This window comes from Phlebotomus argentipes, unplaced genomic scaffold (genome assembly GCF_947086385.1).
Source record: "Phlebotomus argentipes unplaced genomic scaffold, Phlebotomus argentipes genome assembly contig_15, whole genome shotgun sequence".
Lineage (NCBI taxonomy): Eukaryota > Metazoa > Arthropoda > Insecta > Diptera > Psychodidae > Phlebotomus > Phlebotomus argentipes.
In genome coordinates this window covers 5,051,410-5,295,422 of record NW_026776181.1, presented here as the reverse complement: position 1 = coordinate 5,295,422, position 244,013 = coordinate 5,051,410, and the positions used below count along the sequence as shown (strand labels likewise).

The following is a 244,013-nucleotide window of genomic DNA, read 5'->3' as shown; positions in this document are numbered from 1 at the left end:
ACGAGAATTGCTGGTGTGTCCTCCACCTCGTCAAAATCATGTAATTATGTGGAAGATCAGCAATCCTCTGGCTGAGAATTGGTGGTGGAATGAATGACTGGGTATAAAAGAATCTGATTCGCGTGCTGGCAGCAACACAAGTGTTCACCATACAAGTGGATTAGCTTCTGCACTCTTCCCTCAAGAATTGAATTATCTCGTGGTGTTTACATTACAATGAAGGTATGTGCATTTCGGCGCTCTGTGCTTGTGGATTAAGTGTTTCCCGGTGCCTTAATTTAATCTTCCCCAGGCCTTTATTGTTCTGTGCTTGGGAGTCGCTTTCGTGGCCGGAGCCGCCATTGAAAAGGAAGTTGAGCCCGCCGTGGAGAAGGAGGTTCCAGTTGAGGGTGAGAAGAAGCAGGGCAAGCGAGGACTCTTCGATCTGGGCTACGGCTATGGTGACTACGGCCTGGGACATTCTCTCGGCTATGGCGGATTCTACGATGGGTAAGATTGCAGCAGAAGCACTCGGAGCTGGGAGAACTCACGCGGTGTATCGCATTTCCAGCTACGGCTATGGAGGCCTCGATCTGGGTCTGACCAAGACTGTCGTGAAGCACCACCATCACACTGTTCCGGTTGTCGTGGAGCGCAAAGTCCCCGTGGCCGTGCCAGTCGTCCAGAAGGTGGTCCAGAAAGTCGCTGTGCCCACACCCTACCTCGGCTATTCCGGCTACGGCCACGGTCTGTCCGGATACAGCTCCGTTGTCAGCCACAGCTACCACGGGCTCGGACACGGTCCATACGGCTACGATTACCACCACTATTGATGGTAGTGCGCGCAGAATGTGATCCACTGTGTCATCCACCCTATACAAATATGTAATTTATAAGTTTTCCACCCCTCAAATCCGCATTTGCTTAACCCAGACCAAAAATATTCTTCCTTTTGTACCACTGAAAGACAAGATGTATAAATAAAGCCACCAAATCTGAAGAGATTCAATCTGAAAAAGAACAAGAATTTTCATTTGACTTTCCCCGGAAAGTCGACGGGAAACAACAAGCATTAAGTATAATTTGCATATTGAAATGCAAATTGTAGTTCAAAGATTGTGATTGTTTTCTCAAGATTAGGAAACTTTTCTGAATGCACATTTAAGTTGTACTTGAGAAGAAATCATACTCAGTTGGCAAGTTTTCTAAAGGGGGTGAGAAAACAGTGAATAACATAGTATTTATCCTCTGTCTGGGCTTGAGCTTCTTATTTCTGAAAAGCTTTCCGCACAAAGAGTTAAATATAATTGTAGCTTTTCTCGGAGTCACATTCAATGGGAAATTATTTTACAACTCTTAATGAACAATCAGCTATTCACCCCTCAATTTTTTTCTGCCACTTGAATTTTATCAACATTTTCACTATATAATCTTTATTAAAAAATGAAACTGTTATTGTTTTTCTCAGTTTTCATACAATGAAGAGATGTTAAGGTTTTTCGCAGAATATTTGCCCAATAAATAATATGAATTTCAAAAGAGTGATTAATTACACATTAAACAATTCAAACAATGTCACATCCAATTAGTTTGTTAACTATAAAATTAATCATGTAATTGAACGCTACAGCAAATACGTTTGGTCATAAATCAACAAATCGTTCAATTAAGCCATTACGGCGAAAAAAGTCGCTCAATTCAATTAATTTCGGTCAAAATTTCCAGTGCTCGCCATGGAAAAGTAATTTCTTCATTGAGTTTTGCCGCCGCGTTCGATGTATCTCAAGTTGAAGGCAAGAGAAAGTGGAATGAGGTGTTGTTTGTTTTGCGTTAAATGGAAAGATTTCTGCAGCTCTTTAGGCGAAAAAACAGATTTTATTGAATTAAATAACAAAGAACAACAACGAGGAACTGTTTTTGGGGTTTTGGGGGGTGTTTTTGGTGGATAACGGGCCACTGTGGGGTTGAGATCTAGTGGTATCCCTGTCCGCCGTGGCTGTAGGCGCCAGTGAGGAGAGGCGCTGGGACCTCTTGGATGCCTCCTGTGGTGTAGTAAGCGGATGCATCGTGGCCAGGAGAGGCGCCTTGGGAGAGGATGTGGTAGTTCACAGGGGAGGCTTGACTCTCTTGGTGTTCATATCCCTGGCCAAAGGACTCATCTCCTCCGAAAGATTGCTGATAATCTCCTCCATAACCGCCCAGGCCGTTTCCAAAGCCATGGCTGAACTCCTCGTGCTGGTAAGATCCACTGGCTTCACCTCCGTGACCGCCAGACTGACCGGCATCGTGACCGGAGATTCCCTCTGCTGATCCGCCGAAGGAATGTCCCCCGAGATGACCACCATCTCCGCCAGAAAGCACATGAGCTTCCAGATTCTCATGGGACTCGTGGGAGTCCTTGTCCGGGAAGGGGAAGTGCTCCTTGATCTTGATAATCTTGGGCACGTGAACTGGGAATGGGACGGGATACTTGATGAACTTCGGGATGTGAACTGGCACGGGCACCTTCACGGCCACAGTCTTGGTGATCTTGATGATTTTCGGTGGGTTGTGGTGCTTTCCCACGTACGTTCCCAGATGCTCAACCTTTCCGCCTGCCTTGTGGATCTCATCGAAGTCACCACCAAACTCACTCTCGCCACCATGACCACCGTGATGGCCGCCGTGTCCGCCATCGTGACCACTCGCCCTCACGACCGCGAGCACAATAGCAAGCACGATTCCAACTTGGACACTCTTAGTCAGCATTTTCTCAAGTGTGAAAATAACAATTGATTGATCGCGAAAGTACAGCCGATCGAGAGTGATCTTGAGCGGAAGGAAGTGTTTGCGAAACTGGTGGAGAACCCATGATCAGCGTGAGATTTTATACAAAGCGTATCACATTCACTCCAAAAATGTCTGCCTATGACTTTTGCCCACTTCTTGCACGCCACAAAAGTAGAATGTGGGGAGAAAGATATGTAATTGACTTCATTTTCGGGGGATTTTAGCTTACATGCTTATTACAACGATTTTGGCGATTCTTTCATAATTTCCGACCACTTTCGTTATAGCATTTTGAGACATCCTTTTATTGGAGTTTTCCGCTAATTTTCCCCCCAAAAAATAAATTGCCAATATTCGGTGTATTTTTATTTTCATCCACGTCATTCACAATTCATTGAATCATCGTTTCGTAATACCCTATTTACGCTCACTTCTTGGAGAGAGAGAGAAAGAGAGAAAGAGTTTTCGGCGGGAAAAAACAGCTGGCAAAGGAAGGAAAGAGGAATTCTTACCGTGTCTTCGACCTCAAATTGAGCAAAAAGGTAGCAAAATGTATTTGCAATTCCCACCATGTCGTATATCATTCAACCTGTCGAGACAATTTGACCGACAATTGAAGATATTCATTCATGCAGGGACAATAAAGGGAAATCCAAATGTCTCCTCATCCACTTTCTGCCAATAAAATGTCTCACTGTCGATTCCACATGAGATGACGCAGTCATATTCTATTTTTGTAATATTTTAGCCCCACAAACCAGAAATCCCTTTCACTTTCCTCCATACTTTGATATATTCTCGAGAATTCCGGCAATTTATAATCCACAAAACCACCAACATATCTATCAAACTCTTTTTCCTTTGCAACCACATTTTTTTTGCTTTTTTCTGTTCAGTATAGGAAGTCATCTGTGTGAAGTGATGCTATGAACAGCGGCGAGTTATTTAATCAACAGAATAATTGGTATTTTGGTATTTTGTTTCGAGTGGGCGCTTTCATGAGGGTTTTGAGCATGCAAAAAAGAACCATTAGTAAAATTGTTTCTCATGCTAATGCGTGCATTTTGCATTTGAGTGCAATAAAAAAACAGATAAAGATGCAATTAATGTCAACAAACTCAGCACCATATTTGCAATTGAATTACATTCCATTAAATTTAGCTACACAAACTCATTGAAGCGAGAAATTTGGTACACCAAATTACTCAATGTTAATTATTTAATTATCCATTTTTTTGTGGTGTATTTTAAGAGAAGGCAAATAAAAGCGCACATTTGCAAGTGAAAAAGAACCGGAAAAAGGCGTACAAGAAACTCCTTCGAAGACATTCACTCTGCCAAGAGCTTAAAAAACAAAACAAGATAATACGATGGTGCTTTTTCTTGCAAAGCATCAACACTAATGACTTTCTTATTAATGAAAATCAAAGCCAACGACAGAGTGAGAGAAGTTTCTGCTCAATGTGTCGGAATGAAGCAAGATTGCGAATCACTGACACAGCACTGAATCTCGCAACTTTGACTCTGAAAGAATAGTTTGGCGAACACAATTTCCGGGGTAAACAATGTGGGAAGAAAACTAAACAATTTCCATATATAGAAACTCCATTTAAATCCACTTAGTGTTATCTCACCAGCAGTGCTGTATCAAAGAGTAAACTCACCCCGCTCGAGATTGTGTTCTTCGCTTAGAAGAAGTCTCAAGACAATAATGAAAATTGCCGAAATTGTTTTATCGCAAGTCTCACTGTCTGTTTGCTTAAGAGATTAATTAACTTATGGCTAGGGAATTTCCCAAGTTTCGATGGAAATTTTCAAAATGTGTTTGTTTCCTATTAAGCATTCAAGCTGCAAAGTACATTCTGTTTTCTGGTTGCAGTTTGTGGTCCGCCAAAGTACTCTTGGTAAATTGAAGATGAGGTTTCATGTGGAATTTTTAAACCATCTGTAAGTTTGCAATATACAACACTGGGTTTCCAAGACTTTGATTACTGATCAGAGTTGAAACTCTGAAAATAGTGTAGAATAGAAATTTTCATCTCAGAAATGGTCGCACTTGGTTTTCAATAAACATCATGAATGTTTCTTAATTTTACTTTTGACAAATAAATAGAAGATCTTATTTGATCTTGAAAGTCATTGAGAATTTTCTTATGGTCATTGTGAGATTTTCTGAAACCCCACAAATCCACGATTTTACTGCTATTTCTAATGCCATCTTCGATCTATATATTGCACAACTCGGCGCGAGAGTCAAGGAATTCCCGATGAGTCTCGTTCACAAGGGCGGAAGAGTGGGACAACCTTATCGCAATTTCCGGAAAATTCATACTGAGATTGTCTCAAAAGTCAGGCTAGAATTAATTACAATTAATATTCGTAATCAGTATAACTTTGCGATAAAATCTGCACTTTCGCACAGTTTACCTGGCAATTTTCCGATCAATCAAAATGCTAAAGCTGGCATTAGAGTGTAATTGCCCGAGCAATTGTGATCCAACCTATTACGTGTGTGTGTCGAACTCCCTTCAGGCCTCTTATTGATGCTGTACTCGGTTTTTTTCACGCCACGCGCGCGTCTGAATCTGGTGCAGAAGAAGAATATCGTGGCTCGTGGGCAAGTCGAAGAGATCGCGAGCACGCGGAAGTGTATATTTCTGCTTTCTTCACACTGACACTGTCTGATGGGAAAGTGTTGGTTTTTGCCGATCGAGGTGTGATCTGGCGATCGAAGGTGGAGGAAGTCATGCTCTTGTCGGAGCCAAGCAAATAGCGGAAAATGAAGTCAAATTATTCACCGACGAGACATGTTTGACATATTTTGCTCCTTTTGCCATCATTGAAACACAAATAGGGACCAATTATCGAATTATTTTCATCACTTGTTGCTCTCATATAGCAAGGCACGCGCGTCTCCTGGTGACTGATGGACAAGTGGGAAATAATTTCAAAACTGTCGCATGGCATCAGCTCTATAAAAGACACGCCACAGTCCTCATCAAGATTGCAGTACGCAGAAAGTGGTGCAGTGCTTGTGACATTTTCCCGCCAAATCGATCACAATGAGGATTTTCGTGGTACGATTCGGACGATGAACTTCTGACTGTGTCTGTTGCGTGAATCTCTTCTCTCCACCCCACTCTAGGCCCTGGTTCTGTTCGTGGCTGCTGGCAGTTGCACTGAGGAGAAGGACCCCAAGAAGCGTCACATCTCGGGCGGATTTGGTCTCCACGGGGGATCCGTGGGCCTCGGCATTGGCGCGAGTCTGTACAAATCCGGAGGATTCTACGGCGGAGGCGGCTATGACGGATATTCCCACGGCTTCAGTGGTGGCATAGCCAAGATCGGCTTCTCTCCGTCGGGAGGATCGTACGGTGGACTCCACGGCGCGAATTTTGGTGGCTCTTATGGTGCAGCGTATGGCTACGACAGCGGACACCACGGACACAGTCACATAGTCCAGACTGTTCCTGTTCCCGTCGATCGACCGTACCCGGTGAAAGTGATCGTGCCCCATCCAGTTCCCGTGGTGAAGCCCGTCCCGGTTCCGGTCAAGGTGCCATTTCCAGTGAAAGTAGCTATTCCGGTCAAAGTGCCTGTTCCGCATCCTGTTCACGTGCCAGTTCCTGTTCAAACTCCAGTTTATATTCAAAAGCCATCATACGTGGGATCCGGAGGGGCTTATCTGCACACCAAGGCTCTGTACGGTGGATTTGGGGGCTACAGTGGCCTCGGGGGCTTTGGCGGTCATAATGCGTATGCATCAGGAATTGGCATTGGCGGAGTCGGCATCGGTGGCCACTTTGGAGGATTCGGTTCGATAGGAGCTTATGGCGGTGGCGGGCATTTCCACAAAGACATCTACTGCGACCACAACCAAGGATGGTAGTTCGCAAGTGCCATCATTGCCAACAAAGACTAATCCTCGACTGTAAGACTATGTAGACTTTTCTACTAAAATAAAGAAACTCTCCTCTTTGGTAACTTTATTATCCGGTTTACAAGTTAAGTTATAATACAGCATTGTCTTTCTGCGGGATGTGAGGATAAAATCTATATTGTGAATTGACTGTTACACTCGCTGATATAGGTGAAAAATTGGCAGTGTCTAGAGATATACAATTTTAAGTTTCATTAAAATCTATATACATATCTTAACAGTAAAATTCTTAAATCTTTGGTGAGTAGCCTTAATTATAAATGCTTCTCCCATCTTCCATTGCTTTCCATGTGTGTACATAATAGATGTGATTGCGAGCAATTCATTACTTGAGTGGAATTAATTGAGTGTCGCGTGGGTGGATTTGCGTCGCCATTGCGTGTGGGCAATATTGGAATATTGATGAAACAATCGCGATAGATGGAATCTAATTTTGTTACTTGAAATCAATTGATGTTCTAATAACCCATATTGAAGGTGTGTGTGTGTGTTTCCACAGGAATTTGATGGCATTTGTGACACGCAGAGAATTATAATACATATAGTGCGATGTCGTTATGTTCAATTAGTTCGCCGAGTTTCCTCCAAAGTCTATTAGATGAAAGTGAGAAAAGGTGTATGATTAGGTGCACTTGCCAGCGAGTTGATGGTAATTTGATAAAATGAAAGGTAAACAGTTGTACAGTCACTCGATATGGTGCTCTGGATGGAGAGTAGCATATATACATCAATTAGGGAAGTGTGTAATTCAATTAATAATATGGAAAGTAAATGTAATTCGCATGTATGGAGGGTGTGTGTATTGACTGAATGGGATCTAAATATAGAGCTGAGGAGGTCACACAAGGCACACAGAGAAATCATTTCAGCCAAAAGTCGAATGGCAAACAAAATATGTATAACAATTGGCAAATTTCACCCTCTCGTGTTGTCTGTGTACAAATTTGCCCACATTGCCGCGGAGTGTTAAGTGCAACAATATGACACATTATTCATGATGGGAAAAAGGACAAAAAGGGATTGTGTGACAGCTCACAATAGGTCAAAATCATTTATCTCTAAATGTGAAAATTGTGTCTAATAAAAAGACAGCACCATTTATTATAGCAACAGATCCTTTCGTGATGGCCAAATCTCGTGTTCGTGTCCGAAATGAATGTTCCCACGCCTCAATGATGAAAACACCCGATGTAATGAACATGGCGCTCCCGATAATGCTGTAAAAGATGCTGAGGCGCTTGTTAACAGGCGTTCCGATCATGTGACCTATTATTCAGAAAGAGGACGAGAGGGAATCTGCGGTGAGTTTTGTGGGAGGAAATGCAGTGAGTACAGGGTGCGCCACGTAAATAGGTATTTATCAGCGGTATTTCAGCACTCTCCCTGGGATTTATGCGACGCACCTTGTATTCGGAGCAGGGCAAAAAAGGCAACTCTCCGAAGCGGCTTATTAGGTGTACAAGTTCATGTATACATTACCAGCGAAAATGGCTACGAGGACAATAATGTAGCCGCAGAACGTGCCTGTGGCCAGAAATGCCGTCACCAATTCCCCGTCATTAAAGCTGTAGTAATGCAAAACAGTGCTGGCGATGGCGAGTGACTGGAAAATTACAAATTTATCTTCATTTTTTATCTCCCCTCTTCGCAGCAGATGAACCCCCAATTTTCACACACTCGCCCCCAAAGTGCCACCCGCAGAACTCATCGGCAAATTGTATCGGGCCTTTCGATCTCCGCGCGTCAAAGCTGCGCCGCCTGATGGGTTCATATATTTATGACCTCGAGAGTTCCCCAATTAATACACTCGCTCCGCTCTGGGTTAACTTTCCACCCAGAGAAGCCCCGCCGGCAAAGAAAAACACTCCATTGTTATTTTAATCCCCGTGACTGGCACGTTTCACTGGAGCACTGTGCGGGGGTGGGGAAAGTGTGGAAAACCGTGATTCTTCACTGCATGGAATACACTCACGAGCTCCATAAATTTTATAACCGACAATCTATTGTGAGATGTGACATCTTCAATGGGATTTGGTGACATTGTGAGCGAACCACTTCGATGGCACTTGCATAAAATACCGCCACACATATGAGGAGTTAGTTACTAGACGGAAGGCACTATGATCCTCTGCCCACCATGAATACCAAGCAACTACCATCCAAGAGCCATCGCTAGAATTAAAAATACCCGCGCCTTCGTGGAAAAACAGACCTCTTGAGACACGCGTTCAATTTTGCCAGAGTCTCCCAATTATTGGGAAATCTCTGGGTAAGTTGTGATGAATTACATTTTCCCTCCAACACTGACCATCGAGAGCGGACTCAGTGACGATTTATTAGCATTCTGCGTGGCTCTTGCCCAACACATGATTGAGGATTGCAGCACTACAAACATAATTGATGTAGGATCTCATCTTTATAAATAAATGGTGTTCTTGCCCTGGAAGCACCTCTTGAGCTGCTCACAGAAACTCATCCCAAATTACTCAATATATTCCATTCATCATTAATTTATGACGCGCCCAATTACTTAATTATCCAGAAAGCCCTCATTTTGGCAAGAAGACGAATTTTGACCCAAATTAGACGAAATTTTGTTAAGTGATGAGATATTGCGTTCTCCAAACCACGTAATAAAGAAGACACACAAGAGACCAAAGAATTTATTTCGTATTGATTTTCTGAAATTTACATCAATGTATACAAAATGGTGCAGTAAGAAAAGCACAGTTTAATCACTTGGACAAACATTACAAAATTAATATCATACATTCCAGCTGCTTTTAATCCAAAATTCTTCTGCGATATTTTCAGCATCATTAAGATTTTCTTTTGATCCGCAATTCCTAATTCATACCATTTTGTGTTATACAAATCAGTGGAAATTCGCTCAGTTTTGCTATAGATAAACTGTCCAAACAAGCAAAAGAGGGAAAATTGTGCCAAAACAGTAGAGATAATTGAATAGTAAAGGAACATTATGGGTGAAGTGACAATTAGGTAAAAGTTGAGTAACAAGAATATAAGACTGGATGCAATTTGAACCAAGAATACATAATAGAAAATCTCATAAAATTCATTTAATTTAGTAATGATTTCACACTGAAGTTTTATTACAGATTTCAAGAGATCTTTAGCAAATACAACATTGGCACTATCATTAAGTTTCAAAATTTGATCACTGAGAATATTGATTGCGCCAACAAAGTAAATCCCAATAAACAATAATACGCATTCTGATGTTACAATAAAGTGAAATGAGAATGATAGAAGGACTGAGTCAATAATGCGCTGGATATAATTGAATCTCTTTGCAATAAATGGCATATTAGTGAAGAATTTATCACTCAAGTTGAAGTAGAAGATCTCCGTGATGAAAGACATTGCGATGATAATGAAGAAGATCCTGAGAACTAAACTGGAAATTTTGACTGTTTTTTCTAATTTCTCCTCAAAGATTTGAGCAATCATTTGGTTGTTGATTTTTCTGTGTAGTCCATGAAACCATTGCAGAATCCCGTCTATTTCTGTTTTATAGAATACAATAGACACTACTTTTGCACCCACTTGGCAATGACTAAATAAGAGCATTGTTGTTATAGCAAATTTCGTTATGTCTCCGTCATTTGTGACTATTCTAGTTGCTGCAATCAAGAAACTGATCAACTCTATACTACCAGGAATGATAAAAGGGTATTTCAACTTTTCACGATCAATAATAGTACACTTTTCGATGGATTTATTGAGAATTTCTGCGATTTTCTTAAATTCCGAATAACACTTGATGAAATCCATAAAATCCATTGTGGTGCCAAACACGTCTGCTATAGTAAGAATGTTCAATTGAACTAACTTCTTTTCTCTAAAAAGTTCATTTCACATTTTTATAGGACAACCCACAACCTGTTAATTTATTTAAAGCAGAAGTATTGAAACTCTTCACGTGCCATTTATTATTAAGTTAATTCTGTTACTCTAGATTTTTATTGCGTTTAAAGTAGAATTTTATGTGTACATGGTGTACATATTAAATATGCGCCTATTCTCTTAAGATTATCACAGCAACAAAATCGAGTTTTTATAGCCGACAGCCATATAATGTAAAATCTGTATATTCTTCCTGACCTGCGAAGACTCTGGGTGTATAATTTTTCAGGGAAGCCCAAATCTCTCGGAAGTTTTGACAGTTTCTCCAGAAATGTACATACCTCCCCAAAGAGACTTTTATCCTCCTAACCTATCCCAACGCAACAAGAGTTTTCTCTCTATCTTGTTATTGTCTTCACATCTCATGCCCCGCAAGTGAAATGTTGACAGGAATATTTAACATACCGACCATCCCTTCTCCACTTTTGATCAACCCAGTCACGAGTGAATTGAATTTTGCGAGATAACTTCTTTTCGGAAGGGCCACTTTGCACCCCCCTAATTAGATTGCGACAGTGTGTTGTGGACTTGGCGAGGGATGAATGAATAAATTCCACGCACAGATCGCCTCGATTCCGCACTAATCCAACCCGGATTAGCGGGAAATGAATGGTGAGTGGCTTCAATTGGCAAATACAGCAAATTAAAATAGAAATGGGTCTTCGTCTCCTCGTTCATTGATATTCACGGCGTCAGCCGTTGGTGGGCTGGGTGGCACGCCGCGCTGGAGGGAAAACAATGTGCCGGGCCAACGCGGTGAGCGTCTTCGCACGCCACTTTATTGCATATCAATTGAACGCGTCGCGGTTAATATTAAATTAGTAGGGGATTCATAAGTAAAAGTCGCGCGGCGGCGTCGCGCTCGGCGTGGGTGTTTAAATGAAGTTTAGAAGAGTCAGGTATAGGCGCACTGCGAGGTGATATATGGCATTTAATTTCTGCGAATGTATTGTGGAAGTGGGGGGCGACGCGAGTGGCGGGCGGGCGGAGGTGGGGAGCTGGTGTACTCGGCGGAATAGCTGTGTGCGCGCGCAATGACTGCAGCTGATGTTGCTGGAGATGGAGCACCGAGACAGAGATCGATACTGGTGGCGAGGCTGGGGCTGGCAGGGCGGCTGGAGCAGGAGCACCGCTGCTCCCTTTGAGCGTCCGTGTGCCTTTTCCTCCCGCCAGGACCCACGCACACAGTCGCAGACGGTTGTTGGGGGGAAAAGTGCGGAGGAGACTTTTCAATTTTTCCCTCTTGCATCGCTCTCGAGGCACTCAGTTCAGTTCTCTACGTTATCTAGTTCGTGTATGGTCGTCACGCTGTTTAATATATAGTTTGTGTGTTTTGTCAAGGACAGAGAGAAGGAACTCACCTGCCCCGGAAGGAATTTTCACACTTGCGGAAATCTGCCGGAACACGCGAAAATCACCAAAACTCCCCCCAAAAAATCACCTTCCATCTCTTCAGCTCGCGCGAATGCGGTCTTTCGCAGCGCCGCAAGTCTTTCCGGGAAGAACTAAAGCAGAGCCAGAGAGAGAGAGAAAAAAGTCCCTCTATGAAGCCACTTTGTTGAACGTGAAGCAGCGATAGAAAAAAAAAATCAAACAATTGTGATGGTTTCTCGTCGTCATGATGAGGGCATAGTGCCATTTTCCACATTCCACTTTGCATCAAACAATACATTAGAATTGTGATATTATATCGATATAGGAGATTACAATACTGGACAGTGTGCCATTGTCACTCTCTGCGAGATAAACAAAGAAGAATTGAGGAGGGAAGGAGAAATTGTTGAATCTGCAGCCCTTACGAGAGCCCACAAGAGAATGCAATCAGAATTGGCAGACAATTAGTGAAATTGATAGGCGAGGGTAGAATTGAGGCGTTCTCGTCCTTTACAACCGCAACCGCGCATTTCCACTTTACGACAATGGATCACTTGCAAGAGTCCCGTGGATGCCACGAGTGCCATCGTTAGAAATTGACAGTTTGGCGGAAATTGTGAGAATGGACAGAGTACAGTTTGGATAACATAGCCGGTAAAATTGCGTGAGAATAGACACGATAACACGAGATGCTCTCGTATCAATAAAATCAACCCATCAAAAGTGAATGTGTCCCACTGTTTCTCCCCACTGTCCAATTTATTATCCCTCTTTCGGCCCCTAACAGCACACAGGGAGCGAATGCTAGAGTCACGGTGTGCCATTCAAAGGGAAATGTGCATAATATTTCACTATGGAACTCTTCCCGCAGTTCAGCATGCATTGTGTACACCTCACACGATCTATCGTCGCTCCCTTGTGCGCCAAGGGAGACTGAGATTTTTGGGAATGTAAGAAGAGGCGACCTTTATTGGGAACTTTTCAATCTTAAGCAAATTGCCAGGAGCTTTTTGATATCTTTCCACACACACCCACCCCTGAGTAAACAGTTTTACGCACACATACACACACCCGAAAGAGATGATTCTAATTTTGACTGCCTGAGGTTAGTTATTTCTCTTCCCGTCTATTTTCTTCTCATTCACTACCACCATACATAACACCCTCGCCCATCCGAAGGAGGCCCTATATAGACAAACTTCCATTAGGATTTACAAGTATTCCGCTCGCAACCCACAAAAAGCACACACTCTATCCGTCTCCGGCCTCTGTGGCCCCCCTTGGAAAAAGTGGAGAAAAAGTGGGTGGGTGTGGGTGGAAGAAGAATATGAAACCGGATGCGGAAATTTCATCAAATTAAATGAGTTTCGTCTCTTTTTACATGTTTATCGAATTTTGCCTTGTTTCCATTTCTCTAATTATTCCCCTCCGACACACTTCTAACTGGATACAATAAACCACTTGTTAGGATAACAATTCACGATTAAATTGTATGAAATAAATACCCATGCCTCCCTTAAGGGGCGCCCCTAAAACAGGGCAAAGGAAGGGCGAGCAGATAAATTAGCCATTTAAATACAATACCGTATTAAATTCAATTGAATTAGCCTGACTCTGTGTCCATTGAATTTTAATAGAGAGCGAGAGTATTTGGCTTAAATAAGAGATTGGCTAAAGGGACGAAGGACCCATGAGACGAGGAGACACCAAATAAGCATGATAAATGAGACACCTAATGAACTGATAATGAGAATTTTCTTAAAAAAGAAGACTAAACACCATGTTCAAATGTATGTAAATAATGTATAATTTAATATAAAAAAAGAAAAAAAATACCCATACTAACAATTAGCGCTATAAAATAACACTAAAAGGTCGTTAATCACCGCATAAAAGCATTATTTAAAAAAAAGGAAGAAATATTGTGATGAAGCCAGTGTTGTGCATTTAAAAACACGAGCGATGATGCCACAGTTAAATCAACCACCAACACTAAATAAACTCTAGGCATTATAAAATCAACTCACGAACTCAGAAAAAAACACACTGGAGGATTTCTATGTCTAAATAATTTATTTATCGTTTGTACTTTGTATATAAAACAAATTTGTGTGTTGTCTTGAGTAGATAAAGTCGCCAATACAATGTATTCATTCTTGTTCAAGTTGATGCCATCAATGATGCAGCACTATTTTTGGCAAGTGTTCTTACCCATGCCAACTGCATCCCTCGTAGCCCTGGGACTGCTCTTCTCCCTGCCGACAGGTAAGTTTTATATCAACCATAAAATCTTTTCACTCACCATTACACTCAATGAAATTGTGCAATGCTTTAATGTTGAATGGCTCCGTACTTCCGGTAGGAAGTTAGTCTCAATTCTGCCGGTTTTCTTGTCCCCTTTTCTTTGACAATTCGAGAAAGCCCGAAATTCTGCCAAGTTTCTTGTTCTAGATATCAGAACTAAGCTCTACACACTTGAGAAATCGCATAATATTCAAGGGTAAGACACCCCTTGTCACATATTGCTGACCACAGTTTGTGTGCGGAAAAAGAGTTGATTTTTCGTGGCTGAAGTGCGGCCTTAAAAAGTGTGGCGGCATTTTTGATATTGCGAAACCGATCCTCATGAATTTTATTTGGGAAAGAGAATGTAATCAGAGCCAGATGGTGATTTTCATCTCTCTTTTTGTTATCATACCGCACACATATCCTCTCCCACAAATGACAAAAAGTATAACCTTCTCGCGGAATTTCCCAAGGCATTTTTTAAAGGACAATCATATTGGTGGAAGCCTAAAGAAAATTGCTCCATTGTGAACAGCCCACGGCGGTGAAATGCGAAATCTCGGTGATGGCGACGAGGGAGACCGACATAAAACTAAAAGCTTATATTGTTCAACAATATCACGAGACACATATCGCAAACTCGGGTATTTTGTGGGGTGGAACACACACTAATATTGAAGGCGACTTTGGGGGAGGCGCACAGTCATCCCGTCGTCTTGAAATGGGATGGGATTAAAAATTAATGTCTTGCTTGCACATCTCCAGGCATTTAATAAATATTTCAACGTCCACATCTATCATCATCAAATTGCATTCATGATATTCAGACGGTGAAACGTGAGGCCACCTTTTCAAGCGCTCTCACATAGCGAAGGAGCTCTTATTGAAAGTTTAGAATCTTGAGGCGATATTTGAGAGCACAGCCACATAGTTTCTGTGCTGAGATTCTTCACAAGTATTCCTCTTGCTCCCATTATACATTATGCATAGCATTCGCCAATGAAAATGTTTATCCACCAGTCTTATCACTTTCATGATACACCCAAGCAGTTGGGCAGGAATTCGCAGAAACTTCCAAAGCTCCAAGAATATCTGCTTCAATACATTCTTCCCTATATTGAATTTTCTCCTGCCAATGTATTTGCATTTCCCGATTTATTCCTTGACCTGTTCAGAGTTAAAAAGTTGCCGTGAATCAGTATGAATAACAAGATATAGAGAGGAATTCGAAATACCATCATTATCACTGGGAGTCTGCTGGAAACTGAGAATAAATGTTCAATACCGATTGCATTATTTAGAGGATATTCTCCCCCTTTAGCGATGTTCCTTCGTATTGCAAATGCAATTACGTGAAGTTGTAAAGTTTCCCGTGTGAATGCCGAAAACTCTGGAGAAAGCACGTCTTTAGTCGAGAGAAAAATATGACCAAACGTGAACAATCGACAGGATCAGTGATACATATATCCTGATACATGTTTCCAATATTGTACTTGGAATTTGAAACTCATCAGTCTATATATTGAATGCAGAGTAAACTTTCCTTGGGGTATTTCACACACGATGAAGTGACAACACAGTGAGTTTCATAACTATAATTTTTGCTGTGTGGAGAATTTATGAGGAAAAAGTTTCTGCGATTTTTGCTGCAGTGTTCGATTGTCCAGAAGAGGCATTTGAAGTAAATCAGCAGCAGATTCTTAGCCTCCACGAGGGCCAATTGAGAATTTTTGCCGCGGAAGGAATTGTTGAAAGCCGAAGGGGGTGCGCCATGTCACACGCAGAAGCCTTGTATTTCAGGCTCTTGGGCGATAAGGAGAGGTTTTTAAATGAGATGGGGAAGTATTTTAGTTGCACTAGTTTCACTTTCCGGGGCCCGATGGCGGTTCATGCTCACCAAATCGATCGGCTTCGTTTACTTTATTGTGCAATGCCCCCACATGGTTGGGCGCTTAAGCACATAACAGGCCAAAGGGGGGTAATTTAAATCCCTTTTTCGCTCTAGCTTTTGGTGGAACTGAATTGCGAATGTGTGTGTGTGGGAGATAAAAGAAAATGGAGCGTTAGGGGGACTCTAAGAGAATAGTTTTATTCCTCAATGTCGTTAGATAAGAAAGTGGTGAGAAAAGAAGTTGAAAGACTTCTCTCCTTCAGGCTATAAGAGTCTTAATGGATACTAACACCTCCAATGACCTGGAAGAACTTCCGTGAGCCGATGAGGAGGAAAAAATCTGAAATATCACCAGAGACATTATGGCACCGTGCGAAAGGGTGTGCTTTATAATTAGGTTTAGCGTTGTCTGAAAGTCACCAATTTTGACAACATTAACGCCAGTTAAGAGTCGCCCAATGGGTTCATCTGGCCTCCTCTCCAAACACCCATCAAATCCGATAAAATGTCACGCTCTTAAAGGTGATGCTCTGCGCCCCGAAAATGTTGCACTGCCGCCCCCTTTTTTTCGGTGTGCGGCATGGCAAAAGGTCAGCCCCCTCGATTCCTCGGGAAAAATTCACCCCATAAAACCGAAGGGGCTGTAGTTGGCAATTTGTGTCACTCGGATGCCCCCAGTCTTTTCGTGAGATGAGCGCGACGAGATGGGTCAAAGGAGGGACGAGTGGCATGTAAAAAGGAAGGCATTTATCTATAAATTAAATGACAGCATTACATACAATATTATACTACTGCGACATGTCTGGAGAGCTTTTGTATTTTCTTGCAATCCAGAGCACGGAAAGTTTGGCAAAAGGATGCACATGCGCCCCAAATCAAATTGCTCTCGCAGGAGTTACTTTTGTGTAAATGCAGGCATTAGGCTCTGACATTTTCTCCGGCTCTGCCGCACTTAAATTTCATTCAAATGAGCATTCCCGCTCGTGTTCCCGCAACACCAGACCAACCATCTCTCTTTTTTTCATCTCTCTCACCAATATAAATTCCTTCAGCATTTTCCCGTCTGCTTCTCATCCCCCAATTCTCTTTTATGCAAATTCTGCAACTTTGTGTGTCATCCCTGGACATGGGAAACCAAGCAAGAACAAACCCAGTGAAGAGAGATATTGATTAAAAATTTCTCCCTTCGAAAATTGCATAAAATATTCAGTGCGAGGGAAAGTTGAAAAGAGCGAGAGAGAGAGAGAGAGAGATGGGATTCTTCACAAAGAGTGCAAGAATTTTCATAGTGATCTCTTTTTTCGGATAAACTTTTACTCTCACTGCAAATTGTGATTTTCCGGGAAAAAGTATCATTTTGCTGGAGATTTCCATTAATCAGAGAAAGAGAGGGAATGAGAAAAAGTTATTCCACCCCCAGAATCGCTGTTGCTTGCGCAAAATGATTATGTGACAAGTATTAATAATAATTCTAGGAAAATAATAAGGACAGACTATCTGGACAAATCGTGTGAATTCCTTCAGAAAAAAAACTCCACTTTAAATTCAAATGACGAGATAAGCAACTGCGTGCTCTCTTTTCATAAAACATTAATACTCCCATTTTAATTGACTATGTAATGTGGCATTACAGCATTTCCCTTCTTGACACGATAATTTTTCCTCCACCAAAGCGGATTCGTGGAATGAAAATGATAAAATATTTTCCCGTGAATTGCCACGGGGAACAAGGAGTGTAACTTAAAATCTACCCCCGGTGTGCGAAAGGAAGGGCACATGTCTTATTATAATAATGAAAATTCTAGGGGTGAAAATTCAGCAGCACTGGAGTTTCACTGTAATTTTCTAAACAAATGTCTGCAAAAGTAAATGCAGTGGAAAATTTTGGCACTCACATTGTGTACTCACGTACAACTTTCCAAAGAATTTAATTACATTCTCCCAGTGAATATATGTTACCAAGAAACTTAGTGCGGGGTTCTTTTTCATACCCACCAAGAAGTTTTTCTTCCTTCTACCCTCTATTCTAATTTACTGGTTGGGCTTTTTGCCTCACTTCCTCCTTTTCGCCCAGGATACAATTTTCTTCTTTGGGCTATATGGCGAAGATCTGGCATGAAAAGAGGTCGACAAAGTGACACTGAAGTGATCATAAAATAGTGAACACCATGAAATATTCCTTTGCGGGGGATTTTCTCTGACAAGTAAAAACTTTCTCCTACCCGTCGATTAATAAAGAGGATTAGGCAAGTAGAAAGAGGAAAAATCTGAGGCTTTTCTGGCACAGGAAGAGCGTTAAGTCATGCAATTTATCTCGTTCTTCCGTTTGTCGCCTGCGACGACGGACTCACTTTTTAATCTCCTTAAGCTTGCGCCATCAAAATTGAAAATCACATGAGAATATTACACTTTCACCACCACTGGGTGACAACCTCAAGTCAGTCTTATTAAATTACGTGATTTTTCATAAACTTATAATCTCTTACGCTGAGAATTTAATGAGTCGCAACAAAGTTGAGGTAATGAGCTGTTATCACCGAATTGCCACCTTAATGGAATGATGGAAGACACATTGGGTTGCGCCAACACTGTGGAATGGGCACTTTGAAGGTTGAAATTGTGGGTATTCTTTTCCAGATTGCCAGAATTGTCATTCAGTTGTGAGTGATGAACTTGTGCGCCGTCATAGTGTCAAATATGTGTCAGGAGAGAATTCAGCAAAACGAGTTTGAGAATCGCTGAGGAAGACTCGTTTTTTTAGTGATACTGCGAGCCAATTCCCATTCAGGCGGAATGTTCCAGAAATGGATAAAAATTCTTTTATATACACCGAATTAAAGTGGAAATTCTAATTTGATTATGAATTATATCCTTTCCTCCTGCTGAAATCTCTTGTGCATTCGTGCCACCCACCACATTCACCGCCTTATTTTTTAGGCATTGTTTCAAGGAAAACTCCGCCAATGGTTTGGCACACATTCAACATTTCAATCCGAATTTACATTTCCAGCGTTCGGGTGGAGATGTAACAATAATTTAAGAGAATGTAAGGGTGTGTATGATTAAACTTTTAATGGAAATGTCGATTGGGTGAAAAAAGACGGAAAGTCGGGCTATGACGCGAAGGATGTGCCAAATTGCTAAATTATTCGGTGTGGCATTAAAAATTTACATTATGCTGTGAGTGAATGGAGGGATGAGTGGTCGGGTGAGAAAGGTATAGCGCACATATCGGGTGAAGACATGTGAAAAGCTTCCGCAAAAAGTGCCACTAACAGCTCTTCTAAATACATTTTCAAGTACATAAAGTTCTGCTGGTGGAAAAGCCTTCACACACACACGAGTTAGATTTTCTCGCCTACCGATGACAATTTATGAGTTGGTGCAGTTCTCATAATTTATTCATCTCGAAAAATCATCCTGCGGTCTTTGATATAAATTTTCACTCAATCACTTTTCGCACTTGTCCAAAGATGAGGCAATAAAAAGTCAGACGCGAGGGGAATTTTTCAGTCTCCCCAGAGTGTATGGAGTCGAGATGTGAGACCTCTTCCTTTTGGACACTGCCAGAGATCGAACATCATACAATGTGTTATTTATTGGTGACATGGCAAATTCCTACACTGCCTCATTCATCTTTTCCCACCCCATCAACCCCCAAAATCCCCACTGTCTCCATTGCCAGGATATTTGCGCAAAATCTCTGTTTTGTCAAGAAACTCTATGGCTGTGTGAATTACATTTTCTCCCATCCCGCAAGTATATATTTTCAACAAGTCTTTTTTGTGTTGCTCTCAATTTTTTTTTCTGTTCCGCCCGCACCTCCCAAAAAAACACTGTACACGATCCCGAACTTCTTGCCTGGCTGCAAAGGCGCAATCACAATGAGCCGATATGGTGCTGAAGGCAGATTCATCAAATTGAAAAGTGTGGAGGAAAAGTAAATTCCACGCTGTGGCATTTGAAGTGAAAACTTTCCTCCTTAAGCGCCTTTCACACTTCCACTCTTGGGAATGTAAACATCTCACCTTCCCAAGAGGGAAGTCAGTGCATATAAGTTGAAGCTGCATTTATCAAGTGGCTGCGAGGTGGGAAATTTCATGAAAAATTCAGAGATCCTGAAGGATATTAGAATCCTTGAACTAAATTCAAGTGAATCGTGACTGAGATTCTGGCGGTCGCTGCTTCACATACAGTGTGAACTGCAACATATCACAAATGCGGGTTAGTCTTCGAGACTTTTGGCAACTGAATGCACTTTATTGAGGGCTTTGAATTGATATATGCCAGAAAACAGCCACCCACAGACACAGAAACAAAAAGATGAACATCAAATGTGTTGTAGCGACTGAATTTCATCCCTCTTTCAGGCTAATTTCCATTCTCAGGCCCTGCGTGCGATCTTTAGCATGTTTCCCAAATAAATAAAGCAACTCTTTTGAAATATAAAAATACTCGTTTTCCACCGTGAAGTGCCATGAAAGTTTCATGCGATTCTCATCCAAATGCCTGATACACAATCCCGGAATCCAGAGATTGGATGCTATTGAAATATTCACCCTTCATTATCATTCATCGCGTCGAAGAGCTTTTCAGGAGCTTTTTCTCCATCTGAACGTGTGAATCTGCCTTTTGACTCCTGGCGCACTTCATGAGCTAGCAAAAAGGGAGGGAAACGAAAATGTTCTCTCCTTGTCAATATTGGAATGGTTGGAGTCAAAAAAAAGTTAATAAAATTCCAATTTCCATCAATAACTCGAGGAGAAATACATTGTATTAACCTTATGTCTCACAAATGGCACAATCACGTAATTCAGGAGCATTCGGAAGAACGTGGCGAACGATGAACGTGACAGTGGAGAAAACAAATTATTCGGATATAAACTCTCCGACATATTTTACGTGGGGAAGGGGCGCGCCAGAAAAAGATGGGGTTTCGGGGTGGATGAAAAAAGGTCTGTTGAAGCGCTGTGGAACATGTGAAAATTCCATTAGCCATGAGAAGATAAGAGGTGTGCATTTGAGTAGGCGAGACATTTTCACTTGCAAGGTTCGCATTTTAAATTCTTGGCTGGGATTTAGGAATGCTATTCTGCATACACACAAATTCACGTCCACTCTCTGTGTTTTGCAGTGATTGCCGGTCCGCATGAGAAGCGTCTTCTTCACGTGCTCCTGGACAATTACAATGTGCTGGAGCGACCTGTCGTCAACGAATCCGACCCGCTGCAGCTGAGCTTTGGGTTGACGCTAATGCAAATTATCGATGTGGTGAGTCCATTACACCCTGTCACTCAATTATTGCGCGAACATAAGTGGAATTTGGCTAATGACCTGGCGCATAATAGCGCGAGGTGTGGCCACTTTTCCGCTTAAAATGATTCCTGTGTATTTTTGGGGTTTTGTCACTCACCGAAAATGTTATTATTATATCTTACATTAGCTCATTAACAGAAAACCCTCTTTTTTGTGCGCACAGCCTCCGCAGCCACCGAGTAAATTTGGTGGGTTTTTAATTACAAACACGCTCCATCTCGGGAACTCACTGTTTGTGGCATTAGTCTAATTGAATACGCCGCTTTATTGCTAATCCATATCCCCGAGCACAATGCCAAGCTTTTACACTGCAAACAGACGGCCGGAATGGGAGATCTTGTCGGTGCTGTGATCTTCCCTGCAATCCGCTCAAGCAGAACATTCACTCAGTGTGTGAACGTCAGTGCACTTGAAACATATCCGCGATGATTTGTAATCTGCTCTTTTAGCTGGCGAAAAATTCAACACTTATTCTTTACGTGAAAATGTGTAAGGATGTTTTTTTTTTGCCTTCAACGTAAATGTATCATTCCACGAGACGGTTTTTTATCGTCGTCCTCCTGGATTTCTTTCTCACCCTCGACAGTGATAAAAATGTGCTGCACACGTCCAATGAAAATACCTGAGAGTGGAATATGGCACTCAAAGTTTTCAACAGCTCACTGAAATGTAGCATGTCATAGCGAAAAGGACTTTACAACAGACTTAAACTCTAATCACTGTCGGCGTGCTTGACAATCACTGTTAGCTTACCGGGCCCAATTGAGACGGTCGAAATCAATTTGCCGCGAAGTCGGGCACAAACAACAAGATGGATTTATCGCAGGGTAAATCCACTTTGTAGGGATTTTGACTGTTATTGAGTTTGAGAATCACCCCCACCAGGAAGAGGGATTCCGCCAACTCTGCCAAAATATTCCATCGTATCGATTTCTCTCCTGCGAGTTCCAACTGTCAGTTGTCGCGTAATTGTGTTTAACCTTTAAAAGTACCGAGAGTCGAGCACACAATTAGCGGGCGATAAGCGCTTCGTACTGAGTCAGCTTTTTGGGCTAATGAACTTTTTTTTATGGGAGTCAATTGAAGGAGAAAAACAGTGGTGGCGAGTAAAGTTTCCCAGCGCCTCCACCATGTTAATGCGCTGGGCGTTACAAGATGCAAGATTGTTTTCGACTTTATGGTCCTCTTCCTCTTTGCCTTTCCACGCGTTTTTCTTATCTCTGAGGGATGTTAAAGTGGCAAATTATATCCTAAAGTTAAAAGGATTTTTTTTTCTCTCGATTTTCTGGGGTTGCTTTTAATTTCAAAGTCAAATTGAAATCTTAGCAAACAGGCGCTGTCACTACATATATTGCGTGAATTGAATTGCTAAAGTGGTTCGTTTATGATGGAGAAATACGGTAACGATGTAGATTCAATATTTGGAGGAATTATGAATTACTATTTCAGTGAGCCAACAAAGTATTTGCTCTAGAAGACTACAGGGCAAATACTGGGTAATCTTCGAGTTCCTCCATCAAAGTCCTGGGCAAATGAGAAAACCAATTGCATGAAAGCCAGTGAATATGTCAGTGTCTGCAATGTGGATCCAAAGACGCCCTGACAGAGTGGCTGTCTGTTTAATTTTCCGCTGATTTATTATTCCACTTCATGGACGAAAAGACCAACTTTTATCACAGCCATACTATAAGAAAAGGCACACATATATAGTTTTTGGGGAGCGCACACTCATGTGAATAGGGAAAGGGGCCCATAATCGAGACTCCCAGAGGAATATTAATGAAGAGGCATTGGAGTGTGTCTTTTTGCTGCGCACACTTCGTATCTGTCTTGTGGACTTAAAATACTCCCGATGGTGCGGGATGAGCGATGTGGCGTGCCATAAAAAGGATATAGGAAATTATGCACAGTATTATGTGTAATTCAATTTAACCGTTTCGGCCAACGTGACATTTTCCGCGTGTGTGTGTGAGATTGTCCAATTTTTGATTTATTTCAAATGGACTTTTCCTAGAGAATGAACTCTTCCGTGAAATAGAGGCAATTCTGGTAATTTTATAGATTTTATGCTGGCGCGTTTTTGCTCACTTTTAAAGGCAATCTTTGAGCACTTTGACGTTCCTCTTATCTCAAAGGGAACACTTTGTGTCATATCCTCAAACTGTGAACGGAATCATAGCGCAAAACAATTGTAATGGTACGTTTTATACCCAGATTGCGATATAAAATCTCCTTTTACAGCATGCAATAACTCTCAAATGCTTGTTTTAGGCCATCACAGAGCAAATTGGCCAGCATTAGAGGTCACCCAGGGGGTGAGATGGGGGCTGGATATTACAATAAATTCATGTGATAACATGCTAAATGGGAAAATCAATGACAACTTTTCCAACTATTTGAGCATCAAACTCAGGGGCAATATCCACTGATAATGGCTGTGTAATTCATCATGAAAATACCCCGTCTTGTCAAATACAGTCACACGAGAGGCATTTTAGCCATATGAGAAATATATATTGTGAATTTTGAGGTAAATGTGCGGCGGAGTGCGAGTATATGTATCGGCAAAGGTGGCGGAGTGAAATGGATGTTTTAAAAGTTGTCGTGAAAAGTTTCCTGACACAGGTGGCAGTTTTTCCTTCGTCATTTTGTGCGTAAAAATGCCCATAAAATAGCATCGCTATCGCTTTTCATACATCTCTCATGCCACCATATATGGCATGGCATATGAAGAGACCCACTTCAATGCATAAGGACAAAATCGATACTGTGCTTATTCTATGAACGACTGTAAAGTATCACCCCTAGTTTTTCATCACGAAAAAAGACTCGCCCTCGGAAGCATCCTTTCCATATGCCAGCCAATCTTGGGTGTTGTGTTTCAAGCCCAAAAAAGGGAAATACCTTCGGGAATAAATACATCCACTCCCACCACTCAAATACCTCCAATATCCTCATCGTGTCGGACCAAAAAGGTACATAGGGCCAAAGGTGCGTAGTAAAATTCATCCCATGAGCTTTTTTCGACCCCGACCACTGCCTTTAAGAACGCTCGACTTGAGACGCTTCTCACATTGGCTCCCGTGGAAAAGTTTTGTCCATATTTTCACTCAATGAATTAACCTCTGAAATTTACCATCTCATTCAATCTCTCCTTCTCCCCTCCTTTTTTTGCAGGATGAAAAGAATCAACTTCTTATCACCAATATATGGCTCAAATTGGTAAGTTAGCATATAAATTTTGTCACACACACTGGCATAAAAAAATCAATTTCTTCCTTATAAGATCTTCTCTCACTCAAACCAGAAACGACTTTTTATACATAATTCTCTTATCATCCTTCCACTTCTCTTATTGCCTGTGATTTCAACCTCCAAGTCTCCTCAAGACAACACAAAGATAATGCTTCTCTTTATCCACAAGACACAAAGTTCTTAGTCAAACTTTCCCATTGAGCATACACACACATACACAAGTTGATTAACCGTATTAACATGTGAAGTTTGTGGGACCATCTGTTGAAACCTTGGCTTAAACTTGGGACAAAAGTATCAAATTTCTCTTGGAGATTATGAATATTAGCGGAGAGATGCAAAACCGCACTCTGATTCGCCCTACAGCATCTCTCCTCATACTGGAATTTCACGCGACATTGCAAATTGGAGTGTATGAGCTTTTGAACTTGTGTGGTGAATAGCATCAATGAGCATACAAGATCGCTTCAATTTCAATTGGTCATGTATTTTACGCTGCAATCTACTGAGAAACTTTACTAATCATCATTCCAAGAGAATCGCAAATGTCCCACTTTTTTCCACTCTCAATTGCGGATTATGACAGAAAAAGCTCAAATTTCTTTAAATGAAAACTCTCTGGGAAAGTGTAATGAAATATATTCTCATAATTATTAAATTTCATTAAAACTAACACGGAGAGTAATTGAAATTGCCAAGAATGTGTTCCTATATAGGGTGGTGTGTTTTGTGGCGTGAAACTTTGTAATGTTGTCTTGTGGAAATTTGCAAGAGAAGAAGAACGTTGAATTCTTCCTCCCACCTCTGACATGAAATTATACATGCAAAAATAACCGAGTTTGCAAGAAACTTTAAAGTCCTGGTAAACACAATATTTTGACAGATGATTTACTGCATATTGCCGGAGTGATAATGAAATGGATGAAATTGTCAGATGATGCATGAAAATTGGTGTGTGCATTTTTATTTGGTGAACCAAATTTTAAATGGTCTGTGTTTATCAAATAGTATTATGTTTTTGACAAATTGTTTTAATTTTAAATCACTCACCACTGCACCGTGAAATCTCTCTGTGCCCTTCTCCCCACCCCCGCAGAATCGCCCCGCCCCTCTCTCATCCACGCCCGCAGCGCCACAATCGTGTTGATTTTTATGGCACGAGACTGCAACGGATGGAGAGGGTGAATGGTTGGGGTGAAAAAAGGAACAGCATTGGAAATGAATGTATTTTCAGGAATGGAATGATATGAATTTGCGCTGGAATTCTTCAGAATACGGTGGTGTGCGAGATTTACGGATTCCACCGCATCGTCTGTGGAAGCCAGATGTATTAATGTATAACAGGTAAATTTGTACACACAGCTACTAATTTTGCACCCATATCATTTTCGCAGTTGTCGTGTGAGCCAGTCGCTTTTCCGGCGGCTGCGAATTCTAAACGCTCGATCTTGGGTGTCCGTAGTATGAGTGAGGGCCCTATATTTGCATTGAAAAGCCATAATCATTTACATTTGCAAAATTTCCACCCTTTTTGCCAGTCACATAAATCTCGAGAGCGAAGCGAGTCTCCCGCCTTCGCTCATTGCTCGACTCAGATGTCTATTTGGAATATTAAAGACATAAATTCACCACCTTCATGGCGGAGACGCATGAGTCTGATTTAATTTGAGAACAATAAATATTTGGTTAGTGTAATAGAACAAATAAGTTGGCCCGAGACCGAGCCCGGAATTGTTGACGTCTGTTTGTGACTCCCACACAACATCGCACCTGTTTACATTGTCGCCAATTGAATTGCAGCGCCGACGAGGGCTTCGACGGAACGTACCCGACCAACGTGGTGGTCAGGAATAATGGGTCGTGCCTGTATGTTCCACCTGGAATCTTCAAGTCCACATGCAAAATTGATATCACTTGGTTTCCCTTTGACGACCAGCGGTGCGAAATGAAATTCGGCTCATGGACCTACGATGGTTTTCAGGTAATTAAAACTTAATGATTAAAATGTCCACATTCTTGGGCGACCCAGGCCAAAGTACACACTATCAGAAACTCATAATTCTCCCCACACCGCCGCCACCCCACCGAACGATATACCTTACATTGGCAAATTTTATTAAATAACACCAACTTCAGCAACACCAAGAACCCTCAGCCAAAAGATTTCCGCACAATGTGGAAGTTTATTTGTTATGCTAGTACATGAGAGCGAGAGAGAGTTTGAAATTTTGCCACACACAAAAGGCACCCCGGCGGGGGGCGGTGGCAAGATGAATATTTTGGGAGGCCTATGCCCCAGCAAAATGGTCTTGAGTAAATATCATAAAATAAAATACAATGATTTCCCCATCCCCAACACTTGCAAATCAATAGTCGTCCTGTCAGCATAACATTTCACTCACGTCGTGTTCATTTTCCATTTTACCAGAAATTCAGCCCCTCCCACCCATTTATTTAGTGCGACTTCAGTCAAGTAATTAATAATTGATAAACAATCATTAATTTCGGGCCTGTTTCGCTGCAATCATTTCCCATTCCAGGCCCATTTTTCCAACCTCACCAGCAGCTGGACATTTCATGAAATATGCTTTTTTCACAATCACAGCTTTGTCGTCTGCTCGCATCGTTTAATTGTTTGATTAGTTTTTGAAAAAAAAAAATGCACAATATGAGAGAAATTAAATTGCAATGTGGTTTCGATTTCAAACTGAAAAGTATACCACATGCGGTTTTTAATCGAGACAATTCAATTTGCTATTTTTTATTGTGATTTAGTAATTTTAAACCAATAATATATTTACAGACGAATTTTCATTTAAACCTTAAATCGCATCAATTACAATAACATCCAGTAATCGTATTCATTTTTCTAGTTATTCTTTTAGGGGTTGTTCGGCATTGCTGTGCCCAAACAAAATTAAATAATGACCAAAAACATACAGCTAATTGCGCCAAATTCTCTATGTTTGCTTCAGAACGGTTCAGCAGATATTTGAACAATTCGACCCTAACAAACATCTCGAGAATCAATTCTCGTGGGGTTCCGCTCGTCAAGAGTATGATTCCCAGTTTGGGATAAACAATAAGTTTTGGGCTGCTCGACAAAGCCACCCACGTGAGCTTTCGTGAAAAGTATGTCGAGAGCTCACAACCACTCGGCGTCCCCTGACGGAAAATTGTCTCCTGCGGGATTGATCTGGGAGGGAGGTGGCTTTATATGTATTATAAAATAAATTGCTCATGAACTATGTGTCTCGTGCAATTTAGTTGACCCACAATGGCATTCCCTTATTCCATTTTCGCTGATTCCCATTTTGCGAACATTTCCACCCCGTCCCCCCGGTCATCCCCTCCGCCGACCCACGGACAAAATGATAAATGCACCGTTCATGGTTTTGAATTTATACACACATACACAGCGCCATGTGCGGGTTCTGTGCCCTGCATGGTTGCGCCTGTGTGAAAGTGGGTGGCACAAGATTGGGTGTGAGACCCATGATAGCTCAACTATACCATCTATGCCTGCCATGCTGTACAATTGCAGTATTTCGATGGGATGTACACTGCTGCACATTGACTGCGAGACTTCTTTCCTCAGCCCTCGGCATTGTTTGCCCGTGGCTTTGCGAAATTTTCACTTATGATAATTCCTATTTTGCGGATTCTCCTCACATTTAGGAGAAATTGTCGCCCTGGAAGACGTGAAAATGGCTCTTGTGGCAAAACCAAGGGGAGTCGAGCTGAAAAAGTATCATAGACTTCTGCCGCACATGAAAACTTCTTTGTCAACACCACACAACAATGCAATGGCTGTGCTACAAACACTCTGCAATTGCAATGCTGAGATTCCCACCCCAAAAATCTCATCCCCCATTTTGCATGTACTCGTAGGCGCCACACCTCCCAAAAGTGCTATTATTGTTGTGTGATACTCTGGGTCAAATTCACATTCCCATCTCTATGTAGTACATGGTTTATCGCGACATATAAAGCATAATCTGGGTGTGAGAGTCATATTTTTGAAATTTCCACCAAAACATGCCGGGACATATCTTTAAAGTAATTACACAAATATACAGACTAATAGTACGGAAATTTGCGTCCTTAATTCCTAGGCGAGGAGACCCATTAGCCCTCGTCCTGGATAAAAATCTGCACCATTTGCATCGATCGCATGAATTATGGCCCTCACAGGGTTTAATCAAGGTGCTCACGTCTGAATGTAGAGCCATTGACCCGGTTTTATATATACACACACACCCAAACTGTAGATTGACTTTAAATCTAATTATAAGATCTCCTCTCAAAAGTGAGAACAAATTGTCGGGATCTCCAAACGACTGAGATTGTTTCGCTTGAATTTATTATTCCCCTGAAGGCAGTTGTGCTGTAAGTTCTGCAACAGCAAATTCTAAGAATGAATGGGAGTTTCCTGATTCTTGAACTGGAGCAATAAATCCCGGAATAATTGCTGTAAGTAATTTCCCTTCTGGACTTCATGTCCCCCGTATTGTCATCAGATATGGAGATTAAGATCACTTACTACGCCCCTGTTCCGAAATGACCCTCACTGGGTAGTTAATATCATCGCGAGAAAGATGTAATAAATTCCCGGAGAAATATATTCAACTTGCAACTGTCTCTGGACCAAATCTCCCCAGTTTCGTTACATTAAATATGTACAAGATATAGAGGACAATTTCTGCTGAGTATTGCAACTTGCACTCAAGCTACTCACCAAATGCAATTTCATCTCGTGCATCAGTTTCCGAATCATTGAATATTTTTCAACTGAAGAATGGTGCGGAGGATAGACAAGATTTACAATTTCAACTCATAATATATTGTTCAATTCTCTCGCTGAGATATTTTCTGTGGAAATACGCTCACAATTCAGAAATATTATACTAAGCGAATTGGGTGGTTTTGTTGCCTAGCACGAAATGATAGTTCTGAATGGAATACAATGCAAATTATTTACATTTTTTCCGCTATTCGGCCGTTGAGGTGAATTATGGCGCTGAAGGGAATAAATTTTATCGGTTCAAGTAGCAAAAAAAGGATGTTTAATGGCATTGTTTACATCGTTGCTGGTGGATGATTGGCATTTACAGCCTCAGATTTGTATTCCAAGACGGAAAAGAAGAAATATCGATCGACAGAAATTCATTGTGAGAAACTATCCATTTCGCTTTATGAAGCCAATAAATGAGACCACAATCGCAATTAAAAGAATATTCAATTTGCAGACCAATATTAGAGCAATTGTATTCAGAAACATTCCACATCCAATATCGTTTATCATAATTATTTTCTGGTATTTTAACCATTCTAACATTGTCTCTCTACTGCTAACGTTTGCCGTTTAATTATGAGATTGGAGAATTGTGAAATATCGCCTTGAGCACTATCTAAAATATTTTATGCCTATCTTAATTGATTCACAACACAAATTGCTAAATATTCAGAAGATGCATCAGACGAATGATACATAGTCATGAGTCATGAAGGATTGTGTGTGGGAATTTTCCGTCGAAATACAAGTCTATGTAGTGTAGCATAAATGAAGGGAGTGAAACTTTTGGCCCTTGAAGCTTGAGTAAAAGTTCGAACGATAAATTGCGGTGAAAATACACTTATTTTCGCAAAAGTTGCTCACAAAATGCATTTTGCAGGCCCAAATCATAAATTGCACGTCCCCAAAGGGCAACTCTATAGTGAATAGTTCTTCACAATGGCAATTTTCCCTGCGACTCTTTCGCAAGCTTTCATGCAGTTTGTCGTTGGCGAGAAGTATGTGATGCCTGAGCATAAATTCAGTGTCATTTCGTGATATGTTAATTTATATTTTGTTTATCTCATGGGAAAATCTATGCTCCGGGTGTATTCAAATAGTGAAATTGCGGAAATTACGTTGAATTATACAGGGCTCTTCATCACCCAGAATTTCATCACTTGTTTATCTTAATTCTTCAACAAATCACCATCTCCCTCATGGCCACGAGAAGGGTTTTCTCTTTCCGTCCCATTCCTTTTTCACCGCGTGAATGTGTTTCCACATTAAATTACATTTTGCAAGATGATGAAAGACCCTGAGAGACGAAAAATACACTTGTAAATAAGAATTCAATTTTATAAGTGGAGCTCTCAGCTCTCAGACAAGGTTGAGGGGATGCCATCAGGGGGTGAAGAGAGCCATAGAGAAGATTGGACGACATTTTTGCGGGGGTGTTGTTTTTATTCTTTGCTCTCATTTCGCAACGCCGGAGACAATTTTGGCTCCGATTCTTATTAAGATTTATACAGGTTTCTTGATAAATGAGGGTTGGGCATGACGTCATACTTGCAGAGCATTTTTACAACATCACAGAGCCTCAATTTGTGCCCACATCGAAAGGTTAAGGGTCATAGAGTGTCCATGCTAATTGAATTCACGATGTGATTCCAACTATTGATCTACAAAAACATTTTCTGTGCCCACACAATCTTCAGAAAATGCGTGAAGAATTGGTATTTTCATAACTCTTGTCAAAATCGTAGAAGGGTTCATAAGCGACTGTAAGCTCTTCATCAATGATTTTCATCAAGAAAGCTTGTCTCGCTGTGCCACCGTTTCCAGAAATTCACTCCTTAGGGAAGGGCAAAGCGAGCAAAGGTTGGCTAAAGGGTGAGACTTTAACTGTAGGCGTGCGTTTAATAAAATTAAATTCTCCTTATCGCCGGCATTATGGAAAGTTTGCCAAAATCAAGCACTTGCGTACTGTAGAAGTATAATTACAGCGAGGAAATAATTGTGGGCTCCGACGATGCTTTCGGGTCGTCTTTCTTAGAGTGCCGCTGTGAGTTTGAATTTGGAACAAAGACCGTGTACATCTACCCCAATTGTTACACTCTCAAGTCCAACTTTTCACAGTCGAGAGAGTGTGTGGACTTTAATTTATAAATTGCTGCGAGAGCTGAACGAATGAGTTGTGGTTGTTGTAAATACAAGAGGGCGTTATTTGCATAGAAGGAACATCTCTTACTGAGGAAATGCATGCAAGGCTTCAGGATATTGTCGACAGACTCAAATTTCATTTGTACGCCACATTGGTGGCATAATACATCTTAAAGAAGCGCTCATCGTGCACAGAGTGTCTCTTTAAGTGCCAACAAAAAAGGCTCTTGTCTGGAGAAGAGAAAGTGCAAAATGAAAGGGAGGAATAATCTGCTCAGTGAAATCCATTTTCCAATTTAAATGCATGAAAATGTTTATGAAATTTCACTTCATACAAATTCCATTCTCCCCTCCAAGTTATTATCCCACCAGCTGTGATTGTTCCATTGAAGCAACATCAACAATTAATCCTATTCACAGTGTGATGAAAAACCACAAACATCAACACAGTCTGACTCTCTGTTTCCCTTTCACAGCTCGATCTTCAGCTGCAGGACGAGGCGGGAGGAGATATCAGTAGTTTTATAACGAATGGCGAATGGGAGTTGCTGGGTGAGTGGCGATTAAGGACAAATTATCTACCCTTAACAGCTTCCTTAACACTTTCTAATTACTGATATGATAGGTGTTCCCGGGAAGCGTAATGAAATTTACTACAATTGCTGCCCCGAACCTTATATCGATATCACATTTGCCATACTAATCCGACGGAAAACCTTGTACTACTTTTTCAACTTAATCGTGCCATGTGTACTGATTGCATCTATGGCACTTTTGGGATTCACACTGCCACCAGATTCCGGTGAAAAACTCTCGCTTGGTGAGTCACAATTCTGGATAAATATTCTCATGAGTCAGGATTTTTAAAATATATCGATGACCTCTTTCAGGAGTAACAATTCTTTTGTCACTAACCGTCTTCCTAAACATGGTGGCTGAAACAATGCCAGCCACTTCGGATGCTGTGCCTCTTCTAGGTGAGTACCTTTCTCCCCATACAAGTCCACTCAATTGCGCGTTGATAATTCTCAATTTTGAGGTGGAAGGAATTGGCTTTCTGCGCAAATTTGCTCACATTCGTGGTGATCAAACGGTCGGGCTTCTTTTGCCGTACGCCTAATTGCCAATTAATCCCAGCCATATGAGATGGTCGGTTGTATGGAGAGGTTGTAGTGGCTGTAGTGCAATTGCGAGCAAGTTGAGGTCGGGTGTTTGGGGTATAAAGTAAATCGGTCGGAAAACCACAGGGTGGAAAAATTCAAACATCCTGCACGACCTTCTATCACTACATGTGATATCTTAATCTAGTCAAATATCCGGCATTATTGGTCCAGCAGGATTGGCCATTGCACAACAAAAGGGCATCTCCTCGGGGCGCTCAACTAAGCCCTGCCAGTGATCACAATGAGAATCAGATACAGAAGTTTGTGCTGGTGGTTATTTTTTTTTTTGACTCAATGACTGTAAAACTGACTTTCATGTTCGGGAGTTCTTTTTTTCCATTACATTGCCCAAAGCTCTTTCGATCGACAAAATACCCCCTCTGGCCCGCACCCATCGCATTTATCATCATTGTGAATTATTTATAGCTTATGTGTACACCGATAAGTTGTGAATAATTCAGCCTAAAGCGCTGAAACATCCTCTCTCAAGTGGAATAGTAAAGTGTATTCCCGATGAGAGCATTTCCGAGCGGTGTATATGGTGAAATTTCAGCGCCGAATGATTGCACAATGTCGCCAGTATAAATTTACGAATTAGAGAGGAGATGTTTTGTCGCCTAAGAGGCTGTAAAGTGACAAGTTAGAGGCCCCATGGGTTGACTTTCAACGCGCTTATCCATTTCCACACCCGTCAACAAGTCAGAAAGTCTTTGACTCGCAGCGTTGAGTGCCCAGAAGAAGGGAAGAAGAAAAAAAATACATGGGGCTGTATGCAGAAAAGGGTGAGCCCAGGAAAAATTATTATTCATGAAGTTTCAGAAACGATAAATTGTGTGGAAAATGTTCTTTCAATATTTATAGCAGAGGCAAATACACTTTTTCTGCACACACTCACCACGGGAGTTCTCGCTGTTTCACATTGAATACTGTATGTGTTTCCTATTCTTTCTCACCACAGGAACTTACTTCAATTGCATTATGTTCATGGTAGCGTCGTCGGTTGTGTCAACAATTTTAATTTTGAATTATCACCATAGAAATGCAGACACTCACGAGATGTCAGAATGGGTAATGATCGCAATGATGCAATTTGCTATTTCCACTTATCATCACTCACTCATGTGCTTTTTGCACTCTTCACGGCAGATTCGTGTGGTCTTCTTGTACTGGTTGCCTTGTATCCTTCGCATGAGTCGGCCAAGTCAGGATGGCGGCACCTTCGAGATTCCGTCGGTGAGTGGATCGAAAGAGAAGCAACAGATACAGAATGTGGAACTGAAAGAGCGGTGAGCCGGCCAATGTGGCAATCAAATGAAATGGTGGTCTTTACTTGTGAAAACCAAAAAAATAATTAAATCTTTCAGATCGTCAAAATCCCTGCTTGCTAATGTGCTTGATATTGATGATGATTTTCGTTGTAATCATCGTTGCACGAGTGGAACACTTCCGCACAATCCCACATACTATAGAACCGTTTTTAGGTGAATGCAATGACAAATGCTCTATATATATAACACTCTATCAGCCATACTTATTCACTATGATATATGCCTTGTGATATTTTTGCAATGCCACACATGCAAGTGATACACCACATGTTATCTATACCTTGTCTTCCACCAACAGGCAAGGAGACGATGGGAGCGTTGGACCTGTGTCCGATGGCAGAATGCACGAAACAATATCACACACATGCCTAAGCTCGTCTGCTGAATACGAATTGGCACTAATTCTCAAGGAGCTTCGGTGGATTACAGATCAAGTAAGTGCAATGCACGGAATTAACAAACTCTGGCCATAAAGTCACCAAAACTTGTGGCTCAAGAACACTCTAAAATACCAGCGCCGCAACTTGATGAATTTTGGGACTCAACCTTATCGCTCTTAAAGTCTGTCATTATTATTATTTTATGGAGATTTAAGTTGACCCAGTGCACTAATTTTGATGGACGGAAGCAAATACTGCACCATAGTGGACAATCATGCACCACAGATAACCGTGATACTCGGTAAATATAGACAAATAGCCTGCAGCGTCATTGCAAACAGCAAATGAATATTAGCAGAGACACTATTGCTGACAATCGCAATGAATCATGTTGAAAGTGTTGAGGGGAATATAAAAAACAAACCACATTTCCTTATTATGCATCTCAACTACTGAAAAACAGAGAGAAATATATCATTTTCATTAATATTTCGAGATGAAATAAAACAATTCCGTGGAAGGTGACGAAAACGGCCTATTTAGCTGAAACTCCTTTTCTCCTCCGCTATTTCCGGCTCCTTCCACAAACTAAACACCGGCCGTGAAATTCAATTAAAACAATTCTGTACATATTCTGATGCATTCCTGGAAATTTCATCATTTATCCGAGAACTAAATTGAATCTATTTTTAAGCCCAATTCCTAAAGGACATGTCGGATGCCCATACTGTTTTCCACCAGATAAATTTACTCGCCCGATCTGATTTTTTAATGTGAAATCTCATAAATCTCGTCTCTTTTTACCCGCATTATGCCAAAATCACGTGTGGCGAATGCAGAAGAGATTCCTTAAGACGTGAAATCTTGAAGATTGATGATATATTCAGTGGTAACAAAGAAAGGAGTTAATGACATTCTCTGTAATCCCTACTCTTCAATGGCACGAAAATATTCAAATTTGAAATTGATTGAGGCGCGCATTGCACTTGCTGATTGAGTGCTCCGAAATTCGGGAATATACATATTCTGGAGTGAACAAAGGCAAGAAGACAATTCCAACTTATACATCAACCCAATTTCACTATTGCATCTCTGTGAACATCTTATGGAGTGAATTGTATCTGCTCAATGGCAAGCACACGAGAGGGTAATGCTTTTCAAGGAAAGTTTCATTGTGTGTATGTTTGGGAATTGATTTAAATCATCAAGTTGAGTGTGAGTTTTGGGGGTGAACTTGAGAAGACACTTTCGGTGAACTGGCAAACATATTTCTCTGGCAATTTACAGAGTAAACAAATATGAGCTGGCATGACTTTCGTGTTCTGAATACTAAAAACATAATGGTGTGTTGGCCTAACATGAAATTTCATTTTCCAGCTTCGCAAAGAAGATGAAAACACGGACATAACTAAAGACTGGAAATTTGCTGCAATGGTAGTTGACCGATTGTGCCTTATAATTTTCACGTTATTTACCCTTATCGCTACACTAGCTGTCCTCTTTTCAGCACCTCATTTCATCTTCCCTTAACCATACAAAAACTTCCTTAGATCAATTATTCTACTGCTTTCCCTCACACCCTAAAAAGAAATTACATCCCACAATTGTACGAAAAACATTGGAAGATTTAACGCCAATAGAATTAAATTTTCGTTCGAAAAAAGAAAGAAACTGAGAGGAGAATAGTGAGAAAAACATTGAAAAAAATTCTGAGATGAATATCAAATAAATGGATATACTATAAAGATGAAAGATACAACCTTCAAAGAAAGTGTGACTGATAAAGTAATGAAAATAATTTCCTTTCCAAAAACAGATTAACTAACAGGACTTAAAAGTAATAACTAACAGTGCTATATCTAAAAAGAAATGTGTGAAGAAAAAAAAACATAAAGAAGAGCCACACAACTTCTAAGGACAATTACAGACATTTCAATTACTAAAATTATTACTAGTGAATCAATATATCCAAATAATTCCATTATAAAAAATTGCAATACTTAATAAAATTGAGGAACTTAGGAAAAGGAAACTTTCTATTATCACAATGTGCCATTGAAATTAGATTTACTAAAAAAAAGGTTGAATATACTAGATGAAACCGTGAGTGTAAGAAACCTTCCAAATAGCGATGGCTTATTTGGTTTTTAATTGAAAAAAAAAGGATATTTATCAGAGCTCATATTAAAGGTTGTTTTTCATACTCGAAAAGATACCCATAATATCCATCATCAACGACGAGATGGATTCTGTTTGCAGTCGAAAATGCGAAATACTTAAAAAAAAAAGAAACTATTAGTAAAAAAAAATTCGATGCAAGTTCGGGGTGTAGATTTAAAAGAAGAGATAAAAGAAAACAATAACGGGAAGAAACATAAAATAACTTATGAGAAAAAAAACATGTAGATCAAACACAATAATAATTAAATCTAAAAGAATCATATTTATAGCCACTCTCAGAAAATGAAGAAAAAAAATATCACTCTAAAGAAATTAGGAAAATATTTTAAAAAATTTTAAAACAATTGGATTGATACCAATTCTTAAGGAAAGAAAAGCATAATCATAGCGAGTTTTGTACCTTAAGTATAATATAGTTTGTAAAAAAAAAATGAAATTTTTCGATAATAGCGGCTTTGTTAACAAATTCAATAAGAATTTTTCCAAATATTGATAGCATAGCATTTGCGGTAAAAGGAATATTTGAGAACATGAGGAGGGGAGATTTCAGGTAATCATCTTAATAGAGCGTAGAATTTGAATAAAAAGGAAAAACGGGGTAGTCAAAATGCTTTCTAAGTATTAAAAAAAAAGTATGGGCTATGTTTCAATCTGGCTGCATTTGTAGTGTGTGGAGCTGAACAAGAAATGCAGCTACAGTGAAAATGGCGTAAAAAAATATGTTCAAACAATTGAAAAGTCTTTGTACATATTCTAAAGAAATATTTTCGAAATTAAACCCGAACATAGGTGTATTACGATTTCAACAAAAAATGACTACCCTCTCAAATTGAGGAGTTGAATCTCAAAGAATTGTTTTAAAATAAAATATATTTTAGCAGTGATCAGAAATGATTTTCATTGGAAACGAAGTAAATAAAAATAGATGAGTTTTCGTCGATGAGCAATAAGAGCAAATTAATCTTGTTCAAAAAAAAAACTGTAAAGATGAGTAACTTCAAGTGATATAGTCATCAAAAAAATTCGAAATAGGAGAAGTATTTATTTTCCAGAGTTAAACTCTTGGAGAATGCAGTCGAAGGGAGAGATGAAATTCCACAAAATTTCCAACACTGCAGAACATCAAAGTGATGTAAAACAGCAGAATGAAGCATTAACTCTCCACCCAGCAAAAGTTGTGTGGAGAGTTTGTTTATATCAAAATGTACAGAACAATAGATTCAGAGAAAAAAAAATTGAAAAATTACACTTGACGCACACAACAAGGTGAGAAAACGACGAGAATTATTCAACAGAGATGCAAAATGAAGCATAAAATGATACAATAATGAGAGAACTACCAATAATAGTGTAATATTACAAATTTAGTGACAGCGTAACGATATTTTATAGTGATGAAGGAAACAGTGAGAGATGTGAAAATAAACAAGAAATAGAGAGAAACGATTATTCATATATTATACACATGGGGAAGGAAAGAAATTTAGAAAATAAATCATATTGTTACGTCACGTAAATGCTGTGATATGACTTTTTATAAATGGTGAGAAAAAAAGAAGATGCATTAAAAATGATTGTTGAAACAATGAATAAGAGAAATCGCAAAACTTGTTGATTTTATTAGGAAATATTCCGAAAGAAAAAAAATGATTACACACAACAGGAGAAATGTACACGAATCACGATAAACATTTTTTAATTTCCGATCTGTCATTGCATGTTTCACGAAGCCTTTTCCGAATCTTCATCACCATTGAAAAAAAATATGTTGAAAAAAATCTCTTAAAAGTGAAAAAGCTCTAAGTCAAAACACATCTGAAGACAACTTCTTACAATTAAAAACAGCATCACCGTAATATCCAGCAATTAAAGTAATGAAAGAACATTTTGAATTAAGAACGAACATATTGAATGAAGTTTACAGTATCAGAGATAAAGCAAAAAATGTATAATTAAAATAAAGTAAGTAAATGCAAGTAAATAAATAAATAATATCATAAAGATATAAATTAAATATCATAAATTAATTGATAATAATAAAAAAAAAATCGTAGAAATAAATATGTATAATGCAAAAAAAGTAAAGTAATAAGTAGAATAAAGTTAATCGTAAGGGAGATTTAAAGAGAAAAACATAAATTGGTAAAGTAGAAAGGATAAATCATAGCTAAAGTGAAACGAGAAAAGATACTGTAAATTTACTTCAATATAAAGAGTAATAAAGTATATTTATAATATATATTATACACACCTCCTAATATTTACACCCTATTATTAAATTTGTCAGCAAATACCCTATTTAGGTGGCTGTACTACCATTTTCTATAAACATATTACCGAATCTTAATTATATATTTCAAAAAGTGAATGAAAAATGAATAAAAACATACTACGGTCTTCCTACGATGATATAACCATCATTTAACGAAATGAAAAATTACCCTGATCTTCATTTTCACATTGATTTCTTTCACTCTCCAACAAATTAAACTATCTGATCACTCGTCAAACCTGAGTTTTCGTTCAATGACGCAACCTAAAGGACTATCAAATATTCAATGCAATACCTATTATAATAAACTATGAAAACCATGAAAACTATGAATAAATGTAGCAGGAAATCGAGTTGAAATGACAATTTTGTTGCAACAACGAATTTGATGAATAATTTCAACAGTATTTTGTTATTTCTACAAACTTAGCCAAAAAGGTTCACTGTATTTGGAAAATTTACGAAATAACTGATCCCAAATTAAGGTTTCTTCACTTTATATTAAAAAAAAAGAAATAGACGAGATTTTGAACACGAAGAGACGAATAAAAATATTAAGCTTAAACCTCTTCACCTAAAGACCCATAACTATAACCTCTAACTCTATATTATCACTAACTATACAACTTTACACACTTTTCACACACATTTACACATTTAATCACCTTCTTCATGATATACTTCCTGCAAGAAAATGCAATAGATTACTCTATACCTTTGCTAACATACCTTGAGAGTTACAAAATGAAAAAAAAATGAATAATCCGTAAATTGAAAGTAATTCTTATATTTAAATATAAAAATATTTAAACACGAAAAAGGGGATAATTGACGAATTAACTAAATATTGGCTCTTGTACATTGCCAAAAAAAAGTGAGTAAAGCAAATATATCTAAATAAATTATAATAAAAGAAGACAAGTTAATAAAAAAAAACAAGTATAACACGTAATAAAGAAAAAGTTGAAAGTGTTCATGATTGAATTTATTGTTACATACATTTACATTACATATTAAAGACATAAAATTGCAAATAACAGCAAGAAAAAAACTCGAAAAATGCTTTCCAAATGACGTTACACGATTTTTACCCAGGAGAGTAACTTTAGGTACCACTTTAGTTCGGAATAAAAGACACATTATAATTTTGTGAGCAAACGAGCACGTATTTTTCCGTTGGTCTCGGTTTTTTTTCCTGAATTGTTCCCCACAGTGAGGAAAAAAAGAGTGTAGAGGCAAAAAGCGCAACCAACAACACCCAAATGCACTGAGTGACACCAATTTTGTTGAGAACTTACACACTTGGAATAATAACAGAATTACACACAAACTAATGCAGTGCAAAAGATTTCTTGTGAAACATTTTAACTGGCTGAACACAGCAAAAAATGAATAAAAATAAAAATGGAGAAAAATACGGTATAATTTTGTGAAATGTTACACTTTATTGTAATGCAAATTTGAAGATAAAAAGAATATTTTCTGTTTTCAAACATGTTTGTAAAATGTTATTTGAGAAAAACGATGAAGAACTTTAATAAAATTGATAATTCATTAAACAAAATCGATTGTATTTTCTTTCAATAGCTTCGCCATTGCAGATTTTTACACTGTTTCCACTGGCATTTTAGTGGAGCGTCACGTGAAAACGAGAAAAAAGTGAGTATATATGGCCAATTGATTTTCTCTGTATGTAAAAATCGCAAAAACAATCGACGGGAGGGGCGTGTTATTGAGAAAATGGATTTGCAATTCATTAAAATGAGATTATCACAGTTGAAATTGAACCTATGCTAAATTTTGAGACTCATTGATTTGCATCATTCTTTGCACTCTGAAGAGTGCTCTCGCGTTGGAATGACGAGCCCATTGAGTATGTGTAAGCTCGTGACACAACATGCTTTTCCCGGGAATTCCCGCGATTTCCCGATTGCTTGTTAACCGATCTCAACACAACACTGCTCTTGGCCTTGCTCAGCTGTAGAAACGAGATACTCGTATAGTGAATTTGAATAAAAATCTGTCGCGGATCGAATGAGCTTGATTAGCTTTTACAATTCAGTAGAGCATTGAAGAAGTTGTTCTTCGGAGGTGCGTTGCGGGCTCACGGAGACATCGAATGCTCGATATCGATGCATTGAGTGTGAATTAGATCAGCCAATCACGTTGATATCTTATCAGTTTTGCGCATTGACGAGAGCCCACTTTTTATCTACAGCCACAATGTTTTTCTGTACTGCTCGTTGTAATTTCACATGAGGTGAGTAAAATCGCATTGTAGCCTCGGGCTCAGTTGAAAGGCATCCGCCTGATAAATCAGTGGGCAATCGTCGTGTGAATACAGTGCGCAATTATATAATGAATAAATTGATATTGCTGTGCATATCACTCGTAATTTCAACTGTTCATTGTGACTTGTGCAGTGTTTGCGAGTGTGTCAAAAGTGGGGACAGTTTGAGGATCTTCTGCAGTAGCTCTGTGGAGCTGGACAACCTCGCTTGGCCATCGGCGAAGAGAATTGAGGCGCACTTCAACCGGCTTGGCCTCACATACCTACCCAAGTAGACGCTCTTATCGCAGACGCGGCCATTGACGCGATATCACAATCAACCGTTCATTTCAGATTAACCGGAGACGCGAGTGTTGTTGGACTGAATTTCGATGAAAATGCCATCAATAGCTTCACACCCGAACCTCTGCAGTTCTTCAAGAACCTCGAGACGCTCTCGTTGGCAGGCAATAAGATTGCCGAAATGCCCAGGGATTTTCTGCGCACTCCTTCCACTCTCAGGCACCTGAATCTCTCTCGCAACGCTCTTCAGGAGCTCGATTCCGCCCTTCTGAAGCACTTGAAAGGCCTTCAGAGCCTGGATCTCAGTCACAATATGTTCCGCAAAGTCTCATCAGAACTCCTCTCGGCGCTCAGTCACGTTGAGACGCTCAATCTCGAGGACAATCTCGTGTTTGATATTGAGGACCTCGATGGTGACAACAGTGACGAAGTCGCGAAGAGACACTTGAGCATCAGGCAGATGAATTTGGCCCACAACAATTTTGCAGTTATAACGGCGAAAACTTTTGCTGACTTTGACAAATTGTAAGTAAAATTATAATGTCTTGATGTCTTTCACTCAAACAGAACTGCATATCTGCAGTGTCAACAATATTATCTCTCGCAAAATGAACTATTTCTTGACTTCAGACAAAGCTTAAGAACATTTAATGAGAAATGCGAAACTTGCTGAGATTGAGTCACAATTGTAACAAATTCATCACAGCTAAAATTATGAAAGTGACGCACATTTAAGCAAAAAAAAATAAATTCAGCCTCACAATGAATGTGTAGGAATGAAAGTCCCTTTAATTAAAACTAGAAAACAGATGCGAGAATAAATGCTTTCAGTTTGAAGCGCGTTCATTTTGCATTTCGTGGCTGTGTTCTGAGAAAATTCTTCCCACGGAAAATTTGCCATTTCCACGAGATTTTGCAGTGTTCCAGTGAAATTTCACTCATCCCACTGATTCATAATTTCTCAGTTGAATTTCCACCCCAAAAAACCACCCCAAACGCTTTCGCCATGACCCCGTTTTTTCCATCCAAACTCCCAAACTTTCCCAGGAATTGAGAATGCTTTCAGTGAATTTCCCACACACAGAATAGGGGAAAGGATTATAAATTAACTAGGATTTCCCATGCAAGAGATACACCATGTGCTCCGTCTCGCTCACCCATAAATTCCGTATAGTTGTGATATTTCACAAAATAATTAATCGCATGTAGTTTAAGTCCGGTTGATTAATAATTGAACAAACGGCGTTATAACTTTCGCTGAACGGTTCGTCCTCTTTCCAGGGAATCGCTGGACATTTCTCACAACAAGATTGCCAATGTGAACCAGAAGGCGTTCAAGAACATGAAACTGCTGCGAACACTCGACTTGTCTGAGAACCAAATTGAAGACCTTCATTTGCATCTGCCCGACTCTGTGGAGATTTTCCGTGCTCGGGGAAATCGCATAAAGCTGTGGCCTCTCACACAACTCCCGGAAGCAATCAAGGCGATTCACGTGGAGAACAATCGACTCACTGAGCTCTTCACCCCCACCGATGCATCCACCAAATTGGCCTTTTTCAATGCATCCGACAATCTAATTGAATTCCTGCCCGACCATGTGGCCCTGCCAGAATTGACAGTGCTGGATTTGAGCTTCAATCAACTCACTTCTGTGCCTCAGGGCATGTCAGTGCGCACCCCCGCGCTCGCCACCCTCATCCTCGACCACAATCCCATCGAGACCATCCTCTTCGTCGACCCCATCACCGTGGGCAACCTCTCCCTCAGCAACATGCCGCTGGTCAGCGCCCTGCACGCCAAAGCCTTCTCGCCACTGCGCGGGAGACACGCCCAGGAGAACCACACTTGCGTCTCCATCAGCATCTCGCGATGCCCACTGCTGCACGACATCCACGAGCAGGCCTTCCAGGGCGTGCACCTCTGCAAGGTGAGACACACGTCATGAAATATCTCGAGACGCCCAATCACGCCGATTCCGGCTGATAAGCGCTTTGTTTCTCGGCCTCAGACTGCGATAACGAGTTGATAAGTTTGTTTTCCTTACTGGCAAAAACATGACAAATCGTTGAATCAACCGATTTTTGAAAGAGCGATCTTTCCAACACACATCTAGTTAAAAAATTAACATTAAATTCACGTCCGATTAGTTGTGATGTGAAAGGAAAGTTAAACTGCGTGAATGGCATTTAAATCTGATGAGAAATAGCGCAGTTTCAGCTCAATTATTCATTTTCATCAATTAAAATTAGAATACATGTGAAAACGTTTCGCAATTCTTTCTTCCAGCTTGATTTGAGCGGCAATAATCTGACCAAAATTCCGGAGCATCTCACAGATTGGTCAAATCTGGAGGATGGCATAGATTTCCAGGACAACCCTCTAGATTGTTCCTGCTCAGCGCAGTGGATGCTCGACACGGTCCTCAATCAGCTCTACCGAAAGCCTCAACACCAGCATTTCTTATCTGAACTCAGGTGCGCCTCTCCGGAAGCCTTCGCTGGCCAGCGAATAGTGCGATACTACAGGAGACGCGCGGCCTTTTGCAATCCCAGCGCTCGTGCAATTCTTCAGACCACTGAGGAGCCCGAAACTGCGGAGGCGGGCATTCATTTGCACCTGAACAAGGGCCCCGGAGTGGGAATCATAATCGCGACGTCGTGCCTCGTGCTGATCGCCATGATTGCAGCAGGACTCTACATGGTTCGCGTGGAGAAGCAGCGATTGCGGAGGAACAGGGAAAAGCGACTGTTCAGGGAGCTTCAGTAGACGGAGATTAGCATAATGGAGAAAAATATAAGGATTCTTAATTGTAGCGGAACTTGGGCTGTCCCAATCCATTTAATTCAATTATCACGCCTCCTCAACTCATCCTTCGCGACAAATCTAATTCTTCGCTAATTAATGCCCGACTTTTATTGATATATCCTTGCGAGAGGATGAAAAGGAAGGCTTGAAAGTACAAAATATTCACAATCTTACCAATTAGCTATCTTTGGTTCAATCCTATGGCACTCCAGATCCTTCATCAATGCAGCGTTGTGTGGGATCTCTGCAGTTCTGTGGTTCCATTGGCCGACGTTGTGGCGGAAGTGGAGGAATTTCTCGCGTGGGACATCATATTCTCCACTCTGTTGGTCGTCTCTCTCACAACTCCTGAAATATCAGCCAAATCCGGAAGTTCCAGCGTGATGTGAGCAGATAAGCGCTTGTACACAGAGCTGTTGCTGGGCTCCTTCTTTGCTCGGCGGGATTCCTCGTACTTCAGTTGCTGCTTCAGGAAAATGGCATTCTTGAGGAGTTCGTGGATGTTCTGGAAGCTCTTCTCTGACGCCTCTATTGATTTTATGGCTCTGAAAAGAGTGTCGCTTTCAGTAAAGTGACCAGGTGGAAAGGATATACGATATTCCTACCCAATTGCGTACTCCATGTCGTAACAGTGGCCCTGAAGATCTTGCTGGAGTTGCACAACTTCGCTCCTCCTGTCCACAATCAGGGGTAGCACCTTCCGGACGTGTTCCTGGATCCGGAAGAACGCCAAACTGGGCTCATTCGCTACTATGTGCATATTCTCTGAGATTTTCTCGCTGGCTGTGGAAATGAAAAGAAAACTTACAGTTCAATTGAATCACTCTGTGCGCCAAACAATCGATTTTCCATGCAAAAAAGTCCTCGTGTAATTACATTTTTCCGAAAGCTATTTTTGCTTAACCACAGAAATTTATATAAGAAAATGGTATATCAATATTTAAACTACTCACTTTTCCTAACTTTGGTTTCCAAATCACGGTCTACAGACATTTTTTAAGCAGATTATCTAAAGCGATCCCGAACAAAAACAATGGATGATTTTGACAACTCTGTATTGCAAAGATTAGTCACAGAGGAATCACTGGCGCTGTCGTCTCATTAAAGAAACTTCAGTGGGAGAATTCCGAGGAGAATTCCAAACAAAGTTTTTCTCTCTGCTTTTCCGGGATTTTTTCACAAAAACTCAGCAAATAATTGTAAAATGTCTGATGTGGATGATGATTTTATGTGTGAAGATGAGGAGGATTATGGTTTGGTAAGAGAAACTCGCATATTTGTCCTACAATTGGCTTTTCAATCCCGGCTGAAGCTCGGTTAGGTTATGTTGACAAAGTTCCCTTGCATGTATTTTTCCTTTTTCGGGGGATTTTCTCGCTGAAATTTCGTCTCTGAATCTTTGCAGGAGTACTCAGAGGATAGTAATTCAGAGCCCGATGTGGATCTGGAGAATCAGTACTACAACAGCAAGGCGCTGAAGGAGGACGAGCCGGAGGCCGCCTTGGCATCCTTCCAGAAGGTGCTGGACTTGGAGAATGGCGAGAAGGGCGAGTGGGGCTTTAAGGCGCTGAAGCAGATGATCAAAATCAACTTCAAGCTGGGCAAGTACGTGGAGATGATGACACGATACAAGCAATTGCTCACATACATCAAGAGCGCCGTGACGAGAAACCACTCGGAAAAGTCAATCAACAGCATTCTGGATTACATTTCCACGTCCAAGAATGTGAGAAAGAAGTCAAAGGGTGCTTAAGAATGTGATTTAAAAGAATTCCTGGGGTATTTCCAGATGGAATTGCTGCAGAACTTCTATGAGACAACTCTCGATGCCCTCAAAGATGCCAAAAATGATCGGCTGTGGTTCAAGACCAACACAAAATTGGGAAAATTGTATTTTGATCGCAATGATTTCACCAAACTGCAGAAGATCCTCAAGCAACTGCATCAGTCTTGTCAGGTGAAATGACTTTCCATTGGAGTCTTGGGCAATTGGAGCGTAGGATTTGTGTGATTTCAAGCGGCTAATTGACTTTTTTCTCTCTCTCCACAGACGGACGACGGTGAGGATGACCTGAAGAAGGGCACGCAATTGCTGGAGATCTACGCTCTGGAGATCCAAATGTACACCGTGCAGAAGAACAACAAGAAGCTGAAGGCGCTCTACGAGCAGAGCCTGCACATCAAGTCCGCCATTCCGCATCCGCTGATCATGGGCGTGATCCGGGAGTGCGGCGGGAAGATGCATCTGCGCGAGGGGGAGTTCGAGAAGGCGCACACGGACTTCTTCGAGGCATTCAAGAACTACGACGAATCGGGCTCACCACGGAGGACGACGTGCTTGAAATACCTCGTGCTGGCCAACATGCTAATGAAGTCGGGCATCAATCCTTTTGACTCGCAAGAGGCGAAGCCGTACAAGAATGATCCCGAAATTCTCGCCATGACGAATCTCGTGGTGTCGTATCAGAATAACGACATCAATGAGTTCGAGTCGATCCTGCGGAATAATCGCAACAATATCATGGATGATCCGTTCATCCGGGAGCATATTGAGGATTTGCTGCGCAACATCCGGACACAGGTGCTGATTAAGCTGATCCGGCCGTACACGCGCATCGCCATTCCCTTCATCTCCAACGAGCTGAACATCGAACCCGCCGAGGTGGAGAGTTTGCTGGTGTCGTGCATTCTGGACAACGCCATCCACGGGCGCATCGACCAGGTGAATCAGGTGCTGGAGCTGGACCAGGAGACGCTCTGCACCACACGCGACTACGCCATGGAGAAGTGGTCCAACCAGATTCACTCACTCCAACTCGCGGTGATCAACAAGATGTCCTAGAAAGCACACGTCTGCAAGTCCAACTCTCACACGCGCACTCTCCAAGTGATCTCGCGGCATGGTAGCTGAGAAGAGCGAATAAAAGAGAGTCAAATGAAGCGAATGTTTTGGCCTATTTTCCGTTTGCCAATGATGAAAGTGGAATTTCGTACCTCAGCCGGTTTTCTAATGCTTCTCAGCCGCGCGGAACATTTTGGAAGATGCTGCATCGCATTGGTGAGATTGTCGGCCGCTTGAAGAAGTGCTGAGAAACTTTGAAAGGTGAGAAATTATGACTATTTTCTTACAGTTTTGACATTCCCATTCTGGAGACGATGGAAAACGCGAATTATGAGCTGATTCAAAGCTGTTTTTAGGGAAAAAAAACAAACTCAGTGCATTAGTTTTTATTAGCCAGTAAAACAGGCAGATATTCAGCAAAAACGCACATGAGTTATCCAAAAAGATAGTAAACAACAGCAGTGCCGTAGGTATGCTCACAATGTTAGTGTCTCACTACAATGAAGTCGCGGCAGAATTTGCTGAGTTTATCTCTCTCATATTTGGGAAAAGAGGAAAAGGAATGATAATGAGAGATTCAAGAGAGATAGAAGAGATTCTTTTGCTATAGATTGTGAGCAGGAGTTGCAGGAAGAAGAAATGTTAATTTAGTGAAAGTTGCTGCAAGAAAAACTGCCAATTTTAGGCAACTAGTGGGATGTTTTTTGCTCTTTCAAGACATTAAAGTTATTAAAGCCTGTTCTAGTGGGCAAATTTGTGCTCATCATTATTAATTAAGTATATTTTCACTTCTCGGAATACTAGAGAAGGGATTACAATATATTCTTAACACTGTAATAATTCTAATGATGTGAAACGCATGACTGTCCGGTTCGCTAAAGATGCCTCGACACTACTGATGCATAGCGAGTATCGGAAATACAGCGTTATTTCAAATAATACACTACGATCATTCATTAATTGGTTAATTAATTATGTACATATCTGTGATAGTTGGCGTGATCAAGTATGATCAGAAACAGAATACGGATAGATTGTAAATTAAGCATAAGCATGTAAACATTTGATAAATCCATAAAGAGAATTTCTGTAATTTCACCGGCAAATCCGCCTCAACTACGCCACTGAATGTATACTTTGGGAGTAATTTGCCAAAAAGACAGTTAAGCATAATTTCTCTTGCCGAATATGATTGACTCCTGACTCTGATGGTCAAAATTAATAAATAAAAGTACTTTCGAGAGGGAAAAATGAGGCCTTATCGGCAAACAGTAACACTTTTCCCGTTTAATACGAGAAGAGATTGAACTGCCACTTTTTGTCCGTTCCTCTCTCAATTGTACTCAAGATTGTGGCCACATATCGCATGATGGCGAGGCGGAGAGTCGGCCAGAGGGAGGCCACGGTCAGTGCCGGGAGGGGAGAGGCATTAGAGATCGTGTAACGCTGGCCAGAAAGCACAGAGAATCATACTTCAGTCGATCGCATGTTCTCCCAACAAATGCACAGTCGCTCTTTTGTGTAATTACAATCTCCACGGCCCTCGTGGAGTTTTTGTGTGTGCCAAGTGACGCTCTATTTTTCCTGGCTAATTTTCCTCTCTGGAATTCCGCGTGAGTGTGTTTCTCGCAGAGCGGATTTCCTTGATCTCGCGAAGGGATTGTTGGGTAAGGCAAACAGCTGCTCTTGAACCATGCGGTCGCGCCAAAACTTCCGCACATCCGAAGCTCTATGAATATTCACGAGATGCTCGCGCTCACCTGTTTTACGCTACGATCAGTCAATTCAAATGCCCACGAGAGGCTCGTTTTTTTGCATATAGTGAGATTTATCGGTGATTAATGAGTCGTCTCGATCGATGGATCGTTCTATTGACCTTCGTGAGAGATTTGGAGGTTGCGTAATAGGGAGAAAAGTCGAATTACCGATATAATTCAAGTCATTCCTGATAACTTTCAGGAAAATCTTCTCTATCGCATAATGACCTTTATTGATTTTAAATACCACCCAAAGAGTGTTGAGGAATAAAAGAGCTTTGGTGTGCTTATCACAAAATCGTCGAGAATGATCGATGGCTCTGTGATAAAAGAGAGTCCATAAAGTGTGCATTTATCTCGTCCACGTTGATGCTTTTCCCTTGCTGGGCAAAGAGCTTGCTGAGGAATTTGTACTTCAACAGAGAATCGTGGCTAGTTTTCTGTCCTTCTTCACTATCTTCCGGATACCTTCAACTTTGTGTTTATGGCCAGCGAAACACACTTGAAAAAACGGTTGAATTTTGGCCCACTCCGAAGTGACGCGATATCGGAAAACAAATCGAAAAGTGTTTCTGTGCCGAAAGCCCCTCGAGTCATTCTCAATCTCCCCATATCGATACGTGGAAGCCTCTCGATAAGGCCTGAATAGAGCTGTGGAAGTGATAAGGTGGCAATTCGCCGGGCCCCAATAGACTTGTTTATTGTGAAGCTCGAGCCTCGGGTTTTAGTGCTGCGAGTGCATTCAGAGTGTGAACAGTGTGATCACAGTTTTCTCTCCCTTCTGTTCTGTACTCATTCCCATTTCTCCACCACCGTCACAGTCACTCCGGAACGGCAAAGAACAGGTGTTTACACTTTTACTTTCACGCTCTGCAATAGCTGAAATAGTGGATCACAGCAGTTATTGAGAGAATTGAGTGTGTCTTTCTCGAGATGCACTCAAGTTGGCCTCTTATGTAAGGCGAAGGAGACTTTTTCTCCCATGGCCTTATCAACATCAACTTGACCTTCTCTCCCGCTTCTTTGGCGATCTCTGACCGGAGGAAATTTCATCGGAATTGCTTTTTTCTCGCTCAAGCTGATTAGAAAACAGAGTCTGTCATGATTGTATTTTTCTAGATGCACACGAGTGAATTCTGTATATAAACTTGTGTATCAGAAAAATTACAGTCAAATATTCATAGTTAAGATGTGTTGGTGACTTAAGATTCATTGAATGTAATTTTTCGTTGAAAAAATTGACTCGCAATTGATATACAATGGTCTGTTTTTAGATCTCGTGGTATTTAGAGGAGAAATTTATGTGTTCTTAAGGTTTTTGCAAGCCCAATGAATCATTACAAACACCAACTGTGGGTTATTTCAGGTTTTTATTAAGTCTTCACCACGCGTGAGCTGACTTACTTTGACTTATATTCAAATAAAAACCAGAATGTTTCTTTAGGTAAATAGTATGGTTGTAATTATTATTCTGATCAATCAATTCGATAGAGAGTAAAGTTTAGGAGCATCCGGGAAACATTATGTTGCAAAAAACTCGTTATTTCCTTAAAAAATATGACTTTTTGCCAACTTTACTACGAAAAATTAGCATTTGCACGTGAAGTCATTGGGATTTCAGCACTTTCTTCCTCAGTGACGAATTGAATTTTTGCTCCTTCTGATCAAAAGTAGACGAAGAAATTAAATTATTTCCCTAAAGTTGTCTAATATTTACTATAAATCCGCCAAAACATTGGCAAAGCTTTATGTCTGATCACATTTTCGTCTGTATGAAAAGATTAGTGCAAGAGATGATTTGACTGTGAGCACACTTTATAGCCCATAAAATACCTCTCTAGTATGACGTTTTTTTTTGCATAGTTTACGCGACTTTTGTAATCCGCTGGCGTTGTATATGGTTTTATTGGCATTTTTAATCGCAATCCCTCCTCTCTCGTCCATGTAAAACAGATCGTAAAACTCAACCATTGAGAGGAGCTTTCGCGATGTGAAAAATTTCGTGATAAAAGCACCACTTTTGAGGTGGATTTTTTTTATCACTGAAGAGCTTGTTATTTCTATTTTCGTGTGAAGTACTAAAAGAAAGAAAAAATGGACAGAAGTATAGTGTTTTGAACTTTGGAACTATAATCTCAATGCGATCAATTAACAGGGCTTGATGATCAATCAAAAAATTCACAGTGTTTTCTTTATCGCCTCTCGGAAAATGTATAAATCTATCGGGATTATTAGTTTAATGAAATTCATCATTTTCCGCAGGCAGTGATTTGTCAAAGAGAGTTGAAGATTTTTGTGCACGTGTGCAAAAAAGTACATTTTTCCAGTGAGTTGTCATGGGTGGGAAAAAAAGCCGGCGCGTGAGTGTGGAAAAGGAGGAGAGAAAAGCCATGCCAATAAATCTCATTGCATGGGAACTTTCGTCATTCACACCACATCTCTTTTATGATATTGAAAAGTTAATTCCTGAATTCGCATTTGGATCAATTTCCTGTAAGTCTCTCGGTTTGTGGCGTATCGCATGCGTACGGCATTATCAATGGGGCCACCCCGTCCCATATCGCCATATAATACCTGTATTTGTTGGCTTCGCTATCAGCTAGTGATTAGGTGATTCCGAAGAGCTATAAAGATTACATATTATGGAAATTATCGATGAATAAAATCACTTTAATCACAGTCAATAAGGTGATGTTGCCTTTTCTCCCCTTCCTTCAATATTGTTCACGACAAGTCGATAAGAATTTATTTTATTATTCGCTTGTCGCTGAGACAAGAATATTACGAGCGATAAGGAGAATGTGTCTCACGGAATTTTCTCTTGAGCTGCGCATATTGCAGTGGGAAGACAAACTCTATACCTTCGGTCAGAAGATTAAATAAATTTAGAGATAAAATATGTTTTCCCCTTGCGCTATAAGAAGCTTTCACGGTGTTGAGAAAATATGACTCTCGATTTTCCCTCACAGCCATTACAATTTAATAAAATGATATGACTTCTTTTAAATTGGTAGGCTTATCAAGTGATTTGCAAATACTCTGACAGACGTTCTGTATAATTGAAAGCATAATATCGCGTGCAATGATAATTCCTCTGACTCAGTAAACATTTGCAGTTGAGGTGGATAAGAAACTCACACCAGGAGAAATTAATAATTGATCTTATCATTTACAAATGATATTTGTAATTGCGTTTCTCCACTCCTTGGCTAATATTTCACGAGAAAAAAAGATGGAAACATCTTATCAATCATCCGCGATAGTCTTTTGCGCAGACAAATTACAACTGTGGGAAATGCGACATACAAACATCTCATGTAGACTTGCTTGTCACGATCTTCAAATTGTCAATTCAACCTTGTAATGAGAATTTTTCCACTGTTTTCCAGCCATTCTCTCTCGTCATTTTCCTTGCGATCGTATTTTTGTGTGAATTTTGTGAAGAATGCCAGCCGAAAAAGTGGGTCCGAACAGGGTGATGCCCTCCGAATCGCACGCCATCATCGAGAAGGACGCGTACGTGAAGCTGAGAATAGGCAACGACGGAATTTCGGCGCACGAACCCATCTCTGTGCCCACACTCCTCAACAGGGCGGCGCGCGACTACCCAAATCACCCGGCGCTCGTCCACAAGAACGCCAACAACGTGTCGCAGAAGGTCACGTTCTCGTAAGTTTTGGACTCTTGAACTCTGCGCTTCGCCAAAATGTGATTAGCGCGCTCTGATCTTTAAACCCTTGAAAACCTTCATGCAAATGAACTTGTGTAACCTCTCCACAGATAGATAGATTTCAGACAAATTATATTGAGATTATTTGGAGGACTGTTCATCGATGCAAATTATGCTGAGATTAGGTTCTGTTTATGAAATTTCATTCATTTATTAGTTGATGTTTGTGTTATTTGATGCCGCGAAATAATATACAATTTTTTTATTTGGATCTAGCATAAGTAAAATTTGATTGCATTTGCGATGAAAAACTGACATTAAAATATTGAATGCAGATCAAAAGATAAACTCTTTCGCTCTGTTTGAGTAAGAAAGTTTATTTACTATGTTATTTTTCACTTTTTGCAACAAATTCACTACTTTTCATGATATCTTTGCGTATCATTCAAAGGAAATTGCTTGAGAGCGCGTGAAATCGATTGGCAAAAGTTTTCAATATTTCATGAAATTCTACTCCTTGTCAAAGTGTTTATTGATTTTCTGCATACATTTTTCACCAAAAATATTTTTCTCCTCCTTTTTGCAGTGAATACAAAGCAAATGTTTACAAAGTGGCGAAAGCGTTCATTAAACTTGGCCTGCAGCCTCGTCACTCCGTTGGGATTCTGGCCTTCAATAGTCCTGAGTGGTTCTACTCCGAATTGGCTGCTATTCATGCTGGGTGAGTTTTTTAGGGCGAGGAAAAAAAGTGCCACAGAAGGGCAATCAATGATTTAAGTGAGCAGCAATTGCTGACCAAATCCATTTGGAATTCGATATGGCTCACTCACACGCAGACATCCACAATTGCAGGGGCATCGTGACGGGCATCTACACGACAAATTCGGCGGATGCTGTTTATCATGTGCTCAGCACTTCGGAGGCAAACATTGCGATCGTGGATGATAGCAAGCAAATGGAGAAAGTTCGATCCATTAGGCACAAATTGCCGCATTTGAAGGCTGTCATCCAAACTTTGCCCCCTTATGAGCCCTTCGTGAAGCGAGAGGACGGATATTATCGTGTAAGTCACCACTTTATTCCATGTATCAATTTTCATTTTCATTGCCGGAAAAGAATCGACACGACAATGATTTATACAGGCGCTATAACATGGACCCTTTCCAAATCTCTCTCTCTCTCTCTCTAGCCCTCAGTTTAGTTCCAATAATGAATTGCTCTACTCAAAGTTCAGCACGATATCTCCGGCTTTGGCCCTCAACACAAAGTCAATTTAATAATGACACCGCGTTGAGAAGAAGTGGGATTATTCTGTGGGGGCAAAAGTGCCGTCTCACCCAAAGTCCAAAACTATTCAAATCACTGTCTGGGGGAAGGATTCGAATGGTTTGTTTTTTTCCTCCTCACTGGAGTTCAAGTTGAAATATTATTCATAGTTTTTCCCTCGAAAGTGACAATGCTGGATTTTCCCCCGTTTGTCAGCTTCTCAAATTGCTCGAACGTGGCAATCGAATTGGGGGAGAATTTCCACTGCCAAACTATCTCTTGTACATGTCCATAAAATTCCATCACTTGCGGGGATTATAAATGGATGTCGCAAAGTTTTGCAATGAGGAGAATTGCCGAACAGTGTTTGATCGAGAAAGTAGGACTTTTGGTCAAATTATACAGATTCGTATTGAAAATGGGAAAGCAATCTATTTGACCTAATAATCGTTCACAAGCTTTAACAGAAGAAGAGACCAATTTGTGATGTTTCATTCTATTTCATACCCAGTTTTGAAGTTGATTTCTTTTTCTTACATTCTCAAGTAATTCCTGAGCCTCTTGAAAACAAAAATTAATTTCAAGCGTGCACAGAAAGGAGCTAGGAAAAGTATTCAATTAATTTCAACCAATGAAAAAGTATTCAATTAAAACCCAAGATGTAAACGCAGAATACGAATTTTCAACTTCTCTCTTTGAAAGTTCATCAACATTATAATGAGAGTTGATGTGAATTTTTCAAGTGCATATCTGTATTCAGTGCCTGCACTAGAATGCCATCAGGGAATTAGAATACTTGTGAGTGAAGTGCGATGCGATATCAGGTGGAAATTTTAATTAATTGGTGTGATTTCACGAGAACACTTGAGGAGCAAAAATAACATAGCAAATGCTATATAGGATGAAAATATGATGTGCGGTTTCCACCTCAGTGGCAATGTCGAGCGAAGGAGGGTGGGAAAATTGAAAATTGCAGATAAATCATGGGGAATTTTCCAATTTGTCCCTGAGCGATGGCAAAAATTCAATATCCCGCCTTGTCTGACGTCTTGTTTCCTCGTTGCAGTGGTCAGAGCTGTGGGAAATGGACGTGGAGATGTACACGGAGGAGCTCAATAATCGGCTGGCTCGGATGGCCATCAATGAGTGCTGTTGCCTTGTGTTTACGGTATGTGTCACTCCTCCGCACCTTGTCCGGCACCGCAAATGCTTATAAATTGCTAATCCTCTCTCTCGCTCTCTGCAGTCTGGCACCGTGGGCAATCCCAAGGGAGTCATGCTGAGTCATGACAATATTACATGGGACGCCTTCACCATCGGCAAGCGTCTGCCGGGGATCCAGTCTGGCAAGGAGGTGCTCATCTCCTACTTGCCGCTGAGTCACGTGGCTGCCCAGATCGTTGACGTCTTCCTCACGCTCCAGCTGGCCGTGACGGTGTACTTTGCGGACAAGGACGCCCTCAAGGGGACTCTCGTGAAGACTCTCCAAGAGGCACGACCGACGCGCTTCATCGGCGTGCCGAGAGTGTACGAGAAGATCCAGGAGAAGATGCTCCAAGTGGCGGCCCAGAACTCGGGCATCAAGAAGATGATCGCCGCGTGGGCCAAGTCGGTCACACTTGAGCATCACATGAACATCATCGAGGGCAATCCGCAGGCGAGTTGGCAGTACAAAATAGCGAAGAACATCATTATGAAGAAGGTGAAGGAGGCTCTGGGTCTCGATCGGTGCCACACCATCGCCAATGCGGCCGCTCCCATGTCGCCGGAACTCAAGAAGTACTTCATGAGTCTCGATCTGCCCATCATGGACGCCTTCGGGATGTCCGAGACCACCGGTGGGCACACACTCACCAATCCTGATGCCTACAACTTCAACACTGTGGGCAGAACACTGGCCGGCACCGAGACGAAGATCCACGAGCCAGACGACAAGGGCCACGGAGAGATTTGCATGCGCGGCAGGAATGTGTTCATGGGATATCTCAATGAGCAGGACAAGACAAATGAGACGCTGGACGAAGAGGGGTGGCTGCACTCTGGCGATATTGGCTTCGTGGACGAACGCGGATATTTGTACATCACGGGAAGACTCAAGGAGTTGATCATCACGGCTGGAGGTGAAAATGTGCCGCCCGTGCATGTTGAGCATCTGGTGAAAAATCAAGTTCCGTGCATAAGCAATGCCTTCCTGGTGGGTGACCATCGCAAATTCCTCACGATGCTCGTTGCTCTTAAGACTGAAATGGACTTGGACAGTGGTGCACCGAAAGATGAGTTGCATCCGGAAACGCTGACCTTTGTCAAATCTCTCGGACTGGATTATACCAAATTGTCGCAGATTCATTCAGCCGGACCATGTCCTAAAGTGAGTTAATCTGGCAGTGAAGCTATATTAAAGCACAAGTGTTGACAATGATTTACATCGTGATTTTCAGGTACTCAAAGCCATTGAAGATGGCATTATTAGGGCCAATAAATTAGCCACGTCCAATGCTCAGAGGATCCAGAAATTCAAACTCCTCCCGCATGATTTCTCCGTTCCGACTGGTGAATTGGGTGAGTGAGAAGCGTATTTTCAGCACTTTGATATGTGTGACATTGCTAATGCCTTTTCATATGCACTTTAAGGTCCGACGCTCAAAGTGAAGCGCAGTGTCGTTGTGAAGATGTACACGGACCTGATTGAGAGCATGTACACAGACTAGAAGAGTGTGTATTTGTTGGGTTGAGTTATTTTTTTCTGAGAAAATCCATTTACCACCAACAAAGGATGAACACAGTGCCACGAAGATAACTTCTAGACTCCGATTTTCAATATATTTTGCAACTTAATTTCGTTATAAAATAATTTGTTCTTGCTACTTAAATTGGGGATATAATACTGCTGATTATGTTATAAAGGTGTGTAGTGCAATTTTTGGTTTAAAAAAAAACTACAGGGCGTAACGTAGATAGAAGACTTTCGAGGAAATTTGTACATCGACAAGCGATGTATGTTGGCAACTTAGATACAAAGAGTGCTTTCTTGCCAGTACAAAAAGAATGCATTGAAAATTGCAACAGTAAAAGACACTAATTGTTGGCCAAAATGAAAAAGAGTGATATATAAAGTAAGCAAAATGATTCATTGTTCAACTGAAGAGGAGAAGGTGGATAATAAATTTTTTATGAGTCTTTAAGATGCTACTTAAAACATTATACTATGGTTTATACATGGAATGTTCCTGCATTTGCGGCTGCATGTACTTGTCGTCCAGCTCCTCGAGTTCCTGCATGTACTTCTCCTGCAAACACATGGAGAAATAAGCCTATTATTTCACGTTATATGATTTAATAATACTTATATAGCTGGTGGAAAGTGGAGCAACAGCGGAGAGACGGCAGAATTGTTTTTCTTTGTGACCAAAGGCGGAAAAGTAATATTTCAACGCATTTTTAATGATATCCGAATTGTAAGCTTCGGACACAATTCCTTTTGCAATTTTTGGGATTGTGAATTTGTATAATTATTTTTAGATAACAAATTGAATTTGAAAAATGCGAAAAAACGAATCACTGTAATCTTTTTAAGTTAATCCTGCAGGAGATCAGCACAAAGTTCTTAATCAATCTGTCTATAAACTCCGTTCTTTTCTTAATATAGTAATTAAAGACTCAATTGTTTGGCGTTATTGGATGATTTTTTTGGAACAATTTCGCCCTGTAGTTTCGGGGCAGAGTGAATAATTTCCCTGCTGGCTCACCCAGTGTTAATGCGGCTCTGCCCGGAAGAGCACGCGGGGATTCCTTGTATTGTTCTATAAATAATTGATTCAATATATAATCGAGAAATCAACACAAATTAATTGCGGGCGAGTGTGAGGCGAAATTGCCGAGAGGGAATTTCTTTTCCACTCTCAGGGTGGAAAATCCCCACCCACGTCGGTTTGCCGCTCTGGCGGATATTTTCCACATATGAGGTGGAAAATGGGCCAAGACGCTTCCTCGAATGGATACAAGCGTCAGTGGTAATCTCCGGCACATCAATGGAAAAACACCCGAAGACGCTCGAGAGACAGAGAGACACGAGCAATTTCTCAGGCGGGTGGGATTGTCGGGAGTCGGGCCAAATGGGAATTAATGCTGTGCAATTAGGCGAGCGGGGGAGGGTGAATATTTATGGTAAACATACGTGCTGGTCCCTGCGCCACTCTTCACTGCGCTGCTCAGATTTGATCAGCAGAATCCGGCAGATCTTCGTCACGCCAAACACCAGAGCAATGCCGATGGTGAGCCACAGGAAGATCGCCTTGTAGTCGAAATCATCGACTTCGGAGGGCGATTTGGCTGTGAAGACGCCACGGTGGAAGCCTACCTGGCCATGATGGACGGATGAGTGGGAGTTTTGTGTCTGCAAGCGAGAAATTGGACATTTCCTCCGTGAATTTCATATACTTTTCACTCTGATCCCTCTCACTCTGCGTGTCATTTCACAAATATTCCTCCGCGTTTCAATAAAACCCCTCCATTTCAGGAATGGAAACATCAAGAGGGGTTTTATTGGACTTGTGAGACCGAGCAAACAGCGTGAAAATGAAGAGTGGACGGAATTGGGAGTGAACTCACGTGCCAATTGTTAAAATTTCCACTCTCGTCCTCGGGCGATTTGTCCACCGCCCTCAGCAGGATGACACTGCGATTCTGCCCATCCTCCTCGTCCACACACTCAATCCCTGCCACGCGGTGGATCTCGGACGTGACGTGGTAATCCCTGCCCAGTTCCACTTTGTCCGGCTTCGTCATCATGGCCTGAATCAGCCAACGGCAGTGCCACGGATTTCCCTCCAGCACCACGCGATCCACAGTCGCGAATTGCGCCAGATCCACACTGTGCAGAAAATTCTCGCTCACGTCGAGAAGTCTCAGCGGCACTCCTATTGAGGGCATGAAATCCAAATTGGTCAGACGATTGCGGGACAAGTCCAGGAGTCTCAAGTTCTTCAGTCCATCAAACAAGTCACTGTCGATGGCGGAAATCGCGTTACCGGACACATTCAGAACTCTCACATTGGGCATAAACTCCAGCAATTCATCCTCGAGAACCGTAAGTTCATTACTGGCGAGGATTAAGTGTGTCACAGCGGCGAATTCCCGGAAGATGTATTTGCTAAGCTCGGGAATGTGATTGTGGCTGATGTTGAACACCTGGAAAAACAATATGACGGATACACTCGATTTACTACCTTCTACGTGTCCAATGTGACTGGCATATATTCAGATTGTGATGCACGGAACAAAGCGCTTATCACAAAATGGAGAGCTTAATGTCTGGAGGGGTTTTGCAACTGCAGAATTAAGCACTTGTTGGCAAAAACAGAGAGTGTTAAAGTGTTGAAAGTTTATTGAACCTGACTAGACCATTAAGATTCCCCAAAAATCCGCTAGTGACTTTCGAAGCTTTGCGAAGCTGTCAAATTCGGAATATATGTATTTTAATATGAGGAAACGTGTGAAATTAATTTATATTTAGCTTAATCTTAGACATTCTTTTGAAAAGTCCATACCTCCAAGCTTTCCAATCCCGTGAACGAGGCTTCGGAAAACTCTGTAAAGTTGTTGTGACTGAGGTCCAGAACCTTCAGTTCTAGATTCCTCTTGAACGTGCCCTCATTGAGGAACTCCAAGTGATTGTGGCTGAGATTGAGGTGTACTAGTCGCGGCAGATTCGCCACCAGTTCCGCCTCGAACACCGCAAGTTGATTCCCCTGCAGATGGAGTGACTTGAGGTGACTGTTGCTGACGAGGGCGAAGAAGTCGATGTAGCGAATAAGATTCTGGTGGAGCGACAGATGAATGAGCTTGTGCAATCCCTTAAATGTATACTCGTCGATGTGAGTGATGAGATTCTTGCCCAAATTGATGTACTTGAGATGGGGTGTGAATTTGAAGGTGTTCTCCTTCATGGTCTCGATGAAGTTAACGGCTAAATTGAGGCGGGTGAGGTTGGGAAACCGCCGAAATGTGTTCTTGTTCAGCTCCCTCAGTTGATTCCGCCTCAGATCGATCATCTGCACGGCCTCCAGATCGTGATCACTCCATGACTTGACTGTGGAAATGTTGTTCCGCGTGAGATTGAGGACTTGCAATTGGTTGAGGCCATTGAGAGCGTAATCCTGGAGGGTTTCCAGGTGGCAATCCGTGATCTCCAGCGAGATGAGGGATGGTGTGCGCAAAAATAGGGCATTTGCAAGCTCAGGCACGTGACACTGATTGATAATGACATTGTGGGGCTCCGTGTGATACTCTCTCAAGTTCCTCAGATTCTCAACTGTGCAATTCGTAAAGCTGATGGTCTTATCGCTGACCACATGTCTCAAGTGCAGGCCTTTCGCATTGACATTGGCACACAATAAGAGGAAATTCGCACTAATTAGCATAAAACAGAGAAATCTCTCCATGATGTTCTCTTTCAACCGTGAAAAGCCTCACATTATTTCGGAAAAGCACTGCCGACACGAACCCACCTTCACAATTCACATAAAACCAGTGTAATGCGCGAAAAAAGACGAGAGTGACTGTTGAGTGAAAAGCGACCGAGATAAAGTTTTCTGTGGTGATCAGTGTGGTTTAAAATTAAATCTCAGCACGGCAGAATTAATGTGGTTGCGGCAAACAATCCCAAGCACTTGATGACAAAGTGATATTCCACATAATTTACGACTTAATTTTTACACTCAACCCGTAAAGTCGTACAGTGAGACTCCTCAGAGCGACACACACTCTTTCCTCTGTTCAAATAGACACAATGTGCGAGGCAAACAGCCACCGTCTTGATAGTGAGACATTCAATATTATGGCGCCCCCCATTCGCCTCGTTAGAGAGCATTTTCTCACACATGCGGGGCGACAGTTGTGCCTTTGTCACGACAGATGATCTACATTATTGTTCGCCAATACTCAACACCCAGTGGCTGGATGTTAATTGTCTCCCGTGCGCGAGGTGATACACAGGGACTGAGATGCAAAACAGCCCATTCATTTCACTGTTTACCGTGCTTTTCCTCACTGATACTCTGCAAGCGTTCTTGGCGGCTCAGTGAAAAGGGTTGGGGTTTCCGCGCTGCACCGAGAAATGTGGCTGTGTTATTACACCTTTAACACCTTTAATGCGACAATATGCGATTCGTTTGGAGAATTCGCATTGGAAAGTCAGTATACAATATATACCTTTTGCAACAAACTCGCAGCTGAACTTCTCCATCAAGTGAGCTTTTTGCCACAGATAACACTGCAAAGTCCTTCCGGCTGTTTATTGCCTCAAGCTGTGCCATGTTGGTTTTATCTATTGCCAGTCAATCTATTACAGATTCAACAGCTTGTCATATGCTTATTATCTTTACTTGCATGACTTAATCCTATTGTGTCAATCGAGTTGAGTATTTGTTTTTCCATACTCAAACAAGACGGAGATTTAGCAAGCTCGGGGCTTCGCTGGGTGCTTGAGAATCTTCCTGGCTGACAGAGATAAATTGGTCATCCTCTTTGGGAGTCAAGGGGATGTCATGGTGCAGCGGGGCACCCTTGATGGCGGAGGGCAAAGGGGAGAGACCATAAATATTGGTACGAACCCAATAGTGCTAAAACCAGATGGGATAAGAAATATCGTTGCAAATAGCCAACCAACTGTGGACCCGGTGTGACTCGGAGACCATTTTTGCAGGAGGATATCACAGTGGTCAAAAGCCGCAGTTTATCAAATTGGTGCTCAGTAAATTGACCCAAATTGCCTTTCACTTATTTGAGAGCACATTTCGGCACTGTTAACTCATATCGGGCAAACTCTATCGTGCCAAAGGGACGATGAAATTTCCATGTATAACCCAATACGTCTGCTAATGGATGAGAAAGCTTTCCGGGGTGGTTGGAAAAGAGGTGAAAAATGTCCACCTGGGTGTGCCTCTCATGGCAATTAAGTGGTCGCAAGTGGAGTAAATTGAATATTTTGCTTTGGGTCACACAAGTACCAGCAACTAAGCAAATATACACACGACTAATTGCAATGCCCCTGAGTTCTGAGTGCAGTGAGCGAAAAGACTCTGCATCATGGCTCGGATTCACCTGTAATTGAATTATTACACCAAATAATCTCGAGACCGACAATCAACACACGACACAGAAGCTCCTCTTGTCCCCCCAAAGTCAGTGCACACTCCGACATTCGAGTAATTTTGATTGATTCCCCTGTGAATTTGCACATTCAACTATCAAGGGAATAAATATTGACGCCAATTTGTTCATCGCCCATCGCAAGCTGCACCAATTTCATATCACATCGCCGTGATTAATGCTCCAGACACTTATCAATCCTTTAGTGTCCTCCTCCTTTTGCCCGTTTTTGCGTCCCCACTTTGAGCAAGATTGATAGGACGAGTGTCGGCTGCGTGGGTGAGTCTCGCAATCGAGTGAAATTTAATCTGTGACCCAATGGAGTTCCACCATTGAATGTCTTTCAATCACATTGAAAAATTGTCCCCCGCACAGACCATCGACTTGGCGAGGAGAATTATTACCAAAGATCATCTCACAAGTGCGATTCACGCAATCGTCTTGGCATCGCACCAGAAAATGTTGATACAATTTGCTCTCCTCGGATGACTAATTAGGAAAACATAACACGCGTTTTTTCTTCATGAGATGGGATAAAAACATACAAAGAGGGGGTGAGCAATTGGAAATGTTAAAGCTTTTTCTTCCATATTCAGCGTTTTTGGAAAAAAAAATTTGAGGGAATCCATCACTGGATGTACCGAATAATGGGCGAATTTCTCAGAGAATAAATTAAAATTACTACCTAAATTTGTGTCTACACAATTGTTTGCCTCTGAAAAATCTACTCGCATCTCATCTCAACTCTTCTCAAGCATAATGAGCATAAATTTATGCAACAGCATGAATGATGTCACTTAATCGAACTGGAATTGGATACAATAATAAATTATCACTGAGCAAACGCGCGAAAGTCGCTATGAGCTTCAAGGAGTGTGTCATCGAGGAAGTTGTTTGGGGTATGTTTCTGCATAAATTAATTCTGCATTAACAGAGGAGGGATGATGACGACTGGCATGCTGTGGGGCTCATTTGCTATGGGTTCACTTAAAAACGGTGTGTGAATCTCTGGTACGCACAAAGTCCGGCGAGAGGGTGAGATCGAGGATCTGATTAACGACATTTTTATTGATTGACCATAAAAAAAAGTTTCCTGTTTTTCATGTCCTTCGGTGTATGTGTGTCTTACGCAGAGATTTCTCCGGGTGGACCTAATCCCATCCTTGACCTATGACTTCCCTTCTCTCGTCTTCGGCCATTTTCGCTCTCCACGTGCAGAAAATAGTAGAAATTTCATTTAATCCTCGCACTTCATTTAATTCCCAAGTGCCTTCAATACGGAGTGGAATTTTATAGGAAATACTCGCTTGTTTTTTTCCGCTCCTCATATTTATTGCGAGAAGTGATGAAAAGTTACACGTACTTGAAGCTACTTTTTCAAAATTTGAAGCCATAAACATCTTTCAAAACTCTTTCAGTGCGGATCAAAGCACTTCTATCTTGAGGGAAAAGCCCCAAAGAAAGTCTGAGGAATATTCATGAAATGGTTTGTGGATAATGTTCGCTCAAAGGGTGGATATTTGAATTATGAATGTGATGAAATTTCATATCATAATCATAATCTTCAATGTGCAGGAACAAGTGGAGCGTATTTTAAAATTATGACTGGAGGACATTTTTTGTTTTTTAAATATTATTATTATTGTAGATTATTCAATTCCCCATTTAATCGCGAAAATCAATGCATTTTAATGAACTGGCGCGTGATTTAATAGCAGGTTTCGCAGTGTTTTGGAAGAATGTAGCTGTGTAATTTTCCTACAGCAACACCCCAAATTAGTGACGTGTAGAAAAAGCCATGACCAGTTGGCAATACAGAGGACAAGAGCAATTGATTATCTGTTTGCCTCATGGCAAATGTTCATTAAATCGCCCGATGGAGCATTTCACTCGAGATCATAGAGATGTAATTCAAGAGTTGATCGAAATTGTCATTCGTCTTGAGCCAGAGTGAGTGACAGTGGGACTTTTTAGCTGGGCTCTCGGTACATGAGGTACACGGGCGGAGTACATAAGGGGAGTTGATGGAAATATCTCCTTATGTACGAGGACCTCAATTCACACACACACACACACGCGCGCGCCCAGTAAATTGTTCAGGGGAATAATCTGTGGCTGATTCTTTGTACTCATGACCATAGAGAGTAAAAGCTCCGAAGCTCTCCCTGGAATATTGCCGCGAAAGCACACGCTCTCTCGCTCTCCGGCGGAAAGGCTCGCCGTGGAAAATTGCAACACGTCCTTTTCAGGGTTTTCCCTCTTCCAGCGGAGCGAAAAGAGAGTGTGGGTGTGGGAAATTCAGGGGTTATCGCAGCTCTTTTCACCCTATGTGCGGAGCCCCACGAAGATTCTTCATGTGTATGCGAGAGCTGAGCTTTTTCACGAGAGAGAGTGGAAAATTTGCAATGTCGCGTGGATGAAAATTCCCTGATTTGGCACACGAAGAGGGAATTCCAGGACAGGGATGTCACGATGAGTGCGCACGCATGGAATTGTCTCGAGCTGGCCGCTGCATGAATATGGGAAGCTGGTCCCTGAGTATCTCCCACGTCGAATCGTGCCCTGCTCGGCCCCACGAACGGGGTGAGGCGCTGCTCATTGGGGAAGTTCGCTGTGAAACCCAGTGAGAGTGGATTCGCAAGATTTTCCAGCCACCAAGTAGTTGGTGTTCCGGTTTCGGGTTGTTCTGTTGTCTTCGACATAAGGCGGGAGGACACAAAATGTCTGTGTAACTTTTTTAGTGTGCTTTTTTCTCCAAACACCACACAAGTCAGGACTCTTTTTAGTTGTCAGAAAAAAATACAACAAGACACCAGTAAAAATCCCAGGCTCCCCGCATCGAAGGCGCACCATCAGTGGATATCGCGCGAAAGACAGTATATAGCTCCAACAGATATAATCAATGAGTTTAAGTTTTTTCCACCTTTTCTCAGCAGCGTGCAGAAGAGAAAAACGATACCATACCTTGTGAATCAGTTTTTGACACACATCCTCTGGCGAGGAGTTCAGTTTTTCGGGGGACTCTCAGTGACTATCTGTGAATAACATTGGATTATCGGTACGGTTGCCCAGCGAGCCTCGAAGCTCGCTCTCATCAGGGACTTTTCACGGACAAACTCCACGTTCACCACCTACAGTATATAGCATCATTTTTCAACCACCCACCCCAGTCCACCCCCCGATCCTCGACGCCACTTTCAGGGCGAACTCGCGCGATCTTGTAGTTGTAAATCTTGCAAATGATGTGTTCCAAAACCGAGATGTGCTGAGCATTTCTTGAAAATGTGCGTGTATCACAGTTGAGCCGTGGAGGAGGCATGAATCAACACTTGTGCGGGCGAGTAGGCAAATGAGCGACTCACGGGCGAGATAGGGACGCTCAGGGGGTGACAGTGCGAGGGGTGGAATAGTAGGGAAACGGCACAAGTAATAAGGAGATGATGATAAGACATGGAGCGACGAGAAGGAGAGGCGGAAAATTGAATTAGGCGTATGATAAATTTGGGAAAAAGCACTAACAGACATGCAGAATGGATACAGTTGTGTGGCAAACGAAGTGTGCTGTCTCATTCACCGCAAAGCCCAGCAGTGGACCAATTGGCAGCACCAGAGACACTCCAGAAGAATGGACCTCTCACATGTGTAATACAAACCACTTGCAAAGTATAAACTTGACCCAATCTCAGGCCCGAACACTTCACATTAAGTATTATTATAGAAAGTCATCTCGAATGCCAGTGGAAATTTCCAATGCTTTTTTCCTCCCATTGCCTGGGCATCGCAAAATCCGGAGTGTATTCCTAAAAGAGTTGGCCAATTTAAATATTAAACGAGATACATAAAACCGGAATTTCAGTGGAAAGCTCTTCTCGTACGCCAGTGGTAATAAACTTAGCTTCCACTAGATGCACTCTCCATGAATACTGGGGCTGGAAATTGGCAGAATCATTGACCCCATTCGTGTCTGCCTGCAAATTTTAGTGTGAGAGCTTATATTCAAAATCACCCTTCGTCGAGCTGGATTTCGCTGTCCAGCTTTAATGAGCAATACAATAAAAATCACATAAACCACTTTATTTGGATTAAAATCTAATTAGCTTGTTTTTATAATGTAAAATAGACATATACACGAGTTATTTAAAACTTAACATATTAAACCACACGACAAAATTGGGTTATTCACACTGAACAACGAGAGATCAATACTTATTGTTCTTTGTACCAGAGAAAACTCACGGATTTAATTGTTATTTTTTAATTTTGCTATTGAAGCCTTATCAAAAGGCATTTGAACTTTAATTTTCGGACAGCAAAATAAAAAGGAAAAAAATCTCTTTATGATATTCATGAAAGCGTCTTCCAAAGAAATTTATTTACGTGACGTAATGTCTTCTGCATGCGTTTAGCAAAGGTAAAGCTACCCGGAGTTTTCAGTGAATTTTTGCCGAAAAACTCGAGATTTCAAACTCTAAATGAAAAAAAAGCAATGGGCAAAAGCGATGTTCCACAAGGTCGGAAAAAAGTGATAAATTTGCAATGAATTAGTCCGTCTAGAGATTCAAAAGTTAGTTGATGAAATTTAGAATGTGCTGAGGAGGAAATTGTAGAAATTTTCGATGGAGTATGTGGAAAGTGGGCATGAAATATCCTCATGATTTTTCCTTAGACAGAATTGTCCCCATTCAGGTGAGCTCTTTCGCCCCCAAAAGGACCACCCACACTTCTTGGCCTCCTCGCTGTGATCCTCAGAATCACACTGTTGAGCATTAGCTTTGCTTATTGTTCACCCACGCAAACACACTCACACTGTATGCAAACACACACACAGGCCGTCCAGAAGGGAGGGTGAATTTGGCATTCCTAACCTTGAGCTTTTCCCCATAGTCTGGATGGGGGCGAAGACTTTTCACTTGGCAAAGAAAGCATATAAGGAGTTTTTTTCACCCTGAGCTTTAGTCGTGTGCTCCTCTTTCTTTTCATGCACTTCCATGCCGGAAAAAAGCCCGTGTGTATAGCATGCTATGTGTGTATATATGTGGATGGAAATTCAACTTAGCGCCATATAATGGGCTGATATTTGTTCCACCATCTCCGCACCGCCCCTCATCGTGAATTTCCACCTCGTCGCTCCATTTGGCTGCTCACCCCGACCACCCTCGCCATAATAGCACCAATTTCTTCAATTTTTAAAATACAAATATCCGTACACGGCACACGGGAAAGAATGAGAAAAAATTACCTTCACTTTTATTCAACACTCTTCATGATTTTTCTTCCACACCCACCATTTCTTTGTCTATTTTATTCATAAATTGCGGAAATAGAAAAATTTCTGGCATTTCAAAATTTATTTCACACCTTCCACACGAACCCACCATCGGCACAAGGAGCGCACCACCCACTCTCTATACAGAGGGAACAAGAGAAGTCGTCAATTGATGAGTAATGTAATCATGGGCGGGAAGTTCGGAAAATTTTGCAAAATTTCTCAGCCATCACGTCATAATTCTATCTACACTTTCGCTGCATTAATCCGTCAAAAATTTAATTTGTCATTTCACGTTTTTTCCTCCCCACCTGAGCTCTCTTCGCAGGTCTGCTATGGAGAAGAGCGTATTGATTGAAAAACCACATTAGCGAATGAAAAGGGGTCGAAAAGAGCATGTGAAAATATTTCTGCTGCCACATTGTGGATATTACGGAAGCGAGATGGAGTGGTTATTAATATTTATGAGATTTTTCCACCAATAACTTCCATGCTTTAATTAATTTTCCACTCCCTGAATTACTGCATTACTAACCATTTATTGATTGTCCATCATTTGCAAGTTCAATGAATTCTATGGATATTGAGAAACTCCTCATCAGAATTTTCGTGATGAATTACAAAGTTACACTGAGACAAAATATTGATAATTAAATTTCTAGTGAATTGGGAACGAGCTATAAATAAACTCAATTTTATTCTGCCAATTGATACGCTTCTACTCATTGATTTAATTGCTTTTCCACCCTCAATTAGTCCATCGTGTTAGTTTTCAATATTCACAGAGCAATGACTATGAATACTTGAGTTGCTGTTCAGAGTGTTAAATTGAAAAAGAAACTGAAATTTCAATAATCACTCAACATTGCAAAGGGTGTATAAAATGTTGAAATGCTGATGAGTGAGAATTTCTGAATACAATGAAACTTCTTTGCCCTAATTCTTCGTTGAGATCTTCCGTGTATTGATTTTCATCTGAGTTGGCAAATGGTCACTGGGGAGTTGAAAAACTACCAACTTGAGTCCACCTGAGGTGGATTTCGTAAATACTCACGAGGTGGCAAATTAATTTCCACCTCAAATGGAATCAGCAACCCCTCGAGAATCTCCGACAATGAATACTTTACGGGATTTCCTATGCCACGAATTTTTCTTTCTGCTTCCCCTTCCCGCACCCGAAAACGTGAAGCCGGGGTCTGTGTAAAAAGTAAATCAATCTTTATCAACACGGGAAGAATGAAATAGAGGTGGAAGCGATGGAGGAAGTGGCTGGGAAAGGAGGAGCAGTGAATTGAAAACCTCCCCATTATTGCATGATTTTTCTCATCCGCGCGCTCGCAACTTCTTCGGCCCATCTTTGGCGATGTAAATGAGAATTATTAAGTGGATGGAGCTGAGATTCATAATGGCAAAGGTTCAACATTTATATCAATTAAGTGTCACAATTCGGCTTATGGCATTAGTTGGATTTCCATTCGGTGGGGGGGGGGGTGGCTCGCGCGCCCTTGCCATGGGGGTTGGGGGGTCTTGATGGCTTTTCGTGGGAGAGATATTGTGTTGTTAAAAATAAAATATACGCCTTGGCGCCCCATCCGATGGATTATAGTGGCTGATGGTGCGAGGTTCACTCCGAAAAAAGGGAAGTTGTTCAATTGTATTTGCTGTGCCTATACTTCGCACCCACTGTTTTCCTTTCATGCCATGAATGTTGTGTGGATGCCAAGGGAGGCCAAAAAAGGGGAAAAGATGTGAAAGAAAACCCACACACACAAACACGCTCACACATTTCCAATTTCTTTTCATTTCACTCCTCACAGCCACCGTCCTTCCTCGGGGAGCAGATAAGAATGGGCGCCAAATGGGGATGGGTGGAACATGAATCCCCCAGTGTACATGGTGAAATCATTTATAGTGTGAAGATATCGTGGTGCAGACTTCACCATTCCTCCAGAGTGGAATCCCTGAGCCCACCTGCCGTACTTTGTTCATAGACACACCATACACATCGTCCCTATTCTTCTCCATTTCATTCATGTTTCACTTCCGGGGAGAGTGGCAGACAACTCTTTCCGTTGAAGGCACCACAAATACACCCAACCAAGAATCCCACCCACAACAATAATCTGCATATTTCCATAAAAATGAATACATTTCACCTGTTCAGAGTGATTTTCTCAAAAGGCATCAGAGTTGAATGTATTTTACGTGGGAGTTTTAGATAAGATATGGCAAGTTGGTAATCTTGCAAGTATTGATTAGTAGAAGAGATTTCTCAGACGCGTTCCGCCCATTCGTATGCCACGCCCATTTTGCGGCACACAAAAACAAACAAACATTCTAGAGAATCTTAACTCTGCCTGGTGAGGGCTTTCTTCATGAAATGCTAGTTTCACGTATCCGGAAATGGATCGCAATAGAAAGTAATGAAAAGGATATTTCCACTGATGAAATTGCTGTGAAGTGTTCGTCGTGAGAAGTTTTTCGCAAAAAAACCCCTGCAAGTGCATTTAAAGAATTACTTTTCCATGTCCTTCTCCACCTCTTGCGGCCATTGAACATCGTTTGTAGATAGGATGTGTGGAAGAAACGCCAGTAAAGGTGTACTGGAACAACTTGGAGCACAGAGGAGACAGCAAGAGTCCCGTCGTCAGTTCAGAAGACAAATGGATTATGAAGAGGACTGATCTGTGCACTTGTGATATAATGATAAAGATACAGAAACCTAATTCTACATGTTAAGACGACACAACAACAAAAAAGCTTAAAACTCTACCTAAGAAAAGCATACCATGAGAGAAGAAATAAGAAATATATAGTCGAAAGGAGACGACATAAAATCGTCTGAAAGTGCCACACACTTCACATGAAGCTAAACTAATTGCATAAACTAACTGATGAATAAAATCTTAGACGCAATTTGAAACACATTGATGGCATTAATTGGGCTCTAAGCCAACAGAGGTAATAAATTAAGGTGACGACGGTTATAATACGATTTTCGCGAGCATCTCCAACATCTAAGTATAGTGGAAGGATGCTTACTTAAAAAGAAATCGACGCAGAAAGAACGCACACTCTAAATGAATAAATTAATAAATGTATTATATAAGGCATAAACTGAAATTAATGTTCTGATGAATGAAGTAGACAAGTTGAAAATAGAGTAAATGTTTGTAGAAGAATGATTCTAAAACTGAGTATTTTAAAATCAGTGATGAGACACCAATTGTGGATACGAAGATGGACAATTTTCTGTTCCGTATTTCTCTTGTACTTCCTGTGTCAACCATTGTGTAAGTATTATTGAATTTTTTTTTCAAACAAATTTTACATACATACATAATTGCATGAAAAACCGCCACCCTTCTGAACATTCACAAAGCCAATGGAAAGCACTTAAAACGAAATGGCAGGCAAATAATTAACAGGAAGTTATATTTATCGTACAGTCACTCATGTCACGCTACAATAACTTTTGATTAGTAACGTCTAAAAGTTTCTTTAGAACTTTATTGAGCCATTAACTTACCTGACAAGCTTGAAAATAGAAAAATATCGCAAAGCTGCACAGTGGAAAATCTAAGAGGCACTCAATTTATTAAAGTCTGCTAATTTAACTTGATGTTGAATATTCAATAACACATGGCATTTTGCCCGAAATTTAATACAATTTTGGTAAAATTACATTATTTGTTCTGCTGTGCAATTTACTCAGTGAGAACCTAATTATATATGCGCAGTAATCACTCTGAAAAGAGATTATTTTTAATTGACTTTTCGCTTTGTAGTAACAATTTGCATATCGAAAAATTGTAATTTTTTACATGTAATCCGTTAAGTCCAGCCCTTGTTTGTTTAAAATTCTCTTGGATGATGCAAGAGTCATATAATTTTTATAATAATTTTGCTGAATGCAAAATTTTGCCGTCATGTTGAAAAGACAGTTTGGAAAATTTATTGAAGCTGAAATGTATAAAGAATTTAAAAATATTTCACTTCATGTCAAACTTTCGATAGTTTTTGAAACCAAAACTTTTATTAAAGTTTAATCATAGACAAAATCCATCATTTAAAAACTTTTAATGTGTGCCCGAAAATGGTGAGATGTGTACAAATTTTGGAGATGGAGTGAATTTTATTCATTTACATTATATTCAATTTTGCGACCCCCACCAAAAACAATCCAAATAACACTTAATTGGTAAATGATGTGACCAACAATTCTGGCACGAAGCACCAGAGATACTTTGGTGGGCAGTAAATTGTCGCATTCATTGAGCTTTTTGAATTTTATGGTGCGTAGGCACCAAAAAGTTCTCGAAATGGGCATTAAATTAATTGTCAAAGCTCACATACACACAAGAGTTATGTATCAAATATGGACCTCTTTGAGTGGCTTTCAACATTTTCCCTCCACCAATGGATAATTCAATAAATACCACCCCAAAACTCGAGTAGTGCTGCTTTGCCAAAGTCTTTCATATGTTGTGTGGAGTGCACAGTGAAATTCCCAGAGACAAGCACTCATAATGGATCATCGGGGAAGAATTGAGGCGTGTGAAATTTTATCATTAATTCAGCAATAATTAAATGTTGCTATTTTCCCCAGTGAAATTCCACTGAATGTGTCTACTGAGCAGAAGGCAATCAATAAAGTGGCTTAATCTCCTTCACGTCTTCCACGGTAACAAAAACAAAAGGGGGAGGATGTGTGGCCCATTTTTGGGTGGAGAGTGCGAGCATCGTTAAATGTGCGCTATAGTTGTTCATGAAGTTCTATAACAAGGTTGAATCTGTCACAGGGGATTCAAATTTGGGAGGCGTTTTGGCGTTTATTTGACGTCATTTTCAATGGAAAGCCTCTATTGATTGTATGTTTTCTTCGAAAAAGTTTTCTCTAAAAAAAACTTTGAGCCTTTTCCCGTGATTTCCACTGGACTCATCTATTAATAACATTGCAAAAGGCATAGGCAAATTGTGTGGCTCCCATAAAATGAGCCTCTCCGGTGAGATATTCCTGTGCTCTGGGATACATTAAAATTCAATTGGACGTGGATGGGTGGTGGCCGGTGAGAAAGAATGGCCCCTGGTATTCCCTGGTGTTCCTCACGCTCATCCCTCAGCCCCTGGGGCGGATATGATTGATAAATGAAGGCTATTACAGCCCAAGAATATCAATATATCCATTTACCTATCGATGAGTGGGGAGATGCAATTGGATTTGCGAGGGACGGAGAGCCATTCTCATAAAATCTGGCGATGAGAGATGAAAGATTATGAATAGGTCCACTGGAGGATCTTAATATTCTTATTAAGCTATTAATACAGCGGATTACTATGGGTAATTAAATACAGTACATAACACTCCCGCGTGGGATTTAATTAAAATTCCTCAACATATTCCGCGAGACAAAAAGTACCACCGATGGTGTGGCAGCATTTTTATCCTGCCTCAAATGCTGTAGCCGTGGTGTATTTGAGGATAACATGCCAAGTAAAGCATTTCAAGATTGATGATGGCAATAACATGCTTTTTATACATGCTTCCAACTCTAAACCAGCACACATCGCGGAAGAGATACTTGGTGGTTGACATTTAAAATTTATTGTACAGAAGATACAGCCAGTCTCACTCAGGACGGCGATAGTAAGTCCTCATCAAGCTCTTCTGTGTCCGAAGGATGTTGTCACACGCTCATACTTTACCCGGGTAAAAGTGTATTGACCTGCAGAAAATGATGTATCTCAGCAAAACATACAAGACATATAAAATGGAGGGACAAAAAGACACATTTTAAACGTGCTTTTTCGACAATGTGATTCTCTCTGGATAAATTTCAGTGAAAATTTCAAATCTAATGAAAATAAGTTTTTCGCTATCCAACCAAGCGAGTATTAATTAAAGTGAGAATTTATCAAACCTGTTATTTACCTTTACGCTTCAATTTATACATATTCTTCAACGTCTCAATCCTCCACTGAAATGTAAAGCTCGGGAAACTTTCGAAAACTTCCCATTATGCCTTGCATTCTAATGCGAATCTCCACAGCGATGACGGTTGCAAAGATTGATAAGGAAAAGTTCACGGGAATAAAATATGTGATTTCACGTGAGCCAGCGAGGCTCAAGCTGTTGGGATTTGCACGGTGAGTGTGTCGTAAGCGAATTTGGGGATGCTGACAGAATCATCGCTGGGGGGAGCATTTCAGTGTGGCACAAATGGACTAACCGAGTGACTGACTGGTTCATTGATTCCACGGCATTCTTTTTTATGGTGCACCACATAAAGTTCTCTCTCGTTTTTTTCTTCGCCAAAGCACTTTATCGGAGGGAGGAAGGAAAAACCGAGCCCATAGGTTGGAGGAACGTTGAAGGATGGCGCAGAGGCGCCAGCAATAGAAAGGCATTTTAGTGGAAATGTGACTATATATGACGGAAGTGGCGAGAGAGAGAAAGCACGAAAGACTGTGCTGACTATAAGTTTTTATATTCATAACATTACAGCACACAATAACCCTCTGGTTCTCCACTTCAGTGCTTTTCAATCGAGAATTCATACACACGAAATGCCCACCACAATACACTTAGAGTCCGGCGAAAGGAGCGCCCCACCGCAAGACCGCCTAATTGCATTTCTGCAGACAACACTCACTCTGGGCCAGCCTTAATGGGTGGCCCAGCATTGACCAGGCTGATTAGATAACGCCACGCGTGTCCTGGGTGTTGACTCGCCCCGGGAGCCTGGAGATTAGGTGTTGGAGAAGCGCTGTGTTTTCGCTTTGGCTGTTCCACCCCAAACGAGCCCACCCTGAGTTGCTGATGGCAAATACACCGTGAGAAACCAATGGAGCCATCAAATATCATCCGCTGTGGTGGCTTTATTCTGGCCCATCTCTCTCATTCTCTTTTACAGTTCCAGCCGGATGTTGTGTGGGAATTGTTTCCGGACAATAAAAATGTTGACGGAAAAAAATTTTATTTGTCATTTATGATCAATAACATTGAAATATTAATGGTACTACGGCAGACCACACACATAAATCCGACACGAAGGGTGAAAAACATCCTAGGCAGCATCTCAAATTGCTGAGCCCAGTCACGAGGGCTGGGATTGTGGAGTCGCTATTGATAAATTCGATACATCTCCCATGAGATGAATACCTAAATATGCCAATTGGGGGGTGGAATTACTCACAACTATATGTACTTCTTCCCGTCGTTTTGCCGCCGCAGACATTCGAGCTGTGCCGCGGGATTTGCCAAATATTCCATAGCGAATTAGCCTAAATTGATATTGAGATTTGAAAATTGGGCTCTATCAGCGAAATTGTATTTTTTTATTCTACAATTTGCATAAAGTATGATACGACTTTCGTCTGGAACTAGAATGCAAAATAGATGACTTAAATTGAGCAATTAGAAACAGCGGTAGATAAATGTCTCATAAGCCACTCCCACTCGTGTGCTCCGCCCATTGTCAGCATGAAGATTTATCAATTTCGCGCATCTCTTCACAATAAAATTCCATGTCACAATTTAAATTAGTTCCGAGGGAAAATGGGAAAAGTTGTCAAGTTTTATTGCTTCGCATACTGCCCATGTAGTGATGTCCCTTTATTTATCTCTATTTATTAATCATCCACACAATATTGCTTGCTTAATGAGCTATCAGGTACTGCAAATTGGTGTTAAAACTAATTTATTCTCTCATAATATTAAAATTGCAAATGCAATAAATAACTAAGGATTGCACACTTATTTTCTAAATTGGTTTTGCATTGCCAAAGGTCGCAATATTTATACGTTGATGCGCTTCTGGAACATTCTCATGACATCGTCGCCAAACTTGTCCATTGAGGGTGGGTTTGGGTCTTGCAGTGATTCCATGAGCACGCCAGAAAGCGCGGAAAAGCGCACGCGGTTGGCGTTAGTTTCATCGATGACTTCCTGGATGAATTCTTGGAGTGTCTCCGAGACGAGGTTCACAACTGTGTTCTCGAAGAAGAAGATAACAATATCAATGATGACATTTGCCAACCAATCAGTGAGAATGTTGCCACGGACGCGCACGTGAACATTGCCAATTGAGAGCACACGGAAGTGCTGCATAAAGAGGAAGAAGTCGAACATGTCGAGGAGGAAGTCCTTAGTCATCACCATGTTCTCCATGTGGCCCTCAACCCAACCTCGGAATATGCCCAAGCCCATCACACGTGTTTCGTAGTCGTAGTGGAACTGCAAATGAATATTTAAATTCACTCCTGGCTCAGCCATTGCCGCCCATTCCGACTTACCGGCATCCTCGAGAGACGGGACAAAATCTCCATCCTGAGGAGTTGGCGATTGTAGGACAAGTAGCAGTTGCCCGCCCGGAATACATTCTCGATGTCGTGAAGAAGGCCATTGTGCAAGTCAATGATGCCACCGTACGTTATCCAAATTGGTTGCTGAATGGGAAAGAGAGGGAATACACCATCAATTGCCAGTGGTTTGGGTGGAAATGATAAACAAGAATGCTGAGCAATCGATAGGGTGAGGGTAATTTGATGTGAGCCAGATCATTGCAGTCTGATTTGAGTGCCTACTCTAGTGACTTCAAAAGCACAGAATATAACATTAAAATTGTTCGGCGTAATAACACGAAGAAGCTGAATGTCGTGCGAAAGTACGATTTATTGCTTATCATGTTCGTGGTAAACCATCCATGAATTTCCCATGGGAATACTATTGCAATTTCCATAATTCTGGAATAGAATACGACCTACATACGTTTTCCCATCAAATATTTAGCTTTTCAAAATGAACCTGTCATTAGAAGACATCGCAGTGAAAATCCAGGGGTAATCGCACTGAGAATTAGAACGCATTTCAAGTATATTTCCGTTTCGTCTCGTGTTTCAAATTCCCATCCTTATCACACACGAAAAAATCTCCTCCAGATATTAGAAAAGTCCATAAAGAGGAAGAGATGAAAAAAAACAAGAATTATTGGAATGACTAGTAAACACACTTCTGCCCCACTCTTCTGAGTTTGCAGTAATTTGTTGTGAAGAAATTCATGGCAAATAATAGCCAGTATCGTTTTTCCTTATCGAGCATTAACTCGACTTAAGACTTATCAGCGAAATCATCCGAAATACCTACATATTGGCCACCCTCGTCACAAGACTCTCGCATTTACTGGAAATTTTTTGAGAGGAAAAACTGGCCACCACTGAATGTATCCTCCTTGTGACAGTTCTATCCGGATGCCGGAGTGATTTATGTCGCTCCGATGATGCGTGAACGCTCATCCCCCGAGTTTGTGAGTTCCATCTCCGCTCATCAATTAGTTTGCGAGAGGATTTCCCTCCAATTTGCTCACTTACCGCCTCCCAGCCAATCGAGGTGTCTGGCAAATCCATGGGAACCATGCCGGAGTCCCGGAAAATCGGCGCTATGTACGTCAAGACGTAGTCCATGTAAGTGTTCATGCTGGCGCGCTGCATATTTCTAGACTCCAGGTCGTCAAGGAGCGGAAGAAGGGCTTGGGTTCTTGGGTGATCACACGGAGGATATATTTGGGAGCATCTAAAGTGATAGAAATTTTATATGTAGTCGCCTTGATTGATGTGCCTGGCATTGTCCTCTCGCTCTCACCTGTCGTCCAAATCCACCCTCTCGGTCCCAAACGCCTGGCCGATGGTGAGGGCCAAGAGGGCCACGCACACCAAACGATACTCCATTGTAGAATCCACTCTTATACTTCACGGCACTTGTCACACAGAATGACACAAACTACCGGATTCAACTAAGGCGAACGTGCCTTTTTATACCTCGGCGGGATTTTGCAATCAATAGGTGGGCTATCTATCAGCGCGTAAATTGGTGTAGTCGAGGCAACTGGTGAGACACCGAATCGATTAATTGATAATTTTTCAGAAAGCCACCCAGTCAAAGTACCATTCATAAATTAAACGAGATTTAGGGGGCTTTTCACTCTCTCTTTCTCGCCCTCACCCACTGCGCCTTTCGAAAACACTCTCTGCTATTGAAGTTCATTCTTCTCTATGGCACACAAACTCTGGGTTGCCCCATAGCCAAAAATTCCACGGGCGGAAACATGGAAAATCCAAATATTTATGTTTGGAAACTTAACTCCTCTAATTTCTCAATTCCACCCACAGGCGAAAGGGTAAATAAATTCAACTCCAACTAACCATGCTGAATATCAACTTCTTTCTCACGGACCAGGCAAAGTTCAGTTCTTGCGAGGTGTCTTCCACCTTTTGATACATTCTAACACACCGAAACGTGCTTTCAGAGATGAAATTTTCATCCGGAAAAACTTATACGTGTGCATTTTGTATGCCAAACATGCAGCATGAGCTATTCTTTGTGTTTCACGTCATGTATTGCATTCATTCTCCTACCTCCAAAGCAACTGGACAGAATCATGCTGTGACTGCGGAAAATTGTGCAAAGCACGATGCTTTTAAAAATTTTCTCTACCAATCATGAGAAAACAGGAAAACATCCTGGCAGTACAGAAAACTTCATTGCAATGAATTTCATACAATTCTCTTTCGTAGAAAAATAACAAATATTTGGGTTATTCTGAAAAGAGATTCTTTAATGGAACTACAAAATTGAAGATGTATTAAATTTTTCAGTGACTTGGAATACACGTAAAAATCTGTCGAGTTTCCGCAATATGTTTTGTAAGTTTCAAACCGAAAAGTCTGCCAATGAGCGCTTTTGCCCACCCGCGAGCATGTCAAACTTGATGTTACTGCACTCTCAAGAATGGATGTTTGTGCTCAAAAGCTCTTCGCGTGCTTCATATACACAATAAAGTTACTCTCCGTTGAATCTTTTTTGCCGGCCTCTCGAGCACTCTCAGCCGCCACTCACTTTAATAATTTCCACCATGAGGGCAAACACAATCTATTACCATCGAGGCACTTTACGTGATTCTATTTCAGGTCTGAATAATATTAGATCTACTTAATTGCCCTGCAGTGGTATGGTTAAAGTTTGCGCAAGTTCTTTTTTTTCGTTCTGGCAGAGAGGAAAGTTTCGAAGGAAATAAATTCAATTTGTTATACGAAGTATCAAAAAATTTCAAATTCGCCATTTGTTTACTATCATCCATAAACACTGTCTGGGAAAATATATGAACAAGATATGCTGGCATATTTTGTGGCAAAACAAAACAAGGAAATAATGTGTAAAGTTCCAAAGATGTCAGCTCTTTTAGACACTCAGACCAGTGGGTGAGAGAAGCAGGCTTGGAGATTGTTTATTTGGACAAATTCCTGGGCGATTATAAAAGGAGAGCATTTTCTGGGAGACACATTCTGGAAATCGCCGAATGATAAAATGAACCCACTCACTTACAGTCCACCAACTTTTCTTTCTTATCACTCCCAATCGATTGCGCACTGTAGACGCTCAAGAGAGTGTGTGTAGCCATTTCGGAATTTGAACTTCCACTCTGCAAACTGCTCGCAAGTGTTTATTTAGAGGCTCTCTTTTCCAACAGGCCCTGTGTTAGCCGCTTTTGTGCTTACAAGGAGTGCGTGAATGCGAACGGGAGATCCATGAAGTGTGGATGTTAAATATTAATGAGCCTTTCCAGTCCAAAGTGTAGACATCCATCCGCCCCGTATTGCTCCACGAGCTGGCATTTTGCACTTTATTTCGGATGGAGACAAGGCTCAACAGAGTGACACACAAGCCCATGAAATCACTCAGTGTCTGCCTCAACACCTCAGGCCCGTGTCGGGGGAGTAAAGTTTCTTTTACGATCACATTCGTGTGTTTGTGTTTATTGATACGCAATATCAAAATATCACCACCCACTTGCTACGCATGCATGGAAGTATGATGCCGATGGAATTCAATTCCACTCTATCGGGTTGTTTTATCATTTGGCCAGGGAAAGCCTTTTAATCCAAGCTTACTGACTCTTTCCTCCAACTTCAATATCAACACGAGGGGAGAACAAATGCGTTGATTGTCTGCTTAATTAAAAAAAATATTGTGGTTTTTCGAGTTCAGCTTATATGAGTTTTAAAGCATCAATAAATAACCGATGAAAACCTCCAGCCAAGGGGGAGATAATACAGTCAAAAGTGGTATACAGCTTAGCCGAAGTCTTGGGGAATGGAAATGTTTAAAAGCTTACAATTTTCCTGTCCTGAGTGCTTTTTTTACCCCAAAAAATCGTTTTTCAATCGATTTTTATAGAAATATCGACTGGAAACCTTAGATATATATTATAATGTGAGAATTTCAAGCGCTAGAAGTGTCAAACTTATTTGGAAGTTTTAGAAAGTGGTGTACAAATTTCAGGCATATTATCTCCCTCTTGCTTCCAATAACTACCCAATCGAATTTGCAAATTTTCTGCAATCTATTACAACACTGAACTGTCTGTATTTCATAAAGTGATGCAAGATTATTAACAATGGAGGAGAATTGGTATAGAAAAAAATTTAAACATACTCCTCAGCAGTAAACCCTGAAATTCCTGCTTGTCTCACAGTGAAATATGCACATATGTTTTCAGGCAGGATATCCTGCAGATTGGATAGTTAACATGCTCTAAATGGCAAATATTCCATAGATTCTTCAGAGACACAGGACCTCTGTTGTCAGAGAAATTAATGGAATTCCAAGTGGAGGAGAGCAACAAGGAGGGTTACAAGATCAGAGACATCCCAAATTCCATCTTGTGCGGCACACACAATTCCCAATCTCATTGACGAAATATCCCGATATCGCACACTGTTTTGATCCCATCCACTGAGTTGCGGGGATTTTTGCATACTCCACTTGGTGGGTGATTGTCGGGGGTGTTTTGGAGGGTATAAAGCCCCCGCCATGGTGGAAATTGAGCACCCCTTGAGCCAGATATTTTGCCTCGCTTTTTTATATACTCCCCAGCTCGATATGTATTAAAATTCCTCTCTCACTCTCTCGCGCTCCTCTCTTGCGCTCTCTGGCGCTCTGTGCGCACTGCCGGTTACTGTTTTGACCGATTGTGGGCGTGTGGGTGGGGCTGCTTCAAGCTTTTCACTTGCACTGCCACATACCTGTCGGATCGCACTGCGTGCCATCAGCCTGGATTACACCACAAAATACTACATCACGGCCTGCTGGCGTGCATCAAAATCATCTGCAGCTTCGATTTTTTCTCCCGCGGCCGCCACCCTCGCGCCCCACCGATCTGCCAACATGCTAATGATACCACGCGGAAGTGAGATCCCGGAACATTACCGCTGAGGGACGAGAGTTTTTTTTTTCTCCAATGGCTCAGAGATGCACAAGAAGAGTGGTGGGTGGCAGAGGAAGAAAAAAGCTCGCAAAGGGGAAATTGATTTTTTGCCTTCTTTCCACGACCAAAGCATTTGTGTTGAGATTATAAGCCAGAGAAGGCAAATCTGGGGGATATATATTCCGTAATAATGATTTTTGCACATCGTCTGACCCATTTTCATCGTCGCAAAATGTGTGCCGTCGTGTGTAGAAAAATAGCACAGACAGCCGTACTGCAAGTCGAGGGGAGGAATATAATCAAAAATTCTAATTTTATACACCCAGCCATCCCAATTGTATATATACCATGTGAATTATTAACGCGTTTGTAGTGAGAAATACGCATTTTCCACGTAACAAAATCCAGTCAAAATGCCTATGAATAAGAATAGTTTTATTAAAATTTAAATTGCAACCCAAATAGAGATAAAACTACGAAATTAGCACACTGACAGCAAAATATCTCATATTTCCACAGGTCTTCTCTTTAGTTCTTTGTTTTTGGGCTTCATTCAAATGCAAATGAGTTGAAGACATTGTCAAAGAGACCATCTAGGAGAAATTTTTTCGAAGAAATCTATTCAGAAACTCTTTCAGCAGCATCACCATCAATCTTGACTTTCAATGGAGGCGCACGAAAACCATCACCAGATAAATACATCTCATTTATTCAGTATTTTCTAAAGACTCTCCCCCGTCACTGACTTGTTCACCAGAGGAGCCATCATAAATAAGTCTCAAAATTGCGTGAAAATTAAATAATCTCTAGTCTCCCGGCCATTCTCATGAGATATATTGAGAAATTCATGCAACATCTTTCGACACTCAATTGCCATGAATTGAGAATGAGCAGCACAACTCCGAGGGGTCGCCGCCCAAGTCTAGGGGGTTGTTAGAGCGAAATTAGGGAGGGAATCACATGGAATAGAGGCCTAAATAGTTGGTGGAATGACGTGAAATCTTCCCAAGCATTGATGAGCTCTTCTAGGCCGTTCCGTTGAGTATTGGCACGTACAAGGTAACGATCACCACTATTTCGTGCAACATTCAATAACCAGGGTAGATAAGTTAATTTTCACTTTGAGGGAGGGAACATGTACTGCAAATTAAACGGCACTGCACGTTTAAAATGATAGACAGACATGTGAAAATTTTAATCATGCTTCTTACTGAATTTTGACTAACTTCTATACAGCGAATTATTATCATCTCTATATGATTAAAAAGATATTTTAATCTCATCTTGTTTGTTTCATAAAACCATCTGCATGTGAAGAGCAAATTTAAATACTCTCTTTGTGAAACTCTGTGTGTTGGTAAATAGCAAAGTTTGAGTGACAAATCTATTTTCATCCTTTCAGCAGAATTTTCCTATGTCATCCGAGTCTCGGAGAGTTAATCCCATTTTTATTTCTCTTGAGCAGCAGATTAATCCTTATGTAGATGAGAAAATTAGAATATCGCTCGAGTTGCCAGGAAGTTAGTTAAGGCGAGATTGCACATGGATCAGGCGTGCAATTAGATTTTTGTGCTGTCATATGAGGACTTTGAGGCGAATGTCTGTCGAATGAGAATGGCTTCTCCATTTTCATTTAAATGAGATAATCTAATATGAAGTTTCATAAGTAAATTCTTCTTTCGCTTCATAATCAGTGTAATCAGGATAATTGTTTAAATAGACAAGAATCTACTTGTTCTTGCGAGTGTGCTCTCGTTTAAGGGAATGGCTTGAGGGGCAGCAAGCGGAAATGTCGAATATAAAATGGCACGAGGGAGGGAGGCGCAGTTAAAACTCCCATTGGCCCTGTATTAGTCGATCCATGAGCAGTGCGTATGTATATATTTTGCAGAGTTAAGTGTTTTCCTTTGCTCGTGGGCTAAAGTGATGGAGCATGCATGAGGGGTTCTTCAACCCCGTAAATTTCACACACACACACACACACACACGTCATACTCAATAATTCTTAATCTTACTCCGCTATTCTTCTCTCAAGCACGTCTGACGTTTCTTCTCCTCTTTTCTTGCAGGCTGTAAGGCGGGTATTTACGAAAAACGTCTTCTGCACGATTTATTGGATCCGTACAATGTTCTGGAACGTCCAGTGGTGAATGAATCTGATCCACTGCAGCTCAGCTTTGGTCTAACGCTGATGCAAATAATCGATGTGGTGAGTAGTGGAAAACTGGGTGGAAATGTATTCTCCTGGGCTGAGAAAGAGCACACAAAAAACCTGTGGCTCTGAAATGGACGCTAAGCGAGAGAGATGAGGCATCAGAGGCACAAAGGGGCAAGGAGGAGAGCTTTAGTTACAATGTGATGAACACAGCGTAAAAGTCCAATTCGAATGGGCAATGGTGAAGGCAAAGAATAACAGAATGACCTACTTGTTGGCATTTTCAATTTTGTGGTTGAACTCGCCAAAAGTCTGACGTATAGAATTTCTTGCAATATTAGACAGGAAATAAATGGAGACAACTCCAGCACAGCAGATTTCCACTGTTCCTCCACTTCCGCCCATCGCCCCGTCTATTTAATTGAATTCCTGGACTTGTGAGGGCGAGATGACTCTGTCGTGCAGTGTTTGTGGTTAAAAATAACTTCTTTTTCCACCTTTTCAATTTTTGATAATTGTTGTTTGTCGGCATCGCTCAACCACAATACGAGTTACCCAGTAAAATTTGCCAAATGTCCTGTCGAACAATGCGACCTTCTTTTCTCAGGCCACCCAATGAAAGTTGCCATTAGTCCTGAGGCAGAGTTGCCGAGATTTCAATAGTTAGATGGCCTATAGAGATATAAAATAGAATGAAAAAAATATACTATTTCTTGTGACACATATTCAGCCCACTTGTCCAGATTTTAATATCACGCCATCCTTTAGAATTAGCACAGAATTATCTGACTCCGGTCGAGTTCCCCAACCCAAAGTAGCCAAATTAATTGTGAGTATTTAATTACTACGCTTTCAACATTGCGTCTCTTCCCAGTCATTTATCTATATAATCCCAGGACCACTTTACTCCCAACTCTGATCCTTGGGCATCCCTTTGGAGAGGCCAGCACGAGACAAGAGAAAAATAGGATTGCTAATGTCACTGCACTGTTAATAATAGAATGACCTTTTTTTCTAATTTGCCACCCGAAAAAAGGACAGAACTGTGTACACAAGACGACAGAGGGTGTGAGACGATGGAAGGTGGATGTTTTTAATGAAGTCATTTCAAATTCAGAATAGACCCAGTTCGTTTCTGAGGTGGTGGGAGAAGAGAGTGAACCCAGGACGAGTAGAGTGGACCAGAAAAAGCTTTCCATTTTCCAGGCGAATTGCACTCAGTCACCGGTTGGCCAAAGCCCGGGCTCAGAGGGGTGAGGGCGGGAAAAGTCACCAAATTAGTGAATCTTCAGGGAATGCTTAATTCAATCTTAGTGGGATTTTTGGCTGAGAAACCACCCGGGCTACATATGTATGTTGACGGCGTTGAAGGTGACAAATAGTTCTGTATTAATTATAAATACATCGAAATTGCTAGGAAATCCTACACTATAGCTATTGCTGTCTTCTATGTACACGATAGATGAAGCCAAATTGCTTGCCAAACAGTTTATTTGGATTGCTAGAGTGGCAGAAAAATATTCTTATATGGGAAAGATTCTTTTCTGAAGATGATTAATAAACTTTGTATGGCTATTTATGTTCTCGCTGAATGCATGGGAGAATCACCCCTGAATGTTACGGGAGGCATATGGAGGTGGAAAATTTTGAAAAGTAATAGTTTGGGCAAGTTTGAGGGCACTTTTGTGAGTGGAAAAGTTAGTTGAGACAAGATTTACAATAGTTGTCCGTATATTTCTGCCAGCCATAGTACTTCTCGTGTCCCATCGGCCATCGCCATCAATTGTCCTGCTGGAGTGAAAGCCAATATTCACCCAAAAGTTAATTAAAGTTTGGCACTCGAGAAAGAAATGGGTGTCAAGGAGGACACTTTTAAAAATGTCGCCCGGGAAAAAAGGCACACACACACACAGACAATCCCATTCGTCAGTCTATAGCTCTAATTATGTTTAATTCAAGAAGGTAAACCCCCATGAAATTTATTCAGGAAATTGAGCTCAAGTGGAACTATTTGGCCGGGATGTGATGCTTGCCTGAGACCATCACAAATAGGGTTAGTCGGTTCTCTAGCGGCCCCTGAATAAGTGTAATAAGATATTGATTTTTTCTCGTCTCTCGCCCAGCCAACAAACACCCAATCCCCGATGAAACTTTAAAGCACTGTGAGATGCAACGCTCTCATAGTAGCTCATAAATAATTCTAAGCTGCCATTTACTCCCTTTTTCTTCTCTCTGTCGTCATCCAGGATGAGAAAAATCAGCTCCTCGTGACAAATATTTGGTTGAAATTGGAGTGGAATGACATGAACCTGCGATGGAACACGTCAGAGTACGGCGGTATCAAGGATCTGAGGATACCACCGCACAGAATATGGAAGCCCGATGTTCTCATGTACAACAGGTATGATGCATTAGCACCTTGCATAATTCTAGCCACTCCGCTGACAATTGACCGCTCGTCTGTGATTTTGACAGTGCCGATGAGGGGTTCGATGGCACGTATCCAACCAACGTGGTTGTTCGCAATAATGGTTCCTGCCTCTATGTGCCACCGGGAATTTTCAAGTCAACGTGCAAAATTGACATCACATGGTTTCCCTTCGACGACCAGCGGTGTGAGATGAAATTCGGTAGCTGGACCTATGATGGATTTCAAGTGAGTCCGTCGCGAGAGCATGTCACCCTTCAATCATCCCCTAATACTCTTAGCCTCTCTGGCTGCAGTCCAAATTCAAATGTGCGACACACTCAATATGGTGTGCGACAAAAAACTAGTGAAATTTATATCCAAGGCTTTGCACAAATTATTAAATTAGAATCACAAATCGTGCTCACGAATTTTTAGGACACCTTTGTGACTCGTTCGCAATTAGCTTTATCGAAGCCATTAAACTTGTGCATTGGCTAAACTACAACAATAATCTTTACTGATATAGATTGAACCTTGGATTGTACTTTAGTTGTATAGACTAAATCTTCAATCTGCTCCTTATTCTTTCATCGATAAATATTAAATCATATACAATTTTTGAACCCACCTCAAAGACACCAACATTACCAGATTTTTATCAATTTTGTCACATAATCAATTATAATTTGGATTTAATGCTTCCCGAACGGTGCTTTTGACTAGCAATAAAGCCCATCAGCGAAGTTTGCCTCATGGCAACATGTTGCTAAGTGAAAGTGTGAAAGGACCTAATGAAACAGGAAGCGATAAGGCCATTTTCTCAGTTATCAGCACATTTTTCATCAATTGAGGAGCATCCCGGAAAAAAATCACTAAACTAGCACCTCGATGGAAAGTCGTTAATCTCGATGTTTTCTCTGCTTCACGCAGCTCGATTTACAACTTCAGGATGAGACAGGTGGTGACATAAGCAGTTTTGTTACAAACGGCGAATGGGATTTACTCGGTGAGTAGCGCCATAGATTACCACTCTTTGTCGCTCCCGCCAATCCATACTTCAATTTCTTTCACTTTATTATTCCTCTTTGTGCCAAGGGGCGGGTGGAAAATGACAAAAGGGCATTACTGGGTTTGCAGTGCTGGAATCAAAGGGGGTTCAAGAGGGAGATTTTGAATGATGAACATACTGCTGCTGCTTCTTCCAATTGCTCGAAGCCAAAGGCACACATTTCTCTTCAAGAAGCAATTTATTTCACGTCAAAATAAATATTAGAGTGAGAAATAGAATAATATCCAGCGGTGAAAAATAAAAGAATAAATAATTCAAATACGCTCCTTTTGCCACCATAAATGCAAACTTTTCACTTGAGCACATATTTTTGGAACCAATATATTACACCGGAGTCGCTCTGGCTGTTCTCTTCCATCGCCTTCTTGTCGCTTCCCATTCACCAATATTTCCATGCGACAGTGTGGGATGGAGTATGTGTGTATCTTTTAGTGCCAGGATATTGCGTGTTGTATCTAATGTAAAGTGGCAGAACTCAATTTCACAATCGATTACACGTATTCCATATGGCAAGAGGCAATATTTTGTCACAAACAAGAATAGACATCGCCGGATATATTTACAAAAAATCACCACAATAAAGTGGTCCAAATATCTACTTTTGCACAAATGATTTCACTCTAATTCAATTATCTCAATTGATCGCTGTTAAACTCTCATGCCATCGAGGAAATCCCATCAATTCAGAAGGAAAAATTCACAGCTTCCACCCACCTCCTGATCAATATCTTTTCACCACATCATATTTTATTCATTACACGATTTTCCAGCAATGCGAATACTCCATCTAAATCAATACCCCAGCGCTCTTCCGCCGACTACTTGTGGTGTAGATCATTTGAATAAGGATGCATTCGGAGTTCCTCTTCAAGAGGACTCCATGACGCCCTGGTCAATTGGAAATTCAATCCCATCCCCTGGAAATCACATTTCCCCATTGTTTATTCACGTACCATCGCGAGGTATGCAGTTAAATATGGGTAAAATGTAGAAAATGCAATTGCGAAACAGCCCATTTAAATATTTTTGCATAATTCAAAACAAGTTGCGGAAAAGTGAATTATTTTCAATTGGTCGACAATGCATTCCATGGGCATTTTGCATCGAGATGAGACTGTAATTTTACACATGTGAACATAATTCAATTTGGCATGCATAAAGTCCAAATTATTGTTCAAATTGTCATTCAAAAGAGTTGGAAGTTTTGCATCTTCCCCGTTGCATTTGCAAAAGGGTTTAGTGGAGATAAAGGGTTACCACATTGTTGCAAAGCTCATGAAAGCATACTCAGCCATGCATTTAAATTAGAATGTGTGAAAATGTGGGTTGGCTTAATTAAAATCTCTTGGTCTTTTAAATATGCAATGCATATGGGAGAACTGCATTAAGACACACAGGAAAATCCCCTGCTAAGCGGAAAGCAATTCATTCAGCAACTCTTTGAGGGGAGAAAAAAAACATATCAGGAAAAATAATGTGTCTCATCTTTCAGCGATGCAACTGGTTGGCAAAGCTCAACAAATTGCACATTTTTCTGCACCACATCGTAACTTTTTTTCCCTGTAATTTGCTCTGACCAGAAAAATTTACTACTGACAATTTGTGGTGGCTTTTTATTTAAACTTCTGGCAAAGCCTAGACGAAGAATGAGAGAAATTGAATCACGCCATTTTTCCTTCACTAAATATGAACTTTCTGAAGAGAGAGAGAGTTTTCGCTTTTGCCAACAACTCGCAGACATGTTGAAATGGAGGGAAAAAAGAGGCCACAAGATAAATATGAGTGAAAATATAATCACTTGCTTGTCGTTTTCTCTCGAAGGGCTATTTTTCATCTTCAGCGAATGGATTTGAAATGTTTTGATAAATGGTAATATCGCATCTCACCAAAAGAGTACTTTTCCATGCTCTCCGGGCATCGATGGAAAGAAACAATTATAAATTTATCAATTCATATTCCATCGATTTCAGAAATAGTTGCATGTCATCTGAAAGTTATATTTTCTCTCTCTCCTTTTTTATATGTTTCATTTCTCAAGATGGGATTTTGGAAAATGTACATTTCGCTCTATTGTTTTCTTGCGTGGAAATCATCGCTTGTGATTTTCCATTGTTAGTTTGGAAAGTGGAAGAGTTCACTGGTGAGTGATTTTCAAGAGTGCGCAACAAAAGCTCGGTCAGAGATAAGGCGAAAGCGGCAACTTTTCATGATCTCCTTCTTTGATACTTCAATTAGTGTAATCTTCAAAAGGCACACAAACAACTCGACACTCAAGACGTGAACAACGAATTTTCATGCAACAATTACAAATTCTGGCGTTATGCGGAGTTGATGCTGTTCACAGCTTTTCCTGTTCAAAAATAAAGCAACTTTTCTACTAAAATAGTTTCATCAAAACTCTTCCATATGTTCATATCTTGTGTACAGAAACATCACTGCCTGGGTGTTTAAAAAACTCTATTTTTCACCATGTTTTAATTACTAAAAGCTCCGTAGGAGAGAGAGTAAACAGATCCAGTTTTTTGTGGGCGATAAAAAAGCGGCTGGCCGGGAAGTGAAAAAGTTGGCAAACTTTAGTAAGTCTGCAATAATAATTTTCTCTGGGTATTATTCACCTTATTTATGGAATGATTCCAGTACTGAGGGGTTAAACGAGAATTTATGACTTTGTATTCACTCCCGTGGGATGAATAGTTTTCCACGATATTGTGCCCGAGATATTATGATGTTGGAAAAAGTTTAAACCCCGGAAAGCAAGGAGGGGCGATTCCCAGCAGGTGGGTAATGTAGGTCAAATGATCTCCCCGGTAGAGGAAGAGAGGCTCATTTTAATGCCGAGCTCTCATGCATTATTACTATGTGACAGCCCGCTATAAATATGTATCTTGCAGGTGGTTTATGTTATTGGTAATGCCATGCAACTCACATTAAGACTTTCTTCACAGGCGTCCCGGGGAAGAGGAACGAAATCTACTATAACTGTTGCCCGGAACCGTATATTGACATCACGTTTGCTATCATTATCCGCCGAAGGACTTTGTACTATTTTTTCAATTTAATTGTGCCATGTGTGTTGATCGCCTCAATGGCTCTACTAGGATTTACACTGCCACCAGATTCGGGAGAGAAGTTATCACTAGGTGAGCAGATATGCAAATGTTAGTAGAGTCAGTGTGTGGCCGCATCCTTTCATCTCTTATCATTTATCACTAGCGATCTGTGTCGTTGCCAAAAAGGGGTCCATGTGAATAATTGTCTGTCAAAATTTCTTTCCGAAACACGATACGACTGAGGGGTTGGGAAGTGCGCCCTGCTAGGTGATTTGAGACGCTCTGAGAGCGTCACAGAAATTAGATGCCTCATTCCGTCATCCGAAAATAAAAACCATTCCAGGGAATTGCGCCTCTGGGGAGGAGAGACGGCCTCAAACAGTTTTAGTTTGTATTTTCTTATTCAATTAGATCAAAGCTCATCTCATGTTTCAAGCTGATGAACCCCTTTTGAGGGAAACTTCCCTGTACATTGAGTGAATTGTACTGACATGGATTTTCCCAAGACAAATATGAGTTGGAATTGCAATAAATAGCTATGCTCCTTCTTTGTTTATCTGAGTCTATGGAGAGCTTCTGCAAACTTCATGAAGATTTGCCTCCAACCGTTGTTCGACAAGCATCATATATAAACTGGTTCCTCCTGCGAAAATGCTCTGTTAAAGTTTCCATGAAAATCTACAGTTGAAAGGGAGAGAAAGAGAGAGAGAGAGGAAATGGTGTCCATTAAAACGCCACTCCACAGGGAATCACCAGTCATAAATTTTTCCGTGGGTTTGCATGCGAAAATCACTCAATTTCGCTGAATGAAAATCATTATCACACCACCGTGATAAATATTGCGTCTCTCCTCCGCAATTCTCGCTTTTATTGCACGATGATGGCCAATAGTAATTGCTAAAATCTGTGCGATGGAAAGAAATCCGATGATAGGCAGACAAGAAGTGAATGATCGATGCAAATGAAATTCTGTGGGCCCACGACTGTGTATATTGTTGGAGGCAATGTAAAGTTCACGTGGGGTGTGAGTGGGTGGCATGGAAGACACAGATGGGAAGTACAAGAAAAGAGAGAGAGAGAGAGAGAAAGAGAGAGAGCTTACAAGTGGTGTTATAGATAAATTGCGAGATGATGTATGAATGCCGGGGTGGATGATTGTTGCGTGAGGAAATTTTCAGTGCTATAGCAAAAATTGAAGATGGATTGAATTATTTTGGACCATCAGTGGCATCATTTTGGGGCATCCCGCAGACTTTTCGCTGGCGGAACTTCTCTGCTTCCCAGACCATCATCATTCATTTCCTGGAGAGGAACTTATCTCTCTAGGGAGTTCCACACCCAAGACAGCCAATCGTCGACTTGGCGAACAGCGCCCCCCCCCCCCGTTCTCTCCTCGTAGCCATCACAGTGCATTCACTGTAGTGAAAATATCATGGAAAATCGCGCCCCCAACAGAGTATCTCGTGAGATTTTTCCTGCAGAGCATGTGGTGTGCTGGCTACATGGCGAGGACTGTGTGATTGGGTGCATCTGCTAGAAGTTGTTATTGTAAAAATTGCTATTCAACACACTGGCATATGGCAATGTCCTTTAAGTTTAATTAATGCCTATCCATGTAACACGGCATAATTTCTCCACACACCATTCACCGCCATGTCACACTGTCAACGGTGTTGTCGGTGTTGCTATTTTAGAATTATTCACCAGGAACGTTTAGTGTCGCTTCACTTAATATTGAATGTATACACCAAAAAGCCACTCTGTATTAGCCATTGTACACAGGAAAAGAGTCAAGTCACAGCGGGACGCAGAGGAGCCAAAGAGGAGCCACGCAAAAAAAGAGAGCCGACCATCAATACATCGTCTCACCATTCTTGTGTTGTTATATGTTACCTAAACTGCCTGTTTTTTTCTCACTTCTGTTGTCTGGACAGTGCGAACGTAAAGCTTCTAGGTATCAGTGGTATTATTTCGTTTCTCATAACATTTAGTGAGCCATTGTACATACTGCCTAACATTGTGCCACACCAACTATATATTCCTCACATGACACATGAAAAAGCATTTCACACACATATTTGACACTAAGAAAACACATCAAATGAGAGCTAAAAGAATGGAAAATCAATTTTAATGATACTAGGTGTAACGATTTTACTGTCACTCACCGTTTTCCTGAACATGGTTGCTGAAACAATGCCAGCCACATCGGATGCTGTTCCACTTCTAGGTGAGTTTCCACACCATTTCATTCGATATATTTCACTTTTGGGCTTCCTCTTGCGCCCCATTTGCACCCCCTGAATAGAGCATTTCTTTGATTGTTTTTCGCCAAAATTGCATCTCCCCTGGAATTTTTATTAAGCGATTGAAGGACTTGTCATTGGCATTTCTGAGAGTCATTTCAATCAAGCAGAGTTGCTAAGAATATAGATGAAACATTTCTGATTAAATTCCCACCCACATCCTCTAAGTAAATCAATTATTCCAACTCTTCTCACATGTCAATTCTCCCGCACTCTGTGTGTTGAATTAGTTTGGCGAAAAGTTATAGGGTTGAAATCACGAAAGTTTGACTCAAAGATGCAAATCAGAAAGTTTGAACCAAATGATTTTTCAGAGAGATAAAACTTCCGTTTTGCTCCATCGGATAGAATTAATATTTTATTTATTTTTATCTTGGAAAATATGACCTCTCCCATTCAATCACCGTGTTTTGGGGACGATGGAGAAAAGTTTTTCCACGAAACTTCACAAAACTAGGGCACAGGCGAGCTTTGCAGCTCAAGTGTGGGTGGAATATTCTTATCGTTTTTCATAACATCCATTTGCATTTTCTTGTCTATAGTCTGCAAGATGTGACACTCAGAAATGTGCCCCCATTCAAGGGGGGAAAAACTGAGAGTATTTCTTACTAAAAACCTCCCTTATATTCTGTGGTGTAATTGCAGGAACATATTTCAACTGTATAATGTTTATGGTTGCATCTTCAGTCGTATCGACGATATTAATATTAAATTATCATCATCGCAATGCTGACACATATGAAATGTCCGATTGGGTGAGTATAATTCAATCGATACCCCACTTTGCACCCCACATTTCAACTTACCCGGGAAATTTGTTGGGCTGCAAAAGTGATAAATTTATTATCAACTTTTCACATGGCGTTGCATGTGAAGTGCAATTAAAAATAGACGATAACACTATTTTTGGCAACACGCTGGGGATGTGGAGCCGTGTGCTAATTCATTGACATCCACCCAGCGAATGGATTATTAATATATTCGAATGGGACTCACACCTCAGAGATCACAAATCTCAAATGCAGTGCAGCATAGAGTCTCACCTCACCACCGCCCACAGACGTTCAATGTATCGGCAAATTTGCATTTAACATTCGTCTCGGTAGTTGTTCGCAAAAACAAATCATTTTGTCGGCAATTTTTTGAACAATCACGAGGAAATCGTGTTTATTGCAAAGGACTGTCTTCAATATTCCAAACTGTGCTCCATTTAAAATTTCAATTGCAAATTCTGGACCTGAAATATTTTATTTTAAATTAGAACCAGTTTATCAATCATTTAATGTATCATTTATAGAAGTTAGAGAATATATAGATAGTGCATTAATTTTCATCGCGATTGACGGAAAACCGTAAGAAATTGTTGGAATTGACAAAGATTTGGCTAAAACTCTCTTTAAGCGTTCATCAATTTGAAGATTTCTGACAAATAAGTACATATTGCCATTCTAATTCACCTACCTTTTCGTACAATGTCTTCACAATCAATGGTGTTGTTCTAATGCTGAATGATCGGAGCAGAGCAAATATGTATCGACGCCCAATAAATCAAACCTGCAGCACCTTCACACATTAGTCCAAATGCACATTGGCAAGCAATTAGTCAACACTTCGATTGGCACTTTCTTCATTCTCGGCCGCCGGAATGCAAACTTGTGACACCCTAAACTCCACCTCACGTGGAAAGTGATGTGGCAATGGAACCAGCATATCCCTGGTGGAATTGTCGTCCCACAACACTTTGAGGATTATCGCCTCACCGCCAGAGACACGGTCTCTCATCGGATTGCCATCCTCCCTGATTCTCACACACTTTGCATATCAATGCAGAGACTCGGGAGTGTATCAACATTTCAATTTTACCATATAGATTCAGCCAGTAAAGAAAATCCACAAGCATCTCTTGTGCAAATTGTCGGAGATTCACTTTAGCTGTTCTCCAAGTGACCGCTGGTGCTGGTCATATAAATAAGGAAATTATATACCGAAGCGGATGTGACCATGAGTTTCCGTGATGGTCAGCAAGAGTTGTGTTCATGGGGTGGAAACTGTTGCCAAATTCGGGATTCAATTCACAGCACATCTGAGAGGCGTATATTTGAGTTATTGGGTGAGGACCATGAGAAAAGGGGCTGAAATTGCTGTCAAGAGTGTTTCTGGCAGTGCGCCAAGATTGCCTTCCAAGTCATTGCATGCTGTTTTTCTCCCCCCTTGAAATTTTAAAGTGAATCTGTTCATGAGATTAATACCAAATGGATGTATTTTAAATTAATCTCACAGGCATTGGAAAATTTACAACAGCAGCTTTCCACCTGTTAGATTCCTGGATGTGAGCCAAGAAATATATTTTCAGTGATAATTTTATGAGTGAAAACTTTCAATGGGGAGCTTATTCAAGGGAATAATAAGCAGTGTGGCTCAAAAATCAATTTCTCACCCCTTTCGTCGCTTGTCATTTTGCCCCCCCAGTGAATTGATACTCGTTTTGTCGGACTGGCACAAAATTAAAACACTCTTCCGCCACTCAGTCTAATTGCAATGAAAGCTTGTGATGTGCAGAGTTAAAACAGTTGGGGCAGCCTTTTTCACATCATCGGGAAATTGACCCCCTCATGGCGATTGCCCAGGGGTTAATCGATATTACTCATCGCACCCGGAAATCTAATGGGAAATTCATCTGGAGAGCGGACAACTCTGGCTCAAATCAGAAAATAATCACACAGTGATATGTGGCGCTCAACAATGCTTCATCATGATGAGTCCCTATATATGTACATACATATCATGGTGTATTGGACAGATATGGGAGTCACTGTGTGAATTGATTGATTTAGCAATTAGGAACATTTGGCGCATCATACTATCGTTGGGGTGGTATTTTAATACCATAAACATAATAACATATATTGATGCTACATTTATTATTAATTAATGAGACTCTGTGTGCTTGTGTGTGTGGCTATAACCACTTTTCATCAGTAGATAAATATTCATTCCCGGACTCACTCTCGCTCTCGTGGCACCCAACTCTAATTATTTGATATTAAACATGGGTGTCAAGGAGAGGAAATTATGTAAATTGCTCACAACATACACTAACAACTTGAGACGATTTAGAAAGGTATATCGTGTCGAAGTAATCACTAAGTATCACAGTACAACAAATTGCAGCATATGTGAAGGAGCTTCTGCAACATTCCACTAATCGTCCTTCCCACTTCTCTGTGTCTCTTGCAGATAAAACTCATATTTTTATATTGGCTACCTTGCATTTTGAGAATGAATCGGCCGAGACGTAACTTATCGATGGAATACCCTCCGACACCTTGTTCCGACACCTCCGATCGAAAGCAAACTATCCACGATGTAGAATTAAAGGAAAGGTGAGCGACAGAACCACCCACAATACTACAGAAAATTCACACAAATTCTCTTTTGCAGATCATCAAAATCTCTGCTCGCCAATGTCTTAGATATTGATGATGATTTTCGACACAATTGTAGAACTTTAACTCCCGGTGGAACTATACCACACAATCCCACATATTTTCGTACGGTTTATGGGTGAGATATGCACACGAAATTACATAAGTCAGGCCTTGGGTCACTTTCTCAATCCACATCAACTTTCTGTCAAATATCCTTTCAAGCGAGATTATTGTTGAATGTCCCAAGGGCTGACTTTGAAGTATTGTACACTCCACAATGCGCCAACCCAAGGAGTTGACACACACACTCAACTTTTATGCACTTTAGACATTAGGGACCAAGAGAACGTAATTAACTTGTTGTCATGGCCTTAATGCTCCGGTTGAAATTGCCGCAGGAGCAATTTGGGAGCGGAGTTTTATGAAAGACTTTAAATTCACACACTGTCTCCATATATTTAACACTCTGTCGGAACTTTAATGTGAAGCCAAAACAGACTTACTGAATTATTGCAAATTCGAGTAAAAAATTAAAAATTCTTCGAAACTGTATGTCAAATTCAACAACTTTGGATATTTCCCCATTTTCATTGAGCAAGAAAAATGTCGATAAACACAATTCACAGGAGGACTTAATCAGGTCGCACTTCTGCTGTGTATTAGTGTGAAATGCTAGGCAGTGACAATTAAATGCTTGCGATCTGTAGTTCTTCTAAAGGACATCTTAATGACAAAGTTTCTATTGCTCCGAACTGGACCCTTTTGAGCAGAATAATCTCCTCCAAGAATCCCTAATGCGACATATAGCATTGCGAAAAATATCGCCCCCTTCCAATCCCCCGAAGAGCGAGCAATTAATCCGGAAGAAGAAGTGGCTGTGCTAAAAGTGAGGTATCTGTTAACCCCTCGGAAGGCGTTCAAGTGAAATTTAGTGTGCAGAAAGTAATGTCCAGCCGTTTTATCTCAACTCTGCTCTCGTAAATCACAGACCAGGGGATGATGGCAGTATCGGACCAATAGGAGGCACTCGGATGCCAGACGCTATAACACCGCATACGTGCATAAAATCGTCAGCTGATTATGAGTTAGCCTTAATCCTCAAAGAGATACGTTTCATTACTGATCAGGTATGTATGTCTATGGGTTCCCCATATCTTAATCCGCACATTTAATTTAACCTCCGGACGCTATCTTTCTAGCTCTCTTTCTCTCCGTATCGAATTTTAGTGCGAAACAAATTACTCTTCGCCACCGCACGTAAAATGGAGAAAGACAGTTTAGTAATAACGATTATCTCTCTACTATTTTGCAGCTCCGAAAAGAAGATGAGGAGAGCGAAGTTGCACGTGACTGGAAATTTGCAGCAATGGTCGTTGACAGATTGTGCCTTATAATTTTCACTTTTTTTACAATAGTTGCAACAATAGCTGTTCTATTTTCGGCTCCACATATTATTGTCTCGTAGCCATATGAGAGGGGTTATTGTTATTGGTTTTATCACAAAATCAATTTGTTAATTATTAAATTTGTATCTAAACTTCTTAAACTCTAACATTCTCCCACCCACTCACTCAACATTCACCATCTCTTTTCTCTATGCATAAAACTATACCTACAAGAAATCCGCGTCATTTTAGCAATTTTTGCTAGGTTAGTGAAGAGACTTAACGTGATTAGGATATACATATATTTAGGTAAAAATGAATAAATACGAGTGGAGGTCATCTTCTTCATCTTGCGAGGAAGCACTCAAAGATCATTTATTCACGCGTCATGGAAAAAATTTTAAATGAATTTTTGAATAAATACCAAAGTTATTCATATACCTAAATTGCATATAAAAATATGTATATGAAAGATATATATATATATATATATATATTATATAGGAAATGAAGAATGAAATGTACTTGACAAGTATTCAAAGACACACAATTGAAGAAAACCAATGCATTGCAATTTTCATAAAGAATTTTGTAAATATTTTTTTCCAATGGAAATTGAAATTAAGCGTAATGTAACTAATATAACAAAAAAAATTACTATCGTCGTTCAACTATAATTACCAGATGAGATGATGTGAAAGATGAAAAGATTCAAATAATGATGCTTACGTTTTTAAGAATTTAGAGAGTAATTCTTAACATGAAATTAAAATCATATATTATAATCATCGTAAATATAACCAATTTTTCAATTAAATTTGATGTCGTAATTCACCAATTCGGATATCATACTGTTGTTGACAATGTATTCAGCATTTTTTCGGTTTCGAAAATTGGTTTTTCAACTAAAATCAAGTATAATGCATTCAAGCGCTCGGCATGATCCGAAGAGATTGAATACTTTTGAAAGCAAGAGAAAATATATTTAACACGATGCCCACCCGCCCACCGTTCTCTATAACATATGAAATAATGACTACCAAGAGATAATTACCGAATTTCATAATAATAATGCAATATTTAAAAGCGATACCACTATTAAAAAAAAATCATCACATTAAATGCATACCAAAGACAGTCAATACTAATATTTGACCATATCACTTTCACTTTTACAAAGACACCAGAGTACATTTTTGAGAAAGGAAAACTAACTACTTCGTAACACTTACACACAATATTTCCTTAATTTTTTAAACATACATTCATGGAAGACAAACAACCAGAGACTACAACTTTAAATTCACAATTCTTTCACATTTTTCTATACAATTATATCTGTTTCAAGTTCGTGATGTCCAAATAAGCCTGCCATTTTAAAAAAAGAAGAAGAATAAAAGAAACAAATAAATAGGAGAAATGAAAAAAGAATATTAAATAAAGACATTCATATAAAGGAAAAGCCCCATTAAATATAATTCCCAATTAAATATACCATATTTTATCATCCAATCAACCAAAAATGAATATATAAAATTAAACAATAAGTTTAAATTCATAAAGATTTTAACAGGGAATGGTACCTTTTCAAAAAAATAAATATTTAAAAGACATGAATTAACAAAAAAAAGAGATCAATTTTAATGATGAGCAAGAGACGATATCCCCAGAGAAACACAGAAAACATTACCATGAAAAACTGGTTTCAATTTTTTGATAGATTTTTATATGTACATACATAAAACTTAGTTTTCGTACGACTAATTTAAGTCTTTTGGTTGCTCCTCCTTTTTCTATATACTCAACCTAAATATATTCTCATATGTACGATACAAAAATATGTACCGAAGACAAAAGCACACACCTTTTTAATCTATTCTGTGTGTGAAAATCGTAATTTGCTATAAATGCAAAATCAATACCTTAATTATATGTAACTTTAAAGGAAAAATAGTGAGAAATGATAGGTAAATAGTTAATTTTTTGAAATACAGCTGGAGTTGTATTAAATGAAGAAAAAAGAAACTCTATAGAAGATTATAGATAAGAGTTTATAGAGAAATTGAAACTATATAAGAGATTATATTATCATCTATCATGAATAGATAAAAAGGAGTGAAATTTTTGGATTCGGTTCCAAAGATTCAATATTACACACTTTCATCCGATTCATCTCAAGTCACGCCAATTATTCTTATACGATTTAATGTGTAAGAATAGGCGAAGAACGCATTTATTGTCGCAGCTATAAAACATGAGGAAAAAAACAAATTTTAAGAATCATTGTAAATTTTACTATTTCCATTTTTACTCAATTTGTTTATATCTATCGTTGATGAATAATTGTATAAAGATTGCATAATGTATTAAGAGAAAAATATATAGACAAATCGAATTATTGATAGCAAATATGGAAAGGAAAATACACTGAATTGTAAATCTTTCCTACTTGAAAAACTATAAACTAACTTGGAAACACAGCACGAAATCGGTTGACATTGATCGTACGACAGTACTAACTCTTTAAAACCACTTTTAGTTAATACGAAAATATCCGTTTTAGGGTCCTTATTGCAAAAATTGAATCTTGGGAATCACTGCATTTCGTGCTGTGCTGCGTGAGTTAAATTGACATTATTTACTTATAAAAAAAAGACATTTTGCATGAGAATTGCCATGCAATGCAAGTGAAAATAGTTAAAATTTCAATGTATTTTCGTGAAGAGTTGAAAGAATATTTTAAACAAGAAGACTTCTATACTTTCGGGAATCGTATGATCTGTTTATGTGTAGAACATCCAAATGATCAAATAATTTATTGACATCCTATAAAGTAAAGTGTAGCCTAAACAAGCAATATCTGTTGTCATCAGTTGAATTGCATTTTAATGCGAAAAGATTATCTCTGTTGGACACTCAAATTCTTTATTATTCTCCTGACTAAATTCAATGGCATGGACCTCGATGGAATATCTAATGAAAGGTTGATAGCTGATGTGGGAAAAGATAAAATAATCACAATATGTGCTTGTATAAAATATCCACTGGGGGCGATAAACAATTTTCCTCGTGTGAAGGCAAGATCATGGCTTCAAGAACAAACGAACTGTTAATAAATTTGAAGATATGGGAAAATTGGAGGACAAAATTCGCGAAAAAAAAGGAATTTTAAAAATAAAAGACATGGAAACAACTAAAAGTAATTATCAACAGCACGACTGTGATATATTTAATGTCGTTGTTCAAGAATTAAGACGAAATAAAAGATATAATGAAAATTTACTTAAAAAAAAGAGTTCATTAAGAATCATCGTTAGTCGGCCAGATAAAAAAAAGTCTTTAGTGTATAAATTGTGGGCAGGTTAGAAAATTTACAATTCGTTTCCTCCAAAAACCAAAAACACCCACTCAGAGCGCACTTTATCTTTTATCTCTTATCTCGGAATATTTTCAAGCTCACAAACTTCACACAAATATAACCTTGAGCTGGCGTGTTATTACATGAAATAAAAGAGAGTATCTTTTGTCGTATTAGTATTGTTAAATTGCCAAAACAAGTCGTTGATGAACGAATATGAAAAAAAAATTAGTTAATTATGAAGAGATTTTTATACAGAAGATATGGATCAAATTGGTTTGCAATCGAAAACTTGACAGTGAAAGAGATTTGTGAAAAATTTGAAACCGTAGTAAATTTTTACTGAACGCATAAATAAGAACGATGAAGCAACAACAAATAGGCATATATGGAAAACCAAAGCACAAAAATCAATATTAGAAATACAAGTTAGTCTCACTTCTGATTTTGAACGCATTGAGAAACGAGACGTTTGAAAACCTATACAAATAAATTCTCACTCGCAAAAGTAATTAAGAATACAAACAACAAAAAAAAATGCAGAGCAGTCTATGTACTGAAAGTTCAATAGAATGATAAAGGAAGCCATTTCATAGCCACCAAGTTTAATATTACTTAATAGGGGACAACTTGATGATATAAAGGCTTTTAATAAATTCACACATTTTCATATTTAAATAATTCATAAAAATCATTATTAAATTCATAATAATAAGGAATAGTAAAAAAGAAATGAACAAATTTAATAGTAAAGTAAACGTCAATAAGTAATAAAACTAATAAATGAATATTAAAAATAATAATGGAGTCATTCGCAATTAAACTCATCAACTAAATTAGTAATATCTTGACAGAGCAAGAGAGAAACAAATATTGGTAGGTTTTTTTAAAAGTGAATAATTTTCTCAATAGATTGTAATCACAGATCGTATTCAAGTTAATCAGTACGGTATTCAGATTCACGAGAATGGTTAGCTGAAATTCAGGATGACAAAACTACAAAATGTAACTCATTAATTAGCTAACCTAGAGAGTCACACTTTATATCGAAATTTGACAAGAGAAGGTAAAAAAAACATAGATAGAAAATTTGAGGTGACTGTGAAGTCTCAAATTTGACACCGTAAAAACTCTTCATGATGTCTAAGTGAATACAATATTTAATCAATACATTTTTTGTATATTGTAAACAGTAATGTAATTTTATAAATTGTTTTACAGAGAGAAAAACTGATGATAATTTGAAAAAAAGAGAATCGTATAAATATAATTAAATGATAAAACTAAAATAATAAAAATTCGAATAAAATAAAAATAATATTTGAGAAATTATCGAATCTCACATGTTTCAATTTCACACTGGACTCATTCAAATTCAACGGAAACAACATTGAGGACGTTTTATGGGCCAGGAAAGGGGGATCATTCTCATGCCACCCACACGGCAACATGAGCAAAGTGCACCCTCTCGCAAGGTAACGAAAATGAAGGTTTTCTTATGCAAATTTTTACAACAATTTGAATGTTTTGACTTTGAGATTCGCCACACAAACAATCAATTCGCGATGGCGGCATGGGGAGTTGCACGTGAAACCTGATTAAATCAAAGGGCATGTTAAATTTAGAACCACACTTCTCTTCCTCGGCTCATTTGAATATCTCCAAAAAAAAAAGAGTCGCGGAGGTGGAGACAGTCTATTTTCAGGCAAAGGTATGACGAGAAAATCTAAACAGTTTTTTCCTATCTTCGCCTCCTCGAGAGCAATTATCATTTTTTATGTAATTGAAATTGCAAGAGAGTCGGCTTTTGGACGACAAGAGTGTGGTTTGGGTCCCTCTTTGAGAGAAATGTTGGGGGAAATTTATAGGCAAGTATGTGGGACAGAGCAGACAAAGAGCTCTCTCGAGGATGTATAATTTAAATTTTGTGCTGAAATATCGGGCAAAGTCACGAAATGATTAAAGAAATTCCACGTGAGGCCCCCAAGGAGGAAAGTTCATGAACTATAAACTGAATATTTTACATACAAACTCCAAGGATATTTGCCTAAATCGAAGGCCATAGTCAAGAATGAATCCCAGCTCTGCAATAACTATTCAACACAAGATTCGAGACAATTCAATCTTACGACTCTCACCCATGAAACAGTAAAGTGTTAATAACATAATCTGAGAAAGAAAAAAACGTGACGCTGTAACCTAAATTCTCAGTCAAGATGCAAATGAATTTTTCACAGTGTTTCTCATTGACCATCTTCAGCAAAAACTCGGCATTACTTGCACGTTGGCTGAAAAACTATTCGCCACAATTTTTTCTTCTTCCCCTGTTGAGCATTCGTGAGTGTTTTTTAGCACCTTGCCGGCAAAAAGTAACCTCTCGAGAGGAAAAGGTTGAGTGTCCGCCGGACTTTGGAGCACAACGCGAAGGCTGAAGGGTGGAAAGTGAATTTAATTTCTGTGAAAGCCTCCCATGCAGTCATGTTGATCCTCTGAACTCGTCACCTTGGCCCCAGTGTGGCTCCGCGCTCCTTGCAATTGTGCAGACGGTGTGTGGCTGTTTGAGTGACAAAGAACATTGCCACAGAGTGTGAATTATATTTGTGGGTGGGCTCTTTTCACTGTGTTTGCGGGCTCGCGATAACTAGAAGGTATATTCCTCGCATCAAGTCTCATGCTCAGTTTGCTGTTGAATGCGCTTAATATCGTACGCGAGAGTCGTGCAAGTGCTGACTTTTGGGATTAGTTGGCAAAAGTATATATATATTGCTCAAGTTTGCTCTACGGCCACAAATTTATTAAGTGCTGAGATAGTGGAGTGTCTGTGATAGTGAAAAGTTTTGGGGTAATTCTTTAATAATTCACTAATGCGCTCCAAAATCTTACCTCTGGACGTTGTGTGTGACATGAAATGAGTTTGCGGTCATCACTAAATTACCACGTAGTTTCTTAGCCATTAGGGCCAACAGTGGCGAGCTTTGCGCTGACATGCAACACCCAGAGACTGATTTATTCCCCTGTTTCAACCGTCACAATTATTCTTTCCTGCTCTGCAGTAATAGAAAATTAATTAACTGACCGCGTTGCATGGCGAAAGAGTCTTAAAATCAATATTGCCAATTAAACTGCGACAATTTGTAGGCATCATGCGAGATGAATTGCCATGAAATGTTGCTCAATGGCGAGCCGAGGCGGAAAAAACACATCAGAATTATCATACTCGTGCCAGCCATAAAAGTGTACAACACTCCAGAGTGAGACAAGATAAAGATTCGCCAAATTTATTTGCAGATAGTGAATTTTTGCGCAGCGATAAGCAGGCACAAGGCGAGAAGAAGATGCTCTTCTTGCTAAAAGTCAGAATCAATATTGGCAAGAGATGTGACCACGAATTTCCTTCCAATATACACTCCTTTTATGCTCTGAATTTGAGTAATAATTTAGCACCATGTGGCTAATTAATTTACATTATTGATGTCATGTGAAAGAAACCATGCGATGGGCTTCCAGAGATGCTCTTTCCGCAGTCGCAAGAGAAGCTCGAACCGCAAGTGAGACGTGGAAAAGAAATCCCAACGAAATGTAGCCAATTTAAGAAGTCATTCTCACAAATGATTTATAAATTACTTTACACTGTGGCCTATTCATATCTCCTTCCTGTTGAACTGACGCAATAAACATGCGGAGATACGAAAAAGATACACTTTTGTGTGCATTCAATCGCTCCAGTGAAAGTCCAAAAAGCCAACAAACATTCTAATTACAACACAGTAGACAAATTAGCACTCATATTATTGAGGTGTTTGGATGCGGGAATTTCCACAGATTATTGTGTTAAACTGTGGAATAGAAATGAGATCGAGGAGTTGGAATTTGCGTATTTAAATATAGATCAATTTCGCAGAATTAAGTTGATAATTCTTAGAATGGCAGAAGAGTTTAAAATCAATTCGATTCGCGGATGTTACAATTATATTTTCCAATTCACATTGTCTATGTAGTCCTTTGATGGTCCTTAGACATAATGTATGCAAGAATGTCATTTTACTTTAATAATTGAAACATAAAATACCAGTCCATGTGTCACGCAGGAATTTGTGGATTAAGAGAGGGGATTTTCGTGAGCTCTCTGCTAAAGTTCGTTTCATTGCCGCGACTCAAATAGCCATGTAATATAATTTATTGTATTTTCCTTCTTATCTCTGCAGTCTAGGCACCGCATATTGTTTATTATGCAAATACCGTGTGCCCCAAGATTGGCCCGAGAGTTCTTTCTTCAAGCTCGCGCTCGAGAGTCCGCCTCGCGTCGCGCCTTTCCCGCCACCCTGTCGATACCATTGATGTCACTCGACAATGATGAGGTTCAGAGGGTGGGCTTGGGCATAAAAGAGTGAATATGTTGCGGAATGGAAGGCGACTTTTCACGGTTTAACAGAGACACACACACTGTTGTTCCCAAAAGCCACAAGTCAAAGGCGAGCGACTGTCTCTGAACATGAGGTTATACACGGATGGTTTAACAGTGGAATAAATAAGTACGATAAAATTCACAAAAGTCACGACATCTGATAAAAATACCCACCGCAAACACACACTACAAATTTTGCCCTACCGGAAAAAATATGCTTATATATGGGCCCGCGATATAGAGAGCACCGGGTTAAATATTGACGCTTTGTGCGCCCTTCCGACTCACTAACCCACATTTTTCAGTCCAGTCGCAGGCTCGTGTGAGGCCCAGTTGAGGGGTGAGCGGCCAGAATGGAAGTTATTCAGAAGGCGGCCGTGGAGGGCAAGACGGTGTACGCACCGCGCAGCGAAAGTGACCTGAGGCCGGCGGCGTCAGAAGGTCCGAAGACACCGTCCGGGTCGGCGGAGCGCCAAAGAGCCACGTTCAAGAAGTCTCACACCTGCGGCAGTCTCTTCGCCAACTGCGAGTGCGACCTGCGAGACGAGTGCAGGAATAAGACGCGCAAGAAGATCTTCCAGTCCTTCTCGCATCCCGACACAGCCTTCATCTTCACTGACGAGAAAACTCAGGTGAGGCGCCATGTTTTTTATAAGAAAAGCGTTTAAATTTCTCGCAAAATGCTTCAAACAAAAATTAGGTGATATGGAAGATTTATGTACATATTTTTGACCAGGTGAAGGACAGCAAAGTCGCTCAGCGATCGCGAGTTATTAGCACACGAAATGGCATCCTGGCGCTGCCTGGACGTGAGAAGCGCCAGTCCACGCCGAGCCTGGGCAACTTCACCGTCCATGACGTGGTTATTCACCCAGAAGTTGTTCTCAAGGTGTGTCGCCAGGATCCAGTAACGCCCACCAACTCTCCCAACCAGGCCTTCTTCACTGACCACCTCAAGAGCCAACTGAAGCAGATCCGCCCGACGAAGACGCGCAACGACTCTGTCCAGTCCGATCAATCCACCTCATCAGATCGCCGAGCGTCGCTGGCCAAGTCGGACTCCAGCTTCGACGAGGACGTGGAGAAACCCTTCGATTTCGTCCTCGGCGACAGTCCAGAGAAGATGGGCTCCGTGCTGGGCGGCATGCTGAAGAGGAACTCCAAAGTGGGATCGCTCGTCACTGACGGCCTGCAGTTGAATATGCAAGTAAAAGAGAAATTCCAATTGCACATTTCGGAAATGTCTGTGCTGTGCTCAGTAGTCGAGTGGCTTTATCAATTAATTGGGCGAGTTGAGCCCGTAACGAAACAGCGACATGTTGACAAACAAGCAGAGAATAACATCACGTTTTTCTCGGAAGCGCGCGCGATAAAATATCCCACTTCTGTTCGAATTGCTGCACACACAAAATGTTCCCCACAAAAATAACCATCGTCACGCGCCTCTACAATGCAATTCTCACATTTTGTGCGTGAAATTGCCCATAATACATAGTTCCCAAATGGGTTCCACACAGCAGATAGTTTCCCGCATGACAATCCAAATGCACTTTAACTGCATGATTGATATGGAATATTGAATGCATGAAATTGGATGAATTGCGATGATTACTCAAATTGAAGCTGTTAATGCATGTCATTAGTGAAATTGGAGTTTTTTTTCTGGAGCACAGTTTACTACAATATGCTAATTTAATGACCAAAAGCAAAAGAAGGGCGGAGAATTATAATTACTCATTAATCATCCATAATTACAACGAAATTTTTCCTCCTGAGACGCCGCGGACTGTCGTTGAAATCATTAAAATCTTGCAGGAAATGTAAGATGTTTTGACCACAAACAGCAATTAGAAACATGAAAAGGAACCATTTCAATAAATTCGTGCTCTGTGAAACCTCAAATAGAAAGATTGAGCTTTTCATACCAGGCGCCTCCATTGTACACATATATTTTAAGTGAAGTGGAAAAATTATTTCCGTGTAGCTTTCTCGCGAGTCTCTCGGAAAGAATGTTCAGAAGAACACTCTTTTTGCACAAGTGGGTTCTAAATAGCCAAATATTTGAGGAGTTTATGTTTGCCAAAACGCACCGATCGACACATTTAGCACGAGAGGGTCAATATTTGTCTGTTTTGTTGGCTTATAAGTCTCAGGCTGAGATTCGTTGTTATGTTTGTGAATAAAATTCCTTTGGTATTTGTCAGGATGGGAAAGCATTAAAGCGAGTGGGCAGCAAGGAGACATTCGGATCAGCTGTGATTCCAAATGAGTACGATTATTATCACAAGGTATCATCACATTCCACCGATTGGCACGAGAGATCCCAGCACTTGGAGGATGAAATGGCAAATCTGAGGGAATTGCTGAAGAACCGCGACAATGAGATCGACAAGCTGAGGCGGGAAGTGCACAAACTGAAGGTGAGAGTGGATAAGTAGAGGAAAGCACGCGTCTGAAACTGATTGTCTTGCAGAGCGTTCTTCAGCAAACAACCAGCCACATTCGCATGGGCGACGGGGATCTCCTGTCCAGCCTGCAGACGCATCACTGCATGGCTGCCCAGCAAAACCGCGCTTGCTGTTCAGGCCCAGAGGTGAAGAAGCTCGACCGGCAGGACTCGAATCGGGGCCAGCGGCCAAGATTCGAATCCGCCCCAGTGACTGCCATTAAGAAGCAGGGCGTGTCCGGTGAGAGTTCAGACGGAGCTGCCCAGCAATCGCGTGACATAAAGATTCCGAAGTATGAAAAGGACTTCCGGTCGAAGCAGCTTATCAAGGACGCTATCATGGATAATGACTTCATGAAGAACATTGATTCGCTGCAGATCAGAGAACTGGTTGAGTCCATGTACAGTCGAGAGATTCCAGCTGGTGAGTGAGTTTGTGGGTTTGTTTATTGAATGAATCGCCAAAAAAGACTCTCAACAGTGTTAATTGACCTTCAAGATGCTCGAGAAGTAATTTTAGCCGGTAATCTCATCAGAGATAAACACATTGTTGAATGGCTCTTCATTTTATGGCCCCTTCTTCACATAAATTGTGGAATTATTAAGCCAATTAAACCCTTTCCAGGTGAATATGTCGTTCGCGAAGGCGAGGCCGGATCCCATCTCTATGTTGCCGCCGAAGGGGAGTTTGAAGTGATCAAGGATGGCAAGATCCTGGGCACAATGGGAGCTGGTAAAGCCTTCGGAGAGCTGGCCATCCTCTACAACTGCACGCGCACCGCCTCTATCCGCGTCCTAAGAGATTCTAGAGTCTGGGTGCTCGAGCGACGCCTCTTCCAGCAAATCATGATGCGAACTGGACTTCAGCGAATTGAGGAGAATGTGAAGTTCCTCAAGTGCGTTCCACTGCTCAAAAATTTGAGCCACGATGTCCTCTGCAAGATTGCTGATGTGCTGGAAGTCGAGTTCTATCCTGCGAACTCTTTCATCATCCGCCAAGGCGCCAGTGGAGATACATTCTACCTCATCAGTCAAGGTAGCGTTAAGGTCACCCAGCGACTGCCCGGCACAACAATCGAGGAGGAGATAAGAGTTCTTCACCGCGGAGACTACTTTGGAGAGCAAGCTCTGATCAAGGAGGACAAGCGCACAGCCAACATTGTGGCTCAGTCTCCGGGAGTTGAGTGTCTCACCCTGGATCGAGTGTCCTTCAATCAGTTGATAGGGGATTTGGTTGAACTGCACGATATCGATTATGGAGATGAAAATCGATTGATTGCTTTCAAGCAGTCTGAAAGAAAGCTTCTGGGCTTTGAACGATTGGACAAGCAAGAACTGCTTGATGTTAAATTGTCAGATCTGGAAACTGTCGCCACCCTAGGAGTGGGTGGATTCGGTCGTGTTGAACTGGTGAAGCACGTTCGTGATGGAAAAATTGAGAGCTACGCTCTGAAGTGTCTCAAGAAGCAGCACATCGTTGAAACACATCAGGAGGATCATGTTTTCAGCGAACGCATCATTATGCTGTCCTGTCAATCACCCTTCATCTGTCGCCTATTCAGAACCTATCGGGACAGCAAATACGTCTACATGCTGCTCGAAGCGTGCCTGGGCGGAGAAATTTGGACAACACTCCGAGGTAATCCACCATGAACTTCAATTTTCCAAAACAGCCCTACAAGTTTGGTTGTCTTTCAGATCAAGGATACTTCAGTGACGCCACCACTCAGTTCATCATTGGGTGTGTGCTGCAGGCCTTCGAATACCTCCATGCCAGGGGAATCGTGTACAGAGATCTGAAACCTGAGAATCTCATGCTGGACTCCAGTGGATACGTGAAGTTGGTAGACTTTGGCTTTGCCAAGTACATCGGCTACAGCAGCAAGACATGGACCTTCTGCGGCACCCCTGAGTATGTGGCGCCGGAAATCATCCTGAACAAAGGACACGATCGCGGAGTTGACTTCTGGGCACTGGGGATTCTGATCCATGAACTTCTGACAGGAGCGTAAGTAAATTATTCGATGGAATCTGAGCGCCTTAACATATTTCTATTATTCACTCTGTTCAGGCCTCCTTTCACGGCGAACGATCCTATGAAGACCTACAATATTATCCTCAAGGGAATCGATATGGTGGACTTCCCCAGACACATGAGCCGGACTGCCATTGGCCTTATCAAGAAGCTTTGCCGGGATGTGCCCGTTGAGCGACTGGGTTACCAAAAGGGCGGTTTTGAGGACATCAAGAAGCACAAGTAGGGATATTTGCCAAAGAGAGAGACCGTCCAATTACTCACATTCACTTCGCAGGTGGTTCCAAGGCTTCGACTGGGACGGCTTGATCAACCAGACCCTGGGAGCTCCAATTGTGCAGCCAGTCGAGGGTCCCCTAGACGTGTCCAACTTCGACAAGTTTCCCATTGACAGCGCAATTCCTCCAGATGAATGTTCGGGCTGGGATGCTGATTTCTGATCATGGCTCATCCTTCACACACATGTGGCCTTCCTAGAGAACCTAGCAATACAGAAATACTTTACATTTACATCTATTCCACAGAAATGGATATTATTAAATGCTTGTATGAAAATTTTAACCAATCTCTGCATTCGCGACATGTTTATTAACGTAGTTGGGGTGTACATTAATTAATAATTAATTTTAATAATATTGCAATCATTGTAAAACGAACACAAACACACAGTGCGAACTTTTAGTCATCGAAGGGCAACTCGTTGCAGTTCTGCGAGTTGGCACATTTACAGCTCCGTCCCGACGGCGCGTTCGGATTGTGGAGGCAGATTCGCGATTCCGGGCAATCGCCATTGTTCACCTGGCACTCACTGAAGTACATTGGACACTCGGCCGTCACGGCGGTCATGCCGTACATCTTGTGGCTGCCAAAGAGTGGCCCCGAGATGCCCATCTTGCGATTGCCCATCAGATCAATGCTCTCGATTCTCTTCCTGCAAAATCACAACGTCTTAGATACAATCGAAAGAACTATTACTTGAGCTTCAGTCATTCTTACGTTGACCAGTCTGTCCAGTAGAAGTGATCATCAGAAATCGCCAGACCGAATGGATAGGACAGATTTGAGACCACCACTCTGTGCGACTTTGAGTAAGTATCAATGCAGCCCAACTGCATGTTTCCTGCATCGGCATAGCAAAGTTCTCCGGACTTTTGGAAGATGGCCAATGAATTCGGGAGCATCACTTGTGGCTGCGTTAGAAGGATTTCTCGGGCCGTTCCATCAAGATTCGCCCACTCAATCTTCGGCTGTGCACGATTCCAATCCGACCAGTAGATTTTCCTGCGCCGACGACAAACTGTTGAGTAAGTATTGAGTTCATAAAAATAACTCACACTTACCCATGATGAGGATCAACAGCAATTCCTCGAGGATTGACCAAGTCCTTTCGAATAATCACAGCTCTCAATTTGGGATCATCCAAACTCGCCACCTCAATGGTGTCCTTAGTTGAGTCAGTCCAGTAGATTCTCCTGGAAATCCAGTCAACGGCAATGCCCTCAGGCGACAGGATATCTAGAAAAGTCAAGAATTTAGCATCGACCTCGCAATCAAACTAAACACAATAATCACCTTCAGAAATAAAGACCTTCTTGTCACTGCCATCATACTTCGAGCTCATGATATTCTTAGATGAAATATCGCTCCAGTAAACTCTGCCCTCAGTGCAATCATTATCAACCCCAATAGCCATCTGGGACATGGACACAGGTCTGCCTCTCGTAGCTGAGAAAGGCACCCGGACAACAGCCACACCTTGGCTTATCAGCAAGAATCCAGTCTCATGCTGCTGAACCTCAGCGCAGAAAGTCCCATTTCCAATGTAGCCTGAAAGAAAAGTCACATTTAATGATTTTCTTCACAATCCTCTTTGCTTCTCACCTTGATTACAGATGCACTTCACTCCACTGCCAGACGCTACACAAGTGGCTTGAGGATGACACATGCGCGGATCTATGACACAGTTGAGTTCTCTTCTGCACACAAAGCCATCTCCCTCAAATCCAGGATCGCAGACGCACTCATAAACCGTGGAATCTCTGTAGTTCGGCACGCACGAAGCGTAGAGACCACAGTTGTTTCTCACATTGCACGCAGGCGGTTTGGATTTGCAAGTGTGAATACCATCGCCCTCGAATTCAGGTGGGCAGAAGCAATAGGACACCATCTGAGCATGATCCCAGCGGCAAAGTGCATTCTCAGCACAAATCGCGCCTCCGCAGGATCCAATCGGGACGCAGAAATCGGACATGTCCCTCTCGAAGCCCTCCTTGCAGTGGCACATGCCAGACTCGCAGACTGAGTAGATGCCACAGTCGTCCTCGTGCATGCACTCCGCCGCCATGAAGCACGTCCGGCCGTTGCCTTCGTATCCAGGATCGCACACGCAAATGCTTGTCCTTTCTTCCGGCAGATACTTGCACGTGGCGTGGACATCACAAATGTCTTCATCTGCGCAGGAAATCGACTTCTCCTCACACGTGTGACCATCACCATCGTAGCCAGGCTTGCAGACACACTCATAGCTGGAAAGAATAGGAAAAACATTTTGATTTATTCTCACAGGAGAATTATAATTCTCACCTGGCATCTGATCTGCTCCTCAAGCAATCAGCATAGGGACTGCAGTTGTTCTGTTCGTTGCACGAGGGCTGCTCCAGCCTGCCATTATTGCCTTCCGGATTGTAATACTCACTGCCATTGTACGAGTAATTATCATCCTGATGAACACAAGTGGTTCCGAAGGCAAATTCAAGGATTTGGAAGCCATGAGGACATGTGCATTGCTCTTCCGTACAGAAATGCACTGGCTGATAGTCCTGATCCAGACTATCCCGATGCACACACTGATTCACCACCCACTCCTCATCATCAGCACAGTTTTGCTGGCAAGTCTTGCCATCGCCAGAGAATCCATTCAGGCAGAAACAGAGGTCACTGATGCAAATGGCATGGTTTGAGCAATCAGACTGACTCTCACAACGTGCAGACTTCTGAGGTGGCGTTGGGTATTCCGGAAGGACACTCACTGATGGGTAAGCAGGTTGAGGAGATCCTTCGGGAGTGCATTCGTAGCCATTTCCCTGGTATCCCGGACGACAGATGCACGAGTATCCGCCGAGTTCATTGTAACACTCGGCATTCGCATCGCAAATATTCACTCCTCGGCACTCATCAATGTCCACGCAGTGCTCAACGCCTGAGACAATCCGATCCGGAGCAAATCCATTCTTGCACTGGCACACGTAACTCTCAGCATCATCCTCGTCCTGAGACGGGACACACAGTGAATTCTCTCCGCAAATAGCCGATCCATCAGTGCAAGGGTTGGACGATCTGTCTATCCCCGCCTTGCTCAGCATGCTGATCCTGATGGCCTGCTCCCTGGGCTCATAAGAGGCAGACACCTTGGTGATCTTTTGCGGCAAGGACTCCTCGCCAGATCCCGCAGACTTCTCCGCATAGGGACACTTCTCGAAAGTAATCACTTGCGACAGACTGAAGACAAGATCCTTGTCATAGTCCTGAACGAAAATACGCCTCTGCCAGTCATTGGAGCGAAGTTCCGTGTCTGAGACTCTAGTGAATTCCTCCACGTAATCCCCAAATCTCAGCCTCGCGCCGTACGGAATTTCCGGAAGATTGCAGTCCAGCTCTATGGCAACCGCCAACTGATCCCACACATTAAGTCCTGTGAATCTCTGCACAACCCTGCACTCCTCACCACTGCCCTCGAAGCGCAGAACAGCCGTGTGATTGAGAGTGCCGCCAGTCAGTTGATATCCATTCTGGACATTCCCCACGGGCTTGGCAAACAGCCAGGCAATGCCACTCCCGATGACCTGCAGCACCTGCAGTTTAGATCCCACTTCGGGCTCCAGAGGACTGATAGCAGTGTAAGTCCGTCCATCGGACGTGACGACGTACGATTGCAGCTGTGAGTTCACCGTCTTATCACCCACAGTGCCCGTGATAAGTCCCGAAACGCGAATTGGAGCGTCGCTCTGGATGCAATTGTATCCATTTCCGTAGTATCCTGCCTTGCAGGCACAGCAAAATCCAGTCCTGGTGTCCTCACAGTTGGCATTCGAGTGGCACCTGTGCTTTCCTCGATCGCGGCAGGTGTAGAGAGCGGCCTCCTGGCCACCAAGGTAACGATCAGGCTCCTGCACCTTCTGATCATAGCCCAATGGCCCAACGCGATACAGAAAGACTCCAGGGACTCCGTAGTTTGTCAACTCTGACAGGTATTTCACATTTTCCTGGCCAGATCCCTTGAGAGTGAACACTTCACCCTCTTCAGACACAAAGCCCGCCTGAGCTCTCACATCTGGCAGTCCGGATTCTCCCACGTCGCCCTTGATCCAGTTCAGTCCGCCCTCGGGATAGAGGAATTCCACATAAGTCTCCCGATCGCCACAAATCAGAGCTACCTGGAAGATCAGCAGACAAGGGAAGATATTAGACCAAATCGAAATCTTGCGCAAGAAATAATTTACAGATATATTGAATTACATATTCAACTCGAGAACAATTCGACTTTGACTATTATTTTCTTATGACATCTGCATATACAGGAAAAAACAGAAAAATAAAATAAACATAACAATAGTAAAAAAAAGGATATTAAGCAGAATACCTTGGAATTATAATGGATAAGACTAAATTACTATTACACAGAGCGGAAATATGGTCAAGAATAACTCCGTTCGCACTACGCCACTGGGAAAAGCATAGAAATCATTCGCCTCGCGCTCTAAAATCTCCAGCGAGAGATCATCTGATATCAAAAGACCTCTCTATATTCTTGATAAACCTCGTGATCTGTTTGCACTTTCAGTTCTAATAACATCTCTCACGGATCAATACACCCAATCCCGACTTATTTCCAGCCTTCATTGGCCGCAAATAGACGATCGCGGCGGGAAAGTGAAAGCGCGCCGACCCACCTGATAAGTGTTGAGGGCGTCCGCCTTCTGGTCAAAGTGTCCGACGCTCTGCCAAGTGGCCACGAAGAGGCTCCTGGCCTCGAAGTCGATCGTGTTGGTGAAGCCGTTGCGAATGACGTCCGTGGCGCGGTAGAGGACCTGAGGATCGTGCGTTACGTAATAGGCGATCTGCGTGGTCTCATTGGCGACGCTGGTGTCCACGTTGGAGTAGAAGGGCGCGATGGCCGGGTACTCAATGGGGAAGGGCGCATTGGCGAAGAAGGGATACTCCGAGCGGAAAGTGAGCAGTCCGTTGGTGTTGACCTGGCGAATAAAAAGAGGCGAAATTGAGAGATGATTTATTATTAAGCTCTTTTGCGGCAATTTTTCCGTCCATATCAATCGACTCGCTCTCGAGTGTGAGTGTTTAACAACATGAAAATTGTTATCCAATGAACTTAGCCTTTTGCTGACCCATTCCAGAAGCTAGAGCGATAAAGTGCTAATTTCCATTTACTAATACGAAAATTTTATTCACATCGCTCGCACTCAATTTCTCTTCTGCACCACCAAATTTCTGTTCTCCCCTTTTTCTCAAGGCATGTTCAAAAATACACAGAAAAAAGAAGGCCAAGAAGTGTATTGAGGGAGTTGTGACTTTTTTCCCTCCTTCGATGAGAGTCAGGCAAAGTTGACTGAAACAATTTTCTATTTTTGCATTCAACAATGTGAAATCCTTACGAAAATCTCATCGTATTGTTGCGTGAAGAAGTGAACAGGAGTGCCGAGTCTCACGCTGGCGAATTTGTCATTTCCTGGCGGCAGGAAAGACGCCTGATTGCCATTCGTCACATCGTACAGTTCATAGAGAGACACCGCGAGTGCACTTGGAATCAGAACGTGGCCCAGAAAGAGGCCCAGGAGAAGTACGAGACTCCTCATGGTCACACTAACAGTCACTCAAATCACTGGTAATCCTGAAGGAGGGATCAGCACTTTTTCCAATTCCGTCCGCTCCCAGCGAGATCACTTCGAAGACTGAAGCTGCGATGCGGTTTCCTCTGGGAATTCGCCTCAGAGTGATGCGCCCGCCGAGGGGCCAGCAACACGTCGCATTCTGCTCCTCTCTCCATTCAACCGCTAAAGAAAACGAGCCGGCGTTCACATGCTTAGCAAACCCTGCGAGACCTCACATAAATCCGAGACGTATTTATGGATGTTCGCATGAGTCCTCCTTGAAAATGAAATATATTAGTCGAGAATTATGCTTTGCAAATATAATTTATGCTTTTGCTGAATTTGTATCGCTTCAGATTGAAATAATATTTTCATAAAGAAAATTAGAAAGACGATCAAAAACTGAATATACCCAAAAAAATCAGTTTTGAGTCGATTTTTTATAGAAATAACGGATGGAAATTTAAGAGATTTATTATAAGTTGAGAATTAGTGTGGAAAGTTTCAAAATTTCAAGTTACTGAAGGTTAACATTATCCTAAATGGTGAATTTAGTGTTAAAATTAACAAGTATAATGAAAAATCCGCTTTTTCACGCACCTTGAAATCTGTACTGCAGATAAAAGCAATCATTGACTAGCAATCTGAGCAAGAGGGCAACGCGAGAGTCATCTCAATTAGGCCCCTCATAATTCCAACTCTTCATCTTCAGCGAGATTTATTTGGATTGCCGCAGAAAATATCAATATAGCTGAGAAGTGTTTTTTTTTCTCGGGATCCCTTTTTAATATGAAAGTGGCGTTGTTTATTTATAAACACAGTTAAAATTAGATATTTAGGGAAGCATCCAAAGTGATTTTGATGATGTGAAAAGACTCCATTTTCACATCATCAAGAGCTCAAGAGACTTTTTCAGATAAATCAAAGCACGAGTGCCGAAGGTTCTCTTTGATTTCTCCTCTTTTAAATAGCAATAAAATCACACTCTGAACCCTTGAGAGACGACAGATCTTTTTGGCTGAGAAATTGAAAACATCTGTTTTGAATTTACCATCTTCACGCTGCCTCTGACTCTTCCTTCTTTGGCCACACAACGCGACACCCAAAACTATCCCGGAGGCCTTTTGTCACGATCCTCGAAGGCATGCGATCTTTCCGACTCTATGGGAATTTTCTCGCCTCTCCTTTTTCCGCTCTCTCAACCAATAAAGTCTTGCGTCACCGGAATTATCAATTTTTTCTCCTATTCAATTGAAATAGTAGGAAAATTCTTGTCATTTTTTCCCACTCCACGTCGCGGTCAACTGATAATCCATTGATCGCGATCATTCATGAGAAACCGCGCGCCTCGCAATTAACACAATTCTCGCCAGATGAAATTGTGAAAAGAAAGCAATTGTGTTGCGGAAGCTTGTGGAAGTTCATCTCGAATGTATCAGAGATCATCTTCAGTCGAGAACTGAGATTTTTCCCTTCTCGCTTCACGCTTATTCCAAAAATAGGCGCTCTTTCATTTCAGTGGCGGTTTGTCTGGTCGCTTCTGGAACAGAAATCCACGCCGAGGGGCCAAAAACTTGGGATATCAATTCGAATTGGTGATTTTTTATTGGATATTTTAATTCAGATATTAAGATTTAATGATGATTTTATGAATTTAATTCAGAAACACTAGAATTCAAATGAAGGAAATGAATAAATTCAAAAATAAGATAATTTAACTAACTTGATTAATTTCAGTACTTCAATTGATAAAAAATTCATTTCCTAGAAGATATTTGAGATCATAATAATGGTATATTGAGGAAACCTAATTATTATACGTATTATTTGCCATTTTCTCCATCACGCCCAGTTTCTTGGCAAGTGACTTACGTCGATTAGTCAACTTTTGAATCTCTTTTGCCAACGCTGCATTTTCCTCGTCGATCTTCTCCTTCTTCTTCCTGCAAATAAGCATTAGCAACAAATTCAACATGAAAATTACAGCAAGAAAATCTGTGAAACTCACTTAAGGCTCTGCAATTGGGCTTTCATCCCGATGTCCTTCTGACGCCTCTCCGTCTGCTTCTTCCGGAGAGTGTCCTCCATCTGTGCGCAATTCGCCTCGAGCTCTTCAGCTCTGCGTTGCTTCATCGGCAGATCCGCACCGAGTCTCTCAACCTCCTTCTCCTGCGCCAGCACGTGCTGTCCAGCCGAGAAAAGCGCCAGATTTATCAAGACAGAAATGCATAGAACAAGAGAAGGTGCAAAGAAGCTTACCTCCGGAAATGTCTCGACTTTGCTGATTATTCGATGTATGTCCGCGGCTATCTCCTCGTAGCTCTGCGCTGCATCGGATTCTTCTTCCGAATCTTCTGAATTGCTCGACTCACTGGACGACAACTCCTCCTCAGACTCCCACAATTGTTGGACAAAATACTTTTTATACAAATCCTTCAGTTGCTCAAGCAAAGCCAGCACGATTTCGCCATATTCCTTCTCGTCAGCCAATTCTTCCATTTCTTCCTCGAGCCACTGTCTGCTGTTCTCCACCTCGTCGAGATATGACTCGTACTCATTCAGCTTTGCCTGCAATTCCTCAATCTCGGCGTTCATTTTCACCAACAATTATTCCAATTGCACTTTTCACGCGACGCCAAATCACGCTTTGCGAACCAACGGAAGCTTTCAGCACTGCAGTGCCACGGGCGGAAAATAGCAAAAGCAGTGTTGCGTGTAAAATTTCGAATGCATGAAATCGAAATGAAACACACGAGAAACACATCAACTGCTTAACCCTCACTCTGTCCACCCTTTACAGAAAATTCAATCTCGCAAACCAACCACACATTTATATTATATATTCTTTGAGTGTGTGGGATTGAAACGCTTAACAAAAAAAAAAATCATATAATGCTATAAAAGATCTCAACTTCTGTATGAAATATAATTAGAAAACAAAACCGCAGAAGCATTTTTTTTCTCTGAATTACACTTTCATCTCTTTTCTATTCCAGTCTAAAAAAGATCATTTTTGTTTAATCTTTCACGACAGAATGCAAATTCGACTTTTGAATCCGCTTTTCATCAATTTACCCGCAAATGTGTTTGATTTACATGAAGTCACGCATGCTCAAAGTGATCCTTCAAGTCTATCCAATTTTATCCACTGCATTTATTGCACTTAATTCCTGGATCATTGCCAAGTTTATTTGCACTCGATAGTCAAGTGATCGGCGAGTTTTCCGTGAAATCAATTGAAAATTGTGAGTATATGGGCACTGAAATCGAATAAACCACCCTTAAAAAGAATTACCCTGAGAACAAGATCATGAGTTGTCCAGTCAAATGAGTTTTTCACGCAATATTTAGGCTGAAAATCCCCCGTGAAAACTCTCTTACTTATCCACTCATTATGTAATGTAATTGTTTCAGTGCTCGAAATGGCTCTGCCTGAGAATCTAGTGAGGAATTACAAGAAATTCCAGGTGATTTCGCTTCCCATTTCACAGAGGTCAGTAGACTGATGTTGTGATCCTTTGCAGGAGCCGAACGGAGTGCCCGTGTTCCTCAAGGGAGGTCCTCTGGACAAGGTTCTCTTCGGTACAACGGTGTTCCTGTGCGGCGTGGGGATTCTGTGCTTCGCGAACATGGTTTACACGATGGGATTCAAGAAGAAGCAGGCGTAAAATGAGCCTCTGCGCCTGAAATACTATAGATAAATGACTACAACTTAATCGTTTTGGGATAAATAAAACACTATATATCGTCAGTTTCATGTCATTTTATTTATAGAAATGTATTACCTATTTTCTGAGGTACAGTTAACAATATAAAAAATGTCATTTCACTATATATCAAAAGAAGGTGTAAATATACTTTTTCGTCATTTGAGAATTTCTATATTTGCTTACTCTTTCCATGTGGCAAAATATGGATTCGTGATATTTCATGCGTAAAGATTTGTCTCCTAAAATCATTAAGGCACCTCACTTTCTCATTGTCTCACGTCTAAATGCTGGGTTTCTTACTTCAGTTGCTTATTGATTTGGGAATGAAATTTGCAAAAATATGGTATACACGTGCATTTCTTAAACTCTCACTTTATCTTAACATTTTCATGAATCCTCGTCATTATTAAATATTTACATGCAAATCTACGGGTATTTGTTCTCCTTAAAAAATGGGTAATATTTCTGAGTTTCGCTCTTTTGCTTCATGTAATTTTTTTTGATAAAAATTTCTACGCCTACAACTACCAATTAAAAACTACAGAGATTTTTTTTGCATCTCTCACAGAGATTTCTTTTGTCCCTTGCATTCCTTTTTTGCTCTCTACACAATCTCTCAAAAATATATCTTTTCGCCCACCAATTTTTCAGTATTCCATCAATTTACTGTTCGCTTTCCACTCTCGCGAAAATAAAAAGGTCTAAAACTTTGTGTGTAGGAAGAAATACAAACCGGGAAAAGCTTGCAATAAGACAGACATATTTTCTCAGTATTTTTTCGCACAATGTTATATAAAAAAAAACATAAAATAAACGTGAAATAAAAAATTGACCAGAAAATGGACGGCCTGGATTAATTCTTAATATACATTTATAAATCAAGAGAAGTTTATGAGAAACTCTTGGTTCTTTTGTACATTTTTCCACCCATGCTTGAAAATGGAAAACCCTCTATTTCCCTTCATTCGATAAACTCTTCCTTTAAGTATTGTCATTCATCTACATATTCTCTTGATATGAGCAGATTTACCATGCAAGACACTTGCTTTCCTTGGACGTTTTTCACTCTCTCGCTCTCTCTTTCTATTTCTATACATCTAAGATGGGATTCAATTAATTTCTTCTTCTTCCAAAATACTTTTTAGATTCTCTCTAGAGATTCCTAAATTTCGTCTTTCGTGTCAATTTGTAAAAAATAAATGTAAAATCTATTCACATGAAAAATTGTATTCCTACGACTCATTTTATGTGGTGATATTGAGGATTGTGTTTTACTTCACTTCTTGTTTTTTTTTTTGGAACACAACATGGCAAAAACTATGCTTTCCCCACTTTTTTTTGATACTTCTTGCCAAGACATTCTTTACGTGTTCCACAAAGCCATGGATATTAGCGTGATAAATCCTCTGCCGGTTATTCTAAAGTGTCTCACGGTGATTGCAGCAATGGCGCCCAGGATGAGGAAGAATGGAACAGGTGCCTTCATAGCTGCATTGTAGATTGCACAGTATGGACACTGTGAGCTGCCGCAAACCTCGCAGATGTTCAGCAAATACGTGGGCAGGGCGTCGAAGAGTGTCTCGTTGAATCGCTCTGAAAATACACACAGAGAAAAACCCCTTCAAAATCCTGCAAATTCCTCAAGATTGGGAGTCAAACTCACCCGGAGCATAGTAATCATACACTCGAATGGGCAAATAACGAGACATATTTGCCACTGGGAACCATCGTTCGACCGTGAAATTCAGACAAACATCGTCAGCATCCAACTGTAAAAGCAGAAACATTTAGATTCCAGAAACAGATGCAATGAATAAATTCTCAAACTCACGAAATTAAAGTAGAACAGAACTTTCTTCTCCTGATACTTGGCCCTCTCCAAGTTCCTCACTCTCCGGCTGAGAACATAAGTGTCCAGCTTCTGTTGCTGCATGAAATATCCAGTGGGAATTGCCACGTCCAGAACAGCCATTCCTGAGCGAATGGACTCATTCACATTGATCCACCTGTGAAGCATAAGGAAAACACAAGGTGAAGACATTCAAAATGCACGCCATAACACACTATTCCCACCTTTGGCATGCGTAGTAGGTGATATGAGACTGATTCCTTCCGTGGAACACAGCGTGAGCGTTGAGATCGAAGGATGGAACCGGAGGAGCCGTTTGATATTGCTTATCGTCCACGTTGTACTGCACGTGCATCTGCAGAATGGCGTATCCAGCACCCTTAGCCTGCACCTTAACCGTTCCCCACGCATTTGGAATCTACAGAAGGATAAAACACACAAATCATATAACCATTCAAAACAGTACACAAATTATAGAACTCACATCGATACTCTGCAACTCTGCAAAGTGTTTGTCCGTGATGTGCAACATCTTGGTCTGTCCAGGAAGTGAAGTGGCTTCTATTGTGACTGCCAGCTGAGAAACATCCCTGATCCTCGATCTCACTGTGTACTCAATCAGCGCCTTCATAGCCACACTCGTGTCCTGCGTGGACGCCCAACCGCCATCCGTCAATCTCTGGGCATTGAGCCATCTCACAATGGGATCTATCATCAGTTCCCTCCTCGTCACGTACACCAGCAAAGCGTACGCCGTTGTCTCGATGTTCAGCGAATCGTACTTGTACGGCAATCTCGGCAGGCTGAAGTACTTTTGATTCTCAAGCTTTGTCGGCGGTTGTGGCACTTCTTCATTTCCCCAGTACATAAACTCCCCTATCGTCCTGGCGTGCTTCGCCAGGATGCTAAAGGAGTTTTCTGCATGCGGTGCATTACTCTGCATAAGAGCATACGTTACTATTGCCGCTTCGTAAGGCCCCCCAAAGTCTTTTATCATCTTCAAATTTCGATCTATCCAATCTATTGCTCTCTGCTGTGCCATTGCCACTCTCGCGCCCAATCCTCCGGCCGCCAAATCCTTCACACTGGCCAGTGTTATCAAAACATGTGCCGTGAGTGTTATGTTCCTGGCTCTCAGTATTTCATTCTCCGTTCTGTTCATCTTCCTGTCCGGCGACCAAGTCGTTTCGTAGAAAGATCCCTCCGGTGTTTGATGGCGCAACAGCCACGCCACGCTCTTCTGTATCATATTCGGATCGATGTAGATGAAATTTTCCCATTCGTAGAAGCTCGCCTCTTGGAAAATCCGCACACAGTACGCCGTCAGCCATACACTCGGATCCGATTGATTCCAATCCGAGCGGAAGAGTGAGAAGGAGCCATCCTTATTCATGAAGCTCAACTGTCTCTGATACCCAATATTCAGATGGTGGAAGGCGTGCTTTTCCATTGTCTTGTTCCTCTGATTGATCAATCTCATATAATACACGGTAAAGAGATTAGCCGCGAAGCTGAACATGTTCTGTTCCGCAGATTCCATTGGCAGGTGAATCAAGCTGGTCACATTGACAGGCATTGTGGGGAAAATGGGACCCACAACGTCTCCCACGAGACTGATCTTTGCACTATTGGATCCGTACACATAGTAACGATCCACTTGATACGGAATTATAGGCGTCTCCGTAACATTGACGTGCATGTACTGGAAGACATAAGCGCGATTGCTGAGATCCAGCAGAATGGACTGGTGACGATACTGCGGCAATCCATCGGCCTCCACATGCAGTCGCCGGGTGACTTTGTCCATTCCCAGCAGCGTGGCAGCGTGCATGGTCACATCAATATCACCCAGACGTTGTGGCACAATCGGCAGATACACAATGGACGTCTCCTGCGCCTCCAGATAAATGAAGAACTGATGCTCACCAAAGGACGTGCGCGGATTGTAGGAGCGCACAATTCCATTCTCTTCCACGTGCACAAACTTATAGTCTGGCGATCCGTGCAACACAACTGTGGCCTCAATAGCGTTCGTCATGTAATTGAAAACAGTCACACGGATGCCCACTTGTTCGCCCTGGCGACACGCGCTCGGCATCTCGACGTTGATGAAGAACGGCTGCACACCCACATATTCTATCGCCTTAGCCACCATTCCGAATCCCATGGTCGGACTCACACCAAAAGCCGACACCATCCACAGAGCCGGCCGATGAGGAACATCAATGTTGAAGATGTATCTGCCGTGTGGTCCAATGTTCACATCACGCCACAGCCACACATTCTCGTAGTGTCTCTGAATTCGATTGAAGCGATACTTCCGGAAATCCGCCAGCAGTGTTGCATTGTGATAGTCACAATTGATCTCATCAGTTCCATCTTCACAATCGAAATATCCATCACACTCTTTATCCAACCTGTAACAGCGCCCATTGAGACACTCTCCATAGCCCAAAGTCGCATTGCATATCTCCAATCGCCGCGGCACCGTAGCGTCCGTGAAAACGACCAATCCCGCGAACTCAAATGTCCGATTGGCGTCTATTCCGTACGTCGATGAAGGGTAGTACACCAGCTCATCGGGATTGCCCTCGTGTGAGTACCAGCGATGCTTGAAAGTGCCATTTGTCTGCTCATCAAATGTGGCCATCTTCGTTATGACATTAGCATAGGTCAGCTCATTTCCTGCCTGCATCGTGTAGAAGGCATTATCAATTCCGGACAGTCCCACATAGGCTCCTGGCTCTCCATAGATCGCCACCTCGACTTTGTCTCCCGTTCTCGCCTTGCGATTATTGATGAACACCGTGAAGTTATTTCGAGAGATTCCATTCACTGGGAAAGTGAGAGTATCCGCCACAATCAAGCCTCTTCTGCCCACATGCCACACCACAACTGTCGACACAGGCGCCATTTCTGCACTCAAAGTGATCGCCATTGTCCTGATGCCCTCCTGCATGTTCTCCTGACCAGTCAACAACACAATCCCCTTCGACATGACAATGTAGTGGAAATTATCCATGTGAAAGTTCGATTGCACATGCAACACCACATATTCACCCACTTTTGCGTCAGTCGTACTGGTTGTAATCTTAATCTGTTGATTCAGGGGCGAATGGTGACCCAGCAGAAGAAGTTCAGCACTTGCTCGCTCACCACGTGAATCAATAAAGTTGGCAATGAGACGCATCGAAGAGGCTTCATTGAGGAAGTCATTGGACTGCTTCGTACTGTCCAGATTCAATTCATTCCTCAGATCCACTTTCAACTCCCAAATGCCATCACGCTCAGACATTCGCAGATTCCTCAACGGATAATCACGACGTCCTCCAGCGCGACTCTCTATCCAACCAGTTATCTCCATTGTGCCATAGAAGAAGTTATCAAACGGCAGTGGTGAGCCATCGTGATACTCTGCCACGAGATAGCATGTGAAAGGCATGGCGGGCTTGAAGACTTGAGGACTTCCACCCAGGAAATTCACCCTTATTGATGAATTGTAGACCCTCGTCATGGCATAACCCTCAATCACCTCATCATAGAATCTCTCGCCAACTGTTGCCGTGATCAGAACCTCCATGCCAGAGAGATTCGGCACCATTTGCTCAAGTTCCGCCATGGGGAACTTGAAGTCGAACGTTCCGTTGAAGAATCGCAAGTACGGCAGTTGATTTCTATACGATCGTGTCCAAGGATCAAACACTTGGTTGTACTCCGGTTTGTCCATCCAGAAAGGCCAGCGTTCGTCAAAGTTGAAGTGCTTCTCCACAATGTAAGACTCCTGGAAGCCCTGCTGCTGCTGATAGCGCTCATCCAGAAATTGTCTCTCCAGCGGAATGTTCTGCGGCCCGAACAGATTGTGATAAGTGGCATCTCTGTTGTAGTATTCATCCTCTCGGCGGTATCCTGAGGAAATAGAGGGAAAAATTCAGTTCGATAATTGATTAATAGATTAATTACTCACCTCCTGTGTTTCCCACGCGATATCTCATGTTGAGTATCTTGGGATTGATGAAGCCAATCGGTCGAATGGTCGCCTTGAGGGTGAGATTACCCCTCACTGGAGCGCCACTTGTGAAATTCGCCATAATCTTGCCGTAAATGAATGGATCACTGTTGAAGAAGAATGCTGGCATTGTGACGTTCACTTCAAAGCGTGACTGGTAGTATTCCTCCACTTGGAACGTGTGCTCCTCCACTTGGCCACGCGCCACCACACGAACCGTCCACTCGCCATAGCGCGGCTGATCAGAGAGCTTATAATACAGACTCACAGTGCCCAAATTGGATTGTCTGGAGAGCCAGCGCCGCATAATATGCCCCTGGGGATCTAACATGTACACATCCACCGAGTTGTCGAAACCCCTGAGTTCCGTTGTGATGGGAATTGTCCGGAAGCGCACAGTTTCACCCTGCATGTACACTGGCTTGTCCGTCTGCACGAAGATTGTCATTGAACGCTGTGAGAAGGTGATTTTCGTCTCATTGAAGAAGGCCAATCCACCCATCACAGAATTGTACAGCCCCTCAATCCTCAGCTTGTACTCTCCTTTCACACTAGTCGGCGGCATACGCATGAGGAGCTCCTCGGGAATGCCCTCCTTCACATCCTTCTCATCGTGGGTCATCTCCACGCCATTCCGCGAGATACTGGCCCGCACAATTATCGGCAGCGGTGTGGAGACTATATTAACAGCCACACGGTACACTTGTCCAGGACGTACCATTCTCGACGCCACAATGAAGTACGTCGCCTCGTTGATCTGCAGATTGTCGTCGCTGTACAGATTCCTATTGAATGGATTCAAGTTGGGATTGAAGTCTCTGTCGCGATTAGCCGAGATCACAGGCATTCCCGGTTGACTGATGGGCCCCACTTGGGGTCTATTGAAGTCTCTGTCCCTGCCCGGGAAACCACTGCTCACGCCGTCATTACCAAACGGCCTGATGGGATCATAATTGTCTCTTGGTTGCCCAAAATTGTCATTGCTATAGACACTCCCACCCCCGTAATTATCACCCGGAGTGAAGCCATAATTCGGCCGATCGCTCGTTCCGCCAAACAAGCCACTGTCGCGCGTGACGCCGAATGGATTCAAATCATTCACATCGCGGTTGGGACCCAACCCGTCGTATGTCTGTGTCGGATATCGATTATACTGATCATCTGATCCATATCGAGTGTACACGTCATTCGGCGAGTTGGCCTGCTGACCAATTGTCTTGTCAATCACCAGAGTGAGGAGGAGAAGGGCCACAGCCCTCTCGGTGGGCCTCATCTCGCGCGACCCCCGAAATCACACACAGAGACAAGTCTGAAAGAGACAGGAAATGAGAACAAATTATATCATTTTTTTTCTCCACGCAAAGATTCACTTTTTTTCAAACTCACCCTTTCGAGACAATCAATTAAATGGAGCTTGACCATGCATTCACAACGTCACAAGATTCACTGGAAAGAGAGAAAAGAAGAAAATTGCCGGGTTATTTTTGATGTTTTACACACAAACACACAACACTCGAGCAGAAAATAATCTCTAGCCATTGAACATCTGTAAAGTGAAAACATTCTCATCCACAGACAATTCACGCAGTGTCTGGAATTTCTTATATGGTTTGAGACAATTAAGTTGATATGCATCAACTTGAAAATAGCTTCTAAGACGGTCTGCAAACTTTATAATTAAGAATTTCTAGATATGATTTGTTCTGTGAATTAAAATTCAATTCAATTTCTTATAGGAAAATATGAATAAATGAATATTCTTCTCTAAGGGCATATTCGTCCCATTTGGCACTGCGGATTTTGGTAGAAAATGTGTTATTATTCCGGATTTGAGCACCCCAAAGAGAGGAAATCCTTCGGGAACTTATTGTTGTTGTCATTCCCCGAAAAATCATATCAGACAATCTCTTCATTGACGAACGCGCATTTCCACGCCTGTGTCATTTGCAAAATTACCTTTTCAGCAGCACGGAAACACGAAACTCACGCAGAGACCGACTGTTAAATGGCCTAATGAGAATTTTTGGGACTGAAGAAAGGCGGATTTTGGAGGGTCGAACATTTCATCACCCACCCCGGAAATTTGAACTGTTTGAGTCTCACGACAAATTATATTTAAACATCATCCATCAGTGGGTGTACCATGTGTCCTCCTCGGCATTTCTCTCTCCCTTTCTCCCCTTTTTTGCCCTCCTTCCTTCAAGTGGCCTCTGAGTATCATTTCCATACCTTTTCCATCACAGAAGCCCTCTTCATCTGTTTACTCCCGCGCGCCGAGAGAAAAAACAGACACCGGAGCATTTCAGCCTTCACTGGAATTTATGCCAGTGTTCGTTGGAAATTGATAAAATTACACAGAAGCCATCATATTCAACCTGCTTCGCCCAGAGAAAGAGTGCGCCAGAGAGAGAGAGCACAAAGAGGAAGATCACCAGGACATCCATTAAACATACGATCTCATTTATCATACTGTGAAGTCTCACTAAATTTAGGAACCGCCAACAGGCAGTTGGGAAATTTAATCCTTCACTGAACACCATTTTTATGGACTCAAACTCTTTATGGACGAGTATTGAGGAAAAATTCACCATTAAAATAGTTAGTGCAATCATAAATTTTCGTATTTGCCACAATGAACTTTTCCACTAAACAATAAAACATCTGTTTTATATTCCCAAGATAAAATTACATATACGCAGAGACGAATTCCCGAATGTGGGGTTTTCAGCAAAAACAGCGATCACCCTTGGTGAATAATTTCTGAGGCACATGGAGTGAATATTACACAGAAGGCAAGTAATATTGCATAGGCAGCAAATTCCCAGCGAGAATTGAAAACGCCCTCGAGATAAATGGAAGAAATTGAGGGTGATGCAAAATACACCCGAGAAGGGTGACGGTGTGTTAATCTAATTTTCAAGCAAAACGTGCGATGAATCCGTGTGTAAATCATGTGAATCTCACCCAAACCATTGAGGCCGGAAATTGAAGAGCAAACACAGAATGTTTCATTCTCAAAACAACCAAAAATACAATATATTGCATATCATTAGCAAGTTTTAGAGCTTCCACTTCCTAAAAGAATATGTGTAGACAACGTGTCAGAAGTGTTCTGAAATATTTCAATAAAAATACCCACGATAAATTATGTCACTGGACACCTGTTTTCTCCACGGCATTCCCTTCAACACTTCCCCAAATTCCCTTCCGATTGCCTTCCTCTGAGGAATTAATCAACCGCAAACAACATTTTTATAGTTCATTTTATATACTTTCGCTTCTTTCTCACTTCATCACACAGAAAAGCGCTTCATCAACATATTCCATTACATTGTAATCCGTAAAGTGATAAAAACTGTGATAATTTCAGCGTTAATTAACAGTGGATTAAATATGTTTGCAGCAAAACTGACATTTTTTTTACATTATTAACCAAACAATAAATAAACTTTGTGAGTGATTATGGATAATTTCAATCCACACCTTCAAGAAAATTATTAAATAGTGCATTCAATTGAAAAATGAGCGCCATCGAAATGTGTCGTTCGAAATCGACAGTGTGGCATCAGTTGAACAAAGCATAGTTTTTTCCTCTCCACCAAATAGTTCATCATCAAGTCTATTTTCGATTTACCAAGGCTGAGTGATAATGGACAGAGTCTGACTGGTGGTGTCAGGAAATTACGGTCAGTGATCTCGTCTTTCAATTATTTCCCACAATGCACAAAACCACCACAAATCAAACAGTTGTCCAACTGTTTGTAGGAGAAAAATCATTTTTCAATTTAATAGCTCAAAAATTGAAAATCAAATTAATCGTGAAATTTTGCATCAAAACTTTTATCGATTGACCTTAGCATTGAGTGAAAAAGTGTGATTTGTGTTCATATAAATATCTGGAATAATTGCTTTCAATTTTCAGTTGATGCCGAACAATCGATCACAAAAGACTTAGCAAAAAAAAGGGATCAGAATGAAATTTATCGCAGTAGCAATCGTCCTCTTGGCAATAATTGGATCAGGTAAGTTAGAAGTGAAAGTAAAAAGTTGAATTCAATTTCTAATATTAATTTTTTATCACTTTAGTTCTGTGTGAACCTCAAATAAGTCAGAATTCAGACTCCAGGAATTCAATTAATGGACCCGCCGGTTATGATGGAGGATGGTGTAAGTTATCGACACTTACTGATACTCATCTATTCGAATCGCTTTCAATTTCCTCTTTTCAACACAATTTTACACGAAAATAGTGCTGATATCGAGTAATTAGTCTTTAGACTGCCTATTTCCACTATTTTCCCTCTAAAAATGTGTTAAGAAAAGAAAATTGCACGGAAGTCCTATCGATAAGAGTCGAAAAGTTCAAAGCAAAAATAACACAGAAGGGATTAAGCGCTAATACAGGACATTAATCCTCTCGTTAAACTTACAGCCCCCTATATGTATGGCGGAGGCGCAGGTCCAGCACCCATGAGACGATACGTACCTGTGAATAGGTACGCCAATCCATGTCAATATTGAGATAAATTAAATGTCCCGAATTTCTGAATAAAGAATTCCGAAGCATAGCAGACAATTGTTTGACATTTCAATATTACAATTCATTTGTACAATATGTGTTCAGGTTCAGAGCGGAAGGCATTCGGCTCAAAATAGCGTAACATTTTCAAAATGAAGAATCCCTTGTGGAAAATTGGAGTGTCTATCAGTATTAACATTGTGACATTTAAACCCATAGTGTCTCTGAGAGAAGTGAAGATATTGGGAGATCCTCCAATGCTTCCCCCCACCCTCTGTTTTCCTCCTCGTGCGTTGGAGTAAAAAAGAAACTGTTAAAGCAGAGGCGAGAGAGTGGAAGACATGTAATAAAATGGAAAAACAACAAACATTTCAGACAGAAGGAAGGTCTATTTCCAGAAAATTGTAAGGAGAGACTGAATATTGGGGTCTTAAAGAAACAAACTCAGCAAATTCCTAATGATTACAATGATTTAACAACACCACTATATACTCTCAAATCCCATATGCACACCATTATCATCTTCACAAGACAATATAAACTACTGACCGTTTTATTAACTGACTCACAATCTCAACGTTGAATTATTACGAATAGTGTGGATAGATGTATGTTTTATAAAGAGACGCCAGTAGTGAAAAGCTGCCGGAATGACTCATAAAATGCGAATTGTGTAAACGAAGACTCTGCAATGTACAATTCATTCAATACCAAAACTCATTGAGCGACATCGAGTTTGATGCCTTCAGATAAGCACAATTCTCTCATGTTTAGTTTGGACATTTTAGAAACAAACATACACATTATCTCCACCACTATTAATCTCCTCAATTGAGAATCAGTGAGAAAAGTGATTTGGGTGAAATGATGTGACACTAAAATCAACCCAGAAATAGAAATACACTATTTCCTTTTCCAAACATCAAGGCACACAAACACACATAAATTGGGGATTTATGTTATTTTATTACTAATAGCGAAGAGGTCACGCAAGGGCCAAGTTTCTTTTTCCTTTTCAGCTCCCCCAAAAACACACAATAAAACCTTCCCTTTGAACTTCACTTCGCCACACGGCCAGACGCTAAAAAACCCATCAGAATAGAAAGCACTTGAATTTGTCATCTAATTAAATATCAACCATAGTGTTTTCTACATGCAAAACTCTCTCGACATGGCGCATTCAACGACGGACAAAAGGAATAGAGGAAGAAGGAATAAAATTGCATGAAAATATGCATGAGGTTGAGACCCTTCCATTTAACACTGAAATAATATGAAAATTTTTATCTATACAGGCAAAAAAGGTGAACTCCAGCTGCCGCATTCGTTATGGGTGCGCATTCCTAGAGCGAAAGGGGATGCAGAAAGACAGCGATTTAGAACATATGGCACACGGACAGATACACATTATTGAGAGATTATTGCACTCTATTTGAGGGAGAGGCAAAATCACATTAGGAGATCTGAATTCAGGATGACCATTTCGCTTGAGATTAGTACAAAAGGGAAGTCATTAAAATGGATTAACTTGGAATGGTTGGTCTTATCACAAATTGCTGAAAAGCTCGAAGAAATTTATTATTCAATTTTCATTTAATTCATTAAGATTAGGGTACAGTTTGAGGATAATTAATTTGTCGCTAGTTTCTGATTATATACCCTGTGATTGAGTAATAAAAAGGCCTAGTTCTGCAAATTACATTCAGAAGTTACAGAAAATCCGATTTGAAATGAAGTGTGCATTCACAATTATTCTCCTTTTGGTTGTTTAACCTGAAGGTAAGTCTCTACTTTAAAGATGAAGCAAAATTACAGACAATCTGCCGTATTTCAGCTATTGCGGCTAATCGCGATCGGAGGGGCTATTGGGGAACAACCTTCACAATTTTCCCTGTTAAACCCAGTTAGGTGAATTGTCTAAGCTGTGTTTGATGCAGTGGCGAAAGCTCAACGCAACACCCTTCTGTAATGTAATCATCATTGGAATGAATTTGATTTGGAGAGTTTGATATTGACGCAGAAAAAAAAGTTCCGATTTTAATTTCAATATTGAGAAGTTTGTGATATTTGAAAATTGAAAAGATGCTTATTTTCAGAAAAAGGAGTTTCAAAAAGCATTTTTAGACTTTGAGTCACTGCGACGTTGAATCTCAGCATTAAATGCATTACAATATATTTATTTTAAATAATCACCCTTTTCAAAACCAATTGCTGAAAATTTGCATAAAACTTTCACAAATTAATCACTCCACGCAATTGCATTGAGTTAATTAAAATTTGATGTTTTAAGACTTCAATTTATCGCCACTATTTTCTGATTAATGGCTGCGATTCTGCAATAAAAGGCTTCAACAGCACAAATCAAATTCATAAGTTACAGAAACTCTGATTTAAAATGAAGTTTGGATTGCTCATTTTTCTTATTTGTATACTCTTAGCTGAAGGTAAGACTCTTTTTCAAAGTTAACGCCAAGATAAAGGATAATTTGTCTTATTTCAGCCGATCGAGATCGTAGACAGAGTTGGTTCTTCACACTCTTCCCGCCGCGTGAGAATAGTAGTATGACGGGCTAGCGATTCACACCAAACCTCAACTTTACAATGCAGAATTTAGTGAAAGCTTAACTACACACCCTTTATAAAATGTAATCAGCATTGGAATGAATTAAACTATTAAAGCAAAACACACAATTTCCGAGAGTTTGATATTAACTGAGAGTCTGCATTTTAATGCGTCTGGCGGTGATGAGATCTATTTCTATCAATTATTATTTAAAAATTCGATTTGGTAGTAACTAGGAAAATCAAGAGTTCTGATTTTAATTTCAATATGAAGAAGTTTGAGTCACTGCGACGGTAATTCTCAACATCAAATGTATTACAATGGATTTATTTTAAATAATCGACCTTATCAAAAACCAATTGCTAAAAATTTGCATAAAACTCTCACATATAAATCACTCAATTGCATTAAGTTAATTAATTATTCGATGCGATATGGATAAAAGCGCCTGGAATGAATCAATAAATAATAATAATTGTTATTAAAATTTAGTGGTTTAGGAGTTCAATTTATCGCCACTATTTTCTGATTAATGGCTGCGATTCTGCAATAAAAGGTCTCAACAGAAAAAATCAAATTCATTAGTTATAGAAGCTCTGTTTTAAAATGAAGTTTGGATTGCTGATTTTTCTAATTTTTGTACTCATAGCTGAAGGTAAGTCACTTTACTAAAGCTAACGCCAAGGTAAGGAACAATTTGTCTTATTTCAGCTGATCGCGAACATAGGCAAATGTGGTCAGGACAAGTCTTCACAATCTTCCCTCCGCCTGATAAGTATTAATTCGGCAGAAGCCTAGCGATTCGCACAAAACCTGCACTTTTTCCAATTCTGAGGGTGAAATGCAGTATTTGGTGAAATCTCAACGCAACACCCTTCTGTAATGTAATCATCATTGGAATGAATTAAAATAAAACACACAATTTCCGAGGGGTTCTCGTGCCTCAGCTCTCTTCAGTGGCGCGTGTTGGATTTTGATACAATATTCACCCCCTTTCTTCCACTATCAAAATCACTTTCACTCTCTTCCCTCTTCTCACAACTCATGTTCACTCTTGCACTCATTCAATATTTATTCGGAACATGTCAGCAAACACGCAAAACGACAGAATCCTCTCGTGAGACGGGAGAAAATCAAGGAGATTTTAGTTGGCTATTGGCGAAAGAGACCAGATAAAAACCTCCAGTCATCGATCGAGAAACTTTGCCAACTCACCCAAAAGATCACCCTAAAATCTAACCCTATAAAAGCCACCCTGCATCCCGAAAACTAAACCCTCGAAACAAGACCCGAATTGCATTCATTTGTCGGTGCACATAAAATGCCTTTTGTCCCCGCGACGAGGCACAATCGAGGGGTGGCGAAACAATGTGCATAATGTCGGCTACCATAAAAAATTCACGTTTTCTTGACAAGCAGCCAAAAAGCGAGCAAAGAGACAAATAGGAAAAAAATATATATCAAGATCTGAGATTAAACTCTATTCTATAGTAAGAGGGACACACTTTAGCATTATCGCACAATATTTGTCTTTAATTTTATTGAAAAATTCTTCAAATACTCCTCAACAAAGCTCTCTTCAAGAAGGGGAAATTCAATTAGTCTGAAAAGACGGAAATTCTAGATGAAGGACTAATATAAATTTACGTATTAAATGCCGATGACAAAGGCAAGTGAAGCACTAGAAAAACTTTTGAGAGTGGGTGATGTCGAGCGTTTAATTGAGGACCGGCGAATCCCCTTGGAATTTTTCGCTTCGTTAGACAAAAAAAATGCCACCGAATGATATCGCGAAATACCGGGAATATTGCCATCATAAATTAGTTTAATGCGATAGGGACCCTTTTGGGAAGAAAAGGTACGTAGCCCCGTGTGCATATTTCACATATTTGGTAAAACTTTTTAAATATATTGCGTGATAACAATTTTCATCACATTCAGCAGGGGAAGAGAATTTAAACAAAACATGGTAGAATTTTGAAATGAAAGGGACATTGAATACAAGTTCTTATTCACTGAAATTATTTGCTCATTTAATAGGATTTGGCTCCAAGCCACGCCCATTAGAATACTCCGCCTACTTTAATTATCTTAAATACAATCTGAATACTCTGAATATCACTGAAATCATGAGTCAAACACCTCTCAAAATCAACTCAAGAATATCTAAAGTTACTTATTCATTTTTACTTTAGTCCCAAACTTACTTAAATTAGTAAAAATAAATCGAAAAATAAACCAACTTTTAAATGCTACTCTTAACCGAGATGCAGATCAAGAACCTTAACGAATTTCTCACACGAAAAGAACGCACGCGGCTCTTAAGAGACATGTTTTTATGCGGGAAAAGGTGTGCCTGTGTTCGAGGCAAATGCACACAAGCTCACCCATTCAATTGTCCGGAGTGTGACGTAAACAAGGTGAATCTAAATCACTAATTAATCCGGCAAATTCACCCCATAACCCCCGCCCTTGTGCTTCTGGACTTTCCCTTAGACTCCTAGAAGCGCCAGGCATCTAGCATTTGTGGGAAACTCCTGGAAAATTGGTCAAAATCAGGAGAAACATGACCTCTTTGGACGGCACGCCCCATTTTTATTTTCTCTCCAAATCCACAGGTGCAAATCCCAATCCGTGGCAAATGCTATGCATTTTCGGGAGGATTATCGTAAATTCCATTTCCTCAGATCGGAAAATTGGGGAAATGCATGGAAAAACACGCCTAATGACTGATTTGTAGAGCGCGGTTAACGCCCAAATACGCGAAATATGCAAATCACCTGTGTATTGGTTGGGAGTGATTAATCCTCTTGAATTTCCTTGTTAATCCACCTAATTTCCTCCAGCATGAGACTTGCACGATAACTTTGCACACTTAGCTTTCCTTGCACACCACTCTTTCACCCGCGGGAGCGTTTCATCACAACGAAAAAGGCGGATTATCTGCGGGGAAAACGCGAAAACGCCACTTCACACGACAAACACCACCAAACAAATGAAGTGCTTGTCAAACGAAGTACTATCTCAGGCGGCGCCACTGCAGCAGCCCAATAAAATGTCCAAAATGCTCTCATGGATCAGTAGACAAGACAGAAGACAATTCCGAGGAAACAATTCAATAGCAAAACGCCGGGAAACAATTAAATGGATTTACTATATTCAAGTGAGTCTGTTCAGTACCAGTAGCTCTTCTTGGGGATCCTGTCCTCCTGGATGCCCATTTCGCGCATGATGTCCATCTCGAATGTGCACAAAGCAGGCTTGAACGTAATTTCCTCCACCACGCTCGATGCAGTGTCCTTATCCTTCTCAACATACGTTCGCTTTGTCTTGTAATCGTTGGTCTCTTCCTGTTCTTTGGGAATCGGCAGAATTCTTCCTGTTCTCGTGGACACGCGCACTCTATCGCCCTCCTCAGTGTACCGCCACTCGATGTCTGTCCCTTGGAGATCCGAGGGATCCACCAATTTCACTTGATTTGTCACCAACAGCGGTGCCTCGGACTTTATATAGATTCCTGGATAATCTCCCTCAGCGCCGACCTTCCGGAAGTGGCAGTTCAATCCTTCAACCACAACCCAGTTCCTCTCAGGAATAAGCTGCTTCACGATGCCCTGCTTGCCCTTGTCTCTCCCCACGAGCACTTCCACGCGATCCCCGCGGAAGAACGACCATTCGGCGATGGGCTCCACGAACACTTTCTTCCGCATAGAGCGCGGCAAGTTCTGTTGCCGAAATTGGGCAGTCCACGGCCGATTCATGGTGAACCTGAACCTCTTCCTCTCGATCACTTTCTGCTGATAGTTGGGCTCGTTGGGAGTGCGCCAAGCCACCTGAAAAAACGGATTTCCTCGAGAAAATGCCCAAGAATGGCAGTCATGTCAACTCACTTGTTCCATTGCTCTCTTCACATAGGATTCCGGAAAATTCGAGTACTTGATAGAAAGTTCATGCACTTTCTTCAGCATTTGGCTGGTTATCCTCATTTTGGCGTGACTTCTTCGTCCTTTTTATCGAAATTTTCACCGCACCCAAAACAATGAACTCATAACCACAAAATCGCGTGTAAAAAATGCTCGCCAGCGCTCCACGTGACGATTTGCTGAAACAGTGTCGCCCCTGGTGTGAATTTCACCGCAAATAATTTGCAAGAGGAGCCATAAAAATTCTATTTACATGCATTTTACGGTGATTTACGGTCCCGGAGACTAATGGTGTGCTTAGCTAGACTCCTCTCACTGTGACTTCCCCTCGCGAACTGTACGCACGCATATTCCCACTCTTGGTGAGTCACCGTGGAGGAGGTTATGTCCCAGAGTCTCTGTTTCTTCTGATTTCACCCCCAAAACAATGGACTTCTTACCTCAAAAGCACGCCAAGTACTTTGCCAGGTTCCTGAATCTCCTCCCAGCTCGATTGGCATCTCACGACTCTACGCGGTAAGTCTCTCTGTGGAGGAAATTCTTGGTGAAACAAGTTCAAGGATCTTCCGTGTATTTCAGGGTCACGATCGCCTTCTTTGCCGTCAGCGGGCTCGATGTCCTAGACTCCCTGGAGCTGCTGGCGCCCACTCAGCGGCGGAACATCATTGACTGGATCTACAGATACCAGGTGATCCCGAAGGGAGGGCTTCAGTGCGGCGGATTCCAAGGCTCGAGCACGCTGAGCATCAAGAGCGATGATCAGGGAAAGAGGGCAGCCGTGGAGGCCTACCACTGGGGCCACCTGGCCATGACGTACACTGGCATCGCTGTGCTGATCGCCCTCGGAGACGACCTAAGTCGCCTGGACAGGAGAGCCATTGTTGAGGGCGTGGCGGCTGTCCAGCGCGAAGATGGCAGCTTCAGTGCCTCCGTGGAGGGCAACGAGCAGGACATGAGATTCGTCTACTGTGCCGCCGCGATCTGTGCCATGCTCAACGACTGGGGCTGTGTGGATCGCCAGCGAATGGCACAATACATCCGGCAAAGCATTGTGAGTATGGCAATAATCGAAAGGTTTTGTGGTTTGTGGGATTTTTCAGTGAAGGACGCTTTTTCCAGAGCTTTTATTGTTGTTTTTATGAACAGAATTATGAAATTGAACATAACTCCAGAGCATTGATTTACTGCGGTTCAGAGGTTTTGCTGTTTATAGTCTAAGAATCCAGGAAAAATGTCTAAATAGGCCCTCAAAATTTAAATTAAAGCATAAATCATTCATTTAATCAGATGAAATTACGCTCAATTACACTTGAAATGCTCTGTCAATAAAAAAGTGTTTGCTTCACGCCAGTATTTAAGCATAGAAAACAGTGTCTGAGTGTGTTAATCCCTGCAAATCAATTCTCTTATCTCCCGCTTTTTCCGTCACCCACAGCGATATGACTTCGGTGTGAGTCAGCACATGGAGATGGAGGGTCACGGAGGCACAACCTTCTGCGCCGTGGCGGCCCTGCACCTCAGCGATCAACTGCACATCCTCTCGCGCCGCGAGCTGGAGGGAATGAAGCGGTGGCTGGTGATGAGACAAGGCGTGGGCTTCCAGGGGAGGCCCAATAAGACCGAGGACACGTGCTACTCCTTCTGGATAGCGGCCACGCTCAAGATTCTCAACGCTTTCCACTTGACGGACTTCGAGGAGAACCGGAACTTCATTCTGTCCACGCAGAATCGCGTCGTGGGCGGATTTTCCAAGTGGCCAGCATTCAACACTGATCCTTTTCACACGTACTTCGGCATCTGCGGGCTGAGCTTCGTGGATGAGCCCGGCGTGCTGGAGGTGATGCCCAGTCTCAACATATCAATGCGCGCCTACAGGCGACTCAAAAATCTGCACAGCACGTGGGAGGCGACGCAGAACCTCAACGACGTGCGCCTCAACATCGACTGAGGGGCAGGAAGAGAGCACAAAGTATAATGGTAAGAGCTGTTGATAAAGTGTAACTGTTTTGTGTACTTGGATAGATTTGTAACTATTGCAATGTTATATTGAATATACAATGTATTATTTTGCGGACAAAACATCGCAGTCTAATTTGACTTCTTCTGCTTGGACACATTATTATCCTTCTCGCCGCTTCTCTTCCCACAAAGTTTCTTCATTAGGAAGTACTTCAGGGACAATTTTGAGAGCCCACCTAAACTCAGGTGATAATTGATGTTGCTTTAGAAAGTCCACTGAAATAATTTCCACCTCCAACTTCAGGTGCCCAATGGTCAAAAAGTCTAATTAGAATGGTGGACTTGTCGCGGTGTAATCAGAACTGATGTGTGGGTGAAGACTTTAAGCTTTTATACGATGACTACATATTTCAGTGTATTTTCTCACGATAAAATACACTGAAACAGAGAATCAGTGAAGCGATGATGCGGATGAAACAGTTTTTTTTTGTATAAACACTGTGGTTTATTGGTTGCATTGATATTCTAATCACTTTATTTACATTCAATCATCCCAAGTTCCCTTCAAATTCAACTTTGGCTTTAGAAAAGTCCCGACATATTGAGCACCTTCAAGATTCTCCTGGAAACCGGGAATTGACTCGAGTCTCTTGTACCAAGCAGCGATGTTCTTGAATTTGTTCACATTGGCGCCGATTTCCTGCAGAAAAGAAGAATTCTAGTGATTTCTGAGCGAAATTGAATGATAAGATTTTGCAAACTCACATAAAGAGTCGAGATTGTGGCTAGGAAAGCAAGATCAGCTATTGTTAAGTTGTTTCCAGCCACATATTGTTGTCCTTCCATGAAATTGTTCAGATTGCCCAGAATCTTGTACACCCTCTCCTTCTTATCCTCAGGAATTGTCGTACTTCCCAATGCGTAAATAGAATACTGAAAGTGTTTAGAAAATGTGTAGAAGCCGGGAATGCCTATGAAGTGTTGAAATTTACCATAATGTATCCAGCGGCGATCTGCAAATCCATGTCCATAAATAGCCTGGAATCCACAACAGCTCTCTTCTTCATATCTGTTGGATAAAGAGTGTTTCCTGGAGCCTTGGCTGAGGCCAAATACATGGCGATGGCGCGAGATTCCCACAAAGCAAAGCCATTATCGTCAATTGTTGGCACTGTGTGCTGAGGATTGATTTTTGTGAACTCTGGTGACATTTGATCCTTCTTCATCAAGTCTATTTTAATAGTTTCCACATCAAGATTCAAGTTCCTGACGGTGAGAAGAGCAGCTCGTGAGGGTGGACTTGGAGGCGCGTAATACAATTTGAGAGGAGCCATTTTTCACCACTTCTTTCGCGTGAGAATTGAACGGCGATTCACCTTTTGGCACAGTTTTACCAAAACTGATTGTTGTGGGCTTCGTAGAGGCTTTTATATATCATTTATTATCTCAGTCATGAAATGGCATTTTAGTAAAAAGTGCTGTTGTGCTTTCGGTGATTCTGCATTGGTGAATCATGCGCGATGAGTTCAAACTTTTAACTTTCCGCACAAATACTTCTTGACTCCCCAATTATTACTTCACTGCGCGCGATTGAAGAACCACATATTTTTAGCAGGTATTTAGGTGGTTTTTCGAAGAAAATACTAATACAAAGAGGTTCACCTTCAATACAATCAACCTAAAGTGAAGAGTTTTTTCGCTATTTTTTTTGCTGGAAGCAATGAGAATAGGTTTTTTGTTATCTGAACATAATCCATCATGACAAACTCTACTCCATATAAATTTAAAGAGGATTAATCCACTTTCCCTCATGAAGCTTGCACGTGAATAAATGCATATCAAATAAATACTGTCTAAGCAATCATGAGTGGTAAATGAGTGATAAAACACAAACTGATAAGAATGTAATCTCTGCTTCATACAACTTCAAATTGAACACCTGTGCGCTTTCTTTATTTTCCCCTCAAAAAAATACAACACCGAAAAAATACAAATTAAGCTTCCCAAGTTCCTGTTAGATTGATCTTAGATTTGATGAGGTTTCCAAAGAATTGAGCTCCATCCCGATTTTCTTCGGCACCGGGAACTGATTCTAGGCTTTTCAGCCAGGCCGAAACGTTACTGAATTTGCTGAGGTTCGCACCGGATGCCTGTTGAAATCAAATGAAGAATTGAATGATTAACTATTGATATTTTAATGTAATGAAACTTGCCTGAAGGCCTGCCATAGTTGACAAAAGAGCCAAATCGGCCACAGTTAATTCACTGCCAGCGACATATTTTTGTCCCTCCAAGAATGCATTCAGATTCCCCAGAATCTTGAACACCTTCTCTCTTTTGTCCTTAGGCATTTCCGTTGCTCCCAGAGCTAAGATGGGATACTGAAAAAAGATTTATGTCAAGGTTTATGTTAAACTGAGCTGATAATAAATTTAAAAAAAATTATCTTACTGCAATTCCTCCAAAAGCAATCTGCAATTCTTGGTCCAGATACAATCTTGCGTCCACAACAGCTCTCTTCTTCACGTCTGTTGGGTAAAGAGAGCTTCCTGGGGCTTTGGAAGAAACCAGGTACGTTGCGATGGCGCGAGATTCCCACAAAACAAATCCATTATCGTCTATTGTTGGCACTGTGTGTTGAGGATTGACCTTCACGAATTCTGGTGCCAAGTGTTCTCCCTTTAGCAAGTCCACCACGACAATTTCCGCGTCTAGCTTCAGATTCCTGATGGTCAGCAGGACTAGCCTGGATGGAGGACTAAGACGATAGTGATAAAATTTCAGCGGGGCCATTTTCAGCGACTTGTTATCCGAAATTACGGGCACGTCTTGCTTCTGGAGGTATCTATTGAGAACTGACTGTGTTGGTACCAAAATACCACTGAGTTGGGCAATTTCTCACTATGACAATAACAATTTTTTATTATTGCTGCTTAGCTGTAATAAGTCAAGCGATGCTGGGAATGAAGTGTTGAATTCTACTGAAATATTGCTGCTGTATTTGGAGGGGATAATTTTCACTTCCATATAAAGAATTCATATAAATCTCTCTGTATATACCGATAAAATAGATACTACATAAAAAAGTGTATTGATAAATGATTTCAAAACTCAAACTGATATGAATAAAATCGTAACACCGACGATTACACAACCATATAAATACTGAAAATGAAGCATTTATCTTATTACCAATTATCTTTATTATCGCTTTAGATCATGTACAAAGTTTTTCACCTCAATCTTCCCAAGTTTGCTTCAAATCAATCATGGATTTGACAAAATTCGCAAACAATTGAGCGCCTTCAAGATTCTCCTGAGCGCCAGGAACTGATTCTAATGTTTTCAGCCAGGCTGTAATGTTGTTGAACTTCTTTACATTCGCTCCCATTTCCTGATAAAGTGAAGAGAAGAGCGAATAAAGTAATTATCAATGTAAAATACCGATAACCAAGACGATAACTCACCTGAATTGATACGACTGTTGCCAGAAGAGCCAAATCGGCCAGAGTTAGTTCACTGCCAGCAACATATTTTTGTCCTTCGAGGAAGGTGTTCAGGTTTCCTAGAGCTTTGTACATCTTTTCTTTCTGAGATTTGGATACTTCTTTTGCGCCCATTCTGTAAACTGGATACTGGAAAATCATCGAATGTTTTATTTCAATGTTCTATAAGGAACTTGCAAATAAAACTGATACATTACCACCATTCCCAAAAATGCCATTTGCAGCTCATGATCCAGATATAGTCGATTGTCCACCAGAGCCCTCTTCTTCACATCTGTTGGATACAGAGTGCTTCCTGGAGCCTTGGAAGAAACCAGGTATGTTGCGATGGCGCGAGATTCCCACAGAATAAATCCATTATCGTCAATTGTTGGAATTGTGTGTTGAGGATTGAGTTTCAAAAACTCTGGCGAATGTTGCTCCCCATTCAACAAATCCACCACGACAATTTCCACGTCCAACTTCATGTATTTGATGGCCATTAGATTGAATCTGGCCGGAGGACTTGGAGAACAGAAATAAAATTTCACTGGAGCCATTTTTCCTGAATTATTACACTTAAAAAATCACTGAAAATCACTGGAAGATCCGGCTTCTGACGAGGTGTGGCCAAAACTGATTGTGTTGCTAGAATCTTAGTGCTCTTATACACTAAATTTTTTAATTCAGAGTGACTCTATTCACTATCTCTAGTAATAATGTGTTCGTGTGGTAGTAGGAGTGAAACAGCAATTTTCTAATTATATCATATCAATGTATTCGTGCTCTGCTTGATAGTTCTGCATGCATGGATTTGTATATAAAAAAATATGTGGATTATTTAAAATTTGAATGTACAATCAATCATCCGAAGTTGTTTTATTCATTCGAATTTCTTGCACCAAAGTAGAAATATTCTTTAATATTTTCTCATTGATCCTATTTTCTGAAGAAGGACAAAAACTGTAAATGAAGCATTTTTTACTTAAAACTTTTCCATTGTTTTTACCTTACGAAATTTTGCATACAAAATTTTCTCTTTAATCATCCCAAGTTTGCTTCAAATCAATCATGGATTTGATAAAGTTCGCGAACAATTGAGCGCCTTCAAGATTCTCCTGAGCACCAGGAACTGATTCTAATGTTTTCAGCCAGGCTGTAATGTTGTTGAACTTTTTGACATTCGCTCCCATTTCCTGATAGAGCGAAGGGAAAAATGGATAATGTAATCTTTAACATAACAGCGATAACTCACCTGAATTGATACGACTGTTGCCAGAAGAGCCAAATCAGCCAGAGTTAATTCACTTCCAGCAACATATTTTTGTCCTTCAAGGAAGGTGTTCAGGTTTCCAAGAGCTTTGTACATCTTTTCTTTCTGGGATTTGGAAACTTCTTTGCCTCCCATACTGTAGACAGGATACTGGAAAATCGTCGAATGTTTTATTTCAATGTTCTATAAGGAACTTGCAAATAAAACTGATACATTACCACCATTCCCAAAAATGCCATTTGCAGTTCATGATCCAGATACAATCGATTATTCACCAGAGCCCTCTTCTTCACGTCTGTTGGGTAAAGAGAGTTTCCTGGGGCTTTGGAAGAAACCAGGTATGTTGCAATGGCGCGAGATTCCCACAGAATAAATCCATTGTCGTCAATTGCAGGCACTGTGTGCTGGGGATTGAGCTTCAAGAACTCTTGCGAAAATTGTTCTTTGTTTCGTAAATTCACTATAATAATTTCTACGTTCAATTTCAAGTATTTGATGGTCAAAAGATTGAATCTGGCGGGAGGACTGAGTGAGAAGAAATAAAATTTCACTGGATCCATTTTTACTAAATTCCGACACTTCTTTTCAAAATCTTAAACAGATCTGGCTTCTGGCAAGGTGTGGTCAAAACTGACTGTATTGGTAGAATTATAGAGCTTTTTTAAACTGAATTTTTGTAATGATTTCATTTAATCTTCTACTCGCTATCTTTATATGATGTATTCGTGCCATTCGTGCATTAGCTATAATGAAACAGCATTTTCTTTTGAAATTTCTTTATCTGTATATTTACACTCTTAATACTCCTGCTTACATAAATATAATCAGAAAATATGTGAGCTGTTTTAAGCTTTATTACTTTCAATCATCCCAAGTTCCCTTCAAATTCAATTTTGGCTTTATGAAATTTCCGAGCATTTGAGCGCCTTGAAGATTCTCCTGGAAACCAGGAATTGACTCGAGTTTCTTGTACCAAGCAGCGATGTTCTTGAATTTGTTGACATTGGCGCCGATTTCCTGAAAAAAGAAGAATTCTCGTGATTTCTGAGCGAAATTGAATGATAAGATTTTGCAAACTCACGTAAAGAGTCGAGATTGTAGCGAGAAATGCGAGATCAGCAACTGTTAAATCGTTTCCAGCCACATACTGTTGTCCTTCCAAAAATATATTAAGGTTGCCCAGAACCTTGTAAATCCTCTCTTTCTTGTCATCGGGAATACTTGTTAGTCCTTCATAGAAGACTGGACGCTAATGAATTAAAGAAAATTAATTCAGTCTCATAAAACACAGTAATTTAATGACTCTCACTATGATATTTCCAGTCGCGATCTGCAAATCCATGTCCATAAATAGCCTGGAATCCACAACAGCTTTCTTCTTCACATCTGTTGGATAAAGAGTGTTTCCTGGAGCTTTGGACGAGGCCAAATACATGGCAATGGCTCGAGATTCGTATAAAATAAATCCATTATCATTAATAGTTGGCACTTTATGTTGAGGATTGATTTTTTTGAACTCTGGTGACAAATGTTCCTCTTTCAGCATGTCAAGAACGATAATTTCTGCATCCAGTTTAAGGTTTCTGATGGCCAGAAGAGCCACCCTTGATGGTGGACTTGCGGGAAAGTGATATAATTTGAGAGTGGCCATTTTTCACGAGTATAAAGTTACACCTTTTGCTACAGTTTGACTGAAACTGATTTTTTTGTGTGGTGTTGTTGCTTTTATATCTCATTTTGCCTATGTTTTACATGTATTCTTATCTCACTGTATCTCACGACAAAATACGATACTAGAGAATGAAACAGCATTTTACCAAAAAGTGCTGGTTTATATGTATTGACAATCAGTCGAACACTTGCAAGAGTGATGTTTTACTACTAAATTATGTAAGTGTTTCTGGTTTTCTAATATCACTTCTCGTCATTAAGATACTCAGGATTACTTGCAAACAAACTTATTCATACATCGCGTTGTATACAAAAGTGCTCTTTCAATGTGGAGATGGACAGAGATTTGTGGTTGTGTTTGAAAAAAAAAAAAACATCTTTTTTGGGCCAATTTGAGATATGATAATCTGCATTTCAAGTTCAACGAGTTTAATTCATACAAATTTTCGTCAAGTCACTCTGTGAAGTAATTAACTCTTTCACTCTTTTATTTGGTCAAGTTCTCTCATTTCGGTGGAAAGAAACTTTGTCCGGCAAAGTGTCAATTGTCTATTGTACTTATTTCCTAAAAGAACTCTCACTTGAATAAAATGTGAATTTTTTTTATTGTAATAATACTTTTATTGATATTTAATCATCCCAAGTTCCCTTCAAATCCAACTTTGGTTTTAAGAAATTTCCGAGCAGTTGAGCGCCTTCAAGATTCTCCTGGAAACCAGGAATCGATTCGAGTCTCTTGTACCAAGCAGCGATGTTCTTGAATTTGTTCACATTGGCGCCCATTTCCTGAAGAAAGAAGAATTTGTCATAATTTGTGGTAAAATTGAATGATAAGATTTTGCAAACTCACATAAAGAGTCGATACATTGACCAGAAAAGCCAGATCAGCAACTGTCAATTCATTTCCGGCCACATATTGTTGTCCTTCCATGAAAGTGTTCAGATTGCCCAGAATCTTGTACACCTTTTCTTTCTTGTCCTCGGGAATGGTGGTAGCTCCCAATGCATAGATGGGATACTGGATAATTTTGGAAATAGTAGAATTATACGATATTGAGATACAATATTTTAATAAAACTCACCATAACTTCGCCTGCGGCTTTTTGCAAATCGTGATCCAAGGATAGACGGGCATCCACAACAGCCCTCTTCTTCACGTCTGTTGGGTAAAGAGAGCTTCCTGGAGCCTTAGAAGAGACCAAATATGTAGCGATGGCGCGAGATTCCCAGAGGTAAAATCCATTATCATCAATTGTTGGCACTGTGTGTTGAGGATTGATCTTCATAAATTCCGGTGTCATTTGTTCCTTGTTCATTGTGTTCACGACGACAATTTCCACATCTAACTTCAAGTTCCTGATGGCCAACAGTGCCAGACGCGAGGGAGGACTCACGTTAAAGTGATACAATTTAAGAGGAGCCATTTTTCCGATTAGTTTTTTTCGTTTCGTTCACACAAAAACTGAAGTACGCGGTTTGCAAAAGCTTACTCGAAACTGATCGTTTTGAGCATTGTCAGAGCTTTTATATCATTTTCCCCATCAGTTACATCTACAATCTCGTAAATATCTGTAGCGATAAAAGAGAATGAAACGGCATTTTACCAAAAAGTGCTGTTGTGTTTCTCGATGCTTCTTTCTGTATGTGATGATATGATTCACAAACATTAAGATACATGACTCCCACTTTTTTTTATCAACATGTTTAAAAATTTACACTGAGTAAAATATATAACACGGTTGGGTTTTATATAAGTGTGCGACAATGTATCAAATATTCTAACATGTTGGCTGCTGAAGATCTTTAAAACTTTTATGTTGTGATAATCAGAATAGACAGTAAATAATTATACTAATTTGAGTAATGAGTAGATAAAAACACAGCCAAATGATAAGAAATCACTGCTTCAGGCAGATATTACATAACCATTCAGAACATCCCAATTGACGCATGCAGTCACTTTAACTTTATCTTTATTTTTCCTTCACAAAATGTACATCAAAGTATTCAAGTTTAATCTTCCCAATTTTGCTTCCAATCAATCTTAGACTTTATGAAGTTACCAAAGAATTGAGCGCCTTCGAGATTCTCCTGAGCACCGGGAACAGATTCTAGTGTTTTCAGCCAGGCTGTAATGTTATTGAACTTTTTGATGTTCGCGCCGACTTCCTAATAAAAGATGAGATATGAATTGATAAAGTACTCTTCGCCACCTTCACCATAAAACAATGATTTTTCACCTGAATTGATATGACAGTGACCAGAAGCGCGAGATCGGCAAGAGTCAATTCACTTCCTGCGACGTACTTTTGTCCCTCAAGGAAGGTGTTTAGATTCCCCAGAACTTTGTACATCTTCACCTTTTGAGCTTTCAAAATTTCTGTTTCTCCTAATCTGTAGATTGGGTACTGAAAACAATTTGGACATTATACTGGATACATTTTTGTTAGCAAAATTTATGCATTACGAGCATTTCCAAAAACGCCATTTGCAGTTCATGATCCAGAAATAATCGAGCATCCACAACAGCCCTCTTCTTCACGTCTGTTGGGTAAAGAGAACTTCCTGGAGTTTTATTAGAAACCAAGTATGTTGCGATGGCGCGAGATTCCCACAGAATAAATCCATTGTCGTCAATTGTTGGCACTGTGTGTTGAGGATTGGTTTTCACGAATTCTGGTGCAAATTGTTCCTTATTTAATGTATTTATGACAACAATGTCCACATCCAATTTCAAGTTCCTGATGGTTAGAAGAGCGAATCGGGAAGGAGGACTTGCAGAAAAGTGATACAATTTAAGAGGAGCCATTTTGCCAAAATGTTTTATGTTGCACCAGAATAGACGTTCCGCTTCAAGCGATTAAATAGAACTGAACTTTATGGGAATTCAGAGAGCTTATATATTATATTGTCCTATCAATTACATGAATACTTCTACTGATAGGAGAGAATAAAAATAATAACAATATTCACCAACATTATGATACTGACTTTTCTACTTGCACACAATTTCTATATAAGAGTGAATATAGAGTACATAAAACTGATGAAGAATTGTGCACTTAATTTGGATCTTGCCTAGTCATCCCAAGTTCCGGTCATCTGAACTTTCGATTTGATATACATTCCCAGGTTTTTAGACTGTTCCTCATTCTCCTGGAAACCAGGCACAGATTCCAATTTCTTGTACCAAGCCGAGATGTTCTTGAATTTCTTGATATTGGCTCCAATTGCCTAGTCAAACCACACAAAAATTAGTACACAAAATCCGTGTATGTTTCTGTCTAGTTAACTCACATTAAGACTGGAAATTGTAGCCAAAAGAGCCAGATCAGCTACTGTCAGATCATTTCCACCAGCAAACTGCTTTCCCTCCAGGAAAGTATTAAAGTGTCCTAGAATCTTGTAAACCTTCTCTTTCTTGTCCTCAGGAATCGTTGTTGCGCCCATATGAATAGGATACTATTCAAGGTCAACAAGTTAAAAAAAAATCCACAAACCTCTAAAATTTATCTGTAGATTTCCTAATCTTACCATAACCTCAGTGGCTGCTAATTGCAAGGCTTGATCAAGAAATAATCTTGCGTCCACAACCGCTCTCTTCTTCACATCTGTCGGGTAAAGAGAGTTTCCTGGAGCCTTGGAAGATACCAGATAAGTTGCGATGGCGCGAGATTCCCAGAGAATGAATCCATTATCGTCAATTGTTGGTACTGTGTGTTGAGGATTAATCTTCACGAAATCTGGCGCTAATTGGCCCTTATTCAATAGATCGACAATCACTATTTCCGCGTCAATTTTCAAATATTTCACAATCAGGAAAGCCACTCTCGACGGAGGGCTGACGGGAAAATGATACAGTTTGAGAGGAGCCATGGCTTGTCCAACAGATTAATCTAAACTGATTGTGGGAGGCTGAGATTAGGAGCTTTTATATCATTCTAACTAAGCAATGCTAATAATAAGAATGAGAATAGCTATCTCACTATCTCAAGATTTTATCAAAAGACAGACAAAATAGGATGAAATGGCATTTTGTATGACATTGTTCTACTATTTATTAGACTAGAGTCTCTGCATAATTAACATTGTGAGTAGAATTTTTATAAGCTTTATGAGTCGATTGTGTGCGAGCTTTATTGATTGAAAATTTATGAAGGTGTCATTGCATATAATGAATGTTTCTTCAATAAATTATCTGTTAATACACAAAAGCAGTTGACAAGTATTTAATTGACAATTATTTGATAGCAAAAATTCCTATTTGATTGTTAAACTTTTTACTGAGCAAAAGCAGGAAATAATTTTGGCGTTTTTGTCTGCTTCGCGCAATTTCGCAATTGCAGAAGAATCTAGAAATGATTTTACATTTATTCTCAAGTAACTTGTCATACTTGGCGATCATGCGTTCATGACTTTGCATAAAGTTCCATCTGGAATGTGACGATGCAACAACGGCAAGTTAACATGAGAAACTTTCAGGCTCAAACTTTTGGGACTCCTGTACAAATTTGGGTCATCGAAGGACAGAAATTTCCTTTCCGGCGTCGATTATTTGTACATATGAATAAATATAATTATGTACCCGTGGACTAATCGCCTTGTCATGGTTTTGAGTCAGAAGCCGGCTCAACACCATTAAGCACTCAAACAGCCGCAACAGGCCCGCATTTGCCTTGAATTACACATACGTAAATGTACAATATCTCGCATTTAGACAGCCACATAATTGCTCCTGGCCGAGCCTCAGTGGAACTTCTTGATTGTATCTGAGCACCGCAATCGATTCCTTTTGTTTGGCCCACCAAATAGACTTCAACTGGAATGACGAATGCCTCCCTGAAGCACTCTTTCTTCCTCACTTCTCCAATGATTAACTACTGCGCGAATGAGATGGAAGCCAGCGAAGTGGGAGATGATTATCAAAAATACAGAGGCAAGTCACTATATTTACTTCAGTCGCTATACACTTTGGTTAGTCTTTGGTGAGGCGTTAACCAAGTTCTATCAAACGAGTTCTTTTTGATCCCCCAACCGGTGAATTTTCATTGAAAGTGAGTTGAATAATGTTTTTTTTTCTGAAGATGTCTTCTTACTTAATATCAAGGCCATTTTTTCACTAGAAGTGATTTCCTAATGATTCTTAATGCGACTCTGTTCTTTCTCATCAAACAGCGCAATGGCTCCGCTGAAGTTGTACCATTTCCCCATCAGTGCTCCCTCTCGTGGGGCCCTTCTGGCCATCCGGAATCTCAAACTCGATGTTGAGGTAAGTTTAGTGACTTTGTATGCATGAAACGCTGTAACGCGCTAAACGAGAAATGATCAGTGAAAGTTTGTGTGGGTTAAAAGAGTAAATAACCAACGGAGGAATTCTGTTCATTCGGTTCATTTTATTAGAGAAATGATGAATTCTGTTAAATAGTCATGAGAATAGTTGCTATCATCCTCGTGGATCACATTATCAAGCATGTTGAATTTAATACTTGGACTTTTCGTGGGAAATGTACCTAGAAAGTCGCTGATAACAGTAAATTATACATAATTCTGGGTTTTCAAGTGGGAAGATTTTTTATTTTTCACACAAACCAGAGAAATAACAGTCAAAATTGGGAAGGAACACTAAAAATCTGGATTTTTTAATAGATCGTCGAGATCGACTTAATGAACAAGGCTCAAATGTCAGCAGAGTTCGTGAAGATCAATCCTCAACACACTGTTCCGACTCTCGACGACAATGGCTTCGTTTTGTGGGAATCTCGCGCCATTTCCACTTACCTGGTGAACTCCAAAGCGCCAGGAAATTCTCTGTATCCTAATGACCCGAAAATCCGAGCAATTGTTGATTCTCGCTTGTACTTTGACGCCTCCAATCTCTATCCAAAAGCTCGGAATATATTTGTAAGTTCTCGCAATGCAATTGTGGATGTAATTACTAATGCAAGGATTTATTTTTCAGTTCCCCATTATATTTCTTGACGTGAAAGAGGTGAATGAAGAACACAGGAAGGATCTCTACCAATCCCTTGAGTTCATGAACACCTTCCTGAATGGACAGAATTGGTTTGCTGGAGACAAGCCGACTCTGGCCGATCTAGGGCTTTTAGCTACATACTCGACGTTTGTTCACGCCGGAGCGAACGTGAGCAAGTACACCAACTTGGCTGCCTGGTATAAAAGATGTGAATCTCTGACTGGGTTCGAGGAGAACGAGGCTGGGGCCAAAGGTTTCGGCGAAGTCATCAAGTCGAAGCTCGGCATAACAGGCACATGGGATTGAGTGCGTGCTGAATAAAGATCGATTTGTCGATGAAGATGGTGTGCAACTTGGGTGGGAAGGAGAAAAAGAAGAAATTGTCCAACATCGTGGTTCTTCAGCTTGAGGTTGTGTGCGTGAGAGTGGTTTTAAATTTACTATGGCGCCTGCTCGCGTTAAAAAAAGAGATGGTTAAATGCCTTGAGTACACGACAAGATGCAAAGTGCATCTAAATGCCATGATTTCATCGCCGAGAGTCGCGGCTGTGTGTGTGTCAGAGTCATTGATTGCTCGCGGGTTTTGGCGAGGGAGAGGAGTATTGATTTTGCCGAGAAGAATCGGGAGACGTTTGAGGGTGTTTCCGAAATACGGTTTAGGGATCTCGTCGCCGTGTTTGATGGTGTGAGTCGATGATTCTCACTGCGCCGCCGAGTGATTGTACGTCGAGCGACGCACCAGAAAGGCAATGCTCGGGAAGAATACCATCAGAGTCCACGAGAGAGACCCACATCGGCTCAGTAGAGATTTGGCATCTGTGCTGGGTGGACATTTCGCGCACGGCTCGTCGGATTACTCAGTCACAGCTTCTCTGCTTCACACCACAATCACTCATTGGCAGTGTCCAACGCGTGACGGACTGTGTTCGGTGAAAGAGATTCACCCCCATTGAATTCTGGGGGTTGGGACGAACCCACGAAACTCTGCATTGATTCTCTGAGATCGCCTTGAAATTCCGTGGCAGAGCAGAATCAACCCTCGAGAGTGATTCGAGTGTGTGTGAGTGAGTGCGAAGGAGAGGCCTCTCCTCGGCCTCCTCGGGGGGCGCAGAGCCACCCCTGGGTGACAGTGCCTGTGCCCGCGTGTGTGTGTGTGAGAGAGAGAGAAATTAGAGGCATGGCTTCCAAAGAATACCAATTCGTAACATTTTGGCCCTCCTCAAAATTACCATCGCGACTGCCAAAACTACCCTCGGTGTATTGTGTATAAGAGGCATAACCATAAAAGGACACTAGGACAAAAGACACTCGGCCCAAGGACTCAAGCGGACTCCCGTCGATCTGGTGTGCCGCCTTCGGCAACGCGGAAATGGATAAGAAACGTCTCAACGCGGGCATGTTGCTGCTTCTTCTCGCTGGTGAGTCTTGCCCACAATGTTTGACGAGAGTCACCCCTGGTTGTACATCGCGTCAATGAGAATTGATGCCCCTCATGATGAGCATGAGGGTAAGAATTAACAGTCGGCAGTGCGCCTCATCCATTTCACTCTGTATATAAATATTGATCAAATGGAATGAGTGATGCCACTTGATAATGCTGTGGAGTAATTTCCAATGATTTGGCAACTCCTGCAGGACATTGGATTTCATCCCTTTGCCTACACACACACTGTACAAATACAATTTACAAGAGCAACTCTAGCAATGCCATTTCCCGAGTGCGCTGCACTTGATCATGTTTGCTGGTAAAACCAACCGAAAACGGGGAAATTGAGTTGAAATGGATTATTGGAAAATCATACAAATTCATTTGCTATGCATTCCCCAACAATGGTTTGTTCGTGCAAAGTGGCGTCACCACGGAGACTCAAGAAGCTGGGGAACAGGATGCAGGGGAGAATAATTACGCAAGAGTGTTAGCAATATGGATCCATAATTCTCGAGAATAAGTAATCCAGGAAGCAGACATTTTGCTTAGGAATTCCCAGAACAGAAAATCAGAGATATTTGATCTGAGGGCTGAGTCTTGAAATTCGTCAAAATCAGAATCAGTGGAAATTGACTGATTTTGAGAAATTTGCGAGTCTTGAGTAAAAATCAGTCAGAAACCGAGTCAAAATTGGCTCAAAATCAATCAACTCTTGTTGACATGAGAACATCGAGTCAACACGATTGCTCAATGTCTCAATTTTAAGATTTTACTTCAATTAGAGTATCAAATGGCCATCGATGGCATCGGAAATGGATAATAGAATAATTATTCTAATTGTTTTTTTATTTTATATTGATAATTTTCCTTATTATTGCTGAGATATAAGCATCTCTTTTCTTGCGCTCGCGTAAGAGGCTCAGAGACGGAAAATAATTTCTTTCCATGCGCGCTGAGTTCCTGAGAGTCCCTCTTTGCAGTGTCGAGGCAACGATAATCCAAATTTTATTATGTCATGCATAATCCTTGCCATAAACATTTTCAGTTTTGAAGGTATCTTTAATTGGATGGAATTCCCAAATTCTTCGCCCTTTGCTTAGTGCTTAAGTCTCATGAATTATGAATCAATAAACTGAACATGTGGACAGATAGTACAAATCCAAGTGTAATCAGAAGATGAACAATTGGTTCAACAAAAAAAATGGATGGAGAAATTTTTGCAAAGGGGAGGAAGTCGATCCCCATCTCGTGGGGCACCTCAAGATCACTCGCAGAAGTCCCATTCTGCTCCTGGGACTTCTCGTATAACCGCAGGAGAACATCTGTATGTTAATAATGCACATTATTCACATATTTGTCGCCCGAGGGTTAATTTTAGCCTTCTTAAGGCGTGGGCAGACACCCCAGGATAATTCCTTGGGGTAAAAGTTAAGTTTGAGGAGCATTTTTATCATTTTCTGCCTCAAACACCTCAACTTGGCTCAAATCAAAACAACAAAATGACGTTTCTGCCTGCGTTCCGAAAGCATTTCCCCTCCCGAAAAATTCCGAAGGCTGATTTTGACTCAAGACTCACGAAACTTTCAAAATTGTGATCATGTCAACAAGTTAAAAATCGATGAGGTTTTGTTGATTCTGATTTTGACCATTTTCAAGACTCAGCCCTCTGGTCATGCATTCAAAATTCAAAGATTATCCTGACGCAATATAAATTTTCCAAAAGCTACTAAACACGATTCTTGAAGATTTCACAGTGTATTTCAAAGCTAGGATATAGACAAGAATAGCCAAAAAGAGCAATCATAGTCAGAATCTTTCAATCCTCCGAAGGAATTATCCCCCAAAGTTGGAGTGTCGGTAAGTTATTTCACTTACCGATACTTATCGATTCGAATTGTGTGCAATTTCCGTTTTCTTTTTCAACACCATTTCTGGGAAGAATAGAACTGATATAGGTTAATTAGTTCTTGGACTTACAATTTTATCTATTTTTTCCTAAAAGAGTGATAAAACTCATTATCGATGACATACTTGTCAATAACTTTCAAGCGAAAAGAAGTAAGTGGAATATGGCGCTAAGAAAATATGTAAATTGACTTCAGGACGAACTGATTAAGAACTTTGTACTTACGAAACAAATCTCTTCGGTGCTTTTTCGAGTTTTTAGATTAAAAAAAAGAAGCCTTTCTGTTTTGTTTAGCTTATTTTTCAAATTGCAGGGCACAAAGGCATTAAAAAGGATTTGAATGTGCCAAAAACTTAATCACAGTTTGTATATTTGAATGTTCGTGCAAATGTTGCAATAATTCAGCAGATTATCTCAAATAACATTCGGATTAATGTGAGGAAAAAGAAATAATCGTTTGGCGAAATGAAGTGCGTAAACATATCTCGCATGTGCCTGTATAATATGGATAATGACAAGCATTAGTGTAATTGGAGGAGCACAGAAATACAACTCAATTTTCCATTCCATTGAGATATATTCCATGATGAAGCATCCGAGTTAATGACAATGGGGAAATTTCATAATTCACATTAAATTCTTTTGCGCCATCGTGCACACGAGATTTTAGAACTACAAATATTTGAGGGCAGAATTGAAATTGTTGCCAACAAATCCATTTTGACGACTTTCACATGGGATTTACTTAACTATTCCCACTGAAAATTAACTTAATTGCCCTGTTATCGTGCACTCTTGTTCACCAATTCCATCGTCCATTTGTTTCTATTTTTGCGCCCATTCGGAATGGATGGAGAGAGAGAGAGAGGAGAAAAGAATCAGTGAATCGGTGTTTATTGTTTTCAGCCCATGGAAGATTTTCTTGTTGATCCATCAACTGGAAGAGTGATTAAATATCTGACGATTTCATTAAATTCCTCCACGCTCGATTAGACGACAACCCGCTGCGATTGCGCTCAGGTTGGACGTTTTGGAGCAGATTTGCCCAAGTCCAAGAGCCAATTAATTGGAGAATGGAGCATTTTCCAACTAATTGGATGCTGACTTGATCATCTGTAGTGTCATAACAGACGAGATTTATTCGATATCAGCCCTCGGTGCGATAAGTGAGTGAAGTTTATCAGCCACAGTGCGGCCACATTTTGCACACGGAGCTGTGTTTGTCTCCAAATTGGCCCGGCGATGGTGTGATTAATTGAAGTGTTAAGAAATACAGCACACACTTGACAATTAAGAGATCAACTTTATTCCACCCAGATTGTTTATTGTTGTTCGCTCACTTTTTTAGGGCAAAGATTCCGAGTGGAGCTCCTTGTCATCAGTTCTTGCACGATTTATTTACATTTAATTACAGCGGAATCGCTCCTCGTACTTTTCATGTGTCTCAAAAGTCTCTCTCCGCCCACGTTCGCCAGCTATAGTGTGTCACACAGAGGACCTGAATGTAAATTTCTCGCTTCTCTCAACACAAGCATGTCTTTTCTAGGATTCCCATTATAATAGCGCCTCATATGGATGCTGTTTATTTTTTCAACATCATCAAAGTGATTTGTTCTTTTGCTCTCGTGTCTCTTCCACTGAATTTCGTCGCATGCACACACACAAAGCTCCTTTCACAGCCAAAAAGACGGGATGAATCCCCCAGCAATTGCACACAGACATTCACCGATTTTTGGGTATGTTTTTCTTGGTCAAAACTCTCCCAAACATCTGCTCTCGTTTTCTACCTTTGCCGAATTCAAGATGTTGATGGATGTCTCCTCTCTTCCTCCATCCAACATCCCCGGACTGGAGTGAATAAGAGCCATGCGGATGTATTCATCCACGTTCATTGTATGCTTGGAGAGCAATGATTCTCCGCTTGCCAGTTTATATACGTGTCTCTCTCCCTTTCCTCGCGTCTTTTTTATAGTCCTCCAGCTCTCTTTTGACCAAACAACCAACAAAGTTCATGATTTTATAATGAGACTTGGCGTCTCAATATGGCCAAGTCTGACCATTTTCGTTTGGCCCTCCTTATATAGAACATAATGTCTAATTCCTCAAATGGATCACCGATCACAAGAAACCACTCGCAATACGTCATTCCCTGCTAATCAAACATGCATTACATTTTTTTCGGTGTCTTCCTGCGGGGCTACAAATTAATTTAAAGACGACAATCTAATCAAACTTTGGTCGAATAATTAGTGAAAATCATTGTTAATTAATTACATGCTCAAGTAAGTGAATAAAATCCCTCTCGTTCTTCTCATTAGCACGAATAATAACATTTCATTTGGACGACTTGGATGCCCCTCGGCAATCTCATCCTCTCCAAAGAGGCCCAACACATTTGTACGGAATTGTAATTAATTAATTTTCCTGTCTATCCATTTCATTTTCACCAGGAATATTGATTAATTTTGCCGATATTATTTATGAGTTTTTTTTACTAGACATCACAGATGAAATTCTCATGAAATATTACAAATTAATTCACAAACATTTTGACCTTAATTTCTGCAATGATTTGATTGATCCTTTTACTCTGTATGTGTGTGTGTGTGTGTGTGTGTGGAACCAACAAACAAGCAGTAATCGACGGGTGCTTCGAAAACTAGCAAAAGTTAAAATTGCTATTCTTCAGTAGAAGGATTTGAAGTGTGAGATTTGAAATCGATTTGTTATTTCCCTAATTTCTCCTCAAACTCCCTGTTATCTTTCATAAAATTGATAATATTGATCAATTCCGGCTATTTTCTATATCTTTCAGTTGATTTCATATGGTTAGTTATTGAAATATTTACTGAAATATGGAAGTATTCGAATAATTCGCTAAGATTTTAATTTATTAAAAGGCAATTTAAGTAGAGTTTTCTGCACACGAACTCTTTAAGATAAATCTGATTTCCTTCATTTTTGCCGATTTACTTTAGTCTAATATTTTCTGACGTGTTAGAAGACATCAAGATATGTGCAAAAATACATAAGACGTTAACTCTCAAAAGTCGACTTTTGATAGGTTTCGAGGAACCCGCCATAATGAATTTGTAATCAAAAGGGTGAATGGAAGATGATTAATGCAGAAAAAGCCCATAAACCACGCTTGCCAGTGACTTCTCAATGCTATCACATAATTGCACTCTGGCAATATGGCTTTCTGCTGATCCTGATGAACGCTAGAAAAGGCCAGATTACACACTGTCATCAACAGAGATGCAATTTGGGTCAACTGATAGAATTTCCCATACATTTTCTGCTCATTAATTGAATGATTTATAGCACGTGATGTGGAAAAGAATGTTGGCAAATATAATTATGCTCCTGCAGTGATAATCGTCGTTATCACCATCAGTAGCCAATTTACTCTCTCTCTCTCTCTGAGAAAATTATTTGCTATGTGGGATTTTATAGCTCACGAATGATTTACTCGCTGCTGCAGGAAGCCGAGGTGGAGAATAAAGCTAATACCATTCGCATTAGAGTGCAATAGGAAGATATAAAGTCCGAGTTATGATTACGACCATCACATCACGAATGGGCACATATGTTGGGTCTCAATTATTCACCTTTTTTCACGGGTAAAATTTTACATTTTCAAGGATTTATAGTGATTTTTTTTCCGGCTAAAATACAGACATTACAATTTTATTGCACATTTATTTCTATTTGTATGACACTCATTAAACTCGTGGGCACAGAATGATGTGCAATTTACTTTATTTAATTAGTTTTCAAATTGCATTTGCAATAAATCCACAAAATGGAGTTTTAATGAGGCCAAAATCATTTTAATTCAATAAGACTGGGACTTCAAAGCTCGTGAATAATATTCTAAAGGGAATTATGGAAAGTATTTTAATATATATGTATTTTCTCAATTTAAAATAGATTACAGTGTTATTCCCTTTTGATAAAGGAGCCTCGCCTTTTTCACCCTCCCTGTCTCACTTCTTTCTTTGATGCTTTTCAAAATCTGGGCAATTTAATCAAGGAGTTGGGAATCGCAAATTGAAATTCCACTTGAAAGGCGAAAACTGTGTACAGAAGAATCTCAGGGCGTGCTGAAGTGTATGATTATGTGCACTGTTGAAAGTTTCATGAAGCACCATTCCATCTCGGGGCACCGCTGACAGATTAGTTCTAAGCGCAACAAAGGCAGAAATTCTTAGCGGAATTCCATAATTTGTGCCTTTTATATTCAAATGAGCACCTCCGGTGTGTCTGCGCCGCATGCTTTTGGCGCGCATACTTCCCGATGAGCAACAAAAGCCCAATATGTATTATTAATAACAACACTCGGGGCCACAAAGGGGAGCATCAATCGATGCACTTCGCCGTGATCTTCGAGTCAATTAAGCACTATTTGTACAGCTCCCGTGCGATCGGTTGCCACGAGTGGCAGTGAAAACACTCGCCGGAATTAACTCACAAATGAAATATGAATTCACCGTGCTCTCACTGCTTTATTTGCCATTTTCTCTTGCTCACACTCCACAATTTCGGTGTACTTTTTGTGCTGCACTTTCGTCACTTACATCGTCATCTCTTGGGGCCTCTTGCACGTTCTTCCGTGTGGCGATGAGGGTCTTTCGCAGCACTCGATGACGATGCAGGTACTGCTGGTGCCTCTCATGTGACTTATATAGTCGCTCGATGGAGAATATAATATTTGAACAAGAGCTGGGAGCCCAGACGGCTTCATCCATTCAATAGTAATGATTTCACCGTCGAGCGCTGCTAAATTGGATGTGATTCCAGGGGGTGAAGTAATTGACCAGAACTGTCTTTCGCTTTTGAATTGTCACACTGAAATGCGCCAGAGAAAATAGAGCCATTAGCCATCCGCCATGAGGCAACTATTCGACTCACAATTGAGATTTGAATGCACATAACAAGTTCATTCTATCGAGTCACCGTGAGTTTGTCATGCAGACTTTTCCAACCATCTTCACCATACGATGATACTTCTATCCACAGTGTACGTAATTTGCTTCACGAGTATTTGGCAATTAATTTAAATTTGACAATTTTCCCTTCGTCAACTGAAAATCTGTGGAGAAGCGCTCTTCAGTTAATGCATTTGCCTATTAAACGACCCACCAGACGATCTCCTCGAGTCAACAGCCAAGGCGAAAAGTGCTTCTTTTTTGGGTGGGCTCGCAGTCTCTGAGAGAAATGAGTGGCTTTTTTTCTCTCTCCTCTCTTTCCTCGAGGAGCATTTGAAATAGATCACTCAATAAATTATCGCATGGGATCCCCTTGGCGGCAATTTACAAAACGCGCACTGAAAATAGCCAAAGAAGTGTGTTGAGTGTATCCATAAGAGCGAAATGTGTGAATTCGAGGGTGGCTGAGAGATTGAGGGATATGTGGAAGTTGAGGAAAAGAAGATACGGAGGAGAAAATAAACAAGTCATTGATGAAATTCATCAATTGATGCGTCTTTGGGTGAAACACATTTGTTATTTATGAGATGTCCCGCAACGCGTAAAAGCCAAAATGGGAGGAGGAAATCTCCGCCACAGGAATGCTCGCCCGACAATCTGTTTATTTATCATAATTAAAATGAAATTGCTTCTGTGTATTTACATATCATCGCTGGGTATCCTTCGGCAGGAATTTCGAAGAAATACTGGAGCATAGTCACACTCGGGCGAGCATTTTTCCGTTAACAAACAACCAAAGAGTGCGGATGAAAATCACGCTGGTTTGAAGAGCTTTATCAACTTTGGTGGTTATTTTAATTTTTTTGCCTTTCTGTATGTTTTATACAGTGTATTTGCTGAAGCTTGTTGCTTTTTTTATAAGTTTTTTATGCTCTTCCGATAAAGCGAATTCATTGTTGGGGGAAAAAGCCGTCCGAAAGAGTGGAAAAATACATCTAAAATCATTTGTGATGATCTTGAAATTGGAATTTCTGTCTGTTATAATTTTGAAGTAATTGCCGTGTTGCTTTCTTTCTGGCATAAAACTCGTTTCTATTTACAGAAAAGTCCACACCTTACGCATTTCTTCGTCACAATAAAGTCATTAATTGATAAAATATGCAAACAGACCTTTTTTCATATGCTCACGAAATGGAGGTCTGAAAAAAAATTAAGAGCTCTAATGATTGTTTATTGTGTAAACCAACAGTTTTCTCTCTTTTGACTCTTCATGATACCTTTTTAGTCGCCCATTTCCCTCGATGAGGCGTCCAGAAAAAGAGAGACATTATGCAGAAAAAAAATCTCTGTGCATTAGAGCGTGAAACATGTCTCTTTTTGCCTGCCCTGAAGTCAATTTTCGCGTGAAATCAGACGGAACGAGATGAAAGGAAATTAGTTAAATTTGTAATGGTAATTTGTGCTGATTTAATTTGTCTCAATGTGAAGAATTTATTGACGTGGATGCGCCGCGATTCTTGAGGAGAGTTTGCCAGTTGTTTAGCAAAGGACATTCAGCGCAGAGCAACGAATTTTCCTCATCTGTGTCTCTCAATTTGACGTGACAATTTAATGTGGCGCTCATTTGAGGCGGTGGAGCGCAGCAGCTCATACGTATAATGTGGTTGTAAGAAATGGGAATTATGCATGAAATTGTTAGTGCACAGAAGCCTTGCATTAGTATTCATTTGTTAAGCTAAACGCTGTTTGGGGAATAATAATGATATTGAAAGTTTTCCATGTGGAAGTTGTGTGTTGGGATGCGAGAAAGAATGCAAGTAAGAGATACACATTTTATGAAAAGTACACACTTAAATTCTTGCTGTGCCCATCATAACATCCCCACAACAAAAATATTTTTCCTCATTGTGCATAATTGGAAAAGTTTCCACACAGCGAAGACATTTCTCGCTCATTCTTGAGCGATGAGCGTCTCAAAGTGGATAGTTTTCCATCTTTGGGCATATTTTTCATCCCAACCCGCAGGAAGACAAGGAATTTGCCTCTCTAATGATAACATTTTCAATATCACTCGCATGAGAAATTCCTGGAACTCTGTCGCAAGTAATTTCCATGGACAGATAATATGAATTTATCTTCGGAGTTTCTCACAGAAAATCTCCATGGAGTGTCTTTTGGTGCAGCAGCTGCACAAATTAAATTAGTCACAGTGTGACATCGATTCTTTTATCATCAGCCAGACGCTCGCCCGTGTCTAACCGAGACCTTCTGGTCACACAAGTCGAGAAAGTTATCTCGAGCCGCAATCAATCTTCACGTGTTGCTTAATTAAATCACCAACTTTTGCGATCTCACACGAGAAATCCGCAAATGCTGCAGATTCTACACTCTGTCCACCTTATGGCTACTCATGGAGGTTTTTCTGTGCAATTTACACTCACAAGTTTTAAAGATCGCCTCATAGAGCGATAGTCTAATAATAAATGCAGTCATAAACACCCTGTCAACTGGGTGAGTCGCCTGCATTTTAGCTCTTCATTCTCCTCAGCGCGAGAAGAAAATAATATTGCCACTTGAATTAATTACTGGGAAGAAAATTTGTCTCGGGACAAATGGAAGAGAAAGCCTCGCCATATAAATTTATTTATGAGCTGCCACCCTTCCATCAATATTCCATCGGGCAAGAGAGCGCCATTCTTCTGGCCAAGTGACGGTAAATCTCATTAGTGGAAACTATTTCTTGCTACAGAATGAATTTCTTAATGTCTGTCAGTGAATGAGGGGGAAGAAAAAAGGTATCACAAGTGGATATCGTCTTCATTTCGATGAATAATTCATGTGGTTAATAGAAATCAATGAATTGGAAAATAAATTTCCCCACAGCGGGTTTCTTTATGCCAGTGGCACAGAATGTCTTCCACTAATGTTCTCCAAGTGACTCTCAGAAGAAAGGTGAAAAAGGTGAATCAATATAAGATAGGGAGGGCTTTTTTCGGGGAGCGCACTCGCCGAAACGAGAAAATGATCAAGGAAAGTCGGATTTTGTGAGATGAGCGAGTATTAATATCGTGAAAATTAAATGCACTGGAAATACTTGAGATAAATCATGATGAATTGAATATTTTTATATTAAATTTATTCAAGGAGTGTGGAAAGTGATGTGCGAAAAGTCAATTTTCACTGTGTCTCCATCAGAGAGACACTCTCTGCATATTATGATGATGTGAAATTTGTGGAAAATTGAGGTGGGAAATCTGATGTCATCACAGCGATCCACCTAATTTGCCGAAAGCTCCTCAATTGTCAGTGGAAAACGCAAAAGCTCTTGTCAAAATAGACTCATATTGAGAGCAATTGATGGATTGGAATATTTGATTTTGCATTCGCTTGGATGTTTCCAGTTTGTGATTTGTTTATTCTGTGATATATATCTTCAATCTCCCTTTCAGCACTCTCTGCTTAATCAAACTTCAATCGTTGGCAATTTACACCAAAATTTAATGAAATGCGGAACGGATTTATTTTTATTATCTAACATAGAACTGGATAAATTTGTCAATTCCACAGTGAAAATACATTTATTTAACAAAATTATTCTTGTGCCTGATGAATTTGTATCAAGGGACACCCAAAGAGAGAGTCTCATACTCCCTTTTGCGTGTTAGTGATGGATTTAGACGTGGAATTGATGTGTGATCTAAATTTTGAATTATTCTATACAGATTTCTATCATATCTCTGCCCATTTCATCTGTCTAAATGCGGGAGAGCTTGGGATTATACTGAAACTGCCTTAATTTATGTTCTCATCTAAACATGTCTCCTTGTTTGTTTCTATAATGTATGATTTTCTCAAATCTATCGTAAAAATAACGATTTTTCTCTGGCTTTAACACCACTTTTTCCCATCCGAAATGCCACAATTTTTTATACACAAAGCCGAACAAAGAGGTAGAAAAGATGGAGAAGAAGTTTAAAAGGAGGCACCGAAATATGATAAATTCACGGAACGTGTTTGGAAAATTTAATTCTCAAAACTTTTCCAGCGTGAATTTGAATAAGGCAATAGTTCAATTCAATATCAATACTGTATCTTTGCACATTGTAGTGCTACATCGAATTTTATCGATAAATCTGTTTGCAATATATCCTCGAGGACAGGGAATTCCAGAGCGAATAGTTTTACAAAATGGAGCTACAGAGTTTATTAAATTTTCCGAAAGAAGACTAGAAAGGAACGGCAAATATTCGTCAGTTGTTACCCTGTGTATTTGCCCTTAACTTTCACGTTAGCATTCCTTCAATGTGATTTATCACGATTGGTATTTCGTAGAGTGGTGGAATTAGCGTGACACGCAATGCCTTCATTATCGGGTTGGAGGGGGAGGGAAAACCCTTTCATTGTGGCCACTCTGCGCTCTGTCTTCAGCAATTCCACCATTAACTTTCGGCTTCCGCCGCTCAAGAGGGTGAAGACAGTGTCGGCCAAGACCTGAGGGGGACCGTTATTGATTTTTTTTAATTGATAGTCATTTCCTCATGCACACCCCAAATACAATACAATGATGGGCGTTGCCACAACACTCACCTAATCATATTTGCCAAGAAATATTGCCCATGGCTCCCCATTTCTGGATGGCCGAAGAAATGGAAGCGCCTGAGAAAGAAATCGCTAAAATTACACTAACCACACATTTTCCGTGACGGAAACGTTTGGGTAGTTTTTCACCAGGCCGTGGATAAAATATTCCAGAGTGTGGAAAATGTGCCGCAATCCCACACTGATGATTATTGAATTGTGAGAGAGAGAGAGTCTTCCAGGCCAGCGGAGAACAATCGGAATTGAATCGATTTGTTACGTAAAATTGAATTACCTTTACCCCAGATAACGCAAAGGTTGGCTCATCAATTTACAAGTGGAGCTTCGCAAGCCCAGAGTGCGAAAGCATACTCACTCTGCGGATGCCACATTGCGGACGAATTCCACTGTGCCAGAGTCTTTTCACGTTGATGGACATCAAAGTGATTTTTATTCTGGGGATAATTAATATACAGGCAAATTACGGATTTGCATGTCGACACAATGAAATGTTAATAGAATTCAATTGAATAATTTTTTTAACACACTCTAAATTTTGTTATTATTTAATTTTTCCGATCAATTGACTTTATCATTTGCATATTTAATGGCTCATTTGATTGAATTTTAAGCATTCCCATGCCGAAACTCCGCCCTATCAGTTTCCCCACCCCTTTATTGGGTTAATACGCCAGTGTTGAATTGCAACGTAGTCACCCTGTGGAGATATCCTGTTTTTCCATGAAAATTCCCCATTCTCTCTTTCATATTTTCTAAACTTTTCACTTGGAAACACTTTCCGTTGGGCCGTTCTATTTATAAAAGCGTCGAGTGAGAGAATGTACAAGAATGACAAGAATGAAATACATGTTTAGAAGGAAACACAGCAATAATGCCTCCATAGAGAGCGACATTGTAAAATATATTGGCAATGCCATGAGGCACTTTAATGCGATTGTATTTGGATACAAACTCCTCGACAATCATCACCGTCATTTGCATAATTTCACTGTGGTTGGGCATAAAAACGCGCGCGCGAAAAAGTGTGCTCTATGTAGTCGAAATTGGAAGAATAATGGGGAGATTGTAAGGAATGGTGGAGGAAGTGCACAGATGAGAAACAAATAGTAAAGAATACTTGCTCTCTATGATCTTCCGCGTCTCTGGAATTCCAAATGAGGAAGATCAATTGTTCACGGGAGAGACATTCTGAATTCTCGGGAATCTTGGGCACCAAAATAGATAATGGTGGGGAGGAAGGGGAAAAAAGGCAGTAAAATGTCGTGTACAGCGCGATTGGGGGGAAGGGGGAGAGAGTCGGAAGAGCAAACAGCCAAGCAAGTGGATTCAATGGAACTGGGCGAGAGATGAAAGGGAGGACAAGAAAAATAGATTTCTCAACAGTTGGAAATTATCATCCAACTTTTTGGTGCAACTAAAGGACAGCCAGCATCGCCAGAGACAACATAATGCGTAGAATTTGCTGTGGTGTGGAAAAAAGAGCGGCCCAGAGAGTTTACCAGGAGATTTATGTGGTGGAAAATATCATCAAGTTCTGCATGGGGAATTAAAGATGAAATAAATTCTTTGTTACCAAACTCAATTCAAACTGGAAAATCACCAGCTATGGTGCTCTCTTGGGTAATTTATAGCTCCACCACGGAGGAGAATTAATTAGAGACGTGCAATTATCGTATTATAGCCGACATGGTGTGGGGATTTCATCGCAATAACACTGCAATATCCATACAAATGCTGAAAAGCTCCTTAGCAACTCCACCATTTTCCGCCCTTTCTCTCGGATTACTGCGTTTGTGAGAATTTTTCAACAAAACTCACACTAAAAGGCGCACTGTTAAATCATTTAATACCTTGTACTTCCGCTTCTTAGGATTCTCCTTACCCATGATTTTCCACCCACTTGACTCGCAATCCATTCTTCACCGTGAATCTCCTTGTGCATGCAATGGACGAAATCTCACGACGTGATAAAATGGCATCTGAGAAAATAAATGGTCAAATCTCCGCACTTCTGCATGGGTTAATTCGTCTTTCAGCGACGTCTGGAGTGCGGCAGTCTCATGCAATATTATCGCCCTTAATGATAGGGCAGTGCCTTGAGATTTGATGCTTCGCCTGGCGCCAGTCTTGCATCAAAATTACATTGGGACAAATTACAGAGTGGAGAGTAAATACAGACTCTATTGATTGCAATATTAAATCCATTAAATCCCATAACTCAGATCCAAATACTCAGATGGACAGTATTGCTATGGTGGGAATAAATAATAAATTCGCCCTAAATTTTTCTCTCGCGAAGTGATTAAATTTGTCTGTTAAAACCGCCAATTAGTTGACAATTTTGCACTCATATTCGCAGACAATGAATTAATTTACGAGCGGCAGATATTTTTGACAATATATATATCCTCTTCACTTCATTTGCAAATTTATTGTGTAATTTAATTTTGGGGAACTTCCAGAGCGGTGGGTGGAAAGAGTTCACCGAAGCCGCGCGTTGACTTTGCATGACGCGCCGAGCATTGAGTCCATGCTTCGGCATGTGCAATAAATTAGAGACGATTTATAATCATAAATGTACATAAAAGGCGGCTCCTCTCGCTTCAATGGATGGATTTTTGATGGGGAAGCGAAAAGCATGTTCGCCAGAGCTCATCATCACGTGGAGCAATAAAAGGTCACAGGGAGGGTGAAATAGTAGTAAAATTTATATGAAAATTTCTCGGGTTGCCTCGAGAAAACAGCCGACAAATCTTGCCGTCTCTCCATTGATCACAAAGTACATAATTCTTGAGGATATAAGTACATGTTATTGTTAAGATGCTCACGTCACAGCTTGGTTGAATGGGGGGTGAAGAGAACGTGCCACATATCAGGAGGGAATGAACGAGTGCTACTATGTAGTTGCTCCACACAGAGGATCCCCACGAGGGAGGTTTAAGGACTGGGAGAGAGCATTCTGTGCGGATTCTGGTGCGCTGCGCGGCGCAGCTTTGCGATTTACTGTTGCCAAATAATGCAATGCTCCCCCCATCTCTGTGAGCTTTGCGCTCCCGCCATCATACAGTGGATGGCAAGACAGAAGACGAAGGGTGGCCCGTGGAGGCGCAAAAAGAGGGCGAGTCAGAGCGCAAAACATGCACATAATGTAGGTTCAGAACGCCTTCTGTGTTTCTGATGGGCCAAGTATCGATCCGCCATGAGCCATAGTCACACATTTAATACATCATCGCGGAGGAATATAATAAATTTCGGCTGGGAATATCTTCCACCAGCATCATTCGATGATCTCCACTGCAATTAATACTTCAATTGCCCACCCCCGTTCTCGCTCATGATTGCTAAATCGATGGCGCGGTGTATGGAAATTAAGAGCGACCTTTCGCCTTTTCGGAACAAACACTTTCCGCCTTGGCGCAATTTGTGGCGGAAGAGGTACTCACGAGACGGCTCCGCGCGCTGAACATATCATATTCACCAAAAACTTAACACACGAAAACTTCCAATGAGTGGCGCTCCTCTGTAATTAGTGAAATTCGACCCGCCTGTGTGCTTTTCCCCAGCTAAAGCTCCAACATCAAGTTCTTGACCAGACTCCGCAACTCCATTCCTTGTGCATCATTAAATACACGTGAACTGTGGCATTTCAGAGAAACTTCACACGTGTAATAATTAAAACTTGATTTATTTGGAACATGCTGAGTTCTGTGGTGGTGGCAGAGAGTCAGCATATTTCGCAGGATCCCACAAGTTTATTCACGTAACTCTGAACATGGTTGGACTTCTTGTTCAGGTATTCATCCAATAAATTTCTCCCACTTGAGAGAATGTGTGATTGTTACAATTGGAATACATCGCTGGTGAGGATGATTAGGTTAATTTGTGAGCAACTCAATTGCCAGAGAAGACAAATTTCACTGTCACACATTTACATTGCAGTTTAAATTTTTCTCTCTCCCCACAATCAATAAATTCGGACAATGCTCCAATCACGGTTGGGGTAAATTCGTACCGTCCGTATAGAGTGGATGTGACAGTGAATCCCGAGAAATACAGTCTTTTGCGAGCGTGTAATGAAGAATGACGAGTGTAATTCGTATGGCTTTCAATCAGATTAGTAGAGAGAAGATAGATGTTGGAGAGTAAATAAAATAAAAATCTCCGTAAATCCCTGTCGTGCAGACATTGTTTGAAATTGTGTTACGTTGCTGGCCTATGTTTTCTCTGTTTGCTTGTGTGCAATATAATTTTTGGTGAAATTAAATAAAGTCTGTAATGCCCTCAGAGGGGACCTTTTTGCGCCTTCCCGGCATTCATATGAGACGCTCTGTGTACGGTAAAAAAGGCAACTCGGGGATGAATATGGGTGGGAACCACCCCGCATATCATAAATTCGGTAATGTTTCGAAAAATGAAAGAGAGCACTGCATATGTGGGATGGTGAGAGTTTTGTCGTGTTAGAAAGTCACAGAGGACAGCATATTTTCCACCCTCTGAAATGCACATACATTGTCGTCGAGACTGGAATATGTATGGGAAATTATCAGCGGAGAGTAGATAGATTCTTGATAAATTACATTTTATCATGCGCTCTGGCTCCTCTGTTGTATGGGCAAAAAGAAGTCATGAAAAAATCCCCCTTTTGTATTCGCAGAACCCTCGAGGAGTGAAAGAAAAAAGCGGGCAAGATGGTGAGGGACAATGTCGCCCTCAAGTCAAATTTAATACTGTCGTCCTCAAGGCATTATGTGAGAGGAAAAGAAGTCACCAAAAGGGGAACACGATACACTTGTGCATGTCAGATTAATTATTTTGCCATTTATCACACACATATTTTTTCCAAGTCAAGGGTTCCATGTGGGGTTTCCCTTTATTTCAACATTCTGCATATTTTATACCCCGAAGACATTGCAGAAAATAAAACTTTCAACTATTGCCGGAGCGCGTCTCCGGAAGACATGATCTATTGAGAAAATGACTTTAATCCTCGAAAGAAATGTGTATATTTTTGATACCATCTTTCATTATTCAAAATCGTATTTCTCGAAATATTCATAGTCGTAAAGTATTCATCGTGAGATTTCCAGAAAGGCGCTCGTGGATGATAAACTTCGGAAGGCAAACAGCCATTATTTTCCCTCGGAAGTCTCATGTGTGTGAGCATTTCTGGGTGAAAATGGGGTCTTTGTCCTTTCACGAAGTGAGTGGAAAATGTGTTTGTTGTGCCTGTGGAAAAATTCAATCATATAAAGTGATGATTGACTCAGTATAAAATGTCTCCTTTTTCTCACAATTTCACATGTGTACCACACTTAAAATTCTATTTGTGCACTCTGTCTCGTCTTTGAGTGTTATTTTCTCTCTTAAGGCGACACATGATCCATTTTTCGAGTGTGTGTATGGATGAAAAATGGCTGAGAAAAGAGCTCTGCTCACCTAATTTCAATTGTAAATTGGAGTTGAAAATGTAGGAGGAATTTCTCGTTGAAGTCAATAAGATTTTCCCGCGATTCCCCTTTTGCCATTATAGCCAAAGAGACAAGGAGGAATTTCAGTGAAACTCATGCCCGAGTTTGCATTGGAACATTCTTGAGATTCTCTAAGAATTTCAAAGATCAACATTCACGATTGGCTTGTGTTTGTCTTTCATTCTGATATGACCGTAAGTGTTCACTAATATTTGCGCATTGAAATGAGAAAACTCCCCTGGGAAATGCAACTCTCCTTGAACATGAATTGCTTATTTAAGCTCCACAATCCACATCAATTTCCACCCAATTATTGCGTGCGTGTGTGTGCGCTCTTGCCATGGAAGGCCTGAATGGGTGGCAAATGATCCTTCAATTCACTCGTCAGACATGCTGAATTGAAACAGACAGAGAGCAGGGAAATTAATCATTTTTTGGGCGAGAGGATTTGCAATTGTCACTTTTTGTCCCAGTGCATCGTTAGGCGAGGCAGGGAAAATGGAGTAATTGCCGAGTGGGTTTCCAATATAAACCACACCACAAACGTGTCACACTGTCCAGATGTCATAATTTTTCCTCCATCTCTGCCAGAGGGTGACAATCCCACTTGTCTCCCTTATGTATTTCAGGCGGATTAGGAGATGAACTTGCTGAGACTCTCCGGACGGGAGATTTGATCGATATTACCGAGGGTATTGCCAAGATGGTGAATTTATGTGGTGTCACTTAGAAAATATGGGCTAGAGAACCATGCCAATGTGCAACATCGCGAAATGATGAATACTGGAAGCGCTTCAGAAGCACCCCGATGAGATGGAGGGAAATATATAGCAAATGCAGTCATTATATTTCACTTTCAATACATTGCACTCATGCAAGAAAAAATCACAACTAATTTGCAGAGAGTTGCGCAAAAAGCATCAGACTGAGTCCAGAAAGGGAACTAATCTCAATTAGCACCTTACTCTCAAGTGAGGGAGTTTTTCCCGTCAGTTGGCGGTGAGAAGCTCAGAGAGATTCAGCATTCTAATTAAGGAGTTTTTGCAAAATACGCTACAACTCTGCGGTGGGCAATAAACAAGCAAAATGCATTATGTGTAATTCAGAAACTATGTGTACATCATCTGTCACATGTATTGCTGAAGCATGAATTTTCACACGGCTTTATGGTTGTGTGATTTCTAAAATTACAACCTCAAAACAGACTCAAGGGAGGGAAAGTGTAATGTGAAAATGCACCATGGAAATTGGAATGTGCACAATATATTTCACGTGTAAAACTTTTCACTGGGCGAGGGTGGAATGTAAGCCTTTCATATGTTGTCAAATGCACGGTAGGGAAATTTTGGAACAACTTTGATTATGCAATCAATATGGAGATTAATTAGAATTTGTTAATTACAGTGTATATGTGGTGTAAAACCTTCTGAGACATCCACGAATTCTTGAGGCACATTTTATGCTATGTAAAATGATCGCACTTGCACTTTGAATTGCAAATTGCACGAGATCTTTATTTCGACATTAATTAATATTCACATTTTCACTTTACAACCTCCAGCACAAGCCCATAATCTTTCTCGTGAGATGTTTAATTGCACTTTGATACTCTCTGATACACTTTTCGCCGCCATCACCAGCGCAATTTGCATATTATTGACTACATGTTCTCTTCCGGTTATACGTTCATTTTAGCAATGAATTGGCTATGTTGCGGCGGAGAAATTGAATCCACAACAAGGGAAACCCTACATTGACCTAATTGCTGCGATCGTGAGGAATCCTTTGGCCAAGACGCCCATAAAATATAGCGCACAATGGAAAAGAATAAATCGAATGACAACCATTTCACCCCAGAGTGTTCGTCCATGAGTTCTGCTGTGTGAAATGAAAATTTGCATAATTCTCAATATGAATTTTAAATTTATGTCCCCTCATTAGGATTGGATGAAATTGATTAAGAGGATAATTTCCCAATGAATTTCACCAAAGTAGTGTATCACTCTGGCGTGGGTTTTACAGCTCAACTTTAAAGTTATGTTCAGAGGTGCTCGAAATTAAATTCCCTCAGCAAATTAATAGAAATCCATAATGTAAGGCACTTTGACCGGACTGATTTATTTCCACCACAGACTTGAATACCCTCTATTAATCAAAATTGGGGAAAATTAAATGGGAGCGCACCTTTCCCATCCAGAATCCACTCGAGAAGAGAGAGAGAAAGCCAAGAACAAGAGGCAAGAGATCATGCAAATAGGGTACCTTTAATTTAAATGGATTGACGTTGGGAGTGTATTTTGGGGGGTTTTACATGACTTTCCAACTCTCACATCACCCTTCTTCACTTCCCTTGTGAGCCTTTTGAGATATTGTGGTGTGGAAAAGAAGGAGAAAATGATGCGTCATCTTATTTCCTATTGTGCCACAATCTTAGATAGACACCCTAAACATCCCACATATCGCTATTGGTGCGCCCTTTCACGACGCCATGATAACCGATACACGAGATGTGGAAGAAAAAAATTAGCAAAATAACTTCTTACAGTCTTTGTCGACTTCCTTCCGTGGCGGAGAGTTTAGAGAGGAAAATATTTTCCGGGATTGTAAAATAAATAGCTTTATGCGGCTCAAAGTTTCGTACAAAGGGAGGAAAAATATGATTGTGAGAATTTCTTATTCAATGGGACTTTGAGGGATACTTCGAGGATAGAAACTTTTGTGCGCGTGTTTTGCTGTGGGTACAGAAAAAATACGGAGGAATTAAATAAAGAGGCATGAATTTAACAAATTTTCTTTAACTTTCATTTGACATCCTTATAGGATGTCACATGGGATTGTTGTTTAGTGTCTTGTTTGTTTGCAATTTTGCTGTTGATTTTCGCAGCGACTGAATATGAGTTCCTAATACAATCTAATAGGTTTAATTACTCAGGGGAATAAGAGAAGAAGTGTTCTCGTAGCAATAAGACGTGTAAGAGTGTGCATATTGAAATTTAGTGGACTTTCATCTTGTAGAACGCATAAAGTGCACTCCACATTCAGTAAGCTCTAAATATCTCTCCTTTGATATATGCAACTTGCATTGTTCATGAAGAGGAGCAGCAATCTGTGCCTCGCAGTGCTCCATTCTTCTACATAAGTTCATTGTATCTCGAGAGATACATATTAATTACGTGAGAGCGGCGGCGAAGAAGGAAGAGGCGGAGATCTTGGGAGGCACAAGAAGTGGGCTTCCTGATTAAAATAAATGGTGAAATCACCGATAAGTCCGATTTCAGTGCACACACCGGGCTGTGTGCGAAAGAGTAGCACATTCGCAGTTCAACGATAACGCCTCCAACATGCCGGGACAGGAAAAAGAGATGGAAAAGGGCAAAAGTTAAGTCGTTTCGAAGTTCTGTAATTGTAAATTAAAACTTGAGTCAGATTGAATTGTTACATAAACTTGCTGAATGCGCGCTGTTGAAAATTGAAAATGATTCACAGCATTTCATTATGCTATTAGGAAGGAATTTTCCATCCCGAAAAGCGTGTGAAATTTTCGCCTAGCAAGAAGAAGTTGTTGCCATTCAAGAGGGGATTTTTCACTTTCTTCACCTTCGTCACTCCTTACTTGTGTGCTCTGGCAAAACCCAAAAAGTGTCAGTATCAAAAAGGTGCACGACAAACGATCTCGGGAATCTCAAAATTAATTGGCTCATGTCCAACTTTTTCTCCTCAGCGAGTTGATATTTATATATTTTTTTCCTGAATAATGGCTATGTCTGCAGTGAGGAAAATATAGCATTGCGTCTTCTCATTTGACACTTTAATTGAATTTTAAAAATTAGTGCAATTCTAAAAAGACACTCGTCTGTCGACGCTAAATTAGTTTAATGGTTTTCGACAGTCACTAAAGAGGTACTCATAAACTTTTTTCAACACACTAGGTCGACCCTCATTTGTAATTAAGCGCCACTTTTTGAGGTGGAATAGATTTATCATGGATGCAGACTGACAAATATATAGAATTGTGGGGATGCAGAGACAGCAAAGTGTAAAATGTAACACCGCGCCATAGAGTGAGACAAAGAGCATTTCCCGGCAACTTCTAAATTTTGAATGGATTTGAGTGCATTCTCGACAAATTGCTAAATTTTCAATGAGCTCCACTTGCTTGACAATGAAAAATACAAACATGCACTCAATGGGCCTCTCGAGAGCAAGAAAATACGCCACTTAAGCAATTAAGCGCTGCTTCAGAACTTCTGAGAATTCTCTCAAATTGCATCTGGTTGAAATGTGCACGCTGAGGACGAGGGAGAAATCTGTCTTCGACGTCTCTATCAAAATGCCATGTGGATATCAAATGGTTATATCGAGTGTAGGCAAAAAAAGCATCCGTCAGTCGGCACTTTATTAATTAAAACTCAACTGCGAGGAGTTGGTAAATAAACCATGTATCCACTGATGGTTGAGTTCTTTGTGCGTCCATCGCACAACTCCACACACAAGACATTCTAATGTGGAACACACATGTTGAGAAATGTGTCACCGTCCTCTCACGCGAGCAATATGTGTAAATGCTGCAGTGCATTTTTTGGCGTCTTCCCCATTTCGAGGAGCTCTCACAATATATTTATGTACTGACGAGTGAAGTCACAGAATGCAAGAAGTAAATGGAGCAATTTTGAGGAGAATGCCAGCAAGAATTTGAGTTTTGGCCTCGAGTGCATTCGCCTTACGGAACATGCCACTTCTGCATTGTCTCCTAGTTCAATTGCACATCATTTGAGCCTTACTCAATGCGCTATAATTGCCATCGCATGAAAATATCAATTGATTATTGTAACTCGGGGAAAGATTCCACATATTCCATGCTGCTAGAAAGTATAGTGAATGTGTGGAAAAAAGAGAAGTAAGCAGCACTGCCAAGAGAGTATCGAAGCAGTGTCAGAATATAAAATTGATGATGGGGTGAGAAGAGAATTAACCTTGTGGATTGGATAGCTACTCGTATGTGTTATGACCGCATGACCCAATCACGTCGCATCGATTTAAAGCGTGAAATTTTACACTCAGTCATGCACCATCGTGGTCAGCATCAGAAGCGATGTTGCTCAATAGTATATCTTCATCTTCATGATCTTGATTTTTGTGTCCAGCGACGGAATTATGCTAAAATCACCCTATTTTCCCGTGTCGTTTGAAAATGTGGAAATTTGACTCTGTATCCCAACTAATATTTTTGTCGCCAAACTTATTCCGTTGTAAGAAAACTGCATCAACGAGAAATATGCTTAAAGAATATCTTCCGCTGAGTGTCTCATTGCAAAGACACAGATGAGCGAATGATTGCTCATCGATAGCCAGACTGGGGTGAGATATTTGGCATGGGAGGAAAATGAGGGACTTTCCTCCACTATCGTGTCTGTCAGAAGTGAATGAAGGGGGCAATTTAGCAAATTATTGCAAGAGATTTCATCTGAGAGTGCCAGCATAAATTTGCATATTAGTTTTAATGTGTGGATGGCGAGGAGAGATCCACACAAGGCGCGCACTAATGGTGGCGAGAGGGTGTGGGTAATTGACATATATTCAAAGTTGTAATGCGAGAGAATTCTTGAAAAGTTTTTCCGCATACCAAACGAGCCCTTTAATCAGGAGTACATATACCATTAATTAATGCGAAACCATGAAAAGCATGGCATTTTCACCCAGCCAATGACGCTTCTCTGCTAGAATCACAAGTCATTGAATCACAGGCAAGAATTATTAACTTTATACAATGTATTCAGATACCGGAACTAACTAAATAGCTCAAACACCCACCTCGCCACCCCGCAAAAGTCATTTCCCCATTCCAATGGCTGAGGATGCCTGAGCAGAGGAAGAAAAACATCCATTGAGCTTCCTTCTGTGGCTGCCGTAATTTATATTTCTTCGCAACAATTCACAGAAAGTGCCATGAAAATGTCGAGGGAAATATTGTGAAAGTCATGAGATTTTCAAGAGATATCTCTTCTCGTGGCTTTTTCATCTCAATCCACACACTGTGTGACCTTTGACACACTCTTGATGGGCTATCTTTCTTGCTAAATATCTTCGTCATTATGTAGATGATTTCGGAGGGAAAATTAGCACCTTTGGACGGGAAGTTGAGCCATTAGATGGGAATTTATTCTTTTATATCGCCAAACTGGTGGAAAATGTACACACAAAACTTCCCCCAATCAAATTTATGAGCAAACATAAATTTTAATCCTCTTATCTATAAGTTCAAAGCTGCATATTTCAAACTATATTTATAGCCGGAAAAACACCTTTTTCATCGTTCAAATTGAAAGCTTTCCGAATCGACATGCATTTCATCTGCAAGACGTGGTTGTGTTTCAAAGAAATATCTTCTTCTCTCTCGCTCAACTGGAATAAATTGCTCGATTAATAGAAATTTGTGAGATGAAATGGACCAGAGTATACGGAAATTCTTCTGAGGCGTGAGAGCATCTTATCACGAAAGCTTAAGTGACTTCTCAGAACGGTGCCTGAATCCAAATGACCCTCTTTCGCCGGCCTCTTGCATTTTGTGGCTTTTATTCTCATCAGTTTCTGGAATCTTATTCCGCCGCCGGGATCTTTGCGCGCCACCATCCTGCATCCTTTCCGCCACCGAACGGAATCTGCATCTCATTTAACCATCCAATGCACAAGCCATAAAATGATCTTGTTTTGCAAACATTGTGCAATAAAATTCCCCATGATAAATAGTTCGCTGTCTCTCCTCATGACTCACAGAGAAATATTGAATCTTATGATGTTATGAATTCCTAGCGTACCAAAATCAATTATGTTGTGCCTTTGGTTCGCCCATGAATTTATTGATAGGTCGCTTGGCATATTCCACAATACGGGCCCCTCTTGTTGACAATTGAAATCATTTGAATACAAATCTGGCATGTATTTGTCGATGCCATTCATGCTGGATGATTTTCTCTCCTCGGAAAAGGCGATTATATTCGCAAGTCATGACGAGATACAATTCAATAGTCAAAATGTTTCTCCTCCGGTTTTGCTTCTAAAGCAAAAAATGGTATAAATTGTTTGCCGCATCACGAGTGATTTTTTGGGATGGAAATTGAAAGCTTTCGCATCGGAGCACTGAAATAATCATCAAATTGACAAATCGTGATATTTATCCTCTTGAAGAAAATCGTTGGAAGATTTCTTCTTCATTCTTTAATTATTCCACAACGACAGATTATTGACAGTGAAGAAGGCAGAAATAAGCGTTTGATTGTCGTCGTGTAAATGGATATTCATTCGTGGGTTATTTGCTGTTAATGCCCACTTCGAGATGGTGGATTTAAGGAGGGGTGTAAAACGTGAGATAAAAGCTTCTTAATTACACAGCATTGACGACTTGTACGGTCGGGAGGAGACAGAGACATTTTCTTGAGGATGTTGAAGAGTGTGTAATAAAAAATGCTACTCACGCCATAGAGACGAGAGAATTAAATTCATTTGACCCAATTCATATTTTTCCACCTTCCATCGGTGGCTACACCTCCCATTCGAGGTGAATTTATATGCGAGAATTCGTGAAGGAGAGAAAAATGTGTATCCCACTCGTGAGACGGTAAGTCTTGCACCTGGGCGCACGATAAAATCGAAAAATGAATAATACGATATCGCACTCTTCCTCATCTTCGCGTGCCGCAAATGGCGAAGTGCCAAGGGAGTGAGAAGGGCTGGACGTGGTGTACAGCGAGAGTTGAGGGAACTTGCCATTGTTTCATGCTACAACGCTTCCCACCTTGCCGAAAGCACTCACCATTATCTCTTGTCTGCACAGGTTTCGCCGCCGCCGTGGAGGTTCACTTCGAAACTCCGGACAGTGGCTTCTTCCTCAAGCACACGCCTCGCCAGCCCGCGTCCGACATCGCCACCACCCATCAATCCGGCGCCCGCAAGAGCAGCCAAGAGTCTATTCTATCCGTGGATCGATTCACGGTTGTGCAAACGACGCAGCCCGTGTCCATTCGCGCCAGTTACGGACCGTTCTCCACCAAGCAAACCGTCCCGGCGCGCTATATTGTTCCAGATGTTGTGGAGGCCCAGCCGGAACACATGCAGGTGAGTCAACTAACTTACAAATGGAAGGTTACTAGTGAATTCAGACCATTACCACCCTTGGGAATACAATCATTTTTTGAATATTTGACTATTTTATAATTGAATATTCAATATCCAAATATTTGAATGAGATCATTATAAGATTCCACTGAAATCAGTTATTGACTTACTACCATCGTGATTGCCTTGGGAGGAAATACTGATTCGTTACAGTTACCCTTTGAAATCCCCCTTAAATTCTTTGTCTGTTACTCCGTCTTCACCTACACTCAGACGAGTCGCGTGAGTGAGTTCTCGAGGATAAGAGATTTCCTGCTCTGTATTTATGTTTCTGTAATTCTATCAAGAGACACTTGAGGAGCATTAAAGAAGTTAAAAGTCTCCTTGAGACGCTTTGCGAGTGTTTTCGCATTTTCCACTAAGCTTTTGGGTTGGCGCCAACACGAAATGTGCAACACACGATAGTGCAAGATCACTCTGGCTTGAACCTGAAAGTCATCGCACACCCAGAGTGTCGTGAACTTTGCGGCCCTCAACTTTCAAAGGGGCGAGAAGGTCCGCTTTGGTTGTCTTTTGCCAATCTAACTGGCTGGAATTGGGATGAAGTGGATTGTTTATGGAAGCAGTATTTCACATGATGACATGTGTACTGACAATATTTGTCTTCTTCTGTGCACACATGCTTCTGTTTGAGCTTCCTGACAGTGTGCGGCCACTCTATCTCTCTTGCAGAATGCCACTGCGGCCCTCATGGATCTGCAGCAATCCAACATTCATCTAGACATATCAGCCCACCTGGTGCGCTCTTCAATTCCACGCGACTCGCCAGTGCTGCGGGTCCTCTTCCATGCTGGCGCGGATCCCGGGGGACACGTGCAGCGCCAGAAGATCTGTGTCCTCCTCCACGTGGCCATGGGCGCCAGGACGCCCCTCAAGGGGCGCTGCATGCCCGAGGGAGAGGATGGGGTCTGTGTGGCCGAAGTGGTCGTGCCGTCGAGCTGGTGGCCCCCGTTGCCGCCGCCCGACAAGGACGGACGCTCCATGCCGCCGAAAGTGCCGCAGAGACTCGTGCAAGTGTCATACAGCGTCTTCGAGCCACCCACCAGGAATCCAGAACAGTGCGAACCCAAAGTACAAATCCAACCATTAACACCATTCGCTCAAGTAAGTACGAGGCGCCTGTTATTGCCCCGCACAACCATGTACGCTGATGTGCTATGAAAAATAATTGCTAAAGTATGCTCTTCGTGCTCCCAATTAGCCCCATGCTGTGCGGGGTGGGACTGTACACAGCGCCATACATGGCGCTCAAGAAGGGCGGAAATGGATGCAAATAAGCAATAATCACGTAGGAATATTTTTTCCCTTTGAGACCCATAGGAAATATCCAATAAATGTCCTCTTGGGAATTGTGAGCAATTTGCCGAATGAGAAGTGGGTCAATTCTGGCACGTGTGCTGGAAAATATTTAGGTTTTGAGTTATTGTTTAGCCCCACAATTGGCAAACGGAGAAGCAGCCGTGAAAAGCGAAACTTTTCACGTAAGAGCCATTTGTAAGCTGAAATTGCAAATTTGTATTATTGAAGACGATATGAAGTCTGGATAATTCACATTTAAATTTCTTCTCCTCCACTTTGTTACTACGGTCATTTTAATAATACAGAAAAGTTACAATAAGATTTCCTTCCTCAGCGCCACATTGTCGTGTTCATCACCTGTTATCGTATTTTGTTGTTTTTCCACTCTGAGTTCATAAGGCGCATTTTCTCATGGGAGAAAAGTCAGCTACGAAAGGAGGCAATTTAGCCGACAACATATCAAAGGCAAAAGAAGGAGAAGATATTTTAGAGGAAATGCTAATTTTATATTTTTTCATTCCTTTGACGAGGCTCAGGGTTGAATCTTCAGCCATGCAAATGCCTCATGTGCTCTTTGACGCCGATGGCAAACGTAATTGGCACAAGGAGTTGGACAAAGTGGAAGAAAATAGCATAAATTGTGTTTCAAATATTTGATTCACTCTGCATAATTTTATGTCCAAACACACACAAAGCGGGAATTGTTTATTTTGCTACGATCAACAGAGAGGGGAAGTGATTAAGGACCCGTAAATGGTGTGAGAATCATTAACATATTGCAAATGCACTTTGCAACATTGGATTTTGTGGATGGTGCTAAACTGGTGTTGATATCAATGTTTTAATCTTCGCTAACACCCCGCCATTCTGAGTCATGGCAAGGCAGACAAAATGATAATTCGCAGTGTGTTTGCTTTTCGGAGGAATTGTTTATGTGCACAGAACATATTCTGCATAATGCCAAACAATGTCGCTAATATGAATTTCATCTGCATTTTGCGAATTTTAATAGTTCTTGTCATGCGTAAACACTCTGTCGAGCAATTCGCATACAATTTGCGTCAATGTTTATATTTATACACTTATTTACACCACACATTCTCGTGATGAATCAAAAGATCTCGTGCACGCCTGTAAATAAAGGAAATAAACTTGTAATGAAACTTGTGGCTTGAGAATTTCGACGGGATCGTAAATTTTTCCACCATCAAAACATCTCCTCTTGAAGTCACATAAAATTTGATACATAGCGAAAGTTGCAGCGAATTTTATTACCTCAGATCCGCCCCTTGTACTCAGATAATCGATCTTATTTCCCTTATAAGGAAGTATTTTTTGCATCATAAGAATTGTAAAAAAAAGTACTTATAATTGCTGTGAAAAATATGAAAACTCGAATTTGTGGTTTTTACAATTTGCAAATTAATTAAAATTTGTGGGTGACATTTTGCTGTGAAAATCTGTGGTGGTTTGCATACAGTAATTGTTAATTTTTTTTTAACGATTTGACGCTCACAATTACAATATTATAACATTCATGAAATGATATTAAATTGTTCTCCAAAAAGGTGTTTAACATCAATATGTCCACTTTAAGAAATTAATCAATTACGAGGTTAAATTCTGCTCATGATGTGCTTTCATACCCAAATATAAATAATAAAATGATCTATAACATATAAAAGTTTATATTTCACGTTGTTTATGCATATGCAAATTTTGTAATTTGAATCGATGCTGTAACAGAGTTTTATGTATTTTTCCTATTGAAATTGCAACTTTAAAAATTTTATCACAGCCAAATTGATGCTTTGTTTCGTTCGTGCTGGTGAAATTCCACGTAATGAGCTTTTGCCCCCTTGCCATGATGACATTTAGCGATAACATAATTTTACTGAGGGTTGGAATGTGCCTTTTTTCTGACTGACGAAATTTATGTACTTTTGTAACTAAATTATGATTTTCTTATGCATGGATTGTGTGGCAATTTTGTCGAAAGGGAAATTGACTGTGGAGCTTTTTGAGCTTTTACGGTGTGATACGCGAAAATAAGGGGACAAGTGGCAATTAAGCAAGTTGAATTCTATTATTGTAGGTCCCTTTGGTGCCGGCTTTGGCAGCCTACAAGGAGCTGCGGGCGGATGAGACGCTGACAATGCTGGTGCCACATCAGCCACTTTATCCCATGTCGAAGATCCACGTGCCCGTCTTCCTTCAGTCACAGCCCGACCAGAATGTCGCCGTCTTCATTGTGAGGTGAGAGGCTGATGAAGAGATTACGGGATTTTCATTTTGTCGATGAATATTTCAAGAGGATTCAGCATATTTCATCCGTAGTCCTTCCATTTCAACTTTTTGTCCTCACAAACCCTTGAGATTATTTAACATTTTATTTCCCCAAAAAGAATTATCTGCATCGATTATTTTCCCCTCCAGCCAGATTTATATTAGTTTTCTCGACACTCTTCATCTTCAGCTTAATTGCATTTTATTGATCGAAAAATGTGTGACCTCATCTGCGAACTTTTATAATTTAGAGAATGCTAAAAACTCCTTTAAAGAAAATATAATTAAAATTCTCGAGTATGCACTCAATTCCACCCACTCTATTTTCCATTGAATTGATCCAATTAAACCCATGAAATCCACCTCCAATTGTCCGTGGGAATTTCAATTAAATGTCTTCTTTCACTGGCAGGGCTCGTGTAAAGGCGGGAATGCGGATTCTGGGCGCCACAGCGTCCTCAGATGAGTGGAACATTTCGCTGGAGAAGGAGAACCCAAAGCACACAGTGGCACGTGTTACGGCGTTCCGGAAGGACCAGGACCCAGACAGTAATGGAAAGAATGGCGATAGCAGCAATTTAAACAAGTAATTACACACCCCTCATTATTCCCCCGCCTGTTTATCTTTGACTCTGGAGCAGAAACACTTGACTCTTGAGCACCTGTCATACTTCTGCCCAAACTTTCAACTACCCTCTCTTGGGGGGCAAACGGAAGGGAAAGTTTCTTTCGGGCCAATTTACATAGTGGTTAATTGACTTATGCTGAGGCAGACAAGGGGGTTAATTTACTCACCAGTTGTTTCAAGTAAATATACACATGATTGTAGGTCAAATTTTGCCCCAGAGAATTGAGTTTCCTTAGAGAGAGGGCGGAGCTTTTGAATGGGAGGAGCTAATCTTTCGTTTATCTCTGAAAATCAGGATCGTCGAAGTGTTTTCGTGGCTCTTGGAGGTGGCAAATGACACAAAGGAGCACTGGGATGGCGGCAGGATCGTGTGGTCAGTGAGTTATGTCCACGATGGTCCCAAGCTGAGGGATTCCTCCATGGAGAGCCTGGGCAGCGTCCCAGGAGAAGAGTTGCGCCGAAAATTAGTGGCGAAATTGGAGATTCAAAAGGATGATATCCAAGCCGTTCTGCCCATCTCAAAGGTACCTCCCCTTTTGTGAATAAGTAATGCGATAATATCGCCCTCTCACCCCTTTTATCATCTCTTGCAGAATTGGGAAGTAATGAACACAGCTGTTCTAACTGGGAGGCAAGTTTCGCAGGCAATGAAAGTTTTTATTGTCTCACAAGCGGGAAAAGTTGCTGACGTCACATTGCAGAGTTCATGTCACGCAGAAGATGAGAGTGTTATCAAGGTAAGGAATAAATTTTCCACTCACTTCTTAACTTATCTGCCATTGTCAAATATGCTCTCAACTGTGAATTACTCTCTTGGTTTGGATGGCAAAACGCTGGCTCACGTGCAATGCAAGAAGTTTTTGGGTTATGAGGGTGGAAATCTCCAAAATACGGTTGAATTTTCCACGAATAAGACTCTCCTCATTTGATGGCAGAGTTGATTGTTTTAGAAGACTCCGTCACGGTTCTCACAATGAGAACTAATTAGTCAGGTTATCATTTTGCTGTTTAATTTTATTTTGAAGTTTGACTAGAGAAGCAATTAGCACAATTTTCTGTGAGTTGCGATACATTTCGAACGTATAGAGATATTCATTTATTTACCCACCCAGTTAAAAATTCAATGAATATTTATTGTGAAAAACACTTGCTGAAATTTTAACGAGACGAAACAACATCTATTAAACATTCAAACTCTGCCCAATTCATGAAGTTTCCCACTCGTGTCTTGAGGACTCGGGCATTCTTCGGGAAAATCGTCGCATTGACAAATTTTCCTAATTCATCCCCAAAGTATGTGTGGGTGTGTATGGGAAAAGGTGTGAAATTTCTGTCATCATCCCTTGTGGAATGTTCTAAAAATCATATTTTACGCCTTTAATTTTCCGCTTTTTCATCCACCTCATCGTCTTTGGAGCACCCTTTGCGCTAGAGAGGCGTTAAATTTTCAAGGAAATACCCTCTTCCTCTCACACCCTCCGCCACCCCTTTCGTGTAGGACTGAAAAGTTGGCAAAGGCGGGAAGAGGAAAATGGCTTTTAGTCCCCATGCTTTCCCTTCAAGCCAACATACAACACATTCTAATGCACATCCGAGAGTTGGCACAAAGGATACCCAATTGGTTTATGAAGCCAATTTGATGATCAATTTCCTTATTTTCACGTCATAATTAAATTCCGCCCTATTAATGGAATTGTCTTTTGGGCATGGGAATTGGAAGAGTGAGAGAGAGAGTGAAGAGGATTTTGATGTCCCTTCGCAGACTAAATTGCCAAATACACACCCAAGGGAGTTTGCCTCTCTGCCAAATTGTAAAATCGATATTATAAATTTGATGGATTCAAATTTGCGTTGGAAAAAGTTTGCATCGCGAGAGTTGACTTTGAGCTTGGCGATAGTGTATGAATATTTAATTATGTATGATGCGATCTGGGGGAAGTTTTGTGGTGAAAAATGGGGAAAGAATGAGCCGAAAGTTTATTCCCAGGAATCTAATATTGATGAGAAAGTTTCTCAAAGTGCTTAAGAGGTATATTTACAGCAATTATTTTCATATATACATGCGGTGGAGTTGGGGAGTTTTTGCCAATATGAAATATGGCTATGTGGAGGTTTGAAAAGAGCTTAAGCGCCTCGGAAAAGCACTCTCTCAAGCTCAATTTTGTGCTGGGAAGGTTTGACGTAAAAGTTTTCTAATTCTAGTGCCTATACAGAATGAATTGAGCACTGAGAGTGATTTGTAAAACGTGTGACGACAAGAGAAAGGCTCTTTCAATGTGCATCAAATTGATTGCACATGATTAAATTCTGATAATAGAGTTAGTAGAGCCTCGGCTCATACACGTGAGTCATTTGATTGGAAAATTAGCTCTTGATGTGAGCTTTCGGGCATTTGAAGCCATTGGAATTGGGAGCTTTTAACGATGCATCTAAAATCATATTAAATATCAAAATTCTATTAACTTCAATCACTCGCTAAAACGGCAAATTTCATAATTTATTCATAATCACTATGCAATTAATGACGTGTGGAGTTTAAAGACCGATGTATATATCAGACAAATTACATATAATATTTCACTGTGAAATAGAAAGAATTTTAAGATTTTCAAGTAAAAATGTTTCCTTTAAGCCAAAACCCACACACGTTTAAAATGTAGCATTTTTACCCAAAAATAAAATATCTATTAGCCTTTATTCAATTTTACAATGTAAAAATTCCGCAAAGAGGCCATAATTCGAATATTGCAAAATGAATACCCTTGGGAAAAGTGATGCAAATTTCCCCTCTGAGCTCAGCAAAAAGCTTCGCTCCCACGCGATTTGAAGCGCAAAAAACACGCATATTTATTGAAAAACATTTTCAGTGCAGGCAAAAAAGTCGAGATTAATTTCGCTTCGGTGTGAAAATCTCCCTTTTGCTGTGTTGTAACACAGTTGGTGGGTTGGATGCCAGCTCACTCAATACTCTTACATATTGCTCCATTTTCTGTTGATGATCTACAGAATGGATGGATTTATACAGTGTGGGGATGCAATTTAAATTCACCACTATAAATGGGTGAAATTTATCTCGTTGATATTTTTGTTGGTTTATCAAAGCGAAGAAAATTGCATTGAGTCCACTGTGTGCCATTAACCTTATTTACTTGAGAGATTGCCGGCGAGGATGTGATGGTCGTCTTTGTCGAGAGGCAAACCAATTTTCCGGATCCTCCATTCCTGGATGGGAAGTTGCGGGAAATTCGCCACAATCTTCGCTGAGAGTTTCGCTTTTTCCTTTTATTTACTGCCAGCGGAATACTTGGTCATTTTCTGCCCCAGAGAGGATTTATGTGGGAATTTAGGAGCGGGAATTAATAAGTTTGCATTTGACGAGAGTTCCTCCTCTTCATCTCATATTTTATTCAATTAACAGCGAAGTGAGTCAAAAAGTTGGCCATGAGGAAGGTGGAAACGAGCCTGCAGGATCAAGAGTGGAATATTTTGCATGAAATTTTCAGAATTCTGGCAGGAAGAGCTTCCGGAGACTACTTCCATATGCTTCGACTCGTACTTACAGCCAAAGCTCACAGACAGAATCCATTGATATTTTGTGTGCACCATAAGGCGGAAAAAACAAAAAGGCACATAATATTAAACTTGTATTCACTATGCAAAATTTCCAGACTCGCTCTCAGCCTTTCGCCATAGTTGAAAATATCCTCTCTTTTGCGACTCCTTTTGCCACGAAACTCCACCTCGACAGAGAGAAGTGTTGCGAAAAGTGGAATGGAATTAAAGCAAAAGTTTTCTTGAAACTTTTCAAATTGTATTTTCCTCTTTTCTTTTCCTCTTTGCCTGTCCTGTTGGAAAACTAAGCGCTGATGTGTTCAACATCAACTGAATGGGGGATGAGAACACAGTGAAGATGGGAAGAAGAAATTGTTGTGTATTGGAAATAGAGGAAAAGAAAAGTCTCACATAACAACTATATTTCTTCGTGTTGATATAATTCCATTGGCATCACTCGCCCAATCCATAGCAGCTAAATTACATGAGACAATTACCAATGTATTGAATGCAACGTTCGGTCTCTAAACTCAATTCACCCTTCAGCATTATTCCAAAAAAAAGGGAAAAATTCTGTGCGTCGCAACCCAATTGGCAGAGTATTTTGTTTCCAAATCATTAGCTTGACTCCTTTTGGCAATCGATTTATTGGAAAAGAAGCATTTCACTGCTCAATCCACTGAATGGCACACGAAGGACCGCAGAGGAGAAAGGCAAACGTGCAGAGGTTGTGGGAAGAAAAATCTCTTTTTCATTTCGGCAAACCCCAAAAGACGCGCGCCATGAAAAGGGAATGGAGAGAGTGAGAGAATGCTCAATATTTTCCGATTACATTTGTGTGTGATTTCCAGTGCTAAGCATTTGTGAGCCTTGTTCTTTAGGAGCTTAACTTACATAATGGTTCACCTCGTCCATTCTCTCTCTCTCCTCGTCTCTATTACAATCATTTCTTTCACTTTCATTTTACACACAACACGAGCTGAAAAGAAAGTATCAAATGGAAGACGAGGAAAATGACCAGCCTTGTGGGCATATAGAAAAAAAAGCTCTTTCTCTCTCACTGTTATATATACTTTGTATATTTTTGGGTCATCGATTTAGTTTATTTGCTTATTTTTCATGAAATGTTTCTATTGATTTTCCCTCTCCCCAGCCCCGTCACATGACAAACACACACATATATTGCGAAGCTCTGTGCGGAGCTTTTCCCAGCGTGGTGCGCCCTAATGCGAAAATTCACCTATTCTGATCATTTGACAAATGAATAAGGGCCTCGAGAATTGGTGAGGCGGGACAAAAGGACTCGACAAAGTGTCAGAAACAATAAAAATTGCAAAAATTTCCGCCTTTGTCGTTGTGTGCTGAATTCCCTCTCAATTTCTGGACCTTTTTCAGTAGCAAAATTAAAAAGGGGGAAATGGGAAAGGGGAGTATATAATGTCTGAAGTTGATAGGAATTCTGGGTGTACGGAGAAAGCACGTGGAGTACGAGATTCAAGCGCACTTTTGCAAATTTGTTCATTTTCTCACACTTTCTGCCACACTATCTTCTCTCAATTTCTCTTTTGGCGCTCCGGCAAACGCCAACCATTCTATTTCACACCTATAGACACGGAAAAGTACATACATATCTCTGCCCGAGTTCGCCTCATGGCAGAAGGAAGACAGAAATTGTGTTATTCTGTATTTTTGTTCTCTCTCTACATTTTTTTCTGCATCAGATACAAAAACCCCATTGCATCCCTCGTGTGGAGTTTTCCACCTCTTTTCTCCTATGACAGCAGAAAAGATTAAAATCTGATGCCGGAAATAATTTATTATCGCCGAGGTGCCGGGAAACATATTTATGAAATGTACTCACATGAAGAGGGTTCTTGCTTGCTGAGACGTGTCATGTGAAAGTGTCTGTCGAGTGATGTGAGCTGCTCCACCTTCGCTATCACTCAATAAATTCATCAGGATTAGAAACTTTGACGTGCACAAGCAGCTGAAAAGATACCCATTTTAGTGAATCGCACTCGTGTGGATGGAAATTGCAGGATATGCGGAGGATGTGATGCACATTTTGCATTATAGCTCACGGATAAGCGCACATGGAGGGATGTTTCAGAGTCACCAGGCGCCTCCATTTCACTATACATATGTATATGACTGCGAGCTTTTACGCTGTTGCTGAAAATCATGCTACTTATTGGGTCAAGCCTTTGTGGTTAAAAATACTGCGGACATTATTAGGAAATCACAGGTTTTAATGCAGCGCCTGACAAACGTTGATATATTCTTTATTATTACTTATTCAAAATAAGTAAAATGTGCATTTTCACCTACTCTTAAATGCAAATCCAACAGCACATTGTAAAGAATTTCCAATGCATAAATCAGTTGCTCAAATGTAAAGCTTGCGGTGCAATATTGATTGTGCAAACCTTTAATAAACGAACTTTCGGTAGAGTTCTATTCAAAAAGTACACTTTATGGTTTTTCTCATGCAAATTATTAAATTTATAACACTCTTTTATCGCCTTTTCCGCATAAACTGACCGTTCTCGTACCGTTTTTCCCATGCAAATATAATACTATGTAAAAAACGAAGAAGAATTGTTTAATTAATCTTTAGTTATTTAATGTGTGATTTCACTAAAAATTTGTCTGTATAAAAAATCAATCAACATGCAAACCACTGTATTTACCCAAAAACTTATGCAATTTGTGTTCCGACTTTTTCTGAGTGCGCGAAATTGCGTTTTTTTGCCTGCACTTCTGCCGGGTTTGCAGAAAGTGCTGCAAGTCAGAAGTGGATGGGCATAAATTGCAAAAGTAACGCAGACTTTCACACACACACACACAAAACATAAGGGAGATATTCCTTACCGCTGGGATTTAATTTATGTGGCCAGGCTTTGGGGGTGGGTAAATTGCATTTGTTCGTTCTTACAGGAGAAGAACTGCAACGAGCGCAATTCAATTGATTCTCTCCTTTTCTCTTAATTCAACAACAAACGTATAAACCTTTTCTTGCTACCCAGGTCTCCTCCTCGTGCAGTTCAGTGTATGTGGATGGGTCTGAGGCTCGGGGTTCGTCAAATGCATCAATCATTGTGAAATACGGAACGTATATTGGTCGGGCACGCTTCACCGTGTGGATGCCGGAATTTCCGCTCGAAGTGCTGGTTGCAGACTTTCGCCTGTCCCAAATCAAGGGCTGGAAGGTGCCCGAAGATTACAGCAGGTGAGTGGTGTGCAATTGGGGAACGTGCGAGGCAAGCAAAGTATTGATGTCTTTGTCGCCAAATGCGAGACACTTTGGATCTTACATCAATTGCCGAAATTGCTTTGGCGTAGAATGTGGTGGAAGTACATGTCTTATTTTCAGCAGCAGTGGCGGCAAGATGAGACGCAAGAAGCGCGCTTACGGCTGGAGTCACCATGGGGAGGATTTCGCGAATGGCGTCAATGGGGACAAGGCCACTTGTCGTGCGCGCTATCAGCAGAGTCCTGTCGAAGTGTACGCTCGTTTTCTGGCCGTGGACCAGGATTCCGGGCGAGTGAGCTATTTGATCTCCCGACGAACTGGCCTGAGAGTGACGGACCTGGTGCAGCCCTTGCTGCGCGTAGCCGACCCAAAGATCGCCACGCTGAGAGGCAGAACACTGCAAGGCAGAGCCATGGGAAGGACGGATGTTCAGGTGCTCTCGCCAATCACAGGACGCGTAATTGGCGCCAAGGAGATCCGAGTGGGGAGTGATAAGGTGACACTGAGCCGTCTTATTGTGCGCGTGGTGTCAGGATTGCAGCTCACAATTGCTCCAGACAGCACTATTGACAATGGATACATCGCCGAGACGTCTGTAACGAGGCGTCTCACGGCTCAATATCAGGAAGGATTGCTGGATATTGATTTGGAGTTCTCAGACGGTGCTCGAACGCCACTCAGGTGAGTCCTTTTGACGGTGAATTTGCCGCAAATTAAGAGCAGTTCATGGAACACGCGGAAAAGCTGGCCTAACAATTTCGTCCGTGCTATTGAGAATGTGCCAGTGTTTGAATATTTCATTTTGATATCCCAAAAATTCCCTGGAAACCTAATGTGGTGCTTGAAAGAAAGCCACCATTAAGATTTCATGGGATGGGGTGTACCTTTAGCAAAGAATGAACCGTATGGCTGTCTGCAGCATTTGGGTAAACTTATAAACATCCCAAGAACATACATTTTGAGATGTTTTCCTTGACTTTTTGCATATTTGAAGATAATGATGTTATTTTCTCTTTTGTTTGCCTGTGTACACAGGGGTTTATGCTAAATGGCGAGAGAGAGATACTATGTGCCGCCCTCAAAAGATACAGAGCGCGCCATAGAGAAGAGATTTTGCCGTTTTTTCTTCCCCCTATCCTTCGCCATTCAATTGAATTGGTGTCCTCTATTGAAAATTCAACGAATTATTTTAAACACTGATTCTCAAGTGACTGTCTGAAAGTTAGATGATTATTTCAACTTCCACACAACTTCCTTCTTTCTCCCATTTGGACTGGATTAAATGTGAGATTTGTTAGAAAAGTCACACAATTTATTAGGATGGAAGATAAAAAAGTTGCCCTAGCATGCAAAGAGATGCTTTTGGCATTACAGAAAAAAGCTTCTGTACACAGCTTAATTGTTCATCTGATCTCTGCAATCCTTACAACATCTCTATAGAATGAACGAAGCTGTCGAGCGCAGTGCGATTCATTGGTAGTACACAGAGGCAAAGCTCTTTGAAATACTAGATTAGAGATAGAGATTTACAAAATACAATCTCTATCATTGATCACGAAGTCTCTCAACTCTGGCTGTAAACGCTCCAATTTTCCTCAATTTCCTATCAATTTTTCACATTTTTCACAACATGACGTGAGATTATTTGTGCAACCGTCCTGTTATACATAGTGTGTTGGTTGCATTTTTTCATCCACGCCTTGTTCCTGTTCGCTTCACTCCGTTCAATCGATACGCCAGAATTCATCCCGATTTAACTTTGATCCTTTTTCCCACCCAACGCAGGGACGTGTCAGTGGACGACTATTTCCTCCTGGTGGAGAGCTTGGACACTGAAGTTGTGGCTTTTGCTCCCATGCTCGCCTCTCACCACCCACGCGTAATCGCCGTGGGCGAGGGCAGTGGGGATTTGCTGCGGGTGACGCTGCTGCTGTCAGAGGAGTGCCGTTTGAGGAAGAATGTGCCGCTGTCGAAGCAGAATGCCAAAATCAATCCGGGACACTTGGCCACAGCACTCGCCACCGTTCAAGTGGACTTCAGCTCCACAGACTCTCCGGGGCGTCCGGACACCGTGCAGAACGACGGGTTTTCCGGCAGGGAGAGGAAGGGTGGTCGGGATATGGGAGATCTAAATGATATCCTCATTGGAATTCCGCTGAAAGATGACAACAGTCACGAGCCAACTGTTCAGGCGAGGCAGCATCGAGGGGGTGTGGTCACAGCCGTGGGCGCTCCTGAGATGACGCACAAGAGTCGGCCGCATCCCGACATGACATCCCTGGAGATCGGGATGTACGTCTTGCTGACGGCATTCTGCTTCGCCATTGCCATCTTTGTGGTGTCTTGCGTTGTCTACGCCTCAAAGTTCCGGCCTGTGAGCATAGAATCGGTCAGTGAGAGCGATCATTCGAACATGAAAGCTCTGTCTAGCATTGGGATCATAAGAGAGCCGCGACATCCTCGAGAGCCAACAACAAATGCCCACGATTGGGTGTGGCTGGGCAGATCGACTCTTGACAAATCGACAGCAGAACAGGAGAACAACCGTACATCCGTTCATGGTGAGTTCTCTGATCATTTAACTACAATTCTGCGAAAGATTATCAACTCTGCGACGTCTTGTGCGGCACAATATAATCACTGGTTCGTCAATTTCTCTCTTGTGGCGTGTAGAAACTCAAATGCGCATCACCAGCAACCCTATGAATCTCAATTACGTGGACCCTGACGATGCAATCGTCCAGGCAACCAGCTTCGATAACCCCAATCACATTCAGTTACCGTCGATGACAACGGCCGGGCCATCAATTGACACGAAGACGTACAACAAAAGGGAGCGCCGCTGCAAGCCCACCCTTGAGTGAGTAGTTTTATTCACAATTAACTGGATGCGGAATTGATGGGGCTTCAGGAGTTCAAGATATTCATGTGCTATGTCAAGATGTCTCTAATGAATTCCCATTAACATATCGAATCTTACGTCGCTTCGTATAATTCCGAAGAGAAAGCTTTATGTGAATTATTCCATTATTCACATTTCATTAGACATTTGAAATTCCTGTCGTGCTCTTATTTACAAGTTTTAATCATACTTGAGCATTAGTTTGACAATCCATTTCCATTTGTACGCCCGTCCCCGTTTTCGCCACCCTCATCTTTGCCCTCAAGACTTGAGCTCATCTCATTTTCCCGCAGGAAAACTTGCTGAATCTCAAAGTACTTTAATAAGTATTCTAACAACTACTCGAGCAATTGGCTAATGCCCTTCTTCTTAGTGCTAGAGAGTGATTTGGCTCGTCTAATGCTTCCCTTTCGCTGTGAAAATTCAGCTTGAAAAATACCTTATTATTAATGTGCTCGCAAGAGCTTTGAAGTTGTTTTATCACAAACAAACTTTACTCATGAGATTGAATTCTTCAAACTCAGTCCATGTTTTTGCTCTCTTAATTAATAAATGATGACGTACTGAGAATACCATTGGGAGGAAATGCATTTGCCGGAACGAACGCACAATTGGAATTTCTCAGCTGTAGCTGCAGATTTCATTGTGTTAGGAAACGGATATTAATTTTCCTTTGTGAGGAGGAAATTCTTCTCAGTCCCAACATATTTTTATAATTAACTCAAGAAAGCACTGAAAAGCAGTGAAAGAAATTAGATTTTAATACACAGCACTACAAATTGGATTGTCCCTTCCCTTTGAATTTTTACTATATCCCTTGTTTCGTGGGCGGAATGCAGGAAATTCGGTTTGTCGTGGGTTTTGTGTGTATTTTATCACAATCAAGATTGCAAATTTAGTGTCATTAAAGCTCTGTCGACAGATATGATAAATTGAATTGTTTTTGAGATATAATTATCTCCCACGAGGTCGATAAATTTTCGCAATTTAATAGTTTTTGAATGGCATGTGGAGGCACGTGGAACAAGGGTGAAATAAACATGTAGCTTTATCTCCTAATTCTCAACCATCATATCGTCAAATTGCACCAAAGTTCCCACTCAATTCAGTTCCCCTCGTTTGCAAACTTAAATAATAATTCCATGGAAATTCGCTCAATTAAAGCTGGGAATTTTGATATCTGGGACACAGAGACTTGCTCTGCTTTCATAATTTCAGTGAGTGAGAAAGGATGAGACGAGAATTTGTCTCTTCGCACTGAGGATTTTCAGAATTGCAAAGAGGAATTTATATGAAATTGTGTTTTAATTGTTTCTCAATGTTTGTGACATTGAAGCTTCTCGGATGGAAATCCACCGCCTCTGCCGCCCCACGGCATTCCCGGGCCGGAGGGCAACCGTGAGGATTATCGTCCACCCGTTCCGCCACATCGCAACATCGGTGTCACCGCAAATGCTAATTATATGAATGGGATTTCGCACAGGGTAAGATACTATTTGCTATTGCTTGCAAATGGCACAGACTAAATGCGTTTGAGGTTTTCTCGTCAGACAGCATCATCTCATTATATTGAAGGGATTGATTGGCGTTACACAATTCCCATGGGAATGTCTTACAATATTGTTGCAGATAAATTGCTCGATTCTTATGAGATTGTCTGTTCAAACGCCCACTCAAGTGCTCCGCCCAGTTGCGTGTTTCTTCAAATGGTTTAAGTTTTTATATATAACATTAATTTCTGTGGTGAATTATTTATTCATTGTCGCAGTAATTTCTTAGCTTTGAAATATTCTGATGCGCGATAGTAAAACGCTTAGTTTGTTAATATTCTCGTAAACTCTCACCACACTTCACACATCCAAAATAATTGTCTGACGCGCTAATAGGCGGATTATGATGATGCTGTGCATGGCGAGTGCCGAGGCAATTTTGGGGGTGGTTTCTGACTGAAAATATGTCCACTCTCGCCGCGAAACAGCCCATCCCGGAAAGCATAATGCCACCACAGAGGCGACATCACCACAAGCATCATCGCAGCGCGAGTGGTGCGGCTAGAATGCAGGCGGGCAGCAGCTCGTCCGCCTCGGAGTCGCCCTATCCCATCATGCAGGAGGCTCAGGTGCATGGGCAGCACCATCTCAACTACACGCAGCAGCAGATCAACGCTGCCCTGTTCAACATGGACTCGCCGCCGCCACTGCCGCCGGCGCACCACGTGGAGGAGATCTTCCTGGAGCAGAGTCGGTACGCCAAGTCACCTAGGCAGACGCCAACGGGCGAGGCGCTGGCAGTTGGGGAAATTGGAAAGTCATCGGGTGACGTGACACAGGAGAGAAATGCCGCTGATGCTCATTCAACGGAAAAATCCGCTGATGCAATGTTGGATTCAGGCATTGGTGAGTTGTACTTTGTCACTCTTTCCACCCTTCGTAGCATTCGTGAATTATTTCCCGAACCACCACGCTGGCTTATCAGACCCATTTTTCTTCTCGTCGCTGAGGAAAATTGAATGATTTGTGGGTTTCCAAAGAAGACGGAGGGCAAAATACTGGCAAAATCCTCTTAAGGGCAAAATCAATTTGATGTGCAATTAAAAATATGATCGTATTGTGAGCCATTTTATTCCACACAATCGCCCTAAACCTCTTTTGCAATATGAGCTTTAAATTCTGCAGAAGCTCTGGTCAAGTCGTAATTGCGAAACACACACACACACACTTTAAATATTATTAATTAAATTTTGCGGCGCTTAAACAATTGTGACAATGGCAAACAGAGCGGCGAAATCCTTTCAAGGGGTGGTTTTCATAGGTTTACCCCAAATTCGTTATACATTATTGTTCTCAGTGAAACTATCTCGCCCTCTTTTGGCATGCAGAAAAGGGTGCGCTACTCTGTGAGAGGACTCAAGTGACCCTCTTGACAATTCCCTGGGAACTCAACTTTGAAAGCCAAGGCAAAAGTAATTTTATCATGGATTCTGCCTTCCTCATTGCATCGCTGAGAGTGGAATTGTAATTAGAGGAGAATGAAATGCCGATTTTCATCTTTATGATGTTCTCTCTCTGGTTTTTTTTTGTCCTTTTGAATAAAAGTGGAACTCTTTTTTGTCGTGAAAGGAGATGTTATATTAAAAATTAGAGACACGGGGCAGTTTTAATTTAGATAATGAGTCAGAGAAAAGAAAGCCAACAAGCAGAGAATAATTACAAGTACACCTGCCACTTGAGCATTTCTGCAGAGATTGTATGAGATTTACCACAAATGTCTGGTAGAATCTGAACATCACATTATAGAGCTGCTGAATGGCAAATAATGCTGAAGTTTTTTGCTTAATTCGCACGCTTTTCCCTCATATTCATTCAATTAATATGGGAATTTGGCAAAGTCTCGAGTGGGCGGAAAAAGATGAAGCCAGTCAGCGGGATTGTGAATAATTGTGCTAATTGACTGTTACAGGCTTGGTAGATGTGCAGCAGAAGGAGCAGAGACAGTCGGCAGAGGAGCCGCGCAGCACAGAATCGGAGTCCGATGACAATGGGGGCTTCGTGACGCCGCCCGGCGACTGTCCAGCGCGGGCGCAGCATCAGGTGAAGAGGGCCACGGTCGTGGGCAATCCCATGTTCTCCAACAGTGAGGACAGCGATCTGGGGCCCGGCGAGAGTCTCGGTCTCGACGACCTGGACATGGACTACGAGCAGATTATGCATTACTTTGATAATCTGAAGGTATGCTTTGAGATTAAGAATAATTTTCACATGCTTAGAAAGTTGTAAAGTTCTGACAGGGGGAGGGAAAAGTTATTTGCGCCAAAACGGTAGTTTTATGCCGAGGATTGCCATAAAATTCAAGTGTCATACTCATGAAGTTCCTAATCTCGGTGTAATTTTGTAAAATTCTCCACACAGTGTGATTAAATTTCATAACAACTTCTTAATTTGCCATTATGCATGCATTAACATGTTATTGCGTTAGCGAGTTTTGTGGCAGAAAATATTCGAAACAGGCTGTTTTAACAGCAATCATTTAATTACACGAAAGCGCGAGAGCGATGTTACTTTGGAGGATGTGTGAAATTAAACATTACACTGCTGTGCACGTGAAAATGTGGACCAAAAGAGTCTAATTTCTGCACATGTTTCAAGTGAAGTTCTTCCATTTTATCCACAGGAATCGAATGCCTGAGTTCAAGAGATCATTGCAAAGATACGCGACATCTTATCAACATTTCAGCAACAATATAGGAATGTAGCACTCCCCAACAGCCCCACAATCCCCGGAATCGACGATCCCAACTTCGAGTACTTTTTCGAGCACTTGAGTGAGTCATACGCTTAAACGAGGAGACATGGAGGATTTATTGACACTGTGAATAGTACTTATTTGCCGATCTTTAGTGGACGATGATGGTGAAAAAGACCGAATTAATGGTCTCTGAGAGAATGTGATGAAATATTCTATGGTATTTCATCCAATTTATACATCTTAGCCAGTGTATTTAAGTGCAGAGTCTCATCCTCAATATAAAGTAGTTGGATATGTTTTTATTTTGTAGACGGAGAAGATGAATCTCAACTGGGATTAATTGTATGTATATTTATATTGTAATTATATGGAAACATTCACTCTCATCGAAAATCCACATATTTCATCGTGAATCTGTAGATTAATTTATCATTGTGGCAATACTTGTAAGTTCATCTATCACAACATTCAAGTTCGATAACTCATCATTTATGGACGTTGTGTGTAAAATGCGCGCCTTTGCAGTGATCCAGATATAAAACTGAAAAAAAAGAAAAAATAACACCCAGACAAAGAAACTCAATACAAAGTTGAAACTGAGAAATGGACGTTGAAGATGAGGGGGAGAAAATTTGTAGTTACACCAAAAAAAAGATAAACGGAAAAAGCATTACACTAAAAAGTGAATCAATTCCAATAGACAACATCGTAATAAATGGCAACTTTCAAGAGTCATCCCACAATGGAGTTCAATAAATACATCCAGTGAACCTCCTTCGCTTTGAGCATTCTAACTCAATGTCATCCCCGATGAAGCTTTTATATCACTCGCCCTTCTTCTGAAATCCGCCACTCGTGACTGAGAGAAAGTGTGGGCGGTTTTCGAGGTGTATTTGCTGAGTCTCTCCAGTGTGGGCAAAAGGAGTCGCGAGGAGTCGTTTTGAAAGAATGCGACGAGGAAAAACGATAGCATAACATATTCTAGTCACTCAGTATGAAGAGAAATATACAAGAGGTGAAATTGAAAAGACGTATAAAATATAAATGCAAGAAAAGTAATATAAAGAACGCTCTAAAAACAAATATGAATAAATTATAGTGAAAGCTTAATTAGATGTGTACGATATACTGTAGCTTTAATAGCGTGAAAACATTGTATAATTTCTCTTCAGGACGACACACAAGGAAATATTGTGTTTTAAAACTTATTTACAATTTAACCTCACAAGGAGGCGAGCGAGGAGGAGAAAAAAAATCTCATAACCACTCTTAAAGATGAATGAAAAGTATCTATTCTAATAAACTTGCACGAAGATGCAACATTTACTCTTAAGATTAATGTATAGATAAGGAGAAAAGAATATTTTAAAATGAAAATACTCAAAGGTGTTCAATGCATAACGTGTTCTTCACTGATGGTCATCCGGAAAACCAAGAGCCAATCTAGAAAAAATGTACTTTAGAGCGGAGAAAAATCGAGAGTTGAATTTGACAGTGAAGATGCTTTTGAAGCTTTTGGTTTTCACTCCGAAACTTAAGCAGATATAAACAAAAATACCACAAAAGTATTTAAGAAAGACTCAGCATATCAAGTAAAAAAAAACATACCTATAATTTGAAATCAAAATTGTCTTTCCAATGTGTTCGTTTTATCAATGAATTAAACTAATTTCATTCTAGCTTTTTCAACGTAAATACTAGATAAAATATTCACAGATATTTGCTAAATATTGTGAAAATAAAGGGTATAATTTTTCTAACCGTCGCTTAAAACCACTATAAAAGTCTATCTAAATGCAAAGAAATCAAATATTTAGTGTCTAAACGAGAACAAGAAACAATCTTCACGGACCACAGAAGCCGTAGAAATGGAAGAACAAAGTGAAGAGAGTGTTTTACATAAGAACTTTTTTAAGCCAAAGTCCTTATTTCACAATATGAATCTCAACCTTCAGCTAGAAAGCATTTCAATTTAAGATAGTGTGTGTGTATATATAACGGAAGGATAATTTTATAAACTTAGAGATGAACACACATTAACACACAATAAGACACAAAATCATCCCACAATCATCAACATAAACTTATACATAATATATATTGATTCATGTTTGAGAAACAAAGGAAAAGAGATGAAAAAGAGAAGCTATTATTATAAACAATATTTAAAGTTTGTTATAGAGGAAGAGTGGAAAAAGTAAGCATCGTGAGAAATGATGCAAACATGGCACTTGTATAAAGAATATTATTACTATATATTAAAAGGTATAACATTAAACTATTTGAGATATTAACAATGCTCGAAGCCGAATGATGAGAGCTTAATTTGTGAATAAAAAAAAAACTTATAGACAAAGAGAAACACTGCGAAAATTTCATCAAAGCCGCGTTTTTGTTGCAAAAAAATCCCACACAAAGACATTTAAAGAAAATACACACAAATTAAAAGAAAAAAGGAAAAATCTATACCGATAAATTGAAAAATGTTGCTTCATATACACCACATTATATATTATTATGTATTGTATGTAAGCAGAAAAAAAACTATGATGAATATACAGCATAATGGAATATTGTGTCTGCTGAATATTAAGAGAAAAAAAAGCGCAAATCATTGCAAATGGCATTGAAAATTGATGGAAAAAAAGAACTTAGAAAGTATTTACTATCAATTTTAGAACATATTTATATTATAGGTTGAGAAACCTGCATGTACTGTATAAATTTAAACAATTATTATCATAAAAAGGAAAAAAAAAAGATTATTTCGATGACTTTGAAGAATCTTCACAAAGAGACATGATAAAACATTGAAAAACCTTTCTAAAATGCATGGTAAATGTATCCTGAGAACTCGAAAAAAAAAAATGAAAAATTGTCTAAAAGATACAAAGTGTTAGGAAAAAAAAACACCTCAATCGGAGAAGTGGTTGTACTTTGATGTGTAAATAGAGTGTCGATGAAGTTAAGACAAAGAGAATTAGAGAAAAATTAAAAATTATCCAATTGGTAAAATGTCATGATTTTTTTTTGAGCAAAAAGAAACTTTTCCCGAAAATTGTACAAATGAAAATTGGCCGAAAAGGATCTTTTTCGTTGTAAAACTTTAGAGAATCTTGAAGTGGCGACAAAGGCGAAGCGTCAGTACAGCTAAAACCACTGCCGATTAAGTGTTTTCATAGAGTCTAATGAAGGATTTTACTCAGAATGATGTGAGCAGAGAAGAAACTGTCTAAAACGTGAATTAATACTCAAACTTATTGGCAAACACAGTGTTTATAGTCACTGAATGAGAAATTTAAAGGAAAAAAAACAGCATCTGGCTTCTTGTATGTTAATAAAACATTAAGCTGACATGTCAAAGATAGTGATTGTTTTGCTGCATAAAAACAATTCTCCTATGAAATTATCCACAATTTATTTATTTTATGTATAATTTTTCAACTCCACGAGAAACTTCCAAAGAGAATGAGGAAATCAGCCACTTTTGTACATATTCTTCCATTTTCATCTCCTTTATTTCTCTGTTTCTACAATATTTCCAACGGTTTTTCTCCAGCAGCACAAAAATCTTTTGCAAGTTTTCTTTTAAGTAATCCTTGTATATTCCAAATATAGATGTTTTCTTATAAATATTCAAAAGAATATTTTATTTCCATCAATACAACAACTTTTGTTAGAGGTCTTTTTCCCTAGTCAATGTGAAATTTCTCTAAGATGTGAAATTGAGTTTCTTGGCTTTCATTTTCTTCATATAAAACGGATTCAGCGGTCCGGGAATCAAGTTCGGCTTCAGCAGACTCTTGGCTGGCTTCCGGCTGGAATCATACGGAATCTGCGGAGAGCTTCGCACCTGCTTCAAGTACTGATGCGTGTCCTGAAATGTATTCTTCTCCAGAGCAATTCTCACTTTTTTCTTCACACTCGAACTCTCCGGTGCGACTTTCAGCTTCTTTGCTTTCACAGCAAACGGATTGATAACTGTCTTCTCTTCGTCGGACTTCCTGTTGGCTTTCTCCAGGCGCTTCTTCATCGAAGGTACAAAGTACTCCTGCTCACCCTCTTCCAGAGGCTCTGTCCACGGATCCAGAGGCTCCTCCTTGAACATGGGCACCTTTCGCTTCTTCGGCGGGGCCTTTTTCACCTCTGACGCCCTTCCATTCAGTCCGTTGGTGACTTCAGCAGCCACGCCATTAACCTTCGCCTTGGTCTTATTCAACTCCTGAACGAATTCCTCAATCTTCTTGCCACTCCTCATGAAGCGCTTTCTCTCGGACTTTGTCAAGGACTTCAGGAGTTTCGTTGATGATGTCAAGCTCTTCTCAAACTCCTCCAATTCCACAACCTTCTCCTCAATCGTCGGCAACTTGCCCGCCTCGTCGCGAAGCACAGGCATTCGCTGAATGCCCAGTGGAAAGACACCTTCTGCGAATTTTTCATATTGTGAAATTACAGACTTTAGCCGCTTCCGAGGCTTGGATTTTGTCTCAGGATCATACAAAGCCTTCTCCAACACCTTCAGAATGGCTCTTGGATTGAATTTCATCTCCGGAAGCACAACATTCACTCGCCCAGCGCGAGGATCGAGGGCCGTTTTCTCACTTGGCGCCTCCTCTTCATTCGCCTCATCGTTGGACTCTTCGCTTTCAGCATCATTCGCCTCTTCCACCATCTCAAGATCATCAATGGAAGCTGTGGGGAAACCAAAACTCTTCCACACCTCAAACTTCTCGCGATACTGACGCCCCAAATCGCTCTGATAGAGAAGATTGTGGAAAATATTCTTCACCACAGCGACAGTAATGCGAGTGTCATTGATTCTTGCCAGGATGGTGACAAAGGGACGAATGAGACTTGTCACTGTGGCTCTCTTGATACTTCCTCCGGACACCTTGGCCACCTCTTCGAGATATAAATCCAGAAAGTGCATGGATAATCCCACAGAGATGCGCATCTCACCAAAAATGTGACTTTTGAAGCTCTTCCGGAACTGCTTTATCAAATCCAGGCGCCAATTGTTGTCTCTCAACACTACCAGACACTGTCGTGTAACTCTTCTGATGAGCTGTGATGTAAGGAAGACTGATATAAACACTGTCTATGAGTTTCCGGACACTTTTCCACTCACCATCATGAATTTGTCGATGCGCCACTGATCAATTCCATACCATTCTCTGTTCATCGTTTGCAGAAATACGCTGTAGAACTGCATGCTGACCTGTGGTGTGGGGAAGCAATGCAACAGGGCGCCAATGTCCTCAGCCAGTTGTTCCTGAACCAGAGGCTTGTCGGACATCCACATTGCATAGAAGAGCGCCTTCCATAACCTCAAAAAGTCCTGATTGTTGAAAGCTGCAAATAGCAACACAAACCCCACATCAATCCCTGATTTGTTTTTAAGGATCCCATTGATCACTCACGGAAGGAACTCTGCGAACGCAGTGTGAGCCATTTCTTAAGGTTCTTTAGCACTTTTGCTTGGATTCTCGGCTCGTGGCCGGCAAGAGCCTTGGCAAACTTGATCTCCTGCTCCACCAATTGAATTTTCACGTCCAAATTTGACGATGGGGGACTTGGCACAGTTTTCACTTTCTGCACGGGTCGCTTGGGGTGTCTCTTTGCACGGAAACGCGGAGTTTTAGCCATTCTGCCGAGTTTTGCCGCACGCCAATGTTTTTATTTTGGATGAGTGTGACGTTTCAACACATGGTTTTCCATCGGGCAATACTGTGAAGATGGCAGTGTTCGAATTCGATATTGCCGCAATTTTCAAGTGACCATCAGTGAATCTATAGTTTTTCACGAAATTATCCAAAGAATTAAACCTGAGGAGCCTGAAACTGGAAGAATGCAGTCTTCACATGACGACAACGACGTCTATTATTCACCAGTGTCACTGAACGAGGATTCTGACCAGTATTTGTCTGCAACAAGCGATTTTAAGTCAAGTGATTCAACCCAACCATACAAGAAGGAAGAGCTCGTAATCCCTATAAGCAAGTTCGCCCGATTGGTCAAGACGATCTTACAATCTCATGGGGACTATAGAGTCACCAACTTGGCATTGGAAGCACTTCAGGAAGCATCAGAGATGTATCTCGTCGACCTTTTCGAGGATGCTTTCAGATGTACACGCTTCAGGAGTCGTGTCACCTTGCGACCTGAAGATATTGAACTCGTTTGCTACATCAGGGGCTACTGGTACCCCATTAACTCCGCGGATAGAACCAGAATAGAATAATTAAATTCACAATGTTTCATTCTGTAAAAAATTGTAAAAATTCTGAACTTCGCAAAATATAATCGCGCATTTCGGCGCATAAAACCGATATATCGAATATCAAATTGGGGTTCCGTTGCCCACTGAAAACGCTACTCACTTCAAGAGAAACGCATGACATTTCGTCTATTTGTTTACAATTTTGCGATTTCACTCGATTTAATAAACTTTTAGAAATTATCTAGTGGCGGAAAATGGAAAACAAGAGTGATAAGAATTCTTTGGTAGACATTGTCGTAAAGCAAGAGGTGGATGAAGTAGAATCAATTGCAAAGTAAGTTCCACTTTTTATGGTGAAAAACAGAAAATCATAATTCTTTCCCTCAGTGTTCAGGACAATTGCAATGACGAGGATGGTAGCATTCCATTGACAGTGAACTCACTGCTGATTCCAAGCCTGAACCAAGGGCGGCTCGAGAAGCTGTATGAATGCGAAATATGTGGGGCGACACACCGGAATATGGGTCTTCTCGGGGCGCACATGGCCAAAGTGCACAGCAACAAGGTGAGATACAACTGCCCACACTGTCCGGCCGTGTTCCGGAAGCGACAGGCGCTGAAGCGGCACGTCGCATTGGATCATGTGTGTGGCTATTGCGGCTTGTGTCTGGTGAGCAAGACTGAGAAGTCCGCACACGTTGCGGAGACACACGGAGAGGACAAATATATCGCACAGAAGCGTCACAGGAAGTCGTACGCCTGTCACGATTGCGGAAGGATTTACACGTGCAGAGACGTGTTCCGGAAGCATCTGAACCGCCATGGAAAGGTCGCCTCGAAGGAGTCGCGCAAGTGCAAACTGTGCTCGCAGCAGTGCAGGACTGAAGCCACGCTGATCACTCACTTGAGCACACACGCGACTCTTGTGCCCTTAGCCTGCTCAGTCAGGACCTGCATGGCTCTGTTCATCACAGATGAACATCGCCAGGAGCACGTCGCGACACACGAAGAAGTATCCGCTTGTCCCTTCTGTTCGAGGACATTTTTGCTGAAGAGCAATCTGCTGAAGCACATGAACAAGATACACATGACCAAATCCATAAAATCTGAACTGCTGGGGTCTGGAGATTTAATGGGTAAGGAGAAGCCACTCACAATCAGTCAGAGGCAGAGCATTAGGTGTAGAAAGATGGTGGCCAAGAAGGTCAAAAGAGTTCCGCAAGTTAAGAAGAATTTCACTTGCAAATATTGCAATGTGCAATTCGGCGAAAAGAAAAGTCTTTCAAAACATTTGCAAGACGTTCATGGCATTCATCGCAAGGAAGCCTCGTATCCTTGTCCGGATTGCCATAAGAAATTCATGAGTATCGAATATGTGAGAAGTCATATGAACAGATTTTGCCAAAACAGGCTTTTTTGTCCGATTTGTGAGTACTTTTGCAGGGAAAAGAATGAACTATTCGACCACCTTCGCATTCATGACATCAAACTTGGGCCACAAACGCTGTCCAAATCGAAGCAAAATCACACAATCACTAGTTGTAGCAATTATTCTGAGACTCCTGGAGAGGAAATGGTGCTTCTCAAGCTGGAAGCTCCTGAAGAAGAGTGTCAAGCAGAAATGTTTGACAGTGCGGATGATGAATTCATTCTCTCATGAGAAAAACTGAAGGAAATTGTACAGTAGTTCAAGTAAAATTCACATTTATTCGATATCTTTTACATTTGCACAATGTTCAACACTTCTCTTTGTCATTGTTTCTTGATAAATAAGTAAGTTATTCACGATCTTACCTGGAAATCACAAAAAAACGAGGCTTTGGAAGCCATGCACAATTTACAATTAATCCTTTCTCAATTCTGCGCCCTCTGGCACACTCTGGCCACGGAATTCCTCTCCTGCTCCATTTCCTGCTGATCCAGCAGATTGTTCAGTGTCTGCAGGAAGATTTCCTTGAGACGTCGTCGCCGGTGCGGCGCCAATCTCTTGATATCCTTGTCCAGGCTCTGGAAGAAGAGCTGATCGTAGTTCTCCGCCTGAGAGATGCCACCAGAGTGTCCGGGAGGTTCGTCGAAGAGACATGTTGAGGCGTACGATTCCTCAGGGAAGGATTTCTCGCCAAATCTCGCCACTGGACTGTCTCTGTCGTCGCCAATGCGACTCTTCTTCTCTGGCGATTGCATCTCCTCCACTTCTGCCTCGCTGTCGCCACTCTGCGATTCCTGCTTCATCACCACGAGTGGAATCTCCGGAAAGGCGGGCAGTCGCTTCACTAGCATCCCATCTGGAGCGGGTTTATCGCCGCCAATTACACTCTCAGCACTGTCCGGTAGCGTGAGAACACCCCTGAGGAAGTTCAGCGAGTCCATCATGTACCACTTCTTTCTGCGCCGTCCAGAAGCGCCATATGGCATCCTTTCGTGCTTCAGAGCCCTCATAAACTGACTCCTGAGCGAATTCCACTTTGTCCTGACCTCCGTGGCTGCAAAGACATTCAACATTACTCATGCGCCCGTTCGTGGCGAATCTCTTGCTTACTGGACATCTGCATGATGTGCGAAATCGATGCCCAGAGGCCATCAATGTGCGTCCTGTCGTTGTATAGATGGGAATTCATGTCGTACAGCTCCGGATGTGGCTTCACCAGCTTGATCAGCTGCTCTGTGATCTTCACATGCGACTCCATCAGCCTATATCTATCCATGTTGCGAAAAACTGCCTCCGGAAGAGTAAAAGCCACCCACACAGACTTGTCAATCGCTTGCGCACTCCCTGTCGCGCAGTTCTCTCTTCCGTCCGATTTGTTTACTTCTCTCGGAATGCTTTCAGCTGAAAAAGTGCGAACTTTTTTTATTGATTTTCCCTGTGAAGCACAGAGAAAAACAATCTAACCTGAAAAGTTATCCTCTGATATTTGCAAAATCCGTGCAAAAAAACGATTTGCTTGAAATGCCTTCGATTTCTGATGATGCTGCACACTTTATTCTCTCACTTCCCACTATTTTCACTGTGAATCTTGCTGATAATCCGTGAAAATTCAGCAAAAATCCATGTACCAATAAAAGGCAAATATTTATTATTCCACTGGATTCGCTGAAATTCGCCCTAAAGTTCGCGAGGTGAATTTTTAAAAAATCATCGTTGTATTCTCCATTTTCTCGCACAATTTCTTTGTGAAATCTAAGAAGTAATAGGATTTTGTCACAAGTGGAAAAAACAAATTTATACTGAAAGCCTGTGAAGGTGCAAATTTCTGTAAGGATCTTTGAAGGTAAATTTCAGCAATGTTTAGCATTGGGAAGAAGAAGAGTGACATAATTTTCGGGTAAGTTGAAGAATTAAGGAGAAGTTTTTACACCTTCAAGTGTTTTCTGTTCTGATTGCAGCTTTATGACCGAGGCTTGGACTCAAGAGCAATTACTTTTGATTCTGTTTATCGTAATAGTAATTTTTATAACTATTGGCTGGCTATATCGTGGCTTTGCGCACAAATTGTAAGATATTTTTGTCATTCTTGAAAGCGATTCCTGAAACTGATTGTCTATCCATTCATCCAAAAGTGTTAGAGATCCCAGGAAGACGGAGAGGAGGAAGCGAAGGATGGAAAAGAAATCAGACGAAAGCAGAAGCCCTTCTCAGGAACCGATCCCCGCAGCAAGCAACATTGGACTCCACTAAACTCTGAAGCTCCTCATGAACGTGAAGTCAAAATTTCTGTACAGATCTCAAGTAAATTGCTTTTTCTTTTCTACTTGATTGTCTTCTTTATTATTCCTAAATTATTCCCTGATTACGCGTCGGCCAAGGGTTAATATTTTGAACATTCAACCGCTCTTCAGCGCAGCTGTTCGTGGTGAATAAGAGTTGAAGAGGTGAATTTCTTGTGATTCCGCATGCCGCTGTGTTTATCAGGGGAAAACTCGTGAAAAAGCATGGCTAGCGTTCCAAAAGTGAATACAAAGCCACTGTTAACGAATTCCCGAGCGGAATTCACTAAAATCAAGTCAAAGCAGAATGAGGTAAGGCTGAAAATCCTGTAAACTTCCCGGTGTAATTGAGGTTATGCTGTTCTTTGAAGATTCTCAAGATCCTGGGGGCTCCGCACGTGGAGTCCTTCAATTACATGGTGGAGGAGGGTATCAAGGAATGCGTGAGTAACCTGAGGCCGCTGGAATTTGAGCTTCCGACGAAGGACAGAGTGTGTCTGAGGATAGAGAAGTGCAACGTTGGGAATCCAATGGTGCCGCAGAGCATGACGGATGTCCGGACACGGAGGATCTACCCGATGGAGTGCCGGCAGAGGAATAGCACTTACAGAGGTCAGGTGAATTTGCGCCTGGGATGGTCACTGAATGGCATCCCGAAGCCACCAATTGACAAGGATGTCGGAGAGATTCCCATAATGTTGCAGTCGAATCTCTGCAACCTGGCCAAGATGACGCCGGCGCAGCTGGTGAAGGTGGGCGAGCATGAGAATGAGTGGGGTGGGTATTTTGTGGTGAAGGGAAATGAGAAGCTCATCCGGATGCTGCTGCAGACGAGAAAAAACTACCCGATAGCACTGAAGAGAGGCACTTGGAAGGAGAGAGGGAAGCTCTTCAGCGATGTGGGTGTGATCATCCGGTCGGAGATGACAGATCACACGTCCACAAACAATGTGCTGCACTTCCTCACTAACGGGACGGCGAAATTCATGTTGTCGCATGGGAAGAACATGTCCTACTTGCCTGTGATGATGCTGATGAAGGCTCTAATCCCGGTCACGGATCTGTACATCTATCAGAGCTGCGTGAGGGGATTTGAGGATGATCTGTACTATTGTGGGTGTGTGCAGACGATGCTCAGGGATCTGCACGATGAGGGACTTCACACTCACGAGGAGTGTCTGGAGTTCTTGGGCCGTGTCTTCCGGAAGCGATTGTATGCGATGGACTGGGAGACGGACAGGCAAGTGGGACAGAGTCTCCTGAAGAGCACAGTGCTGATACATCTGAAGGAGAACAAGGACAAGTTCCACCTGATTTGCCTGATGATCAAGAAGCTCTTTCAAGCCGTGCAGGACAAGGTGATTGCCGAAGGCGCGGACAGCACGATGATGCACGAGATCCTCCTGGGTGGGCATCTTGTGCAGAAGCTGATGAAGGATCGACTGCAGAGTTATCTTGTGTCTCTGAGATTCAATATTCTGAAGAAGGCCAACAGCACGACTGGCTTCAGCTTGACGCAATCTGAGATGATAATAGCGATGAAGTATTGCGGCACTTTCACACGACAGTTTGAGAACTTCCTCGCCACGGGTACGGTGAACAGTTCGGGGAATCTGGGGCTTCAGCAGACCACTGGTCTTGTAATTATGGCTGAGAATATCAACAGGATGCGCTACATGTCGCACTTCAGGGCTGTGCACAGAGGGGCTTTCTTCACGGAAATGCGCACGACGGAGGTGAGGAAGCTCCTTCCGGACGCCTGGGGCTTCATCTGCCCTGTCCACACGCCTGACGGAGCGCCTTGTGGTCTGCTGAATCACCTCACCATCGGTTGCACAGTGTCAAGAGCGCCGAATGCGAGGGAGATTGAGAAAATTGAGGAGGAACTCACCAGACTCGGCATGAGTGGCATCGAAGATGTCTTCATTGGGGATGCAAAAGGAATGGTGAACGTGGTGCTGGAGGGACGATTGCTGGGTTACGTGACAGAGGATCAACTGACGAGGGTTGTGGACAAGCTAAGGTTGCTCAAAGTGGCTGGAGATGTGATTCCCAACACGCTGGAGATTGTCAACATTCCCAGGAAGACGGGTGGGTTGTTTCCGGGACTATTTCTCTTCGTGGGCGCCGCTAGGATGATGCGTCCAGTGGTAAATCTCATGGTGAACAAGGTAATTGATGAGTTCACAGCGCTGATTTTGGGTTGGTTTCAGAGAATTTCTGTCCTTCCAGGTGGAATATGTGGGTACTTTTGAGCAAGTCTACATGGAAATTGCTGTGTGTCCTGAGGAAATCTATCCAGGCATTACGACTCACATGGAGCTCTCGAAGACGTCGTTCTTGAGCAATTTGGCACACCTGATTCCCATGCCAGACTGCAATCAGTCGCCGAGGAACATGTACCAGTGTCAGATGGGGAAGCAAACGATGGGCACTCCGTGCCAGAATTACGCTCTGCAAGCGGCCACGAAGCTCTATCGGTTGCAAACGCCCACGACGCCCCTCTTCCGGCCGGTGCACCATGACAACATCGAGATGGACGATTTCGCCATGGGCACAAACGCCATCGTGGCTGTAATTTCCTACACTGGCTACGACATGGAGGACGCGATGATCATCAACAAGGCGGCGTTTGAGCGCGGCTTGGCGCATGGAAGTATTCAGAAGAGCACATTTATCGACTTACAAGAGCCCGACTTCTTCTTCGTGCGTGATCCACATCAGCCAAATCTCGTGGATGTGCTGGATTCGGACGGATTCCCACGTCCCGGCACCAAGTTGTCCTTCAAGTCGCCCTTCTACTGCTACTTCGATACGAACAGGGCGGTGTACTCGGTGATCAAGTACAAGGACAAGGAGGATTGTGTGGTGGACAGCGTGCGGTTGTGCGGCGGCTTCACGGCCAGTGCGTCCAAGCAGGCTGTCATCACGGTGCGCGTGCAGCGGAATCCGTCGGTGGGCGACAAGTTCGCCAGTCGGGCAGGACAGAAGGGCATCTGCTCGCAGAAGTGGCCGGACGTGGATCTGCCCTTCACAGAGAGTGGCCTCATTCCTGACATTGTCTTCAATCCGCACGGCTTCCCGTCACGCATGACCATCGCCATGATGATCGAGATGATGGCGGGAAAGAGTGCAGCTCTGCACGCGCTCGTGCACGACGCCACGCCGTTCAAATTCACGGAGAGTGACACGGCGATCGACTACTTCGGGCGGCTGTTGGAGGCCGGTGGCTACAATTACTACGGCACGGAACGCATGTACAGCGGCACGGATGGACGAGAGCTGCGAGCGGACATCTTCTTCGGCGTGGTGCACTACCAGCGCCTGCGGCACATGGTGTCGGACAAGTGGCAAGTGCGCTCCACGGGCCCCGTGGATCTGCTCACGCACCAGCCGGTGAAGGGCCGGAAGAAGGGCGGCGGCGTGCGCTTCGGCGAAATGGAGCGCGATAGTCTGATCGCCCACGGCGCGTCCTTCCTGCTGCACGATCGCCTCTTCCACAACTCTGACAAGGTGTCGGTGATCGTATGCCGGCGATGCGGCAGTCTGCTGGGCCCCATCATGAAGGTGGTGAGTCGCGACGGCGCTGGTGATCTACAGAGCGCCCCCGCAACGTGCCTCCTATGCGGCGACGGCACGCAAATAGGCCACATTCAGATTCCCTACATCTTCAAGTTCTTAGTCACGCAACTCTGCTCTGTGAACATCAACGTGAAGCTGGACTTCAGGGAGATTTAGAGGTGTTCTTGGAGAAAATAAATTTATCGTTTATTACTTTTATTAGCGCTTTCCTTGTTTTTTCATGCGAAAAAGTGCAGCAGATGGAGAGAGTGGGACAAACCAACATTAAATCGCCGATGAGATAGAAATCGTAGAAACAATTCAGATTGCCGTTTCATTTCAGACAAGATTTCAAAACGAATGTGCCGTTCATGCCGTTGCATTTTAGCCATTTGTGTTCTTTAATGACTCTAGAGGACATTTAAGTAAATTCAAACGCCAGGTAGAAGGGATAAAAATTTTCCTGGCCATTTTGAAAAAAAAACTAGATTTTAAAGACTTCTGAGAATTGCTCATTGAAATCGCGGCAAGCGTTGTGTTACTGTTTTCGGCAATCGCAAGTCACCGCGAAAAAGACGGAAAATGCCACTGGACGGGATTCAGAAGATGATAGCCGAGCTCCGGAGACGCGTGAAGGGCCCCAATTGCCGCGTGGTGAAGCTCATTAGTCGGCTGAACGAGACAATTTACGAAGAACGATTATTTCTGGAAGGCAACCGACGCTTGTTCGGCAAGAAGTTTCTGCTGTTCGCCTGCTTAAGCTTTGTCATTGCCTGCGGAGTCTTCCTGGAAATCCACATGAAGAACACGCTGTGCAATCCTTACAATGGGAAGTATTATTAAAAAATGAGCGTCTTGAGGAATAAGTTCACATTTTATTGTTAACCAAGGCTTCAGAGAGTGAAAAAAATGAGAGAAAGAAAGTGGAGGAATATGAGTGTGAGTGGGTTACTTCTCCTCGCACCACTCGTTCTCCTTGCGGACCTGCTCTTCCTCGGCGGGCGTGAAGTCGTTCTTGATGTTGAAGGTCTTGCGGATCTCCTCGGGCGTCTTGCCCTTGATCATGTTGGCCACAGTCTTGCACGTCACGTCCAGGAGGCCCTTAATGTCCAAGTAGTTGGCCGCCAGGATGAGCTCGAACAGTGTGCCCTGGTCGACTTTGAGGAAGTCCGCGTCCCACGATGAGATGTCGTCGGTGCGCTTCTCCTTGTTCTCGTCATCCTCGGCAGGCTGCGGGTCGTCCTTGTGGTACGTCGCCCACTGGAGCACCTTCTTCAGAATGGCGGAGTTCACGTTCGGCAGCGGTACCATCTCGTCCTCGCCCTCGTCCATGCCCAAGTCATCGAGCATCGTCTTGATGGTGCCGCTGCATTTGGCGATCTGCACATCCGTGTCGAACACCTCGCCGTCCGAGGACTGAAGCTTAATCATGGGCATTTTGTCTTTTTCCCTGACGGTCCTGACAATCAAACAAAGCCTCCATTACAATGCGTCTTTTCACCTCAATTTACTCGCCTTCTTACCTTTACTTTACTTGTCTAATGTACTTGAAGCCTTAGCACAGTACAGCAACTCGAGAATGTGGTAGATAGAAGACTGAAAATGCGATTTTCAGAGAAGAAAACCTTTGGTGCAAACTTGCTATTTTTACTCTTCAGCAGACGAAAGACGACTGGCTGACAAGTTCTGACGCGACCCTTTTTAGTGCTTATTTTTTAGTACTCCATCATGGCTGATCTAACCTCACAAAACTCACAGCATTTGATAGTATGAGAAATTCGCATAATTGCACTTCTCAATGCTAATGAAATACACACCCTGAAGAAGGAAAAGCCACCCACAATGCCCCCAGAGGCTCCCTTTTCCCCAAAAAATTGGACGCAAGAAAAATTCTCCTGAAGACATTTGGGGGGTTTCCCACCCTGAAGGTGTTCAAAGGCAATTTTCAGCATTGTATATGGCGGAGACTGCGACTCGCCACATAAATCACAAAGTATTTCTTTTTCCACGCGTTTTTCACCCTCATAGTAATGTCAGTAACTAAATTAAAGGTAATTAATCGATAGTGCAGAAAATTCTCTTTCACCACCCAGCGTGAAACTGTGGCTGAAGAGTGGTTTTGTGCTGGAAAAAGTGTTGTGAAAATTTGGGTGTCGGGACGAGACGGAGATTTTAATGGAAAAAAGTGACATCTTTATTGCCCATTATCTACCTGAAAATCCCCCTGGGGACCCCCATGATCCACCCCTGAGTGTTTCGGTGTGGCCAAGAGGGCTAATTTTGACGGGACTGTGCTGTGCAAGGGGGTATTTGTGGGGGTTTTCAGCTTTTTCGCGGACGTGGTAGAGCAGCAACGCAAAATGGCCATCCGCCATTGATTTTTCTCTCTTTCTCTTTGCCCAGCAATTGGGCCCCAAGACGCACCTTTATTCGCCCCGCGAACCCATCAATTACCACCCTTGCTACATCAATAAACCCATTAAATGGGTAACTTAGGCCACTTTGGGGTGGTTTTTCAGGGAAATTCAGTGATAAATAAGGCGAAAAGTGGATATTTAGCATTTTTTCCTCTATTGTCTCTTGTCTTGAAAGTATGCACGAATTGATTTTTTTGCTGAATGTGCCGCAGAAATTGCTCTTTATCGACTGAAAATTTCTTGGGGTCATTCAATATCGTTCACGGGGGGCAATATTTCCTCGGGAAATGCGAAAAAGTTGAAAAATTGCTGAAAATCCATCAATGCTGTCACAATTGTCGGCGCATATTTCTCGCAGATGGCGCCGCTGGCGGTCGAGGGGGATTGTGACGTCACGGATATTCTGAAGATTCCCGCCAAAGGAAGATCGGAAGATGCCCAGATGTTTGATTGAGTGTCCCTCTTTGCAGGCCGTTGGTGTGTGATAGCGAAGAGGCGACTTGGCTACACGAGAATGGTTGTTGAGTCGGCACACCGTCAATCAGGTCATCTGAAAATGCAGCCAACGGGAATGACGCCGAAGGAGTTGTCGGAGAATGATGATTTGGCGACATCCCTGGTCTTGGACCCCTTCCTCGGCTTCGTCACACACAAGATGAACATCAAGTACCGTCCACTGAAGGCCAATCGTGATGAGCTGAAGCGCATCGTGGCGGACTTTATCGAGACGAAGAACTACGAGAAAGCCTACGGGAGAATCATCAAGGGCGAGTGGATTCCGCGTCATGTGCACAACAAAAGCAAATTGGCCCAGAAGAGACTTCAGGAGCATGTGAGTAGTTGCTGTTGCTCGACATGAGTTTCACTTGTTGTGCAATTTGTATAGTTTCTCGAATTGCTGGCAATTGATTTCGCCATTGTTGACTCAATTTGCACTTGCAGATTTATCGCTACCTCCGTGTGTTCGCCAAGGAGTCCGGCTTCACGATAGAGCCCTGCTACCGCTACTCGCTGGAGGGGCAGAAGGGCGCCAAGATCTCGTCGACGCGCAAGTGGTACAAGAATGAGAAGATCGAGTACCTCGTGGGGTGTATTGCGGAGCTGACGGAGGCCGAGGAGGCGATGCTTCTGCATCCTGGCAAGAATGACTTCAGCGTGATGTACAGCTGCCGAAAGAACTGCGCCCAGCTGTGGCTCGGCCCGGCGGCGTACATCAATCACGATTGCCGGGCGAATTGCAAGTTCGTGGCCACGGGCAGGGACACGGCGTGCGTGAAGGTGTTGCGGGACATTGAGGTGGGCGAGGAGATCACGTGCTTCTACGGCGAGGACTTCTTTGGCGACAACAACGGCTATTGCGAGTGCGAGACGTGCGAGAGGCGCAGCATGGGGGCGTTTGCCAAAGAGAAGACCACCGCCGAGGAGGTGTCGCCGGCGAGTGGCTATCGCCTGCGTGAGACTGACAACCGTATCAATAGGATCAAGAGCAAGAACACACCCAACGGCGGTGCCGCGGCGGACAAGGAGGCGCCGGCAAACGGGAAGATCGTGACGCCGCTGACGCTGAGTGAGCTGCGGCAGAAGGGCATGACGAAGTACGACGCGGAGATGATCATGGCGCAGCATCCGGGCGTGCTGCAGCAGCACGAAGAGGTGGCGGCGAATGGGCACAACACGCGCCAGAACGGGCAGCACACGCGCAAGAGCACGCGCCTGCAGGAGACTGTGCGGCTGCCGGTGAAGAGCAAGTACAACACCAGGAATGCGGCCGCGCACGCGGACGACGGCAGCGGCGGCTCGGTGGACGAAGAGGAGCGCCGCGGGAAGGCGCATCCGGCGTGTCGCCTCAATCTGTCGGGGCACTTCGAGGGCTTGGCGCCGAAGCGTCGCGGGCGCCCGGAGAAGGACACTGTGATCAGTCTCCTCGAGGAGGAAGACGAGGAGGACACCAATGTGATACTGCGCAAGAGGAAAGTGTCCAAGAGCGTGAGCGAGACGGACAGCACGTCATCGCTGGAGAACAAGGCGCCCCGCGGCGGTGGCGAGACGCCCACCGTGCTGAAGACGCCCGAGAGACGCCTCAAGCTGACGCTGCGCATGAAGCGGAGCCCCATTCTCGACGAGGTGATCGAGTCGGGCACTAGCTTGAGCGAGGAGAGCCCCAATGGGGCGTTCGTGGCGCCCGAGTACGAAGTGCTGCGCGTGGAAGGACTGATGGACGACGATGAGGAGGGCGACGAGGAGGGCGAAACCACAGGCGAGACGCACAGCGACTTCACGGACACGTCGCCGCCGCAGAAGCGCAAGAAGCGGCACAAAACGAAGCGGCGGCGCGACAAGCACCGACGCCACCATCACACCTGCCCGCGTGGCCAGTCGCCGGCGGCGCCCACGACGTCACCGCCCATGAAGCGGCTGCGGCTGATCTTCGGCAATGAATCTCACACCATCAACATTCCGCCACCCGTGGACGCGCCGCCGCTCGCCGAGCCCACGTCGCCCATCGCCACGGTGGTCAACTGACAGCGGCGGATGCTCGGGGCGCGCCGCCCCAAGGCGCCCCCGCGCCAGTGAGTCAAACTGTTGGAAGGTTCTCTCTGACGACGAGACGATTATTAGGACACGCTGAAGTGTCCTAAATGCATTTAGGGCTTTTTTTTGTTCAGGACGAAATAATGATTCGTTATTGAGTGGGTAAAAAGAAGGAGAGAAGATAGTTAATTTTTATTTATCATTTGGAAAGCGAAAGAATGTGTAAAGAAAAAATTTTTCAAGGGTTATAACGATTATACACTTGAGGTTTGTGGAGAAAAATTGTACATCGTATTAATCACAAATCCTCCTCAATATTGAGGATAGTTAAATCATCTTCCGGGAAACTAAAGTTAAGTGTATCGAAATTAAGTGTGTATAATAGAGATCTGCGGGCGTAGTTTTTCGAAGCAGTGAATTTGCGAAAATTCATAGAATTTTGAAGCTCTTTTACTAATAAAAACTCAAGATAAGAAAATCTGTAAATTAAAAAAAAAATTGTAGAGAAAAAGTTCCTAATTTCTCAATAATTCCCCAATATTATTAGCTAATTGCAAAATTTTCGGCGGCGACACTGCCGAGAAATGCCTCACGTGCGCAGATCTCAGGTGTGTAACCCTTTAAAGTCTGTTTATACTCCAGTATTTATGAGATTAAATTATTAAGTCAAGAATGAGTTGACGCAGCAACATTTTCCCAACAGTTTGAACTCGCAGGCTTCGTGAAATCTAGAGATTATTCGCTGTGGCGTTGCTGGAGCAATGCCGAGGGCCGCACGGAAGGGCTTCCCGGACAAAGAGGCGCGCGCCCCCATTGCGGGCGCTCTGAGAGCATAAAGAACACATAATAGAGAAGGAGTTGAGCGAAAGAGTAATTCAGAAATAATCCATGATTAGCTGTAATAATGGTAATATTAGATAATTCTAATTATGGAGAGGAATATTGAATATTTAAAAACTTGCGAAAAATGATGAAAATTACTGTACTGCCAATACATTGTCGTGAATATTAATTGTGAAGATAGTGGAGAAGACGAGGAGAAACAACAATTTAGAGGAGAGAAGGCTAATTTTCACGTAATTGTAGAAATCTTCATCCCTAATTTTATATTATAAACAGCGAGCGAGAGTTTTAAGTGTGAAAGTGGTTAAGATTTATTCACTGTAGGTAAAAAAATGATAAAGAAAAAATTGTCAAATTGTTTATCGTCTCCCATTTTTTATTTTGTTTTCGGCATAAAATCATCAGTAGTTGAATTTTAGATGATAAGTTTTTGTAAAAGTATATAGAAAAAAAATTACCACCCGATTTTATTCTCTGTTCTTCGTAAGTTTTTATCATGTTAAGAAAAATATTATCTCTAAAAGTTCACTTTTTTTTGTAATAACTTAGTTTAATTTTTCACACAAACACACAGAGAAAGAAAAGCGCGGAATTTTGCATTGAATTTTCCTTTCCGATAAGTCACATTTTCCCTAAAGTAGAGAGAAGAAGCTAATGTAAAGCATGTGTGAATTTGATGATAAGACAGGAGGGAAAGTCAGGAAATTGCGCGATGAGCTACAAGAATTTTAAAAAACAACTTTGCAAACAAATGATTTGTGATAAAAAATAATGTATAATTACTGCAATTTTAGGAATTCAATAATGAGAAAGAGAGACAGAGATTAAGAGACAAAGATTTTCTTTCCATATAAAGATTCATCCAAGGCAAATCCACCGTTTTGTCTTCAATTTCCTCGAGAGCGGATTCTTTCATACTTGCCAAAATGCAGTTTCACGCGGCAAATTAATGTGCTTTATTGAGAAATAATCGCATGTGGGGCTGTTTAGTGGCCGTACTTCTGGAATTCCCACTCTCGGTTGTCCAGCGGGCAGACCTGGCGCGTCTTCAGCCAGCGCGAGATGCAGTGGAAGTGAAAAGCGTGCTGCAAAACACGGAAAATTGAGTTTTGGGATCGGGAGAAATTCTTCTGTCTACTCACATTACACACTCCCCAGGCCACTGTGCACTCTTCGCTGGTGGCGGAGGCCTGATTGGCCTGACACTCAATGCAGAGATCCATGATGTGATTCCGGCAAATAGCGCAGTTGTCCACAACGATGTCTGTCCGGAAGGGAGACACAGTTGAGGTTATGTCCACTCCACAGCAATTTCAAAGGATAAAACTATGATTTTACTTACCCCACGCCCACAATGCCACGGCATTCCACTAAAGAGAGACGGGAAAAGTGCATTTTGATAAGAAAATTGCCCAAAATAGCTGAGAAACAAAGGAGCTTTGCAATTTTTGCCAATTCACTGGCCACTCACCTTTTTCACCTCAAATCTCTTCTTCTCGCCCTTATTACTGCTGGACGTGGGCTGCTCGAACTCATCTTCATCAACCTCCATTCTGTCTAAGTAGAAAATTATCGGATTTTGCAGGGGAAACAGACGAAAACTCTGATATTTTACAGGACTACTAAAAAATCTTGCCAAAATGTCACAACACTGTTCTACACTTTCCACAGCGAATTTCAATACAGGTGGCGCATCACTCGGAAAGTGTGTTTGCCGTTCATTTTCAAAAATCATCATCGTCATTGATTGATGAGTTCAGCATTTGTGAAAAAATGGTCGTTTGTAGTCAATAAATTAATTTATTACGATAGAAAAACATATCAATGGTCATTCTTGACTTTGTACGCGGACTTCCAAATCTCGAACAAGCATATCGTGGAGTGGAAGCGATAGAAGATGGCCAGAGGCATGGATACGTGCGTGATGACTGTCCAGGCCCAGACGCCGAAGAAGTGCAAGTGAGTTGGGCGGAAGCCCGCGTGTCCCTTTATAAGCGTGTTGATGAACCACATGGACATGTTGGCCACCAGGAGGAACGTGACAATCTCTCTGCCAGGCTTCGTGCGATTCTGCTGCGCACCGCGACAGCGACGCCAGCTGGCATTCAGCACGAAGAGCGTCTGCATGGAGGTTTGCAGGAGCGAACAGATTTCCGCCACGAAACCTTCCTGACTGCCCGGAACACCTGTTTCCATGGCGAAGTAGCAGCCCATGATGCTGAACATGGCATATACGTACACTCCGCTCTGCGCCAGAACGAGGAGAGTGCAATCCAGGCTCACGGTGCTGGCGTGATGATTGTCTAGAAGGTAAGATTTCAATTAACATCGAAATAGGTATTTTGTGGGGAGTTTACGGACCTTTTATCTTCTGCTGGTATCGCAAGTCCCTCATTTTATACATCGCCGCAAGGACGGCCATCGTCGTGACGGCGTACATCAATATCTCACAGATTGTGACCTCTTGGATGGCTAGCATTTCATATCCCTCAACGTCGTGCAGCACGAAGAACATGATGAGACAGATGATGGTGAGGACAATGACTAGGATCCCGGCGAACATGCCGCGATGCGCCCTCGCGCAGTCCACGGAGAAGTGGTGAGCGCTCTTCGTGTGTGGCTTCTGGGAGTTTCGCCTGGTCTTCTCGATGTTGGGAATGGTCTTCACCTGTTTCCACATCTCGTACAGGATCACGGCACAGATGAGGGAGTACTCGATGGTGCAGGGGAAGAGGAAGGGCGACGCGTTCTGCACCAGGCTGCCCATGATATTTGTCCTGTGACATCCATCTGTCAGATTTTCACTGGCAACTGATCTCTTCGTGATGTTGTGCATGACAGAGGCGGTGGCGTTCTCTGCGTCCGTGGAGGCGAGAGGATTGGCCGTGGTGGACAGAATGGCAGCTGCTGCACTGCCCAAGCCTCCGTGGGAAGTGTGGGAGAGGTGGAAGATCTCATGCTTGGTCTCCTCCACGAGCACGTAGAGCCACTCGCAGAGATTCGTGGCCACCATGTGCATGAGCCCGAATCTGGCCACGACTTTGTGCCTCGCCATGTCCAGCTCCGTCGTGTTGAGGAAGATGAACTTCATCTGGATGATGCACAGCAGCATTCTGGCTACTGGCGTCAGCGCCATGTAGATGTTGGAGCATCCAGGATTCCCGTTCAGCTCGAAGTACTGGCCAAACTCCAGGCCAGAATACACCATCGTGCCAATGGCGAACGCAATGGCGCCGACGCGCAAGTAGAAGCTCCCAAAGTGTGCGGCGCGCTTCTTGATGTGCTGCGTATTGTTGGCTTTCTCATCTGTGAATGGAAAACAGAACATTGCACGATAATCTTCTCAATGGGAATTCCAGGTATGCACAGTTTGACTTTTCACACTCGCAATATGCAATATTGCAAGCACGCGATCTCTGTGTGAAATTGCAACTAAAGAGGAAATGCAATTGATTTTATATGCACAAGAATTTATCGATTTCCTCTCAGATTTGTACTTGTGATATTCTAATGATTTTTTTCTCTACTTACTCATTGGCTTTTAACCAAGGGGCAGATATTATGGTGGGAAGTGGTGTACAGCTTTTACGGAAGTGTTAAAAATTGGAAGTAGAAAAATATTTTGCGAATATTTGCATTGTAAAAGCTTCTATTTCCACAAATTTAGTCATTTTCTGAATTATCTTGTTTAGGAAAATCAATTTTATTGCTTTTCTAAAAGCCAATAAAACCAAGATTGTGCAAAGAATATGTGGAAGTGTCTGGAGATGGTGTGCTGATTTAGAACATATTATCTCCTCCTTGTTTTTAACCCATTCACGACTAACATTTCTTCCACTACGAAAGCCAAAGAATGTTCAACTAATTTATGTTCAAGTATTTCACTTTGTAACAGGTCGAGAAATGTCTTATTTTGCTTTAATCAGTAAATTGAAACTGCTTTTTATCACTTTCATCTGGAATACTCACGGTAGTCTTTCAGGAGAGAAAACACGGCTCTCGTTCGCAGGTGAGTCGCGTAGATGAAGATCACGAAGGCAATGCTGACGGCGTAGAGATAGACGTAGAATCCCTGGTAGAAATTGGCTGGAATCCTGGACGACAGGATTTCTGTCACTGGCATCGCGATGCCCATCACCACAAGTAGTTTGCAATAGAGAGCCGAGAGAGCTGTGCTCAGAGCGTCACTGTTGGAGGGAGGAGGAGGAAGGGTGAGTTAGGGAACGGAAGCGATAAGAGGGCGACTCACTCTCCGATCCGGCGGTTCTTCCTCTTATACTCCTGGGCCTGCTCCGAGTGGGCACCGCCGGAGGCGTGATGTGTGGGCAGGAAGCCGTTGAGGGTGCGCAGGCTGCCGCTCCGCATGTCGGGATTCTCGTGCAGGGCGTCCATCTGGTTCAGGCGCTGTCGCTGCGGTCGCGTGAGGGCGGCCATGATTGCCGACGGTCGTCTGGTGGAGAGGATCTCCTGTAGCAGCACCGACGGCCGGCGGGAGAGCGAAAGCTCCTGGTGCGGATTGTTGAGTGCCAAGGCGGATCCTGATGGCACGAGGGCAGTCATGGCTTCTTGCGACTGGACCGGCGATCGCTGATCGTTCTCCTCCGAAGTGTCACTGGAGATCACAAAGAAAAACTCTATGAGCACTAAAATCACTGAAATTCTGCACGACACTCAGACGAGCACTGAAGGTGTGACGGAGTTTCTTGAAAATGATGAGCTTTTCCTTTACCCTCTGTCGACATTTTGATGGACGATAAGTCTGTCCGCTTCGCACATGATATTGATTGTGAGTGATTTGTTCAGCGTATTGCGTTATTGAATTGCAGGACTGCCGTATGAGGGAATTGCTACTGTAGTTCCTCTTTTATCACATTTGAGCGCCAATCATATTTAGAGACAATTAGCACACAATTGTTGATCGTTTCTCGCGATCTGTCTTATTTATTCAGCGCGCGAGAAAACGTGAACCGATTGGGTAGTGAGACAAAAGAGCCAAGAGGAAGTTGCGCGAGGAGAAACACAGAGGCACTAAGTAATTGGCGGGGAGAGCAAGAAATAAAGAGTTGGGGTTTATCAGACGCACGTGAAGTGATTAAGTGGCAGTTGTGAATTGGGGAAAATTCGCGCGCCACCTGAGAATGTCCGTGTCCGGATGGAACTAAGAAGTTGCGGGGGATGTGCACATACCTTTTATACGGAATCGACCGACACTCACAAATGCTCAGCCTTACTGAGCCCAGAGACTTTTCCCCGCTTTTTGCCGCAGTCCGGCGTCTTATCTTTGAGCCCTCTATATTCGTGTGAATACCAACATTCTCTCTCTCTCCAGGGATTTTGATAAGATGCCAATCGACTTATTATTTCGCAATTTTTCCTCTCTTTCTCCTCAATACAGCCGCACTGGCTGCTCTGCTCCTTCGCATGGTCCGTCTTGATTAATGAATTGCGCTCCCATATGACATATTCGGTGATAATGTATTGGCATTGGGCCGAGAGGAATGAGTGAGTGGGGTTTTTGCGAAGAGAGCGAAAAAGAATCATTTTTGTGGGTGGAATTAAACTGCCATCGTTAAGGAAATTCACCGGGATTAATTAACAATTAATGAATTTATTTCTTTAGGGTTCTTATTTGGATTGATGATTGGGACTTTTGTGAATGGCTGCTCGATGAGCTTGGGCCAATACTCCCAATCCTGCGTATATTCGCATTCACATCTATTGATAAGATGTGGCGTTTTTTTTTCGAGAAAAACATTCTCTTTGCATGCGTAATTATGGTAAATAAGTTTTATGATCACTCTAGGCATTTTGAGTCATAAGAACAGCATAAAATCTGCGTGAAGTATACTTTTTTGCGTCATTTGGCAAATATTTATTTGCTCTATTTGTACTTCTTGCAGTAGGGTTTTTGACTTGAGGAGCGTTTGTGGTGTGTTTTGGTCGAGAAGGAGGAGCGAAAATCACATTTTATCTCAGTGTTCTATTTGCTTCTCAATGCAATATACTGCGTCCGATTCGTTATCGGTGAGGTGCAATTGGTTGTTCCCTAGAATATTGTAAATTCTGGAGGGGAAACTTTACACTAAGAAAAAGATATACTTTTCGAATGGCACAAAAATATGTAAATACGCTAAATAAAGTGCTGTACTTCTGTTTTTCTTTTCTTGATCTGAATGAAATCAATTTGACATTCGACTGAAAAAAACGCTTGAAAATTGGAAATTTTTATGAAAATGTAAAGATGAATTGATTTTCTTTGTGAACCTTTTTAAAATTACAGTTTCAATGCTGCAAAGCTTCCCGGTAGCAATATTACACGATAATCTTCATTGCGACGTCATGTCAATTAAATAGCGAGAGACTTTTGTTATGTAAACTGTAAACATTTGCAGTAATCATTGTTATTATTTCACATGTGAAGACACACACAGTGAAGTGCGAGAACTCGTTGATATTTATCGTTGTCGCATAGAAGAATTTCTCAATGACTGCTTTTGCAGAATATGTAGAAAAAGCACATGATCATAGGGTAAATCAATAGATTGGGGCTATCTTTATGATGTGCACTCCTAAAGCAGGTAATGAATTTACAGACGCTCATTAGAGGCACGCGGTGTGTATAAATTTGATGGAGACTTTTGCGCAAATTGATCGGAAAATCAGGTACAATAGCAATTGTTTACCATCGCTGAGTGATTCGCCTTTTAAAGCAGATTGCATCGCAGGCATGAAAATGCGAGAGAAACGGTGAATTTGATGAATTGAGCCTCAAATGTGCGATAGTGGTTTTCAATCACCAATACACGTACTCTTGATTGATAAGTAGATCAATATTGCCGAAAATTGCACACACGCGATAAGCAAGGATGAAAGTGGGGCAATGTGCAAAATTCAAACCGCTGAAGGTGAGGAATCGAATTCACTGTTTTTCTTTCACTCTGATGTCACTGAAAAATCATCACGATATGGGCTTTTTTATTGTGGTATTGACATTGTCACGTGAACTTATTTTTAGCATCAATTATCACAGTCGAAGCGTCACAAGAACAATATAATAATTAATTGGGGGGTAATTAATAATCCAGCACTCACCGCTTTTTTTCAACAACACTTTGAGGCGCAAACCAAAAAAAAGACAGGGCTTTATCACTTCTGAAGGAGGGAAAAGTTGCGAGATTAAGTGCAATTGATTTGCGGCTCAGCGCGATACTGATTGTGCAATGTTAATCGCCTCGGCGAGAGTGAGGAGGAGCTTTTATCACCTGTTTACTCGCCACTCTACTCTAAACGTCTGTAAATCTCTCACTCATTCAGCCAACGAATGATGCAGATCTCGAGTGATCAAAGTTTAGGCGCGATGAAGAGATGAGAAAACGACGACCGTGTGTGTGTGTGATGGAGCTTTTAGCATGACGAAGGTAAATAATTGTTCTCTCACGTTGTTGGACTTCATTCCAACCAATTTGTACCGGTATGAAAGGTGCTAAAAAATCTGCGGGAGTCGGAGAGAAAAAAAACTAGCGATTCTTCCCTACTTACCGAAAAGTCACAGTCATCCTATTGTGCTGATACCTCATAATTGATGCTCGTGTTGTTGCTGATTAGAGTAGAAATTTGCGTATATTGGAGCACTGATTGCTGCTCAAAGTTGTAGGTTTTATTTTTATCTCTCAGCGTGGAGGCCTAGCAGGTGAATTTCGAAGATCACTCCGGCAGCGTAGCTGAAGGGGACAGAGAGAACTGCGAGAGGGAGAAGATAGCAGATTAGAACTGTGTGAGAGATATGGATTTGCAATTGAGAGTAGAATTATGAACACACTTGAGAAGTTGTATCAATGAATCGCTAAAAGTCTCACCCAGAAATCCCTAGACTTGGGTGCTCTCTGAGAGGCCAGAAAGCGCACGACTGAGAGATATAGTGCGACAGCGAATTACCTTTTTCAACATTGGGGTACAAAGAGAAGTTGTACTTACACGCTATACACAGCAATAGGTGTATATTTGTGGTTCATGTAAATTTTCTCACCTTTTTTCCCTGCAACGCTTTTCTCACTCACTCTCATTCCCATTCTCTCAAACTCACCTTTTCACGCCTGATAACCCAGACACAGTCAGTTGGACGACTATAGATACGATGAGATGAGGTGACAAGATTATGATAGTGTCCAAAGTAAATTTACAACATCGAGACATGATGTCAGATAGACTACATGCAATTGAAAGTCTCAATACATGTCTCACACTGATGGACGCGAAATTTCTGAAGTGATCTTACCAAAATGGCGTGAAAACTTGATGATAGATTAGATCGTTATGTATATTTAGGTTAGGGAAAATCAATGTAGAAATAATTTCCTAGACGTCTCAATTTGAGCAGCAAATAGTTGCATCGCCAATTCATAACATTTACGAATTGAAATACGCAATCTGTAAAGTTACAACGACTCCTTACTTGACTAAATATGTAAATCAGTTTCTATGTTCAAAAGAATCGTTTTCGTGTGGAATTCACTCTTTTCTCTCGCATTTTGGGGTGAATTTACTGTAGAATTACATTTTTGTAGGGAAACTGACCCTATTTAAGGAGATCTCTTTAGTGTAATTTTATGAACAGATATGACTCAGCATTTCCAGAAAGTAATGCTTTATAAAATTCATAGCGTGCTGAGATAGAAATATATGGTAATTTACAGAATTCACATCAATTTGTTCTGATTAGTCTTATAACCCACTGGGAATTATAACGTCACACATTACTCATCTGTTGATAAGAGACTGATTTTTTGGCAATCCCGAAAATCAATTGACGACAGTCAGTGTCGCGAATCTGACAGAATTGTAAGAGTTGGTGGAAGAACACAAGAAGGTCAATTTGTAATGAAGTTGATGTATTTAAAGTAACAATTATCGCATTTGTGGTGTGTTTTTAAATTCGCTTATTTACCTCTGTTTTCTCATGTGGCGACAGCAAATATTGCATACTAAATGGTATAATTACCTGATCACTTAAGCAATTAGTGCGCGCGATCGGATGGGGTGGAAGACTTAATATCTTTCACAATCATTTTTTTTGTGTCACATTTTTTCGGACTGAATGGATTTTTCCCAAAAACGCCTTCAAGTGGAATCATTGCAGAGGAGATAATCACCTCAGACGTGATAATTATTTCACTTTCAGATACATCAACAGAGGGCACCTTTGTTGTCCAATGCGATAAGCCTTATGGCGAATACCTTCAGCTGATAAATCCTTCACGTTGTGCGATTTCTACTGATTGTTGTCTTTCTCTTAACTGTATCGAATGCACTTGCTGAGGCCACTTGAAGTTGAGTGATTTTCACGAGAATTGAGCGGAGAGAGTGAGAAGTAAATGCTCAATTGGATTTTCCACACAACCCATTCATTACCAATTCATTTATATGGATTTAATGCCTATGGCGGGGCGCGTGCCACATTTATTTGAAAATAACACTGCGCGCCTCTAACGCTGAAAAGAGAGGCGAAAAGTGTGAGCACACTGCCAAAGTATATTCATCACCGAGGTGGGGAGAATAATTCTCTTAATTCTCAATATGTCGATTTATGAGCTGCAAATGTGCATTTAATTATGTTGGATAATTTGTATGCGAATGGCACACTATATGAACTGCAGCTGAGATAATTTATTGCTATCAACCTCTCTGCGTTCAATAGTCACACACTGTGTGTGGAAGTATGTTAAATGCTTATTTAAGCCAGCGTATGGAGAAGTATCACATTTGGAATTCCAACATCCACATTTTAATTTGACGTCGTGAAGTCATAGTTTCTCACTTTATCTCGTCAATGGATTTGACTTGACGACGTTGTCTGACAAATTGCTCATTAATTGTGCGGCTTGATCTGCGGCGGTGATCGTGAAAAGGTGAAACTAGTTTGAATGTTTCTGTGTTCTTGAGACTTTCTACTTTTATTCTGACAGTGGACTTTGCCCAGCGATATATCAAAGTTCATCGAAAGCTCCACTCATGTGTATTCATCTGCAAAATCCAATATTCAGACATATCGTCTTTAATCACATTTTATAGCCTAATTATTCATTGAAATCTATCAAGATTGGTAATTTGACCACTTGAAAAGATAATTTTTCAAAAGGTCTTTTGCCTCGAGCGCACACCAAAGCCCGCGTGTAATTCTGCCGTCAGCACCTCCGAAATTTGAAGCCAGAGTATGTCTGAATTTCACGTGCAGCAACAATTCACGGGACAACATGTTTGCCGAATGATTTATGATATTTTCATGGGTGATACCTTGATGAATTGCCTCTCAATCGGTGACGGAAGATTTTTTCCTTCCAATTCGATCGTGGCGGAGCTTATTTTGTGATATGTGACTCCCAATTGTGACGATGTGTGGAGATTATAGGAGTTACAGTAATTGGTCACTAATGAGTTCAATAATTATCGTCTCTCGGAATCTGTTGGATGTCAGAGTGTTGTTTTTTCTTTATGCCATCGGATGGAGGTGTAATTAAAAACCGATGCATTATTACAATCAATCTATTTCGTGAATTTGTAGCAATTGTATTCCTTGGACAAAGATTGGGGTGTGAATTACCTGTGGTCTTTTGATGGCGTTGAAATTCACAGTGGAGAAGAAACGATGGGTTTATCAGACGACCGATAGGAAAGGCACTCAATTGATGATTTATGTGCACACAACATCAGAGCTGAAGTTGAGTAATAAAATTAGAATCGAAACGTGTTGCTCTTGTGACGAGACACTATCATAAGTCGCCTGGACAAAAATGTCGTGACAATGATAAAGAGACCATGATTTTTTCGAATGACTTTTCAAATTGTATATTTATATTGAGGCATAACTTAATGCTCACCCGTAAAATGTCAATTAATTGTGCAATATAATCTCTGCGCAGTTTATTCAATCATTTACCTACTTGTTTACCAGCACAAGACTCGATCTTAAACTATCTACAGATTGGAGGTTTAGTGAAATTAAACTCCTGAGTAAAGGGCCTCCAGACAGGCCTCAACTTTTGATACAAAATCATATTAACTTTAGTGTGTAAACGTTAATTATTATGATCGTACTTGATCTTGAACGTCGTCTTCCAAATCTCGAACAAGCATATCGTGGAGTGGAAGCGATAGAAGATGGCCAGAGGCATGGACACGTGCGTGATGATAGTCCAGGCCCAGACGCCGAAGAAGCTGAGGTGAGAAGGCCGGAAGGAGGCGCGATTCTTGACGAGTGTGTTGAGGAACCACATGGCCATGTTGGCCACCAGAAGGAACGTGACAATCTCCCTGCCGGGCTTCGTGCGATTCTGCTGAGCACCTTTGCAGCGCCTCCACCACGCATTGAGAATAAAGATCGTTTGCAGGCTTGTCTCAGCCAGGCAAATGACCTCAGCTATGAGTGCTTCAATGGCTCCGTCCTCTCGTTTATCGGCGATGGCAAAGTTATTGCCGATAATGCTGAAGATGCTGTAGATGTAGACTCCACTCTGGGCCAAGAGCAGGAGAGTACAGTCCAGTCCAATGCCACTGTTTTCCTGCTTCTTCGAGTACTTGAGGTCTCGCATTCTGAGAAAGGCAAAGACCACAGCCGCTCCAGTGACGACATAGAGGATAATCTCTGAGATGGTGACTTCGAGGATGGCCATGGCTTTGTACGGGTGTTGCTGCTCCGTCAGCACAAAGTACATTATCAGGCTGATGATGGTGAGGACGATGATTAGAATGCCGCCGAACATGCCGCGATGTGCTCGCGCGCAGTCCACGGAGAAGTGATGTGCCATCTCGGGGGTTTGGGGCTTTCGAGAGTTGCGTCGACTGCGATTGATGTCCGACTGGGATTTGATTTTCTTCCACATCTCAAATAGAATCACGGCGCAGATGAGGGAGTACTCGATGGTGCAGGGGAAGAGGAAGGGCGACGCGTTTTGCACCAGGCTGCCCATGATGTTGGTTCGTCGGCACTCCACCACGATCTCCCATGAGGTGGCACGCTTCATCAGGTGATGAGGCATCGTGACATTTCCCGGGAAAACGTCCTCAACGGGCGCGTGGTCGAGGTGTTGATGGACAATGTGGACGATTTCGTGCTTCGTCTCCTCAATGAGCACGTACAGCCACTCACAGAGATTTGTGGCCACCATGTGCATTAAGCCAAAACGAGCAATCACTTTGTGGCGCCCCATTTCGAACTCTTTCGTATTCAGGAAGATAAACTGCATCTGGACGATTGAGAGAATCATTCTGGTGGCCGGTGTTAGGGCGACTAAGACATTCTGGCACTTGGACTCTCCTGGAAGATAAAATGCAGTGTTATTATCACGATGAATTGATGTGATTATTGTCACCTTTGAGTTCAAAGTATTGCCCAAATTCCAGGCCTGAGTAAACCATACTTCCAATGCCAAACGCCACAGCTCCAACTCGTAGATAAAAGCTTCCGTATCGCACGATTTTTTCCTGCTTAAACGCTAACCTATTGATACTTTCTCCAGTCTTCTCGTCTGCAATGGTGAAGAAAATCGCGCTGTTCAGCAAACAAATCGTGAGAAAATGATTTTCTGTCTAAACATACGATACGAATTGAGGAGGGTGAAGAGTGTCCGTGATCTCACGTGTGCGACGTACATGTAGGCCACAAATGCCACACTGACCAGATACAGATAGAGGTAGAAGCCCTGGTAGAACGAGGCGGGTCCACGTACACTGAGAATATCCGTGACGGGCAGTGCGATGCCGAGGACGACAATTAATTTGGCATACAGGGCAGATAGTGCCGTGCTAATTGCGTCCCTATTTAAATAAATTATCAAATGATGTAGATTGGATTTATGGTCTGTGGCATGGTTGATGGATGCTGCCTATAGAATTTTTTGGGATTGTGCGCGATTCTCTGCAGAATGGAACTAACAATACTATAATGAAGGTAAATTGAATGAAAATTGCGGCTGGGTGTTTATAAAGCACGATGTATGCGTGAATATTTAGTGATATAATTAGCACATACTCTCCAATTCGGCGATTTTTCATGCGAGCTTCGCGAGATGCGCTATTGTGGATCGATACGCCGTTGTTGAGGGACTGCTTACTACCAGTGGCTGTTGGTGAGTTTGTCTGCAAGAGACTGCAAGGATTCCCGGGTTTAATTGGTTGCTGGCGAATTGATCTGGGGTTCACTCACTCGAGAAACAGTCGTCTGTTGTGGGCGACAAGCGCCGTGGAGTTCCGCCTCAAGGCAGCCATAACAGCGGATGGTCGTCTCGCGAAGGCTACCATTTCCTGGAGAGTTGTGTTCTCTCCGGTCATCCTGCGACTGCTAGGCTGGGAGTAGGACACGAGGCTCTGGTGATCGAGGTGCTGAGGAATCGCCGTTGGCTGAACCGTAGTTGGAGTTGGTGGCGTCAAAAGCACAGCCACATCCCCATTTCTCGCCTGATCCGACCTCATTGCTTGCGATTCACTGATTTTAGTCAGATGTTGAATTTCCAATGAAACAATACTGCGTATTAGTACCAAAAGCCAATTACCCAGAGAGATTTTATGCTCCCTCTTCAGTTTTTTCTCCTTTCAATTATCCTTGGCTTCTTATTTGGCAAATACATACCTGTGTATCTCCTCCACAACTGTATCCATTCAATAATTGCGTGCAAATGTTCTATAGCTATGTATAGTGTTGTCGGTTGTCACACCCCAAAAGGAGATTCCCAAAGTCACTCGAAATTGAAAGTGAATCTAATTTTCGCTTGGGAGAAAAACTGAATTCCGAGAACTGTTTCTCCCAAGTCAGATTCTCTCGGCTGTTTTCAACAGACTAAAGACTTTAGGTAACAAGACTAGAATCTACCAAAGCGAGACTGTGGAGATGTGCTAATGTGTTGGGAATTAGCGTGATTTGTTAGTGATTTTTGGCGTCAATTGGATCGATTTTAAAGTATATATTTGACTGTGTGGTGATAAGAATGGGTCAAAATTTCGCGTGAAGTGTTGAATGACGCGTCATAGGTGGTCAGCTGAATTTTTACATTTTTTATGCGCCTCAATTTCAACTCCAATTCATCCCTGATGCGTGTACATATGTATTTTCTCTCACTATTTACCACAGATATTACATATATGTAATACAAGTGTGAGTTTAATTTGCGAAAAGACTTGTTTGCCAACACACATTTGTCTTTATGTATATTTTATTTATGTGTTAACACATAGATTGATAAAAAGCATCAGTCACTAATATTACAATCAAATATGATAATCTATTAACATTCTGCTAAAAATAAATTTCCTCTCCATCACTTGTAGAATGGCTATAAAAAGAACTTTCGTGCTCATTGTGCAAATTGGGAATAATTTCTACAACTACGATGAATTTTTTTAAAGGTATGCTATGCTTTATGCTGCCGTATATCTTTAATTTGTGCTTATTTACATTAAGTTAATTAACAAATCTTTCCACGCAGGTTTACTGACTTTTCCTCATCACGATTGCTGGAATAAAGCGGAATTATTTGGTTAAATTGCTCGGTTAGGTCTAGATGTTGTTCTCGTTAGGGTTATGAATTTTCTTACCACAGCCAAAATTGATTTGAACGAAAAATATTTCACGTTTCATGCCACTTGTGAAGGTAGGAATTTTATTATTGAATATATGTACAAATTGAATCCTGTGCCTTCTTACCGCTGAAATAACATTCATTGTATGTTCTTGCATAAAAGGTAATTGGTTCAAATGCATTTCTTGTATTTCTACCTGTTTTCTGTAGACAATTTGCTTATCGTAGAAATCACTCTGGCGTTCCTCTAGATTGACATCAACTTTCTCGATATAGCTTGAAAGAGGTTTCACTTTATTTCTTTGAAGATACAATAAAATAGAGTCGATATGGAGGATGGCTGTGACTAGATGTGTTCTGGAAATAGCATTTCCAGAGAGTTTGTCGTGCAGTGTGATTCTATTTTGTGAATGTTCACATGTGGAGGACAAAAAAGACTCAACCCTCTTGCAGGAACTCCACTCTGATCAATTAGTTTACTGTTCAGTGAGCCAAAGTCTGATCAATAGCATATCATTCTACTCGTATGCATTTTAGCTTTATGGATAATTATTATCGCAAAACATTATATTTGACTCAATAGAAGAGGGCATAATTTTCAAACAAAAACTCCCCGGCTTAATTTGCCAATGAAACACAAAGCGATGGAATATTCAGGGCTTCTGTCAGTGAAGATTGAGAGTGTTCGAATGAACAGGAGGAATGAGAGTGGGTGGAAAAATTTCTACTGTCAGTGAGGGAAGAAAAAAAAATCTAATAATCAGGGTTAATTTTTGTCCCCTCGCCACATATACACGCCCCAGTCCTAGACATTGGGTCTGTGCAGTTGAAAAATCCTTGTAAATTGGTCCCGGTGATAATTGTGGAAAAAAGTGTAGGTAATATATGGTGCGATCGTGACAATTTTCCAACCCTCTGTTGCGCAAAAATTGTCCTCTATCTCCCTTGCTGTGCCTGCGCCATTCCAATTTTGCGGCAAATTGTTCATTACGGATGCTCATGCTCATATCCGGTGCACTAAATGAGGGCCTGAGGGTGGATTTTGCTACAAGCGCCATGTCGATTGACACGATTGTGGGGGGTCGAGCTTTTGGGTGGCCGCTGTGACGCCCTGAGTGACTGAATTTGTAGACACACAGTTTGAACCCTCGCTGCGATGCAACGGTGTGCCGAAAAGGGAGCTCTGGGGGTGCTGAGGGCTCTGGGGGTGTGCACAGAGACAGCCTGGGCGAAATTGAACGGTAATTCACATTTCCGGAATGTAGATCGACAGCGATGTCGAATAACATTCCGCCACAGAAGTCACTCTCTGTCAGCATCTTGCTTTCCTTGCCACTACAGTGTTTACACTCCAAATGATTCTCTGATATTTCTAGTGTTGACGTTTGATATGATTTGCTGAATGTGTTTGTCTGCAAGTGCTTGAGATTCTCTAGACTTTATAGGGTCAGGACATGTGGGTCATATATGTGACCCATCAAGTTCAGCTGAGGTAAATAGGGTTTTGCTCATAACTCACTTAAATTCGCAATTGTAAAAATAAAAATTGATGGTGTTCGTACTAAGGGTAAAAAGCTATATTTGCAATGATTCATTGCCAAATTTCACTCAATAATTGCTTCAATCGTGCCTTAATTGCAAATGTTAAATTGGCAATAATAAAAAACGTATTGTGCATAATCCTCAATTCGCTACAAATATGTGTGAAACAGTCAGAGATTACATAAATATTAATGAGAATTCATGAATTTATCGGATCAAGCGATGGTGTGTGTGCAAAAATGTGCTGTTGCAGTGTGAAATACCGAAGCACAGCGTGCGTGTTTTCATGTTTTCTCTGGCATCAGTGCCAATTGTGTGTGCACTTGGAATTGCAGAGTGTGTGGGTCGCGAAAAGCTCTCTGCTTTCATGTGACTTTGATGGTGGCGGAATGAGATTGCGGGCAAAAAAGCGCGTGAGAGCTCTCCGCTGCCTTTGCGTGGGAGCCAAGCAAAGGGGGTGGTGTGTGGGGTCGCGGCGGTCGGGGTTTTGTAACAATATTAAACGAGACACATCCGCAAAATACAATCTGGTAAATTGCATCGAAACCAACCTATTTAGTGGGCAATATGGGAAGGTGCGGAGTCAGGGTGTGTGCATGGGAGTAATGCAATTTGAAATTGTGGCATCCTTCAGCATTTTGTATATTGTATTTTTGCATAAAACAGACATAATTCAATAATGTCTGCGGGCGGATGGTGAGATTGAGGGTCTCTGGTGAGTGCGCCATGGTTTCACCAATTTTCTCCTACTCCACTGCATGTGCCAGTGTGTATTCACTTGAGCATTTTTGATTATGTGCCACCCAGAGTCCGATGTGCGGCTGCCTTGGGTGGTTTTGGAGCGACAAAGGGTGAATTTTTCCCTAGATTGTTGTCGGAGAGTCAAATGCGTGAGCGTGGAAATTTAATTGAAATTTAATTGTTGCCTATCTTCCTGAAATTCATTTACAATTTCACGAATGAAAAGCTTGTTTGACACCATATGTATGCGAAACTGCGGGAAATTTACATATTGTCATATAGGTTTCTGTCCAATTACCTTGAATTTACGGCGAGAGCGTGGAGATTTTGATGGCTTCACCTTGCAGTATGCAGGTTTCGTCGACAACGAACTACAAGTTTGAATATTATATATTTTTGTGAATATTCAAAATATATAACCACAGATCGTCCATCGCGAAACCTGATCCCGACAAGGTATAGTTTTTTGAGCAGTGTTATTAAGTTCTCTGCAGTTCCAGTTTCACGAACTCTTCCAGCTTTCTGAAAAAAAAGGAAGTTTACACTTTGGAATGTGTACTCGCAGTGCTACATAAATGCTGTGGAAGAAGCCATGGAGAGTGTGAAAGAGAGAGCATTAAAAAGTAAATGGTAAATTTATCATTTCCGCCAATGAGGAAAATAAATTTAAAAATCCTCCCAAACAATTTCCGACAAATTTCAAGTCCTCCTCTGAGCAAAGCAACGGTGTTAGTCAGTGCAAGAGTGAAAATGTGTGCACGGGTGACAAACCGCCCCTCGCTGAAATGGGGCGTCATTGGGGGGGAATGGTGAAGACGATGTGGTTGAAGGTTTTCCTCGGCAAAATAGATTTTACTTTAAAATTCAAATTTATTTCATTTAGTTGCCGGTGCCGCCAGTTATCAAGTTGCTTCCTCCGAAAGATTTTCAATTGTGTGGATATGATGTGGGGAGCATTTTCACGGGGAGGGCGGAGCGCCATCTTCACCACGTCCACAGTGTGCTCCATCGTTGCGCCTGTGTCAATGGCTGAGCAGTGTTTTCTGGGGGCCTGCGGAATTGAGGGGGGTGGCCTGGCAGGTGGTTTTGGCGGAGGAGACGAAACGCCTCCATCAGTTTACTCTGTCGTTCTTGTTTCCGCACTTCTTCCCTTCTCACATCCCTCAGCATCATCAGCCACTATTGCTGCGTTCTTATTTACAACATCGAAAAGCGGGTGAAATTCAAGCTTTTTTTGTACATCATTACTATTATTTATGTGCATTCTGGGATGAAAATGTGATTTTGGTGAGACTTATGACAATTCCCAAATGAAAATACATTTACGGGTATGACTTACTTCCTTTTTCGATTTCAACTACCATTCAGGCTACAAAATTACGCAAGATTGTTAGACTGTTCTCTAAGAGATAACAAATGAGCAGTTTAACTAATTGTCCTTGCACGATTATCATAAACATTCCGAGAAAATATTGCACTTTTCTTATCACTTGTTCAGGAGTTATTTTATTGGTATATAGCTAGAGTTGAAAACTTTTCTCCTTCTCTGCTCGCTTTTTGTCTTTCTGCATTTCTCTTATTGTTGCATTTTGTAGTCTTTTTTGTATCAGGACTTTTGGAGTTTCTTGTCTGCTGTCCAAACATTTTTTTCCGTGCTTTTCTCTCTCCTAACTTGACTTTTCTTCGCTATGACGATATGTATGTGCCATTGAGTGGCATTTTCTAAAAGAGAGGGAGATAAAAAGTGCAGCGATGGAGGAAGGAAGCATACTGGCGGTGCTCTGGAGGAGTAGAAAGTTGTGCTGGAAACGAAACAATTTGTATTTTTTCTGTGGGTGGCTCAAGGTGGATGAATTGGGGTGTATATGTGTATGCTCCATGGTGAGAAGGACGCTTTGTTTCCTCTCACTTGTGCGTTTCATCTGTTCTCCATTGTGCCAAATGGCACACACAGAGTGGAGTTGGAACAGAGTCGTTGTATACATTTGATAGTAGTGTGTATAAGATTTTATGAGGAGATAAATTAAGTCACAAATTAAAAGTTTCATGTGCTATATGCTCCATTTTAGTTGGGAGGGATTATTTATGCGCTCCTTTGTCGTGAAATTGCAACAATTTTCCACGGTTTTGTTCGCTGCTTTTTTTGCCGATGCCTCACAAACTCTCATGTTGTCTTCTGTCTCTTGTAAATTTTTATTGGACTTTGTGAGGAAGTTTCAACATTTTCCACTTTTCACGCTGTATGAAATTGAAATACCTGCAGAGTGGGAGACATTTTTGGCAAAGGAGTTTTGCTAGTTGTTCGGATTTGTTTGTGATTTTGCTTAAATAGATGAATGTTTACTTAGAGAATGTGTTTGTGTGCGGTTATTTGCGGATGTTTTATGCCATAGGACAAATCTTCTAAACAAACATTGGCTGTTGAGAGACAAAATAGACGACGAAGGAGTAAAATGTGGAGATGAAATCAGCTTCAAGCTCTGCATTTCTTTTTTCCACCTTGTCTTCTTGTCGTGAGATTCGCTACCCACTCAAATTTATTCGCATTTCACCCTGCGAGGTATTTTTCTTCACGAGAGACACACAAGGGGGAAAGATGAATGATTATTGAGATTTATTTCCCTTGTAGTTTGCATGCGATGGGCAGAAGATGGTGTAGAATTTCACCAGGCTACTCAGAAGGATCTCAATCCCTTTCTATTTGAAATGAGAATGAATCAAATAGACCGTGATTCTTGCAAAAAAGAGCCAAAAAAGGGTAAAATTTTTCCCCCATTTCAGTTTACGAGAGCTAATCAATTTATTTGTTGAATTTACACCAACAAATTAATAGAAAGGGAGGGTGAGTTTTCAATGCAAAGATGGAATCTTTTGAATTTCCACTTGAATAGTTTCTCCATATCCTGTTGGGAAGTTTCTCCCCAAGTCCTTCCATGACAATACGGTGGGAATATTCCCATGCTCCCATACTTTTCCTGTGAATTGCATTTACGACATATTCACCCGTCATGCCTTTTGTTCTTACACCTCCTCGTCTTTTCCCCCGAAGAAGTTGAAGGTGGTTTTTGGTGAAAATTCACAAAGTGCATTGGTGAGACTACTATAAATCAGAGATAAATAAATGTTGTACATGTGTAAAAGTTCCATAAATCCATAAATATGAATTGAAATTTCATCCCTTAGCGTGCGACTCTATCCTGAGGGCGGTAAATTGAAGCTGGTGGCAGCCTATCAGGACATGTGTGCAGCCAAATTGTGTGCTGTGTATATCCTGCGAAATGTGATGATTGTGTTTTTGGGCGAAGAACGATAGACAGGCGCACTTTTGCTCGAGCGCGGTGTGAGTTTGCATTGAGGGTGGCTTTTTGGAATGTGTTTTGTCTCCACATACATATGTATGTATAAATCAAATTTTCCCATTGCGCCAACATAAATTACATCAAATGCATGAAAAGCACTCTCCCCAGACATTTCCGAAAGATGTCTCGTCGTCGTGTTCGCGTGATTTGGCTTCCGTTTCTAGATAACACACATATACACACCTCATTGTCTTCTCTTAGTTGGGAAAATGTATTGTTTCGAGTGGAAACGATATTCCCAGAGAGCTTGAAATTGTTACCATTGGCCAACCACCCAATGTTCATAACCTGTACAGGTTGGGCGGGTGAGATTGAGACTTTTCCACATCCTTTGGCCGCATCATCTCATTCATGCCAACTTCCAGTGAATGACATGTCAGCGATGGTGTGGGAAAATGTGGAAAATGCACGCAGATTCACATTCTCACACTCGTTCACTCGAAAATTCACGTGATTGGAATGCAATGAGAGCGCTGATGAGGGAAAAAGCTCCATCTACGTTGGAGTAAATTGAAACAGAACGCCATCAGCTATCGCGAAAAAACGGTGATGATACGAGTAGAGAATACTCATGGGATTTGTGGGATATTGAAACCTATTTCAACAATGAAGCATAAATATATGTAGACACGTATATGTATCACGTAATTGAAAGGTGTTTTTTTTATGAAATTTTGCACATTTTTAGCGAAACTCATTGGCCTTTGAGAGCAGTATTTGCTCCAAACACAAAATGTGTGCAGTCTACTTTCCATGAATTCCACACACAAATGTGCATACTAAAGTTTAAGCGATTGAGGTAAAGTGTCGAGAGCCAGAATTGTCATATATTTGCGTGTAAACTACAGGGTTTAGTACAGCAATTCAGTAAATTGTTAGGTTATAACGCAAACAAAACTATCAAATGTGAAATGTGCAGTATATTTGACTTGCAAAGAATGGATGTTTTGTGTTGATTCTATGGTTACAAATATATGAGTTTTAAAGCATTTAAATACCCCCGAATCGAAATCATGAATGTATTGAGATATCATTTTGGTATTCTCTCTCCAATTGTTTCGCTGTTTAAAAGGGTTGTCTTTAGTGCTTTTAATTAGCTGGTTGACTTGATGTTCGTCAAGTGGTTTTCTTGTATTATTCTATCCTATGTTGAAGCAATAACTGCAGACACACGCTATGAAAATTTAGCTCAAGTGCATTGCTTAAGTGCACTTACAATATTTTATCTCCGCGTCGATGCATTTAAGAAGGGAATACACTTGAAACGGCGTGTTTGTTCTGTAAAAGACTGAATTAAAGTAGAAATGGTGGAAATTTCGATTTTTTTTTCTTACCGCGGAAGTTAAGCACAATGGTATTTATTTATTCGACTTTATGTCTTTAGGGGAAATCAATCAAAACCAAAGGCATGTTTAACCGTATTCACATTTGAAGGGTTGGTTTGGAGTAACGCAATGTATCGGAGTGTGAAAAAGCTCCGACGAAGGCCAAGAAAGAGAAGGTGTTAAAGGCATTGGAAATAAACCCGTTATCGTTTATTCAATTTATGAGAAAAACGAATAAATGGGAGGAAAAGTGAATTGTGGGCGTATGGAGGGTGGGTGTGAGAGATGTAGCAAAGAGTGGAGATGAAGGAGAGAGAGCACAACCCCCAAGCGCTGATGGAGGAGAAGGAAAATAAAATTGTGCATTTTATCCAAGCATTCTGACGGTGAAACGATATAAATTTATGTGGTGATATAGTGAAGGAATGGAAAAAATCAGATGGAAGGAAAATTGCGGAAAACATAGTGCATGGAATTATCTGGATTTTCCACACGATATTCCCAGTTAATTCCTTGAAATTGTGAGTGTTGTTTTACATATTTATTGCTCATCTTTCCTCTAGTCGATCGCTTATGTGAGAGTCTCTGGGCAAGATGATTGTGGACAGAATGGGAAATATACTATATCAATTAGAAAGGATATTTTAGGGACAGTGAGACACAGAGGAAAGCTTGTGCCGTTCCTAAAATGTCCAAACATATTTTTTCCATGTCTCTAATGCTGTTTGTAGCATTTCCTGCTCAATTCACTGTGTGCTTGTGTATCAGTTGGTTTAATCGAATGAAAAAGCTCGCGTTTATTCATTGAATAGCCTCCAGCCAGCATTTTATGTGGCACTTAAGCTAAATTCACGTTCATATAAAAAAGTATTGAACTGATAAAATTGGATTTCAATATCCCGGAAACACACCATCGGGCTGCGTGGGGTGGAGGGGGTGGTTGGAGTTTTCTCTGTCTCACATGGTAAATGATCCGACATCGAAGGGGAGCGACTCGTGCTATTTGGACTCATGGGATGTTTGCTTTTCACCTCCACCATTCATACTGTCTGGGTTTGTGTTGGCAATGGCAAAAGGATGAAGTGAGGTGGACAAGCTGAAAAATCGACAGCAATAGCATTTAATTGTTTTAATAACTCTCTTAAATTCTTCACCTCTGCACAGCGCATCTCAGCGCAAAGAGCGATGAAGACTCTCTCTATACTCCACAAGCAATCTACAAGGTTTATTGTGAAGTTGCAACGTGTTTTCTTAATTTCTAAAGCCAGTCCGCTTGATGTTCGACTGCTGTGGATATATAAAAGTGTTCTGTTGGGAAGCAATGCGTGGACAATGCCCAGGGACCGCATAGTTCAGAGCCGTGAATGGGGGGCATTTTCTGTGCATAACGTGTAAGGATGGTCAAAATTTACTTTACTTATGGAAAGTGGGATTAATCATTTTGTCTTGAGGCTGAAGAAATCTCCATCAATGAGATTTCCAAGCTGCTATTGTTACTGCTCCTGCTTAGAAAGCTTTGTTACAAAGAGTGGATCAAAGTTGTGACTAAATCTTATATTCTTTCCTAAGACTTTTTCTAATTTTCTACATTGTGCAAGAGTTTACTCTGGATGAAACAGAAAGATTGAAATATTAAATTAAAGCTGAGGGAGTTGGAAGAAAATTATATTTTTGAGTAATCCGATCAGGCGATATCACCCGAAATCCTCGAATATGATTTGTGTGTCGCGGTGGAAAGATTAAATGAGGGTGGCCTGATTCCTTTCCGGGAATCAACTTTTTGGCTCCATTTGGAGTCTTCATGTACCATTGAGGATTCACTGTCATTCAACTGGTTTGTGTGCTCTTTTTCCCTGAGTATCCATTTCACCTGTGTCAACGTCAAGAGAGCAACCATGTGAAAAGTGTGAGAGGGCTGACATGAGGATGGGGTGTTGAATAGTCCATGTATTCAATGCCAGACTGACTGAAGGTGAACTTACTACACATGATTCGTGTTAAATCTTTCCTTTCACGGCGCCATATGAATGGCTTATAAGTCCATTCGCAATTGAGGGCTTCAGCGTGATAAATGCAATGTAGTTCTGAGGGCAAAAGGAACATCGCGTAAATCTTCTATTCTCTGTGACTTTTCAAAGGCAAGGAAAAAAGAAAATGTTCATGTGCGGTTTTAACTAATAGTGCCTCTGCGCCTTTTCTTCTATATGTCTTATCTCGCAAATTTCAATTCACGTCGACACGCCGGAAAAGCTTCCTGTAAGCTCATTTCGCACACATATTTTGCGGCTGACTGAAAATAATCGATATGACACTAAAAAGGGCGAGATTTGAATGAGTGTCGAGGTTGATCTTGATGGCGTTCCATTGAAATTTTCACCCAATCGTGTACTTTGCATTTCACCACCCTTTCGCCATCTACTTTAGTTAAGTTCTCATTCATGCGAAGCACTGATATATCCTCAACACTGAACTGGCATAATTTGAATTTATTTCATGATTCACATCATATGAATGTCGAGCGAATCGAGAGAACTGTGCAATAAAAATGTGATGATAAAAATTGTTCATACATATTTACATTCATTATGAAGTCATGCAAAAAACAATACCGGAAATATAATCTCCGATAAAAGACAGACAGAAATTCAATTTATATTTGAAAAGTGTATTGAGCGTTGCGCGATGACTTTCTGTGTATTGTTGAGAATGTTATATAAAAAATTCAAGGGGTGAGAGATGGAGTCGAGTGGAAAAAAGCAAATGGTTTTGGTTACAGCAAATTTTCCTATCTTGTCATGTCTACAAAAGAGACACAGTTGAGTGAATAAATGGTTCAATTGCTTCCAATCATCAATAACAATGTTCCGATCAACAATGCTGTAATACTCATGATTGCCTCACAAAATAGCTCCTATTCAAATCATTTTTCCTCCCTTTGCTTCATCTTTTCCGCGTATCTGTAATTTAAGACATTCACTTACTGTGACACCGATAGGATTAAGATTCTTAGTTCGAATGAGAATCATACATTTGCCAGTCAAAAGTGTAAGTCTTCAGCGGAGGAGAGACATTGCCGTTTACGTTCTCGTTCGATATGCTGGAGAAAGAGCATGAATACAAGAGCTGGGAATTTTATATCACAGACTTTCGCATATTGTATATTTTCTTTAGAAACCCATCTCTACTTCCCATCCTTGACTTCCCCTCATAAATCTGATATCAAAATCGATTTTCATAGAGTGGCTTTCAGCACTTCGATTGGAGCTTTTTTTTCGATGAATTATCACTGTCACTGATGACGATCACTAGAATCTGTTGAGCGTGCATTTTGCACACGACGTGGGGTTGGAAAAAGTCAAAATTTAATAGGAAAACGCTTCATTCTCTAAACGTGTTTTCGTATAATCATTTTATGCTGCCACCCCTGAAATTCTCCTCTCTACATCTGTACACATATCCATCGTACATCCACACTAAATTCAGTTATAAACGAAAATTAATCCCTTATAATCCAGTATTTTGGGGGGACGTTGGTGTTTTGGGAGGACGTGGCTGATGAAAAACAGGGTGAGTTTTTCCGTTGGCGGCATTAAACACACACAGACACAAAATGCTGGGATGAGATTCTCTTCTGCCAACTCCACAAGCACAACTGTGTCGATAAAACTATGACGACAGTGGAGATTGCGGGCGACGGGTGGATTTTCAGATGGCAAATGAGAAAAGTTGCATCATGATTACTCAAATGGATACAATACTGCATATGCACTGCAGAGGAAGATGATGCGATGCTGTGGTAGGTAAAAATTCCATCTATGCATAGTTTGGCGTAGAGACTTTGGGCAATGAGAAAATTACTTAAGCTCCAGCGAGAGGCCGAAGGCGGTGATGGAAAGTAAATTACGCGAGAGTCTGCTGGAATTGGGGCTGCAGTTAATACTGAAATGAGATATTTAAACACAATTACCAGCCATCATGGCCATTATTAGGTGTATTTTAGGCGAAGGTGGTTGATGTTTGAGTCAGTTGAATCTCGCACTTCCTCCTGTCGCATTTTCCCATCGCCGAGCATTTTCACTGGGAGGCAAAGCATTTGGTTTCTGTTGTTCTGAAGATGATTAGATTTTGGAATTGAGTTTTGGCACTACAATTTTGGATTCGGCTATTACGCACTTGGCAATTGATGACGAAAAACTCATCAATAGATCGCGAGACAACATAAAAGTTCAGTGGATTTCAAATGAATATCCCTCTGAATTTAGTATCCAGCATCGAATACAACGCATATACAGGTGCGACGATGGATGAGGAAGTGTCGGATTGCGGTTGGTGGAAACCCCGGGAGGGATTATGTATGCTCAGTACTTCTGGTCGACCGAAACAACAACCTGCTGGATGATGGGTAACATCTCGCATGTCAGAAAAGCGTGAATCTCTCAAAATAGCCCACTAAATGCTGTTTCGTCGACTAAGGGTGTACGCTTTCCACGTCATAATCTGGTCCAATACAGCGGAAAAGAATGGGGACAGAGTCACAAGGCGGCGCGCACTTTGGAGCATGACTTTTCTATTCTTCAACGATGAACCTACACTCATATTGTTCCCCGCTGATAGATTAGTTTCTTAATTGACGGATTTTCTCTTTTAGATTTCCTGCTCTGTCGTCGCTTTGAGAATAAACATGTATACATAAAAAAAAATCGCGGATGAGTTGGAAAATCTCTTGTTCTTGTTTTTCCCCGAGTTGTGGAGGGTGAACGAGTGGCTCTGTGATTAATTTTTCCCCAACGTCGACAACGTCCAACTTTATCGGTTGCTATCCCCCCTTATATGCATGGGTATGTCGTGTATATTAATATTTTCTTGATTTACCTCCTGTATTTTGTTTCCACAACAAGATTTCTTATTTATCTCTTGCAAAATTTTTATCCCTAAAAAAAGGAGACGAAGAGGCAAAAAATTGAAAAAAGGATCATTCTATTCACTTGATTAGATTTTTATCGTTTCGTCTCCGGGATTTTTCTCTACTCCTCTTCTTCATCCTCATAAGTTGGGTATGATGACGAGAGGGTGGCGAGAGGTGTGTGTAAGTTGGAGAGGGGGATGGTAGAGATGTGATTTTAAATTGAGGAAAATTGTGCTTCTTTTTTTCTAAGATTCAAAATTAGACAGAATATTAAATATAGCATTTCTTGTCCATGGAGATATGGCATTTGCCGTCCTTTTTAGGTATCATCTCCCTTTGCACTTTTTCCCGTATTCGATTTGGAGGGAAAACTCCTTAGTTGTGCTGTGCGGGATTTGGGGTTGTGGGTGGGCGGACGGGGGGATAGAAATGTTGCAAAATGGTCGAAGAATTAAATTAAATTTGAAGAGAGATGTATGTATTTTAGGTGAACAGCGAGTGGGTGGGCTCTGTAATAAGTAAGAGAGTGAATACGCGGGGGTGCAAAAAAGTTAGGTGAGCTCCCTAAATGATTTAAGCCGCTTCGTGTATTTTTTCAAAGAGAGCGCGGCAAAAAAAGTCAAAGAAAAATCCTGATATCGCCCAGAATTTATTCAATGCGGGAGAGCGGGAGGAAAATATTAACAACAAAAGCCTATTTTCGCGCGACAATTTAACCAGAGTTTTAGGCATTCTCTCGCGAAGGTGTCGAGGGTTCGGAAGCTGTGGAGAATGAGGCAAACCCAGACGAATTGGGTGAGTGAAGTGTGTCAGTGGCAGACACCAAACTTACTCATCTCAATTCTTGGGAGTCTCCCTCAATCTCGCTTGGTGGCGGTGAAGAAACAAACCCTCACCCCTTGTTGAGGGCACGGAAAGGCCCCCCGAAAGGAGATAAAACGTGTGTCACCTCAGTAGATTTTGTGCAGAGAGCGAGAAACTTCCATTTACATATACTTTTATTGCTGGAACTCGACCCGAGCGTTGCTTACGAGGAGAGGAATATTGTCAGTGTTGTGCGCGAGAATGAAGTATTTAAATCGGATGATATACTTCTTAAAATCCGTTTGTAACTTATCACATTGAACGATTTCTTCTTGAATGAGTTCTTTTCTCTTCACCATGTGATGTATAAATTTAATGCGAAGTCGAGCATATAGCGAATGCTTTCTACCTTCTCTGCAAAAATTCTATATCATCCTTAGCTGTATATCATTTATTCCCAAAGCACCTCCCCTTCGCACTCTCGCTTTTCCATGGGAAATATTTTAAAGTTTATGCTGGTTGAACGTTGGCATAAGAAATGCTATATTTTCTATTCAATCTCAGCAGAGGTGACAATTTCCTTTCTTTCACCACTTCAGCTCCACGCTTTTGACTCATTGAACAACACTTTCGACCCAAACAGAAAAAATTCATAGTGGAAGGAGTTTCGTCAACGTGTCGCTTCATCATCTTTTTCTTCACACTGAAGACGTGAGGGTGGGGAAATGTTATTTTCACGCCCTCAAACCATACCTCTCATTTTTTTGGTATTTGTATTATTATCATCTTTTTTCATGCTTTAACATGTCGTTTTCTATCATGTGACGCATTTCGTGGCAAAATCATGTACCTTGGGTGTATTTCCTTTTGCAATAATTCCTTATACATACACTCACATCACTTGCAAGGGAAGGAAAAAGTCCTCAGCACCCAATTTGGAGCGTGTTACTCTTCCCCATGGATCTCAACCTCCGGCGCAGAGAGCATCATCCAGAGCTACTTTGGTTTTTATTGGATTACCGATGTATTTCATCACAATTTCAAAGTCTGAGGACTTTTTTTTCCATCCCCGGCGTCCCCGGTGCGCTCCTTCTATCGATATGAAATTGTATGCCGTCAGAAATACTCACCGCGACGGAGATGGAACCTCCTCTCATTTGACGGTACACTCTTTCCTCGGTGTTCGTTAAAATTTCCTCCTTTTTTGCCTTCAAGTGTTTTCCTCATTCGGCATAATTTCCTACGAATGAAGCTTCGCCCCGACGAAGATTCTTTTTCGCTATCAATATTGCTAAGGCTTTGCGCTTGTCAAGGGAGTCATTTCAATTGATTTTCCTCTTGAACCGCCTATGCATATGAGAAATCAGAAAGATGACTAATTGACAATTGACTCTGTTCAGAATCTGCTATTCTAAGTCTTTGAATATTCGTATGTTTTCTATTACCTTTTGAAATCCCAGTTTTTCTGTCATGATGAAGTATTTCACTTTTAAATTTGTAATTTAGTTGCAATGGTTGATTTTACTTTTAGTTCAACTATAGCTCAAATCTGACACTTCTAGAATTGTGTGCAGAAAAACTCTGTTTCCCGTAAGCACAACCATCAGAGTTTATTAATGTAGTTTGTTCTAAAACCACTCTCCCAATATGAAATGGATGTTTGAGACTGAAAAGTCACGTGAAAGGTACAAAGAGCGAGTGCAAAGAATGTGTAGATCCTTTAATCAGGTTATCATCTTCGTCCCGAAAATAAAATTTGTCGCATAACTTTTAATTAGTTTCCCTTTCTGGCGTATCTCACACTCAGAGAAGGTGTGAGTGGTTGGATACTGAGCGCGAGTTGGGGGATGGAAAAAATAAATGTAAAATCAGTTAAACTTATAAAACACCTTGTTCTCTCTCTCTCTCTTTCACTGAAGTATCACATTAATTGAGTTTTAATAAGATTTCTGGGTGTATTTTCTTCTTTTTCCCGGGCCCACGGTTTGTGTTCTCGCATCGTCCAGCTTTTTCTGCCGCTTACAGAGCAAACCTTATAATTTCTCTTGGAGAGATTTTTCATAAACAATTTTTCACTGTCGCCGTTTTTACTCATTTCTCAAATGCGGAGTCTCCGTGCGATGGTGAGTGCGCGGCAACGGGCGAAGGTGTCAGGGTGGACTTAAATAATGATGACGATGACTTAACCCTTTTCTTCCCAAGTTCACAATTAGATAATGGTGGTGTGGTTGCTTTCACGCTCTTTGATTCAATTGGCTTTTTTCGGCCACAGAGTTTAGGCACTGCCGCAAGGACTTTTGCATAATTTGTGACCGAATTATTTGAATTCCGTGGCGCCATCGTGCTTTCGGCGGTGAATCTGATTGCGTGAGGGTATGAAAAAGGAGGTGCCAAAGTGGATTGGGATGTTATAAGATGATTTTCATCTCAACCATCAAGATAAATATAATTTTATTCCTCGTCGTTGTGTGTTTTTTATCATTCATCTTACCTTTCGTGTCTCTTGACGACTTGTTGAAAAAATGGGGACCCCGAAGTTTGTGGTGTGAGTGGCAGGGAGATCGCATAGGAAGTCAAGGAAAAGGGGTCGTATCAAATTTTCCGTGTTGTATTGAATATTTATTTGGATGTCATATATTTGTTGAGTGGTATCTGGATTTATGTATATCTGAATATAATATAAAAATAAATATTACCACCCTGCCAAAATGGTATTCAAGTCTCACACCCACATTAGATCGAACCACCCTCCGGGTTCGTGTTCTTTCCATCGTATATTTTCTCTATGCGGTAAATACTGTGCCGTGTCGCAATGGGTTGAAGGAATCTTTTCAATCCTCTAACATCACTTTATGCGGTTTACTACCCGATTCCTAGGAATAACGACTTGTTCCAGGGGAGAAAAGATTTTATTCTGGATTTATATATGAATGTTATGAGCCCAAGGAACGCCCAAGGCAATTGTGTATTTTCTGTCTGTTCTACCTTTTGCCCCGCCTCAGCTAACCCGCATGTGTGTCTTCTCTTCCGCACTGACTTCAAGATCGTTGCCATGAAATGCGATTTTCATGCAGAAGTATTTGCAGCAAATGCACACCTGCATATTGAAGCCTAGAACTGGAGACTAGCCAGTCCATTCTTCGATAGCGACCATGGAGCTTGAAATTTAACTTTTCCTTCGACTTGAATGTCTCCGCCTTCAACACGGCAAAATTTGATTCTCACACCATTTGAAATTGTTTGTGGCAGCAAAGTTTGAGGAATCTCTTTTCTATCCTGGCAGTAGTCGAAGCATTTCGATCTCTGTCTACTTAGAATTCCAACTTTTCACCCCTTCCTCCCACTCCCATGCCAAAATGTGGGGT

The 244,013-nt window shown here is 41.4% G+C and overlaps 34 protein-coding genes and 2 long non-coding RNA genes across 44 annotated transcripts; 16 read left to right on the top strand and 20 right to left on the bottom strand.

Moving 5' to 3' along the window:
- Positions 1 to 7,736: 7,736 nt before the first annotated feature.
- LOC132261674 (protein snakeskin) lies at positions 7,737 to 8,729 on the bottom strand. Its single transcript, XM_059760587.1, has 3 exons — positions 8,661 to 8,729; positions 8,168 to 8,291; positions 7,737 to 7,954 (listed from the first exon to the last, which is right to left on the bottom strand). The coding sequence occupies exons 1-3, from the start codon at positions 8,727 to 8,729 to the stop codon at positions 7,737 to 7,739; spliced, it is 411 nt and encodes a 136-aa protein (XP_059616570.1).
- A 647-nt stretch (positions 8,730 to 9,376) lies between these two features.
- LOC132261671 (odorant receptor 4-like) lies at positions 9,377 to 14,116 on the bottom strand (the record flags this gene model as incomplete). The annotated part of the gene is given in 2 exon segments (XM_059760584.1): positions 9,377 to 9,716; positions 14,028 to 14,116. Coding segments are annotated over 2 exon segments (429 nt in total), but the record flags the coding sequence as incomplete, so codon positions are not given.
- Positions 14,107 to 39,937, top strand: LOC132262821 (neuronal acetylcholine receptor subunit alpha-7). Its single transcript, XM_059762254.1, has 13 exons — positions 14,107 to 14,254; positions 21,301 to 21,437; positions 24,660 to 24,704; positions 25,972 to 26,081; positions 26,538 to 26,718; positions 32,151 to 32,226; positions 32,300 to 32,494; positions 32,565 to 32,651; positions 33,796 to 33,905; positions 33,984 to 34,123; positions 34,202 to 34,318; positions 34,464 to 34,599; positions 35,923 to 39,937. Exons 1-13 carry the CDS (start codon positions 14,134 to 14,136, stop codon positions 36,073 to 36,075), a joined length of 1,608 nt encoding a protein of 535 aa, XP_059618237.1. The 5' UTR covers positions 14,107 to 14,133; the 3' UTR covers positions 36,076 to 39,937.
- Positions 39,938 to 41,214: 1,277 nt separating this feature from the next.
- LOC132262595 (podocan-like protein 1) lies at positions 41,215 to 44,551 on the top strand. Its single transcript, XM_059761905.1, has 5 exons — positions 41,215 to 41,258; positions 41,422 to 41,559; positions 41,622 to 42,095; positions 42,852 to 43,500; positions 43,860 to 44,551. The coding sequence occupies exons 1-5, from the start codon at positions 41,254 to 41,256 to the stop codon at positions 44,337 to 44,339; spliced, it is 1,746 nt and encodes a 581-aa protein (XP_059617888.1). The 5' UTR covers positions 41,215 to 41,253; the 3' UTR covers positions 44,340 to 44,551.
- On the bottom strand, positions 44,374 to 45,443 carry LOC132262596 (BLOC-1-related complex subunit 8 homolog). Its single transcript, XM_059761906.1, has 3 exons — positions 45,332 to 45,443; positions 44,984 to 45,161; positions 44,374 to 44,923 (listed from the first exon to the last, which is right to left on the bottom strand). The coding sequence occupies exons 1-3, from the start codon at positions 45,369 to 45,371 to the stop codon at positions 44,599 to 44,601; spliced, it is 543 nt and encodes a 180-aa protein (XP_059617889.1). The 5' UTR covers positions 45,372 to 45,443; the 3' UTR covers positions 44,374 to 44,598.
- A 53-nt stretch (positions 45,444 to 45,496) lies between these two features.
- LOC132261747 (COP9 signalosome complex subunit 2) lies at positions 45,497 to 47,318 on the top strand. The gene is made up of 4 exons (XM_059760695.1): positions 45,497 to 45,636; positions 45,784 to 46,104; positions 46,168 to 46,335; positions 46,429 to 47,318. Exons 1-4 carry the CDS (start codon positions 45,583 to 45,585, stop codon positions 47,218 to 47,220), a joined length of 1,335 nt encoding a protein of 444 aa, XP_059616678.1. The 5' UTR covers positions 45,497 to 45,582; the 3' UTR covers positions 47,221 to 47,318.
- Positions 47,319 to 48,687: 1,369 nt separating this feature from the next.
- Positions 48,688 to 57,114, top strand: LOC132261533 (very long-chain-fatty-acid--CoA ligase bubblegum). Of its 2 annotated transcripts, none has more exons than XM_059760381.1 (8): positions 48,688 to 48,887; positions 52,367 to 52,646; positions 53,234 to 53,368; positions 53,500 to 53,710; positions 54,980 to 55,081; positions 55,160 to 56,281; positions 56,352 to 56,472; positions 56,545 to 57,114. In XM_059760381.1, exons 2-8 carry the CDS (start codon positions 52,423 to 52,425, stop codon positions 56,619 to 56,621), a joined length of 1,992 nt encoding a protein of 663 aa, XP_059616364.1. In that variant the 5' UTR covers positions 48,688 to 48,887; positions 52,367 to 52,422; the 3' UTR covers positions 56,622 to 57,114. The 2 variants fall into 2 exon arrangements, with proteins under 2 accessions (XP_059616364.1, XP_059616365.1); XM_059760382.1 differs by lacking the exon at positions 48,688 to 48,887 and adding an exon at positions 49,685 to 49,822.
- LOC132261534 (leucine-rich repeat-containing protein 15-like) lies at positions 57,092 to 60,724 on the bottom strand. Its single transcript, XM_059760383.1, has 4 exons — positions 59,460 to 60,724; positions 58,522 to 59,100; positions 58,088 to 58,306; positions 57,092 to 57,200 (listed from the first exon to the last, which is right to left on the bottom strand). Exons 1-4 carry the CDS (start codon positions 60,351 to 60,353, stop codon positions 57,117 to 57,119), a joined length of 1,776 nt encoding a protein of 591 aa, XP_059616366.1. The 5' UTR covers positions 60,354 to 60,724; the 3' UTR covers positions 57,092 to 57,116.
- A 14,401-nt stretch (positions 60,725 to 75,125) lies between these two features.
- LOC132261666 (uncharacterized) lies at positions 75,126 to 77,053 on the bottom strand. Its single transcript, XM_059760568.1, has 4 exons — positions 76,968 to 77,053; positions 76,697 to 76,898; positions 75,623 to 75,775; positions 75,126 to 75,563 (listed from the first exon to the last, which is right to left on the bottom strand). Exons 1-4 carry the CDS (start codon positions 77,051 to 77,053, stop codon positions 75,126 to 75,128), a joined length of 879 nt encoding a protein of 292 aa, XP_059616551.1.
- Positions 77,054 to 80,549: 3,496 nt separating this feature from the next.
- On the top strand, positions 80,550 to 101,079 carry LOC132261660 (neuronal acetylcholine receptor subunit alpha-7-like). The gene is made up of 12 exons (XM_059760558.1): positions 80,550 to 80,571; positions 82,659 to 82,798; positions 84,991 to 85,145; positions 85,220 to 85,400; positions 86,085 to 86,160; positions 89,169 to 89,363; positions 91,417 to 91,503; positions 92,225 to 92,334; positions 94,817 to 94,962; positions 95,021 to 95,143; positions 95,996 to 96,134; positions 96,320 to 101,079. Exons 1-12 carry the CDS (start codon positions 80,550 to 80,552, stop codon positions 96,470 to 96,472), a joined length of 1,527 nt encoding a protein of 508 aa, XP_059616541.1. The 3' UTR covers positions 96,473 to 101,079.
- Positions 101,080 to 102,476: 1,397 nt separating this feature from the next.
- LOC132261829 (cGMP-dependent protein kinase, isozyme 1) lies at positions 102,477 to 109,197 on the top strand. 2 transcript variants are annotated; one of them, XM_059760827.1, is made up of 9 exons: positions 102,477 to 102,592; positions 104,461 to 104,787; positions 104,892 to 105,362; positions 106,360 to 106,575; positions 106,629 to 107,025; positions 107,227 to 108,240; positions 108,300 to 108,609; positions 108,673 to 108,858; positions 108,914 to 109,197. In XM_059760827.1, the coding sequence occupies exons 2-9, from the start codon at positions 104,509 to 104,511 to the stop codon at positions 109,074 to 109,076; spliced, it is 3,036 nt and encodes a 1,011-aa protein (XP_059616810.1). In that variant the 5' UTR covers positions 102,477 to 102,592; positions 104,461 to 104,508; the 3' UTR covers positions 109,077 to 109,197. The 2 variants fall into 2 exon arrangements, with proteins under 2 accessions (XP_059616810.1, XP_059616811.1); XM_059760828.1 differs by having other exon boundaries at positions 102,500 to 102,592; positions 104,466 to 104,787.
- A 91-nt stretch (positions 109,198 to 109,288) lies between these two features.
- On the bottom strand, positions 109,289 to 114,581 carry LOC132261828 (nidogen). Its single transcript, XM_059760826.1, has 8 exons — positions 114,306 to 114,581; positions 113,586 to 113,888; positions 111,220 to 113,069; positions 110,518 to 111,161; positions 110,209 to 110,463; positions 109,977 to 110,151; positions 109,633 to 109,917; positions 109,289 to 109,567 (listed from the first exon to the last, which is right to left on the bottom strand). The coding sequence occupies exons 1-8, from the start codon at positions 114,504 to 114,506 to the stop codon at positions 109,315 to 109,317; spliced, it is 3,966 nt and encodes a 1,321-aa protein (XP_059616809.1). The 5' UTR covers positions 114,507 to 114,581; the 3' UTR covers positions 109,289 to 109,314.
- A 110-nt stretch (positions 114,582 to 114,691) lies between these two features.
- Positions 114,692 to 117,192, bottom strand: LOC132262263 (tropomyosin Por p 1.0101-like). The gene is made up of 4 exons (XM_059761473.1): positions 116,781 to 117,192; positions 116,530 to 116,705; positions 116,394 to 116,464; positions 114,692 to 114,798 (listed from the first exon to the last, which is right to left on the bottom strand). The coding sequence occupies exons 1-4, from the start codon at positions 117,114 to 117,116 to the stop codon at positions 114,734 to 114,736; spliced, it is 648 nt and encodes a 215-aa protein (XP_059617456.1). The 5' UTR covers positions 117,117 to 117,192; the 3' UTR covers positions 114,692 to 114,733.
- A 482-nt stretch (positions 117,193 to 117,674) lies between these two features.
- Positions 117,675 to 118,272, top strand: LOC132262002 (cytochrome c oxidase subunit 7A1, mitochondrial-like). Its single transcript, XM_059761098.1, has 3 exons — positions 117,675 to 117,766; positions 117,936 to 117,988; positions 118,046 to 118,272. Exons 2-3 carry the CDS (start codon positions 117,944 to 117,946, stop codon positions 118,187 to 118,189), a joined length of 189 nt encoding a protein of 62 aa, XP_059617081.1. The 5' UTR covers positions 117,675 to 117,766; positions 117,936 to 117,943; the 3' UTR covers positions 118,190 to 118,272.
- Positions 118,269 to 125,311, bottom strand: LOC132262001 (CD109 antigen). The gene is made up of 6 exons (XM_059761097.1): positions 124,045 to 125,311; positions 120,565 to 123,986; positions 120,305 to 120,498; positions 120,063 to 120,237; positions 119,895 to 120,000; positions 118,269 to 119,824 (listed from the first exon to the last, which is right to left on the bottom strand). The coding sequence occupies exons 1-6, from the start codon at positions 124,931 to 124,933 to the stop codon at positions 119,595 to 119,597; spliced, it is 5,016 nt and encodes a 1,671-aa protein (XP_059617080.1). The 5' UTR covers positions 124,934 to 125,311; the 3' UTR covers positions 118,269 to 119,594.
- A 2,694-nt stretch (positions 125,312 to 128,005) lies between these two features.
- LOC132262616 (uncharacterized) lies at positions 128,006 to 128,654 on the top strand. Its single transcript, XR_009468461.1, has 3 exons — positions 128,006 to 128,108; positions 128,173 to 128,253; positions 128,519 to 128,654. It is a non-coding gene; the product is annotated as an uncharacterized LOC132262616 (long non-coding RNA).
- Positions 128,655 to 134,303: 5,649 nt separating this feature from the next.
- On the bottom strand, positions 134,304 to 135,257 carry LOC132262643 (large ribosomal subunit protein uL24m). Its single transcript, XM_059761970.1, has 2 exons — positions 135,059 to 135,257; positions 134,304 to 135,001 (listed from the first exon to the last, which is right to left on the bottom strand). Exons 1-2 carry the CDS (start codon positions 135,152 to 135,154, stop codon positions 134,342 to 134,344), a joined length of 756 nt encoding a protein of 251 aa, XP_059617953.1. The 5' UTR covers positions 135,155 to 135,257; the 3' UTR covers positions 134,304 to 134,341.
- Positions 135,258 to 135,261: 4 nt separating this feature from the next.
- On the top strand, positions 135,262 to 137,202 carry LOC132262642 (geranylgeranyl transferase type-1 subunit beta). Its single transcript, XM_059761969.1, has 3 exons — positions 135,262 to 135,607; positions 135,671 to 136,142; positions 136,527 to 137,202. Exons 1-3 carry the CDS (start codon positions 135,519 to 135,521, stop codon positions 137,037 to 137,039), a joined length of 1,074 nt encoding a protein of 357 aa, XP_059617952.1. The 5' UTR covers positions 135,262 to 135,518; the 3' UTR covers positions 137,040 to 137,202.
- A 364-nt stretch (positions 137,203 to 137,566) lies between these two features.
- LOC132263298 (glutathione S-transferase 1-like) lies at positions 137,567 to 138,679 on the bottom strand. The gene is made up of 3 exons (XM_059762988.1): positions 138,043 to 138,679; positions 137,816 to 137,983; positions 137,567 to 137,750 (listed from the first exon to the last, which is right to left on the bottom strand). Exons 1-3 carry the CDS (start codon positions 138,382 to 138,384, stop codon positions 137,595 to 137,597), a joined length of 666 nt encoding a protein of 221 aa, XP_059618971.1. The 5' UTR covers positions 138,385 to 138,679; the 3' UTR covers positions 137,567 to 137,594.
- A 265-nt stretch (positions 138,680 to 138,944) lies between these two features.
- Positions 138,945 to 141,163, bottom strand: LOC132261656 (uncharacterized). Its single transcript, XM_059760555.1, has 6 exons — positions 140,754 to 141,163; positions 140,518 to 140,685; positions 140,292 to 140,444; positions 139,502 to 139,909; positions 139,264 to 139,431; positions 138,945 to 139,200 (listed from the first exon to the last, which is right to left on the bottom strand). The coding sequence occupies exons 1-6, from the start codon at positions 141,093 to 141,095 to the stop codon at positions 139,045 to 139,047; spliced, it is 1,395 nt and encodes a 464-aa protein (XP_059616538.1). The 5' UTR covers positions 141,096 to 141,163; the 3' UTR covers positions 138,945 to 139,044.
- A 412-nt stretch (positions 141,164 to 141,575) lies between these two features.
- LOC132261655 (glutathione S-transferase D7-like) lies at positions 141,576 to 142,368 on the bottom strand. Its single transcript, XM_059760554.1, has 3 exons — positions 142,027 to 142,368; positions 141,791 to 141,958; positions 141,576 to 141,731 (listed from the first exon to the last, which is right to left on the bottom strand). Exons 1-3 carry the CDS (start codon positions 142,366 to 142,368, stop codon positions 141,576 to 141,578), a joined length of 666 nt encoding a protein of 221 aa, XP_059616537.1.
- Positions 142,369 to 142,587: 219 nt separating this feature from the next.
- Positions 142,588 to 145,006, bottom strand: LOC132261654 (uncharacterized). The gene is made up of 6 exons (XM_059760553.1): positions 144,562 to 145,006; positions 144,330 to 144,497; positions 144,113 to 144,265; positions 143,118 to 143,462; positions 142,890 to 143,057; positions 142,588 to 142,825 (listed from the first exon to the last, which is right to left on the bottom strand). Exons 1-6 carry the CDS (start codon positions 144,901 to 144,903, stop codon positions 142,670 to 142,672), a joined length of 1,332 nt encoding a protein of 443 aa, XP_059616536.1. The 5' UTR covers positions 144,904 to 145,006; the 3' UTR covers positions 142,588 to 142,669.
- Positions 145,007 to 145,422: 416 nt separating this feature from the next.
- Positions 145,423 to 147,390, bottom strand: LOC132261652 (uncharacterized). The gene is made up of 6 exons (XM_059760550.1): positions 147,014 to 147,390; positions 146,777 to 146,941; positions 146,561 to 146,713; positions 145,947 to 146,339; positions 145,720 to 145,887; positions 145,423 to 145,648 (listed from the first exon to the last, which is right to left on the bottom strand). The coding sequence occupies exons 1-6, from the start codon at positions 147,353 to 147,355 to the stop codon at positions 145,493 to 145,495; spliced, it is 1,377 nt and encodes a 458-aa protein (XP_059616533.1). The 5' UTR covers positions 147,356 to 147,390; the 3' UTR covers positions 145,423 to 145,492.
- Positions 147,391 to 148,434: 1,044 nt separating this feature from the next.
- On the top strand, positions 148,435 to 149,793 carry LOC132261420 (glutathione S-transferase 1-1-like). Its single transcript, XM_059760229.1, has 4 exons — positions 148,435 to 148,533; positions 148,655 to 148,748; positions 149,126 to 149,380; positions 149,439 to 149,793. Exons 2-4 carry the CDS (start codon positions 148,659 to 148,661, stop codon positions 149,757 to 149,759), a joined length of 666 nt encoding a protein of 221 aa, XP_059616212.1. The 5' UTR covers positions 148,435 to 148,533; positions 148,655 to 148,658; the 3' UTR covers positions 149,760 to 149,793.
- A 476-nt stretch (positions 149,794 to 150,269) lies between these two features.
- LOC132263476 (transmembrane protein 132E) lies at positions 150,270 to 196,469 on the top strand. Its single transcript, XM_059763257.1, has 15 exons — positions 150,270 to 150,871; positions 175,618 to 175,898; positions 176,631 to 177,062; positions 179,353 to 179,513; positions 179,956 to 180,129; positions 180,467 to 180,695; positions 180,765 to 180,908; positions 186,750 to 186,952; positions 187,100 to 187,657; positions 188,762 to 189,537; positions 189,650 to 189,836; positions 191,215 to 191,362; positions 191,857 to 192,274; positions 193,338 to 193,606; positions 194,049 to 196,469. The coding sequence occupies exons 1-15, from the start codon at positions 150,823 to 150,825 to the stop codon at positions 194,061 to 194,063; spliced, it is 4,044 nt and encodes a 1,347-aa protein (XP_059619240.1). The 5' UTR covers positions 150,270 to 150,822; the 3' UTR covers positions 194,064 to 196,469.
- LOC132263475 (ribosomal RNA processing protein 1 homolog) lies at positions 195,243 to 199,847 on the bottom strand. Its single transcript, XM_059763256.1, has 3 exons — positions 199,544 to 199,847; positions 199,252 to 199,475; positions 195,243 to 199,188 (listed from the first exon to the last, which is right to left on the bottom strand). The coding sequence occupies exons 1-3, from the start codon at positions 199,767 to 199,769 to the stop codon at positions 197,836 to 197,838; spliced, it is 1,803 nt and encodes a 600-aa protein (XP_059619239.1). The 5' UTR covers positions 199,770 to 199,847; the 3' UTR covers positions 195,243 to 197,835.
- A 124-nt stretch (positions 199,848 to 199,971) lies between these two features.
- Positions 199,972 to 200,364, top strand: LOC132261646 (uncharacterized). The gene has a single exon (XM_059760545.1). It carries the CDS (start codon positions 199,972 to 199,974, stop codon positions 200,362 to 200,364), a length of 393 nt encoding a protein of 130 aa, XP_059616528.1.
- Positions 200,365 to 200,517: 153 nt separating this feature from the next.
- On the top strand, positions 200,518 to 202,003 carry LOC132261648 (PR domain zinc finger protein 5-like). The gene is made up of 2 exons (XM_059760546.1): positions 200,518 to 200,677; positions 200,731 to 202,003. The coding sequence occupies exons 1-2, from the start codon at positions 200,598 to 200,600 to the stop codon at positions 202,001 to 202,003; spliced, it is 1,353 nt and encodes a 450-aa protein (XP_059616529.1). The 5' UTR covers positions 200,518 to 200,597.
- A 39-nt stretch (positions 202,004 to 202,042) lies between these two features.
- On the bottom strand, positions 202,043 to 203,421 carry LOC132261649 (uncharacterized). The gene is made up of 3 exons (XM_059760547.1): positions 203,237 to 203,421; positions 202,883 to 203,173; positions 202,043 to 202,826 (listed from the first exon to the last, which is right to left on the bottom strand). The coding sequence occupies exons 2-3, from the start codon at positions 203,046 to 203,048 to the stop codon at positions 202,198 to 202,200; spliced, it is 795 nt and encodes a 264-aa protein (XP_059616530.1). The 5' UTR covers positions 203,049 to 203,173; positions 203,237 to 203,421; the 3' UTR covers positions 202,043 to 202,197.
- Positions 203,422 to 203,497: 76 nt separating this feature from the next.
- Positions 203,498 to 204,066, top strand: LOC132261650 (uncharacterized). The gene is made up of 3 exons (XR_009468432.1): positions 203,498 to 203,669; positions 203,731 to 203,838; positions 203,905 to 204,066. It is a non-coding gene; the product is annotated as an uncharacterized LOC132261650 (long non-coding RNA).
- A 124-nt stretch (positions 204,067 to 204,190) lies between these two features.
- Positions 204,191 to 207,831, top strand: LOC132262797 (DNA-directed RNA polymerase I subunit RPA2). The gene is made up of 3 exons (XM_059762217.1): positions 204,191 to 204,363; positions 204,423 to 206,222; positions 206,284 to 207,831. The coding sequence occupies exons 1-3, from the start codon at positions 204,277 to 204,279 to the stop codon at positions 207,787 to 207,789; spliced, it is 3,393 nt and encodes a 1,130-aa protein (XP_059618200.1). The 5' UTR covers positions 204,191 to 204,276; the 3' UTR covers positions 207,790 to 207,831.
- Positions 207,832 to 208,467: 636 nt separating this feature from the next.
- Positions 208,468 to 209,302, bottom strand: LOC132261681 (S-phase kinase-associated protein 1). Its single transcript, XM_059760595.1, has 2 exons — positions 209,136 to 209,302; positions 208,468 to 209,071 (listed from the first exon to the last, which is right to left on the bottom strand). Exon 2 carries the CDS (start codon positions 209,047 to 209,049, stop codon positions 208,561 to 208,563), a length of 489 nt encoding a protein of 162 aa, XP_059616578.1. The 5' UTR covers positions 209,050 to 209,071; positions 209,136 to 209,302; the 3' UTR covers positions 208,468 to 208,560.
- Positions 209,303 to 209,583: 281 nt separating this feature from the next.
- Positions 209,584 to 214,216, top strand: LOC132262314 (histone-lysine N-methyltransferase Suv4-20). The gene is made up of 3 exons (XM_059761554.1): positions 209,584 to 209,663; positions 210,500 to 210,861; positions 210,972 to 214,216. Exons 2-3 carry the CDS (start codon positions 210,544 to 210,546, stop codon positions 212,550 to 212,552), a joined length of 1,899 nt encoding a protein of 632 aa, XP_059617537.1. The 5' UTR covers positions 209,584 to 209,663; positions 210,500 to 210,543; the 3' UTR covers positions 212,553 to 214,216.
- Positions 214,217 to 214,260: 44 nt separating this feature from the next.
- LOC132262315 (RING-box protein 1A) lies at positions 214,261 to 215,074 on the bottom strand. The gene is made up of 4 exons (XM_059761555.1): positions 214,876 to 215,074; positions 214,747 to 214,774; positions 214,547 to 214,668; positions 214,261 to 214,489 (listed from the first exon to the last, which is right to left on the bottom strand). Exons 1-4 carry the CDS (start codon positions 214,954 to 214,956, stop codon positions 214,391 to 214,393), a joined length of 330 nt encoding a protein of 109 aa, XP_059617538.1. The 5' UTR covers positions 214,957 to 215,074; the 3' UTR covers positions 214,261 to 214,390.
- Positions 215,075 to 215,184: 110 nt separating this feature from the next.
- Positions 215,185 to 224,039, bottom strand: LOC132261736 (proton channel OtopLc-like). 7 transcript variants are annotated; one of them, XM_059760679.1, is made up of 6 exons: positions 224,002 to 224,039; positions 220,944 to 221,144; positions 217,654 to 218,016; positions 217,374 to 217,591; positions 215,766 to 216,710; positions 215,185 to 215,707 (listed from the first exon to the last, which is right to left on the bottom strand). In XM_059760679.1, exons 2-6 carry the CDS (start codon positions 220,979 to 220,981, stop codon positions 215,226 to 215,228), a joined length of 2,046 nt encoding a protein of 681 aa, XP_059616662.1. In that variant the 5' UTR covers positions 220,982 to 221,144; positions 224,002 to 224,039; the 3' UTR covers positions 215,185 to 215,225. The 7 variants fall into 7 exon arrangements, with proteins under 7 accessions (XP_059616662.1, XP_059616661.1, XP_059616659.1 ...); XM_059760678.1 differs by lacking the exon at positions 224,002 to 224,039 and adding an exon at positions 222,403 to 222,428; XM_059760676.1 differs by lacking the exon at positions 224,002 to 224,039 and adding an exon at positions 221,224 to 221,329.
- Positions 224,040 to 224,237: 198 nt separating this feature from the next.
- Positions 224,238 to 226,868, bottom strand: LOC132261645 (proton channel OtopLc-like). The gene is made up of 5 exons (XM_059760544.1): positions 226,603 to 226,868; positions 226,429 to 226,545; positions 225,997 to 226,214; positions 225,770 to 225,925; positions 224,238 to 225,714 (listed from the first exon to the last, which is right to left on the bottom strand). The coding sequence occupies exons 1-5, from the start codon at positions 226,866 to 226,868 to the stop codon at positions 224,477 to 224,479; spliced, it is 1,995 nt and encodes a 664-aa protein (XP_059616527.1). The 3' UTR covers positions 224,238 to 224,476.
- Positions 226,869 to 244,013: the final 17,145 nt, after the last annotated feature.

Excerpts from the sequence above, each read along its gene's own strand:
- LOC132262642 (XM_059761969.1), top strand. The coding sequence starts at position 135,519 with ATGGACTTCTTACCTCAAAAGCACGCCAAGTACTTTGCCAGGTTCCTG. Across the intron at positions 135,608-135,670 it reads GCATCTCACGACTCTACGCG|GGTCACGATCGCCTTCTTTG; the intron begins GTAAGTCTCTCT and ends CGTGTATTTCAG. Across the intron at positions 136,143-136,526 it reads AATACATCCGGCAAAGCATT|CGATATGACTTCGGTGTGAG; the intron begins GTGAGTATGGCA and ends CGTCACCCACAG.
- LOC132261655 (XM_059760554.1), bottom strand. The coding sequence starts at position 142,368 with ATGGATCCAGTGAAATTTTATTTCTTCTCACTCAGTCCTCCCGCCAGA. Across the intron at positions 141,959-142,026 it reads TGGCATTTTTGGGAATGGTG|TATCCTGTCTACAGTATGGG; the intron begins GTAATGTATCAG and ends ACGATTTTCCAG. Across the intron at positions 141,732-141,790 it reads CAACAGTCGTATCAATTCAG|GAAATGGGAGCGAATGTCAA; the intron begins GTGAGTTATCGC and ends TCGCTCTATCAG.
- LOC132261660 (XM_059760558.1), top strand. The coding sequence starts at position 80,550 with ATGCTAATGATACCACGCGGAA. Across the intron at positions 91,504-92,224 it reads GGATGCTGTTCCACTTCTAG|GAACATATTTCAACTGTATA; the intron begins GTGAGTTTCCAC and ends GTGTAATTGCAG. Across the intron at positions 96,135-96,319 it reads TACGTTTCATTACTGATCAG|CTCCGAAAAGAAGATGAGGA; the intron begins GTATGTATGTCT and ends ACTATTTTGCAG.
- LOC132261645 (XM_059760544.1), bottom strand. The coding sequence starts at position 226,868 with ATGAGGTCGGATCAGGCGAGAAATGGGGATGTGGCTGTGCTTTTGACG. Across the intron at positions 226,215-226,428 it reads AAAAATCGCCGAATTGGAGA|GGACGCAATTAGCACGGCAC; the intron begins GTATGTGCTAAT and ends TTATTTAAATAG. Across the intron at positions 225,715-225,769 it reads GCAATACTTTGAACTCAAAG|GAGAGTCCAAGTGCCAGAAT; the intron begins GTGACAATAATC and ends TTTATCTTCCAG.
- LOC132261648 (XM_059760546.1), top strand. The coding sequence starts at position 200,598 with ATGGAAAACAAGAGTGATAAGAATTCTTTGGTAGACATTGTCGTAAAG. Across the intron at positions 200,678-200,730 it reads GAAGTAGAATCAATTGCAAA|TGTTCAGGACAATTGCAATG; the intron begins GTAAGTTCCACT and ends TCTTTCCCTCAG.
- LOC132262821 (XM_059762254.1), top strand. The coding sequence starts at position 14,134 with ATGTATTCATTCTTGTTCAAGTTGATGCCATCAATGATGCAGCACTAT. Across the intron at positions 32,495-32,564 it reads CGGTGAAAAACTCTCGCTTG|GAGTAACAATTCTTTTGTCA; the intron begins GTGAGTCACAAT and ends GACCTCTTTCAG. Across the intron at positions 34,319-34,463 it reads TACTATAGAACCGTTTTTAG|GCAAGGAGACGATGGGAGCG; the intron begins GTGAATGCAATG and ends TTCCACCAACAG.
- LOC132261646 (XM_059760545.1), top strand. The coding sequence starts at position 199,972 with ATGCAGTCTTCACATGACGACAACGACGTCTATTATTCACCAGTGTCA.
- LOC132261674 (XM_059760587.1), bottom strand. The coding sequence starts at position 8,729 with ATGTCACCAAATCCCATTGAAGATGTCACATCTCACAATAGATTGTCG. Across the intron at positions 8,292-8,660 it reads TTATAAAATTTATGGAGCTC|TCACTCGCCATCGCCAGCAC; the intron begins GTGAGTGTATTC and ends GTAATTTTCCAG. Across the intron at positions 7,955-8,167 it reads CCTCGTAGCCATTTTCGCTG|GTCACATGATCGGAACGCCT; the intron begins GTAATGTATACA and ends TCTGAATAATAG.
- LOC132262002 (XM_059761098.1), top strand. The coding sequence starts at position 117,944 with ATGGCTCTGCCTGAGAATCTAGTGAGGAATTACAAGAAATTCCAG. Across the intron at positions 117,989-118,045 it reads GGAATTACAAGAAATTCCAG|GAGCCGAACGGAGTGCCCGT; the intron begins GTGATTTCGCTT and ends GATCCTTTGCAG.
- LOC132262314 (XM_059761554.1), top strand. The coding sequence starts at position 210,544 with ATGGTTGTTGAGTCGGCACACCGTCAATCAGGTCATCTGAAAATGCAG. Across the intron at positions 210,862-210,971 it reads AGAAGAGACTTCAGGAGCAT|ATTTATCGCTACCTCCGTGT; the intron begins GTGAGTAGTTGC and ends TTGCACTTGCAG.
- LOC132261652 (XM_059760550.1), bottom strand. The coding sequence starts at position 147,355 with ATGGCTCCTCTCAAACTGTATCATTTTCCCGTCAGCCCTCCGTCGAGA. Across the intron at positions 146,714-146,776 it reads CTACAATTTCCAGTCTTAAT|GCAATTGGAGCCAATATCAA; the intron begins GTGAGTTAACTA and ends TGGTTTGACTAG. Across the intron at positions 145,888-145,946 it reads TGGCGTTTTTGGAAATGCTC|TACCCAATCTACAGATTAGG; the intron begins GTAATGCATAAA and ends AATTGTTTTCAG.
- LOC132261656 (XM_059760555.1), bottom strand. The coding sequence starts at position 141,095 with ATGGCTCCAGTGAAATTTTATTTCTGTTCTCCAAGTCCTCCGGCCAGA. Across the intron at positions 140,445-140,517 it reads CAACAGTCGTATCAATTCAG|GAAATGGGAGCGAATGTAAA; the intron begins GTGAGTTATCGT and ends TCACTTTATCAG. Across the intron at positions 139,432-139,501 it reads TTGCTTTTGGAGGAATTGCA|TATCCCATCTTAGCTCTGGG; the intron begins GTAAGATAATTT and ends ATCTTTTTTCAG.
- LOC132262797 (XM_059762217.1), top strand. The coding sequence starts at position 204,277 with ATGGCTAGCGTTCCAAAAGTGAATACAAAGCCACTGTTAACGAATTCC. Across the intron at positions 204,364-204,422 it reads TCAAGTCAAAGCAGAATGAG|ATTCTCAAGATCCTGGGGGC; the intron begins GTAAGGCTGAAA and ends TGTTCTTTGAAG. Across the intron at positions 206,223-206,283 it reads TAAATCTCATGGTGAACAAG|GTGGAATATGTGGGTACTTT; the intron begins GTAATTGATGAG and ends CTGTCCTTCCAG.
- LOC132262315 (XM_059761555.1), bottom strand. The coding sequence starts at position 214,956 with ATGGAGGTTGATGAAGATGAGTTCGAGCAGCCCACGTCCAGCAGTAAT. Across the intron at positions 214,775-214,875 it reads AGAGATTTGAGGTGAAAAAG|TGGAATGCCGTGGCATTGTG; the intron begins GTGAGTGGCCAG and ends GTCTCTCTTTAG. Across the intron at positions 214,669-214,746 it reads CGTGGCATTGTGGGCGTGGG|ACATCGTTGTGGACAACTGC; the intron begins GTAAGTAAAATC and ends CCTTCCGGACAG.
- LOC132261420 (XM_059760229.1), top strand. The coding sequence starts at position 148,659 with ATGGCTCCGCTGAAGTTGTACCATTTCCCCATCAGTGCTCCCTCTCGT. Across the intron at positions 148,749-149,125 it reads ATCTCAAACTCGATGTTGAG|ATCGTCGAGATCGACTTAAT; the intron begins GTAAGTTTAGTG and ends ATTTTTTAATAG. Across the intron at positions 149,381-149,438 it reads CAAAAGCTCGGAATATATTT|TTCCCCATTATATTTCTTGA; the intron begins GTAAGTTCTCGC and ends TTTATTTTTCAG.
- LOC132262643 (XM_059761970.1), bottom strand. The coding sequence starts at position 135,154 with ATGAGGATAACCAGCCAAATGCTGAAGAAAGTGCATGAACTTTCTATC. Across the intron at positions 135,002-135,058 it reads TGAAGAGAGCAATGGAACAA|GTGGCTTGGCGCACTCCCAA; the intron begins GTGAGTTGACAT and ends CCGTTTTTTCAG.
- LOC132261534 (XM_059760383.1), bottom strand. The coding sequence starts at position 60,353 with ATGGAGAGATTTCTCTGTTTTATGCTAATTAGTGCGAATTTCCTCTTA. Across the intron at positions 59,101-59,459 it reads CGGGATTGGAAAGCTTGGAG|GTGTTCAACATCAGCCACAA; the intron begins GTATGGACTTTT and ends TTGTTTTTCCAG. Across the intron at positions 57,201-58,087 it reads AGTGGCGCAGGGACCAGCAC|GAGAAGTACATGCAGGAACT; the intron begins GTATGTTTACCA and ends ATGTGTTTGCAG.
- LOC132261747 (XM_059760695.1), top strand. The coding sequence starts at position 45,583 with ATGTCTGATGTGGATGATGATTTTATGTGTGAAGATGAGGAGGATTAT. Across the intron at positions 45,637-45,783 it reads ATGAGGAGGATTATGGTTTG|GAGTACTCAGAGGATAGTAA; the intron begins GTAAGAGAAACT and ends GAATCTTTGCAG. Across the intron at positions 46,336-46,428 it reads AACTGCATCAGTCTTGTCAG|ACGGACGACGGTGAGGATGA; the intron begins GTGAAATGACTT and ends CTCTCTCCACAG.
- LOC132261649 (XM_059760547.1), bottom strand. The coding sequence starts at position 203,048 with ATGGATAGATATAGGCTGATGGAGTCGCATGTGAAGATCACAGAGCAG. Across the intron at positions 202,827-202,882 it reads GCACATCATGCAGATGTCCA|CCACGGAGGTCAGGACAAAG; the intron begins GTAAGCAAGAGA and ends ATGTCTTTGCAG.
- LOC132263476 (XM_059763257.1), top strand. The coding sequence starts at position 150,823 with ATGGATAAGAAACGTCTCAACGCGGGCATGTTGCTGCTTCTTCTCGCT. Across the intron at positions 175,899-176,630 it reads CCCAGCCGGAACACATGCAG|AATGCCACTGCGGCCCTCAT; the intron begins GTGAGTCAACTA and ends TCTCTCTTGCAG. Across the intron at positions 180,130-180,466 it reads GATAGCAGCAATTTAAACAA|GATCGTCGAAGTGTTTTCGT; the intron begins GTAATTACACAC and ends TCTGAAAATCAG.
- LOC132262001 (XM_059761097.1), bottom strand. The coding sequence starts at position 124,933 with ATGCCTGTGATCTCGGCTAATCGCGACAGAGACTTCAATCCCAACTTG. Across the intron at positions 123,987-124,044 it reads TCGCGTGGGAAACACAGGAG|GATACCGCCGAGAGGATGAA; the intron begins GTGAGTAATTAA and ends CTATTTCCTCAG. Across the intron at positions 120,001-120,062 it reads TTCTGTTCTACTTTAATTTC|TTGGATGCTGACGATGTTTG; the intron begins GTGAGTTTGAGA and ends CTGCTTTTACAG.
- LOC132262596 (XM_059761906.1), bottom strand. The coding sequence starts at position 45,371 with ATGTCTGTAGACCGTGATTTGGAAACCAAAGTTAGGAAAA. Across the intron at positions 45,162-45,331 it reads GGAAACCAAAGTTAGGAAAA|CCAGCGAGAAAATCTCAGAG; the intron begins GTGAGTAGTTTA and ends TCATTTCCACAG. Across the intron at positions 44,924-44,983 it reads GACATGGAGTACGCAATTGG|AGCCATAAAATCAATAGAGG; the intron begins GTAGGAATATCG and ends CACTCTTTTCAG.
- LOC132263298 (XM_059762988.1), bottom strand. The coding sequence starts at position 138,384 with ATGGCTCCTCTCAAATTGTATTACGCGCCTCCAAGTCCACCCTCACGA. Across the intron at positions 137,984-138,042 it reads TCGCCGCTGGATACATTATG|TATTCTATTTACGCATTGGG; the intron begins GTAAATTTCAAC and ends AAACACTTTCAG. Across the intron at positions 137,751-137,815 it reads CCACAATCTCGACTCTTTAT|GAAATCGGCGCCAATGTGAA; the intron begins GTGAGTTTGCAA and ends TCTTTTCTGCAG.
- LOC132261666 (XM_059760568.1), bottom strand. The coding sequence starts at position 77,053 with ATGGAGTATCGTTTGGTGTGCGTGGCCCTCTTGGCCCTCACCATCGGC. Across the intron at positions 75,776-76,696 it reads CCTCGATTGGCTGGGAGGCG|CAACCAATTTGGATAACGTA; the intron begins GTAAGTGAGCAA and ends TTTCCCATTCAG. Across the intron at positions 75,564-75,622 it reads CCCGTCTCTCGAGGATGCCG|TTCCACTACGACTACGAAAC; the intron begins GTAAGTCGGAAT and ends ATTCATTTGCAG.
- LOC132261681 (XM_059760595.1), bottom strand. The coding sequence starts at position 209,049 with ATGCCCATGATTAAGCTTCAGTCCTCGGACGGCGAGGTGTTCGACACG.
- LOC132261654 (XM_059760553.1), bottom strand. The coding sequence starts at position 144,903 with ATGGCTCCTCTTAAATTGTATCACTTTAACGTGAGTCCTCCCTCGCGT. Across the intron at positions 143,058-143,117 it reads TCGCGACTGGAAATATCATA|CGTCCAGTCTTCTATGAAGG; the intron begins GTGAGAGTCATT and ends TTAATTCATTAG. Across the intron at positions 142,826-142,889 it reads CTACAATCTCGACTCTTTAC|GAAATCGGCGCCAATGTCAA; the intron begins GTGAGTTTGCAA and ends TTCTTTTTTCAG.
- LOC132262263 (XM_059761473.1), bottom strand. The coding sequence starts at position 117,116 with ATGAACGCCGAGATTGAGGAATTGCAGGCAAAGCTGAATGAGTACGAG. Across the intron at positions 116,706-116,780 it reads AAGTCGAGACATTTCCGGAG|CACGTGCTGGCGCAGGAGAA; the intron begins GTAAGCTTCTTT and ends TCGGCTGGACAG. Across the intron at positions 116,465-116,529 it reads GCCCAATTGCAGAGCCTTAA|GAAGAAGAAGGAGAAGATCG; the intron begins GTGAGTTTCACA and ends GCTTATTTGCAG.
- LOC132261736 (XM_059760675.1), bottom strand. The coding sequence starts at position 218,180 with ATGTGCGAAGCGGACAGACTTATCGTCCATCAAAATGTCGACAGAGG. Across the intron at positions 217,592-217,653 it reads AAGAACCGCCGGATCGGAGA|TGACGCTCTGAGCACAGCTC; the intron begins GTGAGTCGCCCT and ends TCCCTCCAACAG. Across the intron at positions 216,711-217,373 it reads TTCTCTCCTGAAAGACTACC|ATGAGAAAGCCAACAATACG; the intron begins GTGAGTATTCCA and ends TTCCATTCACAG.
- LOC132261533 (XM_059760381.1), top strand. The coding sequence starts at position 52,423 with ATGCCAGCCGAAAAAGTGGGTCCGAACAGGGTGATGCCCTCCGAATCG. Across the intron at positions 52,647-53,233 it reads TCGCAGAAGGTCACGTTCTC|TGAATACAAAGCAAATGTTT; the intron begins GTAAGTTTTGGA and ends TCCTTTTTGCAG. Across the intron at positions 55,082-55,159 it reads GCTGTTGCCTTGTGTTTACG|TCTGGCACCGTGGGCAATCC; the intron begins GTATGTGTCACT and ends CGCTCTCTGCAG.
- LOC132261828 (XM_059760826.1), bottom strand. The coding sequence starts at position 114,506 with ATGAGGAGTCTCGTACTTCTCCTGGGCCTCTTTCTGGGCCACGTTCTG. Across the intron at positions 113,889-114,305 it reads AACAATACGATGAGATTTTC|GTCAACACCAACGGACTGCT; the intron begins GTAAGGATTTCA and ends TTTATTCGCCAG. Across the intron at positions 109,568-109,632 it reads TACTGGACAGACTGGTCAAC|GAAGAGAATCGAGAGCATTG; the intron begins GTAAGAATGACT and ends GTGATTTTGCAG.
- LOC132261829 (XM_059760827.1), top strand. The coding sequence starts at position 104,509 with ATGGAAGTTATTCAGAAGGCGGCCGTGGAGGGCAAGACGGTGTACGCA. Across the intron at positions 104,788-104,891 it reads TCACTGACGAGAAAACTCAG|GTGAAGGACAGCAAAGTCGC; the intron begins GTGAGGCGCCAT and ends ATTTTTGACCAG. Across the intron at positions 106,576-106,628 it reads GGGAAGTGCACAAACTGAAG|AGCGTTCTTCAGCAAACAAC; the intron begins GTGAGAGTGGAT and ends ATTGTCTTGCAG.
- LOC132262595 (XM_059761905.1), top strand. Across the intron at positions 41,560-41,621 it reads GGCCTCACATACCTACCCAA|ATTAACCGGAGACGCGAGTG; the intron begins GTAGACGCTCTT and ends CGTTCATTTCAG. Across the intron at positions 43,501-43,859 it reads AGGGCGTGCACCTCTGCAAG|CTTGATTTGAGCGGCAATAA; the intron begins GTGAGACACACG and ends TCTTTCTTCCAG.
- LOC132263475 (XM_059763256.1), bottom strand. The coding sequence starts at position 199,769 with ATGGCTAAAACTCCGCGTTTCCGTGCAAAGAGACACCCCAAGCGACCC. Across the intron at positions 199,476-199,543 it reads GCGTTCGCAGAGTTCCTTCC|CTTTCAACAATCAGGACTTT; the intron begins GTGAGTGATCAA and ends TGCTATTTGCAG. Across the intron at positions 199,189-199,251 it reads GCATCGACAAATTCATGATG|CTCATCAGAAGAGTTACACG; the intron begins GTGAGTGGAAAA and ends CTTACATCACAG.